This window comes from Larimichthys crocea, chromosome X (genome assembly GCF_000972845.2).
Source record: "Larimichthys crocea isolate SSNF chromosome X, L_crocea_2.0, whole genome shotgun sequence".
Taxonomy (NCBI): Eukaryota; Metazoa; Chordata; class Actinopteri; family Sciaenidae; genus Larimichthys; species Larimichthys crocea.
In genome coordinates this window covers 9,543,762-9,788,586 of record NC_040020.1, presented here as the reverse complement: position 1 = coordinate 9,788,586, position 244,825 = coordinate 9,543,762, and the positions used below count along the sequence as shown (strand labels likewise).

General features: G+C 43.4%; 7 protein-coding genes and 1 long non-coding RNA gene across 34 annotated transcripts in view; 4 read left to right on the top strand and 4 right to left on the bottom strand.

Moving 5' to 3' along the window:
• The first annotated feature begins 34,246 nt into the window (after positions 1–34,246).
• Positions 34,247–143,459, top strand: ptprdb (protein tyrosine phosphatase receptor type Db). Of its 13 annotated transcripts, XM_027283017.1 has the most exons (42): positions 34,247–34,325; positions 35,589–35,633; positions 75,521–75,670; positions 87,702–87,847; positions 90,302–90,443; positions 97,780–97,968; positions 99,289–99,297; positions 101,627–101,644; positions 103,459–103,569; positions 105,629–105,640; positions 106,164–106,433; positions 106,581–106,690; positions 107,950–108,147; positions 108,398–108,523; positions 108,653–108,800; positions 108,891–109,036; positions 109,328–109,472; positions 110,323–110,628; positions 111,790–111,983; positions 112,549–112,575; positions 113,204–113,321; positions 113,589–114,176; positions 114,553–114,647; positions 115,104–115,360; positions 117,511–117,604; positions 118,397–118,621; positions 118,710–118,870; positions 120,188–120,199; positions 120,787–120,899; positions 121,003–121,044; positions 121,550–121,647; positions 123,582–123,705; positions 125,651–125,826; positions 128,959–129,078; positions 131,533–131,687; positions 133,238–133,523; positions 136,686–136,864; positions 136,995–137,121; positions 138,226–138,351; positions 138,456–138,610; positions 139,718–139,853; positions 139,971–143,459. In XM_027283017.1, the coding sequence occupies exons 3-42, from the start codon at positions 75,586–75,588 to the stop codon at positions 140,037–140,039; spliced, it is 5,838 nt and encodes a 1,945-aa protein (XP_027138818.1). In that variant the 5' UTR covers positions 34,247–34,325; positions 35,589–35,633; positions 75,521–75,585; the 3' UTR covers positions 140,040–143,459. The 13 variants fall into 13 exon arrangements, with proteins under 13 accessions (XP_027138818.1, XP_027138820.1, XP_027138821.1 ...); XM_027283019.1 differs by lacking the exon at positions 99,289–99,297; XM_027283020.1 differs by lacking the exon at positions 101,627–101,644.
• A 1,179-nt stretch (positions 143,460–144,638) lies between these two features.
• On the top strand, positions 144,639–196,187 carry ecpas (Ecm29 proteasome adaptor and scaffold). 5 transcript variants are annotated; one of them, XM_027283315.1, is made up of 52 exons: positions 144,641–144,710; positions 144,831–144,888; positions 147,608–147,732; positions 147,941–148,067; positions 182,003–182,133; positions 182,848–182,964; positions 183,450–183,568; positions 183,949–184,095; positions 184,186–184,363; positions 184,453–184,592; positions 184,677–184,755; positions 184,846–184,965; positions 185,050–185,135; positions 185,228–185,303; positions 185,383–185,432; positions 185,521–185,587; positions 185,699–185,821; positions 185,900–186,003; positions 186,092–186,215; positions 186,323–186,403; positions 186,490–186,706; positions 186,854–186,945; positions 187,065–187,199; positions 187,284–187,455; positions 187,573–187,745; positions 187,830–187,931; positions 188,114–188,237; positions 188,323–188,468; positions 188,576–188,630; positions 188,721–188,835; positions 188,923–188,991; positions 189,077–189,188; positions 189,269–189,436; positions 189,525–189,604; positions 189,752–189,857; positions 189,971–190,018; positions 190,163–190,281; positions 190,364–190,514; positions 190,598–190,663; positions 190,744–190,833; positions 190,934–191,000; positions 191,079–191,170; positions 191,251–191,317; positions 191,389–191,583; positions 192,339–192,550; positions 192,622–192,665; positions 192,740–192,932; positions 193,015–193,162; positions 193,932–194,037; positions 194,117–194,205; positions 194,302–194,373; positions 195,291–196,187. In XM_027283315.1, the coding sequence occupies exons 3-52, from the start codon at positions 147,727–147,729 to the stop codon at positions 195,428–195,430; spliced, it is 5,640 nt and encodes a 1,879-aa protein (XP_027139116.1). In that variant the 5' UTR covers positions 144,641–144,710; positions 144,831–144,888; positions 147,608–147,726; the 3' UTR covers positions 195,431–196,187. The 5 variants fall into 5 exon arrangements, with proteins under 5 accessions (XP_027139117.1, XP_027139115.1, XP_027139116.1 ...); XM_027283316.1 differs by having other exon boundaries at positions 144,639–144,888; positions 147,944–148,067; XM_027283314.1 differs by having other exon boundaries at positions 144,639–144,888.
• On the bottom strand, positions 148,332–179,139 carry kdm4c (lysine (K)-specific demethylase 4C). 7 transcript variants are annotated; one of them, XM_027283319.1, is made up of 22 exons: positions 179,005–179,139; positions 174,294–174,460; positions 173,880–174,055; positions 172,924–173,038; positions 171,244–171,437; positions 168,314–168,363; positions 166,825–166,928; positions 166,429–166,566; positions 166,138–166,331; positions 165,789–166,018; positions 163,663–165,707; positions 163,431–163,542; positions 162,165–162,349; positions 161,271–161,511; positions 159,613–159,689; positions 158,474–158,529; positions 158,238–158,346; positions 152,732–152,926; positions 151,961–152,131; positions 150,702–150,821; positions 149,603–149,695; positions 148,332–149,458 (listed from the first exon to the last, which is right to left on the bottom strand). In XM_027283319.1, exons 2-22 carry the CDS (start codon positions 174,435–174,437, stop codon positions 149,291–149,293), a joined length of 4,917 nt encoding a protein of 1,638 aa, XP_027139120.1. In that variant the 5' UTR covers positions 174,438–174,460; positions 179,005–179,139; the 3' UTR covers positions 148,332–149,290. The 7 variants fall into 7 exon arrangements, with proteins under 7 accessions (XP_027139120.1, XP_027139124.1, XP_027139122.1 ...); XM_027283323.1 differs by having other exon boundaries at positions 149,618–149,695; XM_027283321.1 differs by having other exon boundaries at positions 151,961–152,128.
• Positions 155,383–157,809, top strand: LOC113746664 (uncharacterized). Its single transcript, XR_003463032.1, has 2 exons — positions 155,383–155,530; positions 155,625–157,809. It is a non-coding gene; the product is annotated as an uncharacterized LOC113746664 (long non-coding RNA).
• Positions 196,188–197,659: 1,472 nt separating the features above from the next.
• On the bottom strand, positions 197,660–205,434 carry smc2 (structural maintenance of chromosomes 2). The gene is made up of 25 exons (XM_019256333.2): positions 205,090–205,434; positions 203,040–203,189; positions 202,840–202,962; positions 202,721–202,759; positions 202,532–202,642; positions 202,407–202,451; positions 202,092–202,325; positions 201,845–201,994; positions 201,531–201,764; positions 201,293–201,452; positions 201,099–201,216; positions 200,859–200,997; positions 200,650–200,769; positions 200,351–200,555; positions 200,122–200,257; positions 199,920–200,044; positions 199,651–199,844; positions 199,429–199,572; positions 199,276–199,350; positions 199,075–199,194; positions 198,796–198,996; positions 198,590–198,706; positions 198,360–198,520; positions 198,129–198,276; positions 197,660–198,053 (listed from the first exon to the last, which is right to left on the bottom strand). The coding sequence occupies exons 1-25, from the start codon at positions 205,255–205,257 to the stop codon at positions 197,865–197,867; spliced, it is 3,606 nt and encodes a 1,201-aa protein (XP_019111878.1). The 5' UTR covers positions 205,258–205,434; the 3' UTR covers positions 197,660–197,864.
• A 1,342-nt stretch (positions 205,435–206,776) lies between these two features.
• On the bottom strand, positions 206,777–211,256 carry exoc1l (exocyst complex component 1 like). The gene is made up of 3 exons (XM_010755879.3): positions 208,173–211,256; positions 207,779–207,957; positions 206,777–207,243 (listed from the first exon to the last, which is right to left on the bottom strand). Exons 1-3 carry the CDS (start codon positions 208,291–208,293, stop codon positions 206,974–206,976), a joined length of 570 nt encoding a protein of 189 aa, XP_010754181.1. The 5' UTR covers positions 208,294–211,256; the 3' UTR covers positions 206,777–206,973.
• A 4,167-nt stretch (positions 211,257–215,423) lies between these two features.
• On the top strand, positions 215,424–232,223 carry clockb (clock circadian regulator b). 4 transcript variants are annotated; one of them, XM_027283094.1, is made up of 24 exons: positions 215,424–215,559; positions 219,374–219,432; positions 220,208–220,368; positions 220,878–220,966; positions 221,436–221,495; positions 221,650–221,798; positions 222,226–222,317; positions 222,498–222,587; positions 222,726–222,846; positions 223,729–223,842; positions 224,000–224,118; positions 224,217–224,299; positions 224,695–224,801; positions 224,901–225,048; positions 225,182–225,257; positions 225,373–225,517; positions 225,641–225,744; positions 225,863–226,012; positions 226,355–226,513; positions 226,916–227,128; positions 228,104–228,297; positions 228,380–228,509; positions 229,339–229,470; positions 229,544–232,223. In XM_027283094.1, exons 4-24 carry the CDS (start codon positions 220,950–220,952, stop codon positions 229,850–229,852), a joined length of 2,712 nt encoding a protein of 903 aa, XP_027138895.1. In that variant the 5' UTR covers positions 215,424–215,559; positions 219,374–219,432; positions 220,208–220,368; positions 220,878–220,949; the 3' UTR covers positions 229,853–232,223. The 4 variants fall into 4 exon arrangements, with proteins under 4 accessions (XP_027138895.1, XP_027138892.1, XP_027138893.1 ...); XM_027283091.1 differs by having other exon boundaries at positions 229,336–229,470; XM_027283092.1 differs by lacking the exon at positions 215,424–215,559 and adding an exon at positions 216,124–216,276 and having other exon boundaries at positions 229,336–229,470.
• A 3,832-nt stretch (positions 232,224–236,055) lies between these two features.
• kitb (KIT proto-oncogene, receptor tyrosine kinase b) overlaps positions 236,056–244,825 on the bottom strand; it is a 27,831-nt gene continuing 19,061 nt past the window's right edge. Inside the window, exons 12-21 of one of the 2 annotated variants that reach the window (XM_019256334.2) lie at positions 243,750–243,854; positions 242,404–242,514; positions 241,655–241,793; positions 241,507–241,574; positions 241,333–241,424; positions 240,536–240,658; positions 239,721–239,832; positions 239,428–239,527; positions 239,021–239,126; positions 236,056–236,709 (exon numbers count right to left, since the gene is read on the bottom strand). In XM_019256334.2, coding sequence (XP_019111879.2) covers positions 236,566–236,709; positions 239,021–239,126; positions 239,428–239,527; positions 239,721–239,832; positions 240,536–240,658; positions 241,333–241,424; positions 241,507–241,574; positions 241,655–241,793; positions 242,404–242,514; positions 243,750–243,854 — 1,100 coding nt within the window. In that variant the 3' untranslated portion in view covers positions 236,056–236,565. The remainder of the gene's footprint in view (positions 236,710–239,020; positions 239,127–239,427; positions 239,528–239,720; positions 239,833–240,535; positions 240,659–241,332; positions 241,425–241,506; positions 241,575–241,654; positions 241,794–242,403; positions 242,515–243,749; positions 243,855–244,825) is intronic. The other variant, XM_019256335.2, reaches the window with a different exon arrangement.

Genomic DNA, 244,825 nt, shown 5'->3' with positions numbered 1-244,825 from the left:
TGCACGTGGCGCGCCCTTGACCCGCCGAGTGCGAAATCCCCGGGCAGACTGCGCGGAAGTTGATCACGAGCAAAGTCCACGTTGGAATATGAGGGGATGAAAATTAGCTAGTACTGTAAATAGTTCGTAAATAGGTAGATTTTAATTAGAATGCCAGCTTAATCATTAAGTGTGGTATTTTATAAAGGAAAATGCAATTTTAAAAAATAGGCATGTTTAGAGGGATTGTTAAGTGGGCCATCCAATTGTTTAGGCGGGCCGGATGTGGCCGCGCGGCCGTGTTTGGAGACCCCCTGTTTAGACAATTGTATTATCCAAGTAAGCTACATATTTAAGAGTTTCCCCTTTGTCTGTTTCTACAATCTGCACAGGGTGTTTATTTTGAAAACTGACTGGATTCTCTATGCTGTTTCTGTGTCTGACTTCCTGCCGACGCTATCTCCTCTGTGCTGCTTGGCACCAGCTGCAAACTCTCCACGGAGCAGGCAGAGAGACGTTTCTAGGATGCTCCTGAAACATCACAATCATTGTCAGAACATGCGCAGTCAGCACTGGAGTCAGTGCAACGGAGACGGCATGAACTTATAATGTACTACATGACTTAAATATCCACTGAGATTTCCACGGAGAGACGGAAAGTGGTGGCACGAAAACAACATCAGATGTGCGTGCGTAGAAATGGCACAGCTGATGATCATATAACACTCTTCTTCTGCAGGTTTTCTTGAAAGTTGGTTCAATGTGTCGCCACATCAGGATGGAAACAGAGCTTCTGTCACTATGAATGCCAACCTGCTGCTGATGCTGGGAGAACGGTCAAGGGATCGCTGAATCATCAGGAGACAGTGAGGGAACATGCTACCAGAACTTCATCCTGTTTCATCTCATGTCTTGTGTATACTTTTTAAATTTGCTATCTCAGATGAAAACATTGCACCCATTATCTGTCCATGATCAATCAGCTATCTGATGATATACGGCATTCTTTCGAGAACGCTCGCTGCTCACGGCTGTTCTTATTTGACGGACACCACGAGCAGCGCGTCATTTTACACAGAGCACCTCGAGCGACAGGAAGCCAGACGCAACCAGCATAGAGAATCGCTGGATTTTCAAAATAAAGCACCCCGTGCAAACTGCCGGTTTGTAAAAACAGACAAAAGACGTAGCATATCACACATATAGAAACATGTTTAGAAGCACATAAACCAGGAAAATGACCAAATCGAGCAAGTAAACAAAGTACCAGCTCCGAATTTCAGAGCGTTGAGATTTTAGCTTGGACATGATCTCAGTAAGAAAGGGATTTACATCTGCCCAGTTTGTGTTTGGTCCTCAAGGCTATGATCATGGACGTTCTCAAGGCTTTATTTGTTTTGTTCAGTTCTTTTTTCCCATCCTGTCTTTTTCCTTTTCTTTTTGTAACAGCAGGACTCCTTTAACACCAACTCAAGGTTAATCCAAGTGGGGTTAAAAAAAAACGAGTTGAGTCGCGGCAGAAACTCTGTTAATCACTGAGATAATTCAGAGCTCTCGCTCACGCTGCCATCTCGCTTCCACCGATCCCTTTCAGTAAGCCTCTTGCTTCTTGCACGGACCAAAGCCAACTGAAACGTCACCGGTCAATACTCCTCGGACTACAAAACAGAAACCAGAACGTTCCCGGTGCCAGAATTTCTGTCCCTTGCGTGAAGATCGCATTCATATGCAGATAGTAAGGGTTAACATACGCTTGGCAGCTTTCACAGTCTAACCAATCCCAGTTTTCTCTCACTGTCAGGTGTGTACTGTACATTTAATTGTACACCTTTATATCATGTTTTAGGTGTACGAGTCTGCATGCATCATTTGTAGCATTGTCAAAAATAAAGGGTGACAGGTTACCACAAAAACACCTGCCACCTGTCTGGTTATATAGAGCGTGGAGTGTAGAGTGATGAGTGTGTGTGAGGTGTGTGTGTGTGGAAAAATAAAGCAGGTCGAGAGAGGTTGAGAGAGGGATGTCTGGGTGAGTAAGTTTATTAGCTGAGGTGGGAGGTTTATGTGCATAAGTGCACCGATGAGAGCCTGAAAGAAATGAAAATGTGTGAGTGTGTGTGTGTGTGAGGGCGAGAAACAGAGGAGAGTGTGTGTGTGTGTGTATGCACATGTGTGGTGTGTATTTGTACACTCGTTAGGTCGGTATCCAACCATTGCAATCGCGGTAACCCTGACTCAGCATCAATAATGACCCCATTAGTCACAAAACCCCATAGGCGGGGGAGCTGTAGCACACCACACACACAGACACAGACACACACCCAGACTGCCAGATGGACACTTCCTCTCATTAGCAGAAATGTGTGTGCATGCATGTAACATGTGATACTTTACGAAGAAATGAGAGCGACACGGATACGACATGTGATGTGGACACCGCGCAGCATCACGCCTCTTCCGTAATGAAAAAACATGAAAAAAAAAATCATCTTCAACACGCGGCAGAGTGCAGGCGTTAAGTTGAATTGATTAGAAAATTGCAATTAAGTACGAATAATTCCAAAAGTGTCATCGCAGCTGAAACTGGAACTTTCTTTTTTAAGCGCTGGTGAATTCTGGGAAAGTCGACAGCAAAGCAGCTTCGAATCGTCAGCTCTGATCCAGATGAAATGTAAACATCTCTCAAATATAACCGTGCAGTTCATAGCACCGCATTAGCAAAGTCCATCTCTCATTATGTGCACAAACCTGCCCTTTGGTTTGAGCATGTCCTTCAATAGATATTTTTTAACCGTACACATGCATAACATAAAGTTTCACTTGACTTTCAGTGTGAGAAGACTTGTTCCTGCAGAGATGAAGTTATTCGAATATATAAGAGCATTCATAATTAAACTGAGAGCATCAGCTTATTTGTGCATGTACAGCCTTGCATGTGGATTATAACTGTTGTTTCTCTACCGTCTTTCAATGCTGAGATATACAATAAGGTAATTAGGAATGTAACGTGCAAAGCCAAGACCGTGCTGAGTCCACCTGTATATGACCACCAGCTATACACATGACTGAGCTGCCACACTCGCTTCTGTGCTATCACCATGACGACGGGGCCAATCTCAATCCACACCGATCCACAGCTAGCTTCCCACACACACACCACACACACACACACACACACCCGCAACACAGCTCGACTGTGTGTGTGTGTGGACTGTTTAAACATGTCCATGCATGTAAACACACTCTGTTTATGATATGCTTCTGCTTTAGAGAGAGAGAGAGAAACGGCGACAATAAATAACAAACAGGCTGCACTGCATAAACACACACACACACACACACACACACAGTCTGATGTGAAAGATGAGTCCAGTGAAAAGATGTATTGCTGACAGTGTAAAGGTCAAAGGTCACTGGTCAAAGGTTAAGGTCCAGTCAGCAAGAGTGGACCCACAGGAGACTTCACTCTGCCAGACCTCGCCTGCATGTGTGTGTGTGTGTGTGTCTGCTGCAAAAGTGGTGTGTGTGTGTAAGTAGACACACATACATGCACCATATTATCTATCAGGTAAGGATGGTGTGTGTGTCACAAAGCTCACAGTACATCTGTATGTTTTGTGTGTGTGTGTGCATGTGTGCGGCGTGACCCCGTGCCCTACATCCTGACAGGAAGCCAGCGGCTAAGAGAGACACGGCGGACCCCGAGGTGTCAATCACAGATTCAGATTGACAGGCGAGTTAGCGAGCGCTGCTCTCCAATTCACCCACACACTCTCCCTCTCTCTCAGGACTGCACCTGTCACTTCTCTCTCTCTCTCTCTTCTCTCTCTCGCTGTCTTTCACCTCCTCTTCCTGCCTCTTTTCCTCGCGTCCTGTCGCTCACCCCCAACCACCTCTCTTTTTTTTTTTTGCTCTGTCTCACAGCCGTGTCTGTACATCCACATGCTGTTTGCAGTTAGTCAATGCACCCCACACACCCACACACACCGCTCTTTCACTCTCTGTTTCCCGTCTCTCAACCCGTCTCTCCTCTTTTCTCTGACAGATGGGTGCTCTTCTCTCTCTCTCTCCATCTCTTTTTTTTGTTGTTGTGGTTTTCTGTTTTCTCATAAGGCGGTCATTCATGCACGCACGCACGTTCACGTGTTGTTCATGTGTCTCTGTGCAATGTGAATCAGTAGTTGGTGGCTTGGCCGTCTTGAAGGAGGAATTGTGAAAATACGCGCTCATCGCAGCGTACGACGAAATAATAATGCTTAAGTTATACGAGTTTAATTACACATAAAGTGCCAAGATGCGATTTTTAATTATTGGATTCAGGGGTGTTGCAATTTTAACCAATCACCGCGATTTTTCAGCAACTTCGCGCCTGTGTTCAACTCGCGCGAGGATCCCCTCGTGGGACCTCTCCCCGGTGCTGGCTGGCCTCCGCCGGGTGCATTTCCTCCGCGGCGGTGCGCCGCGACCGGCTCTGGGTCGGCTTGGAAAGGCTCGGGGGCAAAGGTGGCTCACGGCTCCGGCTGCAAGCTTTACAGCACCCTCCTGCCTGGACCTCACCGCTTCCCGGGGCCGTGGACTTAGTGCTCGCTGCGCTCTCTCCGCGACTGTCGAATCGCAATTTATCGCAACTTTCACTTCCTCCAGCAACAAAATCGCAACAAAAATATAAAAAGCAACTTTCACCGAAATTTTTTTGAAAACCTGATGCAACAGCAGACATTTAGGCCGCAACTATTTAAAAAAAGGCCGCGAAATCCTGGTGGGACTGATATCATTTCCGGTTATAGACTGACCCCTGTGGCCCGCACCGAAAAAAGTTTGGGGACCCCTGGTCTAAAACAACAACATGATATCGTCACATCGTGTCCATTTGCTGACCTTTAACATGGTTTCTTAAGGTGAGAGCAGCGGTGATCACCTCGGACCTCAAACACCTTTAGATACCAACGCACAGCAGTTGTGTATATGTGTGTGTTTCTGTGTGCAGTGTGTTCGTCTGTCGGACGCAGACTAAATGTCAACTTTGTGATCAGCATCATGAATAAACAAGACTTCACTTCAAGATCCTCCCCGACGTGACGCTTCAATTAGAGCCTTCCCCGAGTGTTTGTGCACACATGCGGTTGCACCTGGTGTGTGCGTGGCCTCATTAAATGCCTCCGCGGGGGTTTAACCCCTCCACAGCATCACGAACATATCTTATATCAAATCAGAGCCCGTGAATTTATAGCTCTGCGTTCAATATGTTTGCAGTGAGTATGATGGAGTAATGGCAATGATTGTAACAGCGTGTGAGTCTTTGTAATTATGAAATGTTCAGCTCCGGTGGTGTTACAATATGACGGTGTGTTTGTTCAGCTGCGTACCATCTTTGAGTGTGTGTGTGTGTTGCGTTTCCTGTTGTTTGACTCGGCTTCCAGGAGTGATACTCTTTAGCACATGAATAACACACTCAGAAATGTTTATTCTCATTGTCGTCTCAGCAGCGTAGCCGCAGGTTTTAATCAAAGCATGAGTGGTATGTTGCCTGTGTGTGTGTGTGTGTGTGTGTGTGTTTCTAGCTCTGTGTGTGATGTGACAGTGTTCATTGTTCCTGAAAGCCACTGTAGTTTCTAAATCAACTCTTTTATGAGGTTCTGCTGCTCTGGGCAGACCATTAACATTTCATGTCACCCTGGCTCACTCTCCGTCTCACTCCTTATGGGCATTAAGACCAAATTCCCTCTTTGCACAATTCCTGCTAGAGTCTGCAGAAGCAAACCACAGTGACCGTCCTCACTGAGATCTTTAGTTTTCTTAGTTTTTCTTCCCATGAAAGTTCTGTCTGTATCCACATGTGTATGTGGCATTTTATGGTGAGTGTGCGTTACACCCAAGCGCCAAACCTCCATGAGGGGGAAATGACGCCAGGGCAACGTCCAACTTCACAGCAGAAATAAACATGTTTACAGCCTGGTACAAAAAACAGTTTTGGTCTCTGTAGCTAATTTCCCTGATGGTGAATTTATATACAACTCACCTGTTCACATTATACGAAGTTATGCAGAAAGAAGAGTGTGAGCGTTGCTTTGACGACACAGGTGTCACTTGGCCGGCTCAGGTCTGCTGATGATCCACGAGGCAGTACAGCTTCAGAGCGACTCTTTAGAAACCTGCATCAGAGTTTCTGTATAAAAAGTCACTGGATGAAGTTCTGAAGTTGATCTTTTGTACAGTGATCAGCGACATAGATGACTGTAGCAGCCCTCAGAATCACTCACGGACTGTTTCGAACAGGAAGCTCTCAGCGCCGGCGGTGTTTGGCAGGAAATGACAAATACCACAAAGAAAACATGAAAACTGACTGATATGTCATTGCTGCTCCGGATGCTGGAGCGTAGGCGACATAGATCACCAGATACACATGATAAAAACACTCAAACATCAAATTTTGGGGGGTGATAACCTTGACCCCGAGCTCGACGTAAACTTTGAGTTTAAACAAAGTGTTTTTCATAACGCCTGTGGAAGAACACAGCAGAGCTGGAGGGGGGAAATTTTCCCCGTAAGTTTCATCACTTTGCACAGACTTTATTGTCTCTTTCTCTCGCCGTCGTCCTCACTCTCTTTAACATTCACCACTCACTTGTCAGCTCTGAAGCACAGCTTGCCTTAAGTATCGGGGATTCTGCGCGTAAGCTCATCTCATTATCCCCGTTTGTGTGCGGACGTGCGCGCGCGTACGTGTGTGTGTGTGTGTGTGCGTGTGTGTGCGCGCTTTCACGTACGAGCGTATAACCGACTGTGAGAGTGTGAGTGAGTGATGGGTGTGTAAGCCCCCCTTCTCTTGCGCTCTGTTTGAAATAAAGCGACAGATAATCGCAGGGCTCTGGCGAAGCGAGCTCATCTGAGCGCCAATCGATACGGGTGCCATAGCTTCAAAGCAACCCTTCAAAGAGGAGAGAAATAGCCATATGCTCTACGTGCTCTGTGTGTGTGTGTGTGTGTGTGAAAGAGAGAGACAGAGGCAGTGCAAATATGTGTGTGGAGGTGGGAGAGAGAGCGAGATTGAGAGCGAGAGAACAAAAGGAGGGGGAGAGTCGGGGAGTCTCTCTGTGCAGATGAAAACAGTTTTCATTTGGTAGCAAACATTATCATATCATAGTTGACATGCGAAGCGCTTGAGATGCAACTGATGTCGCTATTTAGATTGGACAAAATCATTGTTTCGTTAGCCGGTAATCTCCTGATATTATGACTCTGTCATCTTTTATTCAGCAAACCGGCAGCAGCTGTGGCCTTTGTTGAGAAAATGGGCTGGGAGGAGACGCACACACACACACACACACACACACACATATAAACACACACATGCTGAGATAGAGTTTAAAGACCTGGAGATGGGGTGTGTGTGTGTGTGTGTGTGTGTGTGTGTGTGTGTGTTTGTGGTGTGAGAATAGACTATACAGGGCACCGAGAGACAGAGAGGGGAAGCGAATGCACGCAGGAAGGAAGAGAGCAAAGAGAGACAAGAGAATGACAGAGTGAGAAAGGGAGGTGTGCGAAGAAGATGGGTTTGTATGTGAGACTAAAAGGGGGGAGGAGAGTGAGAGAGAGTGAGAGAGTGTGACAAAGAGAGAGAGAGAGAGAGAGAGAGAGAGAGAGTTCCCCCAGCCGTGCTGTGTTTAGCGGTGCCGTCTCACCTTCCTCAAAGTGAAAATGAGAATGTATTTTTGACTCGTCGGTGCAAAAAAGAAAAAAACTTGTCTGGAAGTTTGAGCGCTAGTCTGTTAGTGAGTGAGGTGTGTGTGTGTGCATGTGTGTGTGCATGTGTGTGTGTGTGCGTGTGTGTATGTGCATGTCAGCATGTCTAATTAGCTAAAACAAGCAGGTGTAAAACAGTAATTAATGACACAACTGACTGACTTCATTATCACCACATGAGCTTCTCACGCTGGCTGAACGCACACACACACACACACACACACACACGTGCAAACATACTTTACATTTGTAAAACATTACGACATCATTCTGAACGTGTGTGTTTGTGTGTGTGTGTCTGAGGCAGACAGTAGAGTGTGTGTTACATACTTCATAGTCATCATAGTCAAGCAGCGGCATGAAGCACAAGTGGACACAATCACTACACACACACACACACACACACACACACACAGACACACAGCGCCGTCCGGCCACTCAAACACTCATTTAGTTTGCAAATGGACTCATTACTAATGAATCACAAGCTGCTTTAGAGGCAGGCTGAGCACACAGTAATGATTTGGCCATCCTCCAGAATACACTACAACACACACACACACACACACACACACACACACACACACACACGTTGACAGAGATTGAGAGCGAGTATCCAAAAGCCCCAATTACCTTCACATCCGATGTAAGAGAACAAGCTAGAAAGCTAATTACAAGTCCCACACATGTAGATGGGATCTCACACACACACACACACACACACACACACACACGCACACACACACACACACACACAGAAACAGCGTTTTCTTCTCTTTGTCTGGTGTTTACAACAAAGCTCGTTATGGGGAGCGTGGCTGTGTCGTTGCATTATTAGCATAAGTCATGATTACAAGGCGTGAACCCGAGCGATCTTTATCGAATCATCAATAAGACTTTATAATTGAGTAATCCCAATTTCAGCCAGATTGATTTACACTTCAGCGCTCTGCTAGGCTTGATTGAGATCAAATGATATCAGAGGCCTCTAAATGCACCGTGTTGTCATCCAGTTAAGTGGAATAAATATGTTTTTTATGCGACGTTCAGGCGCTATCAGTCTCTTTTTCTTTTTTTTCCCGTGCTGGTGGTTTGCCAAGGCGTAAATAGTGCTGATGCTCTCGCTCTTTCTCTGGTGAGTGAGTGAGATGGCACTGATTGGACGGAGTAATTGGACCTAATGAATATGTCAACAGCCTGTTTCTTTCTCTCTCCATTAAACACAACTGGATTAGATTTACTGTGCTTACTCCGACTTAAAGACTCCATCAGTAGGCTACTTTCCACACGCGCACACACACACACACACACACAGACACACACACACACACACACACACACAGATTGGCTTAGCTCAGTAGATCAATGGCCTCTTGGTCAATGTCTCCTTTGGGAGGGTAATCTATCTGCTCCTCACTAATGAAACAGTCTGATCCCTCTGTGTGTGTCAGTGAGAGAGCGTGTGTGTGTGTGTGTGTGTGTGTGTGCGTTCACGGATGTCAGATTGTCTCCACAGTGCATGGGTACGGTGTCGTGTTGTTCTTGGGTTTAATCACAGGCTGTGTTTTTAGCATTTTTGTAAACAACACACACGTTTGAAACGTTAAAGAATAATGATTTAAAACAACATGTCATCAGTCATGAGACACGACACGGCTTCACACAGTCTGAAAATATCCTCATGACAAAAAAAAAAACACCCAAACACTTGGACTCATTTATTAAGTGTCCTCCGGCTGCTCCGCTCAACTCTCTGTGATTTACAGAGTTTTGATGGACAGTGAAGTAAACTGGGACAGCTGTAGCTGCTGTTAGCTCATGTTAGCTCAGTTTGTTAGCCGGGCTGTGAGCTCCGAGCACTGGGGGAGTTTGTTTTGTACCACAGGCGTTCTGGTCACGGGAAGAGAAGAAGAGGAGGAGGTTTACAGGTTCTGTGCAATGTAAATGCACTCAGCAGCCACTATTTATGTATTGGCAGGAGAAGAGAGAGTGAGCGAGCAGGAAGCCCCGGACAGAGTAAATGTGGGACTGACTTTTAGTGGTTGGTGAGAGCTTGGTGAATAAAGGCTGAAAGACAGACGCCGAGCTGGGCTGACTGCTGCTGGACTAGTCAGTGATATAGCTGCTGCTGGGGACTGGTTATGTTGATCATAAGTAATGTAATCAGAACAAATACTCGAGTACAGCTGGACATATGTACCACAGTGGGATTACACTCTGAAACTGGGCGCTAAAACCAAAAATACGATTTCTACGCTTTAAAACTTTAACTACCTTTATTCGTTGAAAGTTTCGAAGCCTTTTGCTACATATTGTCAGTTTTTCGGGCTTCATTTATCAGGGATTGCGACGCCTTTTCAAATTACATTTTTGGAAATATGCAACTTTTTTATTTAAAAAATTGCACTGTGAACTAAAACATATATAACAAGCATAAGATGAGACAATGAAATGAATCTTGACAGCTGGGTTATATTTTTTTCGAGGAAGCGTGGAGAAAACCGCACACATCAGGGATTTAAACTTTTCTAAAACTACTAACTCAAATCACTGCGCTCTGTGATGAAACCATTTATGATCCAAGACTTTGAAGTTTTCATCTGAAACTGATTGCACATGCTTACACTGCACACTGCAGTCAGTATTACCACACACCACACATCCTGCATGCCCGACCACAAGGTAGGCCGATGTATGATACGTGGCACTTTAATTTCTTTTGATAGATTGTGGTCTGCTGATATATACAGAGACATCCCAGCCTGAAAGTATAAGTTTCAGATATACTAAAGCTGAAACCAGTAATCCATAAATAAACAATAACAGTGGTGCCTTTTAAAAACTATAGAGCAGTTATATTTTTTGAACAGACAGACCTGGTTATGACTAACTGCATGTGACAGGAAGATTCAGTTGCAAAACGCTGTGGAAGAGGATTCACTGTGTATTATTACTCTTTGTGTGTACTGTGCAGCCTTTACACATAATTAAACGTCTCCTATTGATTTCAATTAGATATGAACTAATGAAGGATGTAATGTATTACACATGTTGTTATTCCTATATTTAGTATCCTGTTGGCCGCTGATTCACTTCTGTGCATTTTATGATCATGGCTTTACCAGGGGAGTACAGTGGGAGTGCTCATACCCAGAGTGTCTCTTTGTTATCTTAACACAATGTTATTGTGTTTCAGTGAGCGGTACCGGAGCCAAATAAATTTTGAGGGACGCAGTTGTTCGTGTCGCACACTGTGCCAAGTGCTGATGGGCATGCTGTGTTTATGGGTTGAAATCAAGAGAAGAAAAGTACGAGAGAGAGAGAAGAAGAACACGAAACGAGTCTCTCTTACCTTAAGAAGCACTTCGGCACGTCAAACTGCAAAGAGAGGAGAAAGGGGGGAGACGAGGAGAGAGAGAGGGAGGAACAAGGGTTGGAGAGGGAAGAAAGATTGAAATTGATTACCATTGCAGAACAACAACTTTCCAACCGCTTCAAAAGGAGAACGCGAGGCAGAACCGGAGGAGATTTTAAGTACAAGTGGATTAAATTGCAACATGAACAGGAGGTTCTGCTGCAGTGAAAACCATTTAACAGTTGAAAGGTCACCATAAAATCAGCGTGAGGGGGAGAGAACTTTAAATAAACTGATCTAGAAACAGCCCTCATGGATTTGCTGAATCTCTGGAAGCTGTTCAATATTATTCTCTCCTCCCTTTCCCTCTGCAGCTCCAGACTTTATCCGACCCCAGTAGAGCAGGCAGGAGTGGGGGAGATAGCTCTCAGTTTGTTGGGTGTTGTTCTGTTTCCCTTGCCAGCCGCTGACCTACTTGTCTTCACGCTGCTACGCTTTCCTGGCTGCAGTACACGCCAGGCCTTGGAAGGAGACAATGCAAACAACCTAAGTGCCGTCAGAAGTTCTTGTCAGAGTGTTGAATGGCTTTTGGAAAACCCGCTCCCCACACATCTTTCCGACGTTGATTCGGCGGTCTGCATCCGACCGTTTCTCGAACTTTTCCGCATCGATGATCCGACTTTCACACCCCCCTTCCAAGCTTTTGCGTAGGTTGAGAAAGAATCTGGGGTTTGAACTTCTCTTTCCTGCTTCTTCTCTCTCTTCTTTTTCCATTCTTGACAAACTATTTCTGTAACTTTCTTCTGTGAACATCGAATGCGACACTATAAATGTCTTCCAGGAGAGGCTGGCTGGAAATGTGCACCATTATCTCCCGTATTCAACATATAGCTTTTACCCCGTATGGCAGCGCAGCTTATTCATCACACCTTCCACTGCGGCTGTTCAGAAAACACAACCATAAACACATTTTAATTCTGATGTGATCGGACGAAAACGCGCCGCCAACCGCTTGTGTACGCTGCACATCAGAAAAGAATCCAAGTGTTTCCAAATTAAACAGAAAGTAACAAGCAGATGTTTCCCAATGCTTCCAAACACGTTGTAAAGTTGAGCTCACTTGAAAGAAAAAACTATGTGTTCAAATTAGCTGCAGCTCTCTCTACTCGGTTTCTGAACAGGTCACCAAAACAGATCCAGGCACTCTACAGAGATTTGAACACACAATGATTCTATCCAGTCTTAAAACTGAAAGTAAGCGCAACAACAAGTTTCTGATGTATTACTGGAAAGTGAAGCAAAATTTAGACAGTCTCCACCAATGTAACCACATGGATTCAGAGTGTTTGTGTGTGTGTGTGTGTGTGTGGCCTTGAATATTCTTCTTTATTTTTTTTCCCCCACCAATTCTGCAGTGGAGAGAGTTTCTCCAACTCAGTCTTTGGGGACACAGCTGATATTACAATCTTAATGTTTCATGAAATAAAAATTTGGGCTGGCGTGAGAATGGGGACTGACCGAAACAACCTTACGCACCAACATGTTCTCGCTGTGAGTGTCCAACACAAACACACAGCGAGTTCTCAGAGATATAAAAAGGAACGCACCACAGGCAGCGCACTTACAGTGGGTGTGACCAGATAGAAGTATTACATCACAGATGATCATGTGACCGTGGCATGAGAAAGAGCACAGATCCAAAAAACATCTGACAGCTCCCACCTGTCATCAAAGCGCCCCCGCTCTTAATCCTGCATAACTTTAAGCCTTAATATAATGTGAACAGGTGAGTTGTATAAAATTCACCCTCAGTACAGTTGTTCATGAACGCGGAAATAGCTACAGAGACCAAAACTGTTTATGTACCAGGCTGTAAACATTTATTTCTGCTGTGAAGTTGGACATTTGGACTGGGGACTTATGGAGACTGACTCACTTTGGAGCAACTCAAGTGGACTTAGAGGAACTGCAGCGTTGGGCACTTTTGCGTTGCATGTGATAAATCCCCTTTGAGACATTTGGACTCAGTTTTCCGAATGTTCTGATCAAACACAATTTTAAAGCGCTTTTCTTTACAGGGCTGCGGTTCTAATCTGGGAGGTCGTTGAATTGTGTTCGTGTTTTCAGACTTTCCTCAAATCTTTTTGTTTTTGTAATTCGCTGTGATTCTTTACCTCTTCAGGCCTCAACAAAAGTATTCAAATAAGAGAAGAAAAGACCAACGAACAAAGGAATTATGCAAAACTGTTTTTTGTACCAGGCTGTAAACATGTTTATTCTGCTGTTAAGTTGGACATTGGACATGGGGACTTATGGAGACTGACTCACTTCTGGAGCCAGCCCCTCAGTGGACGTTAGAGGAACTGGCAGTTTTTGGCACTTCCAGGTTGATCCATCAGGATGACTTGAAACCTTTCACATTTCTAATTTTAAAAAAGCTCTGTGCTAGCACTGCAGACAGAAGTGTAGCGTTGCCTGGAGAAGTGCGTGTCCTCTTAATTTGTGCCTACATCTGTTTTTAAGCCGACCGTCCAGCGAGCATAAAACACCGCGGTTATAAACTGACATGTGAGACTACTCTTGCATTTTCAGCAAACCCAAAAATAGGCCGGTAGTATTCACACGTTGTCACTTAACTTCGTGCTCGGCTTCAGGAAGTAAGGTCATTATTAAAATCAATGTTAGCCCAGAGAAGCTGCGATTTTCTGCAATAAACACGGCCCACCAGACTCCATCATTATGTTGTTTGAGTGAAGGATTCTATATTCTAAGCCCATCCACTCGTGAAATTTGACAACTATGAAATGCCTTCACCATGCTGGAGACGCTCAGAAACACTTCAGAAAACGAGCCTCAGAGACATTTATTTATAATAAACACGTCCATTACACGATCATTTTTCGTGCATTTTAGGTGTTGCACTCTCGTGGCCGTGCACACACACCAAACACAGCAGCAGTGACTTCTTCACCTGTCAAAGACTTTGTTCTAAGTATGAAGATACTTTGTGAAACTAATTTTTTTTAAAAAGTGGCTGACAGAGAACAATGTGTTAGAATTAGAGTGTTGAAAACCTTTTTAAGACGTGGCAGCAAAACGCAGCAAACTGCACGTCGATGACACCAGGTTTTTTTTTTTGTATGAGGATATTTTAAGACTGTGTGAAGCCGTGTCGTGTCTCATGACTGAGACATGTTATTTAATCTATTTTTTAACATTTCAAACGTGTGTGTTGTTTACAAAAATGCTAAAACAGCCTGTGATTAAACCCAGAACAACACGACACCGTACCCATGCACTGTAGAGACAATCTGACACATCCGTGAACACACACACACGCACACACACACACACACACACACACTCTTGTCTTACACACACACACACACCTCTCTCACTGACACACACAGAAGGATCAGACTGTTTCATTAGTGAGGAGCAGATAGATTACCCTCCGAAGGAGACATTGACCAAGAGGCCATTGATCTACTGAGCTAAGCCAATCTTGTGTGTGTGTGTGTGTGTGTGTGTGTGTGTGTGTGTGTGTGGTGTGTGGTGTGTGGAAAGTAGCCTACTGATGGAGTCTTAAGTCGGAGTAAGCACAGTAAATCTAATCCAGTTGTGTTTTAATGGAGAGAGAAAGAAACAGGCTGTTGACATATTCATTAGGTCCAATTACTCCGTCCAATCAGTGCCATCTCACTCACTCACCAGAGAAAGAGCGAGAGCATCAGCACTATTACGCCTTGGCAAAAAAACCAGCACGGGAAAACAAAAGAGACTGATAGCGCCTGAACGTGCATAAAAACATATTTATTCCACTTAACTGGATGACAACACGGTGCATTTAGAGCCTCTGATATTTGATCTCAATCAAGCCTAGCAGAGCGCTGAAGTGTAAATCAATCTGGCTGAAATTGGGATTACTCAATTATAAAGTCTTATTGATGATTCGATAAGAATCGCTCGGGTTCACGCCTTGTAATCATGACTTATGCTAATAATGCAACGACACAGCCACGCTCCCCATAACGAGCTTTGTTGTAAAAAACCAGACAAAGAGAGAAAACGCTGTTTCTGTGTGTGTGTGTGTGTGTGTGTGTGTGTGTGTGTGTGAGATCCCATCTACATGTGTGGGACTTGTAATTAGCTTTCTAGCTTGTTCTCTTACATCGGATGTGAAGTAATTGGGGCTTTGTACTCGTTCAATCTCTGTCAACGTGTGTGTGTGTGTGTGTGTGGTGTGTGTTTGTGTGTGGTGTGTGTGTGTTGTAGTGTATTCTGGAGGATGGCCAAATCATTACTGTGTGCTCAGCTGCCTCTAAGCAGCTTGTGATTCATTAGTAATGAGTCCATTTGCAAACTAAATGAGTGTTTGAGTGGCGCGGGCGTGTGCTGCTTGTGTGTGTGTGTGTGTGTGTTGTGTGTGTGTGTGTGTGTGCGTAGTGTTGTGTCCACTTGTGCTTCACGCCGCGCTTGACTATGATGACTATGAGTATGAACACACACTCTACTGTCTTCTCAGACACCACACACACACACACACACACACGTTCAGATGATGTCGTAATGTTTTCCAAATGTAAGTATGTTGCCAAATGTCCAACTTCACAGCAGAAATAAACATGTTTACAGCCTGGTACAAAAAACAGTTTTGGTTTCTGTAGCTTATTTCCCCGTTCATGACAACTGTACTGAGGGTGAATTTATATACAACTCACCTGTTCACATTATATTAAGGCTTAAAGTTATGCAGGATTAAGAGCGTGGACGCTTTGATTGACAGGTGGGCACCATGTTACCACACCCTCTCTTTCCTAGCTCGAAGGATAAACTACGGTGGCAGTTCAACATGGTGGGTTAAGCAGTAGATCAAGTCTGTAGAGTCTCGTTCTAAGGTAACAAAAACATAGAAATTCTTATTTTTAGGTGGTTATACGTGAATAAAAAGATAGGTCTGCATTTTATATTCCATTTCTGTCATATTCTGTGAATAGAGCCTCCTAAATCTGGCACAAAAAAACTAAATATTTCCAACAGAATCCACTACAGAAGTTTCAAAAGCAAAAGTAATTCTCAGCCTGTCAGTGCCTCACCATTATGTCATCGTTTGAGCTACAGCATGTTGCAGTCTGTGAAGGAGGAGCTAAATTTAACTGCTTTATTACCAGGTTTTCAAACTGTGAGGCGCGACTCCCCAGGGGGCCCCGGGAGAGTTGCAACAGTGGCTGTCACGCTTAGCTCATGGAGGCAGTTAACGAACTTTAAATATTAATAGTATCTGTAACCGTTTGGTACCCAGCGTTTAAACGAGAAATATATCCGTGTACAAGCAGTATTTAGTTACCTTCCACCGCTGAGATACAAGCGCACAGATAAAGAAATAAAAACTCTCAAGTGAGGGCCAATGTGGCAGATGGGCCAGCAGTAGAGTAACATATGACTTTGAGCCCCCGAGTGAGTCTCTAGTAGCAGCGGGCCAGCCAAACCTTAGCCACTAATGAGGCACTGCACACAGTCCCAACAGAGCCCACTCCAAACACTGGGTACCAGACACACACAAGGCGGGAGACAGACACTAAGCTGTAGAGAGACACACACACACACACAAATGTTCAAATCTGACGCACAACCTTGGGCACCAAAGCAAACAAACACTAAAGGACACACTAACACGGCATCTGTGTTTGGTAAGTAAAAAAAAAAAACCTTGTAGCTACAATTATGGTGCTTTTTTATGACTTAACTTCTTCGGAGGATTGGCATTCCCCTCCACTTGTCCTCGGTTCTGAGGAAGCTGTGAGTGCCTTGGCCAAAATTCAGCAATAGTCACAGAGTTTTCTCAATATTGACATGTGGCACTAAGTCATCTTAGAATGCAGAGTAAAAACAAATATACAGTTTATGAGCCGCGACCAGCAGCTCTATAGCTCACTCTGTCGGGTGGCCGCAAAATTTACACCACAACAGCACTTTTATGTTAAATACACTGTAAAAAAAAATAATAATTCTGTGTTTTTACGGTTAAAAACTGGCAGCTGTGGTTGCCAGAATTTTACTGTAATTAATACGGTAGAACTTTTTCTGCTATTACGGTAACAGGATATAAGTGCTGTTAAAATTGGTGTTTTATTCCATATCATAGCGTATAATTACAAGTTTTTTCCATTCAAAGAAACTTGGTTATATAACTTTGTAAATACTTTTAATTTTACTTTTGATTTCTTATTAATCACAGCTAAATAATTAAAATAGATAAAGAAATATCACGTTTTACACTTTTCCTTGTGCTCCCCTCAAAAAAGTTTGTGCGAGCGGTCGTTCGGTGCAAAAAATGTTTTTTTTCTTAAAAAAATGCTATAAAATATTATATGTGATGATTATATGTCACTTTCACTAAATTAAATCTTTTGACCAACTTCAGTCCTAATCATAACTATCAAATTTTCACGTATTTCCTAATAATTTTGACCCTTTAATGCAATTTTGGGGAAATGAAACCAGATGATTTTGATTGAATTTTCTATACACTAAGTGCAAACTGTAATTTTTTAGGGAGGATGATTAGACCCTTGGATATGTCAATAATTGACAACAACATTGATTTGAATGCATTATTATTTTTTGAGCAGTGTCAGTTTATTAAAAAATGAGTGCGAGCGATCTATTGGTGCAAAAAACGTTTTTTTTCTAAAAAAGTGCTATAAAATATTATATGTGAATATTTTTTTTCACTTTCACTGCATTAAATCTTTTGACCAACTTCACTCCTAATCATAACTATCAAATGTTCATGTATTTCTTAAAGAATTTTAAATCAGATGATTAAAAAAAGACTTTAGGGGGACACTGTGCAACGTTTCTACCATAAAATGACAGATTTTAAATCATTGTAATCAAGTGAATGGTGTCTATCATTCATATGTCTGTTCTCACACTATGTAACTAACCCGCAAGAAGTACGTAACACTTGAAGTCGCACACCACCTATTTCACTTTTACCAACTCTAATTTGGTGGACTCATTATCATCATCTAACTGGACTCATTTATATATGTCCTCCGGCTGCTCCGCTTCAACTCTCTGTGATTTACAGAGTTTATGATGGACAGTGAAGTAAACTGCTGACAGCTGTAGCTGCTGTTAGCTGATGTTAGCTCAGTTTGTTAGCCGGGCAGTGAGCTCAGATCACCGGGGGAGTGTTAGTGTTTTGTACCACAGGCGTTCTGGTCCACCGGGAAGAAGAAGAGGAGGAGGTTTACAGGTTCTGGCAATGTAAATGCACTCAGCAGCCACTATTTATGTATTGGCAGAGGCGAAGAGAGAGTGAGCGAGCAAGAAGCCACCAGACAAGAGTAAATGTGGGACTGACTTTTAGTGGTTGGTGAGAGCTTGGTGAAATAAAAGGCTGAAAGACAGACGCCGAGCTGGGCTGACTGCTGCTGGACTAGTCAGTGATATTATGCTTGCAAGTTTTTGATCATAAGTAATGTAATCAGAACAAATACTCGAGTACAGCTGGACATATGTACCACAGTGGGATTACACTCTGAAACTGGGGGCGCTAAAACGCAAAAATACAGATTTCTACGCTTTAAAACTTTAACTACATTTATTCGTTAGTTGAAAGTTTCGAGGCCTTTTGCTACATATTGTCAGTTTTTCGGGCTTCATTTATCATGGGATTGCGACGCCTTTTCAAATTACATTTTTGGAAATATGCAACTTTCTTTTATTTAAAAAATTGCACTGTGAACTAAAACAATATAATAACAAGCATAAGATGAGACAATGAAATTAATCTTGACAGCTGGGTTATATTTTTTTCGAGGAAGCGTGGAGAAAACCGCACACATCAGGGATTTAAACTTTTCTAAACTAACTCAAATCACTGCGCTCTGTGATGAAACCATTTATGATCCAAGGACATTTGAAGATTTTCATCTGACAACTGATTGCACATGCTTACACTGCACACTGCAGTCAGATATTACACACACACACACATCCTGCATGCCCGACCACAAGGTCAGGCCGATTGTATGATACTGTGGCACATTTAATTTTCTTTTGATAGTATTGTGAGTCTGCTGATATTATTACAGAGCATCCCAGCCTGAAAGTAATAAGTTTCAGATATACTAAAGCTGAAACCAGTAATCCATAAATAAACAATAACAGTGGTGCCTTTTAAAAACTATAAGGCAGTTTATATTTTTTGAACAGACAGACCTGGTTATGACTAACTGCAGGTGACAGGAAGATTCAGTTGCAAAACGCTGTGGAAGAGGATTCACTGTGTATTATTACTCTTTGTGTGTACTGTGCAGCCTTTACACATATATTAAACGTCTCCTATTGATTTCAATTAGATATGAACTAATAGAAGGATGTAAATGTATTACACATGTTGTATAATTCCTATATTTAGTATCCTGTTGGCCGCTGATTCACTTCTGTGCATTTTATGATCATGGCTTTACCAGGGGAGTACAGTGGGAGTGCTATACCCAGAGTGTCTCTTTGTTATCTTAACACAATGTTATTGTGTTTCAGTGAGCGGGATCCGGAGCCAAATAAATTTTGAGGACGCAGATTGTTTCGTGATACGCACACTGTGCCAAGTGCTGATGGCATGCTGTGTTTTATGGGTTGAAAATCAAGAGGAAGAAAGTACGAGAGAGAGAGAGAGAGAAAGAAAGAAGAACACGAAACGAGTCTCTCTTACCTTAAGAAGCACTTCGGCACGTCAAACTGCAAAGAGAGGAGAAAGGGGGGAGAGACAGAGGAGAGAGAGAGGGAGGAACGAGGGTTGGAGAGAGAGAAGAAAGATTGAAATTAGATTACCATTGCAGAACAACAACTTTCCAAACCGCTTCAAAAGGAGAACGCGAGGCAGAACTGGAGAGATTTTAAAGTACAAGTGGATTTAAATTGCAACATGAGACATGGAGGTTCTGCTGCAGTGAAAAACCATTTAACAGTTGAAAGGTCACCATAAAATCAGCTTTTGAGGGGGAGAGAACTTTAAATAAACTGATCTAGAAACAGCCCTCATGGATTTGCTGAATCTCTGGAAGCTGTTCAATATTTATTCCTCTCCTCCCTTTCCCTCTGCAGCTCCAGACTTTATCAGACCCCAGTAGAGCAGAGCAGGAAGTGGGGAGATAGCTCTAGTTTGTTGGGTGTTGTTCTGTTTTCCCTTGCCAGCCGCTGACCTACTGTACTTCACGCTGCTACGCTTTCCTGGCTGCAGTACACGCCGCAGCCTTGGAAGGAGACAATGCAAACAACCTTAAGCTGCCGTCAGAAGTGCTTGTCAGAATGTTGAATGGCTTTTGGAAAACCCGCTCCACACACATCTTTCCGACGTTGAATTACGGCGGTCTGCATCCGACCGTTTCTAGAACTTTTCCGGCATCGATGATCCGACTTTCACACCCCCCTTCCAAGCTTTTGCGTAGGTGAGAAAGAATCTGGGGTTTGAACTTCTCTTTCCTGCTCTCTTTCTCTCTCTCTCTTTTTTCCATTCTTGACACAACTATTTCTGTAACTTTCTTCTGTGAACATCCGAATGCGACACTATAAATGTCTTCCAGGAGAGGCTGGCTGGAAATGTGCACCATTATCTCCCGTATTCAAACAATATATAGCTTTTACCCCGTATGGCAGCGCAGCTTATTCATCACACCTTCCACTGTGGCTGTTCAGAAACACAATCATAAACACATTTTAATTCTGACGCGATCGGACGAAACGCGCCGTACCAACCGCTTCGTGTACGCTGACACATCAGAAAAGAATCCAAGTGTTTCCAAATTAAACAGAAAGTAACAAGCAGATGTTTCCTTAAATGCTTCCAAACACGTTGTAAAGGTTGAGCTGACTTGAAAGAAAAAAACTATGTGTTCAAATTAGCTGCAGCTCTCTCTACTCGGTTTCTGAACAGGTCACCAAAACAGGATCCAGGCACTCTGCAGAGAATTTGAACACACAATGATTTCTATCCAAGACTCTTAAAACTGAAAGTAAGCGCAACAACAAGGTTTCTGCAGAGCAGACAGATGTATCTACGGAAAGATGAAGCAAAATTTAGACAGTCTCCACAATGTAACCACATGGATTCAGAGTGTGTGTGTGTGTGTGTGTGTGTGTGTGTGTGGCCTTGAATATTCTTCTTTATTTTTTTCCCACCAATTCTGCAGTTGGAGAGAGTTTCTACCAACTTCAGTCTTTGGGGACACAGCTGATATTAAATCTTAATGTTTCATAGACATAAAAATTTGGGCTGGCGTGAGAAACGAGGACTGACCGAAACAACCTTACGTCACCAACATGTCCTCGCTGTGAGTGTCCAACACAAACACACAGCGAGTTCTCAGAGATATAACAAAGGAACGCACACACATACAGCGCACTTATACACAGCAGGTGATCACAGATAGAAGTATTACATCACAGATGATCATGTGACCGTGGCATAAGAAAAAGCGCATAGACTCCATAAAACATCCACACTACCCAGGCTCCCTGCTAAACCAAAAATGGACAAAGAGGTGGATCATGGGTGGTGCTGAGGCATCTGTGACTCCCACCTGTCAATCAAAGCGTCCACGCTCTTAATCCTGCATAACTTTAAGCCTTAATATAATGTGAACAGGTGAGTTGTATATAAATTCACCCTCAGTACAGTTGTCATGAACGGGGAAATTAGCTACAGAGACCAAAACTGTTTTTTGTACCAGGCTGTAAACATGTTTATTTCTGCTGTGAAACATGGGGACTTATGGAGACTGACTCACTTCTGGAGCCAGCCTCAAGTGGACGACAAGAGGAACTGCAGCGTTGGGCACTTTTGCGTTGCATGTGTATAAATCCCCTTTTGAGACATTTGGACTCAGTTTTCCGAATGTTCTGATCAAAACACAGTTTTAAAGCTGCTTTTCTTTACAGGGCTGCGGTTCTAAATCTGGGGAGGTCGTTGAATTGTGATCGTGTTTTCAGACTTTCCTCAAATCTTTTTGTTCTTGTAATTCGCTTGATTCCTTTACCTCTTCAGGCCTCAACAAAAGTATTCAAATAAAGAGAAGAAAGACCAACGAACAAAGGAATATATGCAAAACTGTTTTTTGTACCAGGCTGTAAACATGTTTATTTCTGCTGTGAAGTTGGACATTTGGACATGGGGACTTATGGAGACTGACTCACTTCTGGAGCCAGCCTCAAGTGGACGTTAGAGGAACTGCAGTTTTTGGCACTTCCAGGTTGATCCATCAGGTTGACTTGAAACCTTTCACATTTCTAATTTTAAAAAAGCTCTGTGCTAGCACTGCAGACAGAAGTGTAGCGTTGCCTGGAGAAGTGCGTGTCCTCTTAATTTGTGCCTACAATCTGTTTTTAAGCCGACCGTCCAGCAGAGCATAAACACCGCGCGTTATAAACACTGACATGTGAGACTACTCTTGCATTTTCAGCAAACCCAAAAATAGGCCGGTAGTATTCACAGTCACTTAACTTCTGCTGCTCGGCTTCAGGAAGTAAGGATCATTATTAAAATCAATGTTAGCCACCGAAGAGCTGCAGATTTTCTGCAATAAACACCGGCCCACAGACTCCATCATTATGTTGTTTGAGTGAAGTATATTTCTAAGCCCATCCATACATTTGAACATGGGGACTTATGGAGCCAGCCTCAAGTGGACGTTTGAGGGACTGCAGTTTTTGGCACTCCCTGGCCTTTTAATTAAACATTTGAATGCAGGACTATGTCTTGTAATGGATTGTTATACGATAGGTTATTTCTACATTTACATAAATGATAATGAACAATTCCTGCATGTGTTTTCAGTCAGTGTGCATGCATGTTTACGCACACATCGCTGCAGATTGCAGGTACGAGGAGATGAAACATGATTAAATCCATGTTAAATTATCCATGCGATGAATCTGGAATTCAGCTGGCGACGTCTTTGAAGGCTAATTCAATTAATTATGAATTAATTGCCGGCCCACACACACACAATATAGAAAGAGATGGATAGGGCGGGATGACCCCTCCCCCCAGTGTGTGTTCAGCGGGTCTAAACAAGTGAAGTTGTGTAATATGTTTGTGATAAAACCTCGTTTTAAGCCTTCGCTTTAATAGCTCCACTCAGCAGGAGAAAGGTTAATTACCACATCCTGTTACAGACTGATAGGACACCGCCTTCCATCAGGCACACACACACACACACACACACACACGCAGACCATCAAACAAAACTGAGTGTCTGTCATATAAAGATGTATTCCAGCATCTGTTTGTCCTCATTTTCCTCCTCCTCCTCTTTGCATATTCACAACGTGACGGCATTGATTCATTCATGATGTCACTCATCGGGAAGAGGCGGACGGAAGTCCCCTTGGATCACGTTTCCTCGCTTTGATGCGACGTGTGAATTGGGAAGGTTTAACGCGTCGCTCGGACAGCGGGGGCGCGATACAGAAACTAAAATGACAGATGAGAGGACAGAGGTGTTTTCGGCGGGGTGTGAAGCAGCGAACCGCAGAAAATAATTGCTGGTCTTGTTTTTCTGAAAGATGCAAAAACAATTTGGAGAAGAGAAAATGAATCTGACAACTGGAAAAGGGAATTTTGGAAGAAAAAAACGGACAACTCGGCTTCAGGTCGTGAACCACTTACAATATCTCAACACTCCTCTTCTCTCTCTTCAAACATTCCCACTCTCTTCCTTTTACTCCCACTCTTTCTTCTCGGCTCTCCTTCTCCTGTTTTTCGTGCTCATTCACCCCCCACTTGTGTTGTCTCCCATCCACCTCCTCCCTCTCTCAGTCCTCATTGCCAGTCTAGACAGATTCAGCAGCAGGTGCTAAGGAGAGGTGGGAAAGAAAGAGGGTGAGAAGAAGGGAGGGAGGGAGGGAGGGAGCAAAGGAGGAAAGGAGCCAAGGGGATAAGGAAGACAGAGCGAGAACAGGGAGAGATTAATAGATCAAGCGGGGAGGCATATGATGAAAGTTTAGAAGAGTATGGAGAGGAGAGGGAAGGAAATGAAAGAAGAGGAGAGGGATGGGTCAGGTTAAGGCAGGATTGGAGCAGAGAGGGAGGAGGAGGAGGAGGAGGGAGATATGAGGAGAGCAGAGATGAAGTAAATCAGGTAGGTGCTATGCGGAGGGAAGAGGTGCGGAAGAGGCTATTTTAATGCAGGCTAGAAATCAGGTGCTCGAGGTGGGGAGAGAACGAAGTGGCAAAGAAGGGGAGGCGACGGGAGGAGTGGAGAAAAGGAGCGAATGAGGTAAAGAGAAGTGTGGAGAGGGAAAGGATGGAGGAGGGGGGTGTAAAGAGGCTTGGGAGGAGGAGAAAGAGGGGGGAGAAAAGTCCCAAGAAAAGGCAAGTGAGAAAGAGGAGGGAGCACAAGGATGGATAAGACGGATAGATGGATGGATGGAGTGTGTGCAGGGGAGAGGACAGGAACAGTGTTGTTGTGCTTTTTACGGGAGGACACCGGCTGCAAGGAAGTGAGGCGGGTAATAAGGCCATAGCTCATTCCCGCGGAGCACCTCTATCCTATTAGTGACTACCTCTCACTGGATGACTTATACGCAGCTCGTTTTTCACCGACAGCATGACAGCAGATGCTTGGGAAGAAACAAACTCACGTGCGCACACAGACACACACACACACACACACATATATACATGCGCGTCCGTAAAGCGGCGGCAGGAGTGATGACAGGAGAGGATACTAACAGTGCAAGGGGAAAAACTAACAGCCCGCAGCAAGGTGTCAGATTGTAGAAGCACCTTATAGACTAATGTTAAAGAGTTTTGAACATATTCCACTTTAGAAGTCTGGGCAAGTGACGTAACAAATGTAATCAGTTACTGATTACTGTACATTACTCACCAGTAAACATATGTAAATGATGAACTAGGCTACAGTTTGAACACATGGGCCTACTGAGGTGGCGTCCCCGGGGCAGAGTCTGTTTGGACTACCGGGAAAGTCTGTAAATCACCTCGGTGTTGGTTTGCACTTGAACCGGGTCTGTCTTTTGGGCCCGGTATATGCGGACTATGCGGATGCAGCCACCAGGGGCCCCTAAGCTGCAAGTTCAGCCTCAATAAATTTTGGTAGAATTAAAAGTATTCTCCCAAATGTTTTGTTGGCACTTGCATGCTATAGATAATAGTTTTTGCTGATGTTGATCTTGTGCAGTGGCCTCCAAGACTCAGACTTGTGGATCCACATACCATACACACAGAAACAGATCCAAAGTTTTTCAGGAACATGCTGCATTTGTTGCATTTATTAATGTACTCGAGTCTGTTTTCCTCTTAAAATGTAACGGACTGATCAGAGTTTGACATCTTGCATAAGACCCCCAAACAGCCCTGAACAGCACATCAGGTTAGCAGCAGTTAATTAGTGGTTATTAACGAGTAGTTAGAATAAAGGTAAAAAATACTGTGACGAGACAAAAGCTGAATGTTGTGCAACAGGTCCTTTTTTTTCATTTTAAGGACGTTTCATCACATTTGCACTTGGCGCCACCACACGACACTGTTTGTACGTACTAGCAGCAATAATCTGGCAGGATAACACTTATCCACAGTTTTACCTACAAAATAAAAGCAGCAGAAAGTTTGTTAGTCTGTTTTTTTGCAGTTTACTTCGTGCTGAAATTGTCAGGAGCATTTCATGACTCAAACAGAGCGTTAATGGGCCTTTTCATGTTCTCTTTTATTCTTCAGTTATTTTAGTCCATTCTCTGCATCTCCCACACACACACACACACACACACACACACATGCACGTCCTATAAGACGATCTGTGTCACGAGTTGGTGAATAAAGACACATTAGTCAGATGATGTGTCACTACTAATGCAAAGCCCAGACACCCGGCCCACACGCAGGGGCTGTGACGACGACCGCGCGATCGCGGTAATGTGATGCCCGTCGCGGGTTTGAGTGACAACGCTTGTGGAGGTCGATGTGGAATGCGTTAATGCTACTCTGTCTCTGATTGGTCGACAAGTCAGAAAGCCTTTGACCGGGCGACAGATTCAACTCAATAATAATAACCTTTATTCTTTTATTTATGTAGCACCAAGTTTCAAAGTGCTTTTACAGACAAAAACAGGCAAAAGAACAACAGAGAGCCAGACAAAGGCGAGACAAAATTTTGATCTAAGAGCATGGTAGGGGAAAGACAATGAAAGATAAGGACGGTGAGAACAATCCGGGTTCTGCAAGCCTTATCTCCTCAGGCAGGTTGTTCCAAAGCCAACAAAAGCAGGCTCACCTTTAGATTTAAGCCTCGACTGTGGAACAGCCAGAAGTGCCCACCTGAGGATCTAAGGCTGCGGACCGGCTTATAAGGGGTCAACATTTCTGCTACCTGGAGCCAGACCCAGATGTGCTCAGTAAAATCTTCAAATCTAAAACAAACAGGAAGCCAGAGGAGAGAAGAAAGATCGCGTTGACGTAATGTTGTCTGTTGAAACCAGCGAGAAGCCGAGCTGCTGCATTCTGAACTAGTTGGAGGCGAGAGAGAGGTTTTTGGTTTATGCCGGAGAGGAGGGAGTTACAGTCGTCTAGACTGGAGAAAATGAGTTCATGAATGACTTTTTCCAGGTCAGAGTGTGAGAGGATTGGTTTTATTCAGGGAGACTTTTCTTAACTGGAGGAAACAAGCCTGCACAACTTCTTTTTTTTTTCATCTGCGGTTCAAAGCCGAGATCCGAGTCGAATATTACACCTAAATTTCTGCCAGCAGGCTTCAGAAAAGCTGAAGAAGGCACCAAGACCATTCTGAAAGGAAGCGATATGGTTTGGGGGGGAGTGAGCAAATACGATTTCTGGTTTCGAGTTATCTCGATTGTCTCTTGAGTTTCATAACACTGAAAAATGCACAGAAGACATTCAGACACCGCTGCTCCTGCTGCTGTCGAGGTTGACTGACACAACGGCCGGCTTCAGGCCTCACTGCCTGCACTTCAGCAGCCGTGAGGAAATAATAGAAAAGACTTCTCCTGGTCTTGTTTATTAATTGACAGACCGGCTTACAAAAAGACTCTTAGTGACAGTCAGCTGGAAACTCCAGTTGCAGTTCGAGCCGTGGCGACATTCACGAGGGCGCTTCTGCAGCGTTTTTGTCAATCGTCCATCGGAGTGTTAAGTAACTGTGTTGTACACTCACCTCACTGCCCAAGACTGAAGAAATACGAGCAAAAAGAGCCCAGCGTCATGTGACGAGTACACGAACCAGCTGTGAAGCCGGTCGTGAGTTCACATCAGTCTCCAAGATCACTTAGATTCAGAAGCACCTCTGAAAAAAAGCGTGGAAAGAGATCATCGTTCTGCTCAGCTAACAACCTTGTACGCTTGCAGTGGGTGTCTGAGCACTGTATAATCAGTCGCTACAGGGAATTTTGTAATTGCAAGACATTTAACAAAATCCCCTGCTATTTTGCAATTTTGCATGAGTTTGCAATTTGGACCAGTCCTCACACACACACACACACACACACCCCACACACCCCGACAAATCCTTTTAAATCTAACTAAAACAGTGGCGCCGTGTCAGAGCGGTCCAATCGAAGAAGTCTGGTGAGCATTTAGGAACAATTTCCAACTGCGTCTAAAGCAAAACGGGAGGGAGACGAGTAGAACGAACTGTCTTACAGTTTTGGAGAGATGGTGCCACAAGGAAATCATTTTAGTTCAAAACTCAGAGAGGATTGGAACTTTCCATAGAAAATAAACAAATTGTCTCGATACCACACACACACACACACATTAAAACATCTTCTCAATCCCGTCTTGTCCTTTAAAGTGAAAGTTCATTTGTGTTATTGTAATTTACCATTTCTCCATGGTGACATTTTCTCTCCGACAATGAAGACTGACCCCGTCAGACTCCTTCCTCACCCCGCTGGACTCCATGCAGACCCAAAGACTAATGGTTTGAAGGGGGGTTGGATATAAGAATCTATTCCAATAATTTTTTTGCCATTTTAATTAAATTTATGCATATTCTTCCCTGTGAAGAATTTGGGGCAGCTGTATCAGCAAGAGGGGGGGGGAGAGGAAGAGAAAATGGGTCACTTTGGCTGAGGGGCTGAGAGGCTTCATTAGGAAACCCGTCGCAGTGGCCAATTCTAATTCTGCTCCAGCATTCCCATTCGGCACTCGTGGGATTCCAATATCAGCCTTAACGTTCGTGACCTCGTCAAAGGCAGAGAAATAAGCAGGTGTCAGGTCGTGTCGGTCTCACCTCCCGCCACCTCGCTGACACTTTTTTCCTTATTTAGTCTAAATTAACGCTCCGCCTCGCTCGCCTCGCAGAGAGAGAATAATGTCAGGCTGTTTCTTTATCCGGGTAAACTTTGCAGCCTTTCTCTGCACGCGTCGTCTCTGCAGGTGAAAGAATGAGGATGTTCGCGCCGAGCCAATTCGATGTTACCTGCGCAGGAGAATTAGATGTACTGTGTGAGCGAGCAGACGGATTCTTCCTCCCTCTTATATCTCATTTGCTATAATTCTCCTCATCTCCCCCGTAACACCCGTTCATTTCTCTTGTTTCCCTCCGTGTTGTAGACACTTTCTTTCACTTTCTTTCTTTCTTCTCTCTCAGTCATTCGCCCCCCCACCCCGCCCCCGGCACAGTAGCGTCTAATATGTCTTTAAAAGTAGGACACCACTGAGTAATTTGTTGCACCTACCAAATGATAATTCACAATTGTCACCACATATCCATGACTACAGGGCCACCCCGAGCACACAATAGCATCTGCTGCTCCGTCGTGATTTTCTCGTCATTACGGTGTTAAATGGGACTTTGAATATATAAGATTATTTCACAAAGACGTGACACCGTTTCACAGCGAGGGGTCTTTGTGCCCTTTGTGTGTAAGCTGCGTCATTACATTGCTGTTACATGGAATTTGCCACGTCGTAGACTCGCTCAGAGAGACACCCTCGGCTGCTTTTCTTCCTCCCGGTGAAAAAACTCACTTAAGTTTCGGCCCCTTTCCTTTTCTTTCTCTCTGTGTGCTGTCGTGGAGTAGTAGTAGCAGTTAGAAGTGGTTTGGCCTCTCAAGAAATTGAATGGAACAGATAATTAGTTCTGCTCAAAAGTCCTTGAAACTTACGGTATTCCAACAATTTCACACATGAACATATGTTTACTAGTCTTGAGTGCTGCTTAGCCTGCAGCGTTTGTAACGTGAGGTTAAAATCTGAGAAAACAACCCCAACTATCAAAGTTTGCAGGATGTAGGTGTTTGTTAGACATAGAGACTCAAAGTTACGACGTCACTCGCTGCTGCTGCATCAATTTAAAACCATCCGCTTGTCAATCTGCCTCTTACAAGCAAATTTATGGAAGTGCATACTCGTGGTGTTCCAACATTAAACTTGCATTTCTGTTTGTCCTCTTGGGGCAGTGCAACAAGACTAAGACATTATCCCTGACAAAGTTGGTGAACATAGAGAAACGTTAGCATTCATTTGGAGTCATGTTTCTGACTCTTTATCTTGGACTCTACGTGTCTAACTTTGTGTCTCTGACGGTTTTCACAACCGATGTTCGGTGCAGGCGTGGAGACCAAAGCAATGAACGAGAAAGACGATGAAATGCTCTGCAGAGCGGAGAGGGACTTCACCTCGGGGGGTAACTCTCTGTGGGTTTGTCACCACAAGCGACATCTTTCACGCGACGGTCGTTCTTATCGTTGTTAATATCAGGATGGAGTGTAGTGCTACTTTAAAGGAACAGTGTGTAAGATTCAGTGGCATCCAGTTGCAACCAACTGAATACCGCTCGCTTCAACCTCCCCTTCCAAGCAAAAAACCTCATCTAAGGTAACAAAGATGCAACAATTCATATTTCAGCCATATTCTGCCAAGCTCCTTCAATCCTACAACCCCAATTCCAAAAAAGTTAGGACACTGTGAAAATCCTTTCTGACCTTTATTCAGCTGAATATTGAATATAAGATGTTTAATAGTCAAACTCATAAACTTCATTGCTCTTTGTAAATATGTACTAATTTCATGTTCAGACTTACTGTATGTGAGAAGCTGACGTGTTTTACCACGAATTGTTTTAAAGTTTTGAAAGTGAAATTCTTTCCCATTATTGCTCGATATAAAACTTCAGTTGCTCAACAGTCCCAGGTCTCTGTTGTCACATCTTTCACTTCATAATGCGTTACACATTCTCAATGGCAGACAGGTCTAGACTGCAGTCAGACTCACAGTCTGCTTCCTGCACTCTTTTACTACAAAGCCACGATGCTGTAACATTTGCAGGATGTGGTTTGGCATCATCTTGCTGAAATAAGCAGGGTTGTCCCTGAGGAAAAAAACAAAAACTGGATGGTTCCAAAATCTGTGTACACATTCACAGACGTGCACGTTAACTACGATGTGAGCGCTAACATGCAGTCATATCATCACAGGTGCTGGCTTTGACCTTTGAGCTGGTAACAGTCAGACACTTCTCCTCTTTGAGTCAGTTAATATGAGAAATCAGCTGCTGGACTTCATCCGTAGAAGCAGCGATGAAATGTGTTTTCTGTGCCCATGCAGTATTTATACAATCCTGTGGGTTTCTAATGCAGCGTGTGCCACCTGAGCAGTCGAAGTTCGCGGGTATCGCTTGTTGTTTCTCGGCCTTGCGTCTTATCCGCAGAGATTTCTCTGGATTCTCTGAATCTTTCAGTGATTTTTATGGATTGTAAAAGGTGAAATCCATAAAATTGTGTGTAGATTTATGGATTGTAAAAGGTGAAATCCATAAAATTGTGTGTAGAGAGCCGCACTTACACCGTTCAAACACATTTTTCACAAAGTCAAATGTCTCTTTCGTATCTTGTCTTTGTGCTGCATTCAATGACCGAGATCATTCAATTCAGTTCTCAAACTTTCCTGGAATCAGCAGACATGCAACGTGCTATATTGTTTCATTCACACAGTGTGTGCAGGCATGCTAACCCCTTAACCCTAAACTAACCCACCGTGACGTCGTCGGATGCGTGTGAATATTTCCCTCATTGTTCTCCTTGAGATGTTTGTGACGGGCCTGTCTGCTGGAGAATGCGAATAGAGGCGTGAGGTTTTTAAATCTTCGCTTTACATCCTGTGAATTTCATCTGCGTTTGTTAAATCGAGACATAAAGGCACGCTGGAGCACTGTAATCTGACTCGACTCAAAATGCCAGATTTAGCTGTACTTATCCTACTTTAGGCTTTAAGAGGAGCTAATTTTTAAAAAAATGTAGTTTAGGATTAAAGTGTGACTTGAATTTCTATCCCGTGTGTGCCTCTTCTCTCTGTGTCCCTGTTCTCTTGCTGAACGGGGACACAAAGCTACTGTTCAATAGTCCTCGTTCCACTGTAGGAGGTTCAAGAGCAGCGGGTCACTTCTGAAGGCTCACTTCAGAAACGCAGGCGTTTTGTGCATCATTTCAAAATACTTCAATCGTCCTTGCAGGGGAAGATTAGATGCTTGTTTCTTTGTGCAAACTCTTTAACGTCACACACACAAATAACAAGTTCAAGTTAAATTGTGTCAGAGAGTCCCCGATGCAAACTTGACCCTAACATACTGGACGAACCTTGATCAGTTCTGCACCTCGACAGAGTGTTTACACAGTTGAATTTTCTGCTGAAATATGTTTCCTCTTGGAAATGACACAACCGATGAGCGGTTGATATGATCTGGAAACATCTTGCATTAGCCGCTGCTGTAAAAAAGAGATGGCACAGCTCGAGGAAGGTCGCGCGTCTGGAGATGACGTTTGTAGGTAACCATGTCAGTGTTATGGCTCTGCCGTGGCACTACATTTTAAAAAGTAGGGCTTAAGAGATAGCCCACTCTGCTCACCCGCTCGCCTTGATGTTGAGCCCAGTTGACAGAAACCAAAGAAGAGTGTTTCACACATGCTGAGTGAAGCCAAACCAAAGTAAACCCGAGTTCCACTCAGCTGCCCTGGTTATGGTTAGACATCAAAAAATTATCTGGGCCATTGCTGTGCAGGTCAGTGCAGAAAATAGTTTGGTTCATGGAGTGAAAAGGGTACGTGAAAGCACTTTAGTGACCTAAATAATATGCAGCTTTGCCCGTGAATCATTTCCACCACCAGCAGAATCCTTTAAGGTGACGTCCGGACGGAGCAACCGGAGTTGAGTTCCCTTCAATTTACTATCACCATTTTGACTCCCACTGAACAGTCACTTCAGCCATCAACATAAAAGGGATTCAAAGGCAGCTGTGAAGGGTTCCCATGGGAGTCCTCGCAGAGATTCAAAGCAGCTAAAATGGGTTGCAGACAGACTTTCACCACGGGTGCCACTTTATCACACAGAAAATCAGGGAGAGGACTACGGTAATGCCGCTGGAAAAAAACAGGATAAACATAACTTGTCCCGGCTTATTGTGCAAGACCTGTAAACTGAAATTGCTTTCGCCAACATGAGCTTTCCAAATGATCTAGTTTCCAAACTCTTCCTCCTCCTCCTCCTCCTCCTCCTCCTCTATCTGCGCGAGGCTGCCGACGCTTTAATTACTTCTGCTGGGCCAGCACAGGTGAAGCACATTCTCACTAACAAGGTGGTTTCCAACCAGGGAGCATTGAAACACCAACAGGAAAACAACATGATGGAGAGAGGGGAAAAAAAACAAAAAAACTGGCGCCCACAATAGAGGGTAACCGTTGCTTATAATAATCCTCCACCCAGCTGATTTCACCAGCCATTGTCAGATCGTTACAGAAGAAACATGGTCCAAGCCGAGGAGAGGGAAGAGAGGGATGAATGTGTCGTCAACTTAAAATAAAGTGTGAACTCATTTTCACACCCTGCGTGCATACATTTGCCACAGAGCACACGCGGTACACTCCAAAAACCCTCTCTCACACGTCTGAGGCTGGATCATGAAAGTCTAAATGTCTTTGGATTACATCATGTGTGTACACAGCAGGTGTTCGAGGTCAAGGAACGCATCACTAGTGACACGTGTCCCAGTTTTCGTTTGTAATTACATCAAATCTCGATCTTTACATCATCAGACTCTGCAGTTAATGTATGCTGCCATCATCGTCTCTGCCCTTGTTTAGTAAGTCGGTCAGCAGCACAAACGCAGGAGTGGTGTAACAGCACAGACTAGTGGTGGTTCTCCGTCATGGCGCCTTGCTCCAGTTGCAAAGTGACAGAAACACTCAGACCATCTTCATTTTTGTCGACAGTGCACATGCTGTACTCTCATTCCTGATATGTTTGCTTGTAACTTGTCACGGCCTGCTATGCGAGGTGTGTGTTGAAAACCAAAAACCAGTGTTCAAACTGCTCAGATCTGATATACACATTATGAGAAAGTTCAAAACCGATGTACCGCTGTGGTGGATGATTCCCAGCACTGCCACCGTCGTTATTTGTCCGAGGCCTCAAAGTTCAACAGGGGGGGCCGGATTCCATCCCAAAAATGCAACTGCTCCATGAGACCCATTTCTCCATTTCTGTTTTTGCTACGACCGCGCTCCATAGATGGCAGAAGAATTTCTGGGTAACATCACAAGGTCGCTGCATTTGCAAAAAAAAACACAGAAGAGGAACATCTGGTGTGTGTGTGTGTGTGTGTGCGTATACGCTCTTGCTTTGCTTACGTCGCACACGCCTCCGTGCCAGTATTCACACGCGTGTGTCCTAATGCAACCCGCTTTGATCTGTCGGAGTGTGTACTTATCATACTGAGGTGCTGTATGCATTACCCGAGGCTCTTCAGCGCCTCATCTGCCCCTCGCAGCCTTTCCTGCAAGTAGCTGGAAAGGAAGCCTTGAAAGTCTTAAAAGCCCCCCAAGTATGGGAGTTTAGCCGGGGCTGTCCGCTTGACCTGATCTGCTTTTGGGACAATTACTTACACATTAATTGCGTTTATGTCAAATAATTCAACCTGGAAGCTTTCATCTAACTACTCTTTAATAAACACACACACACACATGCATGCACAAATGAAAGAAGGCGAGTGCAAAGTAGACACAAACACAAGAAACTTAGTTGAAAGCCGGAGTTGGCTTTAAGAGCGCTGAGTTCTGAAAGGCTAAGGCTCTGTTCCTAATCCCTCTCCTTCTCCTTCTCCCCCCTCTCCTCCTCTTCTCTCTTGCAGGAGAATTCTGGGGAGATTTCTTACTCTTTCATTCCTCAAGGATGAAGCAGCACAGTGGACCTGTGTACTGAAAACAGGTACGTACTGGAAATCATCGTGATGATCTTCATACAGACAAATGCACACATCCCTCACTGTCAAAAGCGGATTTGTGTTCATGATTCATGTTGCCTAAAAGGCTTTGCCATGTCCACTGAGGAAGACACAGAGAAGGAGTGGCAAAAGCAAAGAGTAAAAGGGTGGAGGTCTTCTGCTTCTGAGGAGGGACAGCAAAAGGAGGAGGCACAGAACGAGACTCATCCTCGGGGACAGAGAGAGCGAGTGAAGACACTGTCGACAGGATGAAAGTTTAACCAAACATCAGCTCCCCTGCAGGAGTGTGCAAACCTGCTGCCGTCACAGTGGGACGGACTGGACGAGAAGACATGCAAAGAGACAGACAGACAGGCAGACAGGACAAGACAGAGCGGCGATCCCCAGCTGTTTTTAAAAACGCTGCCTCTGATACATTATTGAACACGCAGTTCTCCAACGCATCGCTGAGCTTTCCTCTCGTGTTAGTGTTCAGGTTTGCATAGCGTCACCGTTCTAAATATAAAGCATTCGCTCACCCCTCTTCAGTTTGTTAAAAGATGCAGAGGCTGCACGTAGGCTGTGTGTGCGTGTGTGTGTGTGTGTGTGTTTCTCTGAGTGGCACTTTTCCTTTTTCCAAGGCTGTGTGTGTGTGTTTGTGTGTGACTCATTTTGGAAGCAAGCCTCAGCAAACTTCAAAAAACCAAAATAGATTTCATCAAACTCTTTGAAAGTATCGTCAGATGATGCACGGAGTACACTGAGGCGAGTGGAGTGCTTCACAGGGAGTTGCACACACTCCACGCTGAAAGGAAGTAGGATGAGACGAGGGGTTTTTTAATCAGACCGCATGTGGAGTACTGAAGGTCTGTGACTATCTTAGTGCAACATTGACTTAGTCTTCACAACTAAACCATCTGTTAGTTTTCCACTGGTTCCCTTTCTCCCAGTTTAATAAACTGGATTCAGGCGGATGCTCTAAGGTCAAGTGTCTTTGTGTGGATGGAGTACCAGGTGTGGTCTACAGGTGGCAGCAGAGCAGCATACCCAGCAGGCATGTTTCTGTGGCAGCCTCGATGGGCCTGATTTTATTTATTTTTATTTTTATCCCATCATTTATCTCTCTGTCTCATCCCAGACAGGTTCTCAAGCAAATGATTCTTCCTGGCCAAGAAAAAAAAAATCAAATCAAATCAATACGGCTTTTTGTTCATAGATCAAGTGTGCAGACGGACTCACATGAAAAATCTTGTCTTGTTCTATTTCAGCTCCCACTTTTAAACTTCACGTTCCAGGATGAACCATGAGCAAAGGTAAGGAACTTATTTCAACATGCGTGTGTGTGTGTGTGTGAGTGAACATATGCCTGCGAGCATGTGCAAAAGAAGATCTGTCTGCAAGGATGCATGGACACCTGGGTCCAAGTGCATCCTGGAGGGGGGGTGTGCGTGGTTGTACGAATGTTTGAGGGTGTGTTTCTCTGTTTTCTGACAGATGTTGTAACGACATGATTAGCCCTCCGGCTGCCAGTAGCTCTGTGTGAGGTTGCTATAGTGACTGTGGGTTGAGTGTTGGGGAGGCCAGAGTGGAATATGAGGGTGCTGAGGATGAGGAGAGGGGGTGGAATAGGAAATGAAGTGCCTGGTGCCTCCAGCCTGTGTGTGTGTGTGTGTGTGTGTGTGTGTGTGTGTGTGTGTGTGTGTGCGCGCGCGCTTCTGTTTCACTGGATGCATGAGTGGGTGCATTTGTGTGATGTGATGTCTGTTTGTTTGTGTATCTCTACAAAGTGCAGCATTGAAGAGACACTCATCTCTGTAATTGGGAATTTGATCAAGACAATTCACTAAAACACACAGTCAATCACGTCTACACACACACACACACAGATCAGTCTGCGTAGGAGCAGCATAGACGGGGATCCTGCGATGGCTGAAGCGTGGGCTGAGGGTAACCTGCTCTGCCTCGCGGACCAACACCATGAGTAGGTCGCACTTCGAATCACTTATCACTTAAATTGCCGCGTCAATGGAGCTGTTGTGCAAACTGGTACGAGCAGTAGAAATGCCCTCTGCCTTCGCGGGCACACATGCTGTAAAAAAAAAACGGCGTGGTGTGAATCACCATGCTGCTTCAAGAGCACGACTCAAGTTCTCGCTTGCTAGGTTTTTTTTTTTTTGGTCTGTCTTCTCAGGAAGTGCTTATCAGCCCTCAGGGTCAGGAATCCCACGAGGGGTTGTGAGATAAACCTGAGGGGTCTCGCTTTTTCTTTTTCATTCCTTTTTTTTTTTGAAGCACAGTACAGTTTCACATCCTCGGGCCTCGAAAAATGTTAAATGAAACAACCCGAGGAGAAAAAATAAAAAAAACGTGTTTGATTGAACTGCACGCGGCTCAGACATCACTCCGAGCTGTTTTAAGGGGTCACAACAAGCCGCAGTGTTTGTAGTCAAGGTCGGGAACTCTTTTTAGGTTGTTTGTGTAGTTGAAGAAGATGCAGCGATTCACTTTTCTCTCTCTCTCTCTCTCTCCAGATAGTTTCCAGTACCTCAGCTCAGGATATCTCCCAGTAACTCAGCTGATCTAATACCAGTGCACAGACTTCATTGTGTGGAACTTATTCCTGTATTTCTTACGTAAGACAGCCTTAGCCCATTGCCAGTGGGTTGGTGAGGCACTAAAATTATAGTAATGAGTGAATGAAAACACAGAGTTTTTAATAAGGTCAGCATCGGCCGCTATACATCATCTCTCCTCTATCTCAACTAGCCCTTTAAAAACAGCTGCGGCTGACACAAAGTGCTGTACATAAAATAGAACATGAAATAAGACATATACAACTAAGAACAATATAAAAACAATAATAAACGATAAAACAATGTTAAAATAATATTAAAGCAAAAACAGAGTCCTCCAAGATAAGTAACTACTGTTCTTGCACTTGTACAGAAGGTAACTTATGGTAAATATGGGCAGTTGTACATGTTGATTTGTTCTGATCAAAAACTAGAGAGTCGACAGGTTCTATTACCCAGCTCCTGTTCTGGCATGACACCGGCACCAGCATTCCCCTATTCCCCTGCTTGAAAACCTCCTCTTCTTCTTCCTGGTGGTACAAACAGTACGGGCGCTTTCACACCAGTGAGTTCGTTTCCTCGGATAGTCGTCTTCGTTTGGGCAGGTGTGGAAGCTCCTCCGAACTCTGGTCCGCCTGAAAACGTGGGAAAACAAACGGACTATCCAGAGAACCAAAAAATCAGAAAGCCAATCGACAAGCCGGGTTTTCTTCTTGAAGTTTTACGGCATTCCCCGTCCAATGGAACCGAGTCAGCCAGTACTATCCTGGTGTGAAAGCAACAGGTTCACAAGTCCAGGTAGCCTGGCTAAAAAACTGAACTAACAGCAGCTACAGTTTACTTCACTGTCCATCATAAACTCTGTAAATCACAGAGAGTTGGAGGACATCAGAGGGAAAACCAGAAAACATTTTCTCCATCAAATATGATCCAGTTTCACCAGAATCAGTGAAATAGTTGGTGCTGTGGAGGAGGAGGCATCAAAATTATTTAAAATATGTTGTTAGAAAAGTTACACTGTGATGCTTTAATTCAGAGAGTAGTTTATGTGTTCCCCGGGGGGTCGACCTTTAGTGAACGGATCTCATTTCACGTAACAATTTAAAGAAGTCCCGTGGCTCCGTCCTCCTCCGTGCTCGTCTCCTGTATGTCCAGTGTGCTTTGTGTTATAGTCATGGTGACAGATATAATGTGTTGTACCATACAGGGCTGGCTTCACACAGGGATTACACCTAGATCATTCTTCAATAGAGAATTTAGTCTCGGGTAGCCAAGCTTTAATCCTCGCCTGTGGAAGCGGACCGTGGTGCCGCGGAGCCGTGGCCAGATATGACAGAGAACAGAGAGCAGCCAGATTAGTTCATAGTAGAAAGAGGGCTGAGCTTGAAGCCGCCTGACAGAGCGTCTCCTGACAGCTCCTCCCAAATCTCTCCGCTCGCTTTAATGCAGTCTGAGGGAAACATTGTTCCCCTTTCAGTCCTTTGGACTGTCTCTTTTCTCTGCCCCTCTGTCTGTCTGTGTGAGGTGAGAGTAAAAGTGTGTGTGTGTGTGTGTGTGTTATCGCTTCATTAGCCTGTAGATTTCTGGGTCATTCATAGCCTTGTTCCCACTGTCTTGGATACCGTAATTACCTCTCACATGAGTCACATCTGATAATTAGGATGGACCGAGCAGGACTCACACACACACACACACATGCAGAGTTGATACTTACACGTGACACACACATCAGTCATTAGTGGAGAGCTTAACATGCAGTACAGTGCTAATGGGATTATCATCGCTGAGGGTCCCACTCATCAACCTCTTCCTCTTCTCTCAATTCATCATCAAGCACCACCCTGAAACGCCGACTCTCTCTTTCTCTCTCTCTCTCTGTCTTCAGGTGTCTTACTCTTCTTCTCTTCAAGGACAGGCTCAATGGGGCTCCGTGGTGGCCTCGGGGTTTAAGCCGCTCACCATGTAATTCTGACATCCCGGGCTCAGCTGGGGATCTCTGCTGCATGTCTCTTTCCGCTCATTTCCTGTCTCCTTCCCTTGACTGTCTGCTTTCAATAAAAAAAAGCATAATAATGCCCCAAAACATATAAAGCAGAGGTTCCAAATCGTCTAAGCTGCTGACCCCCTTAAAAAGAATTAATGTTTTCATGAGACTATTTGTAATGAATTGCATATATTCCTTTGTTCGTTGGTCTTTCTTCTCTTTATTTGAATACTTTTGTCGTGGCCTGAAGAGGTAAAAAAAAAATCAAGCGATTTACAAGAACAAAAAGATTTGAGGAAAGTCTGAAAACACGAACACAATTCAACGACCTCCCCGGATTTAGAACCGCAGCCCTGTAAAGAAAAGCAGCTTTAAAACTGTGTTTTGATCAGAACATTCGGAAAACTGAGTCCAAATGTCTCAAAAGCGGATTTATACACAGTGTCCAAAACTGTAGTTCCTCTTCTCGTCCACTTGAGTCAGTCTCCATAAGTCCCCATGTCCAAATGTCCAACTTCACAGCAGAAATAAACATGTTTACAGCCTGGTACAAAAAACAGTTTTGGTCTCTGTAGCTAATTTCCCCGTGTCTCAAAAGAGAGTGTGTGTGGCCCCAGGACTGAACCCTGGGGGACGCCACACATTACGGTAGATGGTCCAACAATAATCCACGTCTTTGCCAGCAACTAGGGCTGCCACAAACAATTAAAAAACTGCAGTTCCTCTAACGTCCACTTGAGGCTGGCTCCAGAAGTGAGTCAGTCTCCATAAGTCCCCATGTTTTACAGCAGAAATAAACATGTTTACATGTTTTAAGTTTCATAGAAATGAACAAGTTAGCAGTTCATTAAGAGCCGAGTCGTCGCCTCTCTGCAGCCAATAAACTGAATAAATAAACAAGAACCACGACGGGTCTAAAAGAAAGACGTAAAATAAACAATAAAACATCAGTTTAAACAGATTTTTATGTCCCAACAAGCCAAAAATAATGTTTTCTTCTGCAAAAAGGCTGGACTGGTTGCACCACTGGCTCCAGAAGTGAGTCAGTCTCCATAAGTCCCCATGTTTCACAGCAGAAATGAACATGTTTACAGCTTGGTACAAAAAACAGTTTTGGTCTCTGTAGATAATTTCCCCGTTCATGACAACTGTACTGAGGGTGAATTTATATACAACTCACCTGTTCACATTATATTAAGGCTTAAAGTTATGCAGGATTAAGAGCGTGGACGCATTGATTGACAGGTGGGTGCCGTTACAGAAGGCGTCATTCAGCCCGCCTCAGCTCCACGTCTTTGCCCATTTTTGGATTATTTTGGAGGCAGGACTGTCAGAAACACGTGGGAGACATCACGGATACAACATTCGATGTTTTATACAGTCTACGGGTGAGCCATGGAGACTCGAAATGCTGACATATATACACATGTTTGCCATATAATGTCCGTTTTAGCAGTTAATTTCTAGAAAAACATGACAAAGCAAAAGAAAAGGATTGCAGGGAATGTAAGTTTGATTTGCCGTTCTGCTCTTTTATCCTTTAGTCGCACTGACATAATCACCTCTCTCCATCTGAGCCACTCTCGGGACCTCTTTCCCATCATCACTGCACCCATTTCATCAGCTCATTTAAAAGTAATATTACCCATATCCATTCAATTTTCCCTGTGTTTATTCTGTTGACTGAAATGGTAATGGAGATATTGACAGTGTAGTGCAGAGTGATTCTGTGCAGGCAGACCATTGTGTTGAGTGGTTCAGTGGAGAGGAGTGGATGACTGGAGGGGGCTATCTATGGTATTACATATATATATTGTGGAAGGCGTGGGAAAGAGAGGCCCTCTGAAAGCCAGCAGCTTAAATACCATGCTTCACATACACAGACATGAAGGGACAACTCACACATATACGGATGCACATGGATGCAGTGGATTAGGACGGGGATTACGGGAGCATATCTGTAAAACAGGCAGAGACGGGTCAGTGATATACTTCATAAACACACTGGATAGCGCATGAAGGATATACAGTAAGACGGATTTATTCCGAGGTGGATGGTGTCATAACTTCATGCGTCACGACAGAACTCCATTCAAGCTTAAACAAGAAGACAGTCCAGTGGGGACGCAGAGAACCTTTCGCGATCAATTATTGAGCTAAGACTACAGGAAGCGAAAGCTACAGAGATTTCACGTCTAGGTTCAGTTCAGTTTTTGACTGGATGACCTACGCAGAGAACTGCAAGGAGGTGTAAAATTATGAGCTTCAATGTTTCATCTTATATTCATATATCTTCCATATTTTAAATGATCTTACCAAGCGTAAACAGTAGTTTCTCAAATGGACACCAGAAGTGAGTCAGTCTCCATAAGTCCCCATGTTTCACAGCAGAAATAAACATGTTTACAGCCTGGTACAAAAAACAGTTTTGGTCTCTGTAGCTAATTTCCCCGTTCATGACAACTGTACTGAGGGTGAATTTATATACAACTCACCTGTACAGGTTATATTAAGGCTTAAAGTTATGCAGGATTAAGAGCGTGGACGCTTTGATTGACAGGTGGATGCTGTTTTAGGTGGCTTGTTTGAGCCACCAGGCTTCATTCAGCTCGCCTCAGCTCCACCGTCGATCCACGTCTTTGGATTATTTTGAGAGCCACCACACTTTGAGCTTCACAGCAGCTCTTCAGGAAGCTGTGCGTGACGTCACGGATACAGTATCCGTGTTTCATACAGTCAATGGGTGGGTTCGTGGGTTCGTGGAGGACTTCTCCTTTTCTACATGGACAGCAAAACACATGATTTCGTGACTTTATTGTGGTTAAAGCTCAACATGTTGTCAAGGATACGGAACAAAGGAGGGAGATCTTTGTGTCCTAGAGGAGACGAGGAGGGTCGAAGTGTAATTACATCTAGAATCTAAATGCGGTGTTGTCTATTTATGCAGTAGCGGTAGAGTTCATGTGAACAGCAGTAACATATTTTCTCACTTACCACAAGCTGTTTCTATCCATAAGCGCATATTTTCAGTTTTATGTGCTGAGGATTTGAGGTTTCCGAACACTCTCCTCCCCTGAAACTTCTGTCACCACCTCAATAAAATGAAAGTGAATGGAATTTCATTTGTGATGCTCACAGAGTAGAAAAATTACATTTTAAATATTCATCAGAAGCCATGTCATTCTTCTGTCCCGGCTACTCTGTACAATGCACAATAAGTGTTAACAGCTTTCTCTTTAGTAGAAAGTGATTTAAATTAAACTGGGAGCTCTGTGCGTTATCCTCCGCAGCCGGGACATTGTTTCTTCAATAATTTATTACTGTTGAGTTTTCCAAAAGTCTTTTTTGAACGCTTTGAGCGCCACGTACAAAATCCATCCACCCTGTGTCAGGGCGGCTGCAGAATGGATTCATTATTCCAAACTGGGACTGTGACCCTTTTAACACCAACATATTATTTCACTAAATAACACATTTGCAAACAATTTCAAGTGAATGGAGAAGTCAAGTCACCGTCACTGGTCATTTACTGGGTCTTTCTGTGTAGAGTTTGCATGCTCTGTGTGTGTGTGTGTGTGTGTGTGTTCTCTGCGGGTACTCCGGCTTTCAGCCACAGTCAAAAGACATGCAGGTCAATAGGTTAATTGGTGACTCTTAACATTGCCTGTAGGTGTGGATGTGACTGTGAATGGTGAGCGATGCCTCACGCCCAGTGTCAGCTGAGACAGGACCCAGCCCCCCGTGATCCCGATCATCAGAATCAGAAAAACGTTTACAGTGGTCCCTCGTTTATCGCGGGGGATACGTTCTAAAAATAACCCGCAATAAACGAAATCCGCGAAGTAAGTTTTACAATTATTCTACATGTTTTAAGGCCGTAAAACCTCTAACCACACACTTTTATACAGCTTTTTACACGCATTTTGTACAGTACTTCCTTAGTTAATCAGGACGCAGAACACAATGCGCGTTCATACTGTACAGTACGCTGTAAAAAAAAAAAAGCATGCAAAATTACACTAAAAAAATCCACGAAACACAGAGTCCACGGAAAGTGAACCGCGATATAGCGAGGGACGACTGTACTGACAAGGAATTTGTCAACACTCTCTAAAAAGATCAAGTATAAACAATATAAATATACAGTATATACACGATATGCAGTACAGCTGGTGATGTGCAAATGATCATAGTGTGCGGGGAAGTCCAGCAGATGCTGAGTAAGGCTGAGTGTTAATGTCATGCGTAGAGTTTGTAGGTGCATTGTCAGTGTGACATGTAGAGGCAAAGGGTGGAGTGTGAAAGCGTGTCAGGAGGGCCTGAGGGCCTTGTTGATGAGGCTAGCAACAGATGGAGACTGTTCTTATGGCGTGAGGTTCTGGTTCTGATGGACGTCAGCCTTCTGCCAGAGGAGAGTGACTCCAAGAGTCTGTGTCTGGGGTTGGAGGGGGGTCAGCCACAGTCTTTCCTGCCCGCCTCGGAGTCCCGGAGGAGTACAGGTCCTCCGAATGACACGCTGCAGTCTGCGCTTGTCTTTGGCGGTGGCAGCAGAAGTACCAGACGGTGACGGAGGATGGACTCAATGATGGCGGTGTAGAAGGGCAGCATCACTGTCTTCCTCTGCTGGGCTTTCTTGACTTTCCTGGGAGATGATTCCAGGAAGAAACTCAGACTCTTACTTACTTACTCTGGCTGCACCAGGTCACCAGTTATGGAAAATGGACGGATGGATGGTTACTTAAGTATATATTTTAAAAAAAAAAAAGTCTAATCAAACTTCTGAAATGCTAAGTGGATAAAATGTGACATTCTGAATTTGCAGGGATTGTGACCAGAGTGAAATTTAATCTAAACTGTCAAATCAAGCCATTATGTGACGTGATGAATTGACTGGCGTGCCTGCTTCCTCTTCATTAGTCACTATTCAAACTCTACTTGACAGAAACACATTAATTCTATCGCTCTGACTGAAAAAAAAAAAAAAAAAGGTTCAGTTTCCACCTCTAATTGTCGGAGGAGCTTTCTGCCGTCGCCGTGGTCGTATTAACATCCATAACGGCTGGAAGACTTTCTAACTAACCGTAACCCATATCATAAAAGCTGAATGCGGCGAGCACGTGCACACACACACACACACACACACACTCATTATGAGAAAATGAGAGGGAGCGGTTCACCTCTCCACCACCCACCTTGTTAATTTGAACAAATTGCTCTGGTCGCTGAAAGCAATGCGCTGCTGTGAGTCGGATGTCGTGAGTGCTCGTCTCTTCTCGGGGGATGAAAACGCTAAAAGTGATTGTGTTACACCAGACGTTGTCATATTGTCTTTCACAAGAATCGGGCCACATGCTGGTCACAGCTCGGCCACATGCTGCTCATACACGACGAAGCACTCGTCAGTCCACTCAGTCTGTGGCCGTCTACATTTGGGGGCCTCGCTGCATCAGGCATGTCTTGGTCACCAGACATCTGTCATCAGCTCGCAGCTCACTGGAGGTCTGCGGCTCCCTCTGATCCCATCTTCTCTACAACCGTGAAATATAATCATCAATCTTTCCATTGTTTCCTTTAATATTCACTCTGCATATTTCTGCCTGGCCTCCTCTCCCCTCTCACTCCCTCACTCCCTCCTCTTTTTTTCAGCACGCTGAAATCTATAACTAGCAATTTGCCAATCTCTCTCTCCCCACTATGACACACACACACACACACACACATACACATGCATACACACACATGCACACACAGACACATGCAGAGGCATCCAAACCGCAAGAGCTGCTGTGGTGTATAATGACAGATAATTGGCTATTGTGGGTTCGCCCTCGGCAGCAGGAACCAATCACAATGACAGCCACTTCTCCGTGACCCGTGTGCGCTCGCGTGAGTGCGTTCGCGTGCGTGCGTGCGTGCGAGTGTTCGAGTATCCGAACGTGTGCGATGCACTGATTGTGTTTTATTTCGCCGTCTGCCTTTGGTGCTCCGTGTATGGAAGTAATTGCTAGTCAAGCGTGCACCGTTACAGTATGTAACTGACAGCTCTCTTTGTGGTTTCTATCCCTGCCGTTGTTGCACTCATGTAAACATAAATACGCTATTGAACTGTGCATTGCTGCATGTGCATGGAGATGATGAATATCTAGCACCTCTTTACTTGTGCCACGCAATCTCCCCGACATCTGTACACAGGTACGAGCTCAGTTTTATACAAATGACTTCTCGTTTGACGTGCTCGGGGTTTGTGCACCTGCCTGGAGGATGAATGCAGCCTCGACGTTCTTCACTAATGCGATAGCTGCTCGGCTTGTCGTTTGTCACTCATTCTGCTTGATGGTCTGTCCAAAACCTGTTGACTCCAAACTAATCCTTCTACATTTTTTATTCTCTGGGAAAAAAAATAATCCTGATGTGCTGGATTGTAAAATAACTAGCCTCAGTGGAGCTGGAAGTGGAGGATGCCTCCCTCTCTTTTACAAACACTCTCTCTCTCTCTTTGCTTTATTTCTTCTTCCTCTTTATCATTCACTCATTTATTCTTCTGTATTCTGCTTCTCTTTCTCAGCCACTTCCTCTTCTCTTGCTCTTGTCCCCCCTCTCTCTCTCTCTTTCTCTCTCCCTGTTTGCACTGATTCTCATTTCCGCTCTTTCAATAGCAGGGAGTGCTCATCCAGCCCGTGCACACAGACTAAATGAGATCCAGCGTGTGTGCGCGTGATTCGTGCGTGCAGCTCCGACTCTGTAAATATGATATTTTCTGTATCCGCTAATACGCGCTGCCATAAAAAAACACAAAGTGCACGTTGGCGTGCATGTGTGGAGGAGGGGCTGTGTACTTCATCATACCAGCCAGCTCAATATTCCCAAATGCAATTTCCTCGATGTGAAAAGAGCAGGCTGGATGTTCATCATTCTATACTCCCTTCTTAGTGTTCAATAAAAGCTTCTTTAGGACTGCTTGCTGCTCGCTCTCGGGTTCTTCTTTTTTTTTTTTTTCTTTCTTCCTGTCACTCCCTCATTTTTACTCTTTCTGACTGCACACGCAAACACAAACACATGCACACACACACACACACACACTTCAGCCTTTTGTGGAACACGGCGTATCTGTCTCTGTGTGTGATTAAAGTGCATATCACAGCATGTTCCCTGAGTGTTTCTTTGTAATGCTGCTTAACATTCTGAGCCTATAATATATAATTCAGCCCAGCTGAGCTCATCTGTATTGTGAGTGTGAGAAAAAAAAAAAGCAATTCAAGCTATGGAGATTTTTCTCTTTTTTCACATGTAGATAGAAACATGTTTCACCTCTGGCTACGGTAAATTGATCAATTTACGGCTCTGAAAAGGCTCCAGAATTACGTTTCTCTCTCCACAGATAAGCCAGGAGACGATTCCTATTGTCTGCGACAAATCAACATGTTTACAACGGGAGTCGAAAAGATTCAATCGGCGGCTTTAGCACCTGAATGGTAACCAAATCATAAAAGGAAGGTTATGTGTGCAGCGAATTGGAACATAAAAGAAACGCTGTCATCCTTGCTTATCCTTGTAGTGTAATCCAGATATTTGATTATAGATAAGGATGTGGCTTTCATGTAGGTATTAGAGACCAACCAGCCGCCTCTCCCTTTACATCCCTCCAACTGCGCTCTCCTTGTTAGCTGCATTAGTGTCTGTCTCTATGAAATTATGGTTGTAATTGTCCAGGTGCAACTAGGGAAGGTGCCATATTTAATACCAGCCAAGCCGCTAATGGTTAGCAGGCCACTGCAGCCTCACATGTCTGAGGATGGAAACAAATGACCGGAGAACTGGCAAAACGGCAAGTCAGTGCCTAAAGGAAGGAAGGGATAATGATGTGGTGTGTGTGTGTGCACGTGCATGTGTGTGTGTGTGTCGCATCCATACACGCTGAGAGAAAGGATGTGTGTGTCCATCAGAAAGTAATCAATCTTCGGAGCTGGAGGAATGTTTTTCTGTGTACGTATGAGTACATGTTGGTGAGGTCAGGTGTCACCGGGAGGGAGGGGGTCAAGTATGTGTGTGCCATTAATCATTAAGCGTCATGATTAAGGTGAGTGTGTGTGTGTGTGTGTGTGTGTGTGGTGTAAGTGGGTGGCACTGTGCCTCTCTATGATGCTGAGATTAGAGGCAATTATTGAAATGTCATGGCTTTAATGGGCCGCCGCTCTGCGCCGAGTCATGAGTTGAACTTTCAAGGTGATGTAACAAGAACCCGCTGAGTCTCTCCGTGTTTTTAAACTTTTTTGAAAATGTATTAATTAATTTTCCACTTGTTATCCGTATATATGCCATAAACAGGGGGTCATATAAGCCAAAAATTGTTATGTTATGGCCATCAGACAAACCTATACAACGAAACATAACTATGCTGTCTACTGACCAAAAGACGCGACCCTATGATGTGCTGCATTAAGCATCTTTGTTCTGCTTTTTGCTATTTGGAGCCCAAATCCTCTGGCCAGTCAACAACAATAAGCAATCGAGGAGATAGGCTTGATCAGTCTCTGGAACCGCTGTCTCTATTCTGACATCTGTTTGTGCTTAGAAGTATAAACCAGGTCGGTTTTAGCTCCATTTCCTACGTTAATTTGCGGGTTTACATGGTTCGTTATTAGAACGTAGGTCAGCTGAGTTTCAGTCACTTACTTACTAACCTGTGGTGAGGTGTTTGCCACAGACACACATTTTCATTTTCATCTCCTCTGCAGACAAACGTGTATCTCTTCTTATGCCGTCCTTTGTTCTTTTGGGAAGGTAAAGAACTTTGTTTGTGTGAGGCGTGGTTAGGAACAGGTCAGGGATGGCTGACGGTCAGAGGAGTGATTGAGGTTTGCTCTTGTGTATTTAGTTGTGTCATTTATTTAAGAATAGACAACTAAAATTTGACACAATAACATTGTTTGGAGCTGCAAAGTTTATTGTCATTTTTGGTTAGTCAATTGAATAATTGTCACTAAACAGTGAAAGTTGTCCTGAAAGTATTCATCTTCAGAAGTTATATTCACACAGTGAGTTAAGATTATAATAAGAGAATTCTTTTGGTTTCCTGTATTGGCAGGACAGAAAAAGATTCTTTCTTTCCTCTTTGGACAGATGAAACTAGCAATTTATTTTTGGAGGAAGCAAACAAAACTGTGACAAAAACTAGAAAGATGTCACGAAATGATTTTCTACTCTTAAAGGGAAAAAAAACTTACTCTAAAAAGAAAAACTTTTAATGAGATTTGCTGCATTGAAGGTCCTCTTGTTTCTCTGAATAATAGCTGAATCTGTTTTGTTAATAAAATAGCATTGCAGTAGAAATAAAATAATAGAAATGATTATTTTTTAAAACCTTGAAATTCTTCCTTTTTTTTTGAAAATTTCTTTCCGTAATGACCATATTTGTAAAGAAACACACCAAACTCCCGTCATGCATCTTTGACTCATCCGAGGTGTAAGCAATAATATTAATGATGGTTGTTTCCTGTTGGTGTTCCAGTTTCACGGCTCTTGCACTGTGCGTTGCTGACTCACATCTGAATGGAATGGAGCCATCATTATTGTTATTGGTTGTACATGTGTGTGTGTGTGTGTGTTTCTTTTCCCCTTTTATAATGAGTCAAATCATCAGCTGTGGGACAGGTCATTTTGACTGTGGTCAGTAGAAGATATACAGTAAGATACAATGTCTCCAGTGCCTCATTAGTCTCTTGTTCCAACAAAGTTTTTGTCTGTTCGGCAGATACACAAGCCCTTATTGTACATGACCTAGTAAAATGTCCAACAGCGCTTCCACTGCCTCCGTCACACTGAAGTGGAGTTTTTCTAGGATCATTTCTAAACTGTTTATAATGAAGAAAGCTGGGATTCTTTTTTATAGGTCACAATGTTCCCATTGAAGTTAACTGATGAGCGACATTTCGATCCAATCGTCGTCCGAAGGAGCATCTTTGATGAAGCTGTTGGTTCAGTCGCACATTGGAAGTTGAAAGATTAATGAATTATTCCCACCATAAAATCAAAGAAATGATGGACGTGTTTTATCAGTCCTACTGGTTCTATTTTTAGAACATCAGAACATTCAAAGCCGGCGTATCGCCGGAGCTGTGACATGTAAGAGCATAGGACTTATTATGTCCGGATCACAGGATTAAAACTATAAGTGAGCAGGACATCTTCTATGACCAGCATGTACTCTAAATTGTTAAAAAAAAAAAAGTCCCCATGCTGCAGCATAACAGCCTCGAGTATTTTATTAAGCCCGCTCGCTGACCCTGATGCAGACGACATCTCCAATAAAATGAAGTTTGTCACTCGTCCAAATTTGTGTCGCGGAGAACACGGGTGTGTTGAGCTCGCTTAGTGACCGTAGATACAGAGAGTTCATGCATGGCTTAAAAAAAAAAACATTGGAAACTGATAAATGAGTTGGTTGACAGTCTGCACAGTGTGCCTGCAGGGGAATGTGCGAGCCATAGAGAACATGTGTGCGGACAGTTCACATACAGAAAGCATCCATGCGTACACACGCGCTGAATATTGAACCCGTGTATCCATACATATTTAGCAGAGGATCACTCGAATATTTAATCAAGAGCTGCTGGATAGAGCTGTAGATACGTGTGAAGCAACAAAACAAAAACATCACATGCAACACCATTTTAAACGTGTACGATCTTTGTATTGTCACTGCAGCTCTATGTGTGTGTTATTATCTTTAAAGAGTGTGTGCACACACTGTCTGTGGTGTGTGTGTGTGCAAGAAAAGCATGTTTACGCTCCTCCATCTCATTTACATTACACTGATGGGAATCTGCTACAGCACTGATTGTGTTTGGTGTTCTAGGTCAACACACCCAGATAAGTTTGTGTGCAGGTTTGTGTGTGTGTGTGTGTGTGTGTGTATTCCTGTCTCTTTGTCATCACACAGTCCCGACACTCTTAAAAGTTCATTTACAAAATCATACAGACACACAGAATTTTACACAACGTGCATCATATCTGCTGCAGCTCATGACATGAATGAAAGTACGAACTGCTGCGGCGTATCGAGCTTCCTGTGCTGTCACTACAAGCTCATTCATTAGATAGAAGAAACCTTTATTAGAGCGTTTAATTACAATGTGGTGATGCACGCGAGGAAGATGTCGACAGATAGTGCTGCATCGAGTTTCAACCAAACTCATGAAGCAGAGCTACACTTCACTTCATTCAAATTGTTATTTTTGTGATTTGTTGCCTCCAGCTTCAGAGTGTAACACCACTTGTGGTAAATATGTCCAGCTGTACTCGAGTATTTGTTCTGATTACATTACTTATAGTGAGTCAAACATCAACCAGGTCACTAACAGCAGCTGATATCACTGACTAGTCCAGCAGCAGTCAGCCCAGCTCGGCGTCTGTCTTTCAGCCTTTTATTTCACCAAGCTCTCACCAACCACTAAAAGTCAGTCCCACATTTACTCTTGCTGCTCCATCAACGTCCTCTTCAGTATCTTCTCCTCTGCCATCATGTTCGTAGAGGCTGCAGGGTTGTAAACCTCCTCCTTCTTCTTCCTGGTGGTCCAAAACGTCTGCGGTACAAACACAAACACTCCCCCCAGTGCTCTGAGCTCACAGCCCAGCTAACAAACTGGGCTAACAGCAGCTACAGTTTACTTCACTGTCCATCATAAACTCTGTAAATCACAGAGAGTTGAGGCGGAGCAGCCGGAGGACATCAGAGGGAAAACCAGAAAACATTTCCTCCATAAAATATGATCCAGTTTCACCAGAATCAGTGAAATAGTTGCTGCTGTGACTTAGTGCCGTAAAGCGTTACGTACTTCTCCCGACCCGGAGCCCAAAGTTACATAGTGTGAGAACAGACGTACGAAGTCAGTGTAGCATCAACAGGAGTTAAACTCTGATAGTTCATGAGAGAAACTATCACTTAAAGATAAGATAAGATAAAATATACTTTAGGGAAATCAGTTTCTGGCTCCAAGCTGCTGCATCAGACAGACATAAAACATGGATCGTACATGCAGGCCAAAAACACACTTAGATTCACATTAAATGTCAGACATTTATACTCTGAGATAATAAGAGGTGATCTATAGGTACATTGTGAATGATTGCTGGACTGTGCACTGTTGACTTTGGATTGAACAGCAGCTCCTCAGTTTTCTTCACATTCACAGTAAGGTAGCGAGCATCCCGCCAGTCCATAAAAGTGTTTGATTTCAGAGCGGTGGAATGATTTCTTCATGAATAATCCAAGAATGTTTGGAGTTATTGGAGTTATTTCACAGCAGATTAAACTGTCAGCTATCACATCAGCTCTGCAGAAAAAAAAGTAGTTAAATGCTTCTTTTTCTGCGAATCCCTTTTTAAAATCACCCCATGGATTTCCTCCTGATTACGATTTGGAAAGCGCCGGCTGTCCTACATAACATGAAATGTCCAAGGCGATATCGGAGAGTTTATCAGAGAGCTGCTCCTCACAGGAGATAAGATCCAACTCCACTTGTCTCCATGGAGAAATTGTGCCTGTGCCCTGTTTTCTAATCTCCAAAAAAAAAAAAAACAGCCCCCAAACATTATCCCAGAGAGTCTGCTGGAGGAAACTCAGCAGAGATTTCATCTGGAATTGAGTTCAGCAAAATAATTGAGGGGAAAATATTGCCAGTGGAGTGAGTCATTAGTTCACTTTCTCACACAAGCTGCTGCACTTTTGTCCACGGGGGATTGTCTTTAAGCTACACTTCATATCATATTCAAAGCTGAACATATCATGTGACCAAACGGCTCAGGATCGATCCACTATCGATCCATCCACCATCCTCAGCTCTGCTCTGTCTGCCTGGGACGATTTTATTTCTTACCGGGCGAGGGAGTGTTGACAAAGGAAAAGCAGGGCTACACACACACACACAGACACACGCACACACACACACACACACACACACACAGACACACAGACGCATGCACACACACATTACGCACTCTCCATAATACCGTCGCAGGCGTTACGCGCGTCGGTCTGCAGCTTTAAATCTGCCCCAACTTCACTCCTCCAGCCACCATACCGGAGAGACTTAACAGCTGCCTCACCGAGTCGTATACTCACCGGGTAGAGAGGAAATTATTGGAGCGAGAGAGAGAGAGAGAAAGCGAGAGAGAGAGAGAGGGAGGGAGGGAGAGAAAGAGAGAGAGAGAGAGGGAGGGAGGGAAACAGACGCACGGTGCTGGATCATTTGGGCAGAGCGGCTGCAGCCACGGTGGATGTTAACACGGTCAAGACGACGAACGGAGAGAGAGAGAAAGAAAGAAAGAGAGAGAGAGCTTGAATCTGTTCAGACTGCGAGTTATTTTCCGGCAGGATGCTGATATGGTGAGTGTCATCTCCGCCTGTAGTTTGTCTGTCAGCGTGGACAGAGCGTTAACTTCTTATGATAACGCATCTGAACACATCTGCCGTTCAGATGCGTGTGTGTGTGTGTGTGTGTGTGTGTGTGTAGGGCTGTCAGACCTCAAACATACATAAGACTGACACCTCAGGTCTGTCCATTAGTTGTTTTATCTGTGTCTCAGGTGGATTTCTCTGAGTTCATATTCATCATCATAATCAATGGTTTGTTATTATGTGCCATGCCTTCAATGAGCTGTCGGCTTCTTCATTTCCTCCATGCTCTCATATTAATGTACATTAAATACAGTTCTGTGCTGGTTGTTGCGTTGCATCCTCGTCAGACGTGCTGTGAGATTATTACAGTTCTTTTTTTTTGCCACAGGGCTCCTCTTGAAATGAGTTTTTTAATGCTGATGAGAGATTAAGGAGGCTGTAAAACTGCTTGGCTTTTTCACTGAGGCTGGTGCCCTGCCTGGGGTTTTTGGTGCTCAGCCTCCCCTCCTTCCCCTTCCCCTTCCCCTCCCATCCAAAAAGGAAAAGAAACATGCTCAGAGGTATTTTCTCACGACTGAACCGATGCCCACCGGCACACGTCAGGCTCCGTGTGGACGTTTGATGGCGATGGCGTGTGCAGGCACAAGAAGAAAAAAAAGAGAGAGGGAGGGAGGAAGGATTTGTTTTTAATGGCAAGTCAGTCAGTTGAACCTGCTTTGAGTGGGCTGCCTGTGAATTTATGCAAAACTGCATGAACACTTTAGACTCAAATAGGCCACAGTGGATTATATGGGTGAATTCCTGTCTGTGGATTTTGCACTCTGGCTGCCTGTATCTAATCCATTTGGACACACATTTAGAAAGAGGTTATTGGAAATAGACGTTCATGATTACAGTTGATTTCCACGCGGCCACGGTAGGCGATGCCAAATTTAGCAAGCCTACCCTCTCACCTGTGAGATGTGATGATTGCATTCAAGCCTGTTTGTGCTCGCGATTCGGATGCATTTATATTCCTCTTCATGCCACAACTCAGTGTCTGTAATGTGCAATGTGCTGATGGCTGTGTGTGTGTGTGTGTGTGTGTGTGTGTGTGTGTGTGTGTGGGTTCGGCAGTAGTCAGCAGTCTTCCTCCAACACTGTCTATGGCAGCATTACAGACCTCACTAGCTTACAAATCAATCATGCGAGTACTTTTACAGCAATTATGTCTGAGTATGTGAGAAAGAGGTGCATATACTGTGTGTGTGTGTGTGTGTATATATGAGTGAGAGAGCTCCTTCATTGGTTACATATAGAGTTCATGCAGAGTTTCCATATTAAGTGTTAAGTGTGAAGCTGTATGTCGTGTTCTGTCTCCAGATTGTGATATTTACTTCAATAATTCAACTGAAGATGAAGTTATGCTGCTTTTTTTATAGTGAGGCACGGTGAAATTAAGTAATTATCTTCTAAAAATACCTACTTGATGTTTTGGAAATTCACCTGCAGAGGTCAGTTTTTTTTTAAAATACCATGACGGCTCCTTCTGCTGGACTGTCAGATGTGTTTGGACACATTAGACAAGTGAACTCCAACCTGCTTTACAGCCGCAGCCCGCTACTCTGAGGTCAGAGGTGACTTGTCACATGCCAAACTATGGATGAACAAGTGCTTTTACCCCAACTGATCTTCCACTGCGTGTGTGTGTGTGTGTGTGTGTGTGTGTGTGTGTGTGTACATGCATGCCACTGCAGCTGTTCCTCCTCTCAGAGAGATTAAGTTTCACAAGATGTGATGGATGCCAGTGTCTGCAGAGCCAGCTGTGTGTGTGTGTGTGTGTGTGTGAATTTTACACGTTTGTCAGCGCATTTCCGTGTGCCTGCGCATGTACGTCGTAAAAAATGTCCGATGGCTTTGCCCCCAGAGGGCTGGGTCAGGTCAGGAGAGGTGACTTTCAGGTCAGGGATGTTATGAGTTCGGTTGGTAATTATAGTGACTGCGCCTTTTGGTTCCCACAGACCAGGCCAGCGCAGTCTAAACCAGGAAAGGATGCCTGCTCGGGTCAACTTGTCCCTGCTACAAACAAAGAGCTCGGCCAAGAAAAGAGAAACAACACAAGATTATAGAGACGAGAACAGAAGTTTGGAAAGCTCTTTTGTTTTCTTGTAGTCAGAAGTTTGGCTTATTTCTCGCCTGATCATTCAGAGGAAACAAAACAAATCATCTACATTTATTCTGTGAGTCACTTGTTGTTTTTTTAAGGGCAGCTTCTCAAAGAATCAAACTGCATACAGTATGTAAAGAGGCTATTCTGAGAGACAGAAAACAGACTGTAGCAGTCAGAGTGGGCAGGCGGGGAGGCTCCTGCCTCAGCTACAGTTAGCCAGCATCCAGCTGCGTCGCCGCTCGCGAAAGAAGTGATGGGATGTGGAGACGAGAGAAGCGGAGGAGGAGGAGGAGGAGGAGGAGGAGGAGGCACAGCCGCGCTATTGATTTACCTGGTAGTCGGAGGGGACAGCTTCCAATCCATCTCAGCTCTCCCTATCATCTGTCTGTCGGTTTCGCCCTCGTCTCGGCCTCCCTCCGTCTTTTTTCTCCGTCGGCCGTACTTCTCCAACATCTAAGCCTCGGATCGATGGCATGTTGTTCCTGCCATCCCTCTGTTTGATCCGTTTGTCCGCGTCACTCCTTCTTATCACTTTCTCCTCCCGTTCGTCACTGTGCTCCATCACGCCATCACACCCACATACAGGCCGCGGATTGATAATTAATAGCAGAGATGTCTTTACCTGTGGAGAGCAGCATATGGCGAGATATTAAAAATTTAGCTTCAGACTTTCCTCACTTCATCTGTTCTCCACTCCTGCAGCTCTCACATCTTCTTCTTCTTCTTCTTCTTCATCCGGCTCTCACTACAAAATCGCTCAGTTGTTTCCTCTCTTCTTCTTCTTTTTTTGTTTTTTTACGTGGCACAGCAAACATTTTTTGCTCTGCTTACTATTCCATAACGGAGAGACGCTCCGGCATCAGATTTCCATATTTATTACATGTGCTGTGTGAATGGCTTCAGAAGCAGAGGCATAAGATACCGGGTGTGTGTGTAATGAGGAACAGACAGAAATAGAGGGATTCAAGAGATAAATAGAGAGAGAGAGACAGCGACAGAGATGGATGTTTGTGGTTTGGGGTGACCCCCGCCTCCCCCCCTTTGCTCCCGCCTCACCTCCCTCCCCTCATGTTCCAATCAGAGGGAGACACTGAAGGAGCCAGGCTCAACCACAACAATGCCATTTTTTCCAACCGCGCTTACACACACACAGACAGACACACAATCCGAGCCGAAGTTCAAGGCTGAAGTGTTTTCCCTCCTCCTTTCCTTTCCTTACTCTCCGTTCCTTCCTCACATTTAATGGCTTTGTCTTTTCCCCGTTCCCTCCTGTCCTCCTCCTCAATTATTGCCTTTCTCCCCTGCCTCTTTCTCACCCATGCAACACTCCCTCTCCCCTCGTCCTCTATCCCCCGTGGCACGCATGATGGTTTGACATAGCGAACTGGTGCCAGACCGCAAAGCCTTATTTTCCCTCTGCAGCGCTCTCTTTTCTCTCTCTTCTTCTATCTCTCCCTCTCCTCTCGTCGCCTTCCCACCCCTCCTTACTCTACTATACAGTTTAATCTGCAGCGGGGGCTTAGTGGCACGGCTGCAGGACTTCCACATCACTTCTTTCTCTCTGCCAGAGGATTTGCTGCTGTTTACAGCCGCTCTCCTATGGCCCGCTCTGTCCTACGCCCTCTGTCCTCTCCATTTTCTGAGGCGATTTATTTGTTTAATAACTTATTCATTTTCCTTTGGTTTTGGCTCTCGGCCCCCTCTCTCTTTCTCTCTTATATCCTCTCTTATCTTGTCCTCTCTCCTCTATACGGTGGCGCCTGTGTGACACATGTTTGCGCTCTGTCTTATTATTCCCCTCCTTTAATCGCTCTCCCGATCGACACAGCCGTAAAACTCATGTGATGTCTGGTTGCAGATCCAAAGATGTGTTTGCTCCAGTTTTCTGATATGACAGAATATGTAGCATTATTCACTTCAGCTGGCCCGACATCCAAATCTTTGTTTTTTTGCTTCTGGCCACAGGTTTTTCGGCTCTAATCGGTCTCGGCTGTGGTGTTTTCCCACGCGTCAGTGAAACGGCGTGGGCGGCTCTTTAAAGAACTTTCTGTAGGTGGCGCTGTCGCCGCTCACGCTCAGCTCTTTCCTGTTCCTTGGTAAAGATCTAACCACCTCCAGGTGTTAAGAACAATAAACGTAAAAGGCCTTCAAGTGAAGCGTAAATCACTATTGTGTTCAGTGATCGAGCAGCAGAACAAACGTTTATATGAACTTTTCTTTTTCACGGATTAATACTTCAGGCTGAGGAATTTTCCAGTTCATTATACGAGCGGGGAGTGTTTGCTCAGTATCCTCTGCGGGAGACTTTACCTTCGCTGTTCCTGCCATGGCAGAGCCGCAGTCCTTGGCTCGGATCTCACAACCTCTCCATTCACAGGCGACGGGGCCAAAGCAGCGACTGGGCGCCTTTAAAATGGCTCCCACCAATCACCCGTCGCACATTAATTCTATTAGTCTCTCTCTCTCTCTCAAGGATTAGCCCTCGCCACTGTTTGTCTGTAGATTTCTAATTAATGACTTTGATTGTCTATTTTTTTTTTGCTTGTTTTATCCAATTGAATCAGGATAAGTCTGTGGAGCGGAGCTTTCTTCCTTTTGTCCCCGTGTTTATCCGTCATCCTGTCGTTGTTTCCCTTCTCTCTCGGGGAGGAGGGGAGGTGGCTGAGAGTCCAACACAAATCCCATTTCTTGATGTTCGTGTTCAGGAATTATGTTCTGCCTCCCTGTTTCCCTTCCGACTCCCTAAGGCACCTGGGATTAAATTATGTGTGTGTGTGTGAGAGTGTGTGTTTCCTCAGCCTTTACTGTTACTCTTGATTGTGTAAGGGCTCTTTGTGTGTAACGATTACAGTAAAGATCTCCGATGAGGTATAAAGCTTTACAGGATGTGAGTATTGGTGCCATGTGGGCCGTGTGTGTGTGTGTGTGTGTGAGTGTGTGTGTGTGCGCATGCATGGGGATGAATAATCTCTTTACAAGCACCAAACATTTGAAATTACTAGACATGCTCTGTCCTCAGAAGACAAGACGCCACAGGCTTGAATGCAGATTTACAACCCTGACCTGAAATGTCCTCCTCTATCTGCTGGATTCAGTGTTACGCATTATTTCATTTGTTTGATTGTGAGCGCATGTGTCGGCGCGCGCACGTGAAAGACGAGCAGAGTATATTGCATGTATGTTGAACACGGAGCAGGCCTGCACACGTTCACGTCTCCTGGAAAACATGTAGTCGTAAAAAAAAAACCTTGTTCGCGCTTGTGGGGAAACTCTGTCGTAATGCGATACGGTGTCACAGTCAGTGAGTACAATACACATAATAGGAATGCTAATATCATAAGACATGCCACTGCATTAGATAAAAACATCAAACCAGGCTGGCTTTGCATAATTACACCGTGCCCATCCTTCACCTTGTAAACATGCACCATGAAACCATTTCCTCTCCTCTCTAATGCATCCCAAAGCCCTTGCTCAGCGATTCCCAAACTACTCCATTCCTGGACGGCCTTTAGACACAGGAAGTGCCTTAGCAGGTCTCTCAATATTGCAATATTAAATTAGACGCGTCATTTAATACATCCCCTGGTGGGGGGATTGGCATCGTTTTCCCCCGTGCATCCTCCTGAATCGCCCCGGCCAAAGCAAAGAGACACCTAACCAACGGCCGGCCTTCCCCGTGCCTTTCAGAAGAAGCTCCTGTAATAGCTTTATTGAAAATAACAAGGTTGTCTTCTAGAGTTACAGACGGGGCTCTGCTCCTGTCTCGGACCGAACATCAATAAAGTGTTGGAGTATTTATTTTTTCCTTCAATGCGAGCCGTCTTTAAGCTTCTCGCAGAGGTATGTGCTGCATGTGGTAGCTCAGCGGCGAGGACAGTGTTTGTGTGTTTGTGTGTGTGTGTCCTCTTTGTGATTCGTTAGTGCGAATCGTGGACAGAGTCTAGAAGTACGACACATGATTGAAGAAATGTGGCTGCAGAGGTTTCAGAAATGAAGTTTTTGTTTTCGGAGGCACGAAACAAATTCCTCTACATCAGCACCAAGCTTTAGTTTTGTTTTTTTCAGCCTCTGTTCAAAAACCCCGAAACACCAGAACATTTAATTAACGTATTATAACCAATTCGTGCTTTTATGTGCGACATTCTAGAAGACACACACACACACACACAGCTTATTTAAGCAGCTTCTGGTCATCAAATAAGTTAATTATATAAATTTAATTGGCCCTCAGTTGTTGTCGCTCGGTTGTTTTTCTTCCTCTTTTTTTATTCTCCAGCGACTCGACTCGGGTTCAGGATTCAGTCACGGTACAGATTGATCTTCCTCCTGCTCAGCTCTGTCACCTCCTGACCCTAAAACTGTCTGTGCTCCCCAGTGTGCATGTGTGTGTGTGTGTGTAGGCATGGTTGTGTCCCTTTTTCAGAGAAGGGCAGACATAATAGGCGTAAAAAAACACACATGCACGCATATATATGTGTGTGTGTTTGTGTGTGTGCAGAGTTAAAGGCACTAAAACGCAGGATTATAACGTAATCTGACATTTCTTGGCTGATATGCTGATTCACCGATTAGAAACCAGTCTACTGTGCCGGCAGCGACACATAATGGGGTGGGGGTGAGTGTGGGGGTCGATGTATTTGCAGGCAGGCTTAAAGTACGCCGCCTGCTCGACCACATGAAAGAGAACAATAATTCGAACGAGATTTGCAAAGCCACATCGCTCTGATTGGGATTCAACAGGCAACCTCCATATTGGCTTCAACTCACAGAGGCAACACACACTCTATCACTCTGTCACACACACACACACACACACACACACACACACACACACAAGTGAGGCAGTTTATGATAAGCTCGCTTACCTCAGAATGGACTGCCCAACTCATGCATACACACACAGCCACGCGAGCGGCGTACATTAAGCTCGCTGCCCACTGAAGACACACACACACACACACACACACACACGCTTCAGCGCAGTGTGTTTGTCCTGTCGTGGCGTGTGCTCATTGTAAGCAGCCTTAGCCGTGCCGCTCCGCTCTCCTCATGGACTGTTTAGTTGCTTCTCTGCTGCGCTGGGTGTCAGCCAGTAAAAAATGGTGGCGCTCATTGTGGAAGGCTGCTGGCTGCCATTGATTTGGCCCAGCGGGTCTCTGAGGATACACACTGTTGCCCTGCCAGCTAGGCCCGGGAAAAGGAGGAAGGGGGGGTGGGGGCGAGGGCGAGGCGGCTGTGGTGATGTGTGCACGCCAGATATAAAAAGAGAAGGGGACTGTAAAATGCATTTATTGGCGTGCACAGTGGTGCAGTGTGTGAGGACAGCTCTGCAGCTCGTCTGCACTAACTATATATTCCAAACTGTTTAAAGCCCTTTGGGAGAAGTCTAGGAAGGTCCAGAGCGATCAATTAGCCGTAATGCTTTTGATGTGATTTGTTGTGTTTACCCATAGAGAGGGAAGAGAAGGTGGTGGTGGTGGTGGTGGTGGTGGTGGTGGTTGGTTGGAGTGGGGGACAGCTCGCTGAAGGAAAGTGCTCTTTTCTGGAATACTCCTCCATATTTCGCTGTCATCTCTCTCGCTCTCTCGTTTCTTTTTCCCCCCTCCACTTCGATTCCTCAGACGAGCTTTGAAAAACAAACAAAGGGAAGCTGGCATCAGACTATAAATAATGCAGACGCACAGATTGGGGTCAAATGCTTTGGATTCCACAACGCATACGTACGCCTGTACGGGAGCTCGCACCTCGCTGTTTTTCCTATAGGCAATATTTATTCCCTAGTGAGCAGTCAGGGTGATAATTAAGTGCACATACACACTCATTACATGTTGTGACATATACAGCCACACTGTAAAAAAAAAAGGGAATTTTTACAGTCGTTTTCTGTTTTTTTTATACAGATCTCTGTAAAATTACAGACATTAGATGTAAATTAACAATCAAACACATTATTTTAAGTATAAAGCCATTAATGACAAACTTCTCTATTTTTTCCTATTGAAAGATTAATATATTATTTATACAGTATTTTTCTGTTTTTTTAAAATTACATATAAATGTATGTAAAATGACGTTATGGTATAAATGTTTATGTCCATACTAACTATTTAACCTTTTTATTTATAATTTTAAGAATACATTTTATTAGTTTTACATGAATGTGTGCCTTTTACATTCAAACTTTAACTTAATTTACGGAAAAAATAACAGTGTTTCTCTGTAGAACTGTTAATATTGTTACTTAACTGAAGGTATTGATCGTAATAATTCAGTGTTTCTCTGGAAGCTTTCTGTAAATTTATAGTCTTTGACATTTATTTGATATTATTTTTTTACAGTGCACACACACACACACACAGGCTGTTTACTTCCTTGATGTCCCTCGATGACAAAGCGTGGCAAACAAGTCTGTTCAGAACACATTTTGGTCGCGTTGCGTACCCACTCCTCCTCCTCCTCCTCCTCCTCCTCTCCCCCCCTGCACCTCCCTTCCATAAACTCCGACAAGGGCAACTCAGTCATCCTCTCCATCCACAGCTCCTATCCATCAGCACACTGCCATAACCTGCCGGTGCTCTGTGATAGATTACTTTCCATGTGCTGATGTATTGGCCTATCAGACTTTGAGGAAGTGACAGATTAGATCATTATGTCCCTTTATGATTATGACTCTTGTTTTTTACTTTGTGTATTAGTGTTTATCCGACACAAGTTTGTGTTGTTGTTATATAAGAAGCATTTTTCATCGGCGCGTGCTTTCAAGGAGAGCGAAAAAAGGAGGAGATGATATGAACGCGGCATGACGGCGTTTCTTTTGAAGAGAAAGAGAAAAAGCGTCTTTGAAGGAGACGCACTGTGTGTTCTCAGGATGAATTGGTTAACGTTGCTTTTAAGAGTGAATTGCTTTAAAAAATTGGTGTGATTGGAGTGAAGAGGGAAGTCTCTTTGACTCTTAAATACTGATTTGAGAGCTGATATTTATCATTGATTTTATGGCACCACCATGCTTTGAAACTCATTGTTTTATTATTTAACCAGGGGAGACCTGGCCTGGACAGGCAGCAGCACAAACTAAGAACGAACCATTAAAACAGATACAAAATAAAAACCGACCCTGATGCACCCTGATGATTCTGTCTCCAAGTCTTTCAAAATGGATTTAAAAGATTAAAAGAAGATCGGATCATGAGTTTTATAACTTTCCGTAGTACCTTCCAGTTCGCGGGTGCAGAATATTCAAACGTTCCTGGCGTTGAGCAACACGCTCGGCGATGAACAGCTTTGTCAGCGACATGCTGAGCAGCAAACTGGCTGAACTCGACGTTGATGTTAAACTGATTCGTTGAGCTCTAAAGTTTAAAACTATATTTTCGATCGTGAAGAAGGAAAAGACGTGTTCATGTTCATGAAGCTAAAATCAAAAGACTGCATCAGAATTGTGAGTGCTATCTTGAACCTTGTTTTCTTATATTATATTCACCTTGAACGGAGCGATATTGCTTTAATGAACCTTTGGTGAACCGCAGCTACACTGTATTTCTAATCCTGTTAAAATGACACAATAGAATAGCATCGCTCGAGCTAAATCATCCATTTATTCCGTATATATTTTCCATACATACATATACATTCATTCCTCTCTGAAGGTCCACTAATCTTCTGCATGTAACAGATTACATTGACAGGATAGGTCTTACTGTAAGAGGCTTTGCATTGTTTGCATTTAAGTGTAGCCTCCTGCATATCTGACAGCAGAAGTTTGAGTCCTGAACCTGTACGAGCGCGAGCGGCACGTCAAACAGATTGACTGTCACGCCTCCAGGTATGGCATTCTGAAATATCTGGATGCAGCTGCTGCATGTTATGAAGTTTTTTCCTCATATCTAACCCTGAAATAAAAAGAAAAAGAAACGAGCAGTGACATGGAAAGCACGCCCGATGCCAGAGTATCATGTTATATCCTCAGATTCAGCTCTATAAGCCCCTTTTTAACCCTGGAATCACAGTTCACGCAGTCAAAAGATGAAGCTGTTGTTTGACCTTCTGTGGAAAGCGTTTATACAGTATTTACTTTGCATGTGCCGGTCTCGCTCGGCCCTATAGGCTTCCCTCCCCTGACCCCTGACCCCCTAAATCCCCTTTAAATGGCGCGGCGTCATGATTGATGACGTCATTAGGAGCATCAGTGACACATCGAAACGAGGACGCTCTTTGACAGACAGCGGCCTCGTCCACATCCATCTGTCTCCGGCATGTGTCCATTTATCAAACGCGAAGGTCCCGTGCAACATTACTGTCGGTCTTTGTCAGCACAGAAGTAGTGATTGTTCTCCTCTTATTACCGGCTAAGAACACGGGTCTGCTGCGTGTTGGTGTGCACTGCATGTCACATATCAGTGTGTGTGTGTGTGTGTGTGTGGTTTGTGCGTGCTCCCCATGGTATACTCTTTCCTCCTCAGTATTCTCTCCATGGCCCCCTCAGCCTTATACTGTAAGACAAGCTCTGCAATGCTGTCACTAGCCATTATAATGTATACAGCACCATACAGGGCTTCTCTCCTCTGAGGCCTACAGATCAAACACACACACTCTGACGCACACAAAGGAGAACCCTTGCACATATGGCCCATACTGCATGAATACATGCATGCATGGCATAGCACCTCATACACTATTCACCCGCTCTTGCTCTTGTTAAAGTTCACTTTGGCTCATCTTGGAGGAATGTAACGAGGTCCATTTACCCTTTACGCACCGTGTGTTTATTCTAGTGTCGTTCTGAAGTGCTTGACTTGAGTATTTATGGTCTCAAAGGGAACTTAGGTAGACATTTAGACATCCGGACTAGCTGCAACATTGTGAGTCCAACCGACATCACATGTAGTCGAAATTTAAATTTAATGTCAGCATGTTTTTTTTTTTACGTAAAAAGGAAGAAAACAAAACATCTCGGGGAAATGTCAGGAATGCTCTTTTCCATCTCATCCGCCTGTTTGTTTGGGAGCAGTTGGCAGGTCCCAGTACCGGTGAGTACCAGGTGAACGACAGACAAAGCAAGCAGAACTCATGTGCAGATGGAGTGTTGTTAGCAGAGGTATCACACCGGCATCTCAAAAGACTGAAGGGACATTTGCAGGTATATTTAAATCTTTAAAAATAACTCTTTGCTGTATTACACGGGGTTATATGCCAGAAGAGTTGCCATGCAATCAGTGGAAACTTTGGAAAGTAACATCTTTTCTATGTGGATTAACCTTTTAAACTTCATAGAAGCCCAGAGCAATCGTTTCATATTTCCCTATATTGCCTGAGCTTTATATTGTAGATAGTTGAAGTTGTCATCAATACCCAGAACCAGAAATGTACATCATCATGTTGATATCTATGATTTTATTTTACGGGTTTCCACTCGTCGGTAAACAGCACCTGCCTCTCACAGACGGAGGCTGTTTTTGGAGGGTGGTTCACCAAAGAGTCGTCAGGGAGGACGAGTAACTTTTCCACATGAATTCAAAGATTTCTCATAGCAGTTTCCAAATACACTACCTAATCCCACATTTCCGTTGTAACAGTGTGGATTTCATCACCGTCTGTTTTCTGGAGGACAGTTCGCCAAAGAGTCGTCAGGGAGGACTGACTTTTACATATATGAACTTGGTTTAAAAAGCTGTGAATGCCACATATTGTGTGTGAACTGTTTGTGGATTGAGTAGGAGAAGATGCTCAGTTGAGTGACGGAGGACAAATGATTGAGTAGGAGAAGATGCTCAGTTGAGTGACGGAGGACAAATGAGATATCACATGTAAATCTGTGAGCTTTTGAGGTGCTGGCAGGCTAAGCAAAGCTAACCGGCTGCTAACTGTAGCCTTACGTCTAATGGACGGAAATGTGAGTGGTATCAATTTTCTCGCGTATGCCTTCGCCAGAAAATGAATAAGCGGATTTCCTATTGCTTTAAGTAAAGGCTCAGAGCACTTCCTCCACCGCCGCTCTTTGATAAATATCCTTCCTTCACTCTTCCCTCTTTCACGTTCCTCTGAATAGCCTCTCAACTAATTCACAGCAACATGAATCACTGTGAAAGACGTATTTTTAACTCAATAAGCAGAGAGATTCAAATCTGTTTAAGGCTACAGAAGTCTTGAACTCGTGGTTCTGAAGAAAGCGGCCCTGCTGTTCTGGATCCAGTTGAGACAGATGGAGCGCAGATAGAAACAACCGGAGCGTTTGTCAGTGGGGTGGTGGGCTGTTTGGGAAATCATGTCAGTCTCTCCATCTCTGCTGCTTCTCTCTCTCTCTCGGGCTTCTATGTACACACTCACATCTTCAAACCACACACACACAAACACACTGCAGGTCCAAACTTCCTTCCTCAATGACATCATTGAGTTGTGGTGCCCCCAGCGGCAGCGAGCCTGGGAAGGATGGAAGCGCTGGCCCTGGTGCTCGGATGTCTGATTTGATTCACCCTGACAACCAAGGACCATTTGGGAGCCCTGTAACCACGGCAACACCCCCATCACAACATTCTGGGTGGTTGGTCGACGGGGCCAGTCAGGGCCGGTGTTCCTTGCATCCATTTTTAATGGCCAGTGTACTTAGTCGTTCTTCCTGGGCCTGTCTCCCTGCGGTCCCATCTCCAAGAAGGAGAGGCAGCCGCACTTGGTGGAAAAAGCCCCCATTACATATTTATTGTCCCCAGTCTTAATTACTGAGCCAGAGGGGATGTGGGTTTAGCTCTCTCTCTCTTTTTGACTCTTTTAGGGCTGAGATCTTCTCTTGCCTTCTGTCTCTTTTCTCCCTCCCCTCCAGTTGTCAGACCTCCGTTCTTTCAAGCTATGCAACTTCGTGTTCGTACAAAGTCATCGAAATGGAAAACAGGAGGTTCTTAGCAGCACGTGGAATATAATGTTTATGTATTCCTGCAGAAAGCCAGAGGGATTTGCTTATGTGACGTTATAAGTGTGTGTCACAGTATCTAGCATCTATTTCTGTCGTTGGGTTAAACATTTCCATTTGGGGAAACTGAGATTTAGCCATGCATCTCAGCAGACTTTTGTGCAAACTTTAAATTGGCCGCACCATATGCACGATATAATCTAGTTTCAAGCATGTGTTGCGTTCCTAATTATAATAGTTATGGTTGATTACAGAGCTGGCGACGGTCCGGCGGTGTGTTTTCACGCACAGCGTGAAACATCACGTTTATTTTCAAAAATGCATGTTTGGGGTTTGACGTCTTTGCATTTCCCCGCATGTTATTTTGAGTCATTCTCATGTACTCCCACTCCTCTGCTGGCCAAAATCAATCTGAGGAAAAAGGATTTGTAACCTCATCCTTCTCGCTCGGCCGTTGTAACATGACATTGGAGAAGATTGATCAAGAAATGTATTTTTGGACTCAATTGTCCATCGCCTCCCCTTTGACCTTCAATGTGGTGTTATTGTTATTCTTCGTGCTTTGGTTGACTCGTTGAAATTCTCTTTTTCTGTTATCAACAGATTTCTTTCTGCTTTACGTGAAATTACCTTACATTCACATAGAGCTCTTCTTTATCTGGTACGAGTCACTCTGATGCTCGTTGCAGAGAAAAGTGGTTTTCCGTTCACAATGGGAAGGCCATCTCGTAACTTTTGTGGTGCACCGTGGAATTCAGTGAATGCATGGAGCCGGGTTCATGAACTGCTGCGTGGTTCCTCTGACGCCTCTTCACTCTCCTCCTCTGCCTCAGTAAAAAAAAAAAAAAAAAGACAACGACAGGAAGTTCAGTTGAATCTGTGTGTGTGGCTGTTTCTGTCAATGAACGCATGCTCGCTTCAGAGCGCAGGTAAATGTGCTTCTAGCAGGGCAAAGAGTGGGAGGTAAAGGGCTGCACTGCCTATAACACACTGAAGAACCAGCACCTATTGTACACCCAGTTTAGATATAGAAGAGGATGTGGGAGATGGGTTATAACCGGAGCACCGCGAGGATAAAAGGTCCAGTTATTGAAGGGTTCGCCTGCTTCTGCTCTGAAGGAAATCCATATTTTATTTGATGTTAGAGCCGCTCAAGGCCTGTAAATTATTACTGCTATATTCCACCTTCTTGTGGAGGTCACCCAGCCAGCTAGATCTGTAGGTGTGTGTGTGTGTGTGTGTGTGTCAGCAGCTCACACATTGGTCCTGATGTGTGTCCAGCCCCTCTGGCTTACAGTAGTATGTTTAGCATGTCACAGGGCCACAGCACCGTGACCATACTGCAGGCTCATCCATCCATAGATCTATCCTGTCCTCCATCCATCCATGTACTAAAACACATTACAGAGATGACTGCCTCCAATGTGCCACTTACCCCCCCCAGCCCAGTACTAAAGGCTTCCTACTGTACAGTGCATGCCGCTGGAGAAGGGTGGAGAGGGTGTATCATGGTTACAGTGAGAAACACATGCACACACACACATGCATGTGCACGATAATATCATAATAAGCTGATTTATTGAAGTGCTATACATCTTTATGTTCTGGTATTTAACTTAAATGTTTCTGTGCCATGAAGTACGTCGCTGAAAGAGAATATTGTCGTTTTTATTCCTGTAACTTTGCAGCATAAAACAAGCTCATGAAATATTATGTACTTCAATATAAATTGCCCAACAGTCAGACGTAAAGTTTATTTTGGACCACTTAAAACATTAAAACACTCCACAACACATAGATACTCGAGTACACTACAAAATTTTCATTATTGATAATATTTGGGCGCTTAAATCATGAGAAAACATGTCCATCATGGTGTTCTGGAGTTAAAGTGGACACCAAGAGCTCAAAGCACAGAGCAAAGCAGCAAATTCTCACATTTTAAGAAGCTAGAATGAGAAAATTTGGGACATTTTCTGTTTCATTCAATGTTTGATTGATTGTCAGATTCACTCATCAGTTCACGAGCGAGGACCATCAACGATGCTACCAGAAGGAAAAGATTGTGACTGAAGCGTGAACTCTTGTACTTCTTTGGTGGAGGAAGACGTGGGTGAAAGAAATGGGGGTTGCAGAGTTACGAAGGTGAAAGAGGAGGGAGAGCGTTAGGAGGGTATTTATAGGGGATGACGAAAGCGGCATGGTTGCGGTGTGGTCGTCCTCGTTTCTTCACCCATAAGTATATTTCACTGCTGACGCTTATTTATCTTTCAATCAAACTTCATCAATGTTGGAACTTGTGTCGGAGTTTTGAAATAGCTCACGTCAGAGCTCCGGTTACAGAAAGAAACCACCGCACACTTGACCGCATTACTTCACTTTCCCTTCCTTTCACCCCCGTCTTTCCGACTGTACCGTATCCCTCCCTCCTGACCTTCTTGCTCCTTCGCTGGTGCTCATCTCTCATCTTCCTCCCTCCCTCCCTCCACAGTCCTGCTGCTATCTTTACGACCCTCTCACTAATGCACCGCTCAATTAGCTTTCGATGAGGTTTCCACTAAAGGCTGGGTAAATAGGTAATTACATGTTGTCATCCCCCCACCTCTTGCTAATCCACTCAACTTCACTCCACTCATCTCTGTCTACCCCTCTCTCTCTCTCTTTTGCTCTCTCAATATCATGGATGGCTGCCAGAGATGGTCCAATAGAGGCCCAGCATGGGCCTGTTAGTCACAGCTGGCTTAACCCCTTCGATTGGCCACTCTGCTTAGTGCACAGTTTTCTGCCTCGCACTTCAGCTCCGTTCTTTGGGACGCTTCATCATCAGAATGGGAAAAGTGGACCCGGCTAAGTGCTGCCTGCTAATAGAGACGTTAAACAGGTTTTGAACACTCCGGTTACTTTGTCAGATAACGTCAGTCGGAAAGGTGAAATGGACGGTAACGGGTGGAAACTAGTAGTAGGTGGGATTTGTGCTATTTCTTTTTTTTTTTTTTTTTTTTTTTTTTTGTGACTGACAATCAGAGAGCGTAGGCGCTGTGGCTCTCAGCTCTGACGGCTATTGATGCGATCAAATTGCCTGCCTCAAGGCAACAGTCTGCAGGCAGTCTGTGAAGCTGCTGGGATGTATTATTTTGCTTGTGTCTGGAGTCTGAGGCCAAGAAAGGAAACAGAATATTTATCAGCTTTACCGCTGCTGAAATAAATTGATGCAAACGCGTCGCCTTTGCGTTGTCCTCATCCGTTACATCAACAATAACAATGTTTACTGTGATATATAAATGTCTATTCTGCATCATCCATCCGGGCAGGCTCAGAAATTCTGCCGTTGTCAAGGTCTGGACCATTATTCAGCAATGTCCTAACAATGTGGATTTTCATCTTTCATGTGTTGGAGCTGCTGAAAGGGACATGGGTCCTTTTTTTGGGGGGAGGTCCGAATGAAAAAGAAATAAATCAGCGAGAAAGAGAGCAATTGTCTGCAAAGTGAACTTTGAAATCAAAATGAAACATTTATTCTGAATGGAAATTGCTAATCTAAAATGACTAGACCTCGGTTAGAGTGTAAAAGTGGAACTCCTGGATGCAGGGGAATATAATAACCCCCCGAAAATACGATATTTTATTGACGTTTCAGTATTTCTTATTTTAGAGAGAAACGAGATATCGGTGAAAGTTTGACGCAGCCAGCCAAAGAGGGAGAAAGAGAAATAATAGTTTATTTGGGCCTTTGGAGATAGAAAGCAGAAGCTTAAAGTGAGAGAAATAGGTTGGTGAGAGGAGCGAGGAAGGCGAAAGGAGAGGGGAGGGGGAGCGCGAAGGAGGGAATAAATGAAGGTAGAAAAGAAGAAAGGGATGGAGGGAGGAGAGAGTGTTTGGAGAAGCAGAGGAAGTGATAAGTTGAGTACAGCCAGACAGCCTAAATCCTCATCTCAATCAATCACATTTTCCCTTCCTCTCCTCTCAGTTTGTCTTATTGATTTCTTGTTTCTGCCAGTGTCCTGAAAGCCCGACTCAAATGACTACTCAGAGTTTTTGGGGCTCCATCTCACGGTGAAAATGACTGTTTGGTCATTTGTCTCACAGCTATATCAGGGAAGTAAAGAGATCACCAGGGTCTTATCCAGCAAACGATGCAGCATTTCTTTCATATAAACTAGTTCTTTACACACATCCATTATGTTTGGGGAGAAACTACCGCGGGTGCCAAATTGGGCATTGATCCGAGTTATTTTAAGTCTTTTAATGAAGTTCAAGCGAAGTCTTCATAAGCAAAATGCCAAGTCAAGATACAAACCTTTCAACCCACTGAAGTCCAGCTCGAGCTTTCATGGATGAGGAGGTTGAGGTGAGGAAGGAATCATGTCAGCGTCTTAAACATTAGACCATGAGTGAGCTATTTCCTCAGGCCTAACCACGGCTGGAATATGCATCTCTGGTTGGCATGTCGGGGAATGTGCACAGGCATTGTTGGTCGATGATCTGCAAGCCTCTGTGACATCATTCCCTATGTAGGTTCACTCAGATATTTGCATGCATCTTTGCAGAAGTATTATTCCAGCTCATCCATGACCTTAGAGGGAAAAAAATTCCACAATGTTTTGGCTGAGTGGTGGCCGGTAGAGCTGATCGCACCAATCAGAAGTGCGTCTCCGCTCGACTTTGTGGAGGAAGCTGTTTTAAGTTTGCCAGATACTGCGACCAGCCGTGTCGAGCAGAACAAGATGCAGAAACGTCATAGACCCTGTGCAGACTTTTGATCTATGTAGCTGATACTGTATGTAATATATGTGAATATCTCTTCCAACGCAACAGCAGCATCTGATTCGCCAACACACAAATACTCAGAGTACAGTACATACACAGTGATTGCTCTCGGGTGATGAAAGTAGGTGAGTCACCCATATGCAGAGGCAATTAAAATCTCTGTCACAGCTTGATGTCATCAGCTGCCATTCCCACAGACACTGACGCTGAACTGTGTGCCTTTGTAAAGATCAGTGTTTCTCTTGAAAACATGCTCAGGGGTTACTTCGAGAGTCTGTTTGTGTGCAGCGGGGGGGGATAACAGATCACTGGTAGTCATATACGCATGCATCAAACAAACATTCTCCCTTCGAGCTCATTTCCAGCCATATTTTGTTTGTTGTGATATAAGAGAGACTTCTACATGTCGTTTGTATATCATATTTTCATACTGCTTGTTTTCTATGCCAGATGAGTTGTGAGTGTGTTTGAGTGACACGGCTGCAGCTTCTTCGGTGACTCGAATTGGTAATCAAAGCATTTTGTGGATGAAGTCGCCAAGATTGCGACAGTAAAGGCAGAGGAATTTAACGTATAAGTGGTTGTAAAACATCAGTTTCCGTTCTGCCTCAGAGGCGTCAGGATTCTCGACTTTGGGACATGATGGCAATACAGCTGTGGACTCCTACATCCAGAGATCGGGCGTTCTCAAATCTTAGCCTTCTGAAACAGTTCCAATACTTGAACAGGTGGACTTGGTGCTCATGTGCAGTGCAGACCAGATCAAGATGATCAAGAAAAACCTGAAGAAATGATCTCAAGACTCAAAGATCTTCAAGCAGAAGGATCATCGGAGCCAGTCCAAGGCTCCTGAGGAGCTGCTGGATAATTGCAGGTCCATGATGGAGGAACAGAAGAGTCTCGGAGCTCAGCAGTGGAGTGGACACTCATGAGCTGGACAGCAACGTGGAGGAGGAGAAGACCATTGATTTTTTATCAACAAAGGAATCATTCCCCTTGGAAAACCCTTGGAGAATCCTCGTTGAACGCCATTATGAGAAGTTCATGGTCATATGCTGACTCCCCACATCACCACTAAGTCATCAAAACTTTGAGAACGTCTGTTTTCAAACCTTTACTTAACCAGGAAAGGTCCCATTGAAATTAAAAACCTCTTTTTCAAGGGAGTCCTGGCAGTTTTAGTCCTCCCATATCTGTAGTTCGATTCATTCGGACTTGACCGAAGACAAAACATTCATAACCTTTTGGTTCCCTTTTAGTTCTGGTCTGGTTTGTGCTCAAACTGACTTTTAAAGCCCTACAGACTGATAGCTGACGCGTTCATGAGACAGTTTTTGTGATGTCATCCTGTACCATCGGCCCTACATGGATCCACGTGGGTGAAATCTAACGCCGGGTCTCAGTGTGCGTTCTCTGGTGTCACAAAGAAACGACGATGAAACTGATGATGAAAATGAAAGTCAAGACTGTAAACTGAACCCCAACAATATGTATATGACGACCTTGTATATGTACACAGCTTACACGGACAGTTTATGGTCAGAAGATGGATTTAATTTTCTTTTTAATTCACGCTAACGTCACATACAAACACTCTGAGATCACCATGAGATCAGAGACCATCAAAGTCTGGTTTGAGCTTACCGCCATCCTGAATGGAAAAGGAAGAGGACACACATTTAGTTTATTCCACTTAGCTCATCTTGTTTGTTTTTTTTTATTTTATTGTGCAGCGCTATGATGCAACAAATACAAATTGTCTCTCCATTGACATTTCTGTCAGCCTGCCACTGTTTCGACAGGGCAAATAGAATAAGTTAATTAGTATGTCTAATTGCATTCGGTGGTTCAGCTTTGGGAATATCAAATCAAATTAGGATACTCAGTGTTCTTTACCATGGCACACGGTTTGCCTTGAGCTACGCTTTTTAGGAACTGTCTTTTGTCTCTATCTTTTCTCCACCTCCTCTCCAGCTGTACTACGCCTTCGCTTTGTAGTCGAGCCTCCTCTCTCTCTCTCTCTCTCTCTCTTTCTCTCATCATCCACCCACACCTTCTTTTTCTTTTTCTTCCATTTTTGGATCTCATTCTCTTTTAATTTTCTTCCCCCCCAACCGCTTCCCCCATTTCACAACTTTCTTAATGATAATGTAACAGCTAGACCTTTTGAAATACGACAAAAATAAATACAAGCTGTTAATCCAATAAACAGTTACAGTTAATGCAATAACAAGTTATAATTAATATTGCTTTTCGTTGCCCGTGGATGATGTAACTGTCGGTTTTAAGCCATATGGGTATAGCTGTTTTTAAACCCATTTTCTTATTTAAATAAGTGTTATTACATTTTCCCATTAGACATCATATTTAACCTTTTATACACAGCAGACCCAGCAGCAGCTGATATCACTGACTAGTCCAGCAGCAGGCGTCTGTCTTTCAGCCTTTTATTTCACCAAGCTCTCACCAACCACTAAAAGTCAGTCCATCAATTCACTCATTTAAGTCTGTCGACTGTCTCTTCGGTGTTTTTGTCTCTGCCATTATGTCCATAGAGGCTGCGGAGCCTGGTTACATTGCCCACTTGCACCAGCTCCTGTTCTGGCACAACACCCGTGCTCTGAACTCACAGCCCGGCTAACAAACTGAGCTAACGGCAGCTACAGCTGTCAGCAGTTTACTTCACTGTCCATCATAAACTCTGTAAATCACAGAGAGTTGAGGCGGAGCAGCCAGAGGACATCAGAGGGAAAACCAGAAAACATTTCCTCCATAAAATATGATCCAGTTTCACCAGAATCAGTGAAATAGTTGCTGCTGTGTGACTTAGTGCCGTAAAGCGTTACGTACTTCTCCCTCCTCCTTATTTACATTATTACACGTTTAAACCTTTGATTACACGTTTACTGTTCCCTCCCGCTTTCCACTCTTCTTCTTCCACCTCCTGTGTGCTTCCTTCTGTGAGTCCTGTAACAAAAAAAATACATAAAGCAGTCTGTCACTCTTTGAGTCAGTCTTTGTTCTGTCACAAGTTATCCCAGAGATAAGTGTGACTGATCGCTGCAGGCCCGGCCAGACAGTCAGTGTATAATTGAGTGATAGGGACTAATGTAAGTGAATGGCTCAGAGCCGACTGTGATCCACGACAGTGGCAGGAGCTCAGGCACCGAGGGAGGCTTTCTGATCGGCCCTCGGTAATACTAGCAACAACAGCCACCCAGATTACAATCTGGTGACTACCTGGCCGCGTGTGGTGGCTCAGGTTATCTTTTTCTTTTTTTTGTGTGCGTCTTCTTTCCATCCCGTATCTTTTTGCTTCTCTGTTTTCGTAGCTCTCTACTTTAATTTCTCCTCCCTGCAAACACCTTTTCCCACCGCCTCCCTCTCTCCGCCTCTCCATGTCTCTCCCTCCTCCTCTCTCTCACCGTTATCTTAGCTCTTTAATTAACGTGACATGCTGCGAAGTGAGATACTAAATAATGCAGGCTTTTCCAGTGACATTGAATCGGCCAGAGTGATTAGTGGCCACACACACTCACACCAAGACAGATTTGCCCTCCTTTTCTAACAGTGATCTACCTTTTAATATCTGTATTCATTTAACAGCAAAAAAAATGCAGGCTTAATTAGACAAATATGCACATGAACGCTCTGTTGTATTGCAAGCATGCATTTTAAATAGGTTACAGTATGTTGTCTTGTAGTGTTTTCTGACATTAGCGCAAAATCAAGTTAGTTAACGAGCTTCAAGTGACAAACGATAACCTGTGAAATACAATTAATGTAAAATAAGACAAAATAAACATAAAACATTGATAACTTTGGAGAAAATTAAAAATTAAAAGATGGGTTAATATTTAAAACAAAATAAAGAAATAAAAAAACTCAGATGCACAAGCTACCTGAGCGTTATGCCCCTTCCTGTGCTGTATTGCCGAGCGCCCATATCTACTGTAGCAGTGTAAATCACAGTGGAGAGGACTTAATTTGTGCGAGGAGAGATCTAGGTTATCCCAAAGCAATTGTTTCAGAGCAAACCAAGTGGAAAATCCAGCAGTGTGGGTTTTTAGTTGTTTGCTGCCTTGGCTGCAGGGATGCTGAGAGCGCCGGGTTCTCGCGTTCTTCTGCCTCCTCCCTTTTGTCTTTTTTTAATCAGATGGCTTGTTCAGGAGTGGAGGGGATTAAAACTGCTGCTGCTGCCGCTGCTGCATGACTCCGGTTTCGGAAAGCCTGCAAACGCATCGCACGTACGCTCGACACGCGCTCACATAGAAGCAACTCGGCGTAGGCAGTCGGCGTTGATGCATGCACATGCACATGCAGAGGCATCAACATATGCATGAGCTCGCCCATATGTATGCACACACAGCGCAGGTCTGCACATTCAATCAAGCACAAATGCACACACAAGATCTAAACGTCCTCTCTCTTTCTCTGTTCGCTCTCGGTGTCTCTCACTCGGCACTGTCACTGTCCGGATGGACGGCAGGGATCTGCCATGTCTCGTCGTGTCATGTGATTTGAGCTGTGAGATTTCTGACACACAGACTGACGCCTGTCTCTTCGAAGGCCAGACACTCACACCAGGCAGCACAGATGGCAGACAGACAGACAGAAGGACAGAGCGAATGAGAGAGAGAGAGAGACAGAGAGAGAGAGAAATAGGGGAAGGAAAGATGTTGGGTACAGAGTAATGGTAAAAGACAAGATGAATGAGAAGGAAGGGAAAGAGGAGTCAAGGAGAATAAATGTTGAGAGTATTTAGGACACTGAAAGGAGACAGAGATAAAGAGGCAGAGGGAGCTGAGGATGAAAAGATAGAAGCATTGAGTTGCCTCTTGACCAACACTGTGTCCGACAGTCATCAGATAACACCCTCCCATTTTAATCTCCCCATCATCCATCAATCCCTCGCTCCACCCTTCCACGCCTCCGCCTTAAAGCCATCCGTTCCTTCTCATCAGCCTGAAATCATCGTGACGTTTTGTGACGTACGTTGGGAAGCGTTCCGCTTTCTATGTTATATAAGAAAAAAAAACGAGGCCGTTGCTTACTTACTCGTGAGATTGAACAAAAACAAAACTTCAAGAAGCCGACTGATGTTTTATGTTTTAATTCTAAATGTTCGCCATGAGTTGAAATTCATCAGCTACTTTGTGAACTCTCACACACACACACACACACACACACACACACAGAGCAAAACACACCTCCGGCAGTGAGTGTATGGTCCTAATGAAGCGAGAAGAGAAGAGGCAGCTGCATAACTGGAGTGTAAGGCCTGGAGGGAACTCACACACTTCAAGTCTGTGTGTGTGTGTGTGTGTGTGCTCACAGACTATACAATAACTGAAACTCACTTAATTTGAAACTTTGGAACGAGTCTAATAACAGTCTTTTTTCTTCTTCTTCTCTCTCCTCTCTGCAGGTTGTGAGGGCCTGTTTCTATCGTCCTGTCGTGCAGTGAGGCAGTGAGCTCACGGTGGATACAGCATGCATGTGTCGACATATCCAATGATGCACTCTGCCAATCCAGGCCTGCTCCTCCTCAGCTTCCTCTTCCTCGCTGATGCCGAATGTGAGTTTTCCCATTTACTTATATGCTCACACACACACACACAAGCTGGTTACTGACCGAGCCTCCGACAAAGACCGACTGGATGGACGTCGTGAGTTGATAAATGTACGGGTTGATAAATTCCTGCAATACTGGGAAAAAATGATTGTTTGTGGCCTCACAGCCATTTCTCTTTTATATTCCCACCAATATATATATCCTCTGTGTGACTACACACTTTGTGTTTTCGGCATGTTTTTTTATGATTCTTTAAAAACAAAAACATATTATAGCACATATGTTTTAAACACACGTGCGGATTGTACGTATATTCACGAGCACATGCAGGGATGAAATGACCTGATTTTATCTTACAAACCACTTCACTCCGGATAGCACATCCCTACTATGTGTGTGTGTGTGTGTGTGTGTTTCGTCTGTGTGTGTGTGTGTGTTGGTTTGATATGCGGCCAGCTGTTTTTGTCCATCCCAGTATTACTTGGCATAGATAGACAGACCACATATGGCAAATCAGATAATTTCCTCACTGCTTGTGTGATCGTGTTCATACCCTCTGTGTGTGTGTGTGTGTGTGTGTGTGTGTGTGTGTGTTTTTCTCCGTTGTGTTTCTCAGTTTACGTGCACATTAGTTTTCCGGTTTACTGGTTTCGATTGCGGTTAATTATTTTCCCTTTTGGTTAATCTGTCGAGTATTTTCTTGACTGATCGTTTGGTTTTTAAAATGTCCAGTGAAAAAACTCCCAGAGATGAAGGTGACGTCTTAAAATTGCTCGTCCAGCCAACGGTCCAAAAGCTCCGGTCTTTATCGTATCTGGAATATGATGTTTACCTGGAACTATAAAAGTCACCTGGATATTCATCTTCCTTTGTATGAATCCAATTTAAAACCTTTATTTATTCGACCTTTTTCCTGTAATGACTGACTTCATTCACTTAATTGCGTCTGGCTCTCTGTGCACGTCTTATCACCCATCTTAATGGAAGACAACAGTAAGTACGTTTATCCTCCATTTAACCGGTGCCAGACATTTTTTAATGGCCACATGACTCAAGTTGAAGACACATCTACACACAGAATTTCTTTTGTAATTAACCAGCCACCATATTCAGCTTTCTCAAAACTTATTCCCATCCATCTGTTTCCTTCCACTTATCCGGAGTCGGGTCACGGTAGCAGCAGGTTTAGCCGGTTGTTCCAGACGTCTCTCTCACTGGAAACAGATCCTGAGATGTTCCCAGTCCAGATCAGCACCGTGGTCTCCAAATGAAGGTGCCCAGGAGGATTCTGGTTCGATGCCCAAGCCACCTTAGCTGGCTCCTTCTCAACTGACGCGAAGGTGCAGCAGCTCTACTCTGAGCTCCCTCTGCAATCTCATTCTTTCTGTCAATACCCAAAGCTCATAACTATAGGTGAGGGTTGGCTAGAGGGTTTACCTCCCTCTTCCCCAGAATGGTCCTGCACACGCTCCATCTTCCCATCACTCATGAACAAAACCCAGAGATACTTGAACTCCTTCGCTTGGGGGTAGCAACTCGCTCCCAACCAGGAGATCAAAACCTCTTTAAAAGAACTGAAACCATGATATGATGTGTAAACATACTCGTCATGAGTGTCTACCTGTCTGAGAAAAACCCTTGTCCAGGCGTGACTTCTGTATCAGTTTGTGAAGTTGGCGATTAGCAGCGAGTCTTTGAATCTCATGACTGTGGTGATGAAACCTCCTGATCTGGGCCGAGACTAAAGATAAAAGATATGACGACAGAAAAGAGGGCGTGTGAGGACTAGACGATGGGATCGACTGAGAGGAGGAGGTCATTCAAGGCTCGCCATGCGTACTGCTGAAGGCGTCTAGAAGAATTTCAATTTGCACATTTGTTTGATATAGTATAAGTATGTTACGGCAGATAAAACAGGCAGCATGCACAGCACAGTCTGTTTGTCGGAAGAAAAATGCAGCATAGCTCTGAGCTTGAGGTTGTACGATGCTGAACATATATCATCAGCACCCTGTAACACACACACACACACACACAAGCGTATGAGTGCCAAAGTATAGGCTTACGGCATCCTGCAATGTTTTGGAAGTACACTGTAACACAGAGCCCTGTGAAAGCACACACACATCCACAAAGCACTCTTGTTTTCCTTTCAGCCTCCTGCCCTCTCGTCCCCTGTGTAAGTTCTCAGGGTCGGCCAGTAAAGGCCCAGTCATCCATCAAAACCATGATGCTCCCAGACTTCCTCCGTGACGGTTAAGGGGAGCAGCACAGATGCGACGAGGGTGGAGAGGATTCATACTTTGTCTCCTCTGTCTATGTTTTTCTTTTTTTTCCCTGCTTGCCATCGTCTCATTCGCTGTCTCTCTCTCTCAATGCCTCCTCTCGGCACATCCAATATAATCCGTCGAGAAAGGAGGGACGGAGGGCTCGAGGCGGGAATAGGAAAGGAAAGGCGGTTCTTTTCTCTTTTTATCTCATTGTGTGTGACGTACAGTGCCTCTTTTAATATCAACATCGGGGACTCAGAGGCTTAAACACTGAGAATTCAAACAGGCGCTGCTGGGACGCTGACATCTTTGGTGCTCGTCTTGTGTCTACATGTTTTGAAATGTTAAATGCGCTCTGAAATATTGCTTTCGGTTGTGCTCACTGTCACCCAATGAATTCAATACATCTGGAACATAGCAGGGTTTTTTGTAAAACACATGTGCTCTGTGTCTGGACAGTGGCATCACTTGGAAACGTTAGAACACCCGCATCCACATGAGTGGACTGAGGGTATTAAGATGCAATCAGATGGAATAGGATCCCCTGTGCATCGTTGGAAACCTTGCATGACACAGCACCATATGTGCATTCTGCACACAAGAGCTGGTACAGCGATACAAGCAGTGCAGCGGCGAGCTTTGCGTGTGTGTTTTCTAAAACTCTTTCTCTTTCACCTCCATTTTTTTTGTTTCTCCGTGTATTTGCGTGCGCGTGCGTGCACGTGACATCTATCTGGTGGATTAAGAGTAATGCCCTGATCCTGTCGCAAACTAGGCCACCGCTCCGTGCGCGCTTGTGTGAGAAACTGCATCCCCTCCGCTCCCCGCGTGTCATCCAGGGCGGCGGTGGAAAACAATGCAACAACTTTCTGCTGACCCACGTTTGCCCTAAAACCAACAAGCTGTCGCCCATCCCCCTTCGCAGCTCGAAATCAGTTTGAAATAAAACTCCTGGTGTGTGTGCAACACAACAGCTTTTTCTTTTTTTTTCTCAGCGGTTACAGCGGAGGAAGCAATGCTGAGTTGCAACCTGGTGCTTTAGTAAGCAGACTGTACATTTTGAAGCCAAGCTAGAGTGGTTTAGGATTCTGCCTAGGGAGGCGCTCTGTAATGTGAAACTCTTTAGCCTCAGTTTGCGTCACATCATTTATGTGTCAAAGCTTGATGTAAAGAAGAAAAATAAAATACATTTTCATACATGACATATCAAGCCCGGGTACGGCCGCTGCCAAACACAGACCTCGCTCGTGTCCTGACTGATTGGCCTGTCAGCGTTCCACCGTATTTGCCGGCGCTCGCACGCCCTCGAGGTCGACTGGAATCTTAAAGGTGGTTTGGGTCAGCATCCCACAATGCACCGCTACTTTTGCTTACATTGGGAGCCCGTGAGCGAGGCACCGAACACCAAGTGTGTTTAGAGAGGAGGCGTCTTCGGTTACCTGCAAGTATTTCACTCAGCTTCCCCCTCGGGTTCGAAGTTCAAGAAGTCCGGATCGCTGTAAAGACGAATGTGTTCTCGACAACGCAGCAGCTTATTTTTTCTTAATTTAGGTTAGTTTAATTTAGATCAGACTTTTTGGACTTGAACTTACAGCCAATTATTTCCTGTAACAAGCTCTACATGACCATCTTTTTATATTTGATGTATTTTATATACTTAAAAAGACACCACACTTTCTAAGGATACAGTAGATGTTCAGATTTTAAAGCCCTAGAACATAAGAAGGCAGGGACAGTATCACAGTAGTTACATGTGTGAGTTCAGACGTGTCTCAGAGGCTTTATGTTTATCTGCACAAGCGCGTCCATGTGAGTAGTGTGTCTGTTTTATACGTGTATGTATGCAAGCATGTGTAGCGCTTAGAGTAGACAAGAGATTAGATTGCGATAAGTATCTGGTTTCGTGCGAGCCTCGTGGCTCCTTGTCGCTGATGGATGAAGGCGCTGTCAGGATTCACTGGCATGAGATGAAGAGGCAGGGGTCACAAAGTTTAAAGGTTTCTGCCCCCGGGGGGATTAGTTAAGTTAAGTGTGTGAAACAGAATCAAGAAAGTTATTTTCTTCGATGGATTGTGTTTCTCTTTTGCCGTGATTGATTGGTAACGTCTCACTCGCTGAAAGTGCAGAGAAAAGGCGAGATGTGGGTTGACATTATTGCCCATAACCACAGTACACAATGTCAGAATGTCAACATCTGCTCTTGGCAGTTTCAGACCATGATGGAGGCACTGGGTGATTTCTCCTGCAGACTGGGAAGTGATGATGAAATAACCAAAAAGGCCTGCAGTGTAACACCGGCCAACTACCAAGAGATCATTTTTTTAACCCCTACATGTTGCCTCACATATAACAGCATAGAAAGTTGATTTGCAGAGGAATACCGCAACATTTTAGGTAATATGTTCATTTAGATCAGGGGTCTCCAAACTACGGCCCGCAGGCCACATCCGGCCCGCCTAGACAATTGGAGTGGCCCACTTAACGATCCCAAACAATCCCTCTAAACATGGCCTATTTTTCAAAATTGCATTTTCCTGTTATAAAATATCCACACTTAATGATTAAGCTTGGCATTCTAATTAAAATCTACCTTATTTACGAACTATTTACAGTACTAGCTAATTTTCATCCCCTCACACAATGGTATATTCCGACGTGACTTTGCTCGTGATCAACTTCCGCGCAGTCTGCCCGGGGGATTCAACTTGGCGGGTCAGGGACGGCCGCACAGTGCGGGAGGATCCCCTCGTGGGACCTCTCCCCAGCGCTGGCTGGCCTCCGCGGGCGCATTTTCTCCGCGGCGGTGCACCGTGACCGGCTCTGGGTCGGCTTGGAAAGGCTCGGGGGCGAAGGTGCCTCGTGGCCGCGAGCTTTACAGCGCCCTCCCGCCTGGACCTCGCCACTTCCCGGGGCCGTGGACTTAGTGCTCGCTGCGCCCTCTCCGCAAACGCAATTTATCACAACTTTCACTTCCTCCCGCAACAAAATCGCAACAAAAATGTAAAAAGCACCACAATTATTTTGTAAACCTCATGCAACATCAGGGATTTTAGGCCGCAACTATTTCAAAAAAGGCCGTGAAATCCTGGTGGGACTGATATCACTTCCGGTTATAGACTGACCCCGGCCCCCCATCACAGAAAGGCTGATGTGGCCCGCACCGAAAAAAGTTTGGGAACCCCGGATTTAGATGGTTATCCAGTTAGTGTAGCTTAGCATGAAGACAGGAAACAGGTGAAAACAGCTGGCCTGGCTCTGCCCAAAGGCAACAAAATCTCACATTACATCGTGTTTAAATTGTACAAAAAACAAAAGTAAATCAGGTTTTTTGGGGCGTTTTCTGCCAGTTGTTCAGTTGTCCTGGTAGTCTGGCACCAAGCCACAGGCCAAGTGTTGTTATGACACTATAGTTTCTGTAAGGATTAATTAAATCAGGTATATAGCGTGTGAGCTTTAGAGCTGCAGGAGGAGACCCAAAGACAAAAGCACCCTGATGGTGCTCAGCATTTATAAAGGACGTTACAGAGGACTAATTTTTCAGGGCCAGGCAAATTTCATGCTGAAAAACATCTTTTTTTTTAATGCTGTTAAACAAATAAATAGGCCGTTCTTTACCCCCAAGACATTAGGAGGGTTAACGTGATTAGACAGTGTTTATTAAAAATAAGAGAAATCTGCTGTGACACTGCAGAAAAGTCCACAGTGACGTTGAATAAGGAATAAAACTCTAATCACGCCTCGAATTATCCTTTAATATCCTTATTTTGAATTAATTATGCCAACTTATCAATAAAAACTAATTTCAGTCATCTAAATAATTCATATTATATTTATATCCTGAGTTCTTTTATTGCATTGTATTAAAATTCAGCTCTCAGCTCATCCGGAGTACGACATTAAACCTTAAAAATAAAAAGCCTCATTTAAATGCTCGCCGACCTCTTTCCATCAGCTCCCGTTGCAAAAATGATCTTTGCGTAGACGGTGACAGAAATGGGTCACGTCACAAACATTTTCAGAAATCATATGCACACAAAATTAAAATGCCAATCACAGTTATTATTATTTTAACTGTCTGCTGCCAGCGCTGCTTTGGGAGGAGCTCACTGCTCGTATTTTGGGTAGAGGAAAACAAAATATAGTTTAAAATCAAGTTGTGTCCTGTCTGGATTGTAGCACAGTGACCTTTGGGACTCTTCTTTATTGGTATCCATTAAAGTCAATGGGCGAATAAAGCACCACAAGTTTATTTAGCGAGAGTTCTTTACATACGTACACATAAAAAAAGCATCAGGGCAAAATGTAAAAGCAACAGAAGGCAATAAAAGAGAGAAAATACGAGAACAATTATTGGTGAAGTAAATAAAACGGTAAAAGTTTAAGTCGGGCAATCAAATGCTTTGAATTTGATTTCATAAAACTCTGCAGTTTCCTGCAGTTTCCTGCAGTTTTGTTGCAGATATGCGGTGCATGCATGGAAAAGATGACGATGGGAAACAGAAGCATCTCAGCTACATTAGCAGCTAGCGTATCTGTGCAGCCGTGCATGAGTAACAGCATCTGACCGCCGTTAGCTTAGCATCAGCTCAGCAGGGTGCACCCGTCTGTGAAGGGGCCTGGGCAGCGCCGGCTTAGCTCTTAACTTAGCGAACGCAGCGGCCTGTGAGTAATGGACTGTGACCAGCGCTGAGAAATCCTCCCTGTTAATCTCTATGGGAAGCCAGCTCTGACCCAGTAAAGTTGTGTACCCACCGGGAAGCCCATGTGTTTCTAATGACCTGTGTATAAAAGAAGACCCTGTTTGATTAATCCCCCCTCCCCTCCTTGTGTTTCTAACAAATTAACCCTGATTAACGCGACACTAGCCGGACCTCGGGCTAATTGGACATGCACTACTGGTACTGCATCATGATATTGTTAACTGACATCTTGATGCATGTGGAGACGTGTCGTAGGATTGAATCCTTCAGACTTTCAGCTCAGACGGACGGTCACTTTGTGAAGTTTCATCAAAAGTTACGTCTAATTCCATTTTTCTCTTTTGAAAGGATGATAGCTGTCTCTCTGTGCTTATTGGCCCCCGGCAATCCGATTTTATTTCCAGGACGAACGCGAGCAGCTGATAATTTGCTCTTAATGTGTTGGTTTGATGTTAATGTGTTTTAAGTTATGGTTCTGGCCGGCTGCCCACCCACTCTCCAGGGCTGACTATCACGGCCCTGGCTCAGGCCTTGATATTGGCCTCGTTCCTCAACTTGTCTGACAAGCCTGCCTCAGTTCTCATTTGGAGAGTCATCAGCTAACCGCCCACCACCACCACCACACACAACACTATGCAGCTGGATCTCTCCCTGGCAAGCGCCGTGTATTACTCATTACATGCCAAACTATCGACACGAGCGCACAAACAGGAAGACGTGAGGTGCAGGCACAGATGCTTGGCGAGTCGTACCGACGTCCAGATCAAATACTCAGAAAAGATAATCGTGCTCATGACTACAGACTCTGTGAACATGCACCTCACATCTCTCTGATCAGGAAGTTCAATAACAGTTTATCCCCTTCCTCGTCCGACCTGCGAGCCAAGCATTCAGCTCAAACGCTCGCAGGATTAGTTACTGCTAACTGTGTTTCCGATCCAGCGTCTCAGAGCTTTTTTTCCAATTTGTAACATTCACAGCTGCAGGATCAGACAGAGCGGGTCCACTCGGCGCTGCTGAGTCCGTTGCTTTTTGTTGATTTGTTTGGTCTGCTTTATGCTTTTTCACATCAGATCAGCTAAGTGATTGAGAGCGCACGAAATGAGGCCCGAGGGCACAGAACTGCAAAGATCTGAGCGAGTTCAGTTTTATTGCGGGCCGTATCGACGATAAGACACATTTCACTTCTTGTGAGTTGCTCAGCACAAATTTCAGCACCGTTAAAAAAGTCCCTGAGCTCCTTATTTATCAGACTTTTTAAAAGTTCTGAGACTCGCATCGTTCACTGTAAGTTCCATCTGTTTCTCTTCTCAAATATGTACTTTCCATTCTTACATTTATGCTGTTTTCCAGTCTTAATACATTTTTATATTTGTAAATCATAATCCCCGAAGGTTTGCGCCAGCATCTGTTCTTACAAACTCGCATCTCTCTCGCTGCGTCCCTCCAGGTTAAGACGGCATCTGCCAGCTACAGTACGTCCCTGCGGTCTCCTGCAAAGTGTCTCTTGCTTCATTTAGTCTTGCTATTTGTCTTCTCTGATATTTAAGTGAACTTCAATCAGCCTATTACGGTCTGCAGGTTCATTTCAAGGGGGTTCATTGAGATGCAGCGTTGTACTTGTCACGCCGGTCGCCCTCAGTCCTGTTTTTACCCGTTTACCAGGTGGTGCGTTAACAATGCATGCACGAAGAAGTCCAAATTATAAATGAATTTGACTTTAAGTTGATCTTTCACCCCGTAAATCAAAGTTTATCACACGTCTTTAGCCGTGACTCGAAAGTGGTCCGGAGAGGGGAGCTGACTTTGTAATCCCTGCCATCTGCTGTGTAGATCAGATCCCGCTGTATGGCAACCTTTATGTAGGCCACCGTCCATCCACCACACACACACACACACACACACACACACACACACACACACACACACACACGAAGAGGGGAAAGATTGGCACTGTCTAATTCCATCTAAATCTCTCTCCGCGGACTCACTCACTAGTTTCCCTTCACTTCCATCTTAGGTCATGTGGGAAAGGGAGAAAGGACGGAGGCTGCGAGCTCTCTGTGACAGTCCATCTTCTTCTTCTTCTTCTTCTGTGTGCACCCATGACATAATAAACCTGCATAATAAACCCTCCCTCCCCTAAAAACAACACAAATATTAAAGTATACTTTTAGAGCTCGCGCCCGCCCCCCTCCCAATCCTTCCTTATCCCAAATGTCAGCGCTTTAATCCAACCAGAAAAAGAAAACCCAGATGATCTTGGCAAAAGACAAAACAATCAGGACATAGATGGAGAGCAGAGAGGAGGACGGAGAGGAGGATTTAAAAAAAGGAGGTGAACAGAGATGAGGAGAGAAATAAGGGTGAAGAGCGAGTTGGAAGAAGTGTGTAACATACGGTTGTACCCCCCCCCCCCCACAAACCTCCCTCCTCCCCTCACTCATTAAGTCAGTCAATGTGACAGGAAGACTTATGTAACACCCCAGAGATGGAGGGAGGAGATGGAGAAAGAGTAACAAGGAGGAGGATGAAAGATGGAGCAAGGGGAGCAGCTGTGATGAAGGAGGGGGTTTAAGAAAGAAGTGATGCAAAGAAAGAAAGAACGAAAGAAGCTGGTGGAGAGATAAAGGTAAAAAAAATAAAAAATATGAGAAGTTAAGACAATTAAACAGGAGATATATGAAGGAAGAGAGGGATCGGAGCTGGAGAGATGAAGGAACGGAGGGAAAGATAAAAAAAAAAAAAGCAATTGAAAGATCTGCCGTGCCTTTTAGTACGGCTCTGCTGGCTTTACACTTTTCATTTGTTTTGTGGGGGAGAGATTAGCGAGAGGATTAAGAGAGCGATTCTCCCGCTCCTCATTCTTTCTGTTTCCATCTCTCTCTCTCTCCGACGGGCGCTGCATGTACAGTAATGATGTAGCATGCATGTCAGAGCCGCAACCGTTCTATTCATTCGGAGACGATTCTGTTAATCTGCCGGTGATTAATCAATACGCCAGAATAAAAATCGCCGTCATGATGCTTCTTTTTTTGGTCCAAAAATTTCAGTTTAGCAGAAAAATACCCATAAATTCTCACATTATTGTTCAAAAGATTAATTGTGGAGCCAAAGAGTTGTCATGATCGTCGGCTGACGGGCGTCCTGGGTTCGGTTCAAGCCCACGGCCTGTTCATGCTGCAGATACTGTCACACCCGCCCACCTCATGTACATAAAGAAACCTGCAGTGCTGGGAAATGAAGCCAATGCTAAAAAAACTGCAGTTTCCTCTAACGTCCACTTGAGGCTGGCTCCAGAAGTGAGTCAGTCTCCATAAGTCCCCATGTCCAAATGTCCAACTTCACAGCAGAAATAAACATGTTTACAGCCTGGTACAAAAAACAGTTTTGGTCTCTGTAGCTAATTTCCCCGTTCATGACAACTGTACTGAGGGTGAATTTATATACAACTCACCTGTTCACATTATATTAAGGCTTAAAGTTATGCAGGGTTAAGAGCATGACTGCATGATTGACAGGTACGTGCGGTTACAACAGTGATCTTCACGTTATTGCTGTTTTTATATGTAGAGATACAGATATACATATTTACATGTTTCTATATATACACACAGTGGTTTAATGTTTACCTGTCACACTATCTGTGTGTGCAGACATCTGGCCAATAAAAAGGATTTTGCTTCTAGAAAAAATTTAATATTTTATTATTATTGTAGAGTTAGCTTCAGTCGGTTGAATCAGCTCATTCAGTCGCTAAAACACACACGTGTGCACAGTTTGTGTATGTGTGTACATAAACACACACACACACACACACACACACACACACACACACACTCAGCCATTGAGGTAGATTTGGCCGTGAGCCGGCGAGGTGTAGAGGTGATCGGGCAGCTTGGGGCTCTCAGACCATGTCTGCCAGTTCATCTGGCTCGCTCTCACTCTCTTTATCTCACCCTCTTCCTCCTCCCTCCTCTCTCTCCTCCTGTGCTCATCTTCCTCTCTCTCTCTCTCCCTCCTCTTCTCCTCTTCATGCTTTCTCCTCCTTGCCCATTCTGCTCTCCATCTGTCTCTCTCTCTCTCGCTCATTCCCTTTATCTCATTCGCTCTTCTGTTCGGCTCTTTCAACACACTCTCTCTCCTTCTCTGAAAAAGCTTGGCTTTCCTCCTTCTCTTTCTTTCTCTCTCTCTCTTTCTGTCTCTCTCTCTCCATCCCCTCTTTTAAACAGCAAAAAGCAATTTCTCTCCCTTTGTCAGGGCGGTTGGCGGTAAGCCCTTAAGTAGGGATTTTCTGGTTTGGCTGGAATGCCATTAGGCGAGCTGGCGGTGACGTGCCGTGACTGACGTGCCGAATCTTTTTGATGTCGTGATGTCACAATCCAACGGAGGCTGTGGTTATGATATTGTTGGCGTCCCCGGAATGAGGGGCTTTAGTGGTCATGTCAGGAGTAAGCCTTCATAAGTCCTTTATGGTACAGAAATATTGAGCTTCTTTGGTGGTGCGGGGAGAAACGTGCACAACGCCACCGACACAACAACACCCACATGCATGACGACGCTGAAAGACAGATATAGGTGTGTACTCCAAGAATTTATTCCCATCGTGCGTCCTCTCTTTCACACACATCTGGTGCTCCCCTTTCACAGACCATTTAGTACAACAGGTCTCAAACATGAGCATTACAGATGTGTGAATGATGGATTACCGTAGTATATTAAGCCCGAAATCTGTCTCGGTTATATTTAGAAAAATAATCCATTAGAGGAGAGAGTTTCTCAAACTTTTTACACCGTGTACGACCTCGGAAAATATTTGGCTCTCTGAGAATCAACGTTCAAATACAGCTGACGCTGCTGACAGTTCAACACAGGAGCAGGTTTATTCCCAATAAGCAGATTATTTATTGTTAACTGCTGTTCAGGGGCGGCTCAGCGAGAAGGTTCCTGGATCAAACCCTTTCTGCGTGCACGTCCCACCCCGTGTCCGACTGTTAATCAACATTTCTTTACACAAACAGCAGAATTTGGAGTCTGAACTTCGCTTTCCATCTTTCCATGCAGCACCCCCCAGATTCACGCGAACCCCAGAAGACCAAACAGGAGTCCAGGGGGGAGTGGCGTCCTTCGTGTGCCAGGCCACAGGCGATCCGCAGCCCAAGATCGTCTGGAACAAGAAAGGCAAAAAAGTCAGCAACCAGAGATTCGAGGTACGACGCTGAGATACTAATGAAGGAAGTGTCTGTTTTTATGAGAGTGCTTGCAGAGCTTCACTGGCTGCTTTGCTCTGCTCTTGTTTCCTTTCGACACTCGTCTGATTTTTAACATTAATAACGGCTGCAGAGCTGACGCAGCTCAGACGCCATGGCGATCAGTTAAACCTGCATTGGACAATAAACATTGATTGCATTAACATGCAGGATATCAACGCTTACATTCATATACGAATCAAAGCCGGTCGACACCGTACACGGTAGTTAATGATGAGTTATGCAACTAATAGAAAGGGAAACGCATTATTCCGTGTGTCATCTTCTTTGTTTATCTTTTCAAAGCATGAATTATTTTTGATCAGGCGGATATTAAAAGAGGTATTTCAGTCGATCTTTAAATTACAGTTTATCTCCCCCTGTTAGTCCTCGGGCTCTGTACCACAATATCTGGTGATGTGACGGTGTGTAATTACAGATCTGATCCAAAGAAATAGTTTTTGTGGAAACATGATAACCTGTGTGTGTCCGTTCATTAGCCTAAGCATAAAAAAAGGGGGGAAACATCGAGCCGGCACATAAATAAAACCACAACTTGCACATGCACCAAGATAGTTAGTGAACTTTAGAAGTGCTGCTAGGCGAGTTTCTTCCCTTTCCACAGAGCCAGGTTAGTCCTTATGCCAAGCTGAGCTAAACTTATCCTGGCTGCAAGACAGCAAATAAAAATGTCAAACTATTCCTGTGCATCATTTTTCAAAACGCAAACACCGAACATGACTCAGTGTCCAGGTTCCAGCTGTGCAGGATGTGCTGCTTTTTTTAAAAACATAACCTTGGGTAACTTTTTACTATTTTCTGACCAGAAAATCCATCAATTAATCAGGAGGATAATTGGCAGATTAATTAATAACGAAGCGTTAACGTGCTGAGTTACTTTCAGGTTAGTTTGAGAGCGACTTACTCAAACTGATGTTATTAGTTAACACCTGTGCTTCTTTGAAGAGCTCGCCGTGTTATAGCTGATATTTATCACAATGAGAGTTGACATTTAAGTCAATAAGACGTGTTGTGTTTTGTGTTCACATGCAATCGACACCGTCTGTTACCGGTTTGCATAAAAAGCCAAACGTGTAGCGTTCAGGATTTGATCAGTTTACCTGTTTTTTTCTTCATTTGTCCTCCCGCTGTCTCTTTCATATGTCAGATGATGCCGTGGGCTACACTATATGAGATTCTCATATGATCACCCTTATTAGTTTCCCGAAGGCGCTAACCTTTGATTTATTTCTCCCGCCCCACCAGCTCACAAGTCACTCTTAGCTGGCGATGTTGAACGAGCCTCTCTCCTCCACAGCCGGTGTCAAAGCTCACGGTGCTTTTCCACTTTAATAAGTCAGGTTTTCTCCCAGGTTCAGGTTCATCTTGCTGTTTGTGATTAAATCACTTGGGGAAATATTTTTATTTTTAATCCACTCTATATAAGCTCAGACTACCTGCTGTATATTTCTCTCTTTTTCTTTTTTTTTATCCTGTCGGTCTGGAGTTGTTGTGGGATTTCTTTTTATTGGATTTCACTTCTCAGAAGTCAGAATCCAGCTCTTTCACGTGCACAAACTTATGTAATAACATTTGAAATGTACGATACGTTTCTGGAAAAGTTTCTTACATATCCTAAATAATAAACAGACGTGAGAGATATTAAAGGACAATTCTAATTTTAACTCCATTCTTTCAATTCAGTCAAAAGTTGTTGTGCTGCATGTCAGGTGCTCCCGGAAATTGATTTTAACGTGTGTAGTGATTTGATCCTAGACTGCCTTGTGGCTGAGGATTAAACCTGACGAGCGCTCGAACGCTTCCCAGGCTCTGTCGCCTCTGCAAACTAAAAACCTCTAGCTTGAAAAAGCTTCTGACTGTTTATCACCGAGCTGCAAACAGCGGTGAAGGTAAAATTAAAACCAAACAGCAGCCATAGGTCCAGTGATTCGTATAAACAAGTCTGCTGCTGCTGCTCTGTATCTGCAGCTCAGTGTAATATCTGAAAGTTTAATGAATTTAGAGGAGGCAGCAGAAACCGAGCTATAAACACCGACATATTATATATCAGCTTTTTGAAAACAGACACAAAGCGACATTAGCATTCTTTTGAACTTGATGAATGCAAGTTTTAATATTCACTCTCTTTTTAGCTCCGTCTCTTTTGTTGCTAAATGTGCATCAGCCTGTTTAGCTTTAACTTTATCTTGTGCACTACGGTGAAAGTGAACCAAACCAGGCTGTAAAAGCAAAACAACGAGCTGAAAGACACTGTAAAGGTGAGAGGAGGGCTGCAGAATCATGTGATAACTCCCTGTAGGCTCGTCGTGACCTTTTGTTCACACGTTTGGATCCATTGGTAATCTGTCATATATCCATTAAACCAACTTTAATGTCTTTTTTTCCATCTAACAGGTGATAGAGTTTGACGACGGGTCCGGCTCGGTCCTGAGGATCCAGCCACTGAGGACCCCTAGAGACGAGGCTATCTACGAATGTCACGCCTCCAACTCTGTAGGGGAGCTCACTGCCTCCACCCGACTGAGTGTGCTACGAGGTCAGTAAGCTACTTTTGACATAAATCATTTGACATTTCGATTTTGTTGCACTTTATTGTTTTTATTGTTTTTATTTTGTTTTGTTTTTTTTTACCTATTGTTCTCGTTACTTATTGTCTACTGTAAAGCACTTTGGTACACCGAAAGGACTGTTGTAAAGGGCTGTATAAATAAAGTACATTTACATAAATCACCTAATTTAACATTTGCATCCAGCAAAAATACCGTACAGTCAGGTCATTTAACATCAGCTGAGATCAGAACTGTAAGTGTTAGCAGCTTGAGTGCATTCAGGTGTCATCCAGTTGAAATCAGGTGAGTCTGTGAATCTGTGATATGTTTTTCTTGAAGCTTTTCACAGCAACTTGAGGCTTGAAAGAAGGACGAGTCCTCGGATGTAGATATATTTATATTTATATATATATTTATATATATATGCAAGTGTAAGCCAGAGTTCACTGCGGTAGATGGTTTTGTTAGTGTTAGCAAGAGTCCATTAATGCAGATAGTGATGTTAGTGTTAGTGGAGTCCATTAGGAGAACATTATGCACCGGTAGTTTGAAGCTCAAGAGTGTCTTAGTGAGTGAAGCTGCTCGAGTGTGGATAATCACATCGCCTGCCTTTACAGTACATGCTCATGGGGGAGAAGACGTGCAGCCTATTGTTCTACCATCTCATCTCTCTCTCTCTCTCTCTGTCTTTCCTTTTTGTCTCTCTGAGGTAATAACAGTCTGCAGCTCTTCCTCTCCACTCTTTTTCGTCTCGTCTGTCTGTGTTTTTTTCGTCTCCGGGAGTTCATTCCCTCGTACTTTCCTCCCTCTCTCTCTCTCTCTCTCTCTCTCTCTCTCTCTCTCTTCCCTCTCTCTCTCTCTCTCTCTCTCTCTCTCTCTCTCTCTCTCCATACGCTCTTAGGTCCACTACACAGCAACCTCTAAATTATTCACATCAGACCACTCTTTGCATCTTCTGTGCTGTTCCGCTCCATCCGTCCAGAATTTCTCCTGTCTCACGTGGACGTCTTTGTGTGTCCGTGTGTGTGTGTGTGTGTGTGTGTGTGTGTCTATGCTGTATGTGCTCACCGTCTATTTTTGATTTTTCCTGCCTCCTTTGATGGAAGCTATCGGCACGTGTTTAATCTTTAGCTTTATCGAGAACATGATCGCTCATGCACACGCACACACACACACACACACACACACACATATCCTCAATCTAAGACAATCAGTCTTTATGTAGTGATTAGCCTCTTTCTACTCCTCTGAGGAGTCATTGTGTTGTGGATGAATAAGAGGCCACCTGGGAGCGGCTAATAGCCCCTGATAGGCTGTCAGTCCAAATGTCAGTTAGAAAGCACACACGTGCGTGTGTGTGTGTGTGTGTGTGTGTGTGTGTGTGTGTGTGCACCCACTCAAACACACATAGATTCATGCACACACACACAGACACACACACTTGTCAGTCATGTCTCCTTGCCTCCCCTGGCTCTGTAAAGCCACAGCTCCAGTGACTGACTGACTGTCTGACAGGAGGGATCCGGTGTTAAGGTCAGCCGGCTTAATTACTGAGGATTAGAACCAGTCTAATTGAAATCTTGGCTTGCAGTAAATGGCTGTGATTGGCAATGGCTGAAATAATAATGAACATGAGAGCAATTATATGCTTTAGGATCCAGTGTACTGTATAATTCATGGGTTTGGTAAAAGTCGAGTGTTTGAATCTGGATGAGTTCAAAAAACTAAAGTCCTAAATTGGAAAGTTTAAAAGTTCTAACTAATATCCATTTTTTAATTTTTGAGTTAAAGGACAGTTTTTGTTTTTGTACAAGTCGAGGTCAGAGCAGCGAGGCGATCGACCTGCCGATGAAGCCAGCAGCTGTGTCGCATCTCGACCGGAGGATCGTAGCCAACGAGAGAGAGGATATACTGAGCAGTGTGAACAATGGATTTGTTCAGCCATAGCCTATTTTTCACACTTATATAGTCTTAGTTATGTAACAAGAGAAATGTAATAGAAAGATATTAGACGGGTATTAAAAATGTTTGCAGTATTTCAACACAAAATAACGATGATGCATGCTTGTCTGCTGAAATGCCGCAGACCTCCGGAGGGTCAAAGATCTAGATTAAGCGATAACCTTTGAACACAAAAAGTTAAAAGTTATGCAGGATTAAGAGCGTGGACGCTTTGATTTGGGAGCAACCAGGCATCAGCTCCACCGGCGATCCACGTCTTTGCCCATTTGTAGATTTGTTTAGAGGCGGCAGAGGCCGGACTGCCAGGATAGCAGCGACCAGAGCTGCCACACTGAGCTTCACGACGTCAATATTTGAAACGATCTCTGATCAACTTATTAGGAGGTGAAAGTGAAAGCGAGCGCAGCAGAAGTGCATCTGTGTATCCTAGCAACAGAATATTTGGATATTCATGTTCTCTTTACAAATAAGTTGGGCAAACCTTCATTTAAAACCTGATGGATCATCTGTTTGTCCTGTCCTGTGCTGCTTTCCCAGAGACTTAGACTTGTTGTTCTAACTGGACTTCTGGAAACATTTTGCTCATATTATGATCGGTTTATATTCCCATTTGTCATCATGTTATACACAATTATGAAGTCTGTCTGCCTTCACATCCTCACAATGTGGTTGTGCGCCGTGCAAAACAACGTAACGTGATGCAGAAACCAAACAAACTGTGACCTCGCGAACCAGACCGGAGCCAGATCAGCACTTCCCTGACGTAGTTTTACCCAAACAAAAATGTAAGAATCACAAAGTATTGCAGCAGTATGGGACTGTTGTATTGGATTGCAGTATATTACATAGGTGTTAATTTTATTGCAACCATCACTTATAGTGTTTATCCCCGGAGTCAGCCATGAATGACAGAAACAGGTTTGTTTGCAGGTGCAGATATTCCCAGTCGGGGCTTCTCGTGCAGCAGCCAGCTCGTGCTTTAGTTCCCATGATTGTAGCACCAGACTTGATCTGCAGTCGTCCAGATTCGCAGATGACAAACCCAGCCAGCGATGTGTGTGTGTGTGTGTGTGTGTGGATTTCATTTTGGGTCTTATATAAAGAGGACAGTGTTCGCGCAGCAGTTCCCATGATTGTGAAACCGGGCTTCTCTATGAGCTGTGAAATTATCTGGATCTCTCACAGTGGAAAACACAGAAGCGGGAGCACATCCAAATGAAACAGTGGGATGTGTGGAAGGCTCCGTCAACAAGGGAGTGTAAGGTTACACATCTGCTCCGACCTCAGGGGGTTCTTAACTGCTCAGCAGCACACACACATGTGCACACACACACACATGCACTGGAGCAGCTTTGTCCCAAACACACTTTGGTGTTACTTACACCTGTCCCCATGATGGATGGTATGGTATCTACAGAGCGGGTTAATGCATGTGTGCATCAGCCCTCAAACACTTTGACTTGCTCTTCACACCTTGTCAGCTTTGAATTAAAGAACTTGTTTTCGGCTGCACAAGGCGGCGTCTGCCCGTGTTCGCAGGTGGCGCTCACCTCTTCCTGGACGTATATGCATCTTTGTTGTCTTCTTTATTCCTCTGCACGTGTGGGCGGTCTCGGGGAGTACCTTTCCGAACTGTGCGTCCATGTTTCGGCGCGCTGTCCCACGCCAGGTAGATGAAATAGAATGCATTATTCCTGCCGACGAGGGGCTGGCTTTGAAGTGAGCGTTTGCATAATGAAAGCGGAGAGAATCAGGATTGTTATGCTGTGTGGGTCCCCTGCGCTCTCTCTCTCTCTCTCTTTCTGTGTTTTTCTCTCACTCTTTCTCCCCTTTTATCTCTCTGTTTTCCCTCCTCTGTCACTCTTTCTCTGTCTCACTGTATTTCATTCCACTTTTTTCTCTTATTCTTTTTGGCTTGGCCGCCCACACACACACACACACACACACACACACACACACACACGAGGAGGCACACTCGTACACACACAAACACCTTCTCATCTTGTTCCCTCGGTTTAATATGACCATGTTTCCATTTGTCGGGCGTCGTGATTGATTGAAACCGGAGCTGTTAAAAGGCCACACACGCACACTCTGTAGAAAGCTAGTGTCTCACGACCCGTCGGCTACGGTTCGATGGGCCAGTACCAGAATTAGCATCTCCTTGGCAAGGTTCAGCGCTAGGATTTCCCGTTAATGAGGCTCTGTGTGGTTGAGAGGGATAAAGTCACAAGGGATTCTGGGTAAAAAAAAAGGGATAAAAATGAAAATAGACTTGTAGAGATCAAATACAGTGCAAACGCACACGCGCGTTCCTTTGCTTGTCGTTTATTTTCACCGTGTCTATCTTTATCCACTTTATTATGGATGACTCATGAATCTGACATTTTACCTCGCCGTTTCAGAGCGCAGCCTTGAACAAAGTTCATAATTTGTTTTTTAAAAAACTGATTTTCTCTGAACCTCTTCGAATCCGCCGTTGAAAACAGTATCAGAGTTCAGGCGCCTCCTCGAAGCATTGTCCCCTCCTCTCCACTTCAGCCGAATGAAGTCGGCCCCACCGCCTTTGATTTCTTTTTATCGCGCTGCAACGACTCTTCATGTTTGATTTAATTGACTCAGATGTCGATGAATTCGCATTCGATTTAGCCGCGGTGGATGTGTCTCTTCTTATTTGATTCGTGTAGAGAGAGAGAGAGTTTGTGTGCGATAGACTGAGCCGGACGAGCTGATGCAGCTGATTCCCAGCTGAATAAAGAGCATTTGATTTCCAATTGATTCTTATTCGAAGAGCAGTTGCCTAAAGCTTTAGTGAGACGATTTGTCAGGTGGAATAAAATGTTACTTATTCTATTTGACCTCGCTATTGGATTCTTCACAAATCTCGCCCCCAGGCTCAAGTCTGATGTGAAACATATTTTAACACTAAACTGAATCTAAATTTGACTTTTGCTTTTGTCCAGACCGTTTCCCTCACGAACCTTTGCACGCTGGACACTCTCTCTCCGAGTGTGAGGCATCATATCGAAACACAGAGTATCTTAAGGACGGATTAAAGGAACACATTTCTCTTTCTTGCTTTTCTTCTGTGCAATGCCAGCTTTAGCTTAGCATTAGAGGAAACGGATAGCCTTCGCTCCGGTAACAAAATCCACCTACAAGCACCTCAAAAGCTCACGGCGAACACTTCCTGCCTGTTCTTTACAAAGCGAAGTGTCAACAGTGTCAATGACAGGTTGTCACCGGATAACGAGCCAGTGAAACAATTATCTCCACCAAACATTCAACATGAATACATATTCACTAATATGAACAGGAGCTTTTACAAGGCAGAGCTGACGGGATATTAATTATAAAAGATGAAACAATAACAAATGTAATTTGTTTTTGTCTGTTATAGCAGTCACTGCTTGTCGATTCTCAGTGGTGTGCCCATAGAAGTGGAAGATTTATTGGAATATAATTAAACTTTTCATTGAGGGAAACCACCCAAACAGTCACACAGATTATACCAACTAGACAAAAAGTAGGTAACACTGGTAACACTAATGAAACAACAAGTTAAAAAGTTAAGTTATGTGTTTTAACGCAAAAGTTTCACGTTCAAGGATTTCTGAAATTCTCCTCGGGGTGAAGTTAGTTTTATATCGGTACATGATACAACATTTTCATCAAGATACTCTCCAACTTTCTCCTGTATTACTAATCCACACACATGTTGGACGCCCGGACACACCAACCGGGGGTACTCGTACCCCAGGGGTGCAATTACCTGGGAAAAGTTACACCCAACTAAACGAATGCAGCCTAATGCAACAGCTCTGCAATAAATGCAAACTTCTGGAAGAATATAATGTTCTTTTTTTTCCTGTTGGTGAAACTGATTTATAGGAGCTGATTGAATTTTTCTGTGGCCGCGCCATCTGTTGAGTCGTATTGCATTATACCGAGAAGTTTTGTTTATATCACTGACTGCTAGACTAAATATTAGGAACGTCTCTCATTATAATGCAATACAACTCAACAGCACCGCAAACTGCAGCCTTCCGAAATGAGCGTAAAGCTGAATGAAAACATTATAACCTTCAGGGAAGTTGGATTTATTGCAGGACTGTTGTATAGCACTAAATAAACGGCTAACTGAGTGGATATTTGGGATTTAGAAGGAAATTAAAAACACAGATAGGAGTACAAGTTGGTGCAGTGCTGATCTGTAGTGTATTTATTATTTACAATATCCAACTTTAGTGCATATTTATTACTTGCACGCCCTCCACCAACCTGAGTTAGGGTCGTGTCTAGATGGTAAAGATTTGTACCCATTGTTTCTACACCTGGGAGGGACTAAACCTAACTATGGTTTGTTGAACCATAAACAGACTGACCATCTAATATAGGGGGCTCCATTCCAGAGCTCCTCCTGGGGGGTCCTGAGGTGTTCCCAGGACGGATGAGCTATATAGTCCCTCCAGCAAGTTCTGGGTCTGCCCCGAGGTCTTCTGCCATTTGGATGTGCCTGGAAAACGCCTCCAAAGGAGGGTACCCAGGAGGCGTCCTAATCAGATGGCAGAGCCACCTCAGCTGGCTTCTTTTGACGCTCCCTCTGGATGTCCAAGCTCCTCACCCTATCTCCAAGGCTGACCCCGGACACCCTCAACTAATTTCGGCTACTTGTATTTCATTCTTTCAGTTCTTAATCAAAGCTCATGACCATAAGTGAAAGTTGGAACATAGATGGACCGGGAAAATCGAGAGCTTTGGCTTCCAGCTCAACCTCAACGTCCACAGTGCTGCTGACGCTGCACCAATCCGTCCGTCCATCCCTTGCTTCATTTTCCCACTCGTGAACACTCAAGACGCTGAGATACTTAAACTCTTTAGCCTGGGGCAGCAACTCACTCCCAACCCGAAGGAAGCACTCAACTGTGTTCTGGCTAAAATAGATTTTTTTAAAAGAAGAAAAAAAGTCTAAAAAATTCTACCACGACCACCTCCCTCTTTGGAATTGCTATTTGTAGAACTATTTGTTCCCTTATAAAACAAATCTAGGGTTACCATCTCGACACGACGCTGAGTCACTTGTACTTGAATCACATGCTACAATTGAGTTTGTGCAGAGAAGTCAGAACACAAAGCTGCAAGTGCTGCATAATGGATTAAACGTAGATTCTGCTCTCATCATCGACAGTCTTTGTTTCTTCTTTATTATATATTGAAAACAACCAGTTTCAAATCCATTCAAACATGACAGGTGTTATCGATGAAGGTGTATTTGATCTAATCTGAGAAAAGTGTGTTACCAAGCTGAACACGTCGGTAATGTCCGGCTCTGTTTGACTCGTTGTGTTCGATCTTTTCCAGAGGACCAGCTGCCCTCGGGGTTCCCCACCATAGACATGGGTCCCCAGCTGAAAGTGGTGGAGCGTTCTCGGACTGCCACCATGCTCTGCGCTGCTAGCGGCAACCCTGACCCAGAAATTACCTGGTTCAAGGATTTCCTGCCGGTCAACACGTCCAATAACAACGGACGAATCAAGCAGCTCCGCTCAGGTAACCAACACCAACATCCCTCTGTTCTGTCCTTTCTCCTTTTTTTTTAAATTCCCACCTGGAGGTTTTTCTCCCTCTCACTTTGCTTGTATCCACTCCTTCTTATCCCCCCTCCCTGCCTTTCAACCCGTTTTCTTTTTTAAAATCTCCGTTCCTACAAAGCTGCTGTTATTCTCGCCCTCGTTCACCCCTTTTCTTACTGCTGTTACTCGCTGCTCCTGCCGTGGTTACTGGCTATGTTTGCCCCTCTCTTCTGCTGCTGCTGTGGTATGAGTTGAAATGTGTTTGCGGTTGCCAACTTTTCTAAAACTCTTCAAGGCCTTAAAAAAAAAAGTGAAACTCCCCCCACTTTTCTCCAAACTCTCTGAGGTCTTCCCGTTGCAAATCACCATCCTGATGGGTTTAATTTTTTAACTCGGTCAAAACATTATTAAATATTTGTAACACGACAAGTCTGGAGTCATATCTCAGAAAATTTCAGCACTAAAAGAAATTACGAGTGTTAACCCAGGTGATGGTGACGTGTACCAAAGGGAATGGCCTCTCTGTGATGGCTCACTGCTGTGACTAAACCAATCAAAATGACTTTTGTTCTTCCTTATTTCACGGACTGGCGTGTCTCGCTTGGGTGTGAAATCGACTCACAGACATTGTATCCATGTTAAGTGAGAAACTACATTGTCAGAATTTGTTAAATTCAAATTATTTGGACAAAGAACACACAGAAATTCTTTTTCCTTTTCTTTTTTATAGCCACAGTAGTGTGTAAAAAACTTAGCGACATCCCCTTCCTCCTCCCTCCTCGGTCCTCTTTCTGCTTCCAAGGGGACCAACTCCGGACCCAAAATCCCTTTCTTGTGATTGGACACCTTTGGCTTCTTCTGTCCCCATTTTTTATTATTATTATTATTATTATTATTATTATTATTATTATTATTATTATTATTATTATTATTATTATTATTCTCTGGCTCAACCCCTCAACGCCCTGCTCAGACTCCCTTTTTTTAACCTTTATTTTACCAAAAACAGATAGAAAATGTAAAGATTTAAGAGTTAAAATGTCAAATATTTGGTAGAAAATGTAAAGATTTAAGAGTTAAAATGTCAAATATTTGGTATGTTAGCTTTTTATATGTGATACAATTCTTTTAAGCGCAAAATTCTGTGTTAGATAACCGATATTTATGACTTTTCCCAGAGTCCCCGTGTTTTCTTTTAAGGTGCTTCTACTAAATCAACTCCTCTGTGTAACCAATGGTCCGATTGTAATGCCATGTCTATGCTGTTTCTTTTCTCTTTGTATCTTTTTAACCACAGAGTCCTTTGGTAAGTGCTTCTGTTCCGAGGCCCACACCCTCACTGTCCACCTCTCTACATACTGTTCACTAATGTTGCTACTGTTGCTGCTGCTGCTGCTGCTGCTGCTACACCTATTACAGTGTTGAGGTGTTATTAAAATGCATGGCATGCATTTTACTAACAGTCACACACACACACAAAGAATACATAAACTTACAAGTCTGCAGGCACCCATACATCATTTTGGTTAAACTCTACACACACACACACATGAATACACACAAACATAACTCACCTTAGACGTAGCTGGCCTCACCCTCACCTGTGCACCTGCAGCCTTCCCAAGAATTACAACAACTTTTCTCCTCACACTCACCTATTTACTTTCCCACTCCTTCACTTATTCAATTATCCTTTCCCTCACTCACTCACTCACTCACTCACTCTGTCATTCACTCACCCACTTACTCTCTCCGCTCTGCTGTATAGAGTTACCAGTCAATAAGCCATCAGCTCTGGATGGCTGTTAGGTTCGCCTTTTGTGGAGCCACTGTAAGGAAATCAATGGCGACCAGGTTTCAGACTTCTAGACGTTGACTGCACAGTGCAGTGTGAATAAATTATACCTGGTTAGAGCTGGTCAGTGCAGACACATGCAGCTTTTAAACTTCATCTTAATAAAGGCAGACAAGTTGGGTAGTTAAAGAAAAATCCACCCTTCAATATTTTTTTATATTTTTTTGTATTGGTGACGCACAGGTCACCCACCTGTCAATCAAAGCGTCCACGCTCTTAATCCTGCATAACTTTAAGCCTTAATATAATGTGAACAGGTGAGTTGTATATAAATTCACCCTCAGTACAGTTGCTGTAATAAGTTATTTCCCCGGTGTGAGATCAATAATAATAATTATCTTTAATACTACATTCACTAGATTACATATACAGTAATTCAGCTATCCAGCTCCTCTCATGTGGAACCAGCTCCAGTCCTGGTTCTGGTTCTGGACCTCTTTGATAGAGTTTATATTTCCGAAGGTTTCCATGTTGGATGTACGGCTTCATCTGCCTCCTGTCTAATCTAAATAAAGTCGTACGTCATCGGCAGACCTAAAACGGGCTGGTTGCTCAAACAAGCCGCCTGTGATGACATTCACCTGTCAATCAAAGCGTCCACGCTCTTAATCCTGCATAACTTTAAGCCTTAATATAATGTGAACAGGTGAGTTGTATATAAATTCACCCTCAGTACAGTTGTCATGAACGGGGAAATTAGCTACAGAGACCAAAACTGTTTTTTGTACCAGGCTGTAAACATGTTTATTTCTGCTGTGAAGTTGGACATTTGGACATGGGGACTTATGGAGACTGACTCACTTCTGGAGCCAGCCTCAAGTGGACGTTAGAGGAACTGCAGCTCGGTCTAGACCAACCGATTCATAATATTATTAGCTGACACATATAGTCTGACCCTAATAATCCGTCTCTTGTCACATCTTCTCAGATGTGTGGATGGTGTTTTTTATCGTTATAAACTGAATATCTGCGAAAACCAGTAATCTTTGTTTTTTCTGACATTATATAGTCCAGATGATTTGTGGAATAATTAAGTAAACACTCACAGCAGATCAGTGAGTCATTAAAATAACTGGTAGCTGCTTGTTGATGGTCGCTGTAAGATACCGAGTCTACAAACAGACGTGGACTTGACATTTACAGCTGATGTTTGTCGCTGAAGGACTTCGACTCGATGTCACGTTGTTTACCTTTCTGCCTCTCATCCAGGAGGTTTAAAAAATCAAATCCCTAACGACAAACAGAAGAAAATCAATACAAAGGCAGAGTTTAAAGTATTGAAGGGTGGATATAAAATATATTTACACACTAACCAAGTTGGTGGACTATAACGCAGGTTAAGACTCGGGGCAGTTAAGTGTACCGAGAGTCCCGGTCCGCCTCTTAGAGACCCAGATGAAGTGCAGTGGAGATACTACCCTGCTCCTACAGCCACATCTGCCCCTGCTGCAAGTCAATGAAGTCCAATCAATAACCCATCTCCTTATAGCTCTGTCACAGTCTGTCACTCTGTCTATCTAGTATCTGTCTTTCTCCTCAGGCTTATCCTGTCTTTATTTATTCTGTCTTTTTCTTTTATGCCTCTCTCTCTCTCTCTCTCTCTCTGTCTTCCTCTCACTCTCTCTAAGGATCTATATTTTGAGTCTTCTCCTTTACAAGTTACCTCCTCCCCCTCCCTCCCCAAGTCCCTCCCTTCCCCGATCCCCCTTCTCCTCCTTGTGGTACTAACATTTTCTTCTTCTTCTCCTTCTCTAATCTCGTGCATTCATTGCCCACTCAGGTGGCACGCCCATACGAGGTAAGACTGCTGGGGAGGACCAACATGACACAGTGGCCTGATTCCTTTTCAACCCCTGGTTCCTACTTGTCTCACAGATCTGAGTAAAAAAAAGCAGCCGCGGGTGGATGAATCAATGTGGGTTCAGTCCAAAAACAGACTCAGGACTCTTGCCATATTGGTAATACTCCGGCTGCTTCAGATCTGCAGTAGGTGCAAGAGGAGGGAATTGGAATTGAGCAAACAATTCATTATCCTATGACTTTTAATCACCTCCCCCCTCTTCTCGTCTCCTCACCCTCTCTTCATCCTTTTTTTTTCTCCATCTCAGCCTCTAAACGTTCAACACGATAACACAGAAATCCCATCGCTTCCTTCCTCGCCATATTGTGATCTCTCTTTCGTGTCCATCCGTTTAACATCATTTAGCTTCTCACTTTGTTTTCAGACTTAAAGCATGACGTGTTCTCCGACTTGTGTTTGTTTCCTCGTTGCTTAGTTTGAGGTGACAGAGCATACTCTTACTTTTACCCTTTGTTTGCTTTTTTTTTAAAAAAAGATATTTTTTATGACCAGATTTTCTTTTTTGTTTTGTTTTTTTTAGTTTTTAGAGGGGGGGTCTTGACCTAAGCTCGACCTGGCCTCCTCCTCCTACCTTGTCTATATTTGCCCAATCAAACGTCCCAGTTTTGTTTTCCCTCCCAGCTGTTATTCGCTCAGCTTGAAAAGTCCAGATGGCGCAAAGACACACTTTGCAGACATTAGTGAGCGCACACACACACACACAAACGTGCACACACACACACACACACATTTCCTTCATGGTTTTTTACCATTAACACACACACACACACACATTTCCTTCATGGTTTTTTACCATTACTTCCTCTTTTCTCTCTCATTACCGATAAAAAGCCCCAAACAACCACTTTTTCGATAAAGTTTTTATGGGCGCTTTTTTGCCTTCACCATCTTTTAATAAAAAATAAATAAATTACATAATTTACAAAAAAACAACTCTGGTTGACTTTTTTGACAGTTTTTCTGTTTTCAGGGAGCGAGAAAAGCGTCGGTCCCTTCCCAAGGCTTTGCGTATGTCGTTCCTTTTTGTTTTTTTTTGATGGCCTCGATGGAGGTCGGTTGATGTCTTTACCTCCTTTAACTTGGGTGTGTTTTTTTTATAAAAATGACATCACACTCCTGATCCCATTGGTGGATCCGAAAAGGGTTTTGTTGGGTGGGTGGGTGGGCTTCTTATTGCCATGGCGATATATCTTTGTCACATTTTTATCCTTGAAAACTAAAACATGATTTGCTCCCTGATATAACTGCATCTTAATTTTCAGCAGAGAATTTTCCACATACTGTATTTATGACTGGATTGCTCCACATATTTTGTTGCTTTTGGTTTATTTGTTGCTGCCTTGCATGAAGACTACATTCTTTTTTTTTTGTAGGCTTTGTATCGGTGCTTTTTTATTTTTTATTTTATTTTTTTCTTCTCTTCCCATGTCTAAATCAGGAAGCTGACCCTTTGCTCTGGGCAGATTCTCGCTGACAGTGGTAGAAACTCGCTAATTTCTCCCAATAGATTTTTTATTTTTTAGCCCTGTGTTCCTCATACAGAGTTCAGCTTGTTCTTGCTGAAAAAACTCCCTCAGATTCATTGACCCTTTATGCAGTTCTTACCATTCCTCTGTCGTGTTTATTTCTATGTATTTATGGATTATCCGATGTCTTCCGCTTTGGTGTAACTGCTCTTTCTTCCTCGCTATCTCTCTGTGTGACTTCCCTCTTCCTCTCCTCTCTCTATCTTCTACTCTTCATCCGTCCAGGTGCCCTGCAGATAGAGATGAGCGAGGAGTCAGACCAAGGGAAGTATGAGTGTGTCGCCACCAACAGCGATGGGACACGCTATTCCACCCCGGCTAACCTCTATGTGAGAGGTAAGAGGGGGATAAAAACCTGCGAGCAGAGTTCAATTAGAGCACTTAGACTTAAGGATCGCATTGATAATGGATGTGCAGATGGGGACGTCTCTTTCTAGAAGATATTCACGAGTTTTATACATAGATTTTTTCTGCAAGGAGAGTGCGTTTATCATATTAATGTGATATGATGCCATTAAACCTGCCGCGTTTTATAATTCTTTGCCATAGATCCATAAAACTGGACGGCTTTTTTAATGTTTCACTCAGGCTATTAATCTCTCTGCCCTCCCTTCTTAGCCTTTAGACCTCTGAGGAAAAACCAAATCATTGTCTGGTTACGACTCGTGTGTTTCTCCCCAAATCTGACAGGCATCACACCTCCGCGAGGCACATCCACACACACACACACACATGCACACACTTAGCCCACCAAATGTTTGAATCTTGGAGACATTTTTATTCCCGTGGTCTTTTGCTCTGTTGTCTGCCCACCAAAAAACTAAAAAACTAAATAAATAAATGCTTTAAACAGCGTGGCATGCTCCTCTGACTGCAACATAGCTCAGAGGGATGCGAAACAAACACACACACACATACACACATCTGTCCTGCACTGTCCGATCAAAACAACTCCACTCTTCATGATTTCGACTCTTTTCGTTATATTTAATTTGCATATTCTTCTTGTGTCTAAGCTCAGCATTTCGAGTCTTATTGACCAGTGAAAAGATGTTTTCGTACATCATGTATGTAGGATCGATGGAAGGAGGAGAGCTTTGAACAAATAACGTTTTGAGCTGTGATTTAAGAATACACGACTTCAGATCTTCAGAATTTTTCCAGCCAGACTTTGTTAACTTGCTCATTTTTCTGGTTTATGTGCTTCTGAATATGAAAATATGCTACATAGTTCAATGTTTATACCAAGTTTGCATGGAGTGTTTTATTTTTCCAGAACCAGATTCTCAATGTGTCTGATTTCCGGCTAGTTTAAGCTGCTCTGTGCAGACTGACGCTTCCTTCAACAAGCGGAGAGCAGCTTCTGAAATGGACTGCTGGGGTTTTAAACACTGACTAGAACAACCTCGATTAGATTAGGCACACACAGAACACGTCATATCCGTGCAAGGTGGAAATGTCAGGTGGCCATTAACGTGGATTACGCTGATTTTGATCTAAAATAGTTGAATAGCTTCGATTGATGGAGGACAGCCTTGATATCGATAGTTTACCAGCTGAGGTGGACATAAACAGCAGAGTCGAGGCTGGAATATTGCCTTTAATGATAGTACAGCTGAAGGAATGACACGCAGTAAATTAGTCGTCCGATGTGGGATTCGAACCGGGGGCCAGCTGCAGCGAGAACTATAGCCTCCACACACGGGGCGGCCGCTCAACCCACTACGCTACCGACCGCCCCGACATTTACACTTTCATCTTGTTCACCGTGATGTATGTTTAAAAGGCTCTTTTTCTTTTTTCCTGTTGAAAATTCATTAAATAAATAATTTATATTAAAAAAAAACAAAACGTGCTTATGCACTTTCACTCACAATCCACACAAATCCATTTAAAATATTAAACGCTTCACTGACGACTGTGTAAACATAGATTTCCATTCCTGGTGCTGAACGTGTCTCATTACAGTGTTTCAGGTTGATTCCGTGAGCGAGACATTTTCATCCTCCAATGATTTTCGGACATCTATATATATATAAACACTAAACACATGTGCACACTGACACACACAAGCAGTGCAGAGTCAGTGATGTGCGGCTAACAGTGCTTGCAGGGCCAGTAAAATCTTGCAGAGCTGCTCAGTGAGTGTTTGACAGGCGGTCTGTGGAGACAGCCGGCAGGCGGAGGCCGCCTTAAACAGGAAGGCTCTCTGACCATCGATGGCCTCTGTTTTCTCTCTTTTCTTTCATCCTTTTTTTTTCTCTTTGGCTTTGTCTGTTGCCACATTACCATGCTCCTTTGTCTAACCTGTTTTCTCTCTGTCTCCGGTATTTTCTGTTTTTCCTCTCTTTTCTCTCTCTCCTCCTCCCGCCGTGCTCTATACCTCCCTCTGCAGAGCTGCGAGAAGGTTGGTACAGTAACGTCTGTGTGTGGCTCTTTTGAGTCTCTCCCGAATATTTTCTTTTCTTCCATTAAACTGCCATTTGTGTTTGTGTGTCTTGGCTGTTTTATGTGAGGTACTGAAGGTTTAAACCTGCCTGTACACTTGAGATACACTGTACCCTGCGTCCTCTCTTTTTTCTTTTTTTTCCCGTGAGTGCATGTGTGCGTTTGCTGTGAGATTTTTTCATGAGTATCTTTTGTGATTCAGTTCATAAAATATTTAATGGAGCACACCTAAAAAACACCATGAATAAAACATTTTGATATCACATACGCCCTGGCGGTGACTGTCTGAATGCTTGCAGTCTTTTCTGAATGCCTTAAAGCTTCATCTCAGAGCACAACAGAAAAAAATAAAAAAATCACCACACCATACAGTGCATAGATAGATTGTTATCCACTGTTCTGCACTTTGCTGAACAACACAGTCATGCATTTCTAATCACCTCTCTCCTCTCCTGCCTTCCTTTCATTACTATCTGGTCCAGTGCGTCGTGTCCCCCCTCGCTTCTCCATCCCCCCAGCTGACAGCGAGATCATGCCAGGGGGGAACGTCAACATCACCTGCGTGGCGGTCGGGTCCCCGATGCCGTACGTGAAGTGGATGCTGGGAGCTGAAGACCTGACACCCGAGGATGACATGCCCATCGGCCGCAACGTCCTGGAGCTGACTGACGTGCGCCAGTCCAACAATTACACGTGTGTCGCCATGTCGACGCTTGGCGTGATTGAGGCGGTGGCGCAGATTATTGTGAAAGGTGGGTTCATTGGCATGTATATGAGGAGGATGGAGTATTTTATTTTGAACATGGACAGCAGAATTTGATTTTCTTCTTTTCTGAGTGCAGATATTTCTTAAAGATAAAGATATAGTGTCTAAGATCTCGATTTCTTGCCTCTTTCAGCTCTACCGAAGGCTCCTGGTACCCCTGTGGTGACGGAGAGAACCGCAACAAGCATTACACTCACCTGGGATTCTGGCAACCCCGAGCCTGTCTCCTACTATATCATACAGGTGTGTCATAGACACCGAGGCGCTGCAGCATGTGCACACAGGTTTCTTTGAGACACAGGTCTTAAGACGGCTAAAGCTGCACGAGATTTTTGGATGAACATAAACTGTTATTAACGGCCTAAGTCGGTAAGTAGGGCTGCAAAAGAAAAGAGTTCCCTGTCTCTCCTAAGCATCAAATTCCTCAAATGAAATGTGGTGCTGTGTGCCCACGAGGAGTAATGATTTGAAATGTTAAGAATGAAACACAAATGGCCGCACTGACACAGTGACTGAGTACTCTGCTGGCTTGGTTTGTTGGCTTTCACTCCATGTTCTTCGTTTTTATTATTTCCTGCATTGTCAATTAATGCTAAAGACATCAAAACTATGAAGCAACATATGGGATTATTTGGTTTTATTATCATATGTTTTATATTTTAGATTCTTCAGGTGTGCCTGGTCAAAAATGAATCTTCTCGCCTTCTCAATGAGTTTGTCACCATCAGTTATGTTGTTCAGAGGTAGCTAATAGCCCTATTGGATTATTGTAGTAGTCCATATCATGGCAAGAACTGCTCAACTAAGTAAAGAGAAATGACCATCCATTATTACTTTAAGACATGAAGGTCACTCAGTGCAGAAAATGTTAATTTCTGTGTATGAATATATGCCAAAATCATCAAACACGATGATGAAACTGGCTCTCACGAGGACTGCCCCAGGAAAGGAAAGACCAAGGACAAGTTCACTGCAGTTACCTGCCTAAGAAATGAACAGCGCCTCACATTAGAGCCCACATAAAGGCTTCACAGAGTTTAAGTAGGGGACACAAAACTCAACATCAACTGCTGAGAGGAGACAATTTCTGCAAAGAAACCACGACTGACCTAAGAAACACAATAAAAGGTCATTAGACCAGTGGAAAGCTGGACTTTGGTCTAATGAGTCCAAATTTGGGGTTTTTGTGAGACGCAGAGAAGGTGAATGGATGGTATCTGCATGTGTGGTTCCCACCCTGAAGCATGAAGGAGATGTCATGGTGTGGAGGTGCTTTAGAGATTTATTCAAAGGTCAATGCCAAAATTTAGTTTGGTTCACTACATATTTCCATACGTGTTATTTCATAGTGTTGATGTCTTCATTGTTAATCTACAATGTAGAAAATTACAAAAATAAACAGTTGATTATGTCGAGGGATTTTGCCATACCTACTATCTTCCTCTGTGCAGAGTCGGCTCATGCAGCTTTAAATCAGTATATTCTCTCTCTCCTCCCTACAGCACCGTGCCAAAGGGTCCGAGGACCCCTACAAAGAGATTGATGGCATCGCCACGACGCGCTACAGCGTGGGCGGCCTCAGCCCGTACTCCCACTATGATTTTCGGGTGGCGGCCGTTAACACCATCGGCCAGGGCCCCTCCAGCGACGTGGTGGAGGCTCGCACAGCTGAGCAAGCCCCCTCCTCACCTCCTCGACAGGTTGGTTGAAGGCCAAAAACAGTGATAGTCAAGGATGCAGTTTTGATCCTGTGTGAAAAACAAGTTAGCTGGAAAGTCAATGTATTATTACTGTTTCTCCAGAATAACCTCCACTTGGTTGTTACACAGTATGAAGTCTGTCTGACATAAAAATGACTACAGTTTCCCAAAAAACTTTCTCCAACAAAACTTGCTCCAGTGCAATGACGGCACAGTTGTGTTGCTGAAGTTCTTCCTCTTCGCCCTGCAGGTCAGAGGTCGTATGTTGAGCACCACAACAGCAATCATCCACTGGGATGAACCTGAGGAACCCAACGGACAGGTGGTGGGCTACAGAGTCTACTACACCTCAGACAACACGCTGTCAGTCAACCAGGTGTGTGTACCTGCGTTTGTTTGGTTTCAGTTGATTTTGTTGTCTTTAAACTTGTCTGTATGTGTCTAATATATGAGCGTGCATGTGTGTAGACCTACTTGCATTCATGTATTATGTTGTGTTGTGCAGTGGGAGAAGCAGATGGTGCGCAGCGCCAACTTCATCACCATCCAGGGTTTGACTCCTAACAAGACTTATTACATTAGAGTGCTGGCCTTCACCTCTGTAGGAGATGGACCACTTTCCCAGGACCTGCAGATTATAGCCAAGACTGGAGGCAAGTGATAGAAAGCAGGAGAAGGTTGTGAGGTTATGCATTAGACAGATGTGACATATTTTTTACTCCTGTTTTTCCTCAACTCTGTAGTTCCATCACAGCCTTCAGAATTTAAGGGTGAGGCCAAGTCTGAGACCAGTATCCAGTTGTCCTGGGTAGCCCCTCCTCAGGGTGGTCCCGACAACCAGATCACAGGGTATGAACTGGTCTACCGACGTGCTGATGACACAGAGGAGGTAAGGATTGGTCGACAAATTTGTGCAACAACACAAGACATAGAAGCCAGCTAATATTACTGACTAGTCCAACAGCAGTCAGCCCAGCTCGGTGTATTTCACTAAGCTCTCACCAACCACTAAAAGTCTTTACTCGTCTGGCATCATCAACATGGTTGAACATTTGTTAGTTTATGGGATAAAAGTTGGACGCAATGTTGATTTAAAGAATGTAGAGACGTTAATACAACCCTTTTGTTTTTCTCGTGACCTGACGTCATCCACCTCCCTGTTGTCTTCACGTCCTTTTAGAAGAAAGTGAGCTTCGACCCTGCCACCTCCTACCTGTTGAAGAACCTGAAGCCTTTCTCCACCTACACCTTCCAGCTAGCTGCCAGGAGCAAGCATGGCATCGGGGCGTATACCAACGAAGTGTCCATCGACACGCCACAGACTCGTAGGTCCAACCGTAGATACTGCTGTGTGTGAATGTGTGTTTGTTTGAGAGAGAGAGAGAAGGTTTCTATTCTGACAATGCAAAAATGAGAACCAAAACACAAATATATGAAATGCCGGGTCATGAATTCGAACGATACAAACAGTATTTGATGAGACATTTGGGTTGTTGTTGTTGCTTTGTCAAAAAAAGAGCCGTCATGAATCCAGACCTCAACTGACCTCAGATCTGATATTTCAACAAATGTCTAAATAATTAGCTAATTAAATATATAATTTAATTCAGCAAATATGGCACCAAACAACAAGCAAACTTAATTTGTTGGCTACCAATCTGAGGTCTGTAAAAGAAACAGTGTAAAGAAGGTAAGAACCCAGAGGTTTGTAGATAGAGATGAACTCCATGATGGATCACAGAGGCTTGGGTAGGCTGTAAGAACAAGTAAGTTATGGGCAGGTATGTTTGTGTGTTAAAGCTGTAGTCAGTGTTTTTTGTGTTGCATCACTTTTAAGTCATCCACCTGTTTTCATGATTCAAACATTTCGACCCTGAAAGAAGTTGACGTCCATCATTCAGTATCTTTGTTCAGCCATCTTGCTTTCTAGTCATTTTTTTTTCGTAAGAGCTTCTTCTGTTCTCCAGTGTTTTGTTTTCATTTTATGTTTCTTTGTCTTTTGTTCTCTGTCTCTCGTCTGCTCAATTTCATCCCCCCATTCCTTCATGGCAAACCTCACTTCCTCACCTCTCCACCCACCAATAACAACAACTCGCACACACGACCAAATATTTAACATTTACCCAAACCAAACCCTACTGTGCCTCCTCAAACAAAACAAAAATGGCCAATCAGTTCCTTCAGCACCTCCCCAGGACATCACATGCACCAGTCCCAGTTCTACCAGCATCCTGGTAAGTTGGGCTCCACCACCTCTGGAGTTTCAGAACGGCGTCATTACAGGATACTCCATCCAGTACTCCACCACCGAGGCCAGCAACAAGGTGTCTAAAAGAATTGATGGAATCCCTCCGGAAAGTTCTCCGTATCTCCTGGAAAACCTGGAAAAATGGACTGAGTACGGCGTAACGGTTCGGGCGCAGACGGAAGCTGGGGATGGACCAGAAAGTTTACAGCTGCTTATCCGCACGGAGGAAGATGGTATGTTCCCAAACAAAACTCCCCAACCCCATCCCCTCGCCCGCCTGTCTTAGGACGGTCCGCCCCACTAACAATGGCTCACCTCACTAACGTAGCGCTAACGAAGCTCAAAGCACCCTAAACTAACAGGTTTGTTCCACTGACCAGGCGCTTTCCGTATGCTTGAGCTCCAGTCTGAACGGATGATGATGCATTTAAGACTCACTGTCAGACCCTCCAGCTTTGAAAACCTTCTTTATTCCTTCATAACCGCCAGAAAACCCCGGAAATCTCCTCCTGCTTCTCCCTCACCACTGCTTTCTCTTGTCAACAGCAACCCTGTTTTCCTCCAGAAGCCGCTTTATCCTCTTTCTTTTTTTTTTTACCAGCATCTTTCCCCCTTTCTTCTAAAAAATCCCCTATTTTTTCGGGAAAATGGATGGTTGGGATTTTCCCACAATATTCTCCACTAACAATACCAAAGCAAACCCTTTTGGCTATAGCTGTACCTTGGCCTTCCCACACCTTTTTTCACTGACCGTCCGCCCTTCCAGCTCCTCTCCAGTGCTTAGACAGTTGTTTGAATGTCTTTAAATCAACTTTGAACGGTCGATTTCATTAAAACTTAAGTATATTTAATATTTTTGATACTTAATATTCCATATTACCAATGTCTCCAATAAGAAACTTCAGCTTTCATTGGAGCACTTATGCATGGGCCAGATAGCACGAGGTGGCAGGAGTTTTTTTTTTTTTTTTTTTACTTAAATATATATATATTTTTTCTTTTTGTGAGAAGTGTAGTTTTTGGCAGTACGAGAGTGTTTTTTCTTGATAACAGTATTTTCTCTTTGACTGCCTGCCACTGTTTATCTGCCCATGGCAACAAATCCTTTTCTATCTGCCATTCTTATCTTTCTCTACATTTGCTTCTTATCTGCTTTTTTACTCCATGTTTTTCCTCAAGCACTCTCATTTTTTTACTATTTTGACTTTTTTCCCAGACAGAGCAGTTTTAGACTTTTTGGAGGGGTTGTATTTTTACTTTTTTTTTCAGCTCTTGGGTTTTTTTTATCTGCCCCTGAAACCGATATATTTTTGATTAGAGAGGGCCTTTACTTAAGAGCTTTGAGTGCCCATCATCTATGACCCCTGACCTCTATCCCAAAATGCATTTTTTAGTTCCAAGCGGTCCTCCGCGAGGGGTGGAGGCAGAGACCGTGAACGCCTCGGCCGTTAGGGTGAAATGGCGAGCGCCGGCGCCCGAACGGCAGCACGGTCAGATCCGAGGTTACCAAGTCCACTATGTGAGGATGAACTACGGAGAACCTCAGGGTCAGCCCTTCATCAAGGACATCCTCATAGAGGACTCTCAGGTGACACTCTTATTATCAAATGAACATCACGTGTCATAAACTGTTTTATGAAGGCCTTTTACACAATGCATTTTATATGAGCACCATTTTTATAATACAATAATATTTATTGTCAATGATCTATTATTGCAGATAAGAAATTCATTGACTGTGCAATCTGTCACAGCTTCTAAATCCAGTTCCCTTGTAATCTTTGCGCATTAAAAATATTTATAAACGATGTTAAATAAATTGATAAATTGAGCAGAACTTCTTTAAAAATCAATATTTTGATATTTTGACTCTTATACTTGCCCATTAAATATGAAGCTGCAGCCAAAAAGAAAATCTCCTTAATTGTCAAACTATTTCTTTAATTAAAAAGAATCTGGCCTGATCTGACCAGGTTAAATCTGAGCATTATTAAATGGACCTCGATGTCGTTATACCTCCCAGTTGCTGCTAACCGTTTCAAAGTGAAGCTTCTGTGTTAGTAAGAGATGACTTGTGTGTCTTTTTAGATCATATCCTAAAATAATATGTGTGTTCCTCTCTCCCTTTTTCTCCACACCGTTCCGTCGTTCAGTGGGAATATGATGATTCAACTGAATATGTGAGTAAACCCCCTTTTTTTTTTTTTTAAGCACATTATTTAACAGTAATAACAGAGAAAGCGCAGACAGTAGATGAGTCACTTTTATGAGATTGTTGCTTTGAAATCTCCTAAGACCAGAGCGAGGCCTTTAAAACCCAGCAGGAGGTCTCTGTCTTCTCTGTAATCTCCGGAATTTCTAATAAAGGACGCTGAGAAAAACACATAGATAACGGATGATATGAATCATCTGTATTGCGGTATTGCCAAATTATCATGATTATGTATGCTTTCCGCAGGCCAAGAGATAAAGAAAATATTGTGTTAAGTGTTCAGACGGAGGCAAATCTAAATGAGTTTCAAGTGCCTGCGTGGTTAAATGACATTTTGCGTTGCGAGCGTTGAGATAATTCGATAGAGTTGTTTTGAGTTTGGTTTAGAAAATGTGTTTCAGAGCTGAGTAACTCGCTGTACCTTAGACAAAAAACACAGACTTGTGCCTCTGGGTCACTGGGGCTGCACCTTTTTCATCAGCGATGACCAGCATGACCCATTTTTCTTATTAAATGAAAGCCCTGCTCATTGTCCTGAAGGCACACATAGTTGCCTTTTTGCAGCTGACGGTGCTCTTTGTTGTTTTTGTGCGCAGGAGGTGATTCTTGGAGACCTGAAGGCAGACACTTCCTACTCTGTATCAGTGGGTGCTTACACTGCAAAGGGCGATGGTGCACGCAGCAAACCGGTTACCGTCTGCTCCGCCCTGCCGCGTAAGTGTGTCTACACAGACTCTGCAAACGCAAACACACTTAGTTTGTAATGATCTTTGAGACTAAAGCATCACTAATGATCATTAGAGGCCATTAAATGATTGAACTGGTTTATGTCTCACTCTGTCACACCTTGCTATGCCACTAAGAGGAAATCATTTGATACCGTATTAATCATATTTTGTAGTTTTGCTTGAGGCGAATTAATTATGTGCCTTGCAATTATCCTCTAATTATCTTTTCATCATTCTCCTTCCTGCTTTCTAGTGCCCGAGAAACCCAAACTGATGGTGAGTGTCACTGATTCAGGTACCGCTCTGCTTCAGTGGTACCCATCGCCCAACCCACCAACCCCGCTCCTGGGGTACCGCCTCACCTTCGGCCGCGTCGACGTCCTTCCCTTTACGGTGGTGGAGTTCCCCACCAAGGAGAACCGCTACACCGCTCAGGACATCCACAAGGGAGCTAACTATGTGTTCAAGCTCTCCGCCCGTAACAAAATGGGCTACGGAGAGGAGGCAGTAAAGGAGGTGACCACTCCAGAAGACGCCCCGAGTGGATACCCGGAAAACGTTATCTTAGAGGAGGCTTCTGCCGCCTCCCTCCGGCTGGCGTGGAAATCAGTCCCGCTGGTTGAGCAAAACGGGAAAATTGTGAAGTACTCCGTGCTGTACAAGGATATAAACAGTCGAGGGAACGCCTCGGAAGTTGTGGTGCCCGCCCCGGGGTCGAGTGTTTTGTTGGAGGGTCTGAGTCCCGATACTGTGTATGACGTCAGGTTGTGCGCGTTCACAGCTGTCGGCCTCGGGCCGTACAGCCCCAGTGTCCAGTTTAGGACGCAGCGGCTAGACCAAGGTAGGACTCTCACTCGCTTCCTAACAACCCATCTTCATCGCTCAGGACTGCAACTTCCTAACAGCACATTTGTGCACACACACTCAGACACACACAACATCTGGTGACAACATCCTAAGTGTCCTTTTTCATTGTCTTGTCACTGTAGTCTTAGACCCAACGTCCTTTTCCCAAAGCAAGGTAAGAGTCTTGGGTCTAGTATCCCTGTCCAGTCACACTCACTGTGAGTTGATCAGAGCAGATAGATAGCTTGAGACTGGTACTAGAGAGAGAAACACAGGTAAGGCTGTTAATTTTGCTTCAGCAGAGAGATTAAATGAGAATATGAGGGATCATATTCACGTTTATTTGTTTTTATCTTGTTTGTACTTTGTAGTTTTTGCCACCAACTTCAGAGTCAAAGCTGCCATGAAGAACTCCGTCCTGCTGTCCTGGGAGATCCGAGACAAGAACCCCGCTCAGCCATTCACCGTGCGTACATTTGCGTTTTATCATATTTAAATGTAGTTAAACAAACACCATAATTCAAAGACAGGGTGCAAATAAAGGATGGGGATATTATCTGTTCTACAGTGACTCACACTGTAAGTTTAGCACGATTTATTATTTTTAATTCCAACCTTTCATCGCCTATTTTTCTCTGCGTTAGGTTGCTGTTCATTAATTTCAACACTTCCTGTCATGTAACGCCTCTTGAGCTGCTGGAAGGCTTTTAATGTAAAGCAGATAGAGGCGCAGCAGCAACAGTAAAGACAACATGCAAAAACAAGGAGACGTCGTGCTAAAGTATAATCAAGTATAGCAATAAAATGAAAGGGGGGATTAAAAAATAATAAGCTCTCTGAAATAAACACCAAGCTGCTTTGGCTGCTGTTTAAGAACTTGTGCAGCTTTTAACTCTCAAACTCCGTCACGCCTCGTGTCCAGATCCTGTATGGAAAGGGCCAGTCTGTGGAAGTGGATGGGAAGCAGACTCAGAAGCTGATCACTGGCTTGGAGCCCGACACCCAGTACTCCTTCCTGCTCACCAACCGGGCCAACAGTGCCGGGGGTCTGCAGCACCGCGTCACTGCCACCACCGCCCCGGACATACTCAAAACCAAACCCACGGTGGTGGGAAAGACCAACGCAGACGGCATGGTGACTGTGCAGCTACCAACTGTGCAGACCACAGCGAAAGTCAGGTATTTGTGATGGATGAGTTACACTGTAAAAAAAAACTACAGGGAAAAACTGTAAAATGCCATGAGTGTGTTTTACCCTGTACAGTAAAACAGTCATATGTCAAAATCTTTATTTATATGGCATTTAAAGGGAATTAAAGAATAAAGTAGTATTAATTGTACAGTAAAACACTGTAATATTTTAATGGCATATTTTAAAATATAATAAAATATTCTTTTACTGTCATAACATGAAATCAACTGTACTAATATCCTTCTACCGTAATATTAGAAAAGCTTATACCGTATTTATTACGATGAAATTCTGGCAACCACAGCTGACAGTTAAAAACAGTCATATTTTATGGCAAAACCTTTATTTAAACAGCATTTGGAGGGAATTATTTTATGGCAAAACCTTTATTTAAACAGCATTTGGAGGGAATTTATACAAAATAGAGTAGTATTTTATATTAGAGATTGTTAATTGTACAGTCAAACACCATAATATTTGTCTTTTAGTCTTCTACTGGCATGGTTTGGCAGTTTTTCACAGTAGAATCTAAAGACGTTATAAAATCTTGGAATAAAACTCCAACCTTATACGTGAAATCAACAGTACTAATATGTTTTAGCGTAATATTAGAAAAGGTTATATTGTATTTATTACAGTACAGTGCTGTTTTCTTCTGCCCAGTTCTTTACCGTAAAAAAAACAACAACATCTAAGTATTTTTTTTAATAGCAACCTGTGCTCCAATTAGGTTGTTTTCAGGCGAGTTGTTCTGCAGACCTTGGGAGGTAATTCCACGTCTCCCTCCTGCTGCTGCTTTTCATTTATTGGTCTATCTGGAGGGATTTGTCTGAGTTGGCAGCAAAGCAAGTCTGAGAACTCCCACAACAGGCCCAATGAAGGCACAAAGCTCATAATCTCATGTGCTTTTTTGTAACCAGGAACAAATATAGAAGTGGTAGCAGTCCTTCAGCGTTGAAGCACATCCTGAATCACTGAACCGTTACCAACATTTTGCTCTTCAGTCTCGAGTCTTTTTGGATTTTAGATGCCTTGATCCCAGAAAGTGATACGAACTGTAATCAGCTGACAAAAATATAACACACTGCAAGCATATTTTAAAACTAGATTTGGGTTTTTTTTCCTTTCTAAGTGCAAAATTACCAGATTTAAGCACCTATCATTGCATCTCCTGCTGTATCACACAGAACAGGCGGCTCAATATGCTCGAGTGCAGTCATGGAGCGCTGGAGTGAGTCATCTATTAACGGACTCGTGGATGATTTCGGTGTCTGTGCCCTCATCGCTTATGGTCTGACTGCCTCTGAAAAATTCCCCTTTCTCCAGTGATATTGTTTTGGCTTCAGACTTCGGCCTTCGGCTCCAAAAACAACCACACTGTTAGAGTGCGGTATCACAGCTGCTACTGCAGCAATATGCTGTATTAATGATCCAACACTCCATCATTCTTTAAAACAGAGAGAACATCATTGGAATAGTTTTGACCTAACTGCCAAGAATTACATGAGAAAAAATGAAGCTACCACCAGCAGCCTTAGCGCTTGAACCTTAAAGGTTCAGTGTGCAAAAACTCTGGGATTCATTAGTGTATGATCACCTGGAAATAAGGAATTGCTGTGTCTTTGCACCACAGAATGAGCCTGTTGTATCGTTTGTTAGAAGTTTTTTTCCTCCTTCATGCTAGGAAGGAGAGGGACTGCTATAAGCATACACAGCAATCCTCTAAATCCTATACTCTGGTCCTAAACTCAATAAATAACAACAGAGCCAAACTTTGTGGGGGTTTCCACAAAAGTTGGTTAAATCTCCTGCAACAGGACTTGGTTGTGGATCCGTAAGAGGCTTCTTCAGTTGTGAAGAAGGTGGAACGTCTTCATGGACCTACAACCAAGTCCAGTTGCCCCAGATTTTCCTCTTCTCAAAGAAAGATGACCCGGACGACCTGAGAACCTTCACGGAATAACTGGATGCCTCATGTAGCTTCGTATCATCAGTCTGACTCTCCGCTACAAAACAGAAATAAATGTACACCCCAGAATGTCCAGAACTATTCCTCACTGATGTTTCTTCAGGAGCTGACGTATTGAAATATATATGTAAGCCTTTAAGCCTAAACCCAGTGCATGCTGTGTTTCAGGGGTTACTACGTGGTGGTGGTGCCGCTGAAGAAGCAGAGAGGAGGGAAGTTCCTCAATCCCTGGGAGGAGCCCGACCAGATGAACCTGGATGAGGTAAAACAGGAGATCACACCAATAAATAGCTGAATACTCTGAGGTATGCTGATGTTTAACCTGCAGCTATAAAGGCTGATAAATGCGTTTGTTCTGTTGGATATTGTTGTCTGATCACTGCTCTTTAATATGTGTGGATTTCGGCTCTTATCATATTTGTATTTTAATTTTTTATCCGTACTACTTGTTTGCAAACTCTCTCTCGTCTCCGAAGACCTTTGACTGACGAATAAAACATTTTGTTGAACTGAGTTTTCTGGTCACGTAAATAAAGAATAGCTCCGAGTCTGACTCCGGACTATTTGTATCTTATTATGCAAAGGTAGATGACCCGGGCCGTCCTTCGCCTGTTCGGTCCAAACAATACTTTCACAAAACATTTCTCGTGTAATTCCTTTTTCTAAAGACTTCCTCACCTCATTACGCTCTCTCTGAAAGCACATTCATGTGCGTGAGATTAGTTTCAGTGGAGTTTTTTTTATGGTGCTCACTGTCTCCATGGATAAATGCAAGTCAGTTGATGAAGACATTCGTGCTGCAGTGATAATGTTCCTTACAGCCCGTTGTTCCTTCGCTGATGAGGGTTTTTGTGCACGGTAAAACTGCCAAAACTGCCTTTCTTTTCCCAGAAATACTCAATTATTTCAGGAAATATTACAATTGTAGAGAGATAACTAAATTGCTTTTACTGTAGAGAAAATAAACTACTCATTTGCAGTGTGACTGATGTTGCACTCTAGAATTTTTCATCTTTTCAACCTCTCCTCCTGATGTGTTCTTCGTCCCTCTCAGCTCCTCAAAGAGATCAACAGGACCAGCGTCAGTCGCGCCCTGCGCATCCGCAGACAGGCCAGCCAATCGGATCCCAGGGCTTACGTCACCGCTCACTTTAAGACCCTCCCCCAGGAGTTCACGCTGGGCGACGGGCGAAACTACGGCGACTTCCGCAACCGCCCGCTGCTGAACGGACAGGAGTATGTCTTCTTTGTGCTGGCACTGCTGGACCTCTCTGAGAACGTGAGTACGAACACACCCACACTGTTCAAACATCGACATTCAGTCTCATTACTGTGTGAAAACAAACAAAACCACCGTCTCCCTGCAGACGATGTACGCCACCAGCCCTTATTCTGATCCCGTGACCTCATCGGATGTGGATCCTCAGCCAATCGTGGACGAGGAAGAGGGCCTGTTGTGGGTGGTGGGGCCCGTGCTCGCTGTCATCTTCATCGTCTGCATCGTCATCGCCATTCTCCTCTTCAAGAGGTAAGGATGGCGTGATGGAGCGAGGAAGATGTAGAAAAGAGTTTTAGATCGGTGAGAAAAGAAAGGATGAAGGAGGCAGAGTGAAAGAGTTTTGGTGAATACGAGATGAAGGGCAACAGATACTCCACAGGGACGAACTTGTATTCTTGAGCAGTGTGTTATAGTATTTCCTGTGGTTAGGCTGTCCTATCAAGCCGCAGCTCTCAACAGAACAAGGTCATAACAAAGATATAATGTAAGTTATCCCTCAGAACAGGCACGCACTATTTGTCTGATACTGTAAATCCCCCACAGAGGACTCTAATATCAAACAGTATTGATAGCGCAACATAAAAAAAACATCCCATCCCAGCTGACGTAGGGCGAGAGGTGGGTACACCCTGGACGAGTCATTTGTTTTAACATTATTTATCTTTCTCTGATTTTGGAGATCATAATACTCAAAGTTGTGGGTCCCGTGCTACTGAAGTCAACTTAAGAACGTGACAATTCTCAGACAAGTTCTGCCGTTAAAAGGACCATCTTCTAATTGTGGATAATTATCTTTATATCTTTGTCATACTTTCTGACTCTGAGGTATGAATTTTGATGAAAATTGCAGCAAATCAGCCACTAAGGCTTTGAAAAAGACCTTAATTGCTCTTTCACCGCATGCAGTATCTTTGCCTGACTCAACTTTCCCCCAACAGTTAAAAGAAAACCTCTGCTCTACTTCAGGGTGGGGAAAATAATCCTGGACTTCTAGCAAAGCCCCAGATGGGTTATTATGTGTTTCCATTATTTATTGAACATACAGAACTAACATCTGTGATATTAATCATCGGCGTTTAGCTCACAGGCTTTCATAGAAATGTAACTGTGTCATCTGTTCTTAAGAATGATATACAGGCTCATACAACGGTTAGGGGAAGATAACATTATCGCCCATTAGCATTGTTCCTGATAATCATCTGAGCTTTCTCTAATGCTCATGAATAATTGCTGTGAACGCGGCATCGCGAAATGATTGACCTCTGTGGTAATAATGTAAAGTTCATAAACCCTGCAGTGCAGCCCGAGGTGATGCACGGACATTAACACTTGCAACATATTTCCAGTGTGTTATTACGTCGTAGGTGTTAGAGGGCGCGCTGTGTGTCACTTTACATCCGCTGATGGTCCGTACGAGCTGCTGTTTAACATATATAAACTAATTATTTTTAATGAGACGGGCAGGATGATGAGTTCAGCTTTGCTCTCTGATGTTTGTTGATTGGACACTAATTTTATTCATCCTTGTCTGTTCTTTTATCTGCTCCTCTCCCTGTTTGGATCCAGCAAACCTGACAGGTAAACAAACACCACCTATTACCATTTCCTCTGCGCTACGGGGGTATTTTCCTTGCAAAGTCTTTGCAAAGAAACGCTACAGATATCACATAGCAGGAGAGATGTTTTCTCTGATGATTGCATACTAACCTACACTAATTAATGCAGTGCATTTGGTAAAGATATATGTTATAAGAATCAAGCTGTGAATATTCAGAGTAGGGAGCATGTTCAGGTGATTTTAGCAGAGAGTATTTGTCAGTTTTAACTCTTGGCAATCACCCACCTCCATCCCAGACCAGAGCCAGTCATTAACATATAAAAAGCTGCAACACTAAACCAGCAGTCAACTCAAAAGCTCTGCGAGGATTCAAAACAGAAATTTCCTGAAAATTACAGTTATCCCCGTAAATGTCCAAAGAGCAATTTTGATGTGGCTTAGTCTGGTCCTTTTTATTCAAACACAAATCCCCTAAAATTGAGGTTATGTGTAAGTTCACAAATCCCACATTTTCCCAGATTCAGCTGCTTTTTATTTTTTGTTCATGCAATAAAAGATCTGGTTCATCAGGTGCACGTAAACGCTGCGCGTTCATCTGTTTTCCCAGGAAACGGGCCGAAGCCGAGGGCAGGAAGGGCAGTTTCCCCTGCAGCAAGGCCATGTCGTCCCACCATCCCACCGATCCCGTGGAGCTCCGCAGGATCAACTTCCAGACTCCAGGTAGACTTGACGGACCCGCGTGCGCGCAGTTTGACGTGCGATATCCAAAGTGTTGTTAGTCGTTATCTGCGAGATTAATAGTGGTGTTGTTTCCCCTTTTCAGCCTACCGTGTATCAGTGTACCGCGGTTATCGACGTTTGTCAAGTTAGTTGGTCTTAGTCCGCCACAGATCTTCTCCTTCATTTTCTGTCTTTCTATCTTTGTTTCCGTCTTTCCCATTTTCATGCTGACTAACCTTCCATCCCATGCAGGACTTCATCAAAACGCCCTCTGGACTACTTCTTCAACAACAACAACAACAACAAAACAAACCCCAAATATTATTTCATGCTAAATTTTTAACCGCCTGCGTCATCTTCTTCTTTTTTTATCTTCACCAGCGGTGTGCATATACTCTGAGGACATGTTATTGTGCCTCAGTAACTTTCACAACATGCACATTGTTCTTTCTTTCTGCCTGGAGAGAAAATGGTCACTTAACAATAAAAAACAAAAAACACTTCCATTTGCTTCCTCTGACTACGGACAGAACTAAACAACACCTCCTCTGAGAATCCTTTCTCCTAACATTTTCCTCCGAAAGAGTTTAGCTGGTACATCTATCGAAAAATGGCCCTCTCTCTCTTTTTTCTATTTCTGTGCTCGGCAGGCATGGCGAGTCATCCGCCCGTCCCCATCTCTGAGATGGCAGATCACATCGAGCGCCTCAAGGCGAACGACAATCTCAAGTTCTCCCAAGAGTACGAGGTAGGAATGCTGATTATCTGTCCCCCGGAATCTTTAACTTGGGGAAATTCATCTGGTTTTTGATGAAGTCACGAACGTGTTTATCGACGGCTCGTCGTTTTGTTTCAGTTTCAATGGCGAGTGCCGCAGATCGAGTCTTGGGTTGGGTGATTTCGTCTTCATAGAACGATACAAGATAAAGCACATTTCCCTCTCTCTCTCTCTCTCTCTCTCTGCTGTCTTGTTGTTATCTATACGGATATAAAAGGGGAGGGGAAATTGAAATTGCGAGCTCAAAGAGAGTTTGCTTTCAGCCAGATGGTTATCGAGCCCTCATTTCTACGCTCTGATGGAGAAAAGAGGCGAAACAGAGATAGAACTAAAGAGGCGGACTCACCGAGAGATACAGGGAGTGTTTCCTGCAAAGACAAAAAAAACTAAACAAGGCTCCTTGATTAGTTGGCTCCAACTTGCAGCACGGCCAACAAAAAGGAAACTACATCTACTGGAGCGATAACAACGTGCATGAACTCGGCGTGCTGAACTGTGACACTGAGAAACACATCAGTGGAAATATTTCCCTGTGTAGCAAATAGTGCTGGCATTACAATGAGCTCCTCGGAGAGCTATTAAAGGGGTGAGAATGTTTTCTTTTCCCCTGCAAGACAACAACACAAAAAGAACAGCTCAGACCAACGGCCTCTGGGCGGAGAAGGAGACATACGGCTCTAATTGGCCACCACACGAGAGAGAGAGAGAGAGAGACAAATTGTGTCCGACGTAGATATAGACGTAGGAAGACAAGGACACGTTATGCAAAGAGCAGAAAAACAGAGCGAGGATGTTTTAGGGAGGAAAAGCGTTGGGGAGAGGATATAAAGGAGGGTGGAAGAGACAGTGAGGGAAAAGCCGTATGTAATTGTGGTGTGAGTTTGGAACCACTCTGTTGAGCCTCGCATTCTCTCTGCATGACTGTGTGCTTTGTTCGGTGCTGAATCCTTAACGAGGGAGCGAGAGAGATGGATGGAGGAGGGATTGAGGCAGAGAGAGAGAGAGAGAGAGAGAGAGGCCAGAAATGATTGCGGTGTAATAATCAGACACACATGATGCTGGGTTTCTAACACACACACACACACACATACACGCACGCATCCAGCACCACTCCTGTCCATTTTTTCCCCCCTCAACCAAACCATAATTATGTGTCGTAAAATATTCAGAATTGCTAAATTGCTCTGGCTCTCTCCTCTCCGTCCCTCTCCATTGACAGCCCCATAATGACCTCATGTCTGCCTCTCCCAGCTAACAGCAGTGGTTACACTGTAATTACCCTCCAGGAACTTAATGTGTTGGTCTAACACAACCATCCTTTCTCTCCCAGAGGAATTTATTGTGCTTTTATCATCTTTCTCTGGTAGCTTGCGGAAAGTCCCCGCATCACTCGTCGTTGCTTGAAACAGGATATTGTATTTGCTCGACGTCCGTTCCAAGTTCAATAACACCTTGTTAATTCTCAATTTGTACTCGGTTTTTAATGGTGCCGTTTTCCTGCCTTTTGAGGCAGTTTTGCGGTCGAAGCAGTTTTGAAACATCGGTGCCAACACTCAGCTTATGCATGATGTTAGAAGAGGATTCAAAAAGGGGTACGCACTTATTGCTTCTCCGTTTCTTTGGCGACCGAGCTCTGATTGACCAATCCGAACTTTTTAATCAGCATTTCAAGCAAGGACAAGACGTTTTTTCCCCCCCGACCACAATGAATGGCTTCAATCATTCAAGCAATGACCATTTGTTGCTGACAGGCCGCTTGCCGATGCGACCATTCGAAAGCCAATGATTAAACTTTCGCTTTGAGTATTAAAAACCAAAAGAATGAAAGAAAAAAATCAGCACGTCTGCCTTCATTAGTCATCCTCTAACAATGTGTTTTCTTTGTCTTTCGCCCCGCCTCGTAGTCCGTCGACCCCGGTCAGCAGTTCACGTGGGAAAACTCCAACCTGGAGGTCAACAAACCAAAGAACCGCTACGCTAACGTCATTGCCTATGATCACTCCAGGGTTATACTCTCCAGCATTGAGGGTAAGTGTGTAAGTGTGTGTGTGTCCTCACTTCTTTAAAAGCCTGAAGGTTTACAACTCTGGGTAAAGGTTCGCCGTTAGATTGGGCGTGTACGTGTGAGGGTTAAGATTGGGAATAGAAGGTAGTCGTCACATATATAGGAGTATATACGTGTGTGTTTATAAGACTTTGTGTGTGTGTAAGAGCCTCTATCCGTGAGGGATGGGAGGACGGAGGTATTTATAGTCCAAAGATGTGATTTATTGCCATGCCCATACAAGAGCTCTGCCTGCATCAGCCATAAAAATCTGCATTTTAAGATTCAAACAAACTGCTGTTTCTACATCATCATACAATTGGATACCGCCTCTCAGTTGACCGTTTTTAATGTTCATGGAGATAAATTAGGCTATTAATAGGCCCGTTTACTGATTTGTTTCCATGGAGCGCACATTTTAAACGGTCTAAAATGGGATAAAGAAAAAAAAAACACAGTCTCAGTCCTGTTCTCAGTGTGCATTTTGAAGCGCACTCACCCACCTCAGCTGTGAAGGACCTGAGGCAGAGAAACTGGCAGCTCCAATGCAGAGAGAGAGAGAGAGAGGGAGGCAGTGGGAGGCCAAGCCCAAACAGATGAGCCTTATCTGGGCAGAGCATGTGTGTGCAGCCCTTCCACCCCCGCCTGTCCCGGAGGCCTGGCTGTCTGTCTTTCTTTCAGCTTAGAAAACACATATACTCTTGAGCATGTCCAAACACACACACACACACACTCTACTATAGATTTAAAACACATGCCCAGGATGTGCACAAGCACAGATATGCACTTTTTGCTCCCAGTCTCCTCCACACACGCTCATGAACACACACTCTTTGCCAAGCCAGTGTATATGTGTGTGTGTGTGTGTGTGTGTGTTTTATCTGCACTGTGCTTCTGCTGTAGTCCCTTGCAATAAAGTTGTAGCGCATCAAAGCATTTAGCCGAGCTGTCTTTTAAAGACTGAGGTTGATAAACATATGTTCGAGGCTCCTCTTACCGTCTGTCTCCGTCCCATTTAAAAGAAGTTGTGCAAACGCGCCGTCATTTAAACATGTGTGTGTGTGTGTGTGTGCGTCTGTTGTGTTTGTGCGACGGCGGCTTTTGCGAGTACATGAGACTGAACTGTGTCCGTAAAATGAGCCGCAGGAAGAGAATCAGCTGCAGGAGTTCCTCCCGGTCGGGATGCTACTGTTTGCTCATTGACTTTTTTAACCGCCATCAGACGACTCAAAAGGAGTTTCGCCTCGCCGCTTCAGCACAATCGGGTCACGGCTGAACACACACACGTACACACAGATGTGTGTATGTGTGCGTCCTTTGGTGTTTCGGTGTATGTGTGCATGTTTGAGCTATGACTCAGTGATTTTTGGGATTATGGTATTAGGCCCCAGATGAGCAGGACTGATCCTAAACCAAACACACACAGACGGTCTTTCACATCTCACACACACACACACACACACACATAGACACAATCCCTTCCAGGACAAGCAGTGTCAGCCGAGTCTTACACAGAGACGGCCTTACAGTCATATTGCCATTCAAAGCGACACATCCAGAGTATACTCAGATTAGGCCCATGATCGTCTTAGCATGTATTATAAAACAAGACGGCTGAACAATCCAACACCAAAGGACGCTTGGCCCTGTGAAAACATTAATCTCTGCCATGACCTCAGATGATCCGCACCCTTTATTACTGGGACATAAACCTGCTTTCATGCTTTCAGTAGACTTTGAATAATCCGTATAGATTATTTCACCGGGAATCAGAATAAGAATCAGGTTCATCTGCAAAGAAAATTGCATGGACAGTCAATGTATAATAGATTATTTCAGCATCCATCTCCCCTCCTCACCGTGCATATATCTCTTTTCTTTTTCCTCCTCCACATTCTGTAACATCCACTTTTTCCCCTCGTCACACAGGTGTGCCAGGGAGTGACTACATCAACGCTAACTACGTCGACGGCTACCGCCGTCAGAACGCCTATATCGCCACTCAGGGATCGCTCCCTGAGACTTTTGGGGAGTTCTGGAGGATGGTCTGGGAGCAGCACACGGCCAACATCATCATGATGACCAAGCTGGAGGAGAAGTCACGGGTAAGAAGAAAGCGATGGGAGAGACATGACATGGCAAGGACAGGGCAGCACAGCTGAAGAGGAGGACGGGATAAAACAAGAGGCAGGGAAATGAGGAAGGTGTTTGATAGGAGGAGTCACTTTGAGAAGGGGCAGATTTAGGATTTTGGGGCAAAAAGCTGGCACAGGACAGGTATGCTTGCAGTGTATGCAGGTACTGTAGAGTAGCCCAGAATAGTATGGTAGGCAAGATTTTAGTGGCATAAGGTACCGACAGTGTCAGGTGTAGCGTAAGGTATGCAGTACATGCAGGTGTAGGGTCAAGTAATGTACAAAAGGAAGGGTCTGCAGGATAAACCACTGCTACATCTGACACAGTACAGTGTTACAGGTTAGGTAAGAGGTGGCTGAGGCAAGTAGGCCAAGAAAACAGCTGGATTTTTTACGTTACAAAAAGATGCTTTTGCAGATTTTATATTCAGAAATAAATATTTTATGAAGAAGTGCTACAAACACCACAACAATCTTTACATCCTGACAGCAAAGCAAACTTTTTTTTCCTCCGTCTCGTGCCACCGCACATTACCAAATGACTTCGGTAAGCTGTACGAGGCAGTGCATTATTTCTTTGGTTTACCAAAAGCTGGCCTGCTTTTTTTTTTTGTGGAAATGTTGTGGAGCTCAGCAGCTCTCAGAAAAAAAGGAGTCACATGTGGTGTAAAGTGCAACTGGATGTTTCACTGCAAGTAAAGTAAGAGCAATTAAAGCACAGTTAGATGCGAGTTGAACGAGGGTCAGATAGGATTTGATATGGCTGGTTTGACGGCGAGGTGAGGAGCTATAAGAACAGAGCAGCCCGAGGGCAGGACGTTCATATTTTTGCTTGTGGAAAGACAGTAGAGAGTCCAGATGGACTCGACAGAAAGAGCCAGAACACGTCATGTCGTGTAAAAATAGTTCATAGAATCAACCAGCTGACATCATTATGGTGACCAAGCTAAAAGTGAGAAGTTGGAGTGGGCATGCAGGACAGAACGAGGTGGCACGCCGCTGACCAGAATAGAATACAGTAGAACAACGGGCGAGCGAGAGCCGGGGGAATTAAAAAGCACGACTAAAACACGGGGTGAGGTAATGAATTAGAAAATCATTTAGCTTCAAGGCATTTTGCTGTTGTTAACAGAATATGCGCTCGGCTAAAGATTCAATGTAATGAGAATGTCATGTTGGAATAAAATGAACAAGAATGGCTTTGAGGTATGAATCATGATTAAGTGCTAACCAATTATGTCCAGAGCCCTGTTCCGAAAATGATCCTTTCCTCTCATCTGTGCTTCTTTTCCTATTAACCTGTGTCTTGTGTTAAAACTCTGTTTCCTTTTCAACTTTTTCCAACTGTCTCTGTTGTGTCTGTTTGACCCTCAGATGCCCTCTTATTTCTTCTCTAAGGCAAGACCTCTCTTTCTCTCCTTTTGCTGCTAATCCCTTTTAAAAATGCAACCTCACCTCACATGGTTTTCTCCTTACCTTCCTCCTTCCCCCCTTTCCTCTCCTTGGTTTTTTTTTTTTTTTTTGGAGTGAGAATGCAGAATTGTTTTTCAGCTCACCCACAAGGCACTCGTAGTTAACTAACCACTCGCAGTTCAGAAACGGTGCACATTAGAGTCCACGGTTTGCATGATCACACCCACAACTGCTTTTCTATTTTCCTGTCTAGTGGCTATGCAGTAGAGGATGTCGACTAACACGACAGAGTCGTGTGAAAAAAAACTCTGCAGAGTGAAGGACTGCAGAGCACCTAATTGTAAGCAGTAGGCTGCTACTGCCTCGTAAACACAATGAATCTGTAGCTTGTGAATGTCTGCTTGGATTTAAATTCTCTACGTTCAATAAAGAACATTATGCAACAATAAAAACATTCGATTCGAACGCGCACAGCTGTTTATTCTGCAGCCTGCTACCTCCATACGTCCTGTTCCAGGGAGTAGTGGGCTGCCTGTTGGTGAAAATGATTTAATCTCATTTAACACCTCTCAACATTATGCCATTATGTGTTTACGTATTAACAACACAGATGATCACAGATGGCCCCACTGTGGGAATCTTGCCAGTATCCTTCGTTTTAGCGCCAATCAAACCACATAAAAAGGAGCAGGGGCGCTAGTTTATGCCGTTAGCCCATATATCAATGGATAATATAGTCTTCACACCAGGTATTTACTGCGATCCTGTTTAGTCTTTGGCAGCCGTTTGGGCCCCCCTACGTGGACGACTGTTCCTGTCCCCACAGTGTCTCAAGGTCTGGTGGGAAAACAACAGTTGAAAAGCTGTAATTACAGCCTGAACGTCCCGGGCCAAAACGCATAATCCCCAGTCTGGAGCAGTGGAATGCAGAGCGAGCTGAGCTGAGCTCCCTGCTGTCTTTGATGTGAGGACTGGAGGGATCAGCACATAACGTTTGGTTTGGCCTGATTCTGCCAAGGCCCTCCTCCTCCCCTCTTCCCTCTCCTCCTCCTCTGGGATATATATATTTTTTCCTTTCTCTCTCTCTCTCTCTCTATCCATCCTCTGTGGTCTCTGAGGCTGAGCTGAAGAACTACAAATATGACCGCCTTCTACAGGGGAAATCTAGGTGCTTTGGTGGTTGGGGGATGCTGGGATTTGGTGTGTGAGGGGTGTAGATTTGTAGGGATTTGTGAGGTTGGAATATAGGGCTGTGCGCAGCATCAAATATGTGACGGCCGAACTTTAGGCATCTCTTAGCTTTTCCAGCTCTGCGGTGGATCTTTTTTGTGAGAGCCCACCAGCCTATGGTTATTTTATGCCACACAGTTTTCTAGTCTTTGACGCAACTTATGCAGAATCACACCCCAGAAAGCAGAAACTCTCCCTCTCTCTCTCTCTCTCTCTCTCTCTCTCTCTCTCTCTCTCTCTTTCCCCTGTCTCTCTCTGTCACCCCACACATTCACTAAAACCCCCTTTCACATGCTGGGTTGTCACTTTATGCACATTTGTTCCAAACATCTCCGTCTGAACTTCAACACAACCCCTCTGTTTTTTCTGCCTCTGCACACATGCACACCAAGTCAGCTCTCCCGTCCTCTAAGTGTATACAAACCGCTCTCACAGCTGCTTCCCCTTCTTCCCTTGTAGGTGAAGTGCGATCAATACTGGCCGACGCGAGGCACGGAGACCTACGGGCTCATCCAGGTCACTCTGCTGGACACAGTGGAGCTGGCCACCTACTCTGTCAGGACCTTCGCTCTTTACAAGGTAACATGGCATGTGCAGTGGAGTGTAATGGGGTCACGCATGTGTGTGTGTGTGTATTGATCTGCTGAAATATTTATACATGCTAGTCTGTGTGTCACAGTTTGTACATGAATATGCAGTCACTTGTATTTTTGACCCGACATGACAAGCAAACACACGAGAACTGAGTTTATTCTTCTTCTTTCTTTAAATCTTTTAATACATTATTGATTTTTCCACTGAGATTTAAAGTGAGTCATCTTGTACACTGACCTATTTTCTGTAGATCAATTATTGTCTCACCTGAAATGGATCACCTGCCAGCTTCAATAAACCAGCAGGGTCCTTTATTTTTAGATTTTCTACATTGAAAGCATCAAAACTATAAAATAAGACAGAAATTATGTGGTAAACAAGATTTATGTAACAAACGTATGTCAGAATATATCCCGTATGACAACACAGCTCGAGGTGAAGCTATCCTTCATAAGACAGAAAAATATATAGAAACATATAGAAAGAAGTCAAGCTAGAGAAAGTCATGAAGTCATCCTGGTGTACATCTCCTTCTTACATCGTGGGAGTAGCAATCTGTTGCTGAAGGAGCTGTTTAAGGCCCCCACAGTCTCATGCAGGGAGTGAGAGGAGTTGTTTATGATGGATGTCGGCTTTGCTAAAATCCTTCTGTCTTAATAGACATTATAAGTATTAAAGTCAACAAAGAACATTTTAAGAATTTGCCCAATTCGTCCAATCAAACCCTCACCTGTCGAGGGCCTGCTCCCAAAGTCGTAGTATGAGTAAGGGCTGGGGCCGCCCACGCTATAATGCAATCTCTGTGTCTGGGTTCTCCTCCCATCTACGCTTTAGATAGCTTGGTATTATCTCAATCATCTTCATGAGTTTGTCACCTGGAATGGTTTTTCCAACAGTCTTGAAGTCGTTCTAATATATGCTGATATTCCCACATATGTTGGCCCATCCAACTCATCTTAAACCATCTCAAATGGGTTCAAATTGTGTGATACATCACTCCATCTCTCTCCTTCTGGGTCAAATAGACCTTACATAGCCTGGAGATGTGTTGTGGGTCATTGTCCTGCTGAAAAACAAATGATGGCCCCTCTAACTGCAAATCAGATGGGGTGGCATGTCCCTGAAGAATGCCATGGTAGCAATGGTGACCTTACATTTTGAATAAATTGCAGTGTCACACAACAGCGTCCTCAGCAAAGCACCCCCACCCTACCTCTTTCATGCTTCACCGTGGGAACCACACATGCAGATACAGTACTATATATATATATATATATATATATATACTGTTTGCTAGCCATGAACTGTTGTTTTTTTTTTTAAGAGTATTGTCAAAAAATCCCAGAAAAACACCAACAATAAAATTATCCTACAAGCTTTGTCCGAGTAGCCAGAGCTTGATATTTATTCCTCTCCACAGACCTCCATTGTTGCCCAAAAACACATCAATGAGCCACACTGTTATTACCATGAACATGCACTCTATACTTTATCTTGAGTCAAACCCACATATATTCAGCATGGTGCCGTAAATACTCAGTGTCTTAATCCATGGCTGAAAATAATCTCAAAAAATAAACTATTTACCCTTGTTTTTGTAAACCTTTTTTAAAAAATGAAACTCTATACTGGATTTGTAACATATTGTGGGTTTGGTCTTTTCATTGGTCAGTGTTGACAATAAGAACTGGAGACTATCTCACAATGGGATCACACAAAGCAGCGACGCTGTCATCGTGTTGACATTTCGACCCAGGAGTGTACTCACTTATCATCACTACATTATGACATGGGGACTCGTGGGTCAGACCGCACCCGTCTTTGAACTTGCCTAATTTTGGTCTCAACTATAAACCTGTACAGTTTCATAACTGCATCTTGCACGGTCCAGAGACAGACATGGTGAAGTACTTAAAGAGTTCCTACCACAGTTGGTGTGTCCAGAACATTTGATGTTTGACATTTTCCAATAACACACGTCATGATTAGACCCACGTCCAGATAATTTAGTGGGTTATATAGAGATAATGGTTTACTTGCTCATCCCTAATAATGTAATGTAGACATTACTAAATTATGGCATGAGTAAAATAAACACATGTACAATTTCATGACTGTCTACAGACAGACAGACCTGCAAAGGTATTGTAAATCACCTCAGTGGTAGTTCCTGCTGCAGTAGGTGTCTCCTGGAGCACATTTTGCCATCTTGACACCATAGACTGTATAAAAAAATGGAAGTAGTATCCATGACAAGTTTCTGAAGAGCCCATGTGAAGCTCAGTGTGTTGGCTCTGGCTTCCCACTAATCTGAAAATGGGCAAAGAGCCACCTGTGAAGGCTTGTTTGCAATGACCCTAACCATGAGTCAGCAGTATCATACACACTGAAGTACATTTCTACCACAGTTAACCATTTTTTGTCTGTCTGCTTGTCCAGAGTGGCTCCAACGAGAAGCGTGAGGTTCGTCACTTCCAGTTCACGGCCTGGCCAGACCACGGGGTGCCTGAACACCCCACACCTTTCCTGGCCTTCCTACGCAGGGTCAAGGCCTGCAACCCTCCAGATGCGGGACCCATGGTCGTCCATTGCAGGTGTGTTATCTGTGTTTTACTGCACCAAACTAACTCCTAAAATCACCATGGAAGACTTTACAGTGGTCCCTGATTGGAAAGAAAACATAATTTGTCCTTGACTGTTTGTGTGTGTGTGTGTTTGCATGAAACACTTATGTGTTATTCTGGGTTTTATTTGGCAACAAAAGCTAGGGAAGTCTGTGAAAATCACCATGAGTCCAAGAGCACTTGTATAAAGTCATTCATAGGCCCTGAACTGAAATGAGATTGACCTGCCATTATGCAAACCTCAAACTATCCTCACTGGCTTCAACACCCACATTCCTCCTTTAACAAGCTCCATCATCATCTCTAAAGGTTTAACAACAACACCAGCCGCCACACTGACCCTAGTTTCCATAAGTAGCTTTCAGTGTTAACTATTTACCGTTTAAAGCTGGTGCTAGATCTGAGTTCATAAGTTTATATTCAAATGAGCCACATGTCTGAGCAGCAGGAAGCTCGTGCATCAGTTGGAGGAAGATTCTGGAAACTTGTCACTTCGATCATGGCACAGCGGTGAGCTCCAGAGCTGGAATGAAGCTGCAATTTTGCTCTTTTTTACGAGGGACAGAAGAAGATCGAGGGAATATGGAACAGAAGCTCTCGGGAGGGAGAATTAGTGAGGTATAAATGTGGAAAGAGAAGAGAGGGAAAAGGGAAAGAGAAGATGGGGGATTGAGAGATGATTGAGAGGGAGAGTTAGCGAGGAGGCTGTGGGAGTTAGAGGAGGAGATACTTGCAGAATGAGAGAGAAGGTGAGGTCAAATCCAGGACGCGGTGAATGAAAATGATGAATTAAAGAATAGGAAAGGTAGGAGAGAAAATGGAGTCTTAGAAAAGTGAGAGTGAAAAAGTGTTGGGGCTGCTGAGAGTGTTGGAAGGGTACTTAGAGAGAAGATAAAGAGGCAGCGAGATGAGGGCGGGTGGAGGGGGTGAAGAGGTTGGAAGGAGAGGAGCTCTTCCTAATCTTCCGTAGCAGTCAGATGGAGTATCTAACAGGATTATCAGTCAAATTTAATTATCCCGGCAAGACTCCATCATAATGTGCCTTAACATATGAACCAACCTCTGTATCAAACAATGGAGCGAATCTCATTCCAACACACCAGTGCACACACACACATACACACCGATATTAATTTAACCATATAAAGAGGTTTTTATTCACTTGCAAAAACTTGCTTGGTCAGGGTGTTTCACCATTTAGGTACTAGCACAGCAAAAATGTGAAGTGTTTGGGTGAGCAGCTAAATGTATTATATTTCAGGATTGCATGTCGATAGGAGAGGATATCTTCCTAACGCCAGTCAGACGGCGATGCTGACTCATCGCTGATGTCAATTTTTACGTCCTTTGTTGGAAATATTGCTGGCTGGCATCTTTGTGATACTTATAGTTGATTTAGGCACAGAGTTTTTATTTTTTTGCAATGCAACAGGGGGAACAGATTTGTAGCAAACATAGTTCATATCTGAGGTCATGTGAGAAAATCACATCACTGCCTCTTCTTTTTTTATCGCCCTCAGTGCCGGAGTGGGTCGCACCGGCTGCTTCATCGTCATCGACGCCATGGTGGAGCGAATCAAGCACGAGAAGACCATCGACATCTACGGTCACGTCACGCTGATGCGCTCCCAGAGGAACTACATGGTCCAGACGGAGGACCAGTACATCTTCATTCACGACGCGCTGCTGGAGGCCGTGACCTGCGGGAACACGGAGGTCCCCGCCAGGAACCTGTACTCCTACATCCAGAGGCTGACGCAGATCGAACCAGGAGAAAACGTCACCGGCATGGAGCTGGAGTTCAAGGTGAGGACGAATCGGCATGTCCTTGAAGGCTGTAAAATTAGGTCCAGCTGATTTATGAAGCTTGAAAAAAACGATTATTGATAATAATGAGACACTTCGCTGCTCTCTAATTTCCATTTTCTTGCCTGTCACCACACAGCAGGATAAATCAGTGTCTAAAGATGGCCCAACATATAGTACAGCATATGGCCACTGTGTTTGTTATATAAAACCCCAAAGGTTTGATCTCTGGAGATCAAGGTGAGGCTGGATCCTGAGAAACTTCCATCGAATTGTCTGACCCGGTTCTATGAGAAGATACCACTTTCATGTTTGTGCTGGAGCCATTAGCTTAGCTTAACATAGAGGTCTGGAAGCTGTTAGTCTGGCTCTGTCCGAAGTTAACAAAATCCACCAGCCACTTAAAAGTTCACGAATTAACATGTTGTTTGTTTCATTTGTTCAAAAACATGAACATAAAAATGACAAGTTGTGGTTTTACGGGGGCTCATGTAACCGACCACAGTAACTGGAGTCTTGTACCACCAAGAAATAGTCCTGCACATGAACAGCACGGAGGCTCCTGTGTAACGTGTTAATTAGTGAGGTTTAAAGGAGCTGATAGGCAGATTTATTTACTGTGACAGAGCCAGGCTAGCTGTGTTCTTCCTGTTTTTCAGTCTCAGTGTTTAGCTAAGATAATCGTCTTCTGGCACCAGCTTCATGCTGAACTCCAGGCAAGAAAGAGAATAAGGGTATTTCCCAAAACGTTGAACTCTTCATCCGTGATGTGTTATTATGTTCAGTGGCACGAGTTCAGTTTGAGAACAAAAGAACAGAGAGAGAAAAAAATAGGTCGGTTAAGGATCCCAGACTTTTACTTCTCGAACTTACAAAATCGAGACTGCATCATAAAATAAAACGGCCAATGAAAATGAACAAGAAAGACAATAAAGGCTGAATAAAGGCTTTCAAGAACAACGTTGCCAACGGTGAACATTGCGTCTCCGGTGCTTCTCATCCATGTTGACTTCAAAGTTGAGGTTCAGATTAAATTTCTGACTCTGGAAACAGCTTTTGGACCTCCAAAATTTGCTTAGTAGCAGTGAAAGACGGTTCTCTCCAACACAGCTTCTTGAATTGAATCTTCCTTGAATTCCTGACCTTGATAGTCACTGAGCATCTTTCCCAGGGCTGTTAGCGGTGCCCCCTCTGAGAGTTTCATATACTTGTGATGGATGGTTGGATTTGAGAGGAGATTATGGGATTGCACCTTTTGAATCAAAGCTAAGAGAGTTCTACAGAGGGTTTTAGAAAGCATCATAGGTTTTGGAAGTTTGATGGGCATGAACAGAAATATCAGATAATGCAGGCCAGAAAGTTGAAGTTTATAATACAACCTTGGGGAAAGGTCATATGGACGTTTTTTCAAACATTTAGAGAGCTCATCAGAATTCAAAGTGAGAACAACGCCGAACCTTTTGCATCAGTACACGAGCAAGTAGAGTGAATACGTAAGGGATTCAGAGTGTTTTTGAGAAGTCTTATTTTCCTTTTCTTCTAGGTATTTTTCTTTTTTGTTTGTTGCTGTGATATTTACCTCTTTCCAGACGAGCTCTCAGCAGACCCTGTCTGGTTTAGCTGGTGTGAAAAGAGAATCAGTTTTAGCCATACAGGTATATATTGAAAGCAGGTGGCTTAAATTGTTCCTGGAATGGTTTATGTCTGCCCAGACGCTCAGAGGGCAAAGTAAACACAAAGCCACTCTAAGCAATCTCCTTCATCCTATGCTCTGGCATTCCTATCCTAATGGCAGCGCTCTCCTCAGAATGACAATGAACCGAACGCTCACTCAACTGTTTGCTCAGCCTTTTATTTGATGTAAAACATATGCCAGGGGTTGTCCCAGTCACCAGATTTTCATCTCACTCCAACACTTAATAGGACAGAAAGGGCACTTTCCACCTTCATCAACAAAACACACCAAAAAAAGGATGGAATTTCTTACGGAGGAGCGGCGTGGCATACCTTTGAATAAATCAACAGAATCGCAGAAAGTTGAAGCATGTGCGTGAGAAAAGAGAAACAAAGCCCGTTTCTGGCAGCTTTTGGTAATCCAACACTCTATTAAGAAACACTGTTTTTGTTTCCTACCATTGGTTGGAGTTTTAAAGAGGTTTCCAACAGGGGCATGATTTTATCCAACCAACCACATGGGCAAATAATGGCACCTATCAAAGCAGCAAAATGTGTACTGCGTGTGCCAGACTCTTATTGATAAGACCGGATCAAATTCAAACCAAATGACATGAAGAATTACAATGGCTGGCGCTGGAAACTTGGGTTCAGAGTCGCCAAATGAACTGATGAACTCGTGGTTAGTGTGGGATTTTCCAGCTCGGTCTGTCTGTAAGAAAATAAGGTACTCTGCTGTTTCTCACACAGCGCTCCGGTAGCCACCGTTTGGTCGAGGCTCAGTTCGTGAGACCCCATTGTTTTCCCCCCTTTTTTTCGAGCCTGCGGTTTCCCTCCGCCTGTTCTCTGTTGTTCTGTCTTTCGTTTTAAAGCCGTGTCATCCAATGGTCGAGTGTGCACGGGATACAGAGAGAGAGAGCGAGTGTACGCCATGTGCTCACGTCTGCCTGTCTGCACGAATTCATATGAATGTGTGTGTTCTTTTTTATTTTTGTTGCTGGTTGCAGGATCAACTGTGGTTCACATATGTGCGTTGAGACAGTGTGGGGCCTTGTGGTTTCCTGCCCCCCGACTCTTGATTTTCTTCTTCCTCCTCTCGTTCATCGTATTATATTCCCTCTCCCATTCCCTACCGCTGCCCTCGTCCCCCTTCTATCAACCCTCCTTTGTTTATTCAATTGAAGATGTCTGACTAAATATCCTCAGGCCTGCCGAGTCAAGCTGATTTTCTAATTTCAGTTGTCCACTATGCCAGAGGAAAACCAAGGCTTGTGCTAAATACATTTGAAAGAGGTCCTTGAATTTGTCTGAACTCACTCTTTATTTTCCCTCCTTCCTTGTTTCCATTACTCCCCCATCCTCCTCTCTCTCTATCCCTCTTTTTCTTTGTGTTCACCAACACCACTTCTCAAGTTCGAATCGAAGGATCTGTCAAACTTTGGTCATGAAATATTCTTTTTTTGTTTTGTTTTTGTTTTGTTGTTTCAGCGTCTGGCCAGTGCCAAGGCCCACACATCACGGTTCGTGAGTGCCAACCTGCCATGCAACAAGTTCAAGAACCGGCTGGTGAACATCATGCCCTACGAGACCACACGCGTGTGTCTGCAGCCAATCAGAGGAGTGGAAGGATCTGACTACATCAACGCCAGCTTCATTGATGGATACAGGTCAGAAAGAAGTTACCTGAACTATTATTCTCTATGTTTTCTTTTCAGCATTTAGTTTTAGCTTCAGTTACTGTATATAGACCATATTTCTAGATATAGACAGTATTTAATTCGTGTGTTGTGTTTGCAGGCAGCAGAAGGCCTACATAGCAACCCAAGGCCCGCTGGCTGAGACCACAGAGGACTACTGGAGGATGCTGTGGGAACACAACTCCACTATAGTTGTCATGCTAACCAAACTGAGAGAAATGGGACGGGTACGGATCCAAATACTAACACACTAATGTCAAGTGGAGGGTACATGTTAGTATTGGTGACTGTGCTGTGTCTCAATTTGCATACTTCCATATTTAGACTGTCTATTTTGAGTGCATAAGTGTGTTCACACTGTCACTTATAGTAAAATACAGTGTACTGAGAGTGGCTATGGTGCACTCGGTCAAAAGGTTAAGTGTGGAGCGTTGGACACTTTTGGCTATGTAGTGGTAGGAGAGGAACCACTGGCATTGTGGAAATGGCAGCCGTGGAAACTGCTGGAGCTAAAGTGGTTGCAGTAAATACAGCAATAGACAAATGCAAGTGTAACATATGTTTTATATTTTTGTTATGGCGGTCAAATGTTGGAGCTAATGCTCTGCATGGTTGCAAGAAGAAGCAGTCATTGTGCGGCTGTACTCAGATTAGCTCACTACGTTGGGAAGAAGCGTAATAATGGAAGTAATCCAATTGAGACACATCACTGAGGTCTATATCCTTAATCTTGTGCCAAAAATTACAGAGAAATTATTTAATAAAATGGTGTAAAGACCCTGAAGGAGAATCTCGACAAAGAGACGATAAAATCATAGCAGCCCACCCAAACTGCAGACTGCCTGAACTGCAGCATGAGCAGCAGCTCTTTCACATTTGTTCCCCAATTCTTCTCTCAACTTCATATTCTGAGCTGTCCTCACCAGGAGAAGAGCCGTTTACTGAGAGCTGTCATAAGCAGGAAACTGCTGCAGCACTTTTTTTATGCGTGTGAAGAAAAAAAAAAGTGAAATATGAAGCTATTTTTGGAGAATATCTGTAAAAGAAATTGAAAATGATGAGTCTTAACTATTAAAAGCAGCAGATAACGCATTGAAATTGCAAGCAACACAGTGACAGAGTGAGAACGAGAGGCATAGAGGCGTGAGTTTTATCTTATGGACATCATATCTCATCTGGCACCACACTATCATCGAGTGAATAATGAATTTCAGAAGTCAAGCAGACATTTTCATGACAAAGTAGTCAGAAATTGTTCTTGTCAAACGCCAAATCTCCCTCAGACGTGATGTAAAACTCTGAACACAAGCCTCTTTGCCGTCCTCCTGCAGGAGAAGTGTCACCAGTACTGGCCTGCAGAGCGCTCAGCCAGGTACCAGTACTTCGTGGTGGATCCCATGGCTGAGTACAACATGCCCCAGTACATCCTCCGAGAGTTCAAAGTCACCGATGCCAGGGTGAGTCATCAGTATGTGTGGGAGCGTAAAAGGGTATCATTAGTCCTGTCTTAACATTATGTCTGTAATTAGAGATAATAAAAGGAAACATTCTCTTCCTCCAGGACGGCCAGTCGCGGACAGTTCGTCAGTTCCAGTTCACTGACTGGCCAGAGCAAGGAGTGCCAAAGTCAGGAGAGGGATTCATCGATTTTATTGGCCAGGTGCACAAAACTAAAGAACAGTTTGGCCAGGACGGGCCAATTACTGTGCACTGCAGGTAAGACTCATTCTTTCCACTAACATCTTGATATTTTAAGACATGGTGAACATCATATGTCAATAAATAAAGTGGAGAAATGGATCTCAAATAACTTTTTGACTGACATGTTAGGCAGTGCCACGACCATTAAAACACCAAAAGATGGAATATTTTTTCAAATTTTGGTTGTCATCCCTCCAGTGAAGCTCAGATATTAGAGACTTGGCATTGCTCAATGCTTTACAAAGACACATTATGTTGGTTTTCCACTTCAAACACTGTGCACTTGAAGCAATTTTCAGTTGTACGCCAAACACAGCCGCATGACCATCTACAATAAATTGTACTGGGGCAGCTATGGCTCAGCAGGTAGAGTCCTCAGAGTCCTCTGATTGCAGAGTTAGTTGTTCAGTTCTTCCTTCTGTCCAAATGTCAAGGTGTCCTTGAGCTTGCTAAAGTTGGTGTGTGAATGTGTGTGAACGGGTGAATGAAAGGCAAACTGTAGGGTTAGGTTTGGAGACCAGGTCTGAGGGTGGAGAGTCTCTTTAGCTCCAGTCATGAGCCAGAAATTAGGTTCTCAGGCGATAAAGCTTCCCATTTTTCTTGGCAAAAAGCCTCTAGGTTCTGTAAATTCTTGGGTTGCCTTGCATGAACTGCACGTTTGAGATCCCCTAAAATGACTCATTGATACTGAGGTCAGGAGACCGCGATGGTCGCTCCAGAACCTCGGCTCGGTATCCAGAAAAATCAGTGCAGACTGGATGAAATGAGCATGTCTCCCAAGAGCCAAGGAAACACTAATACTAAAACAGGTGTGGAAACTTGCCTTTAATGGTCATTTTAACCTGTTTGTGTCAGCTTTTATGGATGTTATCAGGCCAAATATTCAAGGGTATGACAACTTTTGATTGGGTCATTATGATTTAAAAAGGGCACCCACAATTTTGTGACAAAAATGGCTTCATCTGACCACTGTCCCTAAATAAAAGAAAAGTTTTCTCCATGATGAGTCATAGTTAGTCCAAAAAAATGCCAATAGCATGAGCACCACTGTATGTTTGTTATACATGACTGCAGTTCGAAATACATCCAGCTCTAAATATGTTTCCACCTGTCCGCCAACAGTGCTGGAGTAGGAAGGACCGGCGTGTTCATCACCCTCAGCATCGTGCTGGAGAGGATGAGGTACGAAGGAGTGGTGGACATCTTCCAGACTGTCAAGATGCTGCGCACCCAGAGGCCCGCCACCGTTCAGACAGAGGTGAGCGTTCCCGCTGTTATTATTCTGTCTCCAATCGAGTTCATGCTGTTTTCTCTAACACTTGTTCATTTTCTGTCTTTCCTGTCACTGATTTGATATGTTTCTGCCTCCCTCCAGGACCAGTACCAGTTCTGCTACCGGGCCAGTCTGGAGTATCTGGGAAGCTTTGATCACTATGCAACATAAACCCAGTGGCCGTCTCTCATGCCACATCTCCACCTAGTGCACTTCTCTTAGGTCACGTGCGGCCTGAATTAATGCACCAGGCCGCGATGTGACTTTGAAGATTTTCTTTGCCGCCACATGCAGAGTGAAGGGGGGACCATCGGCTTATCCCGTACCCAGAAACAGCACCTCTAACTGAGCCATAGCAACCTGCTTGACAAGGGTGTTTCCTTCCACCCTCAGCCCAAACACACCCATTGGTCAGTCTGAAGAAGCAACTTCAACCACTGTTCCAATCAGAATACTTGATCAGATATTGATTTTTTTATTCGTTTCAGTGCTTTTATGAGCACCCAGATTGCTTTACATTGTTTGGGTGTGGAACTCTCACCTCGTCCACCACCAGTGTAGCATCACCAACCTAAATACAGGACCCGGCTACAGTATTTAGCTGTCACAGGAAATTTAGATTTTTTCTATCTCGAGGAAGGAGTCTACAAATCCATCTTATGGAAGAAGCCTCACGGACTGAAAGAACTGGGACTTTTTGAGCACCAGAGAATTGCCAACAGGAGACTGAAAACACAGAGCACACAGTATTAAAAAGACAAAGAACACACATCCCAAAAAAAGAAAAGAAAAAAGACCACACCAAGAAGAAGTGTTTTTTTTCCTGTTTTATTTTGGAAACAGACTCTCGTTTCCTGTGAATGAAAAAGAAGATATTTCTACCATACAGTAATAAAACCACCAGTTCAACCTTATGCTTCACGATTTAAGATAAGGGAAATTTGAGAGGTTTAAAATGCATACCACAAAGTAAAAAAACATTAATTTAGTTTTTTAGAAAGATATAGATATGTGACTATCTTGTTTTTTAAAAACTGGGTATTCCTTGTGGCACGTTTTCTGTTTATTGTTTTTAGATTCATGACTTTGTCCCCACTGACCATACAAAGGCAAAGTTGTATTTTATTTTATTTTATTTCTCTGTAATCCAATGAGCTGTAGCGATTTTTTAAGAAGTGATACAGTACTGTTTTAAAGTGTACAATCAAATCTAGTGTGGAAAAATGTTCACAATTCTATGAAAAAAATTCCCACCATTGAGTGTCACTCTGTATCCTCTACCCACACACACACACACAGACAAGTTTCGCATGCACACAGGACTCTCGACTTCATTTCAATCTGGCCTGTGGTGTCAAAAGAGGACGGCCATTTTTTGAATTCCCAGGGGCCCCCACGGAGGTAGAGTATTCACCCCTGCTGCTTACCACGAAGAATCATCTTGCCAAGTTGTTCTGTGTGCAGGTTGAGAGAAAGCCAGATAAAACACTACCAGAGAGTATGCACAGAAAGCAAAATATGAAAAAATAAATATATTTATGTGTCCAAATAAGCTTCACAAAGATTTCTCAAGCAGGGAGCGAGAAAGGGATGCAGAAAAAACACAGGGTGGGATGGATTTTGGGGGGGAGGGAGTCGGGGAAGGAAGAATTTTCTCACTGGAATGCTCACCTATGACTTTTCTCTCTGTCTGATTCAGTGTGCAATAAGTAGATGTATTATATATTTTTGTGTCAAGTCACTAACTGCAGTTATATGCCATGATATGACGATGATATTGATGATGGTGCATCGTTTTCCAGACACAAGGATGTGTCGATATGGTTCTCACCACGGCCTCCGCCACCGTTTTTAACGTGTCCAAACAGAGCGAAGCGAGCCTCTGAAACCTTTTTAGGAAGTAGATCTTTTATCACGTCACAACTCCCGTAGGTGATGTCATCCTTGTGTGTGTCACGGCAAACCGACGAATGATCGAACTCATATTTCAAACAGCATCTAATAAGTATTTTGATTTTAGATTTATAGTGCCTTATATTACACGCCTATTTTGATAAAGTTACTTTAAAGGGTTTTTTGTGTATTTTATGTATGTATGCTTGTACGTATGTGTACTGAATGTTTGTGTATATGATTTTTGTTATGTTAACAGTATGTGAAAGTGTCTTGTAGGTTCTGTTTTTGGCTGTGAAATTTTGTATGGAAGGCTCGGTGTAGGCTGGATAAGTTGTACTCATTAATTTCAACCTAGCAAAAACGTCATCATATCTCTTTTAATCAAAAAACATCTCAACTACAGACAAAAACGTGGTTTCAGAAGGTTATACAGTAGCAGCATGATCTGACAGAAAAAAGTTGTATGTCGACAGCTTTCCGTCTTCTTTTTTTGTTTTTTTTCCTGGGACACTTGCACAAGCTTTGTGTATATATACTCTTTCATTCAGACTTCAGTTTGCCTGCCATGAAATTCTGGCCACACTACGGCGACTTTGGCACCGACTGTGAGCTGGCTCGGACAAGTCATACTTACTCAGCTATGTAGAAAATCTATATAAAGCTGGACAACAGTGGCTATCTTTGTCACTTCGGACAAAAAAGCTAAAATATCAAAACCACATACGCAGATACGCTCATCGTATCCCACCTGAAGCCACCTAGAATCAGTCAAACTGCTCATCTGTGTTCCTCGTTCTGATGTCTACAGTTATAATATTTTTTTTCCTTTACAGACAAAGTCTCTGAGAAGTTCAGGTGCTACGTCTCCAAACGACACAGAACCTACAGCGTCATTTGTTTTTTTATTTTGTACCTCCATTAACGCTTGACCGTCTAAGGGATCGACAGTTTTCCACCATCTTACAGTAACCCTGTTGTCGTTTTTTGTATGCATGGTACCACTTTTGAGATGCCCCTTTGGTCGCACCTGTTATGGGAAGACTTGCACTTTCTCTCTTTGTACTATGCACTAATACTAGTATCCTATTATCTCTGATAAGCCCCCACCCCGCCCCCCCCAAAAAGGAGTTTTACTTGAACTCAGTAAAGTTGGACCCTGTTAACGTTCACATGGTTGTGTATATGTAAATAACACAGAACACAGAGAGTAATTGAAATGCATAAATAAATGAATAAATAAAATGATTAAGAGTGAGTAAAAAATCTATCAGATATACAGAGTGATATAATAAAAGGATGCACCTGAAATCACAGTTTATGGCACAGCAGTATGTGCAATACATCACATTGTGGATTTGTCGTACCACAAAAGAAGAAGTTTCACGAAAAAAAGTGTTCTATTTTACCCCCGATGTATCATGTAGATGGATAAAACTGGAGTTTATAAATTGTATAAAAACGAAAATATGGTGTGTTACTTGGATCAGTTACCTCCAATTGGTCTGTAAATGTAAACTTCTTTTTTTTTTTTTTTTTTTGGTTTTGTTCTGTTTTCTGCTCCGGGTCAACAAGTGCTTTTTATTTTCTTACATTGGTTCTCGGAGCGTGTGAAAACTGAAAAACAGGTCTGTATGGATTTCTGTTCTCTGTCGACACAAGTTTCATTTGTTACAAATAAACTCAAGTGAAATAATTGCTGCTGCTGTCATTTTGGGTGATTTTTTTACATTGCTGTTTTTATGCTACAAAAACCCGCTCCAAACAATGACTTGTGAAGTTGTATGAGGATAAAATTAGGACAAGGATTGTATTCGCATTGTTTTAAAGGACCATGTTTGTTTTTTAACCGCTCTAACTAAGTATACTTTTAACATATATAAACCCCAAAAAAGCCTGTTTGTTCCACAGGCCTCCAGGAAGAGGAGGTTTTTAGGTGTGGGGTGCGGGGCAATGCTGATGGGGAGTGAAGCTGATGTTGTGCCAGAACAGGAGCCAGGCATAGCAGCTTCTATGAACATGTGAATCATATATCACAATGTGGATTATTACGATATATTTTTATATACGATATATATTTATATCACGACCGGGCATAACGTACCTCGGATCAAGGACTTTGACGAGGTCTCAAAAACTTCTCAACTACATACACGGGAGCCAAGCCTTTACAAATGTAACGCAAGATGGCGCCTGTGATTCGTTTATGGCGCTGGGACGTTTTCTCATCACGAAAGACTGCTTTATCTTCGGCTGGCTATAGTTTTTCTTTTTTACAATTTGCTCCCGCTGTTTTACCACTTTCTTGAATGAAACTTCAGCCCGTTGCGCGTCCATCGTTCAGCACTCATGAGTTGAGTAACGTAAAGCATGTCGCAAACCCGCGTGAGAATCAAAGAACCACGTAAAGCGCCGCAAAAAATCTCTTTTTTATTCTTCTTTATTTTCACTTATATAAACTTAAGAGTGTGCATAGTGACAAGACAACACTAATACAATCGCTGCAGGCTATTTAATTATATATTTGCTGTAATAATTGATAAAATTAGGTTAGAAAAGAGAAATGTCACGATAGACACTTTTCGTCCCCATGTCTTGTGTTTTGCACTTGTTTGAGGTTTGGCTGTTAGCAGAGTTGTCGACTCGCTCTGGAACTGGGGGTCGCTAAATCGCAAAAACTATTCTGTTTCTACCGAGTGTTAGTTTAAACGTGGCCTGGTTAAATCACCACACTGAAACGTCCTCTGCTTGGAGGCGCCCTTGAACCTCTCACGTCCTTGTTTCGGCTTTGCGTGGGGTGACCAGGTGTCAGTTTGTCGTTAGCCAATCAGCGCCGGAGATGAGCGTTCTAGGGGGCGGGGCCAGTAAAGCGCGAGGACAACTGACAAACGGACGGTTAGAAAAATCGGCGGGAAAATTCGAAATTTAAACAGACGTTAACCGCCGTTTGTAAGTTTAGTACGTTGTCTAAATTAATGTTATCATGATGTTAAGCTCTAATACTTTTACACCAGCGTATATCACCGTGTTTTTAACTTGTTTTCATACCGACCTGTCGACTGTTGCTAGCCCAGAGGAGAGACACCGAGTGCCTGCTGGAAAAACCCATTTTCACCTGAGTTTATGAGTGAGTATGGACACTTTAGAAATGAAAAGATATGGGCATTTAAGTTAATAAACCTTCTTCAGCCTAAGGACTCCTTGGAGGAGAGACAAACAGAACACATGTAATTAATTTGTTAAAATATGGCCTATAATAACTTTGATATTTACTTTATTCACCTATTTATATACTGTATTATAAACTAGTAGCTTGCATTATTTAGTAATGTTATTGATTCACGTTAACAAAGAACAAACTGCTGTGTTTTGCTGGTTGCGATATGTTATACTGCATCATTGGAAGAATTTATTTTGTAAATACATTTTGTCAAATGTAGCCTGTTATTGCATATTAATACTTGTCAATTATGACAAAAATTAGCAGAAATTAGTGTTTGGTGGTGTTCTGATGCTGACTTGGTTGGGTGCCAGTTGGACACATGGACATTTTGAGGAAGGTTTTCTCCATCACGCAGCTCACCGCTGGATATTTGGTTTGGACTGAGTACAGATAATGTTTACTAATGAGCTCCAACAGGTGTCAAAGTTATGGTACATAAACTGATTATAAAATCCCAGGTATAAAGTGTTTATCTTTTGGGGGTCAAGAGGACATTTTAATGTGTATATCACTGCGTTCTGCAATAAATATTTTAGTTGTTGTATTCACCTTTTGTTGTTTGATATTCTTGTTGAATAGTTCATGCTGTAAAATAAGGGTTATAGCTCGCTGTAAGTACGAATGCATGGGTGTGTTACAAATAACAGTATAGCTATGAAAATAATAAAACGAACGATTGCATCCTAATCATAGTCATATGCCCTAAATATTGGTTAATGTAACACATCCTCATTTTTACATTGTACTGTACCCCCACCAGTTCACCTCCAATGCAAGGAACTGGCATGATAAAATGCCGTGATAATCCATTAACTATTTTATTTAGAGCAGGTATGATGTCTTTTCCAAACAGTTTCCAAGGACGACTTCCCAATAGTAACAAACCATATTTTGTGTCAGGTGTCAAACTTATGTTATATATGAATGTATGAAGTTATGGTCATACATTAAAGTGTCAACCTCTGATGGCTGTGAAGTAAAGTACCATAAAAAGTTCCTCTAATGTCCACTTGAGACTGGCTCCAGAACTGAGTCAGTCTCCATAAGTCCCCATGTCCAAATGTCCAACTTCACAGCAGAAATAAACATGTTTACAGCCTGGTAGCTAATTTCCCCGTTCATGAGGGTGAATTACTATAGAACTCACCTGTTCTAATTATTACTGTAGACTAAAACAGTATATAAAGCAGTTAAAATGATATATATTTACAGCAGTATGAAACACTCATTATCGCATATGTAACAGTGAAACATTGACAGGGACTGTTTCCTTGCATAACATCAGAACTTTTACTGCTGATACTTTGTGTTGAGTTTCAGCTGTGTGTTGAATAACAATCTACAGTCGCCCTAAATGATAGCACCCTAATGATAGTGCTTCTAATAAAAGGACAACAGAGCCTAAGTACAGCTGGCTAAATAGCAGTTGTGGAAAAACACCCCCTCACTTCAATCTCCTCCACCTGACCTGGTTTGCTTCCTGTGTGGGTGGAGCCCCTGTGAGCCATCTCACCTACGGAAATCCTTTTTGATTGAAGACGAAGAAGCGAGCGAGTGAGCCTCGCGGGGATTTCCCTCCATGGTTTGTTTGGGCTTTGTGAAAATGTCAGTGACAGTGTTGAGCTGAGTCGAAGATGTCCAAACGTGGCAAATGTACAAAAAGATAGCGTTTGTTTGAGACCCCTCAGGCCACAATTTACATTTTCTCTCCCGGCAACATCAACATTACCTCTGCCTGTTTGTGTTTTTACTCCAGCATCATCCAGAACTCTTTTTGGCTGTGTAATGAGCACTCCAGCCTCACAGGGTTTCCTGCATCGCTCTAAACTTTTCAGTCTTGTTAAATCCACATTGGGAAACAGATTGAGGCTGAGTGGAGAGATGCAGCTGAAAGGGGCCTTGCTCATTCATGTCTGACTTGTTATTGTAAAGGCACTGCAAATTATCTCCCAACGTCTCTGCCAGGCTAGAGAGAGAGAGGGAGGGAGAGCGTCCTGCAGGGCAGAACGCTTGAGATCATTCTTCTTCCTCTTCGTCGCGGCCTTCTGAAGCTCTGTTGCATTTGCCATGAGCTGTGTCATCAGCTCAATTCCCACCACTTCAAGATTTCCTCTATTAGACTGTGTGGGATGCTCTAAAGACTCACTTGGGCTTTTACAGTCAGAAGCTTCTGCATTTGGCTTTCTGGGCCAAATCTTTTTTTATTATGAGGCTCCTGTGGCGATGCAGCGATGCTGTCGTTTAATGGGTGTTTTAAATGTTTTAAAGGTCCAGTGTGTCAGATTTAGGATGCTCTGTTTACACAGTATAATGTGTATGTTTTCATGAGTGTATAATAACCTGAAAATAAGCTTTGTTATGTTTTTGTTACCTCCAAATGAGTCTATTATATCTACTGTGGTGTCCACAGGTCCCACTCTAGGTGATATATGTTGTGGGTGATGCACAACAAAGCGTCTCATGCTGAAGTCGACCACAATGTTAAACAAACCTGTTTATTGGGCATCTTCAAGTAAATGTCATGTATGAGCCACCTGAAGACCAGAAAAGACTGAAGCTGCTTGTACCTCATGTCCATGCTCACGTTGTTTTTGTTTGCCATTTTCATCATGTTTTTCTGCAGCATCACAAAGAGCGATCTGAAGCATGCTGTGACGTAGTTTCCACAGACTACAAACATTTTTGAAGCCTTGAAGCTGGGTCCGCTGCATCCTTCAGCACGAGGCAGCCATTCATGTGTAAATGCCGGTAAGGTGGTTCATTGTCGTTATTAAGGAGTTAGTGTATGTCTGTAAATGTTCATGAGATTAACTTTTTCTTTCTTCTCCAAGATAATCAAACATTACATTTCGTCTCATAATTTAAATTGCTCCAATATTAAGAAATTTGGACTTGAGTCACTATTTTGACCGTTTTTAACTTGACTTCTGATCGACTTTATTGATTGATCCCACAGCGGGGAAATTCTTCAATGAGCCGAGTCCTTCCTGCAGCGACCCGGTTTCGACTCCAGCCTGTGGTCCTCTGCTGTGTGTGGTTCCCCCTCTGTGGTCCCCGCATCTGTCTGTCTTCAGCTGTCCTCAGTAAGTTCATTCAGCCACATCTCTGCAATGCTACACTCTTCATCCTCACTCTGTAGTCTGGGTAGATCATACATTCCCCGTTACAGACAGTGCACGTGGTCTGTACCGTCTTATTAGAAATTAATGACTTGAGACTCAATTTGGAGTTTAAAGATTTGACTAGTCCAAGTAAATATGACTTGAGTCTCATAAACCATCTCTTCCTCTCCACCTGAAATGAACAATTTCACTCTCACCAACCTGAGTTAAGAAAAACTGATGATGTAATAAAAAAAACATATGTAATTTTTTATTGTTTTCCTTACAGCAGTTAGCAATAGTTTAACTATAGCAAGCCAAAAAATAAATACAAATTTTAAATAATTTCAACAATGTGTTTCATTCAACAGAGCAACAGTAGCATTTCACGTTAATTGGGCTCCGAGTCCGAGACACAAAGGCTTCCTGTCTGAATCTTTCACAAAAGGATGAGATTAACGTGTGGTCAATTCTTCTTTTCTTTTTAATTCAGCAGAGATTCATTTTCACTCTGAAATTACACCCTTCATATATTTTTGTCCGTATGGATTAAATTAATGCAGAGAGGAAGCCATTGAAGTGTAATTGGACTCGGCCCAGCAGAAGCAGTTAGGAGACGATGTTTAACATGCGGGGAGAAACAGTAAGACATGAGGAAAATACTACAAGCAAAAGTGCATAAATATTCAAATCAAAACTGGAAATAACAGACCCCCCCACCCCAAACGAACAAAAGCTACCGTAGGTAAGCTATTTAGAAAAAATCTCACCTGTGAATTTTTCATGTACAAAGAAAAAAAGTTTGTTTATTTCAAAAAGGGTGATGTGACAAATGTAAGTCACGTTTGTTTTCCCTGACAGATGTGAAAGCACGAGGCAACCGAGGCAGCAATGCCCTCCGTTAAGCCTTTCTATCCAGAAGTCCAGCTGTCCAATCAAATCTTCTCCAGCCTGTCGCAACAGCCAATCACCAATTGCTGATGTATATAATGAACAAGCACACGCCAGTCAACATCCATCCAACCCCGAATCACCCACTCCCTTAAATCATTTCCTCTGATCTGTTCACAGGGGAAGGTGAGTGGGCAATGGTTAAGATGGAAGTACTCACTCACACACACACACACAGTCGCACAAACAACCTCCCCTCTACGCCCACTGTTAATTCAGTGCATCCGTTTGTCAATGATCCTTCTCCCATGACTTCATTTCCCTTTGTGGCTGCGATGCTCCCATGTGCTTTTGGCAGTTGTACGGAGGCCTGGCAGGGCCACATAGTCTTTCTGGAAGCGTGAATTGGGTGTTCTCTGCCGTTTCCTCTCCCCCTGCGTGGTGAAGAAGGCGTCCTGGAAACGCATGCTCGAGGCCGTGGACTAGAAAACGAGACACAAGAAAACAAAAATGAGTAAATAAGGAAACTTTCCAGGTGACGAGAATTTTTGTTGTTGTTTTACGCCACTAAAATACCAATCTTATGGTTTAAAGTTTATGTGTTGGCCAGTAAGTCTAATACTTACAAGTCTACGTTTCACCTTTTTAGGCAGGTCTTCATCTAAAGTATAGACGTCTTCTCTTTTTGCCAGCACCTGAGAGCCGTCTTCAAACTCCACCTGAGAGGACACGAAAATATTCAGCAGTTAGCCACGCGGTTTAAAATAAATAGACTTCATTCACATTTATCCGGTTTATTACAATTTGCCACCCACAGCAACTTAAAGGCTAAATAGCCAATGTTTCAGACACCAACGGAAGCTCTGTGGTCTGTTTCTGAAGCGGCTTTCCACTCGGCTCTGTCGAATATAGGTATATTTCTGACGATTTTCTGCTAAGTGCATTACTTACTACATACTACCATTATTATGTGAAGTATAAAAGCCGATTTCATCATAAATTAAATCAAAAACTTCTGAAAGTATCAAAATCTTTAAAGTCTAAATGATGAAACGATTGACGAAAAAGCCATTTCTGAATTTTCTTGAATTTCAACAATTTCAAATATTTTGATGTACATCTTGAAGTAAAACCGCCTCAAACTATTTTAACAAAGGAAAGCTCCCGTTCAGCCTTTTTCAAAAATGTGACCCACCTCGGACAGAGCGTGTGCGTCACAGATGCATGTGTGCATAACTAATGGTTGACGCCCAGCTCAACTAAATAAAGCTTTAAGTGGAAACCGCATGACTCTTCGCTTAGTGAATATTTCAGTGAGTTTGAATAATGCAGATTGTCACCTCTTTCTCATCCTCCTCTTCTCGCTCTGTCTCACTCTCTTTTCTCTACCCGTCCACCTCCACTCTGCGTCTGAATAGCTGCGCTTGCATCCTATACATGTTTTAATCCTGCCATCATCTTCACTCCTCCCTGAATATCTGTCTCAGATGTCCTCTTTCTGTTTCTCGCCCTCCACCTCTCCATAATAAGACCTGGGGACCGCAACGACGTCATAGAAGTCACAATGATTCTGACGTTAAGGGAGTTCATCAAGTTTACTGCGGACTTTGACCAACAACTGAGTTATCTAACATTCGGGATTGAATCTGAAACTGGGTCATGTGTCTCCCACTCTCTCATACGTCATGATTATGTTTGTCTATAGCACAGTACATGTGTGTGTACCTGGTACATGTATGAGACGTTGGATCCGAGGTATTTAGCACCGTAGAACAGCCCATCAGGCCATTTCACTTGAACAGCTTCCCCAACTTCAGGAGGACCCAAGTTCACACAATCTCTGCTCTAAAAATACAAGAGAATAATGATCTGTGTGAGATTATTTTTTTTTTTAGTTTTTTAAAGTTTGAAAGTGGTTTGATGTTAAATAAAATTGAATGTCATGGTTGGACTTCAGACTTTCAGCTGTTCAGTACAAAGCAATAAAGCCTTCCTGCCAAATCACTTGGCTGAGCTGAAAACAAACATTTGGTACATACACTTCTGCTGTGAGTGTTTCCAACTCACCATCATTTCAGCACCTTATTTATGTGTATATTGTTAATGTATACAGCAAGCACATTTGTTACTTATATACAGCCTCATATACGTTCTTGAAAAGGCTTCAACATTGGACAGCCACAATGCTTGCAGTCTTTATAAAAGGGCTCTGAAATACAGATTTTCCCATGAAGTTTACCCAAAAATGTGGTTTTAACATTCAAATCTGAGCGATAAATCATGTAACTACAACATGAATTACTATAGGAAACATTGGCTTAATGTATGTTGGTGATCCCCCTCAAATGGTGTTTTGTATTGCTTAATTTACGTTGGTATTAAAAAAAAAGGCACAAAGCCATCAGTTTCCAGTTAAAGAGAATTCAGTGTAATTGTTGCATTTCAGGGTTTTTAAGCATGAATTAAAGGCTATACTGTACATCTAGGTCGTTTAAGGCTGAGGTTCAAGCCTGAATGCGAATTAGTGGAATGTCCTCACTAACAGCGGTAATGGTGTATGGTTTCATCTGACACAGCTACTTCTCTTTAACAGTGTTAAATGCACCGAGTAAAACTTCTCCATTACCATAATTACTTGAACAAATCCATGAATTTTAACTCATTGAGACCCGGTTGTGTCGGTGATTATTGGCTGCTTCCATGACAACTCGGCTGACATGCGTACATGTTCATTTGAAGCGGCTTCTCAGAAATCTGCGTCGTTCTAATTGCAGTGAGGTTTTCGATCTCTGGTTGTGCAGACGCTTAGAGTATGTTAAAACAAGCTTATAGCTAATCTCTCATGCAGTGACCTTTAGAGAACCAATAATAATCCTTAAAAGAGAGGAAGCTTTTCAAAATGAGCAAGGGTTTAATATTTGATACAACCTCGTACAACCGGGAGGTGACCTCCAGAGCGTGTCAGTAATTAAACATACTCTCACCACTATATCCTCGGGGTAGGTATCGTTGGAGAAGGAGCCGTCATCAAACATGACCTCGTAGAACATCTGGGAGGTGATCTGCGTGACCTTTGAGCTGTAGTAGCGCAGGTTCTTGTGTTTGGAGATCACCGTCTGGCCCAGTGCAATGGACGCTTGGCACGCTCGCTGCTTCTAGTATAGACAGAGAACAGAGAGCGGCGATTAGATGACTGTACGACGATCAATAGAGTATCATTTCAGACTAAAACTTATCTGACGACTCATCACTACAGTACTGTTCATTTTTTGTTTGCTTACCCAAATATTAAAAAACAACAACATATTCTCTTCCATCCAGTGGCATCTATCCATGCAGATAGTTTTGGTTTTATTTGTCTAGGTTTTGAGTAATTTGTGTGATTTTTCTGTCACCAAACACGAGCGAGAAAATCTATTTGTTTCAGAGATTTGGGTGGACTGGTCCGTTAAAGCAAATAATACTTTTGAAGAGATATTTCTTGAATTCCAAGCATGAACAATGAAGAAATACATTTTATATCAGCATATTTTACTTTTCTGAACACATTTCAACCACATGCATATTTATATTCCTACACTAAACCACTATTAACCTTTAATTCTTCTATTTATGTAACCAACATTCAAATATAGACTTCAGACCATTAGGTGTCTATACAAAAGTCAATTATCCTTAATATTTACAAATGACATAGGTTCAAACATATTGCCACGTCCATTTAAACTAAACACAGCACCTGTCCTAGAACTTACAGCTGACGAACTCCGTGACTGGTGTCTATGGCAGGTGATTGACACGACATATGGCCAATCATCAGGCTCCATGATTACACCCGCGGCATGGGCACACGTCACATGAAAGGAGGTGGGACAGCGGCCACAGGAGCACTGGATACAAGCGCCCGCCTGCCGCTTCCCCGCGCAGCGCTTGCGACAATAGATACACCGCTGTGGACACAGACCAGAGCAGAGCGTCAACACCAAACACTAACTGACAAGAGCCGGTCCTTAGAAAGGACAAGGCATCGTTCAAACAGGTCACAAGTAAAGTTTCATTTTTAGAAAACAGCTGGGCACTGTCGATTAAACCACACATTACACACACAGGACTGAACAGTGCATTTGTTGGGGACATTTCCAGCTGTTAATACACATCTGGTTCTCTAGTAAATATTAACAAGATGTGGGATTGTAATAAAATAAAAGTACCAACCTTCAACATAATGAAGGAACATGTCACTCAGTGCAGCAGTGTGGCTCATTTGTGTTTTTAAGACATCCGTACATATGTGCTGCGGCTACACAGACGATAGATTTTGGACTTTTTCATACCAGCCTTATCCTTTAATACTACAAACATAACATGTGGTATTAGTAAGTTCACCAAAAAGGTCAAAACTGTCCTAAACCTTTGGTACCAGCATAAGTAATCAATAAGGGCTTCATTATTCCTTTAATTCATCGGTAAAAGTAGAAATAAGGGAAGAAAAGGGGATGCAACAGAGATCCTCAGACAAACAGGAACCAACCAGGAACATTGTGGGTCACAGTTGTTGGTTTTTATTTGGGAAGCTGACCGGACTTCTCTGTGATGTTTCGGTGTCTGACTTCGGTCCAGCTCGATCAGAAATAGAATAGCCATGTAGTCGGGATGTGGGATGTGGAATAACAAACAACATGATCTGCTCTGCCGTCCATCTCGCAGCCGTGCCCAGTGCGATTGAATCGCAAGGTTCATGAATTTTGGATTATTACGGAGCTTTCATGGTAATAACAGCAACTTCCAAAATGATCATAATGTTGAATCAGCATCTTAAAAAGGCCAAAAACTGTCCTGTGCAAAACTCTTTGCATCCTGCCTTTCTAAACAAAAATAATGGACCACAAACCAAGAAAACAGGCAGTGCTTTCAGTGAGCGATGGATAAAATCTGTTTTTAAACATAGAAAATTCAGCTTCCAGTGATTAAATAATAATAACGCCATACACTGAATTTTACAGGCTGTGAAAGGCAGACAAGATATCAACGATTGGGACACAGCTTGGGTGTTTGCTGTTCACATGCATTAAGGGTTGAGATTGTAAAATGTAGTCAAAAAAAAAAGAGGCTTAACAAAACTCCATCACCAGTGGCTATCTTTGCTGTCACTTTCCATTTCAAACTGCATTAAATGTGGTGCAGCCTTTGGAACGGGGTAAAAAGAAAAAAGTAATTTAAAATCTGTATTTCCACTTGAGAGGCTTTGAATACGGGCCCAAGAAAAACATCAGCGAGTTAAAGACAAAAGACCGCTAAGTGAATCATCGCTCAGTTTTGCCATGAACCTCTCACATCACTTGAAACCATCATGTGCTCCAAATAATCATATCTATGAGATCTCCTTAATGCACTGTTATTGGATACAGTGGTATAAACAAAACGTAGATAGGAGAGAATGAAAGTAGGAGACGGAGAGAGACCCTGGCTGTAATAGTCAACAGAAACATGTTATTTGACCGCTACAATACCAGGAAACCCTCAAATAAGACCATTCAGATTACATCATTTGAGGTTTCCACAAGAACCCAGCTCTGCGATGTCTATGTTGTGGTATTTTTTTCTCCCTGATTGAAGTCCGACTGGTACACAACTGCACATCGGAGAGCATAATACACAAACACTGCCATGCATCCATGCACAAACACACTCACACCTAAATGTTTAAGACTATCTCGGGGTTTTCTGCACCAAACAGCCCATCAAGTCCATTTCCTCCTCCGCTGTGGCATCACCCCTCTCGTTCCTCACCCACAAATCCTCCGCCTCTTCCACTAAAGGGAAAGAATGACGACATCCTCCCATTATAACCCCTGCTCGCTCCCCCATTCCTCCTTTCACATGCCTCCCATCTCACTCCATTTCCTCCACTCTCGTCCTAATAAAAACTCCCATCTACGCTCTTCCTTTCTCGCTTCGCTTCCCTGACCCGTCTTCCTCTCTCTCTCTTGCATCTCGGTTTCACATCTCTTTGAAAAGGTAATTTATTCATTAATCTAATTCCTGGGAATCCATACAGAAATATCTATAAGTGTTGACAGATAATATGTCTATATATAGATGATGAACTCCTCAGAGGATGCGCATCAGTGCTGCGTGAGCTTAATTAGGAATTAGCTGGTTTGTAAATGAATTATTGCTTCTGCTGACATGGAAACTGTCATATCACCATCTTGTATCCATGTTGTGTCTAAAAACTACAATATTTAGTACATGTAACAGGGAATATTTATAGCCCCAGGAAGATCTTAAAACTTTTTTCCAATAGTTCTTCAAAGCTCAGCCTCTGAAATAAACTCTCTTTGTTCATTTCTTTGAAAAATCAATCGCTGATGTAATTAGTTACTTAAATGTAACCTCTACAGCAGGCCCAGGTTTCGTCAGCCTAGCCTACTTAATTCAGAAATCAGCCAACGATCAAGAGGCATTGTGTAAGAGAGACTCTTCTCCGAGAAGTCCTCCTTTCTTCCTGCGAGGGAGCCCAAAAGGCAACATGAATGCTTCACTTAAAACGGGTGATGAAATCCATAACTTTATACCTTTTTTTTTTTTTTTTTTTTTTTTCTAAATTAATGAAGCCTCTATTGTCGCACGGCTCCTCTATTTCAGAACCGAGTGACCTGCACTGCACTTCTCTTGGTGACTAACTTGGCCAACATTTCATAAAGCCTCCTCCATTATGGACAGCGGTGCATTTATGGACCTGCCTGACCATCTCGTCCACTGTGACAAGATTCTGACTGGCACACCCAGTGTGTATGTGTGTGTTGGTAAAATAGTATAAATGTACATTTATAAGTGGGAAAACACGTAATAAATGTCCGTTTTGTGTTTTAATATGTGACTTTCTGCGTGTGAGCCTAACCCACTTTCCCCCCTTGTCTTCTCCGGGGTGTATTTGGATGCCTGTGTTGAGCCATGCGTTAAGAACATTCCCACAGTAAATTATGAATGTGTGTGCGCGCCCCATGTGCATGCGTGCGTGTTGTGCAATAGTAAATTATGAATGTGCCGGGCTGCTGCAGGGGCAATGGGTCCAGTGCGGGCTTCCAAACACGTGGCCCATGGAGCGAACGTACAAATGATGGACAAAAGACGTCAAATGTCAATTAAGTTAAAATCTGTGTCCAGTTTGTTTTGTTTTTCTTTTCTAGTACAGCATATGTGAAGGGGCTTATTATTTATTCAAGCATGCTGTGCTGTTTTTCATATTTTTTACCTTAATTTAGAACTCAAAGAAGTTGTTCAAAAGAGGCCCATCTGTTTTATCATCAACCCAAGCATGAGTCCATCCAAAAAAGCGCTTGTGTCAGCGTGTTAATTAGTGGAAAAAACTGGCAGCGGAGTTTGTCATCGTGTGGAGTGAGTACAAGGTTTGCATTCATAGATGTATCTTCGGGTGACATGGGCACATTTTGCTACAAATCATTGCCACTGTGACAAACTTAACAGCTAAATGAATTATGTTTTAGATCGTTACAAGTTCTGAAACATTTTAGCCATCATCAGGGTCAATGCAGAGGTCCTTTTTCTTTTTTATGAGCGTCCCCACCCTTTCCAGTCTGGACTGTAATTTCCATTTTGTTCAGGATTTTGGCCCACGGTTATGGAGACTGACTTTGCGGTTTGTGCTTTCATATCCAAATGAGCTTAATTTCAATGTGGTGTGAGCAGATATGAACCATATCCCTGTAAATACCCTGTGAGTAATGTCACTGTGTCCACAAAGTCAGCGTCCCATGTCAGCGTCAGTACAGTAGTATCCCTTCAACTGTTCTCAGGGTAGGCGCTCGTGTTGAATCCTGGACCGGCTGGTTCCATGTTACAACACTTTTGCCTCTTACACGCTCAGTTTAACTTTATAGAGTTGTTTTTTCCTCTGAGGTAATAGTCAATAGATCAATGAAGGTTGGGCTTTTATTATTTCTTTATTTGTTAGTTGAAGGGCCATTTCAGACAGGATCCGGTGCTGAGGCGAAAACACAGGTTTTTCCATTCATTTGAAGGGGGTGGTGTGTTTTGGCTGCTGCATTGCGAGTCACAGGGGGCTGGAGAAGTTGAGCCAGATTCAACTTTTGGAAAAAACACAACCTGATGTCATGCTGCAGCAGCCAATCAGACCAGTCAAACCTCCACAATCAGAAACTGAGACTAACCAGGTGGAATCATGGACTAAACTCTGATACTCTACCTGTTGTGTTCTGGCTTTGTTTTTTCATGTACCCAGCTATTAAATCTAAGTCTGGCAATCTGTGCTGCAAAAATAGTGACACAAAGAAGTTTCCTTTCGGTTTGTGAGCCCAAGAGAGCGAGTATTCGTTCAGCAACATAGACAGAAAGAAAAAGTTATTTCCAGTATTCCCCACCTTGCAACCCTGCAGAGATTCCCCTGACATGGTCTGAATACGGCCTAAAGCGAGTGCAGGAAATGAAGGGAGAGAAAGGGGGAGGTGCATCAGTGATCCTCAGCTGGACACGAAGCAAGGACCTTATATGTTTAAGGTCGGTGGCTTAACCCCTGCCCCACGTGGGCACTGCTTCAATACCAGAAAGACCTTTTAGTATATTGTAATACAACTCAACAGCACCACAAACCTGAGCATCCAGAATGATCAGAATGTTGAAAACCCTGAGCACTACAAGTTTCATGAAGGCAGGAGTATTTCAGACCTTTCTTATTATTTCGGCTTTATCAAGGTTGATCTAATAAGACAGAGTGTATATTGATAATACCTTGACTTTACATTACATTTAGTCATTTAGCTGATGCCTTTATCCAAAGAGACTTAAAAAAGGTACAGTGCAACAAGGACATGTTAACCATCCTGTGTCGGGATGTACCTCCACACCAACACTTTGCTTTCTGCTGAGCTATCACGGTGCCTGCAGCGGAGAGCTAACTATAGTGGCAACATGTCAGGTCTGCTGAGACACACTCCAGCTCTCTCATTAAGCAAACACACACAATAGATGCACACACACAGGCCGACAGACACACAACCACACGTGTAGACAAACACCCGCACGCCGACAGCCCTACACACACACACACACAAACTCCCACTCACCAGTGGTTAATTATCTAGCCTTGATTGCGGGCATGTTCATCTCACATTGTTAATTAGAACTGTGAACACTTCATTAATTAGACTGAGCCAGTCCTCAAGGACCTGGGGAATTCCAGCACTGCATCTGTGTGTGTGTGTGTGTGTGTGTCCTCACCAGTTTATATCGCTGCATGGGTATCCTACTGGTGTCAATGGGACTCCTCTTGGCTTCATCGCTGAACCTTGCCTCTGGCAGTGCTACTGCGCACATCACATGGGCCCATCTACACACACACACACAAACAAATACATTACGATGATTAAGATGCACACAGACAATTAATTCGTCTGAGCTCTGGAGATCAGAGATGAGTATGCAGAGGTAATCACAGAACAAAAAGACTGTCTCACTTGTCGTTTTGGGTTTTCTTCAGTGCTCCACCTCTGAGGTTACAAAGACAGCATTCCTGACAAACATAAAGAGACAAGTGAGTAAGAGAAGAGAGAGTTTATTTTTCTTCCATTCAATCTCCAGACGCGTATTACTGCCACACCAGAAAAATAAAGGTTTAGTTTGGATGTTGTAATAACGTCAAACTCGTGCTGAGAGTCGATAAACTGAAGGATATGGCACATGCGTAAGTTCTACTCCATGCTAAGGTTGAGACATGGCAAGATTCTGTTGTTACCGAGCACAGATGATGATGTTGTGAGAAGTATAGGTACAGTAAGGAGGATTTTAAAATGCACGGGGCTGTACGGGAGGAAGAATCAGTCAGACCCGCTGGAGGTAGCATGGAGGGATGTCGAACGCTCCATCTGAGGCCTGAGACTTATCACATTACAACATGTATTCATCTGGCATGGCAGCGATACGCTTCTGTAATTTCTTCACACATGCTTACATGAACAACTGCACTGTATGTGGCACGAGGACAAACTTGTATTTAATCTGCAGTTATTTTATATTAAAAATCTCTATGTGTATATCTGCACACGTGACATGTATCACATGTCCAATCTTAGAAGAGAGATATGTTTCTCTTCCTGAGATTTCTTCCACTTTTTCCACCTTTAAAAAAAGAGGGGCAAAGTTTTTCCTTATCCGGAGAGAGGGTAGTGCATGCTGTACAGATTGTAAACCCCCCTGAGGCATGATGATACCACAGTGTAGGTGAAGTTGCAACATCTCCTTTGGGAGAGCAACAGTGAGGAAAAAAACACTGGTAACATCCCCAACATGAGGTAAAGACTATGGATTGTCTCAGATATGGTCATATTGATTTACATGAATGCAGCATCTTTTAAAACTTTTCTTTGGATGAGCAGAACGTGACAAAAGAGACGAGATGTTTACATGTCAAACAGACACAATGAGGCACGAATCACGTCCATGTTTGAGGAGATAACTCTGCAAACCACAAACTTATTTAGAAACAGGTTTACAGTCGGATCTTCCAAAGATCCGTCCTCATCGAGTCCAAGTGTTGCTTCTACATGTGATTTGAATATAAAAGGCGACAACAACACGAGAAGCAAACGTGTCTTACTGCCGTAAAGCTTCCTTCCGTGCAGCGATCACACGACCACTGCTCGCTGACGTCGTTCGCGGCGACGCCGTAGCAACCTAAAAAAAAAAAAAGAGGAAGAAGAAGTAAAAATTAAAAACGCAAGCATATAAAAATGTGAGAAAGTCTTAAACACTCACACACTCGAATGCTGCTAAGTCGCTTTTACTCTAACCTGGTGGCGCGGTGTCAATGAACCATTCACAGAAAAAAAAAAGGCAGACTTGACAGCAAATGGTAAGTCTATCATCGGAATGAAATGCCACGTCCACATAGTTTCCACAGATTTTCAACAGATTGTATTGTTCCATGCAGAAATGCACAGTATTGCAGAGTAAGTGGAAATGGAGACCTCTATGGTGTGTGTGTGTGTGTGTGTGTGTGTGTGTGTGTGCAGGGAAACGGTTGTGGTTGAGCAAGGAAAGCAGACAACATGGGAGCAAGAGGTACATTTATGTGCCTTTGTTTAGAAATGTATCCGCCTGTGTGTTCGTCCGCATATTGAAGAGCGACAGACGGACTTTCGACACTTTGTGCAGCGAGCTCTTTGTAACCCCGATGACACGCGGCTGACAGACATTTTCAAAACAACAGTTGTAGCACGAAAAACAGCAGCCACTTTGTGTAAATACTGGTTTGTTTGTTCTTGGCGTGGCAGAGCAGCACAAATATTCTCACGGAAAGACATTGTGAATTTTAAAGTAAGACAAATGTGAATCTTTTCTGTGTGGACGGCTGGTTAGAAATCTGAGCCCACCTCGAGTTCAAATAACAGTCGAGAGACGGAGGGAGAGCAACGTCAACTTGTACTTATTGTTGAAACCAAACGTGTGGCTTTGTCATCAGTGTCAAATGACACACACTTCATCTTCTACTCCCACACTGCTGCAGCTCCGCACGCTCACACACGGCGATGTAAGGGCAGTTAAAACACACGGAGACCCTCCAGAGAATAAAATGAGGTGGGATCAACACGAGTGGCAGAAGAGTACGGAGGGACTGAAGCCGACTTAGAGAGAGGCGATGTCGCTTTAAAGCCGTAGGATTCAGGACGACACGCGAGACTTTCACATAGTGTGTGTGTGTGTGTGTGTGTGTGTGTGAACGTTTGCAGGAGACTGGCTGAAAGCTTAAGATGTTGGCAAAAATGTGTACGGCTTGAGGAAAGAGATCCAAGGCTGTTAAAGTGTGTGAATGAGGGATTGAGATAAAGCACAGTGCATGTGTCCGGTGGAACTGAAAGGCTCCAGGAGGGTTTTAGGATAGTGTGTGTGTGATTGTGAGTGTGTGAGAGCTTGTTGCACTAGCTTGGGGCTTTTGGACAGGAAGTATGCGTGGTGAAGACGGTGGATTCACCCCTCACTCGGCTGACGAGGGGAATAAAATACCCCAAACCACAGAGAGGACGAGGGGTTGAGAAAACATTGAACATTGTATGAGGGTCACTGGGTTCGAGTCCTGAGTCAACTCTGTCTCTGTGACATCAGAGACAACATGTAGAAACAAACTGTGGTCGGTGAGGTAGGTGGTAAATAGACGCTATGAAGTTTAGAAAGTATAAACTATACTTACACCACCAGTATCTGGTGCTCACCACACCCTCAAACACACACACACACTCTCCTCTTGTGCATACATACTTGCGTGGACTTGCAGGCAGCAGCCCTGGCAGTACAGCAGAGGGGAGGTGCCGTCCTCCTGCAGCAGGGGGTTGGTGGGAGTCGGAGGGCAGTTCTGCTCCCTGAAGGAGAAGCAGATCTCCGGGACCAGAGGCTTGGTCCTCCTCAGACCGCCGCAGGGAGGCGTGGGACCCTCCATTGGAGACGATTTGAAGGTGTCCTTAGCGTCGATGGGTGTGTTGTCCTCTGCTTTGTCTTCATGCTGGAAAATAATCCATTTTAGCTGCGACCTTCATCGGCATTATTTACCTTTAACTATTATACTGTACTTTATTCATAGAGACTCTCTTTCTGAAAGTTGATGAGGCTTTCAGACATAAGAAAGAGTTTGAGGTCAGCTGAGCCATAAAAAGGCAGGATCACTGCTAATGTGACATTACAACATTACTCAGGTGAGGAGCTTAAGATGTACGCTCCCACCATCTCCATATATATCCATATATTTAGCACAGGGCAGATGAAACTCTTTATAAAAACCTGAGATAGAGTTCAAAGTGTCTCAGTGAACTGGATGTAAACAGAGGAAGTATCTGTGAGTAAAAGCAGTGATTGTGTCTGTACATATTACTCTGGTTGTGGGGTGAAAGAGAAACAGACATATGCTCCCCAGACGGGATTTGAATCACTGACCACAGCAGGTAAAATTGAAATAAATCCTGTGTGATTGTGGCTTAAGGGGCCAAAGCAAAGCAAAAGAACCCAACTCTGTGTGATCTGCGAGTATCGATTCCTTCATCTCGAGCACGGCGGCGGCGGCCAAGAGATACAGTCGTATCTTTTAAGTGTGTTTCTGCTCGAGTCTGCAATATATACACACAGACACTAATGAAAGTGTATTGCATTTTGGACACAAACCTGATAATACGGCATGAAGAGCGTGCACACGGCGCAGTACGGCTGCGAGGTGGCGGCGTGAGCGTTGTACTCCCTCTCCGCCGTGAAGCAGCTCTTCCTGTTCTGCCACAGGTGGACGAGCGGCTTCGCCCACGCCTCCATTTCCTGCTCCTCCTCCTCCTCCGCCAGGTTTGCATCAGGGGGCTCTAAGTGGAGACGAAAACGGAGCCTCACAACCTTCAAATCACCTCTTACTAATTAACCAAGCCTATTCTGAAACCTGAAACACTCGACCTGCGACCTGAATATCGTTATCATCAGCGGTTTGGAGAGACTCGCTAAAATCAGATTTAAACCAACCACAGCGCTGACAGTTTCCTCAAACATTTTTGATGAATAGGAATTAACTGATCGGTCTGTTTATGAAATTACTCTAAATGATGAAGAGCTCTCATCATAAAAACAGGCCTCTCGCAGCCATGGTCATTTCATGGTCATTTCTTACCCGGGGATAAACAACTAAAATGGCTGCTGAATTATTCATCTTTTTTTTCCTTTTTTTTACATCCATGGAGATGATGAGTGTGTGTGTGTGTGTGTGTGTGTGTGTGTGTGTGTGTGTGTGTGTGTGTGTGCATTAGCAGTTGTTAATTGAGGGTCCTCCCTCCCTCCCCCAGTTTTTTAAAAACCATGAAAACAAATAGAGTATCTATCACTGGGCCATTTCACTGTGGTAGGCCTGAGAGTTAAATCTGTTTGGTTTATGTGTTCATTGACGTCAGAAGAATCATTTGGGAGAACATAAAATGTGAAAAATGAGGAGGAGGGGATGAATGTGGGGACCACAGAGAGGAATGGTTCAATGCTTCTAAAGAGCCACGCTGTGGGAGTAACACAAACGTTACCTGACATAACTTAATAAATTTGTCGTTGGCGTTATTAAGACGTCATCAGAAATTATTTTCTTGCTAGCTACATTAACTTTCAACAAAGAAAATGGTTCTTAAGAATGCTTTAAATTGGCTTTTTGGTTTGCTCGATTTATGGCGACTCTATTCTGGTTCACTGCAATGCAACCAGAAGAAGTCAAAGGATCATGGCGTCTGGCCCGGTGCCACAAACAATGCGGCGGTGCCCACAACAGGAAACGTCTCTGGCTTTTTACTGAAACGAGCGCGGCGGCTCTTGGCTAACAGTGTGTGCATGTGTCACTGTCTGAATATCGGGAGTCTTTTTAAGGCCCAAAACTGTCACGATACCTTTCGGTGAACTTCCAAGTGCACCTACCGTCGTCGCTGGCAGCCTGCTGTTTGACTGCAGTGGGTACAGCCCTTGCAGTGGGTTTCCTGAGTGGGTGACGCCAGCTCTTAGTGGTCCTCTTCGCTGACAGCGCAGGGTACTGGCAGCAGGAACAGGCGTTATTGAAAGGGCATTAAAAAAGTGCAAATGAAATCTGGATTTTGTAGAAAACTTGAGCAAAAGGCTGAATGTGTATGACTGTGCGTAAAAGAGCACTCACAGCACAAACCTCTCCAGGTTCCAGGCCTGATTCATAACACTCGTAGTTACTGGTATCATTTTCCTCCTCTTCCTCTTCATCGGATGAGTCACTGCTGCTCTCTGCCTTGGCACTGCTTTGCTGCTCCGCCTCCTCCTCGCCATCAGATCCCCCTTCTTCCATATCAGACACCCCATCCTGTTCACCACCTCCCAGCGCGAGAGGCGATACAGCAGCGTCTGAGTTTAGACACTCCTCGGCCTCCCTTTGTCTCCCCAGTTCCCTGCACAAAGAAAGGGCTTCGGAGCCGTCCGCTTCCCCTCTGTGGAGCTCATAATCTCCACAAAGCCCCAGAGGCTCAACAGCACCAACCGATACTAGCGAGGTGGGCTCGAGCTGGGCCCAGGTGAGAGGCCCACCTTCCTCTTCCTGGTTCTCTGACTCTCGGAGGTGTTGTTCTGGGTCCTCCAGGTCTGTCACCTCTTTGCACTGAGGTTCAGTCCACATGGTGTAAGGTAGGGGGTCGTGGGTGAAGTCAGAAGGGAGTTCGGGGTTCAGACTCTGGATGAGGACTGCAGGACTCTGGGAATTTAAGTTTTTCCAGATGCTGCTAGAGAAAGGTTTGGGCTCCATGTACAGGTTCTGGGAAGTACAATGTGAGGGGGAGTATGTAGTGTGGTGGTGGAGCTGTAATGCTGAGTGACTGTCACTTTGAGTGCATAATGGAAGGGAAGGGTTTGGGGATTTGTTGTTATTTGAGGTACCGGTTAAAAGAGAAGCAGCGCTGCTCAGGCTCAATGCACCGTCTCTTTGAGCCGAGTCCTCTGAGTTATCTTTGCTTGCTAACGCCTCTGATTGCTGCTCTGTTTGCGGTGCGGCGCTCTGAACTAGCTGGCGAGGGGAAGCATCACTCTGTCCAGTGGTAACATTTTCCAGCTTCCCGCGACCGTTTTCTGCAGCCATTTCTGGCATTATTAGCATTTCATGGACACCGCCAGATGTTATTTTGTGCATAGCACTGGCAGTTAAATGAGCCGTGTTTCCTTCTAAACCAGACGCCGCTGCCCCTTCACAATTATACGCAGAATCTAAATGCCAGTTGTTGGCATGTTCTGCAGCGAGAGGCTCTTTTGACATCATTAAGTCAGTTTCTCCCTCTTCGTGTTTGGCTCCTTGCGAGCAAGGAGAGCCAGTTGGCGTCTCCCGTTGAAGCACAGGTGCAACCTGGTCACTGCACGCCGTCGATTTCAGGATGTCGGCTATCCCGTCGTTAGCCGGGGTGAGCGAGGGCATCTCTTGGATCAGCACGGGTGGCAAAGGGCAGATTCCTACCTTATCTGCTGGCTCTGGAGTGAGTTGTGGCATATCCACTGCATTCCTCTGTAGCAGAGGAGGGAAAAGATTTTCCTCAGTGCTGCTTTTTTCTGAACTGCGTTTGTGTCCTGAAGGGGAAACGGAGCCACACGATGTGCGACTACCCCCCTCTACTGGCTCAGTTTTGAGATTATAAAGTGCTTCTGTAGTGGAGTCTGGGTTGCTAGGTTTCGGATCAACGACCGTGTCCATTTTCTCTGCTTTAGTGTTGTTTGTGTAATTCTCCCCACCCGTGTCCATGCTGCTGTCAGTGTTTGGTGTTAGGCTTAAAGTGTCTTCTCTACACGAGGAGCTAGATGTCTGAGCTTTAGAGTTCACATCACTCTCGGCAGAAGTGCTTGTGTGGGAAGATGATCGGCGTTTGTTGTCCTCCAGGGGTGGAACCCTGATGGAGCAGTCCTGAGAAGTTGAGAGGTCTTGTGGTTCAGCGGGGCAACACCTTGACTCATTATTTCCAGGATGCATCTGGGTAGCCTCAGGCCGTTGTCTGAGTCCTTCAGCAGTCCTGCTCGCGACCCCCGACCCAGAGAGGTGTTGGGGGTCAATGTGAGCATCCGACTCTGCCTTGAGGTCTTTCTTCAGCGGTGAAGCAGAGTTGCTGTGAGAGTTATCGGAGGCCTGCTTATGAGATAATCCTAAACTATTACTCTCCACACGGTTTACCTTGACCACACACATCTGTCTGCAAGGACCTGGAGAGGAGAAAAGAACAAATCAAACATTGACCAAAAATATAAGAAAAAACGTTCCGGTGCCATCAGTCCGTCTCTTACCTGGAAGTTGAATAGAGTTCAGATTTGGGTTGTGCTTTGAGTCAGCTTCCTTTTTCTTTTCCTTCTCCTCTTCCCTGCTGTCTGTCCCTGCCGCAGACTTTCGTACCTTCGGTCCTGACGGACCACCGGCGCCTTTCCTCTTACCGCCGCTCAACGCTGAGCCCCCATCTAGGCCGACGGGCTCCTCGGAGGTCCGGAGGCGCTTGGAGCGCATTCGAGAGTGGCTGCTGCTGTAGGAAGGGCAAAGAGCGATCAGAGAAGAGCGACACTCAAACACCGTTATTAGCATTATTTCTGACTGTCACTAGCCAATGCACTCAAAATCACTGTCCAAGCATGAATACAGTACCCTTTATTAGCGGGTCTGCTCTTGCGCCGCCTTTGCAACCAGCTCTGCAGCTCCGGTGTTGTACTGGGAGTGGCATGTGTGTGGTCAATAGGTACAGAATCTTTGCCCAGCATCCAGTTCTGGTAGCGGTCAGGTTGAAAACGCTTAACAAAGGGCTCCATGGATATCTTCACCATGTCCCTGCTACATGTGCACTAGAAGAAAGACAGGCGAGGACAGATAGTGTTCACTTTTAAGCCTGGATTGCATTTTCATGAAGTGGTGCACAGTTTAAGGGAAAACCGAGCTTACCTGTGTGGCCACTTTGCCGTAATCTATCCAGCGCAGGGTGGCAAAGTTAGTGGACTCTGCACAGTTGAAGCCGTGATTGAAGCCTGCGTGGTAGCCATAAGGGAAGGTGATCATGAACTCTCCAGCTTCCTGAGTAATCTAGAAAAGGATGAAGACACACACAGGGGGGGGAGGAAGGATAGCTTTCACATGAGTGACAGAACAGTGGAAACTTTCAAAAGATTTAAGAAAAATAAGCCACTGCAGACTTCAGCAGTCAGTCACAACGAGCACTGCTAATTTCAGTGGCAAGAAAAGCTGTTTTCAGAAAGTTGGTAAATAAAAAAATGTTTTTTTTTTTTTAAAAAGGAGAGACGAGGAGGACGGAGTAATTTTTCAAAGGGGCTGAGCGCCTACCTTATCAAAGGGAATGCCATACTTCTTCAGTATGGAAGGGGAGATTAGAGTCATCTTGTGACGAAGAAAAGCCTCACACCCCTTGAAGCTGTTGGGAAAGAAACCTGACGAAAACACACACACACACACACACACACACACACACACACACACAGACACACAGACACACAGACACACACACACACATCATTAAGTATAATCCAGCCAAAAAACAAACAAAACATGAATGAATAAAAAAAAAAGAAACTAAAACACAGAGTGAGCGGTGCTTTTACTTTTTTCTTGTTATCTATCTTTCCATTGAGGCCACAGCTAATGGTTCTTACAATAATTACACATACATAATTAAGTTAATCAATGAATTTGTTCCAAAAAATATGACAAATATCCATCACACGCGAGTATAGTGTCAGATTATGCCTTCTTCATCTTTGATTCATTTAAAAATCCATAACCAAGAAACATTTTGTACGTTCACCTGATAAATTACTGAAGCAATCTGACAATTAACTATTAATTAATTTTTAGGCACTTTACTTGATTGTAAAATCACCTTTTTTTATTTTTCATTTATCCTCATAACATAACTAATACTATGTTTGGCCTTAACTATGTAGGGTTGTACCCCAGAGCGAACAGGCTCTGTTTTATTCTGACTTTCCTCTTCCTCGACTAAATGATGAGCTCACTTGGTTCTATTGTACATCGTTGTTGTCCATCATGTTTGTAGGGCAGACAGAAGGCGGAAAGCTTTGAATAAATAACATTTTGAGATTTGATTTAGAGGATAGACGACGAGCTCTGTGATGTCTCTGAACCGAATCAGACCGATGCAGTCCATTAGTCTGGATTATGCTGGTTTCAATCTAAAATAGTCAAATTGCTTTCGATGTGGAGACATGTAGGACAGCCTTGATATTGATAGTTTACCAACTGAAGTGGACATGAACAGGAGAGTCGAGGCTCGGAGTACAAGGAGTACAATTAGGCATGTAGGTTGCAAACGTGGGTATTGAGGTGAGTTTAGAGGACGACGTGTGCCATGTGTTAAACATGCAGGGGTACACATGAGTTACAGCCCCGCAGAGCTGTCACCTTCACGTCTCTCTGTATGCACATGTACGTAAATAAAAACTGAATTTCTTTAGAAAGAAACACTTTTATTTAGTTGTAAATGTTTGCATATGCATTTACAGCTGATTCAGTCTGCAGTATAGATTTTCCTAAACTGTTTCATCAATACATGAAGCCTCATTGTCTGCTCTACGTCTCTACTCGTGGTCTGTTTGCAGTCAGAGCTCATTAGCATTCTGCATCATTACCCCCCATGCCCTCTCTCTCGTCGCCGGGCTTAATTTATGTGCTGTACTTTGTTGTTTTAATGCAGGCCTGCTTCTGTGTGCCCACGTTATTTAATAATTATTTAATTACCTTCGCCCGCCTGCATTCAGACAGAGAACACAAAAGAGGACATAAATTATTCTTTTACCTGTAGCCAGACGCTCCAGTCTCTTTCCGTGCTCGGGGGGGATAGCGTACCTGTCAGGAGACAGACAGACAACAGAGAGATGTGTAGGTGAAATGTATTGTTCATTATGCATACACTGTATCATACACTGACAGTTAGGTGGAGCTTTTACAATTTCAAGACTGCCATCAAGTGGCGGATGAATGAATAACCGCAGGAAGGCTGATGGACCTTTTCACACCACAGCACGAGTGATCAGAGAGATGTTAACATCTTTTATGGTAGATAAATATTCAAATTTACTATAAAATAGTGTGATACTAGCTTTTCATGTTCAAGCGCTGACGCTATACTTTAGTATTCGTGTAAACTTCTCTTCAAAACATGGAGTTTCATCTCTGACGGGATGAAACAACCGTCACTTATTGCTGTTAATACTTTGCAGAATCTTATTTTGACCTTATTCTGCATTTCTTCTTTGTGCCACACTCTGCTGACGCAACCTGAATTTAAAACTATTCCCAAAGTTCCCGGCGAGAAACCTCGGCAAGCGTGACAGAATTCCCTCAAGGTTTTTTTTTTTTTTGACTAGGCATTCCATTTGACTCGCACCATCCGCCGTCAGGTCTGTGGCATTTCTATCATCACATCACCTGTCAGCTTAACAGAGACGGTGAGAGACAGGGCGAGAGGGAGAGGGAGAGCAACCTCAGGTAGAGGTGACACAAGGAGTTGGAGGGGATTGAGAAGAGGGGTGAGAGAGAGAGAAAGAGAGAGGTGCATCTTTAAGCCGCTCCCCTCCAGGGACGAGATGTCAAAATAGCAGCAAGATGAAAGAGTATATGTCACTGTGTGTGTGTTGGATGATAAGGGTATGCATGTGTGTGGGTACTTGCCGCATTAGGCTCTGTGTGTGTGTTTCTGTGTATATATATATATATGTGTGTGTGTCACTGTCTGACTGTGACACTGATCCCTGTGGGGTTGCAGGGCTCACTGCTCTAATGAGCAGAAATCCCTCCAGGGCAAGAGGGAGAGAGAAATGGAACAAGCCGAGCTGACAAAGAAATAAAAAGGCAAACTCCATTTTGATCTACCTGCATTTTTCACCTCTTCTTTCACAACACAAACCTCTTTTAAAAACACCTCATCGATTAGAGAAGGGGTGCACTTTAACGCACTAATTAGACCCGTGAAAGATGTTTTCTACGGCTGACTGGCGACGTTACCGTGTTCTCTGGTCAATGAAATGACCACAGAACATTCTGAAACTGTCATAAAACAACAGATCATTTGAATGCTACACTGACGTAGGCACTAAGCCACACACCACCAACTGTGGAGAAAATGTTTTCTGGTTTTCCCTCTGATGTCCTCCGGCTGCTCCGCCTCAACTCTCTGTGATTTACAGAGTTTATGATGGACAGTGAAGTAAACTGCTGACAACTGTAGCTGCTGTTAGCTCAGTTCGTTCTGCACTGTGAGCTCAGGTCACCGGGGGAGTGTGGGTGTTTGTACCACAGGTGTTTCGGACTACCGGGAAGAAGAAGAGGAGGTTTACAGGCCCAGAGCTGGTGTCGTGCCAGAACCAGGAGCTGAGCAATGTAACCAGGCTCAGCAGCCTCTATGGGCATAATGACAGAGGCGTAAAAACCAAAGAGGACGTTGATGGACGAAGCTAAGATGAGGAACAAGGAGAGAGTGAGCGAGCAAGAAGCTGCCGGACAAGAGTAAATGTGGGACTGACTTTTAGTGGTTGGTGAGAGCATGGTGAAATAAAAGGCTGAAAGACAGACGCCGAGCTGGGCTGACTGCTGTTGGACTAGTCAGTAATATTAGCCTCATTAGACTCCCCCAAAACTCTACAACATTCTCTGAGATACCACCAGCCCGGACTACAATGCAATGTCACAATCACCCCCACCTTCAAACACAAATGTAATCGATGCACACGGCATCGAGTTGTGGAAAGAGCGTGTAAGTGACATAGAACTAGTAAGCAAGTAGTTAAAAGTGTCAATCAGTGTTAAATCTACAAAGTACAGTACTGTATATGGCTGGCTGCTAAACTGTTACATTCTGCCTTACACCGCAGCACAGACACAAATGACAGCTTCCAAAAACCAAACAAATCAAGCCATATGTTTAAACCCTCAGAGAATAACAAAGCTCTCTTTGGAGGTGCCATCTATTCCCTTCTGCTGCATATTTTGTACCTTTTTCTATTCTCACTAGAATTTAGACTCTCCAACGTGAAGCCACTTATTGCAGGTAACCACCTCCTCAGCGTGCAAATGAGTACTGAGGGAACAAAACCCTAGGGCTGTGTGCAACAGAACGCCTCGGCTAATCAAATGAAAACTATGACGCGCTTTGCAGTTCACTATTTAAAATCGTGAAAACATGAAATGCAGAGTGCCAAAGATGGATTTTGAAGCCTCTGATGCAAAGATGGATATGCATTATGAATAGGACATCTGCGACACACTTACTGTAGGGTATACTCTGCCCTGTATGTCCCCAAACAACTGACAAGATCAGAAATAAATCACACTCCTAACAAGAGTTGTGACCCCGTAGAATTAAAATGGACAGATCCGTAAATGAGAAAGCTTTTACGTGAATATGCAGCATACACATATAAATACTGAAGCAGTTCACTTGCATGAGATGCGGTAGTTAGAGAAATTAAGCGTACCTATGGAAACAAGCATCATCGGCACACTCGGAAAAGCTTTTATTGACGTGTTTACATAAACTTTTCGCTCTGAAGCTCTTTTGGCTGCATGTTTGCATGAAAGTTGCTATATAAATAAATAAAGTTGGAGTGTCGATTCATTATTCAGGCTGTTGTTTTGTGGCGTTGTTGTATCGGATTGCATTATGTTGCACAATTCTCTTCGCTTCCTGTGTTTACCCGTCCTTCCCTCCCCTCTATGTCCCACACTAACCAGGACTTGGGCTCTCCAAAGTGGAGGTAGTTGATGGAGTACAGGTCCATATCTTCAGTGTGCCAGGAGAAGGTGGTCTTCCACATGCCAAAGTATAGATACGGAGTGTTCACCCCCTGGATGGACACGCCGCAGTCCTCCTCGATAACGTCCAAGACGGAGTTCAGGTGGCCGATGTTCCACTCCTCCACGTCCTATGAGATTAGAAACAACAGTTAGATTATACGCTCAAAGTCGATCCTGTAGATTGGAAATCCAATCGAGTATGGCGTTTTTAAATCCAATCAGTATTCAGCTATAAGAGTATAATTTAACGGACTGTGGTTGGCCAGATGTCAAATCCTAACACGAAGCACTGAGTGAAATGTGATGCAGGAACATTGTGACAGTGGGTCAGAAGTATCGATACTTTGATAACACGTTTTTAAACGATTTAATTACACATTCGATACCATCTAAAGTACCAAAGTTAATAAGAAAACAGATCTACAATCAGAACGGCATCCACAATCGATTAACTAATGGACAGTCTCCACCTCACTCTCCCCGTTATCTGGTATTACGTTAACGACAGGCACACAACACAGTTTTTTATTTTACAACCACAAACCACAGCAGTAAACACAAATGATTTGTGTCACGGTGTGTCGTTTCAAATCGGCTACATCGTTAACAAGAAGCCTCCTACTCCGCATGCAGCTTGTCTGCCACTGTAAAAACAGAATGAAAGTTTTAATTTTTGGGCAAGTTTTTGAAAGAAAACAAAAAATGCAAAGAGTGGCAGAGCAAGCAGGTGCATGTGCAGTATGATACAAAGAGAATAAAAAGTAACTGTACCAGTAAGGTGGAGAATTTAAACGGTCACATTAGGCTAGAAATATGTTAATGTATTCAAAATTCAGTATATAATAACCGTCCCACTGGTCCTCAGCGTGTGTTCAATGACTTATTATGCACCGGTGCTGTGTGCAGGTTCATTTAAAATGTGGCCGTGATATCAAAAGAGATATCAAGTATTTAATTTTTTAATACTAGTACTGTATGTTTAAAATTCTGGTATCGAGCCACAGTGAATATACTCATGTTCTCTCTGTTTAAGTGACAAATGTCAAACGTAGCATTCTTCCTAAATGTTGTTGATTAAATGGTTTGAAAACTGGATTTGAACTTCAGTGTGCCGTTTCGTTCAAGAAGAAAAGTTGCTGAAGCTTCCTGCCACAAAAGAGGCGCCGACACTCTTTGTAGTTACTAAACAACATGCAATGAAACAACCACAGGAAAGCTGCTGTGCAGGCGACATGTTCCTGATGAACGTTTGCTTTGTGTGTACACACATTATTAAAGTCACTTTGTGTAAAATCTTTAGGATTATTCAGCTTGTTTTGAGGGCATTCGTATCTGTTTGTAGATATATGGAACAATGGCAGGGTTGGTGTAGCGCGTTCGTGTGTCCCCACGTTGGATTTGTCACCTTAAAATTGATTGTATTTGGGATGTAGGCAAAAAACATTTTCATTGACAAAATCCAAACTAAAACCCAAAGATTCAGGTGAAAGTCAAAGTGATTCAACTATTACGTCTCCTAATGCCAGAGCCAATAAAGAGAACTGAAGCTGTAAAGAAACGAGGGACTAGAAAGACTGATTGTACTGAGAGAAGTGACAGAAATGAACAATCTACCTCATCGTACAGGCTGCCGCTCACATCTGCACCGTATATGGGCGAGACGAAGGTGAGGTTCTTCCAATATTTCCTCTCAAGATCTTCATAATTCAGGTAGCGAGGTGTACAGTACCTGTGGGGGAGAAAGAATTTGGATCAGTGAGACGGCCATCTGTAATCTTACAATGTTCAACTTTCTTAATTATTATCAGCTACACTTTTAAACTTTTCATCAAACTACAGGTTCTTTATGCACGGTCGAGTCTGAACATCCTTAAATGCAGCCTGTGCTGCCGGAGGCGTCAAAGGTCACAGACATTCAGTGCTGGCCTTACGTGCAGAGATTTCTCTGACTCTTTGAATGATATTCTGGATTGTAGACGGTGAAATCCAGAAATTCATTCAAACTGTGGGTCCACAAACGTTCTTAAACTGTTTTTCAAGTGTTGAACCTCGCCCCTTCCTCCTTTCATGATATGATCACTGGTTACCATTGAACCTGTTCACCTGTGTGTTGTTGATCCTGACCAAACTTTTACATGTCTTTGTCCTGTATTCAGTTAAATATCGGCCAAAAAGGATTTGAAAATCATTGAATTCTGTTTTTATTTATGTTTTACACAACAGCTAGTTTGGAAATCTGGCTTGTAAAAGGTTGTCTTACAAGCAGCAGTGCACTACAACTCTCTAAATATATAATATATAAATATTTTCTTCTTTACTTTCTTCTAATTTTATCAGCTATACCAATGAACATCACACACACTCTGTTGTGAACCAGTTAACCGATAATATTTTAGAGGTTAGTCTGTATTCTAAAATATATTTGTTGGGTAACAATCCAGTCACGTTCGAGAAGTTTCCCCCTCTGGCAGCACCACAGTCTAATCTATGTGTGAATGTAAGCTATTCCCAGTCCTGTAATCTAATCAGCAAGGGCGCTGCAAACAATGAAATGAGTCCGTAACACTCACATGTCGCTGTTGGCTAACCGCCTGAACTCCTGCACACTTAGAGGCTTCTTCTGGATGTTGTACTGGGTGAAGAGCCCCGACTGGCCGGCCACCATCTGCTGGATGGGAGCGTCGATCATCAGATCGTCTATGTCGTCATAGGTACGACGAGGCTTCCAGCCTTTAGGGGGAATCACCTGATGGACAAACAAACAAAAGGAGGAGAGGTTTGCTGTTGAACATGAAAGAGGAACAGTTACCTCGTGCAAACGGATTAGTCTTAGTCTTTGACTGACTAAAACTGCCTTCACTGCAGATATATGTACAATCAGTCATCAAACTGTACGTCCACAAGCAAAGGAAACCTGGAAACCAACCAGGTGAACTCCGAATCTCAAATTTCACAGATCTAGACCACAGTTTGTTGATACCTACCTTAGCCAGGCCCGCACGGTGAGCGCCCTGAGACTCCATATAAACCAGGTACTGGTTGAAGTCCTTGAACTCTTCCATGGTGGGCCTGAAGGTCATTATCTTGCAGGTGGGGTTCGCAGGGGTGAACACCTCTGCTCCCGCCATCCTGCCGCCTCACCGGATATAACCTGCGGACAAAAACACAACTTAAATTATATTTTGTGCATTGCTTAGATTGTTTTCTAGTACATTTCTTATTTTTCTTATCGACCTTGTGTATTGTGAGCTGCTGTAACAGGTTCTCTGGTGCGGGATCAATAAAATGGATCTGATTTTTTTATCTTTATAACTGACCTTTAAATTCTAATGTGAGAAATATTAGATCTGGTCAAATCTATCGATCGGCTTGTTAACTATGTAGGGAGGAGGTGATTACACTGGGGAACACAGTTTTTGTTGAGTTAGGTCTGACAGCTGTTAACTTATTTCTGGGTGCGGATTTCAAAACTGATCTCAGTTTTTCTCTATCACGTCAAGTTTTTGAACTATAGGATCCCTGTTTTCTTAAAAAATATGAAAAATACTGCATTTAACAAACATGTTAAGTGCAGTATTGAGCTATCAATAAACATTCGTCATTCATTCGGGTTGTAGATTGAGTAAACCAGGAAAGTTATGGCAAAACACAAAGCCGCTGTCACTTCGAAAGTACAGCAGAAATGTACTTACTCTGGTTCGAAAGTATGATACCTTCACTCATTGTTCAAGTAAGTTTTTCTCATTCAGTCTTGATGCTAGGATTTCTGAAGCTTTTTTGATAGGTCCAAATCATGTGCCAAATCATTCAACTCGTGCTGATCAAATCCCCTACGAACTGAATCCTTGTGAATTTCAAAATCTACATCGTTGCTGTCACTGCGTTCTTCAACATCACTCAGATCTTCTAGAGGAGGTAGTTGTTCGAAAACTGGCACTGGAATTTTAGCTGAATGAGGCATTGGTCTTAAAGCTGGCGGGAGATTAGAATATTCTATTTTTCTTTTATTTGTCTTGTTAAATCCTGATGAAACAAAAGTAACAGTCCAATGTTTTTTGGGGATACCAAATGGCAACTTTTCACGTGTTGCTTTGGTCCACATCCGTAAACTCTCAACACACTGTTTGCACGCTTTGTGAGGGGCCCATGGCTTGTTGTCTTGATCACCGAGTTTTACTTTAAAATATGCAAAATATGCTTGTTTGACAAATGCACTGATGTTTGCTTTCCTCTGACTTGGTGAAACTAGCACAAATATAGCAAAAGGAGTCAGGGTTGTTTAGGCATTTACGACGAGAAGTAGCAGGAGCAGACATGATCTGGAACGAAGGAAATATATACCTATGTGAATCAAACACTAAGATGGAATAGTTACAAGGTTTGAAAACTACAAAAACAGCATCAAACCAAATAGAACTTACAACTGTATGCCCATGGTGACAAGGTTAAGAGGACAGCACAGATCCTCTTCATTCTACTATGCCAGCTTTCTGTGTGCAGATATTGACAGTACTGAACTATTGGGAGCTGCACACACCTCACCGCACTGTCTCAATGTGACTGCACAAACAAGTTGCCACGTAGCTGCAGATGAGTCCAATGGTAATCAGCTGGCAAGTTTCACTACAGCTCATCAGTGGAGTTTTGCTGATCTGGAGAATAAAAACTTGACGTGCTAGAAAAAAAATTGACGGCAGTTTTGGAATCAGCATAAAAATCGAACTCTTTTTCAAATTGTTCCCCAGTGTTATCGGAAACATCGATCGGACAAGATAAAATTTACCACATAGGGGTGAATCAAAATTTCTAAACTTGATGGTGATTAATTAATCTAATGTGCTGATTACGTATTACTGTAGATTTAAAACTCAGTTATTTAATATTTTTGGCACCTGTTGCCGTGAAACTCATGCCGTCATAATTTCATACGCATATAAGTGTGACTTATTTTAAATTAAGTAGTGCTCTGTTTATTTATTTTCCTGTTTGTCGAGGGCATCATTTTTTCTTTGCAATCCTAAAATCTGCAGCATGAAACATCATTTACAACTTTAAGTTATTTAAAAAAATAGTCTAATGCTTTATAGAGCTGTTTTCAGTTGCCAGTTTGTCAAAAATAGTGTTTAAGTTTTATTTTGCGGAAAACGAAGAAAAATATATATATTATCATAATATTGTCAAAATGTAAAAATACAAATACAAAACTTTTTGTTTGGACTTCATGGAAAAAAAGTTGTGATAGATATGTTTTATTCAGGATTGTATGGCAACACATATCTAAACCGAAACTACATTAATAACTCATTGACATCTATATGGAAGTGTCATGCTAGAGCAGGATTAACCAGCACAACCTGACAACCCAGCTGACGTATATCTAAAGTATGAAGTACATGAGTACAACTTACATAAGCTTCATAAAGGATTCCTCATTTTGATTATAATCTGAGGCTGTGTTATGTTTCCAGTGTGCATGTATGGCTATTACTTATATTCACATTCTGTGTTTTTTTAGATAATATATCCAGAAAACATCCAGAACTTTTAATGTGCAGTCACAAAAACCATCAAACACTCACTCGATGAAACTGAGTGAGTTCCCTCTGCTGCAGAGGAGTTTGTTACTAGCCTAGGCAGGGGCGCCGTATAGGGGGGAAAAGTTAGGACAATTCCAAGGGCCAAAGAGTGACAGGGGCCCCAAAAAATAGGTAAACACCAATATACAATATAATAATGAAATTAATCATCTTTGTTTTTACGTGTTTTGGGCAGTAAAAGTTAAATAAAAATTCACGGTTTACGTGTTTTGGGCAGTAAAAGTTAAATAAAAATTCACGGTGGCTTTTAATCTTTAATCATCAAATAGTGAACTGCACTGCAGACTGCACGGCAGACTGTATGCAGACAAATCACCAGCAGTAAATACTGTGCTAGTACTAGTATTGAACTACAAGACGCAAAACGGTTGCAAGCCTTTAATCAGTCCCACCAGGATTTTTCTTTTTTTTTTAAATAGTTGCGGCCCAAAATGCCTGATGTTGCATGAGGTTTTAAAAAAAAAAAATTAGCGGTAAAAGTTGCGGTGCTTTTTACATTTTTGTTGCGATTTTGTTGCGGGAGGTAGTGAAAGTTGCAATAAGTTGCGATTTGACAGTCGTGCTGGGGTCGAGGGGGCCCCGGAGAGGGCGCTATGTCCACGTCCCCGGGAAGCGGCGATTTCCGGGCGGGTGGGCGCCTGTACCTTCGCCCCCCGAGCCTTTCCAAGCTGAACCAGAGCCAATCGCGGCGCACCGCCGCGGAGGAAATGCGCCCAGCGGGGGCCAGCCAGTGCCGGGGAGAGGTCCCACAAGGGAACCCTCCCGCACCGCACGGCCGTCCCTGACCCGCTGAGTTGCGGAAAAATCGCGGCGATTGCTTAAAATTGCAACACCGCCCTGAATTCACGGGGATTCACTGAAGTTGCGTTGAAGTTGCAAATCGCAAATTCCGTTTAATTAGAGTTCTGTAAAGCTTTTGATGGGATAGTTAGGTCCTAGAGATGTGCGCAGAGGGGGGGGCCCAATTTGATTTTTTTGTCATGGGGCCCAATTTGATTTTTTTGTCATGGGGCCCAAAATTCCTGGCGGCGCCCCTGAGCCTAGGGGCTAAGCAGTAAGACAGTTTGCATGTGTGTGTTTTGTTGAAGTTCACCACTAGATGGAGGCAGAGACGAACACAAACGTGGGTTTGATCCTTTGATCCTTCGTGATGCCAACAACCCCCTTTCCAGATTTTTTTTGTCCCATCCCACTCCCAACTCTGACTTTCCTCTGTGTGTGTGTGTGTGTGTGCACCCAGACAAAGGATCAACACTGAGGCTGCTGCTGCTGGGATGACCATGCTTTTATATATATTTACACCACTTGCACACCAGCTTTACAATGGCGTGCAACCCGGTGTTATGTAACATGAAATTAACAGGCTGAAACAAGTCCATGCAGCTGCCGTGTTTTGAACACAATGTGTGCACATCACCACTCTTTGTTTAGATATTAGAAAACAAGCCACAAAGCTGGTGCTTCAGCTTTATTTATTATTTATTTATAGACATTTATATCTATCAGAACAAACACATTAAACCCTCCAGGCGCAGATAAATCTCAGCTGAATTACAGTTTCTGTTTTGAGCTGTGGCACATCTTTGTTTGTCTCTTACCCCCCCACCACCACCACCAACAAAAAAAAAGCTAACTAGCCGACTAGCCTTTACGTTTTGTTATGATGCAAAGTAAAACACAGTGATCAGACACTTAGCTCACTTATGTTCACCTGCAGGGACTCACCTGTCTGTGTTTGACTTGAATTTAATTGGAAACACTTTCTCGGAGAGGAGGGAAGAGGAGAAGAAGCGTAGCTAAGCTAAGCTAGGCTAGGCTAGGCTAGGCTAAAGGGGGTTTAAATGTCCCTGGCTGCAGAGAGGCCTGTGTTAGCTGTGAGGCTTTGTACGCCTCCAGTCATGACATATAAACACTTAGAATAACATATACACAGTGTATGGAGGCTGTGCGGGTTTAAAATAAGCAGCGGTGACAAAGCAAACAGTGTGTGTGCCAACTTATTCGCCTAAAAGCTAAATAAAATCAGCCCGTAGCTGCTGGATAAACTGCTCCATGCACAGGTCTCACCTGTGTTTGATCAAAGTGTCCAAAGTCTCACCTTGATCCAGACAGACGGGTTCGTGTTGTTGTTTATCCCCTTCCTTGTTCGTCCAGCTGATTCACATGACAGCTGCTGGTGGCTTGCTTGCTTGCTGCTGCTGCTGGTAGTGGTGTTGGTGTTGTTGGTGCTGAGAAGGAGCCTCGTCTCGTTTCAGACCGCCTCTAACGGCTCCGTGCTCAGCCGGTAACGTGCTAACAGGCACGGCCGCGATGAAGAGGCAGCGCGCCGCGTCCAGCCGCTGCGAGATCTGCGCAGCAGAGGAGGCGGACTGGAACGCAGCCTGTTGGTGAAAAGCGCACCTGCAACATCTCCAACATGTTTATACACACGTTATATAATGTATAACATATAAATACATGTTATTATGCACATTAAATGGCTAAACTTTTTAAACTCTATCTCCTAACTGTTCTTGCAAAGCAACAGACACACGTTATGATTAAACTAGATAGATAGATAGATAGATAGATAGATAGATAGATAGATAGATAGATAGATAGATAGATAGATAGATAGATAGATAGATAGACTTTTATTTATCCCAAGCTGGGAAATTACAGTGCAGCAGCAGCATTACACACAGTGACAAGAGACAACATAAGAATAAAAATATAATAATATTTAAAAAAAGCAAACTATACATAATAAAATATCAAAATAGCAATAGTAAATAAAATAAAATATACAAATAAATACCAAGATAAACATTTTATGTGTATGTGCACTCAACTTTATTCATAATAAGTTATTAAAAAGCTGTTTTCAGTTGCCAGTTTGTCAAAAAAAAATAGTGTTTATTTTTATTTTTAACAAGTTTTATTTCGCGGAAATCAAATTCCTTGTGTGTGTGTTCACAAACCTGGCGAATAAAAGTGATTCTGATATTAATTCTTCTTTATGTTCAATATTAAAGTTTCAGTGGCCTTTTCCACTAAAATATTAGAAACATCTCTCAGTATGATGCAGTACAGTTTAACACCATTTTATATTTTTTTACATCTTTTACTTATATTTTATATTTCATGCATATTGTCGTTTGCATCAGGATTATGAGGCAAACACTATTTCAGTTCTCTGTGTGTCCTGTACATATGGCAGCATTGACAATAAAGTTGACTTGAGACTTAAACAACAAATAAATAATGGTTCCACTTACTAACATAAACATTGTATGTATATGTGCAATCAACTTTATTAATAATAAGTTATTAAAAAGCTGTTTTCAGTTGCCAGTTTGTCAAAAGAAATATTGTTTATTTTTTATTTTTAACAAGAAAAAAATATATTGTTATAATATTGTCAAAATTTAAAAATGCTAATTTAAAATTCTTCATAGAAAAAATGTTAAAATAAAAATAAAAGATGTGTACAGTTCTTTTTTGTGTGTAATAAGTAACTTTATAAATAATATAAATAAATATTATATCCATAATTCATATACAAGTGAAGACATACCAGACATAGACCAGAATATAACATAACACTGAAGCATAGTATAATAATAATATCCAATCCACTTTATTTATATAGCATGATTTTTAGCAAACACAGGGTTTCCAAAGTGCTGCACAACAAGATAAAACACAATAAATAAACATGAAGTATACAATAGAAAGAGAAGAAAAACAATCAAATAAAATAAATAAAAAGCACTACCCACACAAGATAAAATAAATAAATATATGCATGTACTGTATACACATAATACAACATAGAGGTGTATTAGTGTGGTTGTCCATAAACATATTGGATTCATATTCATGCATTTAAACGAGTATAATTAATATGGTGTGTGTGTGTGTGTGTGTGTGTGTGTGTGTGTGTGTGTGTGTGTGTGTGTGTGTGTGTGTGTGTGTGTGTGTGTGCAGTATGAGGTGATGAAGCAGAGGAGTGGCTCTGCTCTGCTCTGCTCTGTGCTGCCTCTGCTGGCTGCAGTGACGCTCAGTGACCTGAGGGGGCCGCTAATGTCCCTGTCTGCAAACATGGCTGCTCAGGATGAACTCAGTAAGTTTCTCTCTGCGTTATTTCTTCATTAAATCTCCTCTAGCGTCGGCTCGGTGTCCGTCAAACAGACACCGAACACCGGGCCCGCTTCTCTACAACCACCTGGGTGGTTTTAAAGTCGGCGTTAATGTTTATTTCAGACACCAGCAGATAGCTTTACTCTGCTACACAGCTAGCTCCGGTGCTAACGTCAGGAGGCCGTTTGCCCAGTCATGGTGAAAATGAAACAAACCACGCAGCCCGTTAATTTATAATCATTAATCACACTGTTAGGCTGCGGGGTTAATAGCTGGGTGTCTGAGGCGTTTCTGCTTAATGTGAGGGTGGTGTCAGCTGTCGCGGAAAGCCGGTGAAAGGCGTTGATAATCTAGTTTCAGCTGCTTTGGTCAGAGCCATGCCGAGAGAAAGAAGGCAGGGCTGGGTGATGGTGCACCAGCACCAGCTGCTACATGAGTGGAGCTACACCCAGATGATCTGTGTCAGCATTACAGCACAGCTTATTACTGTGTTTGTGTGACACACAGAGAGACAGAAAACCATCAAATGACCAAGACAAGACTACAGAGACAAGACCAAGACTACAGAGACAAGACCAAGACTTTGAGGGGTTGGGACCAAGTCAAGACCAAGACTACAGAGACAAGACCAAGTCAAGACCAAGACTACAGAGACAAGACCAAGACTTTGAGGGGTTGGGACCAAGACGAGACCAAGACTACAGAGACAAGACCAAGTCAAGACCAAGACTACAGAGACAAGACCAAGACTTTGAGGGGTTGGGACCAAGTCAAGACCAAGACTACAGAGACAAGACCAAGTCAAGACCAAGACTACAGAGACAAGACCAAGACTACAGAGACAAGACCAAGACTACAGAGACACGACCAAGACTTTGAGGGATTGAGACCAAGTTGAGACCAAAACCAGGACAAAGGTATTTCTCTATTGTTAACAAACCATCAAATGTGTGGATGTTTGTGTTTCCAAACAGATCAGCTGGAGCGTGTGTTCCTCCGCCTGGGCCATGCAGAGACAGACGAACAGTTACAGGACATTATCTCCAAGTTTCTACCCCCCGTGCTCCTCAAACTGTCCAGCGTTCAGGAGGGCGTGCGGAAGAAAGTAAGTCCAGATAAAGGGTGTTTCCTGTCTCTGTGCTGCCGAGAGATTACAATGTGTCGCCTGTGTGTGAATCTTTAGTGTGTGTGCTGCAGACGCACCTCAGTGAAAATGTGAATAAACTGCAGGGTGGTGCTCTCAAATGTGAACTTCTGTAACCTAAACCATAAAATAAACACATACAACCAGCAATCACCAGTGTTGTAGTCAAGACCAGTAAGACCAAGTCAAGACCAAGACAAAGACAAAGAGGTAAAGTGAGACAGAGACAAGACCAAGACTTTGAGGGATTGAGACCAAGTCAAGCCAGCATATAACCTACTTAGGTAACTAATATTCACCAGAGCTTGTGTTTCCGACATTGAGTCACCTCATTAAGCATCATTGCAGTATTTTCAAACTGCTGTCTTTTCTTTGGACTTTGATTCCAGGAGATGTGGCTGATGTCTCCTCCCAGACAGTTAACAAATAAATCAGACAGCACACAGACATTTAAGTGACATCCAGCATTTGTGGTGTTGAACAAAAATCCAGGGTCCTCTTTGTCTGAGACCGAGACGACTGAGGCCTTTAAAATGTCGTCTGGAGTACTGCAGTCACTTTCTCCTTGTACGGAGTTCTGATATTTCCTCTTCTGCCTCTGAGTGTTGATGTCTACATGTGCTCCTCCTCCTCCTCCTCCTCCTCCTCCTCCTCCTCCTGTGTCTCCTCTGTCAGGTCATGGAGTTGTTGGTCCACCTGAACAAGCGGATAAAAAGCCGACCTAAGATCCAGCTGCCGGTAGAAACTTTGCTGGTGCAGTACCAAGATCCTGCAGCCGCCTCCTTCGTGACGGTAAGAGCCACATTTTACAATATTTATCTCCTGAAGCCAGAAATTAAAGGACCAGTGTGCACGAAGAAGAAACTAGGAGAGGCCGTACTTCGATTGTAATGGAAACACAGCGTCTGGAGATACTAACCGCTCATTCTATTGTAACATAAACATAACAAATGTTATTTTCAGGTGATTATACACCCATGACAACATAGTTATGAATATTATATTTCATTTCAGCTGTAAACAGAGCCATTAAATCTGACACACTGGACCTTTTTAAATATATAAATTAGACAATCCAGGAGTAGAACAAAATGTGTAAATAAATGATATTATACTGACTAATAATTTATTATTACAACTTAGTTTTTATGTTTTAATACCGTATGATACAGTTTTCTTATCTTAATTAATCTTGATATTTAAAAAAAAATTTAATTTGTGTATTTTGTAGAATTTCACCATCATTTACAAAAAAATTTAATTTGTGTATTTTGTAGAATTTCACCATCATTTACATCAAAATGGGTTACCCACGTCTGGAGGTGGGGAAACAGTGCGAGCTGGCTCCCACCCTTCTCACTGCCATGGAGGGCAAGCCACAGCCACAGCAGGACAGGTGAGCACACACACACACACACACACACACACACAGTCACATGTAGGGCTGGGCGATATATATCGAGATCATATCGTTTATAAACCGATATAGTTTATTTTGCGTTAAAATTACATTTCTTCCCTTGAGCCGCCAGTTCGCTTTTAGAGGTGGAGCACAGGACTGTGTGTCAGCTGTTGCAGTGCGTTGTGGGATTTGTAGTATGAGTGGTGGGAGTGTGACGTATGACATTTTTAGGTCACAGAAAAAATATCTATATATATCGAGTATCGCCATTCAGCTAAAATATATCGAGATATGTTTTTGGCCCTCGTCACATGCAGATGCTGCCTCTGTCCTCTTTATGTCGGGTTGATTTTATCCGCTCTCTCTGCTCTCAGCCTGATGCACCTGCTCATCCCGACTCTTTACCACATGAAGTATCCTGCAGACTCCAAGAACGCTTTCCCATTTAACTTAACCGAGAGGCCAAAGACGGTGCAGCTGCTGCTGGAGTTCATGTTGGATGTTTTACTGATGCCGTATGGGTGAGTTCCTGCTGTGTGATTTCACTATTCTATCACCAAAGCTCCTCCACAGTTAGTTAAATGTTCTCTCTTCGCCTCCTCCTCCTGTAGGTTTGTGCTAAATGAATCCCCGACTCGCCCGGCTCCTTCCTCCTCACAGGGAGGCTCTGCAGAGGGGGTGGTGACTGCAGGTGGTCAGGGTCTCCCCCAGCCTCCCCCGGGGATGAGCGTCTATGCTGCCAAGAGGGTGATCGGAGAGGCTCAGTGGAGCGCTGAGCAGCTCGAGCAGGTATGAGACCCGAAGCTGGAGGATGAGTCAAGTGTGTTTTTCTTGAGTATCCGCTCATGACTCCTTCGTTGTGTCTTTGTGTGTGTCAGTGTAAGCTGGGAATCGTGAAGTTCATCGAGGCAAAGCAGGTACCAGAGGTGGAGACGGTGGTGCACCTGGTGGTGGCGTCGAGCGACACCCGACACAGCGTGGCCACCGCAGCTGATCTGGAGCTGAAGAGCAAACAGAGGTAGGTTAAAGGTTCATGTGTACTTCACAGATTCTCAAATTATATCACTGATATCTGCTGACGTCCGTGTGTTTTATCATCCAGCATCATCGACTGGAACAACCCTCTAATTATCAACAAGATGTACAAGGTGTACCTGGGGGATGTTCCTCTTAAAACAAAGGTTTGTGATCTCAACGTCTAATTAATCAAACTTAACCTGTAACATTTAATAAATATGAAGTGGATAATAATGTTTTTTTATGTGCATTAGGGCGGCAACATGAAGCAGGAGCTGAAACACGAGCCGGTCAGCACCAGAGTCAAACTGAAGATCTTGCCGCATCTTCTACGCTCGCGTCTAGCCGCAGAGTGCTTCCCAGCTAATATCCAGGTAGGATCTTCGTCTGGAGGTCGGCTAAATCCTTTTTACAAGGTGTGTGTGTGTGTGTTACCGTTTCTTTCCTTTCCTCTGTAGGTCGTGTATGACGGTCTGTTTGGAGCCAACACCAACAACAAACTGCTGTCTCTCACCTTGCAGTTTGTCCATCACATCTGCATGGTGTAAGAAAATCTTCCTTTTGTCCAGATCCATGTTTCATCCAGCGTTTTTTTTACATATAAAGAAAAATATTTGGGCTTTTTATGTTCTTCAGATGTCCTGATACTAATAAACCTCTGGGACTGATGCTGCTCAACGGTCTCACCAAGCTCATCAACGAATACAAGGAGGTAAAACTACAACAACAAATGGCAACATCTGGCAGTTTAATCTGATTTCTATCCACTAAACAACTTTTAATCCTTGCAGGATCCTAAGTTACTCTGTGTTGCCTACTCTGCTGTTGGAAAGCTGTCAAGGTATAATGAAATAATTCCTTTTTATTTCTTAAACATTGCCAGCTTGGTGTGAAATTTTAGAGAATAAAAATGTACTTTTCTCTCGTAGCCGCATGCCGCAGCTGTTCATAAAGGATATCGCCCTCGTGCAGCAGTTTTTTGAGTCCATGTGTAAGGTCGGTGAAAGAACTCAAACGTCTGACATTAAATTAAATGAGCAATCAAAGTAAAAGCCTCTATTTTAAGGTGTTGCCTCTGATATTTCCAAACTCCTGTGTCGTCTGCAGGAGGAGGCCGACGTGCGTCTTGCCATCCAGGAAGCTTTGTCCATGATGGTTGGAGCTTATGCCAACCTACAGGGGGCGCTGCTGAACCTGATGGAGGCCCTGGTGGCTGCGTATATCACAAAGGTGAGTGAACATTGGTGAAACACACGTTTGGTATGTAAAGAAACATTAACGTTGACTAATTTAAACGCTTTCGAGCAGCCGGAGGTTCAAGTTCGTCAGGTGGCCATGAAGTTCGCCAGCACAGTGTTTGCCCACGATCACGTGCCATCAAGATACCTGCTGCTCCTGGCAGCCGGAGACCCGTGAGTCCCCAAAAACACACAAAACTACAACATATAAAGAGATCAGCACTACGGAATATAAAAATGAGCTGGTTTCCGTTTGTTTCAGGAGGGAGGAGGTGTCCGGGGAGGCCCAGAAGGTGCTGAGAAGTTTTCCTACCAAGAGCTCTGAGAAGGAGGGACCGAAGCCGATGCCATCCTTTCCTGACATGGTGGCCTACGTGCAGGAGAAGGTGATGCTTCGTGCTTCATATTTGGCGTTTGTCTTGGAGGTTATAAGGTGGCCGATTTTGTGAAAGAAGTGAAGAGCCTCATGTGTTTTTGGTCTTGTGGTTATCAGGCGGCTCAGAGGATGAATACTCCAGCTAAGTACATCGTTGGAACTTCCACTATTCCCTTCAACCCATCTGCGTTTGGAGAGGTAAATATTAAAGATCAGTTTAAAAATTCATCTTTGGGGAACAAACGTCTTCTATCTTATATCTCTGTCTGGTTGTTTTTCCGCAGATCATCTGCTACCTGAGGATGTGTTTAGCTTACAGCGCCGGGGCCACGCCCGTGTCCACGCGCCTGGGCGCCATGCAGGACGACGCGCCGGCCATCGGCCGTTACGTCCAAACGCTGCTGTCCTCTGAGCATCAGCCTTCGGGGTCGAAGGGTGCAGAGGCGAACCCTGTTCACGTCTACGTGGATCTGCTGCAGCAGCTGCTGTCTGCCGGAGGAGGTGAGAGAAGTTAGGACCATTTTACTGCAGGAGTAACATATTTCTGTATATCTGAACAGTTTCTGAGTAACATATTTCTGTATATCGTGTATATATTCATGTGTATGCTGTTCTGTGTTGGTTGGATCATGTTTAATCTCTCAACAGGAATCCCGGTTATGTACTGTCTGCTGGAGGTGGTGTCCATCTGCCCGGAGAAACTGGCTCCCAGATTTGTTGGTAAAATCGACTGGATTAAAGTGAGTGTTTTATTCATTTGTGTTTATTTAGACGTAGGACGGAGGCCGCTCTGTCTGACGTTTAAACACACACTTAGCTGTCCTGTCATATTATAAAACGACTGTTTCTCCTCCTGCAGAGTCTGATGAACACAAATAAAGAGGACATGAGGGAGCTCGCCGCTCAGCTGTACGCTTTGGTCGTTTCCACCATGACCGGCAACGAGCTGCAGCTGGCTGTGCACAACCTGGTCAAAATCACCAAAGACAACCATGTAAATAACTAGATATATTTTTCATATATTTAAATATTGCGTTTTCTTTTTTTTTTAAACCTCGGTTTGCTTTGACCGCAACAGAGTCCTGAGACTCAGCACGGTGCCATCCTGGCTCTCGGCTACATGGTGGGAAGGTACATGAGCAGGAGGAAAGCTGTCGCCTCGAGTGACTCCACGCACGGCATGGGGCAGCCGATGAGTATCACCTCCCAGGATGATGATGAACTCGTTGCCATGGCCACCAAGACAATCGGTGTGTGATTATTTCGCCTTCATTTATCTAAAAAGTGCAAAAACACGGTGTTAAAATGTCATTTATTTGTGTATATATACTCTGTGAGTTCATCAACTTGTCTGTGTGTCCGTCCAGGTTCGTTCCTGGACAGCAGCACCGCTCTGCTGGCTGTGGCGGCGTGCATAGCGCTGGGAGAAATCGGGCGTAACGGCAGCCTGCTGATCCCTGCAGACGGGGAGGGCTTCAGCAAACTGTCAGTCGTGGAAAACCTGCTGGCTCGGATCCCCTCTGGGAAGGAGAGCTCAAAGGTAACATGGAAGAGCACAAAATGTGTATGTATGTATGTGTTAATATCAGATCTGCAGCATCTCATATCGCTTTTATCTGTCCAGATGAAGGAGCGTTCAATCCAGACGTTGGGTTACCTCCCTGTGGGAGATGGAGACTTCCCGCACCAGAAGAAGCTGCTGCAGGGTCTCATGGACTCTGTGGAGGTGTGAAACTGTAGCATCAATAATAATAACTTTATTTATAGGGTTCACAAAGGCAGATAGTGAGGACAAACAAAAGCACGACAGAAATAAGATTTAAGAAGATGAAGGATAAGGACAGTGATCCCTCTGTGAAGCTGTCAGTGGAAACATCTCTCTCATTTATTCCCTTCTTCTGTCTTAAGGCCAAGCAGGTGGAGCTGCAGTTTACGGTGGGAGAGGCGATAACCAGGGCCGCAATCGGCACCAGCTCCGGAGCTGCCAGAGACCCGTGGACCTGCACCGAGGAGCAGTACAGCCCGCCGCAAAGTACGCACTTCAGTCGTAGCAGCTGATTTGTCAGTCAGATCATCATGTCGCATGATGAGAGTGACCCTCTTTCTTTCCCCGTTAGACATGAAAAACAACGACGTGGTTCCTTGGGTCCTCAAAACCATCCTGTCCAAGTACATATGCAGCCAGAACCCTCATGTCCGACAGGCAGCCTGCATCTGGCTGCTCTCCCTGGTCAAGAAACTCAGCCAACACAAGGAAATCACAGTGGGTCCAATGTGCAGCAACATATCTCTGAATCTAAAGACACATAGAGCTCACAGGAAACTTGTTACCCGCATGTTTAATCGATTATCTTCACACTTCTCCTGCAGTCTAATCTGAAGGAGATCCAGATGGCGTTCATCTCCGTTCTCTCAGACCCCGATGGTAAGAATCAAACCAGCAGCACTCCTTCCTTTGCTCTCTGCTCTTCTCAGTCCTTCATCTCTCTCTCTCTCTTTTTCTTCTCTCGCTCAGAGCTGAGTCAGGACGTGGCGTCTAAAGGCCTGGGCCTCGTGTACGAGATGGGAGGAGAGGGCGACCAGCAGAAACTGGTGTCCACGCTGGTGGAAACACTCATGACTGGCAAAAGGTGAGCTGATGGTTGAAAGATGAAGAGAGAGAATCACAGGAGGTCGTGGTGTAGCATGAAGATGTTTTTATTTTTGAATCTCTGCAGAGTGAAATACGACATGTCGGACGATACGGAGGTGTTCAAAGGAGAAGATGTTGGGAAAGCACTTGATGGGTAAGTCGCCGCCGTCTGTCTGATGTCTCTTTATGTGTGTCCACAATATGATCTTCATCATCTTCTTCTCCCTCGTGCATCGCAGCCTGACCACATACAAGGAGCTCTGCTCATTGGCCAGCGACCTGAACCAACCGGATCTCGTCTACAAGTTCATGAACTTGGCCAATCACCACGCCATGTGGAACTCTCGCAAGGTATCCTCCTCATGCGTCACGCTCGTCCTTCCGGTCCCATCACTTCGCCCACAGGTCCTGAGTTTTCTCCTCCTTTTCAGGGAGCGGCTTTCGGTTTCCACATGATCGCAGCCAAAGCCGGGGAGCAGCTCGCTCCGTTCCTGCCCCAGCTCGTGCCCCGTCTCTACCGCTACCAGTTTGACCCCAACCTGAGCATCCGCCAGGCCATGACCAGCATCTGGGATGCTTTGGTCACCGATAAAACCCTGGTAGGAGTCGAGTCTTGTGCACACGCAGAAAACACATGAATGGGACGTGAACGTGGAGGTAATGTGAGCGTGTCTGTCTGTTCTTCAGGTGGATAAATATCTGAAGGACATCCTGCAGGACGTCATTTCCAACTTGACCAGTAATACTTGGCGAGTCCGTGAATCCAGGTACACAAACAAACCGTTATCCACTTCCACTGATTTATTTATGATTAGTCTCAAGCAAAATGAATGTACAGGAACATTTACGCTTTATTATTAGTCGTTAAGCTTTTATCCAAAAATACCCACAAAAAAATGTGTTTTTCCGTCCAGCTGTTTGGCCCTGAACGACCTGATTCGAGGCCGCCAAGCTGACGACCTCATCGATCACCTGGCGGAAATGTGGGAGACGCTGTTCAGAGTCCTCGACGACATCAAGGTGAGCCGGAGATGAACGCAGGATGAATTCAACAAGAGCGACGTGATGTTTGTTGAGTTAAAAAACCTGAACACAAGGAGAAGTTTTCGTGACTGTGTCATTTTGCATTTCAGGAAACCGTGAGAAAAGCTGCAGACCTCACACTGAAGACACTCAGTAAGGTAAAGTCTCCGTCTGTCTTTGAACGCCTCGCGTCACCTTCACTGTCAGCTGACGTCGGTTCAGATCAGATCAGGACGTCCTCACGTATGAACACGCGTAAGAACACGTAAGCTGAGTGTCTGTGTCTCTCCCTCTCTGTCCAGGTGTGCACTCGTATGTGTGAGTCGACCGGCTCCGGCGCTCAGAGGACCGTGGCGGTGATGTTACCGACCCTGCTGGAAAAAGGCATCGTCAGCAACGTAGCAGAGGTCCGCGCGCTGAGGTAACGGCTCATGTTCACGCGCTGTTTGTCTTTCAGCCACCGCGTCACCAGATTATAATTCTATTTAATTGATTCCCCTCAGTATCCAGACCCTGGTGAAGATCAGTAAGACAGCCGGTGCCAGACTAAAGCCTCACGCTGCCCGGTTGATCCCGGCCCTGCTGGAGGCCCTCAGCTCCCTGGAGTCTCAGATCCTCAACTACCTCAGCCTCAGAGCCACGGAGCAGGAGAAGGTAAGCTCGGCCAAACCTGGTAACCAGTTTTTCAGTTTATCCCAAGCTGGACTCCACCTGACTCATGAGTTCTGCCTCCGCAGAGCGCCATGGATGCCGCCAGGCTGAGTTCTGCGAAGTCGTCTCCGATGATGGAAACTATAAACATGGTAAGAACGTTTTCACTCTCAGTGACTCGTTTTCTTCTTTCCCGGTTTCTAACGATCCGTCTCGTGTCGTGTTTCCTCAGTGTCTGCAGCACCTCGACGTTTCTGTGCTGGGCGAGCTGGTTCCCAAACTCTGTGAGCTGCTCAAGAGCGGAGTAGGCCTGGGCACGAAGGTAGAAATACTTCGGTTGTGTGTTGACGTTTGAATCCACGTGTTGCTCTTCTGTGTGTAAAGACTGAGTCGGTCTGCCTGTGTCTGTCTCCTTGGCGTAGGGCGGCTGTGCCAGTGTCATCGTTTCACTGACGGTGCAGTGCCCTCAGGACCTCACCCCGTACTCAGGTAGACTCATCACCTCCTGTGATGTGTTTCACTCTTTGACGCAGGTGAACCGACGATAAAGATGTTTCATGTTTCCAGGTAAACTGATGAGCGCCCTGTCGAGTGGGATCCACGACAGAAGCTCTGTGGTACGGAAACAGTACGCCTTCGCGTTGGGACACCTCGTCAGGGTGAGCGCCGCGTCTGTCTTATTAATCACAGCACTGCTTGTTCTCGGTGACGTGGTAAACATGTCGTACTTTCTCATCAGACGGCAAAAGACAGAAGCGTAGAGAAACTACTACTGAAGCTCAACACCTGCTACCTGGAGAAGGAAGGTAAGACGATCCTCTCCTTAAAATCTCATTCCTGTGTTTACTTCGACTCTGATTTTTGTATCTGCTCTCAGAGCCGGTCTACAAGTCCTCCTGTGCGTTGACGGTGCACTCCATCAGCCACTACAGCCCCGACGTGCTGAAGAGCCACGCGGTAGTCGCTCTGCCGCTCGCCTTCCTCGGCATGCATCAGGCTCCGGGTCCCGACGAGGAAGGAGAGAGCCACGACGCCACGCTGTGGGCCGAGGTGTGGCAGGAGAACGTTCCAGGTGAGAAACACCGATGAAAAGTGTTTCCTGTATTTAACTTTAATCTGTGTCACAGCCGACCCCACAAATAAACAACATAAAGGTAAATACATACAAGAAAATATAGGAATAATAATTAATAAGACAAAACATCGTCTATAAACTATAAATGTGTAAATACACAGACAGGGTGACCATGCTGGGTCACTTTACATTAAATATTATATAAAATAGTTTGTAGCAGTTATTACAAAGATATTGTCGTCACAATGTATTTTTCCTCTTTAAAGCTCGTGAATATTTAGATTTAAAGCTGAACGGTGGAATAATCTGGCTTCTCTGGTTTTTGATGTCGTACATGACTCATTTTTATCGTTTAGCAGCAGATACGTAACTTCAAAATAAAAGTGGAGTTTTGGATATTAGTCTACAAACTTACAACATGTGGACAATCGTCATTACAGAATCTACCTAATGATGATTGTTCAATGTTCGTTTAAAACTTGTTTTAATAAGAGTGATCTAATAAAATTCATTTTCCCGAGAGAAACAGGCTGTATGAGGAAAATCACTGAAATAAACTGAGCGTTACTGACACCTTGTATCAGATGCACAGACTCCGGTTCTGTTTCCTCTCAGCAACAGATAGAAAATGTCAGATATCCGACCAAACGAGGTTTAAAAGGACTAATTCCATTTCATAAAAAGGACTTCCCGTCTGTAAAACGGTTCTGAATTCGTCCGATCTTTGTCATCTTGATCTCTGACTTCTTCAGGAAGCTTCGGAGGAATCCGGCTGTACATGAAGGAGCTGATCGCCATCACGCAGAAGGCTCTGCAGTCCCAGTCCTGGAAGATGAAGGCTCAGGGTGCAGCTGCCATGGCAACCGTTGCCAAGGAACAGACGGGCTCATTGGTGGCGCCGCACCTTGGCATGGTGCTGACCGCTTTGATGCAGGGACTGTCTGGACGCACATGGGCCGGCAAGGTGATTACACGACGGCAGAACGAGACAAAGTTTCATTTATTTATTTTAATCATGATTTTTTTCTTTTTCAGGAGGAGCTGCTGAAAGCCATCGGGTCGGTCGTCTCCAAATGCAGGTGAGACTCGTCGAACAGCGTTTTAAACTTTTATTTGAGCGTCGACGTTCGCTCACTTCTGCTCTGGCTTTCAGCGCGGAGCTGCAGAAGCCGTGCGCGGGCCAGCCGACCGTCGCCGAGGTGCTGGAGGTCGTCCTGAAGGAATGCCGCAAGGAGAGTCTGGTGTACAAAATGGCAGCCCTGCGCTGTGCCGGAGACGTGCTCCACAGCAGCAAGGAGGACCGGTTCAGCGACGCAGCGGAGATCCTGTTCCCTCTGATCAAGAAGGTTCATCATACGCGATCATACGATAAATATGACGACGTGTGAAGAAGCCTGTGCCTTAATCTCTCCTCCTGGTTCCCGACAGAGCTGTCCGCAGAGCGGCGCTGCGTCGCTGAGGTCGCTGGATGACGACGACGATCGAGATGCAAAGGAGGCTGAGCTGCAGACCGAAGCTCTGCTGTGTGCTTTCGAGACTCTCGGAAAGGCTTGGCCCAGAAACCCACAGACTCAGGGTGAGCTACAGACACAGCTACAGAACCACAGCTCACACAGAACCACAGCTCACACTGAACCAGTTCACCGGTTCAGTTTCGTATTGTACATCACGTATGGTGGATTAACCCTGCAGACAGGGTATGTGGCAGACCACACTTTGAACCTTGACCTTAAAGAGAGAGGCGTAGATGTATTCATGCAAAGAATATCGTCTTTTATATTTGCAGACACTTTAATTTATCTCCGTTCACGTGACCTGTAGTGAATACAAAGCTGTAAATATTGTACACCTTTCCTCACACAGACATGTTGGCATTGTTTCTGTGATTACGACTAACCACATTTCTCCATATTGTCTGTTTTGTTACACTTTAAGATCCAGAAAAATTACGTTTCTTCAAATGTAAAGCTAAACTAAGATACTTTGTTGTAGTGAAACAAACGTAAGCTGCGTCATATCGGTCTTAAACCACGGCAACATTTCTCCCAGAAACTTTAAGAGACTTTATCCAGGTCTTAAAGTTTTATGTTTTCCTGTAAAAACGGGAAAACATGGAGCGACTTGTCATGGATATTGACAAGTGTTTGTAGGAAGTGTGAAAACAGCCAGACCTGGAGCGAAAAGCAGCTCTAGGCGTCTCTAATGGGGAGTACAGTTGCCTACCGAGGTGGTTTTCTTGCCGGGTTTGGCTCCCGTCATCCCGGGTCAGTTCAGTTTAACCACATGACTGACCCATCCAGTTTCACGGTGAGATGTTTAAAAAGCAGCGTTGTGTTCGTCTGCAGCTCGGTTCCAGGTGGAGGTTTGCGGCCTGATGTGTGAGAAGCTCAAGCTGAGCACGTGGAAAGTCCAGCTCGCCGTCCTCCAGTCCATGAAGGCGTACTTCCAGGGGTGAGGACCAAACGAAGATTCATTTTCAGCTGATCAAAGTGTGTTTACGTCATAAAACCTGAGCTGTTCTTCTCTGCAGGTTACTGCTGCTGGAGAAAGGCGGCGAGGACTTCAACGCGCTGTCGCAGATCCTCACAGAGACCTGCGCCGCTCTCACTTACCCTTTAGGTAAGAGCTTTCATCACGTCTTCGTCTTCATCGTGCTGTGATTTACAGTCACGAGAAGCTTCATCGACATGTCGGTGTTTTTGTTTTTCCATCCAGAAAATAAAAGTTACTCCTCCGTGAGGACAGAGGCTTTGTCGGTCGTGGATCTGATCGTGAAGAGAACTGGAGGTGAGAAACTGATGTTCTTATTCAGAGTTGAAATATCTCTGCAAATATTCGACGTGTTGAGATGAAATTTAGTTTCTGACTTTGACAATTCACCGGGGGAAAACTGACTTTCATTCTGGCACCAACGACAGGTTCATCTTTGTGTTTTTTAATAAAATATCTGGACGACTTTTTAAGATTTGACGTCCGGGGATATGATAGGTTGTTTCCGCACGCTGGGTCCGCCCATCCGATAGAAACTCGCTTCAAAACAAACAACAAGCTAAAGTTCTGTCTCGCCCAGACGTGCACGACTTACAGTCACAAACACAGACGACACACTCAGAAGCACCGGACCCGAGCGGCGAGTCTGCAGCGGCGTCGACGTCAGTGGCTTCACAAATTTGTTTCAGTCTAATTCTTACTTCAGCAGTATTCTGTTTATCATGCACCAACAACATTATAAGTCATTAATAATTATCTATAACTTGTACAAATACAGCAGTTCATAAAAATAAGTATCGTGATACTTTGTCTGGTACAGTATCGTGGTTACTCATTTTGGTATCGTGACAACTCTACAACAAAGAGGACACGATGTTGAACGACGAGGTTCTGCGTTTAGCTGTAAAAAAGTTCTGGTCCATTGATGGTGTTATGACAGAATAGGAGCCCAAATTAAGAGTCATTTGTAGATGATTTCTGTCTATGATCTGTCTCAAGGGCAGCGAATAAAAAGAAAATAACAGGCTCCAAGATCGAGCTCTGTGGGACACCACAAGACCAGTTTTCAGGGTCAAACACTGAGAACTGGTCTAACGCGACGCCGGACATGCCGACCACATCACACACCGTTCAGACTGGACCTGTGAACACACACACACACAGATGTGTAAATGTAAATGTATGTTTCATATAACTGATTTGACTCTTCACAGAGAGCGAACAGTGGGACTGCGTGTCGGTGAAGAGTCGGGAGCAGCTGCAGCGCTCGCTGTCCACGCTGCAGTCGGACAGCAGACCTGACCTGAGGGATAAAGCTCAGGAGCTGCGTCGACACATCCAGAGCCAACCTTGAGCACACACACACACACACACACACACACACACACACACACACACACACACACACACACACACACACACACACACACACAGTGCAGCGAAACTTCTTTTACTTCTTCTTCACGAGTGGAACACGCCGCACACTCCTCCGTCTGTTTATCTTCTCTAACATATTCACGAGTCTCTCACATACTCGCATTACTCATCATTATTACCCGTGAGCTAACGAAGCCGCTCCACTCGAGCAGACGGACTGACGACGCTCGGCTTTAAAGCTTCTGAAGAGTCCACGATAACACGTGACGAGTGGAAGTGAAAGAGCAAGGCGTTTGTTGTAACGTGTCAAGTTTTCTTTGGTTCATTTAGACGGACAGTAAGATAACGATCATAAATACTTATATAAACAGTGTGTTGGGTTTGTGGACGCCGTGTACCTAGAGCCCCAACCTGTGGGGACTTTTACTACTGTCGTGGGTTTGCGTACTCGTTAAAGACGAGAGCGGGAGCAGGTCGTACACCTCAGCGGACGGTCGATCGGCTGGCTGAGTTGCACTTTGTGCGGACACGCCGTGTCCTGATTTAAATGTTTTTCTTTCTTCGTGTCGGCGAGGTGAACGAGCAAGACGACGGACAATTTTTGTGAAGTCTTGAGAATAAATAATTAAAAAAAATAAATGAATAAAAAAAAAAAACGCTGCTGCTCAGTTCAAAGTGATGCTGTTGATGTTTGAATTTGTCCCTGATGAAATAAAAATACAGTTTGGACACTTTGTTTTTGTCTTAATGCAGAACGGCAGTTTCACATTTTACAGTAAATTCAACTTTAAGATCAGACAATGAGAAGTTTCACATACGAACACGTCACAAGTCCTTGAAATTTTATTTGAAGGTTTATTTGTCAGCTCACATTTCACATCACATTTAATCTATTTTTTTTTTATCTAACAACCGAAAGAATTATTTTTAATTACAACAAAACCCACCTTGAAATTACTGAAACAAACAATCCACCAGAAGTTCAACGTTAGAGTTTATTTTTATATTTTTAACGAAAGAAAAATAAGAAAGTTTGTTTAAACCCACCTGGAAATTACTGAAACAAACAATCCACCAGAAGTTCAACGTTAGAGTTTATTTTTATATTTTTAACATGTAAACGAAAGAAAAATAAGAAAAGTTTGTTTAAAAGTATTTAAGAAATATGTGAAAATTTGATAGTTATGATTAGGACTGAAGTTGGTCAAAAGATTTAATGCATTAATGCAATTTTTTGCACCGAACGACCACTCGCACTCATTTTTTAATAAACTGACACTGCTCAAAAAATAATAATGCATTCAAATCAATGTTGTCAATTATTGACATATCCAATGGTTTAATAGTCCTGCCTAAAAAAATACAGTTTGCACTTAGTGTATAGAAAATTCAATCAAAATCATGTGGGTTCATTTTCCCAAAATGACAAAATTATTAAGACAGACATGAAAATTTGATAGTTTTGATTAGGACTGAAGTTGGTCAAAAGATTTAATGCAGTGAAAGTGAAAAAAAATGTTCACATATAATATTTTATAGCATTTTTTTTTTTTTAGAAAAAAACATTTTTTGCACCGAACGACCGCTCGCACAAACTTTTTTGAGGGCAGCACAAGAGTTAATAAACAAATTAAATCTTCTATATTCATTTATAGAAAGTGTTTATATATAAACATACACATACATAGTATGATAATAATACATAGATCTGTACTAACTGAACTAATATTTGTGCTTTGTTTGAAATACGTCAAAAACCTTTTGTGGCTGAAACTTTCTTTAAATTAAACTTTGCTCTCCTCCCTGTCGCGGAGCGTTATTTGTAAGATCCACAAGACGTTTAAAATGTCAGTGTGTTTTTAAAAATCGACTTTATTTACTGTCCTGATGGACTGTAAGCTGCTTCACACAGTAACATCACAGTAGATACAGTAATCTTGTATATTTGACGTAGTTTAAACATTTGCACAGAATAAAGAAGTCTGTGAGATAATCTTTGTCTCTCTAAGTGCGGCAGAAGTTTTGTTTTAAATCTTTGCAGCAAGAAAACTGTGATAATTGTTAAATCACCTCAGGTTTAATAAAGAGCCTGCACACACACACATGCTGTCTTCCAGGAGTTCACTAGGGGGCGCCGTCGCTGCCTTGAGTTTGAGAAGCAGTTTGACGACACATGGCACAAAACAAAAAGAAGTTTAGAGTCGTGTGAATATTTGATCTGCTTTATTTAGTAAAATATATGAACACGACAGATAAATAGAAACTGATCGTGTGCAGAGAGAGAACAGTTCAGACAGAAGACATTTAAAATGTTTAAAACACACACAGACGTAAAGAAGGAGACAGACACGTGAGACAGACGAGCAGAGACACATCACGTCTCTGTTCTATGAACTGACGGAGGTCGACGATCAGCTGATGAGCGGCTTGCTCCTCTTGTCTTTCTGTCGAGCTTTGTCGACGCCCTTCTGGGGTTGGACGTTGGCGTCGCTCTGGCTGAGCGCGGTGCGCGTCACCGTGGACATGCCGTCCACAAACTTGGTCTTGAAGAGGACGTTGGCGTTGGTGAACATGCCGTCCTTCAGGGACACGACCACAAACTAATCGAGAGAGAAAGAAATATAAGAACGTGCGCGACAGCTTCAGGATCAGTGTTTGTTTCTTTTTAAACAAACCTGTGAGTGTCTGAAATGCGCTCTCAGCATCTGCCCGATGTTCTGCGTGTGCGACAGATCGAGGGCAGCGTCCACCTCGTCCAGGATGTAGATGGGAGCGGGTTTGAACAGCAGCATGGCGAGGATGAGGGACAGCGCCACCAGGGATCTGAAGACAGACACAGAGAGACGTCAAGCACAAGATGAACCGAATAAACGACGCTCAGTGAGAAGAGAAGTGTTTCCGCTGACCTCTGCCCACCGCTGAGCTCTGTGAGGTTCTCTTTCCAGGTGTTGCCCAACGCCACCTTGAATTCAAGACCCTCAAGGACGCCGCAGCCCTGAAGAGGAGCCAGCTTGGCAGTGGCTCCGGGCAGCAGAGTGGAGAAAATGGAGCCGAAGTCCTTGTTGACCTGCAGAGACAGAGACATGTTGATTCTGACACAGACACACTTCACAGTGTCGGATGAAGGAGTTCGAACCTTCTGCCACGCCAAGTTGAGAGCCTCGTTCTTCTTCTGGTCCAGCTCCTCGATGGTCTGCAGGATCTTTGCTTTGTCGTTCTCCACGATCCTCTTCTTCTTCATCAGGTCGTTGTACTGCAGGATTAAAAAAACAAAACACAGATGAAGAAACTCAAAAGCTTGGACCTGAACAGTCTCTCAGAAACTCGTGTCTCCGTCCTCACCCGCTCCTCTGCTTCGTTCAGCATGTTCATGGCCCTCTTGTTGACGTTCCTCTCCAGCTTGTTGGTCGTCTCCTCCAGCTTCTTCAGCCGCTGGCCGGCCTCGCGCGGGTTGTTGGTCTTGAAGTCGTACGAGGTGTTGGGCTGGCCGAAGAACTGACGCTCCGACTGGATCCAGTCGTGTTCCTCCAGCATCCGAGACACCTGGAAGGAGACGGCGAGGAAAATGTTCAGAGGACTCTCGACGTCCTCGTAGAGTAGAAGACAAAGTTAAGTGTGTACCTTGTCGGCGGCGTCCTGGCTCTCCTTGCGGTGTTTACTGATGTTGTGCTCCAGCTCCTTGATCTTCAGCTGAGCTTCGTTGTTCTGCTCCCTGATTTTATTGGCCTCTGTGCTCTTCCCCTGAAACATTCAGGAAACAAAAAGTCAGCAAAGGACTTTTTCTTCAGAGAGGACCTCGTCTCCAACAGCTGCTGTGTTCACCTTGAGCTCTTTGTCCTGAGCCATGATCACTTCTTTCTGCTTGGCGAGCTCCTCCTGAGCGTTACGCACCGCCTCCTGCACGGCGACGGAGAGAGAGAACGTGTTATCGGAGAGTTCTCTGACACGAAGTCTGACACGATGACAAACACACACCTTGTTCTGCGACACGGTACACGCCATGCTGTCGATCTGCTCCTGGATCGCCGCCATCGCTTCATCCACCGCCTGAATCTGCTGCTCGTAGCCGGCCTGCTCCCTCCTCAGCTCCTCCAGCTCCAGACCCACAGCGTCAGACTCCTGCACAAGAAAAGAAACCGACTCGTCAGGAGCACGAGAGAGAAGGAGAGGAAAAACCTAAATGCTCCGACGTTGTACCTGCTGCTTCTGCTTCAGCTTCTTGTTGAAGGCGTCGGCTTTGCCCTTGGCCGCGTTGAGTTTCTGCTGCGCCGCCTTCAGCTCCTTCTCCCTCTCCGCCTCGGCGTTCTTCATCTTGTTCTCCAGGACTTTGTACTTCTCCTCCGCTCGTTTCTGCACCTCCTTGGTGACGCGCAGAGTCTCTTCGCTCTCCTCTGGTTGAGCAAACACACGGTTAAGTCAGCGAATCACAAATCTAAAAACGTCTAGTTTTATTTCAGTTTTCTGACCGATGGCTTTGCGGAGTCTCTCCAGCTCCTCCTGCTGCTGGTGGAAGGAGCTCTGCTGCAGCTTGGCCTGCAGGATCTGCTCCTCCTCCGTCTTCAGCTCGTGCTGCTGCTTCAGCTGACGGTACCTGGACGGTGGAGAAGACGTGGTGAAGAAATGTAGGTGGAGCTAAAATAAAGCAGGTTTAAACTAATGTCCGCGTACTTCTCTGCGGTTCCCTTCAGGCCGGCAAGTTGTCGTTCGGTATCCTGAAGCTGGGCCTCCTTCTCGCTCAGGTTGTCCCGGACCTCCTTCAGCTCCTGCAGGCTGGTCAGGACTGATGCTGACTGGGAGCGAGCGCCTGGAGGAGAAGAAGCAGCGAGTTCAGGCGAGATCCGAACCATCTTTAAGTCACGCTGCTACCTCGACGGCTGATTTCGTGTCATGCTCTCACCTCCGCTCAGAGTTCCCTGTGGGTCGAAGATGTCTCCTCCAAGTGTGACGGTCTTGGTCATCACCTGCTTATCAAAAGCCACTTTCTTGGCGTTGTCCAGGGTGTCACACACCAGCGTGGAGCCAAACACGTACTCCATGGCCTTACGCAGGTCGGACTCGTAGCCCACGAGGGACAGAGCTGTGTGGACGTTGTCCTCTCCGACCTGAGACAAGAGGGAGAACAGCCAGAGACAGAACGGAGTGATGAAGAGGGTCAAGATCAGACTGAAAGAACCGGGAAGTCTTCGGATCTCTCACCAGACTCTTGGCGGCGCCGACCACTCTGTCGCTGAGTGTCTTGGCAGAGATCTTGTTCAGGGGAATGATGGTGTACCTCCGCTGCAGCTCTCCCTTCTCCAGCAGTTTCTTACCAGTCACCTGTCCAAAGACAAAAAAAAAAATCCCGCACACATGAAATAAGAACCTAAAACACCTCAAACACTAAACTAAACATTTCACACACTGACCTCTGTGTCCACTATGATGTTATAGAGCCGTCCTCCTGCCACGACCTCCAGGCCCGTCGCGTAGGAAACGTCGCGGACTGTGATCAGGTTAGCCAGCAGGCCTTTCACTTTGCTGCGGTCCCAGCCGCGCTCGGGATCCCTACGGACGAGAAGAAAACACGTGAGACTCTTCAACGTGATGATCAGATCTCATCAGCAGCTCCACGAGGAGACAGATCTGAACAAATCATGAACTCTCACTTGTAGTCGAAGCGCAAGTTGGGGAAGCGAGACACGAGACGCTCGTAGGTCTCCTTCAGTTTGGCGACCTCTCTGGACAGCTGCCGTCTCGTGTCCAGCAGGTTTTCCTCCTTCCCGTCTGCAGACAGACACAGACTGTCGTTACAGAGTTTACAACACGAGGAGCGGCAGCATCGGTTCTCATCACACTCTACCTTCGTAGCTGAGTTTATCAAGCTCGGCCTGGAGTTTCTCTCTGCTGCTCCTGACCGCCTGCAGGGCGTCCTGGTCCTTCTTGTAGCCTCCGTCCATCTTTTTCACCTCGGCCTGTTTGGTCTTGAGCTCGGCCTGGGCGTGCTTCAGGGTCATCTGGGCCTGGACGGACAAGAGGACAGAGTGGTCTTTAAAATCGACGTGGAACATAAAGCAGCTACCTGAAGCTCCTTCACTCACCTGCTTGGCCTCAGTATCCGCCTTGCTCATGTCATTCTTGCAGGTCATCATCTGCCCAGCCAGCGTGGCCTCCTCTCCGTCCTCGTTGGTGGAAAGGCCGGCGGACACGGCCTTGAAATGCTGCTCAGCCGCCTCCAGGGCTGCGCTGTCCTTCTGTCCCTCCTCCTGTACGGCCTTGAGCTGCTCCGTCAGCTTGGAAACCTCCTTCTCTTTCACCACGAGCATTTTCTTGTCCTGAGGACGAAGGGAAACAAAAGTTTGTTTCAGCTCTGACAACAAAAGTCATCTAGACATATCACCAGAATCCAAAATACCTCCTCCATGCTCTTCACCAGCTCCTTCCTCTTCTTGGTTTCATCTTTGAGATTCTGTTTTTTCAGGTCAAGCGCACTCTGAGCTTTGGCGTCCACGCGCTGCACGTCAGCGAGAGTCTCCTCCAGAGATTTTAATACTCCGTTCACCTCCTGCAGAGGAGTAGAACAATGTTACAGACAAAGCCCTACAACCTAAGATCCATTTTCCTCGCTGTAAGTTTGGCCACAGACACAGATGCCGGCGTACCTTATCCCTTTTCTTCTGCAGCTCCTGGATCTGAGCGGACAGTTCCTGGAGCTTGCTCTCGTTCTCGGCCATGCCGGCTTGCATCTTGGTGATGTTATCCTGCATCAGCTTCAGGTTCTCCGCAGACTTCAGCTTGGTTTCCTCCGCGCACACAAACAGCCAGGCCACGTACAGACGCGACAGGTGCTGGATCTCACGCATCAGCTTCTGGTACTCCAGGTATGAAGATCGCTCCTGCAGGAGGGAGGAAGGTTTAGAGAGAAAATGCATCATTCTTGAAAACATATTTCAGTCAGTGAGGTTTTCGTTGCCTACCTCCTGCAGCTTCTGCATGGTTGGAGTGATTTCCTCGTCCAAAATCTTGGAGAATAAACAAAGAGAAACAGTTAAACATCGTAAACGCGTCAGCTTCCACCTCTGCAGAATGAACAGACACACACCGTCTGAATCTCCTTCAGCTTGGCCTCCTTCTTCTCGATGGTCTTCTGAGCGCTGATCTTTTTACACTCGTACATCCTGGTTCCCGCCGCCTCCTCGATCATGGAGAGGATCTGCGAGCAGAGACGTGATCACTGGAAGAACGGGGGCAGGAAATATTGTGGACAACAAGGTGCACGACGTGTTTTTACCTCTGGTGGCTTCATGTTAAGAACTTTGGTGATCCTCCCCTAAAAAACAGGAAAGAGAAAATAAATAAATACTGTAGAGGGACACAAGCTACAATCACTGCTGCAGACACAAGACTGACCTGCATGATGAGGAAATGTGGGTTGTTGACGTTGAGTCCAACGGAGCAGAACAAGTCCTGCACCCTGGTGTTGTTGGCGTTGACTCCATTGATGAGGTACTTGTTCCTGCCTCCGATTACCACCTTTAAAAAGAAAGAACAGCATCAGCGTTTCTTGTCCGTCGGTCACAGATACTTTAAAAATCATCCTGACAGCCGACCTGTCTGGTGACGGTGATCTCGTCGTGGGTTTCGAAGCCCAGAGGACTCTGGCTCTTGTTGGAGTTGTCAAAGGTGATAGACACCGTGGCCTTGGTGATGCCGCCCTGTCCGTTCTTATAAACCAGGTCCTGGAGGTTGGAGGCTCGCACCTTTAAACAGTGAAAATGAAACAGAGTTAAAGTCGCAGGTTCAGGTTCATCCTCGACAGTACGCTCTCTTTTCAGTCTCACCCGGTCCGCCTATTTCCACCTACTCCACTCCCTCCTTTACTCCTCACACCACTGCCATCCTGGTTCACCTCCCTCCTGCTTGGCCTCACCCACAGATCTCTCCATAAGCTCCAACCGGTCCATGCACCATCATCACGAGAACCTCTTCCATCCACCACATCACTCCTGTCCTGCAGCAGCTCCACTGGCTCCCGGGATTTACAAAATCCTTCTTCTCACATCCATCACCTCGCACCACCACATCTCTCTGATCTTCTCCACCTTGCTGCTATTGTAAACAGAGTTATCGGTGTAAATATAAGTATGGCTATATGGCAAGACGCCTTCACAGCCACTAAGGATCCGAGGGGAGGTGATGGAGGAGGTGGAGGACTACAAACACCTCGGAGCGGTGATCGACAACAGACTGGACTGGAAATCTAACTATGGTTCATTGGGACTTGGCTTGGGAACCGGAGGGTGGCCGGTTCAAGTCCCGCATGGACCAAACATGGAAGGTGGACTGGTAGGTTGAGCAACTGCTCGCTGGGCTTATCTCAGGGAGGCTGCCCATCACTCCACCATCTCTCTCCAAAATTGCATGTCTATGCCTTGTACTGCATGTGTGTATCTGGGTTAAAATGCATGTAAATTTCCCCGTTCGTGGGATTAATAAAGTTTATCTTCTTCTTCTAACACCGAGGCTGTGCACAAGAAGCAGACTCTACTTCCTGAGGAAGCTGAGATCCTTCAACGTGTGCAGTGAGATGTTGGAGATCTTTCACCAGTCTGTTGTTGGCAGTGCCATCTTCTCTGCTGTTGTTTGCGACACCATCAAGAAGGCTGGCTCTGTTCTTGGACTCGAGTCTCTTGAGACTTTGGTGGTGGACTGAGGAGGACGCTGAATAAACTGTTCTCCATCACGGACAATGAGCAGCACCTTCTCCATCACACAGTGGACAGACAGGCTGCTACAGACACAGGAAATCTGTCCTGCCACATCACATCTGTTTAATAACAGCTAAAAACTCAGGTCATGATTTACAGACACTGCACATTTCTACTTTTTTACTTTGCACCAAACCAACACTGCCAAACTGCTGTATAAACCTTTGTACAATATATTTATTTACTATGGATATTTTGATATTTTATTACGTATAGTTTGTTCTTTATATTTTTATTCTTGTGTTGTCTATCGTCACTGTGTGTAATGCTGCTGCTGCACTGTAATTTCCCAGCTTGGGATATATATATAATATATATTTTTATTTATTTATTATTATTTTATATATATATATATATATATATATATATAAATATAAATAATATATAATATATATATATATATATAATATATATATATTTTATTTTTTTTATTATATTATTTTTATATTTATATTTATATATATATATAGAATATATATATAATATATATAGATAATAGATATATAGATTATTATTATTATTATTTTATATTATATTATATATATTTTCCATCTGATTTAAATTGATCCTATTTTAACCTGTGTTTAATGTTGTAATCTTGTAATTTGATACTTTTATGGTTATTTTTGTTTCTGTTATTTACTCTTATTTGTTGTAAGGTGACAGAAAGGCGCCTATGAAATAAAATTATTATTAATAATAATAATAAATCTGAACTCACGTTGCTGCTACAGATGACGCTTCCTGTTTTGCTACTTAACGACAGAAAACTACAACTCCCAGCCTACAAATATATTAATTTAAAAGCTTTAAAACTTAATGAATGTATAGTTGATAAACTTAATAAATGTATAGTTAATAAACTTAATGAATGTATAGTTAATAAACGTACGTGTGTGAGGTTGGAGATGCCCAGCAGGAAACATATCGAGTCCAGGATGTTGGACTTGCCGCTGCCGTTCAGCCCGGTGATGGCGTTGAACAGCGGGTCGAAGCCGTTGATCTCCGTCCTCTGCGCGTAGGACTTGAATCCTTCGACAATAATTGACTTTATGTGCATTTTCTAAAGCTGTCCTCTCTCCGCAGGCTCCGGAGTCAAAGTTTGCGGTGTTGTTGGTGTTTAAATACCGTCAAATCAAACTTAAAAAGTGAATAAACTCCCGGTTCGAGCTCGGTGTTTACAACCGACCAGCTCCTCTCTCTGCTCACTTGAATTTTGGCGGGTAGTCCGTCCCTCACTGTGCCGGATACAGAGCGAAGAAAGTAAAAAAAGAAAGTAGCTTTAAACATTTTATCTGCACACATTAAATCTTGTATTTATTAATAAATACACACAACCGAATCGAGAAATATATGATAAATACACACGAACGCTGTTTTTGTTTATATTTAGATGTAATTTATTTATTTTAATCAGGCACATTCCAGGCCTACTAAATAGGGCCCCCTGACGTATCTTGCCTGTGTGACAGAGTTTTCCACACCACCTGTAGGTAGAAAGCTGAACCACATGGTGTAACAAAAAATAACGTAAATGTGTGGATAGGTAGCAACGAGGAACGATGCTGAAATTTTTGTTTCTCGCAAGCGATGGTAAGACTTAAAGTTGAGCTAACGCAAATATTTTAATGATATTAACATGTGGCCTACTGCTAGTATCATTTTATTAGTTTTAATGTCGAGTTTGAGCCGTACTCACCAAATAAAACCCTTAAACAGTGGAGGACCCCTGTGTTCCTTCAACTTTAACAGTCTTAATATTTTTTAATAACTTGTGTTTTTCATATTATATCTATTTAACTAACCGACCATTTGGTATTATATATATTAATTTTATATTATATGTTATTTTCTGTCTCAGTTTGAACGCCCCAGTGCATAAATACTGTTTTAAAACTAGCGATGGGAAGTTCGGTTCTTTTTAGGGAGTCGGATCATTTGACTCACCAAAAAGAGTCGACTCTTTCAACTCCCAAACTCGACTCTTCATGTTACCACTTATACCTTTTAAATAATTCAGCCAAATTTAGCACTGTTTTGACTTGTACACATATACAATTTAAATTATTCAATACATCCTTTCTACGTACTCAAAATTGAAAAAAAAAAAAACATTTTCTAATATCAATAAATTGCTGTAACCAATTGATTTTGTTGCATTTACAGACCATTGTAACTCTTTTAACTTAATTGTTGTTGTAACAGCTCCCATCGTTCACTTAAAAGAGCTGGCTCTTTGAACCGACTTGTTCATCCCTGACACATAATTTTTATAAAACAATCTCTTTTGTTGACTTGAAGGTAGTAATTAATGCAGTAGGTCTAATATATTTTAAAATTCAGCCTTTAAAATACACACAAAATGTCATATTAGTAGTACTATAAAGTATAAACTCCCCTCAGAATGTGGGTGCCACAGATAAGCTCCCATAGGAATAAAAACATTACTAAATTAATACCACATTAGGATGATTCTACTTTCAATAAGGCTAAAGGCAAAGAAAGGTAAAAAGAAATTTGTAGTTGCTTTATTTGAAATTCACATTTTGACAACAGCACACAGAATACTTTGAGTCATTAAATGACCACAGCTAACAAATACCAAGCTGCTTCAAACTTGCATTTGCCGTGAAGATACATTCAGCAGAGTATTAATGCAAAAGAAATTTTCACAGTGAACAACATCGTCGTGTTAGTGCAAAGGAAGCCACAAGCCGACGTACACACATTCAACACACACACACACACACACAATCACAATTACTGTGTCACTCCATTATGCGTCCAGAGGCACGGGACACATGGACAGACACACCAGATTTAATGCGTAGAAGCATATCTGTGACAGAACGACACAGTCTCCTCTGTTCGAGTAGAAGGCGGTGGGCTTGATGTAGGCCCAGTCAAAGTTCTGCAGGTTCAGTGACCTCTGACAGTGCTGGTCACTCAGGGCAACCAGGGCTCGCACGATGGAGTATTTGGCCGAGCAGCTGGTCGCCGTCACTGTACGCACCTTGTCAAAGTGCAGCAGGAAACAGGGATCGTCCTGGAGCCAGAGACACACAGTGAGAAAGCATTACTTAATAAATAAACAAATAAATCATTAATGTCAGAGCTGACTCTCAATCTGACAGGAAGCCATCGAAGAGATGTCGGATATATTAAAGCAAACATAAATATGAAAGATGTTATTAAAAATGTGAATTAATTTCTCCAGCACACAAGTATCTACTACAGCTATATTCTAAAAATGGTTTGTTGAGACATCTCAATAATTCATCCCCAACTGAGACACCTCTGTAAAATGTAAGCTTCGAAATCCAGATTTTTACATCATTAAAACAGATTATTGAGGTGGTTATGCACAGCAAATAGGTGTATATATATTTGTGTTGTAACTATTTATTTATTTTGTTTTTATTTAGGATCCCAAAGAGAGACAGCTGATTTATTGATTAATATTGAAAAAAAAGTAAGATGTAGCTTATACATTACATTGTAAAATTATAGTTTGAGATAGATAAACTTCCACAATAAGCAATAATAAGCCATGAAAACTGCAATTAAATTTGATTAATTACCACATCAGGGTCCCGTCCGTCAACAAGAGTCAGGTCCTGCAGGGACCAGACCTCCGTCATCTTGTAGCAGTCCTGTATGCTGGAGCGTTTGGTGTGGGACTTCTTGGATCCGGACTTTATGGGCGTCTGAGATACGTGACATCCCACGATACTTAACTGGACCACTTTGTTTTTTGCAACTGTGGGGGGAAAAAAATGGGAAATATGGGAATTTATTTTTCCAAGAATATAGATGTGTAGTAGAAGTATTTAATCTTCTCTTCATTTCAAGCCTCAGCACACACAGATTCTCTATAACTAGAATAGCAGGGCCTATTCTGAAGGAAACTTTAAAATATAGTTTTGGAATGACTGAGCAGAATGTCTTAAAATGTATCAAATGAACAACGTTTACCTGAAACACAGAGAAAATGTCTTCCTTGTGCCGGCTCTTCGATCTCAATAAACTCCACCAATCTCTGTTTTCCAGGTCGGAATAAAACTCTCTGCATCTCCTCCCTCAGAAGAGACGACATCACCGGAGAGAGAGCAAGGTCGGAGAGGGGAAGAAAGGCTTAAAAAAGAAACAGACGAGAAAGAAAGACGAGAGAGGAGAGAGGTGAGAAAAAAAATAATGAGGATCGTGACCGAGATCTGTGCAGAAGTGGCCGCGGTGGTGGTGGCGGTGGTGGCGGGTAGGGAGGCGGTGATGTTTCCTCTGGTCAGACCGCGTGAAAGTATGTGGTCGTGTGTGAAATGAGCTCATACTCCACTACCACACACACACACACACACATTCACACACACATGCACCACTCTCTGGGTTTGATGATCAATGTTAATCTTTCATTTAAGTACTACCTTCGTACCAACTTACCCAGGAGGGATTTAGTAGAAAGGGAGCAATTACAGGCCAATGTCTTCACCATTTTTACCCTTTTATTGCTTCAATTAAGACCCATTACGATGCCGATGCCCGGGTTTCCTGCAGATATGGATTTTATTCTTGGATTTGTATATAACTCAGTGTCTGACTCAAAGCGTGCACACACATACAGTAATTTCCCTCTTGTATGTGCTTTCATGTTCCATCACACATGTTTCCTCGCATCCTTTTCTCGGTCTCTCTGTTTCCGCTCGCATATAGATGTTGTTATACACTGTGGCACGGTGCCCGATGTTTGTCTCTGATTAAACGGTTGTTGTGTGGGAAAAGGATGTCCCACAGCACTCTGCATGGTTTCCATTACTCTGTAATAATTCAATCTCTGAGAACAGGTACGAGCGAGGTGAAGCACTTAAAAGGAGCACATAAAGGCTGCTACGATTCTCTAGTGATCGTGGCTCCACACAAGACAATTTGCGAGATGTACCGATGAGCACAACGAACATAATATTACACTTTTGAGACGGTTCCAGTTTGTGAGAGACTTTTCCATAAACCAAACCGGCCCAGAATGAACCAGACCAAAGCTCTGATTTGATTTGTTGGCAGGAAAGAGTGTGGCTCCATTGAATTTGTCACATTTGTGAAAACAAAGATCCACAGCTAAGTGCTTTATTGTTGTTGATGGTTTTTGTGGGTGTTCCCTTGAAAGGCTTTTTGCCTCCGAGATGGAAAAAAGTAGCGGATGTGCAGGAGGTAGGAAGGAAAGGAAATATAAAAGTGTTGAATCTCATGAATAACACATGAGGTTTGTCATACTTACTTATCATAAACTTTAACCCCAGTATGTCTGTCAAGCTCCTACAATTTATTCAATTAAAATTAGTATGAAATCAGATAGAACGTGTATTAAATAATAATGTTTTATGGAAGTAATGTGAGTAAATAAGCAATTAAATAAATAATTGAATGTTACAGTATGGCCAGGTAGTGGGAGTGCGCCGGTGCTCGACCTTTTAAGCTGTCTGTGGATGCGAGTGATGCAGGGGCGGGGGCAGTCTTACTCCAGCGGGGAGATGATGGGGTGGAGCAACCAGTTTTACCCATAATCAGCGGGTGTAGAAAGAGGCCCCGTCTCTTGTGTTGGCACTGAAACATGTTGAGGTTTATGTGGGCTCTACTGGTGCACAGACAGAAGTGTTTACGGACCACAACCCTCTTGTTTTTGTGATTGATTGACGCGTTGGGCACTGTTTCTGCAGTCTTTTAATATTATCGTTCGTTACAATAAAGGCACTAGAAATGTCCTGGCCGACACCCTGTCACGTGGTTTTGTTGTGTAAATAATCTCCCCCATTATTCTCCATCTTAGGGTGGGGGTGTTATGCGTGTTCTTTCCTCCACAGGTGGACCTCAATTTGCAGATCAGGAGGGGGTTAACGAGGAGGGAGGGAGGCTGCATTGTCTCTCACACTGGGGCAGCAGCAGCAGGGGGAAAGGTTTGCTTTCTTTCTTTTGAGCTGAGTTAATTCTTGTTTTTTTTTTACCCTGTCTGGGATGGCAGAGTTTTCTTATTTTAATTTGAGTTGGAGATCTCCGGGGGTCTAGTTTTTCGGCCTGTTTTTTCCTTAGTTTGTGGGGAAGTGCGGGGTGCGACGGCTCACAGCGTGGCTGGCCCCCGTGTTTCCCCGTGTCTCCATCTCTTTTTGGTTTATTACTTTATGCGTTAACCGTTTTCCCTTTTTCTTCTCTTCTTTAGTGGCAAATTATTAATAAAGAATTTCTTTTGCAAACCTTGAAACGTTTGTGTGCCGTCCTTCATTATGTTATGGTCTCATTTGAGCCAGCTCCAAGTTAAATGTTACTTTAATTTTATGAGGCCGTAACATTGAAGAAAACACATCGCTGGCACAAGAAAAAAAGGCGCAATTATGTCCTATTTATATTCAGAAAATATGCTTGTGATGATTTATGTGAGCACTCTCGGTTTGTGGAAACAGGGCGCACACGTACGCCAAATATAAAACTGTTATAAGGCAACAGGGGAGGAGTTTGGAAAGAGAGAGATATGCATGATTTAAGAGGATTAAAAGGAGGTGTATGGAGTAAAGGAGTAAAGTCAGAGCACCTCTGGCAGCGAGGATGAGATGAGAATATCTGTGTAACACCGAAAGGATGGATTAAGTTGAGGGGAATAAAATAGGAAGAAGGAGCTGCTGAAAAAATAAAGTGAAGAATAAAAAAGTATCAACAAGAAAGAGGGAGGACATGAAGGAAGAAGAGATAGGAAGATCTGAGGAGAAGGTGAAGGTTAAAAAAAGGACGAGTGTGTGGAGATGAATTGAGGATTGAATAACGCATTTATGCAGGAAGGTCTGTTGAGCATAATATATAGAAAATGGGGGAGAATCCTTAAGAAGCAGATAACGGCTAATCCGAACAAAGAAGAAGGAACTGAAAATGATGACGGCGGAAAAGCGAGGGAGCAAAGTGAGTTCACAGAGACAAAGGAGACTGAAGAAAGGACTGAGAGACACAGAGAGGAATAACGAGTCCGAACAGGACAAAAGAATTAACAAGGTTGCCATCGTCGTCCTCTATATTAAGCCTTGAGTTGGAGCATGAAAATGCAGGAACATATAGATCCTGGATTTAGATTTAAATTTAGATTTTTATGTTATAACGAATGAGCAGAGATTAAAAAAAAGATTTAAGGTTGCATCATTTAATTTCTACAGACATTTCAACTCTTGAACTTATCATGACTGTTTTGTGTCTGAAAAGCTGTATCCTAAAACTTAAAAACAACAAATTAATTATTGAGGCAAGATGGATTTTTGGCTGCGTCAGCCTCTTATATCAGCGCAGCAAAAATATATAATGTTCTTCGCTTTTTATAACCATGAGACAAGGCCAAATATTTCTGGTAAATGTTAAATAATCATCATCAGTCCTGTGTGAACAAAGCTTGAGCTCAGCTAGTCATGACATACCAATGACAGCAGCATCAACTGATTCATTTAGTTAGTTTGTTTTTAGCATAACAGTGTTATGTGATATATATTTTTATTGTTCTAACATTATTACATTACGTAGGATAAAAAGAGACTAAATAAACAATAAATAGCAAAACACAGACAGAAATCAACTAGCTGTATCTACATACAAACTCAAGCACCAGTGGCTCAACTAGCTGTATCTACATACAAACTCAAGCACCAGTGGCTCCATAATCTGGATGATTTCTATTTTTTATGGTAATATTTAGATTTTTATGGTTTTTTTAAAGTTTGCATAGTTTAGATTAGATATTACTTTATTCATCCCACCACAAGGAAATTTACTTGTTACAGCAGCAGAGGAAAGTGTAGCACACACTACAGAATTAGAATAAAGTAGAAAAGGCAAAAACAAAAAAAACAGAAATATTTATAACCTACAATAAACATGAAAAACAATCAACCTTCAAAACAGACAAGTACTGAGAATAAAGGTGGCATGATGTATAAAAAGAGTATTGTAATGTAAAGTGACCATAGTGTGAGAAATGTTGCAAAGAAAGTGGCCATAATATAAATAATATTACAAAAGTAAGTGACCATGATATAAATAATAACTGCAAAGGTATAAATGAAATAAAAATGAACAGGAGACTACAACATGATCAGGTGGTGCAGGTGGTGCAGGTGTTGTGTTGGATGAAGGACCTGCTCCTCCTTCTTACACCGTGGGTGTAGCAGTCTGCTGCTGATGGAGCTGCTCAGGGACCCCACAGTGTCATGTAGGGGGTGAGAGGTGTTGTCCATGATGGATGTCAGCTTGGCTAACATCCTCCTCTCACCCACCTCCTCTGTGGAGTCCAGAGGACAGTCCAGGACAGAGCTCGCTCTTCTAATAAGTCTGTTGAGTCAGAGAAATCCCTGAGGAGAGCCCTGCACACTCTGAAGGACCTCAGTCCCCTCAGCAGGTGGAGACGACTCAGGCCCTTCTTGTAAAGTGCGTGGGTGTTATCAGTCCAGCAGTCCAGGTTATTGTTTAGGTGAACACCCAGGGATCTGTAGCTCTCCACCACCTCTTTGTCCGAGGGGCGGAGGAGTGGGCTGGTGGGGGTTATAGGTGCTGAAGGTGGCAGGCTGAGGAGTGGAGGGGGAGGGAGGGCAGAATCAAATCTGTTGAAAAACAGATTCAGTTCATCAGATGCTACACGTGTTGTAACTCTTGTTGTAAAAAGCCCAGAACATATTTCACAATATTTACGTTAAATATGAGCTTTGACCACATATTTAAAATAATAAAATCATTTAGCTGTCTTCCTTTGTTGGTTAATTCCCTCGCAACATGTCTGGCTTCCACTAATGTAGCTGGACTGTCACAGGAAACACAATCTAATGTTATTTTTACTTTTATTTTAACATTATTCTTGATCAGCATTATTTATGAATTGCTTGTAAATGAAGGTTGGACTGTGTACCCTAAATAAAGAGCTTTAATCCTGCAGCCGTGTGTCAGTAGTTTGTTTATTTTCTCTTTATTATGACGGTTTATATCAGAGGTCTTCAAGGATCCCTTGGACGAGAGACAAACAGACATTTACTTTATTTACCTTTTATTTCATCTCCTTAACCTATTTATATACTGAGTTATTAGCCTGTATGTGTTTACGACTGATAAAAAAGTTGCATTTTGTAAATACTTTTTCAAAAGTCAAAAGTAGCTTATGCTTACAGTTTGTTATATTTTGTAAAGAATTGTCAATTATTAATTGGTGGACCCCCCTAGGGGTCACGGACCCCTGGTTGAAAACCCCTAAATTTATATATTCCTGAAAACATAAAGTTCTCTCATACATAAAAACACTGAAAAATACGTATACACAATGTAGTGACAGTTTATACTGCATGGCCATCATATATGGATGTTGTATTTGCACATAAAATAATTGTAAATGTCGTTTTAAGCAACAACACTCTTGTATATCTTGTATATCTCTTTATTATGATGATTTATATCAGAGGTCTTCAAGGATCCCTCGGACGAGAGACAAACAGAACAGGGACCCCCACACGTAATTCATTTTTTAAAAATGTGGCCTATAATAACTTTTAACTTTACTGTATTCACCTTTTATTTCATCTCATTAACCTATTTATATACTGAGTTATTAGCCTGTATGTGTTTATGACTGATAACTGCAGTTTGTTATATTATGTAAAGAATTGTCAATTATTAATTGGTGGACCCCCCTAGGGGTCACGGACCCCTGGTTGAAAACCCCTAAATTTATATATTCCTGACAACATAAAGTTCTCTCATACATAAAAACACTGAAAAATACGTATATACAATGTAGTGACAGTTTATACTGCATGGCCATCATATATGGATGTTGTATTTGCACATAAAATAATTGTAAATGTCGTTTTAAGCAACAACACTCTTGTATATTTTGTATATCTCTTTATTATGATGATTTATATCAGAGGTCTTCAAGGATCCCTTGGACGAGAGACAAACAGAACAGGGACCCCCACACGTAATTCATTTTTTAAAAATGTGGCCTATAGTAACTTTTATATTTACTTTATTCACCTTTTATTTCATCTCATTAACCTATTTATATACTGAGTTATTAGCCTGTATGTGTTTATGACTGATAACTGCAGTTTGTTAAATTATGTAAAAACTGTCAATTATTAATTGGTGGACCTTCCTAGGGGTCACAGACCCCTGGTTGAAACCCCCTGATTTATATATTCCTGACAACATAAAGTTCTCTCATACATAAAAACACTGAAAAATACGTATATGCACTATAGTGACAGTATATACTGCATGGCCATCATATATGGATGTTGTATTTGCACATAAAATAATTGTAAATGTAGTTTTAAGCAACAACACTCTTGTATATCTTGTATATCTCTTTATTATGATGATTTATATCAGAGGTCTTCAAGGATCCCTTGGACGAGAGACAAACAGAACAGGGACCCCAACACGTAATTCATTTTTTTAAAATGTGGCCTATAATAACTTTTAAATTTACTTTATTCACCTTTTATTTCATCTCATTAACCTATTTATATACTGAGTTATTAGCCTGTATGTGTTTATGACTGATAACTGCAGTTTGTTAAATTATGTAAACATTGTCAATTATTAATTGGTGGACCCCCCTAGGGGTCACGGACCCCTGGTTGAAAACCCCTTATTTATATATGCCTGACAACATAAAGTTCTCTCATACACAAAAACACATAGGTTGTATTTGCACATAAAATAATTGCAAATGTCGTTTTAAGCAACAACACTCTTTGTATATCATGTCAGTAAAAAATGAACATCTAAATCTCACATCATGCCTCATGAAAAAATCAGTGTCAAAACACGCCATAATCTTTCGTTTATTGGGGGGGGGAAACCTCGACGGAATATCGGCGCACGTCATGCCCTGCAGAGCTTCTGATTGGATGTCGATAAAAAGGGGAAACCCCCTTTGCCATCAGGCAGGGCCATCCCTTCCCCTTTGCTCTGTGCTCTGCACCGTCCAATGTCACATTCACAGTCCAGCTTGAAAACTGTGCACGTTAATCATGCATATTATAATATGACACCTTAAAATAAAACAAAATGCGATTAAAGTGCATTGCAATCATATATTTGAAAATATGCATTATTAATAATAGCCATTTTGCAGAGATCTCCCTCATCTCTTGTTTTATTTATTTATTTTGCAGCTACTGTACTCTGCAAAATAGTGCGCCCTACTGTCTCCAATGCGCATGACTGTACGTCGTAATATGAAGTAGGCCTCCTTGTTTTTCCTCCCCAACCCCGGAGTGAGTGAGTCCTCTCCTGGCCGGACAGCCAGCAGAGCCAAGCTCGGTGCAGAAACACGATTCATCGATTCATCAAGGTAAAGATTTTTATTTATTTATTTATTTTAAATGCACGTTTAACGTTTAAAGCTGCAGGAGGTGGAGGGAGTTAAATAGGAATAGGCCGTTGCGGTCGGTAAACGGTGTGTGTGTGTGTGTGTGTGTGTGTGTGTGTGTGTGTGTGTTTAAAGCGTGCGGAAGCGGTCGGACTGCAGAGGAGGCTCCGGGACTGTTTCCGCACGCTCGAGGCAGAAGAAGGCCCAGTGACCCACATTCAGCGCGAGCCTGTGTGGGCGAGCGTGTGCGCGTATACCCCTATCGATGTGTATGTGTGTGTGTGTGTGTACATACATCTGCCGCGAAAATGTTTCCACCATTGCTGTTTTTTTTTTTTTTTTTTTAAAACGCTTCTAAAACCTCAGACCGACCGACATTGATGTTTGTGGCGTTTTTTTTATTTTTTTTAAAAAAGAGCGGGATGTGGCACAATACGACGCCTCGGATTGTTGTTTATAAAAGCCACGGTAAATTTTTTTTTTCTTTTTTTGAATTTTAAAGTTTTATCCCGTCCTCGAATTGTTCCAGTTTGGTCAGTTTTGTTGTGTGTGTGTGTGTGTGTGACAGCTTCGAGGCTCGAGCTCTCTCTCTCTTTATTATTATTATTTTCATTATTTTTAATCACGTTTTATTGAAGGGAGCTGATGTTAAACGTCGTTCGGTACACACACCGTGTCGTGCTGGGTTCGTGGCCGCCGGTAAGAGCATTAAAACGGACAGTTTGTCCGGTAGCAAGCTTAGTTAGCCTAGCCTACTAGCTGCTATACGGGCTGCTCTCTTACGGTTGTATAACGAACACCTGTGGCACTGGAACAGGTATATCCATATAAATATAGATATATATATGTGTTAGTCTGTACTGGGTCATGTTTGTTAGTATCTGTGTGCTTCACCCTGATTAAGGCGAGTGTTTCCCCCAAAGTTAAAGGCTCTTTAAGGTGGTTTAACTGAAATGTTTAAATGTCTCTAAAACAACATCCACAGGCTTTACTGTTACTCACCTTCATGTGTGTGCTGGCATATCTTACAGCAAAATACTCTTAGATGGTTGTTTGTGTTTGTTTGGGAGCTACATCGTTAGATTATTTACCCAGGCATTACAAATAATGATCATCACTAATGATCAGCCCTATGTTTTCTAGATACAGCAGGTATTTTCTAAGAAAAATACAATGAACTGTTTAGTTTGCCTTGCTGCTTTGCAGATATCAGAGTAATATGAATGTTTTAAGAAAAATCCACTTAGATCGTAGTTTGTTTGTGTCTGTTTAACAAGTTTGGGAATACCCAGGCATTACAAATAATGATTAGTCGATCTATCGACATCACTTTGCATGCAAAATAACCCTCTGTTTTCTAGTTACAGTAAGTATTTTCTAAGAAAAATACAAAATGAACTGTTTAGTTTGCCTTGATGTTTTGCAGATATCAGAGTAATATGAATATTTTAAGGAAAATCCTCTTAGATCGTAGTTTGTTTGGGAGCTATATTGTTAGATTATTTACCCAGGCATTACAGGTAACGATTAGTTGATCAATTGAGGTAATTTTGCATGCAAAAAAAACTCTATTTTCTAGGTATAGCAGGTATTTTCTAAGAAAAATACAAATAAAATGACCTTTTTCCTTGCTGCTTTGCAGATATCAGAGTAATATGAATGTTTTAAGAAAAATCCTCTTAGATCGTAGTTTGTTTGTGTCTACATTGTCAGATTATTTACCCAGGCATTACAAGTAATGATCATCGCTTTGCATGCAAAAATAACCCTCTGTTTTCTAGTTACATCACGTATTTTCTAAGAAGAATACAATGAACTGTTTAGTTTTTCTTGCTGTTTTGCAGATATCAGAGTAATATGAATGTTTTAAGCAAAATCCACTTAGATAGTAGTTTGTTTGTGTCTGTTTAACAAGTTTGGGAAGTATATTTTTTACCCAGGCATTACAAATAATGATTAGTTGATCAGTTGAGGTAATTTTGCATGCAAAAAAACAACAACTCTATTTTCTAGTTAGAGCAGGTATTTTCTAAGAAAAATACAAATACTGTGAAATGAACTTTTGTTTTCCTTGCTGCTTTGCAGATATCAGAGTAATATGAATGTTTTAAGCAAAATACTCTTAGATCGTAGTTTGTTTGTGTTTGTTTGGGAGCTACATCGTTAGATAATGTACACAAGCATTACAAGTAATGATTAGTCGATCAATCAACATCACTTTGCATGCATAAATAAATAACCCTCTATTTTCTAGTTACAGTGAGTATTTTCTAAGAAAAATACAGAATGAACTGTTTAGTTTTTCTTGCTGCTTTGCAGATATCAGAGTAATATGAATATTTTAAGCAAAATCCTCTTAGATCGTAGTTTGTTTGTGTCTGTTTGGGAGCTACATCGTTAGATTATTTACCCAGGCATTACAAATAATGATTAGTCGATCAACTGAGGTAATTTTGCATGCAAAAAAACTCTATTATCTAGTTAGAGCAGGTATTTTCTAAGAAAAATACAAATAAAATGAACTTTTGTTTTCCTTGCTGTTTTGCAGATATCAGAGTAATATGAATGTTTCAAGCAAAATCCACTTAGATCGTAGTTTGTTTGTGTCTGTTTGTGTCTACATTGTCAGATTATTTATCCAGGCATTACAAATAATGATTAGTCGATCAATCAACATCACTTTGCATGCAAAAATAACCCTATGTTTTCTAGTTACAATGAGTATTTTCTAAGAAAAATACAAAATGAACTGTTTAGTTTTCCTTTATTTTCTAAGAAAAATACAAAATGAACTGTTTAGTTTTCCTTGCTGCTTTGCAGATATCAAAGTAATATGAATGTTTTAAGCAAAATACTCTTAGATAGTAGTTTGTTTGTGTTTGTTTGGAAGCTACATCGTTAGATTATTTACCCAGGCATTACAAGTAATGATTAGTTGATCAATCGAGGTAGTGTTGCATGCAAAAAAACTCTCTATTTTTGAGTTACAGCAGGTATTTTCTAAGAAAAATACAAAATGAACTGTTTAGTTTTCCTTGCTGTTGTGCAGATATCAGAGTAATATGAATGTTCCTCTTAGATGGAAGTTTGTTTGTGTCCGTCTGACAAGTTTGGGGAACTAATATTGTTAGATGGTTCGCCCAGACATCACAAATAATGATAAGCCGAATAATTAACCTAAGTTTTTTTTAGTTACAGCTTCTCAGTTCTCACGCATGGACTAATGCATGTTCTGAGAAAATGTAAAGAAAGTGACCTTTTGAGTGTTTCTTTCAGGTTAGAATCAAGATGTTTTTTTGTACAGGACTTTTTAAAATCATAATTTGATAGCTGCAGCTGAGAGGATTTGCTAATATGAATATCACCTGGGGCTGTCACTGTTTTCTGAATTTTTATAGACCAAATGATGCTGAGACATGAGCTGAAACAATTAGTATAGTTTTTTAGTCTTTTTTTCTGTATTTTAAATCACTACAGACTGAATATCTTCTTCAGCAAACTGTGACAGCCACTTTTCACTTAATAGACCAAATTATTGATCAGTTAACCTTGAACACAGCTTGCAAGAATAACTGATGGTCAAAATAATCATTAGCTGCAGCCCTAATTGTAGAGTAGTATCAAGTTGAAGACGTGACAGAGAAAGTGACTTTGTTGTTTTGTTGTTTCCTGACTTACACTAACCTACATATTTACATTTATTGTTGTTGTTCTCTTGAATTTGCATGCATGGTAAATATGAGCACAGGTCCCATGGTATGTTTGTAAATGAGCACGCTGGTTGTTTGTGTTGCAGGTGAGGTCTGTTCGTGCCTGGCAGGATTGAATCTAAAACAGCTATAGACATTCCAGAAAGTAAGTTTAATAATCAATCACCACTTTGTCTGTAACTGGCTCAGTGTCCTCCGAAAGAGTTTGTGAAGTTCTGATCATTTATGCATAATTATTGACTTATTTCTGGTCTTCCTTGTTGCATTGATGCTTGTCCTTTCCAATAGATTAAACCTGCTTCATTAGTTATTTATTTGTCCTTTCCAATAGATTAAACCTGCTTCATTAGTTATTTATTTGTTCATTTATTACAGGATTTTTATGTACTTGTAACAAAAGTCTGGCAGTGTAATTAGATGGAGCCGTACAGGGTTCAGTTTAATATAAATTATGTAAAGTCGATCCACATCGGTTGTATATGCACTATGCACAGTTTATGATTCTACATGTGTAACAGCAGTAAAACATAGTTATATTATTTAGAATATTTATGTATATTATTTATCTCTGGATGCGTATCAACATGTTGGATGATTACCCACACGTGTCACTACAGAGCTCGTTAAGTTAATGATGTGCACGATGTATAAATATGGATGTAGTCTCCAGTCCTTCAAACAATCCAAATGAGATCGAAATGTCATAATTAAAATATTTTTGTGGCATTCAGTAAGTGTGTGCAGGCATTTTCTCAGAAAATAAAACATAAATATCAGTAGATACCGATATAAAAATAAGAAAATTAGTTTTTCTTTTATTATTGTAGGTTGCAGTCAGTGTTTATATTCTGTATCAGACTCTTCAGCTCATAAAAATCTGAGTTTCTTAGCTGCTCTTGCTGGACACTTCTCTCCTGCAGGTTTGCTTAAACACCATGTCTTTCCTGTGGTCTGGTGCCCTCTCGTGACCCCAATGACCTCGACGTCAGTGTTGACCACAGAGTCACCTTTGACCCCCCAAGCCCTCTCTACAACCCCCGAGAAAAGACGTTAACTGACCGCGTGCATAAGCTGCATTGGGGTGAGATGTGACGACAAACCATACACTTAAATTAGGTTGTGAAAGAGTTTTCTAATTAAATAAATCAAATTAAATGAATTACGTTATATTTATGTATATGAAATGTTTTAAATATGGTGATCTGTGCTGTGATTCAGGATGTAGTCAGTTCTTTATTAAAATGTAAAAGGAGCCAGTGTGTGATTAACGTTGGAGACAACAAAACATATTCAAAACATTAAACCCGGCAGTCTGTTTACACACGTTTGTTTTCAATTACACGTATCAACAAGCAGCTTTGTGATAAGCATCGTCTGTCCTCGTTTGAGACCGGCTAACCTGTTTGTCGAGATGTTTCTGTGTGCTCGTGCGTGCAGTTATGAAAGCAACTGATTAAGAGCGGCAACTCTGAGTTTGATTTCAATATAAAGTGCCAACACATCCATGTACGTTTTTAGTTTGTGTTTAAATATGTAGAAATCATACCTGGCATTAAAGATGATCTAAAATGTGTCTTTCTGTCTCTTCAGGTGGTCTTCCAAATGCCTACCTCACGCCTAAAGAGCAAATCACTGCAACCACAGCCCTGATCAGCAGCCACCATGACATCAAGCATAGGGTATGTCGCAACACACACACACAAACACACAGAACATAAATGCATGTCACAGGTACAAAATATGTCCAGATATAATCTCCTTTATTATTATTATTGTTGTTGTTATGAAGTGACCCAGTGTTTTTAAAGCTGCAGACATCGTCCAGCAGTCCAAACAAAAGTATTTGAATTAACCCACGTTAACTGAAAATCGCGGCCTGTTAATAAACAAATGCACTCGTAACCTTCTTGGCGAGCACAACACATTCCTTCTCTCTTAGTCTGTCTCACGCTCTCTTTCTGTGTGACCCAAAAATAAACCTGCTCCTGGCATGTAGGAATCCTCTCATTAGCCAACATCCGTCGTTTGCTATTCTTAACAATACGTATACGCTGTGAGGCTGCCAACAAAACGTGAACCACGCAGAGCAAAACAAAGAGAGTTTGGAAACACTCTGAAAAGGTTTTTGTTTTTTTGTTTTTTTTGTAGGGATGATTGTAGCATCTTTGATGGGTTGATGGAAGAAGATGAAAAGGACAAAGCAAAACGGTAAGCATGTGCTTTATATTAATACACCAATCCATCACAATGGCCCCAGAATCTGTGAAACAAACCAACATTTAAAGGGCATGAGTACATTTTTAGCCCCTGTACAGACGTTTAGATTTACTGTCTGATTTTCTTCCTGTGGTTTCGGCCGTAGCGTGTCCCGGAACAAGTCCGAGAAGAAGCGGAGAGACCAGTTCAATGTCCTCATCAAGGAACTCGGCACGATGTTGCCAGGCAACACCAGGAAGATGGACAAGTCCACCATCCTGCAGAAAAGCATCGACTTCCTGTGTAAACACAAAGGTCAGCGCCGTTCTGCCAGGCTCACCTCACACACAGCGCGGACACGTGTTGTTGTTGTTGTTGTTGTTTACTACTATCTTTACTAGAGCGCTCACATTGTAACTGCATATTGCTGCTTCCTCTGTTTTCTTTCCCCCCTCATAATCCCAGTTCATCACCATTTCAATATTGGGATTCCTGGTATGCTGGAATATTTAATTACCATGCTCGTGTTACGCTCTTATCAGCACTGTGAATGATGATTAACTGTCAGCTGCCACTTGGCTGCTGCGCCGTGTTATCTACTGTTGTTTTCACTCTGAGCCCTGTACTATCAATACATTTTTGCACCGTGTCGTCATGTGCTTTTTGTCTCTGTCTCCCTCGCGTCCCTGTTGCTGCATCATGTTTTCCTAAAATAACTTCTTTTCTGGGTTTCCTCCGTCAGAAATCGCAGCCCAGTCGGAGTCGAGTGAGATCAGGCAGGACTGGAAGCCTCCGTTTCTCAGCAATGAGGAATTCACGCAGCTCATGCTGGAGGTCAGAAATCTCCGTACATGTTTAATATCTTTTCATATTTTGTGGTCTTTCATGATCAAGAATAATTCCTGTCGCCTCAACAACAGATTTGTCTAATTGTTTATGGGTGACAGTCTTTTACGTCCACTGCTGTAGACCGACATTTAGGGGAGTTTCTCTTGTCTCGTCTCGTGTTACCAGGCTCTGGATGGGTTCTTTATAGCAATAATGACTGATGGAAACATCCTCTATGTCTCCGAGAGCATTACCTCACTACTAGAACACCTACCGGTGAGTAACACAGGCTGCAGAACAAGCTTCAACATGATTTCTGTATGTCTGTGCTTCAGATTTAATATGTCGGGATGATCTTTGCGTGCTGATTTGTGTGTGTGTCTGTGTCATCATGCACATGTTTGTTCCCTCCAGACGGACCTGGTGGACCAGAACCTGTTGAACTTCCTGCCAGTTGGGGAACACTCCGATGTGTACAAGGCTCTGTCCACGCACCCCACCGACCCAGAGAGCCTTAACGCCGACTACCTGAAGAGTCAGTAACAACTCGGGTCATATTGATCCGTATATACATGCTGCATGAGGCGACGTTGTCCAGTTATACTGTTCTGTGTGTTGTTGTTTGGTGGTTAGATGATTCAGTTAAACATTTCCTCCTGTATTCACAGCGGTCACGTGTTATCTGATTTGTTTTCATTCAGCCTTAAAACCCTCAGAGCACCCGGGAGCTCCCGTCATTTTAAAATCTTTCTCAGCCAGTGAAAACATGGAAAACTTTTTATTGTCGATAGCTCGTCATTAAGTTGATATCTATGAGTTTTTTTCGTGGCTCTCGCTGCTAACAGGGGCGACGTTTTCTGAGAGTCGGCAGAGAGGACTGTCCGGATCTCACTGACTTTTCCACATAAATTTGAAGATCTTTTCTAATACAAGCTGCCAAAGACAACTGTTGTTGCTAGACATTTCATCACCTAGTCATTGTAGATTGACAGCAGGACTTTTCCATGGCTCTCATTGCCGGAGCTGGACGCTGTTTTCTGGGGGAAAGTTCCTTTAACACATATATAAATATGATAACTTTGCCACATATTTGGTAGAAATATTATTCTTATTAAAGAGAAAGAAGGAGCTGTTTGTTGATGGAGTAGGAAGAAATAGTTAGAATAGTTAGAATTATACTGGCATCTACAAAATGTCTCATTTATCTCATTCAGTTTAATAAAACACGCTGAATATAAATTAGATTTTGTTTGCTACGTCCTTTTTGTCTGCTGGGAAACAATTTAGTGGATAAATAATAAATCATCAGAGAACACAATACATATTTTTTTGCATGATGCATGGGCATCATTATCATTGTTTTGTCTTGATTCCCTTCATGATCTAACTTATTTTGTTTTTTTTATTCTGTCTCCAGCTAAGAACCACATGGAGTTCTGCTGCCATATGCTGCGAGGGGCAATTGACCCCAAAGAACCCCCCGTCTATGAATATGTTAAATTCATTGGCAACTTCAAGTCGCTCAACAACGGTATGCCGCTCAATTGTTTTTATTTTAATGATTTTCAGAAAGTTCACGACACGACATTAAGTTGAGGTAACGGTCACTCCAAATATTGTAATGTGCGACAGTGGTCGTGTTTTTGTGTGTCAGAGAAACACACTGTATGCTTCTCTGTGTTGTGTAGTCCCCAACATTACGAGGAACGGTCTAGCAGGAGTGTTACAGCGGTCACTACAACCTGCGTTCGATGACCAGGTGTGCTTTGTAGCCACTGTTCGGCTGGCCAAACCTCAGTTTATCAAGGTATTCTAAGACACACACACACACATATGCAAATAAAATCACAGAGTCATTACCGAATCGTTTAATCTCATCTGCTGTGATTGCTTTTATATTCGTAGGAGATGTGCACAGTCGAGGAGCCTAATGAAGAATTCACCTCCAGGCACAGCCTAGAATGGAAGTTCCTCTTCTTAGACCACAGGTGAAACACAAAGCACACACTTAACTGCGCATTGCTTTGTAAACTCACACTAAAGCTCTCTGATGTCTGATCAGGACGTTCTGTGTCTGACCCTTTCTGTAACTTCTGTAAATCCCATTAACACATCGTTCACGCTGTGATTTGTCAGCTGTGTGGAGGTGAGAGTAGAAATCTCTCTGAAACAAGGAGGTGGTTGGCTTGATCCAAACATTTAAACTATAACAAGTCTCCCTCCTCTCTGCGATGGCCAGCTTTTCACACCACCTTCAAGTGTGCCACGTTGATGAACTTCGAGCACAGTTAAATTCACATAATGAGATATGAGCTGCAGAAGTTTTGCCGATCGGTCACGGTCACTTTGACTTTTGGATAATGAATCCATTTCTCCTTTTCAGAGCTCCGCCAATCATAGGATACCTGCCTTTCGAGGTTCTGGGAACATCAGGGTACGACTATTACCACGTGGACGACCTGGAGACGCTAGCCAAGTGTCACGAACACTGTGAGGGCTCACGTTTACATCCACACTCCTTCACTTCAGGTTTTCTTTCTCTCTGCTTGTTGTTTGTAACTCCTTCGCTCTGGCTCTGTCTCTGTACAGTGATGCAGTACGGTAAAGGGAAGTCTTGCTACTACCGTTTCCTGACTAAAGGTCAACAGTGGATCTGGCTTCAGACGCATTACTACATCACCTATCACCAGTGGAACTCGCGGCCCGAGTTTATCGTCTGCACGCACACAGTAGTCAGGTACTCCTCGTCTTCTCTTATTCTTTGTATCTTCTATGATAATAAAACGTCTCTCATATCCACTTCTATCATCTGTTTACAGGTAACAGAGCATTTCTAACCATCTCACCACCCTCTTTGCTTTTTCTCGCAGCTATTCAGAGGTGAGGGCAGAGCAGCGCAGAGAGCTCGGCATCGAGGAGTCTAATCCAGAAGTTACTGCAGATAAGGTGAGTAATATTCATCTGTGTTTTATTATTGGATGTCATTTTCACCTGTATGTCATTTGACTTTTATTTTGAAAGGATTGCTTGTCACGTGAGTGTTTCCTTTCCGTGTTTTCAGAGCCAGGACTCGGGCTCCGAGTCCCAGCTGAACACGTCCAGCCTCAAAGAGGCTCTGGAGCGATTTGACCGCAGCCGAACACCCTCGACCTCCTCACGGAGTTCCCGCAAGTCCTCCTCTCATGTCTCGGACAACACATGCACTTGTAAGGACACACACACACACACACACACAAAGACAAGTCGGTGACATCTCACCCTGCGGTGAGATGATGACGATATCCTCAGCGCGGTCTGACTCTTGCTCATCAATGATTCTGTCTCCACAGCAACAGCCTCCAAGCTACACATGGACACAGCCACGCCTCCTCGGCAGTCGCTGGCGTCGACCATGGAGATGACGTCGCAGCGTCGCTCATCCATCAGCAGCCAGGTGAGACTTGATTGGCCAAAAAAAACCGACAACAACAGCAAACTAGGACTCTCTGATTTGACTTCCGTGAGCAGTTTTCAGTTGTCTCTAATTCTCTCGATTATCTGTATGTTTATAGTCTATGAGCTCTCAGACGACAGGCCAGAGTGCAACTCCAGGTATGATCACTCAACAGCAGCAGCAGCAGCAACAGCAACAACAACAACAACAACAACAACAGCAGCAACAGCAACAGCAACAACCACAGCAGCTACAGACAAACGTACAGGTGAGAATGGTGGTACCACACTTCAGTTCAACATGTGACGATGCGTCGTGGAGTAGAACTTTTTATTTTTTTATTGAAAATGTGACAAACTCAGTGGTTTCATGTTCTCAGAGATTTATAATAATTAGTTTTCTCCGACAGTAAAACTGTAAAATCTCTTAGTTCTGGACTATTTGTTGGACAAAAAGACATTTGAACACATTAAACTGGCTTTTTTAAAATCAGATACTTGAGAAAATAACATTTAGACTAATTAATAATAAAAATCATCATTAGTTGCAGACGTACTGTTGAGTTTGTGATGTTCACTGTCTGAGTAAGTGACCTCTTCTTCTTCCACAGCCGGTGATGGAGTTCTCAGCGCAGGTCAACGCCATGCAGCATCTAAAGGAGCAGCTAGAACAGAGGACCAGAATGATCCAGGCCAACATCCAGCGGCAGCAGGAGGAGCTGAGACACATCCAAGAGCAGCTGCAGAGAGTCCAGGGACAGGGCATCCAGGTACGGACGGGAGAGAACATGTTGCCTGATTCGTTCAAATAGACGCTGGACATAGGTCGTGTTTGCTCGTTGTGCTTTAAACACCTTTTCTAACAAAGAGCTGAGATGATAATTCAGATACTAACCGCATGTATTGTGCTTTCTCTCTTCCTGTTGTGTTCTACCTGGCTTTGCCTGACCTAGATCGGCATGAGAGTCATGTATTATTTATTATTTTTGATCTATTCAGGGGAAATGTCAATTTCACTGCCTGAATATGAAAAGAAAAATTAACTCCCAGTGAATTATTCTATCCTGTTATTACAATAAACACGTTTAAATTGGGTCGATAAATCGAGAACACCGACCGAGACCCACAAACCGCCGCCACAGGCCTGACGTTTAGCGTTTCCATGCCGACAGATGTTGCTGCAGCAGCAGGGCGGAGCGATGAACGTGCAGCTTCCCCAGGTGGGGTCGGTCCAACAGACGACTGCTCTGACTGGGCAGGTGCAGCAAACGACAATTAACCCCGTCCATTCAGGAAGTCAGCAGCTCACCATCCAGCAGCAGGCGCCGCCTCCTCAGCAGAGCCTCCAGCAGCAGCAGCAGCAGCAGACCAACGCCCTCACACAGGTAACACACACACAAAGGAAAAGTCTGTCAATGATTGAGCACTAATCTCTGTGTGAACTATTGACACTGTTGGTCACATGCATGTGTAGGCTTTGACAAACACAGTACTGTGCTGTGAGGTTGTAGTGTTTACATCAGTTGACTGCAGGGCGTGCAGTGTGTGTTCAGTCGTGAACTCTCACAGTGAAACACACAAACCGTCATATTTACTCCTCCGCTCACGATAGAAGATAAGATAAGTTTGACAGAGCAACAGTAAAGTTATTTCAACACATTTCACGTCATGTTTATGTTTTCATTCATCAAAACAACCTCCCGCTCCACCCTCATGAACACACTGCAGATAAAAACTGTGCGCAAAAGTTTCTGGATGTTTACAAGTTTGTGGTTTGATGAATTTATGTTTAACTCTTAAGATCTATAAAAGCCAAACCATGGAGCTCCTTTCATCTGGAAAAACATATTGTACATATATATTCATCTATTATTTCATATTTTATGGTCAATTTTCTATTTTTGTTACTTGATGTGTTCATACTTTTGCTTCTCCTTTTTAATATTTAATGTTTCTTATGCACCGATACACTGGACCACCGGTTCTCAAACTATGTGACCTCTCTGTAGAGGTACTACAGAACCTCTGGAAACTGTTTAACAATGAAATAAGTGAAAATAAGCGATGAGCTGGCTAATTTAAAAAATACGTTACTTTTAGTGTTGGATTTGTTTTTAATATCAGCCTGCTATGTAGTCAGGTTAGTAGAAGTAGAACGACTGATTCAAAAACACTTTAAACATCATGAAGTGTGGATCAGGACTAACCCCTTTACACCAAACGAGCTCTGGTTCTTGAACCGATTCTGTTTAGGATTCAACAGTCGACAGTCTAATATTCCTGGAGGTGTGCACTGTAAAAAGTTTGACAGTAAACCTGATCCTGATGTCCTGTGCTTACCCCTCGTGTCCACTCTCCAGCCCCAACGTCAGTCCCAGCAGCCCCCGCAGGCTCAGCCTCAGTCCCAGGGCTCCGTATCTGCTCCGCTATACAACACCATGATGATTTCCCAGCCGGGGCAGCCCAACGTGCTGCAGATCAGCACCAGCCTGCCACAAAACAACACGCAGCAAGGCACCGCCGTGGCCACCTTCACGCAGGACCGACAGATCCGGTAGGTCGACGGTCTAAATGGCAGACGATCAAGAGTGATTCATTGTTCCTGTGATTAATTTCTTCTTCCTGCTTCTCTCCAGGTTCCCAGCGGGGCAGCGGCTGGTGACGAAGCTTGTTACAGCTCCGATGGCTTGTGGAGCAGTCATGGTGCCCACCTCCATGTTCATGGGACAGGTGGTGACTGCGTACAACCCGTTCGGGGGTCAGCAGGTAAGGACAAAGACGTGTGAGTCATAGAGGAGCTAATGAAACTGTAACTAAGAACCGAACAAAAGCTCTAAATACTCCAACCGAGCGACCATGTGTGAGGCACGTAACCACCCAGCTGCTCGGCACGGACAGCGTGTTAGTGTGAAAGTGTTATTGTCTGGGAAAATTGGCTTGTTGTAAATGAAAAGCTTGTTTTTGTGAAGATAATGCAAACGGAGTCTGAAGACGACTAACGGGTCCAAATATTAGTCGATGATTTGTAAAACCAAACAGGTGCAGTGTTACTTTAGTAACACACAATATCTAAAATATTTATTCCGACAGAATCCTAAAAGAGAAACGAGAGTTGTAGAGGTAAAATCAATAAGAAAGAAGCTGAAAGAAATAACTCTGTGGTTACAAAATATATCAAGTTTGTCATAATCTATAAAATATATTGTAATATATTTCAAAATCAACTCATTTAAAATCTTATTTAATGTTTATTTTACGATTGCATAATTATATTGTCACATAAAATCAGTTTTGGTTGGGAAAAACAAGTTGTAGTTGAACAGAAATTATGGTGAAACAACCTCTGAGTCAAAATAACGAAAGAGAAAGGGCCTTGAACCGAGACAAAGTGTATCTATATGTTTTATTTCGAGGAATGGGTGGTGAGCTGAGATACGTAAGATCTAAAAGATGAATGAGCTGCTTAGTTTTCAGTTCGTCTCAGGTTTATTTCTTGTGAAACTTCGGACTTCTTTTCTTCAGACAAAACCTGATTTCTTACGTGTTTCACTGATGTGACGACACATCATCATTAACTCCTGTATCAATTCAGCAGGGAGGACAAACCCAGACTCTGACTCTGCAACCAGCCCAACCACCTCAAGGTCAACCTGACAGCCAAAACCAGACCACTGTAGTGGCTCAGAGCAGCCAGCAGGGGCAGCAGCAGCAACAGCAATTCCTACAGGTATCAGTAGAGGGCAGCAAACACCTTTTCATTTAAACAGACAGAAGTTCTTCATCCTCTGTTCTTCTTTCAGGGCACTCGTCTTCTCCACAGTAACCAGTCTACCCAGCTGATCCTGCAGGCAGCGTTCCCACTCCAACAACAGGGCACCTTCACCCAGGCGACGCACCAACAGCAACCGCAGCAACAACAACAGCAGCAGCAGCAGCAACAACAACAACAGCAGCAGCAACGGCAACAACAACAACAGCAACAACAACAACAACAGCAGCAACAATCTCACCACCAGAGGCACCAGCAGCAGCTGAAACCGCAGCCCCAGAAGCAGCAGAAAGCTGCGTCATCGCACAGGACTGACAGCGTCAGCAGCCAACCGCAGTGAAGCCCGAAGGAGAAGCGACGCGTGGGAAAAAAACAAACAACTCTTGCGTACATTTCGTTTTTCGGTCTCGTGGCCGTCGACACACTTCCTTTTTAACTCCCTCCACCCCTTCCTCCATCTGAAAGAATCATAGGAACTCGCCGAGCGTTGTCACGACAGGATGGATCAAAGGATAAAACTAAGACACGCGAAAATAATCCAGCGATCGCCACGGTAACGACGGACTCTTTATTTTTTTTGCGTGTCAAAGTGGACTGACCATGTACAGATTTACTGTATGATATATATAAAAAAACAAAACACAACGTGTAAATATCCAAATATAGCCTAACAGGAAAAACAGAAATGTAGTATTTTATATGATTGCATGGAAAGAAATAACTGTGTAAGCTTTTATTAGTCGCTTTTGGAGAAAAAAAAAACTGAATTTTTACTTTTGTTCAAGTGTTTTCTGGTCAAAGACGGAGCGGCGACGCAACGACGCGCTCGCTCTCTCAGAAACCTCCCCGTCTTCTTCTTCTCCCTCTTCTTCTTCTTCTTCGTCTTCTCTCTCTAAAAAGAAACAGTCCAGATTAAGGCTTTAAAGTTCTTTTGTTTTTAAAATAATAATAATAATAATAATAATGTTTGGGCTTTATTCTCCCACAGAAGTTGTGTTTTTAAGCACTGTCTCTGAGACAAAAAGTCTTTTTAAACTTTGTAAGTGCACATTATGTTTGGCAAAAAAAAAAAAAAAAATCTAGATTACAGTTTAACTGAATTCCTCGCAGGAAGCTGATCACTGTACGTGTAACGGGTTTAGTGATTCCAAGTGCCAATAACATAGTCGATTATGTTTGTTTTTATTTCGATTCAAAGACGTATATATATATTTTCCAAGATAATTACCCCTAAAAAAAGTAAAAGCTCACGCGTGTGTATATAGTAGGGATTATTTTTTTTAACAGTCAGAGAGCCCTATACGTAACAAACAGTATATCCTCAAAAACCTCCTGAAACTTTAGCACTTGATGTGGTTGTGTACAGTAAATCACTGTCAAGACCTAGTTGTTTGTAATCCGTGGTGTGATTCTGTGAGTTAGTGTGTTTTTATTTGTTTTTTGTTTTTGTTTTTTTTTGGGAATACAATCTTTGTGTGCATGAGTATCTAAAGTGTGTGTGCGTGCTTGTCGCCCCTTGTGTCTTACAATAATCGACTTAGTAAGGGTTTGAAGTTGCTGGATGGTACTTGTATTCTCAGGAATGTGGAAAGTTTGTTTTTGTTTTTTTTGTTTTCTGCTTCTGCCTCAGTCTGGATCCAGACCCAGGAAGGACGAGACAGTGATGCTGCAGACCAGACCAGAGCGTGACGGTGTCGTTCAGGGTGACGGTGCTTCAAAATTTTCACATTTTTTTCCTCCCGAGCCTTCGTTGGTTCGACGGTTGATGGAGTAGCCTCGTGGTCTTCTGTATCCGCACTGTTTCGTCCTTCTTTCTCTTCCTAGGCCTCAGAAAAACCGTTCAGTTCACTCATCTCTCAGTTCTCAAACAGCAGTTAAAACCAGGACTGTGCCCAAAGCCGTCGCAGATCCGCATGGACGTGGGCTCAGCCCCCTCAGCTACAGTCGTAAGCCATATCAAACAGAAAAAGCCTTGGATTAGGGTGAAGTGTTATGGTTGGCAAAGGAGCTTGTTGAATGTGTTGTTTTGTGCGTGGGTGTGTGAATATAGCGTCTCCTCTTCTTGATCCTACTTCTTGTATCACTCGGGGGGCGTCAGTATTGGTTTCCCCTGGCGATAGCCAATCAGTTCTTGCGTTGCAGTATAAAGAAATAATTGTAATATTCAAGAAACTTCCTCTGCGGTTGGGCTCAGTATTCTGCAAAGCCCCGTGTGTGGGACAGCTCGACTTGAATACATGTTTGTGTGTGTGTGAGAGCATATGTGTGCATGTTAACCGTCACTGTAGCCCGTTATATTTTCATATGGAAACAGATGTGTGACTGGAAAAAGAATGGATGTTAAGGCAATGCAGAGCATTGGTCACCTGTCCAGCTATAAAGATGTTTAACGATGACTTGACAAACACATCAGACCAGTCCCCAAATGGTAACCCTGTGTTGTTGTGTTTTTTTTGTAATGTTCGATTGGTAGTTTGTGCGGCTAAGCAGGGACAAATCCTCTTCTCGACTTTGTCCGACGATTTAAGGAACAGAAGGGGTCTTTTACTATTTGAATCAGGTCTTCCACCCGTCACATGGCAACGCCTCCGTAGACTAGCTCGTGTTTGAAGGTCGTCACTCTAAAGTTGAAATGTTTTGTAGTTTGTGTCACTGATAACCCAGCCCAAAGAATGTAAAGGTGTGTTTAAAAAAAAAAAGAAAAAAAAAGACTAATGGATGTTGTTGTAACTGTTGATTATGGAGAACTTCTAACAGGCTTTGTGATGAAGGAAAACGAAGGGGCGTGAAAGGAAAACCACATATAGAATCTGAAATACAATCCTCTGAATGTTTCACCATTACCAAACTTTCTGTTTTAACCCACGATAGTTGTCTGGTTGGGAAGTTTTAATAAAAAAGCTGTTGACAAACGGTTCGACACCATAGAAAAGACAGCGAGGCCCACCGACCGTCCTCCACAGAGATACACAGATCACCTTTCCACTGCACAATTTGGTTCTAAAGAGTCCTAGTATAATACTGTACACAGACGAAAAAGCTAACAACACCAGTATTCAGTGTAAAACGGTGCTATGCTTACCTGTACTGTATGTATATCCCTTCTTCTGCTCTTGAACTGTGCTCCTTTATCTACCCCAAAGTCAATAATAATCAATATTTTGAAGCAAAATGTTTGCTCTTATTATAACCCCCCCTCCCTTCCCTCCTCGTCCTCCTCTCTCCCTTCTTGGTCAATTTGAAAATAAAAACAGTTGCAAATATTATACGTGACACACGTCTGCTGCAGCTTTGTTGTGTTTGGGTCTCTTATTTATCAGTCCACCTCTTTTGGTCCTTCATTGTCCTGGAGTTTTCTTACACGGGGTCACGTGTGGGCCTTGAGGTCCTCAGCAGTATTAGTTGTTTGGCTTTGGTTGGGAAAAGTAGGTGCCAGTCTATCTCAACACTGTGGTGTCCAGGGTCAAAGAGACCTGTTGCTGCCTTCATAGACATAATAGATAGCTGGCTGTTGAATCCAATCTGCGTAAACAGACATCTGTGTCTCCAGACTAGAATATGCTGACAATAACACCTCCATGGGTAAAGACATTCTCTGTGACTCATTCTGGGCGTGTAGTATTTGTGGTGTTATCTTGGGGTTTAAAGTCGATCCACCAGGATGAGTTGGGGCAGAATGTGAGACCGACTCAGGCACTTCTGATGAACTTTGAGAGTGTCTCTAATTCTCCTTGGGCCAAGCGTCATTAAATAATACAGCATAAGACATCAGAGGCTCCACAACACTTTCTTCCCTCCTGACCTCACCATTGACCTTTGACTTTAGCAATTTCTCCACAACAGTTGGAAGCAAGTTGTTGGAAGCCCCCAAGTGAAGGAGTTCAAGTATCAGAGAGTCTTGTTCATGAGTGATGAGTGGAAAATGGAGCATGAGATGGACCAGCAGGTTGGTGCAATGTCCACAGTACTTTGGACCATTGTGGGTAAGAGAGAGTTTATCTACGTTCCAACACTACCTATGGTCATGAGCGAAAGATCGAGGATACGAGCTGCAGAAATGAACTTTGACAAGCTCAGCCCCTAAGAGATAGGGTGAGGAGCTCGGACATCTGGAGGGAGCTTGGAAAGGATCGTCGAAAGGATCCAGATGAAGTTCTTTGGGCATCTGATCCGGATGCACCCCGGGCGCCTTCCTCTGGAGATGTTCTGGGTCCAACTGGGAGGAGACCCCAAGACAGACCAACTGTTGCCTTGTTGTACACTGCCTGTTTGTAGAATCAGAAGTGAATTCCTTGGCAATCCATTGTCAGACCCTACGCTGGTGCAGTGGGTCCTGGGTTCCTTCTGGTGCACGACGATGCTCCAGTTCCTGGAGGATGAAGGAATTGATACCATTGACTGACCCCTATGCTCGACTGACCTAAATCCAATAGAACACCTCTTGGACATTATGTTTTGGTCCATCCGATGCCGCCAGGTTGCACCTCAGACTATCCAGGAGCTCAGTGATGCCCTGGTCCAGATCTGGGAGGAGATCCCCCAGGACTACTGAGTACCATTATGAGTTGCTACAAAGACATTTTGGCAAAAATGGACGATTCTTTTGCTTTTATTTTGGGGATGTCTTTGAATTCAGCCCTTTGTAGGTTGTTTTCACTTCCATTAATGATGTGGCATCCTTTTGTTCCTAACACATTACCCAGTCCATATCAGGAGAGAATATCCAACATGACTTCTTTTCCCAAGAGATCTGATGTGTTTTCAAAGTGTTCCTTTAATTTTGTTGAGCAGTGTATATTATATTAATGTTATAAACATTTTCAATCACAAAGAAATGGACACGTTCCATTTGGTTCTACCGTCACAGGTAACTTTCTTTATTACAACAAGTCAACCAACTGTATCAAAACCAGAACACAGAAGCTCTCTCTTCTGTCTAACCCGCTCGGCGATAACTGTCATCACAACCAAAGAACGCGTTCAGTACTTTGAAAAAAAAAATCTCAAGGCACATGTCTATTGTATTTACATTGCATACACGTTCGACATTAAATCAAGTAAGAAGAGCACACAGTCGTTCCTAAAACATCTGGCTAAAGAGACTAAACTAAAGCTAAACCCTAAAACACATACAGCAGTCGAGTCACAGTATTCAAAGCTACAACACACAGGTGGGAATCAGTGTTTCCGTAACTTATGGCTTTTTTTTTATTTTTATGAGGAGTTATCGCTTGCATGCCGCCTTGCCATGGCTCATTTGTTCTACTTTGTTTTGAAAGGCCTGCTAAAAGCCAGTTTGAAGGTCGGCTTGCTGACGACGTCTCAGGATTTAGTGACTCTTACAGGAAAATTAAGAATGTTAAAGTTTGGGAAATTAGTTTATTTGCTTTTCTTGCACGAAGAATGTGAGAAGAATGATGACCACTATTATATCTGTACACTAAATATGAAGCTGCCTGTTGGCTTAGCTTACCAGAAAGACTGGAAACGGAGGGAAACGACCAGCCAACGACAAAATCTGCCCACCAGCCACTTTAAAGCTCCACTGAATAACATTTAAGTTCAACATATTGGAGTCGTGTCCTCTGATATTGGCTCCTCTGGAAGCTCACCTTCAGCTCCCTTCTGAAGGTTCATGCGTGTCTGTGCTACAAAATAATGACAGCAAAAAGCTTCATTTGGTTTGTATCTTGTTTGTTTGACAGTTATGGTGGAGATATTTTTTGATTTATGGAGGGTGAGTCTGTGGCCTTTCTAATGATCTAAAATACAAGTTTTGTGGCTTCATTTTACTTGTTTTGATGCACTAAAAATTATTTTAAAATAAAATATTGAATGGGCACTCCGATATTTTTGGTGTTTTGCCACCATATGTTTTGTTTCTGGTCATGGAGCTTTTTAAGTCGGACTTTGATCCACTTCATTTGCTTGCTTTCAGGACTGCAGCACAGTTTCATACCTGGCAACCCGGAGTACCGGCTGTAGCAGCTGTCTTCTTGATCTCAGGTGGTAATTTTAAGATTTACTACAGTAAATATCTTTATTATTCCTTTAATATGTACAAAATCAAAGTGTCAAAATGACATGTTGTGGATTTTTTGTATGGTTTTGTTGCACATGACATTTATTATTATTGTATTGTCCTGACAAATCTATTTGTTATTGAAGATAGATGATACGATAGACAGAAAAAGAACAAACATCTGTCACCTCAAACTCAAGTTATCTTTTTCAAAAGATCAACATCAAAGATCTGCAATCATCTAAACTTATCTGAGTTTCACACATAACTCCCTGTTAAAGCCCCAAGCTGTAATTAAACTAAGATATAACGTGTTCATTAGCGGACTTTAGAGCTGCTGGTCGGTGGATTTTCTCACAGATCTGTCTCCGGTCTGAACAGCTGTTTGTTTTACATCCTTTACTTTGTCACCAGTCTTCTCGTCTAACTCTTGGCAAGGAGGCGGCGTGAGTGCATTTCCCAAAAGTGTCGAAACATTCCCGTGAAAAGGGAGAAAACAAATCTGACACACTAAAAGAAAAAGTGTTGCGATCCTCTCATCATCGCAGCAACAACTCGAGTCCGGGATCAACGCTCGTACTTAGTCGCTGCCTCCCCATGAATCATGTTCAGACGTAATCTGAGGCTGAATGTGAAGCCAGAACTCCTCCCGCTGCTGATGGGTGATGTTGTATCTGATGGGCGGTTAGTGCTGGAGTCCGCTTTATATAGACGTGCACCTGATGTACCTACCACAGAGATCAATACACCAATGGGGAGATTAGATAGAGGCCGATACTAAGAGCCCAGAGCAGGGTCGTATATATATATACAGTAACTGTGTGTGTGTGTGTGTGTGTGTGTGTGTGTGTGAGAGAGCGTTAGTTTGAGTGAGTGTGTTGTTAGTAGTTTACAGAGTGTGTTTGGCTCTTGGTACTTTGTGCAGTAAAAGGAGAGAACGATCAGGGAGGTAGGGGGGGGTTGTGTTTCATCGCAGTGTGTATGTGCATGTGTGTGTGTGTTTATGTGTTGTTTGTGTGTGTGTGTGTGTGTCAGACATAGTCCAGGAAGACGTCGGCCGTGCTTTGCAGTAGCGGCTGGGTCGGGGCTGTCGTGCTGCAGACCGAGCTCAGTCTTCGTGATGGTGCCCTCTGCTGCTCTGGATGACCTGGATTGTTGCTCAGTCTCAGGTACACCTGAAGAAGGAAAACACAAACCTCATCACAATGAATGCATAAATTCAGTCTCTGCAAAGTGTCTCCAGAGGTGTTTCCATCTTTTCTCCAAGACTGATGATGAAGTTAAGAGTTGGGTGAAGAACGCATCAGTGATTAATAATCACTTACATAAAGTTGTGAGACTGCAAGAGACTAAAGAGATTAAAAGGAACTGAACAAGAGCAGGAGAGACTTTTAGTCCAGGGGAGTGGTCCCAACCTCCGATATCTTCGGTGTTTTGCCACCATATGTTTTGTTTCTGGTCATGGAGCTTTTTAAGTCGGACTTTGATCCACTTCATTTGCTTTCAGGACTGTAGCGCAGTTTCATACCTGGCAACCCGGAGTACCACCTGTAGCAGCTGTCTTCTTGATCTCAGGTGGTAATTTTAAGATTTACTACAGTAAATATCTTTATTATTCCTTTTAATATGTACAAAATCAAAGTGTCAAAATGACATGTTGTGGATTTTATGTATGGTTTAGAAGTCTTGTCCTGACAAATCTATTTGTTATTGAAGATAGATGATACCATAGACAGTTTATTTAAATTAGAGGAAAAAGAACAAACATCTGTCACCTCAAACTCAAGTTATCTTTTTCAAAAGATCAACACAAGATCTGCAATCAGCTAAACTTATCTGAGTTTCACACATAACTCCCTGTTAAAGCCCCAAACTGTAATTAAACTAAGATATAACGTGTTCACTTTAGAGCTGCTGGTCGGTGGATTTTCTCACAGATCTGTCTCCAGTCTGAACAGCTGTTTGTTTTATATCCTTTACTTTGTCACCAGTCTTCTCGTCTAACTCTTGGCAAGGAGGCGGCGTGAGTGCATTTCCCAAAAGTGTCGAAACATTCCCGTGAAAAGGGAGAAAACAAATCTGACACACTAAAAGAAAAAGTGTTGCGATCCTCTCATCATCGCAGCAACAACTCGAGTCCGGGATCAACGCTCGTACTTAGTCGCTGCCTCCCCATGAATCATGTTCAGACGTAATCTGAGGCTGAATGTGAAGCCAAAACTCCTCCCGCTGCTGATGGGTGAAAGGAAAGACTTCACCAGATGATCAGAGTTCATTAAATAATAAAAACTAAATAATTATAAATAGTTTTTTTCTTGTGACATAAAATCTGAGGGGAGAAAATCACTCTTTGATTTGATCCACTCACAAAAGCTTCAGAACCAGTTATGGATCAAGCTCCCAACAACACTGGATCCTACATTTCTTTCTTTGTTTGCCCTGGTTGATGCTGTTCTCCCAAAACCCGCCCTCTGACATGGAAAAGTGCAACAAAACAGTCACTCGAATCTGAGATTTAGTCAAGTTCTCGAGCATCACCTGACGCCACATCTAAATGTACTTCTGTATGGACTGTTCTTTGACAGAGCCTCTCCAGTCTGACAGCGGCTCATGCCTTCAGGAGCCAGGATCGAACCGCCGATCTTCAGAAGTCCAAACTACATGCAGTGCTGTGAAACTTGCTGCAACAACTTTGTAGCTGCCCTTCCCATTCTGTTTTTTTGTACCTGACAGACGTCTTTACGAGCATGCAGCAGTCTAGAGCAGAGTCTGCTCTTCTGCCTTTGCAGTTCAGAGACTTCATTCAAACATCTGTTTGCGGCAGGCGTCCATGTTTCACTGAGCAGATGCAGCCTGCTCCGAACAACAACAACGATCTAACGCAGCCTGATAGATGCCCGTGTCTCTCAAACGTCACGCTTTATAACACGAGCATTCTGCGGTGGATCTGTAAACCCCAGACCCGTAACGAGGTAACTCCGATGACCTCATATGATGAGGCTCATTGATTTCCCAGCGTTCCCGTCTCGTCTGCCTCTCTCTGTTTGTTTGTGTTTCTGGGCATGTCCTCCACTTTCCTCCACGCCATCTGCCTCTTGTCATCTAATCCACCTCTGCAGCACAAAAGTACTTTCCCGTGAGCTCTGCTAATCTTGATCTTCCTCTGCTTGAGGAAATCCAGCCCTGTCTTGTCTGCGGCTCCTTGTTTTTTGGCCTCCTGCCACCATCAGCAGCACTGCACCTGCTCCTGGATTCCCACGCTGTGTTATCTCAGCCGGTAACCACGCTGTCACCTCTGGTTATCAAAATTAAACTGTTCTCGGCCTCAGGCTTAAGTCCGCTACGTCCAACTTAACATGCAAATGATAGATAAACTGAACTGAGAGAGCGCCATGGTGGCTTAACCATAAAACCTCAGCATCCACGGTACAGCTGCCAGCCTGATTGGAGATGTTACTCCGGCGTGTCATGGCTTCATCTACTCACATTCTTGGTGTTTTCTGACAGCAGCAGCTCGGTCCTCTCCACCAGTTTCCTGAAGGAAGGTCTTTTCAAAGGATCGTGGCTCCAACAGGACAGCATCATGTCGTACCTGCAGAGGTGAGACCGTGCATGGAGGTACGTGATCAATCAGAAGCACCTATTTCATTACATTACACAACAAGTGTATTTAGTTTAGCAATTAGTCAATTAATCATGCAGCTGATTCCCAGAAAACCAACAGAACTAATATAAGGATTGACTACTTTCTTGTAAACTAAATATTTTTTGACTTTTTGACAGCTGGTCGAACCAAATCTGTAATCTGATTACACTGTTTGCGCTCTACAAACAATGTTTTGGACATTTTAATCAATAATTGTTGCAGCTCTCTTTAGATGCTGTGCACTTACATCTCGATGGGAGCAAACTCCGGCCTGCTCATCCTGTGGCCCTCCTGAATCATCCTGTAAAACGCTGAGCCCACCTGCATCCCGGGGTACGGACTGTTACCTGCAGTACACACACAGTATGATCGTGTGTCATTTACCTAGAAGAACTCGTGGATTCAGGAGGATGACGCTGGTTTCTGGAGCTGCTACGTTATGTCTCATAATTAGATTTTAAACTAAGTGATGTTGCTGCTTAGGAGCAATTATAATTATGAAGCAGAAGTGGGCAGCACAGCTGTAACTGGAAATGTTACCCAGAGAGAAGATTTCCCAGAGCAGGATGCCGTACGACCACACGTCACTCTCAAAGGTGTAGACACAGTCGAATATACTCTCGGGAGACATCCACTTAACCGGCAGGCGAGCCTGCAGGAGGAAGAGCCGCAATTATGAGAGAAGTGAGTTCGCTTGTACTAAAGAGTAAAGGAAGGAAGGAAGGAAGGAAGGAAGGAAGGAAGGAAGGAAGGAAGGAATGAAGGAGGAAGGAAGGAAGAAAGGAAGGAAGGAAGGAAGAAAGAAAGGAAGCAAGGAAGGAAGGAAGGAAGAAAGGAAGGAAGGAAGGACGAAGAAAGGAAGAAAGGAAGGAAGGAAGGAAGAAAGCAAGGAAGGAAAGAAGGAAGAAAGAAAGGAAGGAAGGAAGGAAGGAAGGAAGCAAGGAAGAAAGAAAGCAAGAAAGGAAGAAAGAAAGGAAGAAAGCCAGGAAGCAAGGAAGAAAGGAAGGAAGGAAGCAAGGAAGGAAGAAAGCAAGGAAGAAAGGAAGGAAGAAAGCAAGGAAGCAAGGAAGAAAGGAAGGAAGCAAGAAAGAAAGAAAGAAAGAAAGAAAGAAAGAAAGAAAGAAAGAAAGAAAGAAAGAAAGAAAGAAAGGAAGCAAGGAAGAAAGAAAGGAAGGAAGGAAGGAAGGAAGGAAGGAAGAAAGCCAGGAAGCAAGGAAGAAAGCCAGGAAGGAAGGAAGGAAGGAAGGAAGGAAGGAAGGAAGGAAGGAAGAAAGCAAGGAAGCAAGGAAGAAAGAAAGGAAGGAAGGAAGAAAGAAAGAAAGAAAGCCAGGAAGGACGAAGGGTCAGAGACTCACATTGCCTCGCAGCACGTAGCTGGCATCGGTCGTGATGTCTCGCGCCAACCCGAAGTCACAAATCTTCGCCACCCTGCCATGAGTCAGCAGAATGTTTCTGGCTGCAAGATCCCTGTGGATACACTACACACACACACACACACACACACACACACACACACACACACAACCAAACACGGAAATGAGTCCTGACATCGCAACCAGGTTTCCGGAGTGAATGACTGAGTCACACAGCAGCAACTATTTCACTGATTCTGGTGAAACTGGATCATATTTTATGGAGGAAATGTTTTCTGGTTTTCCCTCTGATGTCCTCCGGCTGCTCCGCCTCAACTCTCTGTGATTTACAGAGTTTATGTGTTAGTGTTTGTACCGCAGAGTTTTAGACCACCGGGAAGACGAACAAGAGGAAGAGGGAGTTTACAGGCCTGTGTCGTGCCAGAACAGGAGCTGGGCTAATATTAGCTGTTGGCAAACTTGTCGACTCGCTATAAGTAATGTAATCTGAACAAATACTCGAGTACAGCTTAACATATTCACACACAGTGGGATTAAACTCTGAAACTGGGGCGCGACATTGCAAAAGTAAGAAAAACTGAATCAGGAAAAAACATTCGGGAGCTGCTTCTATAAGCAGTTTAGGATCTAATGTAAATGCAGCGTCGCCATGTCTAGTTCAGACTGTATTAGCTGTTGGCCGTGAGCCATAACGTGACTTATAAACCAGCAGCAGCACTTTTAAGATCTCGACTGTAACGACTCTATAAATAAAGCACGCAGTCTGTAAAAGCCCTTACGTTCTTGGATGTGATGTACTCCATTCCTTTCGCCACCTGGTAGGAGAAGCTGAGGAGATCTTCGGCGTCCAGGGACAGATCATCGATGTCGTCTGGAGATGGAGATCACAGGGTCGGCTTTAGTGAGCGGAACTTTTACTTTACAGCTCGGTGTGTCGTTAAAATGTGAGATACCTGACTGGGAAGTCCTTTCTTTCTCAGACGGACGCATCGGCATGTATCCTGTACCGATCTCCTCTCTGCTGCACACACACACACACATGTAAGCATCACACATTGTGTTTTACAAATCACAGTTTAACACACAAACACACATACACACCTTGTGGGCTCCGTTTGGTTCGAGACGTTGCGATAGTAACCGTCGCCGGCTTGGGAGTTTAAGAAAGACACTCTTTTTCGGCGCAGGAAGTTGAGGAGGTCGCCATAGCAACAGTACTCGGTGATCACCAGAATTGGGCCTGGCGTGCAGAGATAAAAGAAGAAGAAGAAGAAAAAAAAACCTTCATTCACTTGTTTTTTTTGTTTCTTTTCTTGGTTTTTTAAACCATTTGACAGCGTCGAACAATGGAGAGCAGAGAGCCAAAGCTGGAATAATGAGCCAAAGAAGATGTCTGGGAGGAATTTGGTTAATTTGACTGCAAGCACATTCAGACAGGTTTGAACAAAGTGTGTTTAATAGCTTCAAATTTGGATTTTTCATGCCCGACGCTGCCAGAAAAAAACCTAAAGTGTTCAGTGTTTCTCTCCTAATAACACACTCGTGCAACCTCATGCAGAATCCAATCCAAACGCTGCTTTATAATCAATGCCGAGGCCCAGACAGGTAGATAATATTGATCTCCTGTGCAGTAGATTTATGACCAGTCCAACTGCGTCACGTTTTCATTTAGGAGCCGCTCGCTACTGACTGTCCAATATCTGATTTTTAATAAGAGGCGCATATTGGCGAGTCAGCACATCAGCATCAGCCTAATAAACGTGAAACAAACTCCGTCGATAAGCGAGTAACAAACAAACGTGCGTGCATGCAGCTGGAGAAACTTAACTCCTAACAGATCACCATCTCACCTCCGACCGTGCACGCTCCCAGCAGGTTGACGATGTTCACGTGGTTTCCGAGGTAACTGAGAACCTTCAGCTCTGACATCAGCGCCTCCTTCTCCGTCGAATGAGCGTTGGCTGGGGTGACATCAGCAGAACGTTTATGAACTCTGACAGCAACAACGTGCACGAGGCTGTGTCTGACATCACTCCCTGTTTCCTGTGTAGAGCTCTGCTGGAATTTATGCATCATATTATAAGTGTCTCTCAAACTTTTTACCACCTTTATGACGGACGTTTGTGTTGCCTCTGCTTCCTCTTCATGGTTTGGCCTTTCCAGCCTTGTTAAGTGATTGTTGTCACATGTTTGCAGCCTTTGTAAGACGGATGGCTTCTTCTCCGTGAAGGCACTCACTTTGGTTTTGTTTTATTTATTTATTTGCCTGCATTTAGTTTGGCTCTGGTTCATGTTAGACATAATTTAAGTTAGCACCACCCGTACTTCACTGCTGACTGCTGAAATAACCCAGCACAGTTTTCTTACATCGAGTAAAGTACCGTGTGGACCTCGTCCTTCCTGATATTTAAACCGCTGATTTCACCTCCACTCGCCTGCTATCTTGCATGAACGCGACTACGTTTGCACGCTGATATTGAGACCAAAGTTCAATTTCAGTTTTTAAATTAATTTATTTCATTTTTAACTTTACAGGGAGGTTTGCGTACCTGAAGTACAAATATCTGAGAACTTTCTTCATCGAGTCAGAGGTTCTTCAACTTACAAATTGTAATAAAATTGTTATTTTCTGAATATATATATTTTCTGAATGTACCACCTGTACTCACCTAGCAAATAATACATTGTTATTAATCTGGACATCATGCTTTCCATAATAACCAAAAAAAAAGAAAAAGCCAAATAAATTGCTGCATTTTAATGCACTAAATCAATAATTACTTGATTTCCTTGATAGAGACCTGATACCTTTTGATAAATACTATTAACATATTAAAGCCATGTCATGTTTCTATCTTTACTATCTTAGACGGCATTTCCAGGTGAGCATGAACCCTTTAAGGAGCTCTGTTAATCTGTGTTTCAGCTGGAGGAAGCAGGGACTAAATTTAGTTTCTGTATAAATGCTCCAGGTTGTGGAAAACAGATACTTCCTCACGGTTCAGAAGCGATCTGACTCAGCCTCGACACATGATATATCCGGTCTATTCAGAGAGCTACTGTGGCGCCCCGAGGTGGAGATTTCATGCAATATTTCTTAACATTGATGTAGTTATATGGGGAATAAGGGAGCAGGGAGTGATTTCAGACACAACTACAGAGAAAAACAGATCAACACACACACACACACACTTACGTTTGAGCATCTTAACAGCGACGGTCGTAACAGTATCTGCAGAGCAGAGTCCGTAAGCTGTGGCCCTCACGACCTTTCCAAAAGCCCCAGAGCCCAGAGTTTTACCTGTGAACACACACCAGACATCATCAGGTGAACGGCGTCTCATCTGTTCTCACGCTGTGTGACTCTGGGCACACCAAAGTCACACAGCAGCAACTATTTCACTGATTCTGGTAAAACTGGATCATATTTTATGGAGGAAATGTTTTCTGGTTTTCCCTCTGATGTCCTCCGGCTGCTCCGCCTCAACTCTCTGTGATTTACAGAGTTTATGATGGACAGTGAAGTAACCTGCTGACAGCTGTAGCTGCTGTTAGATCATGTTTTGTTTTGTTAGCTGAGCACTGGGGGAGTGTTAGTGTTTGGTACCACGGGCGTTTGGAGGTTTTTAGGCCCAGGACTTTGAGCCAAATCTCCAAATCTGAGGCCATGGTTCTCAGCCGGAAAAGGAGTGCAGTCTCCGGGTCGGGGATGAGATCCTGCCTCAAGTGGAGGAGTTCAAGTATCTCTGGGTCTTGTTCACGAGTGAGGGAAGGATGGAACGGGAGATCGACCGGCGGATCGGTGCGGCTTCTGCAGTGATGCGGACTCTGCACCGGTCCGTCGTGGTGAAGAATTACCAGTCGATCTACGTTCCTACCCTCACCTATGGTCACGAGCTTTGGGTAGTGACCGAAAGAATGAGATCGCAAATACAAGCGGACAAAATGAGCTTCCTTCACAGGGTGGCTGGGCTCTCCCTCAGAGATAGGGTGAGAAGCTCGGCCATCCGCGAGGAGCTCAGAGTAGAACCGCTGCTCCTCCGCATCGAGAGGAACCAGTTAGGGTGGCTCGGGCATCTCGTCAGGATGCCTCCTCGACGTCTCCCTCGTGAGATGCTCCGGGCACGTCCCTCCGGGAGGCGGCCCCGGGGAAGACCAAGGACACGGGGACTTGGACTATGTCTCTTGGCTGGCCTGGGAACACCTTGGGGTCCCCCTTGGGGTCCCCCTGGGAGTGCTAGCAGAAGTGGCTGGGGAGAGGGAAGTGTGGGC

Excerpts from the sequence above, each read along its gene's own strand:
- ptprdb (XM_027283017.1), top strand. The coding sequence starts at position 75,586 with ATGCATGTGTCGACATATCCAATGATGCACTCTGCCAATCCAGGCCTG. Across the intron at positions 106,691-107,949 it reads TCTCCTACTATATCATACAG|CACCGTGCCAAAGGGTCCGA; the intron begins GTGTGTCATAGA and ends TCCTCCCTACAG. Across the intron at positions 109,473-110,322 it reads CATCGACACGCCACAGACTC|TTCCTTCAGCACCTCCCCAG; the intron begins GTAGGTCCAACC and ends ATGGCCAATCAG.
- ecpas (XM_027283314.1), top strand. Across the intron at positions 191,171-191,250 it reads CGTTGGGACACCTCGTCAGG|ACGGCAAAAGACAGAAGCGT; the intron begins GTGAGCGCCGCG and ends CTTTCTCATCAG. Across the intron at positions 194,374-195,290 it reads GATCGTGAAGAGAACTGGAG|AGAGCGAACAGTGGGACTGC; the intron begins GTGAGAAACTGA and ends GACTCTTCACAG.
- kdm4c (XM_027283319.1), bottom strand. The coding sequence starts at position 174,437 with ATGGCGGGAGCAGAGGTGTTCACCCCTGCGAACCCCACCTGCAAGATA. Across the intron at positions 171,438-172,923 it reads GCGGCAGCCTGTACGATGAG|GACGTGGAGGAGTGGAACAT; the intron begins GTAGATTGTTCA and ends CTAATCTCATAG. Across the intron at positions 159,690-161,270 it reads CTGCCTGCAAGTCCACGCAA|GTTGCTACGGCGTCGCCGCG; the intron begins GTATGTATGCAC and ends TTTTTTTTTTAG.
- smc2 (XM_019256333.2), bottom strand. The coding sequence starts at position 205,257 with ATGCACATAAAGTCAATTATTGTCGAAGGATTCAAGTCCTACGCGCAG. Across the intron at positions 199,351-199,428 it reads GTACCGTGTCGCAGAACAAG|GAGGCGGTGCGTAACGCTCA; the intron begins GTGTGTGTTTGT and ends GTCGCCGTGCAG. Across the intron at positions 198,997-199,074 it reads GCCAGGACGCCGCCGACAAG|GTGTCTCGGATGCTGGAGGA; the intron begins GTACACACTTAA and ends GTCTCCTTCCAG.
- exoc1l (XM_010755879.3), bottom strand. The coding sequence starts at position 208,293 with ATGTCGTCTCTTCTGAGGGAGGAGATGCAGAGAGTTTTATTCCGACCT. Across the intron at positions 207,958-208,172 it reads ACATTTTCTCTGTGTTTCAG|TTGCAAAAAACAAAGTGGTC; the intron begins GTAAACGTTGTT and ends TTCCCCCCACAG. Across the intron at positions 207,244-207,778 it reads ACGGACGGGACCCTGATGTG|GACGATCCCTGTTTCCTGCT; the intron begins GTAATTAATCAA and ends CTCTGGCTCCAG.
- clockb (XM_027283091.1), top strand. Across the intron at positions 221,496-221,649 it reads GAAAAGGACAAAGCAAAACG|CGTGTCCCGGAACAAGTCCG; the intron begins GTAAGCATGTGC and ends TTTCGGCCGTAG. Across the intron at positions 222,588-222,725 it reads CACTACTAGAACACCTACCG|ACGGACCTGGTGGACCAGAA; the intron begins GTGAGTAACACA and ends TGTTCCCTCCAG.